At 39.9% G+C, this 278,320-nt stretch overlaps 3 protein-coding genes, 1 long non-coding RNA gene and 1 pseudogene across 9 annotated transcripts in view; 4 read left to right on the top strand and 1 right to left on the bottom strand.

The window, feature by feature from the left end:
- Positions 1–25,003: 25,003 nt before the first annotated feature.
- On the bottom strand, positions 25,004–41,966 carry EXOC1L (exocyst complex component 1 like). Of its 2 annotated transcripts, XR_011257930.1 has the most exons (4): positions 41,574–41,947; positions 32,337–32,467; positions 25,852–26,168; positions 25,004–25,492 (listed from the first exon to the last, which is right to left on the bottom strand). XR_011257930.1 is itself a non-coding variant. In XM_069595028.1 (3 exons), the coding sequence occupies exons 1-3, from the start codon at positions 41,692–41,694 to the stop codon at positions 25,902–25,904; spliced, it is 519 nt and encodes a 172-aa protein (XP_069451129.1). In that variant the 5' UTR covers positions 41,695–41,966; the 3' UTR covers positions 25,759–25,901. The 2 variants fall into 2 exon arrangements, 1 of the variants encoding a protein (XP_069451129.1); XM_069595028.1 differs by lacking the exon at positions 25,004–25,492 and having other exon boundaries at positions 25,759–26,168; positions 41,574–41,966.
- Positions 41,967–67,557: 25,591 nt separating this feature from the next.
- Positions 67,558–203,443, top strand: LOC138442558 (uncharacterized). Of its 4 annotated transcripts, XR_011257775.1 has the most exons (6): positions 67,558–67,723; positions 71,768–71,879; positions 73,127–73,198; positions 134,757–134,817; positions 135,581–135,639; positions 162,790–164,373. It is a non-coding gene; the product is annotated as an uncharacterized lncRNA (long non-coding RNA). The 4 variants fall into 4 exon arrangements; XR_011257774.1 differs by lacking the exon at positions 71,768–71,879 and having other exon boundaries at positions 67,600–67,723; XR_011257772.1 differs by lacking the exons at positions 71,768–71,879; positions 73,127–73,198; positions 162,790–164,373 and adding an exon at positions 203,390–203,443.
- Positions 74,011–77,715, top strand: LOC138442831 (destrin pseudogene; annotated as a pseudogene).
- Positions 203,444–214,294: 10,851 nt separating the features above from the next.
- On the top strand, positions 214,295–244,756 carry NMU (neuromedin U). 2 transcript variants are annotated; one of them, XM_069594180.1, is made up of 10 exons: positions 214,316–214,606; positions 221,784–221,842; positions 228,543–228,590; positions 232,406–232,465; positions 233,863–233,892; positions 233,983–234,033; positions 235,806–235,880; positions 238,884–238,937; positions 239,687–239,726; positions 244,499–244,756. In XM_069594180.1, exons 1-9 carry the CDS (start codon positions 214,498–214,500, stop codon positions 239,720–239,722), a joined length of 522 nt encoding a protein of 173 aa, XP_069450281.1. In that variant the 5' UTR covers positions 214,316–214,497; the 3' UTR covers positions 239,723–239,726; positions 244,499–244,756. The 2 variants fall into 2 exon arrangements, with proteins under 2 accessions (XP_069450282.1, XP_069450281.1); XM_069594181.1 differs by lacking the exon at positions 235,806–235,880 and having other exon boundaries at positions 214,295–214,606; positions 244,499–244,752.
- A 23,067-nt stretch (positions 244,757–267,823) lies between these two features.
- Positions 267,824–278,320, top strand: part of PDCL2 (phosducin like 2) — a 22,467-nt gene continuing 11,970 nt past the window's right edge. The window contains exons 1-3 of the mRNA XM_069594145.1: positions 267,824–267,854; positions 268,500–268,590; positions 275,378–275,521. Coding sequence (XP_069450246.1) covers positions 267,824–267,854; positions 268,500–268,590; positions 275,378–275,521 — 266 coding nt within the window. The remainder of the gene's footprint in view (positions 267,855–268,499; positions 268,591–275,377; positions 275,522–278,320) is intronic.

Below are 278,320 nucleotides of genomic sequence, written 5' to 3'. Positions count from 1 at the left end.
AGGGTCTTTTCCAGTGAGTCAGTTCTTCGTAGCAGGTGCCAAAGTATTGGAGTTTCAGCTTCAACATCAGTCTTTCCACTGAACATTCAGCACTGATTTCCTTTAGGATTGACTGGTGCGATCTCCTTGCAGTCCAAGGGACTCTCAAGAGTCTTCTCCAACACCACAGTTCAAAAGCATCAATTCTTGGGTGCTCAGTTTTATTTATAGCCCAACTCTCACATCCATACATGACCACTGGAAAAACCATAGCCTTGACTAGACAGACCTTTGTTGGCAAAGTTATATCTCTGCTTTTAAATATGCTGTCTAGGTTGGTCATAACTTTTCTTCCAAGGAGTAAGCATCTTTTAATTTCATGGCTGCAGTCACCATCTGCAGTGATTTTGGAGCCCCCCAAAATAAAGTCAGCCACTGTTTCCACTGTCTCCCCATCTATTTGCCATGAAATGATGGGTCCGAATGCCATGATCTTCGTTTTCTGAATGTTGAGCTTTAAGCCAGCTTTTTCATTCTCCTCTTTCACTTTCATCAAGAGGCTCTTTAGTTCCTCTTTGCTTTCTGCCATAAGGGTGGTGTCATCTGCGTATCTGAGGCTATTGATATTTCTCCCGGCACTCTTGATTCCAGCTTGTGCTTCATCCATCCTGGCATTTCACATGATATACTCTGCATATAAGTTAAATAAGCAGGGTGACAAGATACAGCCTTGACATACTCCTTTCCCAATTTGGAACCAGTCTGTTGTTCTGTGTCCAGTTCTAACTGTTGCTTCTTGACCTGTATACAGATTTCTCAGGTGTCAGGTAACATGGTGTGGTATTCCCATCTCTCGAAGAATTTTCCACAGTTTTTTGTGATCCACACAGTCAAAGGCTTTGGTGTAGTAAATAAAGCAGAAGTAGATGTTTTTCTCAAACTCTCTTGCTTTAAATCTAAATCTAGATACGTACAGGTTATAGCATGGAGAATTTAAATGAGTTAAATCAGAATGGGGGAGGGGGCAGGAGGTATCTTGCTGGGGCCAAGATAACAGCACTTTTTTCTTCTTCTTTCTTTCTTAATTTATTTTAGGCCCCACAGTATGCAGGATCTTCTTTCTCCAATCAGGGAAGGAACCTGTACCCCCAGGAGTGGAAGCATGGAGTCTTAACCACTGGACCACCAGGGAAGTCCCCACCAGCACATTTAATATCTTCCAGGAGGAGTCTCATATACTGTAGAGGTCCACTGATGTAGTGACATTGACATTTAAAAATTGTTCTGTAGAGCAGCTTCTTGAGGATCATCTGAAAGTTCTTTAGAAAATGCAGCTCTCAGGCTTACTTCAGATCTACTGAATGGTAATCTGTGTCTTAACAGGATGACACCTATGCAGGTGTAAGTTTAGGAAGCATAGATAATGGCAATGTTGTTGGTTGCAAGGCAAGTGATTTATTTAGTCCATATTCCTAGCACCTATTTTATGCCAGATACTTTGATGGAGGTGTGGAGGTGATTTGATATGACTCTTACCCTGAAGAAGTTCATAGTATTGTAGGGCCAAATAAGATATACATATAAATACATATAAAATAAGACAAAATAAATGACCAAAAAGAGTTACAGGCCAGATAAATGTGTTGGTATTTCAATGGAGTGATTTCTTTACTTCAGCTCAATTCCATCCTTTGCAAGGGTTCTGCAGGAACCCTTTGGTACAAGCATTTGTTTATTTAAGAAACAGAGCCACTTAAGTGCCAGGGACTTGAGATACAAAGATGGGGATCCCACTGAGAAGGGGGTCTGTCTCTCCCACTGTCATTGTAGAGACAGAATTAAATAGATGGATAAATTACAGTCTAGTGTGGTGAACCAAACAATAAAAGTAGAAAAAAGAGATGAAACACCATGGAAATGCAAAAGAGTGTGTAACTCACTCTTTCAAGATGGGTTCACTGAGAAAGGGACAAAATGAGATATGCAAAGTATCTTTCAGTGTGTATCTGAAGATATAATTTGGTAGAAAAATCTGCAGAAATAGTAGGGACCTGTTTGCTACTGAGATCAATATACTCTGGTCAATACTACTTGAAATGCTTTTCAGTTTCATTGAATGACTTCCCTTTAAGAGCAGGATCTGATCTGATCTTTAAAAAGGCCTCTTGGGTCCTTCCTGTTCAGTCCCAGAACACTTACTGTAGTCACTCTATATGACAATTGCACATGCTATTTTGTCATATTATTATTATTATTTTATCTTGTATGTTTACAGCCCTCTTCAGAGTTGAGAAGTGAATTGCCATTTCTCACTTCCTCTCCTGGATTCCTCTCAAAGTGGAGGCACAGTATTATATCTGGTATTTTGATCCCAGGCAGCAAGAGTGAGAGATGAGGGAGGGGAAGTAAAAGAAGGAAGAGAGAGAGGCAGTATAAGGATGTGTTGTTCGGTTGGTTGCCACCATGTCTGTTTTCTTGATCCCTTAGTACCTTCTGGAAAAGTCATGAGGTGAGTGTCAAAACTGTCCACTGAAACCAAGAGTGGGAGAAGCATTTATCTGTCAGCTCCGGTCTACCTTTGATCAAACGTTAAGGCCCCGAGCCATTAACTACTCCACACTTCCCAAATGCACAGTCGTGAATGCCAAGCTGACTCCCGCATCAGAGAAGTCCTGAGGCAGGAAGGAAGAGGAACAGCACTGCCATATCATACTTGCTCACAGTTCATCGGACTGTTTAGAACAGGTTGCTGCAGCAGTGGTTGGAATAAGTGGCTGAAGGATTTGAAATGGTGACAGAAGATATACAGATGGTGTCCATCAGTCCAGTCTTTGTACCACTCATACCTGCTTGGCCATTTAAGTCTAGTCCTTTACAGTCCCCTTCAAGGTGATGGACACCTGCAATCTCTGCAAAGACTTAATATAAGAGAGTTGATGCAATAACTCAAGGACTGGACAGCTTCAGTCCTTGCTGCTACACTGATGCCAAGACTGTGCTTGTTCTTATGAGCTCCCGGCTGTACTCCCCACCCTTACCTCCCTTCACCCTTGGCCAGCACATCACCTGATCTAGGTTGTTGGCTCAGTGAGGCAACTGGAACCTTCAGCTTTTGTTTCCCTCCCTCTCGTTGGGCCATGATTGTGTGACTGCCTGTTCAACTTTTCCCAAGATAAGCCTCTGTTGAATTCTTTGGATTCTAGATTTATGCCCCCCCCCCGCCCCCCGCCATTGCTATTGTATAGCAACAATCCCAGATCCTTTGCTAATTATCCTTTGCTAATGACCTGCCTCTTGAGAAATTTGTATGCAGGTCAGGAAGCAACAGTTAGAACTGGACATGGAAAAACAGACTGGTTCTAAATAGGAAAAGGAGTACGTCAAGGCTGTATGTTGTCACCCTGCTTATTTAACTTATATGCAGAGTACATCATGAGAAATGCTGGGCTGGAAGAAGCACAAGTTGGAATCAAGATTGCCGGGAGAAATATCAATAACCTCAGATATGCAGATAACACCACCCGTATGGCAGAAAGTGAAGAGGAACTAAAAAGCCTCTTGATGAAAGTGAAAGAGGAGAGTGAAAAAGTTGGCTTAAAGCTCAACATTCACAAAACGAAGATCATGGCATCTGGTCCCATCACTTCGTGGGAAATAGATGAAGAAACAGTGGAAACAGTGTCAGACTTTATTTTGGGGGGCTCCAAAATCACTACAGATGGTGACTGCAGCCATGAAATTAAAAGACACTTACTCCTTGGAAGAAAAGTTATGACCAACCTAGATAGCATATTTAAAAGCAGAGACATTACTTTGCCAACAAAGGTCTGTCTAGTCAAGGCTGTGGTTTTTCCAGTGGTCATGTATGGATGTGAGAGTTGGACTGTGAAGAAAGCTGAGTGCCGAAGAATTGATGCTTTTGAACTGTGGTGTTGGAGAAGACTCTCAAGAGTCCCTTGGACTGCAAGGAGATCCAACCAGTCCATTCTGAAGGAGATCAGCCCTGGGATTTCTTTGGAAGGAATGATGCCAAAGCTGAAGCTCCAGTACTTTGGCCACCTCATGTGAAGAGTTGACTCATTGGAAAAGACTCTGATTCTGGGAGGGATTGGGGGCAGGAGGACAAGGGGATGACAGAGGATGAGATGGCTGGATGACATCACTGACTCGATAGACGTGAGTCTGAGTGAACTCCAGGAGTTGGTGATGGACAGGGAGGCCTGGTGTGCTGCGATTCATGGGGTTACAAAGAGTCGGACACGACTGAGCGACTGACTGAACTGAACTTGCTAATCGCAGTTGATTACTCCCACCAGTGCAGTCACTCCTCCCTTTGCTGGCTGGACTACTATCGTGAGAAACTCAAAGCAACCAAATGATAGTGAGGGAGTTTCAAGTTCAGTGAAGCCTCCTCCACCCAACCCCTCGTGCTTATGTTGGTGTTCAATTGCTAAGTCGTGTGCAACTGTTTTGTGACTCTTTTGCAAACTGTAGCCCACCAGGCTCCTCTGTTCGTGGGATTCCTCTGGCAAGAATACTAGAATGAGTTGCCATTTCCTTCTCCAGGGTATCTTACCGACCCAGGGATCAAACGCACGTCTCCTGCATTGGCAGGAGAATTCTTTACCACTGAGCCACCAGGGAAGCCCCCACCCAACCCCTGGAGAGCTAATTATTATAATCCAGCAATGCCTGGATTTGAGAGGCAGGAAACACAAATTCTGTGAGTCACTGGAAGTGATGATAAAATGGGCCAATCCTGCTCCCATTCGGGGCTTTCCAGAGCTATGTCTTTAGCTATGTCTTTATTGGTTGATTGGAAGCATGTACCACATCAGAAGCTGGCTGCTTCTGAGTGATGGGGGATACGACCATATCAGTGGAGTCTATGATCATGTGTGTATTGTCACGTTTTGTTTCAGCTGTAAAATATATTCCTCGGTCAGGGTAACAGTCAGGAATGCTATAATTCTGGTGATGTTGGCAGAGTTACCTCAGGCAAGAAAGACAAACCTAGGAGTCTCTGGATGTTTGTACATTAGGCCACTTCTCTCTAAAAACATGCAATGAAGAATACTGCCCCAAGCTCTGCCAACTGGCAAGATGTCTCTTCACCTTTGTTCTTTAAAGCCATCCCTGAGTGGGGCTTTGCACAGCCACCGTTCAGTTTTTCCTACACACCAACACGTCTGTGAACCACACTTACGCTGTTTATTCTGAGATGGGTAGTTGTAGGGAGCCCCAGGAGGACAAAGGAGTGAGTTGAGGAAGAGCTGCCAGTGCTATGGAAGTTCCACAGAAGTCTGAGTCACCCTTTCATGTCATTTACTTGTGTCTTCTGGACCTGTGCAGGCTCAGCCCTACACTGTTTATATTCTTCAAGTGATTGCTGCTGTCCTCATGCACTTATGACTTAGTGGATCCAATAACATCCAGCTCATGATAGATAGCTCTAGTGTTCCCAGTGGAGAATAGTTTTCTGGCTCAGACGTGGCCTTGCAGAATACTCAGGATCTGTGCTGCAACTCTCTTACTGGGAGCTCTCCAGAAATTTCACACAGGGCTCTTATCCATCACCGATCCCTCAAGTACCATTAGATCTGCAGGAACAAATAGTCTGAACATTAGGCAACGTGCATCATGGCCCTTCTGGGCCACATAGCCAGCTGATAGGTACTTCAGTTTTACAATAAGTTTGTTTCAACATCTTTACTTCTGGGAAACATATTCTGGTGGTTCTTTTGTCTCACATAATAAATTCATTCTAACACTCCTGCTCCCCTGAGTCTTCTGATTCCTTTCTCAATACTTGTTCAGAGTTGTTCTAACATCTCATTTAGCACAGGCCATCAGCATAGTCAAGCTTTAAGGAGGCATGAAGGGTTTGTATTAGGACTGACTCCAGGTATCCTTGTCAAACTTTAAATCCAGAATCACAAGTAAATAGCCCCATGTCATAAATTCTTTCCTGCCTAGCCTTACAACTTCATTCCTGTGTTTTAACACTCTAAATATTTACTCATGCATATAATCCCCTGGTTTCTATTGGTTATGTTATACAGTTTTGCAGCTCTTCATCTATAGGTCACTTATTCTCAATGGGTGATTTTGATGCCCAAGAGACATTTGGTACTGTCTAGAGGAGCCTGGTGGGCTGCCATCTATGGGGTGGCACAGAGTCGGACACAACTGAAGCAACTTAGCAGCAGCAGCAGCAGGAACATTTTTGATTGTCATTACTGAGAGAGTTCTACCAACGTGTAATGAGTAGAGGCCAGGGATGCGGCTAAACACCTACAATACACAGGACAGCCTCCACAACAAAGAATTCAGTTCAGTTCAGTTCAGTCGCTCAGTCGTGTCCGACTGTTTGCAACCCCATGAATTGCAGCACGCCAGGCCTCCCTGTCCATCACCAGCTCCTGGAGTTCACTCAGACTCACGTCCATCGAGTCGGTGATGCCATCCAGCCATCTCATCCTCGGTCGTCCCCTTCTCCTCCTGCCCCCAATCCCTCCCAGCATCAGAGTCTTTTCCAATGAGTCAACTCTTCGCATGAAGTGGCCAACTACTGGAGTTTCAGCTTTAGCATCATTCCTTCCAAAGAAATCCCAGGACTGATCTCCTTTAGAATGGACTGGTTGGATCTCCTTGCAGTCCAGGGGACTCTCAGGAGTCTTCTCCAACACCACAGTTCAAAAGCATCAATTCTTTGGCGCTCAGCCTTCTTCACAGTCCAACTCTCACATCCATACATGACCACTGGATAAACCATAGCCTTGACTAGACAGACCTTTGTTGGTAAAGTAATGTCTCTGCTTTTCAATATGTTATCTAGGTTGGTCATAACTTTTCTTCCCAGCCCCAAATGTCACTAGTGCTGAGATTGAATAATTCTGGTCTGATTCTCCCTGGAGCAGGGATTGCAATCCCCATGTAGATTGGGCTGAGATCTGACGCTGGTTACAGGCTTGAAGCAGTGGCAGTTGGGAGGATATTGGGGGAAATAAGGTCATAAATAAGGCACTTGCCTCAGATATACTCTTTGCAGTATTTCCTGACAAGGAGAGGCTGCTTTCCTTTATCAAAAGAAAGACTGTTGACAGAGAGGACGACAAAAAAATCTGAGCATTTAAGATGATAAGACATGGGCACACAAATATCCCCATTCTAGATCTCAAGATTTCATTGTTTTCCTACTAGGGCTGTAGTTTTAATGAGGGTGATATTTCAAGGCTGTGCATTTAGACTGCTTTGCAACCCTGCCACCCTTTTGATTATATACTGAAGCTGATTTTTAGCATAGTCTGCTCGGTGGTTACTGTGCCCTAGAGGCTTCTGGCTTTCACAATGGGCCATGATTGGATTATTATTAGCAGACATGACTGAAGCAATTTAGCAGCAGTAGCCCCAGCAGCCCTATCATTGTTAGCCCACGGTATCATTGCTTCCACAATGCTCAAGTACCGTAACCACCATGTAATTCAATGCTTCATTTTCTGTCTGCTCTTCATTCTAATCTACTAAAGTCTTGACAATTAGCTTTGCTACTACTGTATGCAGGAGTTGTCACCACTTGCAATTTATCAACAACCACTTAACCACCAGCAGGGGTCCTTATTGTCTTGTAATCAGTGTTGTAAGAACTGCCTCCAAAATCTCATACTGAGGCTTTGCTTTTTGGAGTCACTTTTGATGCCCAGAGTTCCCCTGAAAGTGAAAGTGAAAGTCTCTCAGTCGTGTCTGACTCTTTGCAACCCCATGGACTATACAATCCATAGAATTCTCCAGGCCAGAATACTGGAGTGGGTACCCTTTCCCTTCTCCAGGAGATCTTCCCAATCCAGGGATCAAATCCAGGTGTCCCGCATTGCAGGTGGATTCTTGACCAGCTGAGCCACAAGAGAAGCCCTCCCTTGAAAGCAGAGCCCCAACAAAGGCTTATGTGCTGGTGGTTGGTTTGAGAATATGAGTTCAGGGAATAGAATAAGGGGCTCAGGGGAAACAAAATAACGAAGTCACAAAAGGCAATACAAGGATGCATTATTGAGTTAACAAATGCCATGTGTTGATTGATACTGTGGAACTTTCTGAGAATCCTCATGAAATGTGTCTTATATTCTCTACTAAAGTGAAGAAGAACAAAGAAGAAGCATTTATCCATTGGCTCCTGTCTGCCATTAGTCAGAACCACCACATGCTTCTAACTGCACACGTGTATGGAGGGCTAGTTTCTGCAGTATCCCACATTAGAGGCAGGAAGGGAGGGAGGGAAGATGCTGGATGGAATATTGCTCTTGAGAGATGATCTTCAGATTGATGCTTGCACAAAACTGATCACTGCAGCAACACCTGGACTATGGTGAGGCTGAAAGGATTTAAAATGATATGCAGAAGATTTCTAAACATGGTTTCTCCCTGAGTTTTCTCCGTTTGAGTTAATGTTATCTCTGTCATCTCAGCTGCTCAGGCCAGTCCTTGACTCCTGTCTTCCACTCACATTCTACATCTGATCTCTCAAGAAATCTTCGGGGTTCTACATTTAGAGTATTTCCAGAATTTGACCACTGCTTACCATCTCCATTGCTACTCTTTCCTTGATTATTGTCAAGATCTTGTCTCTCCTGAATTACTGCTGCTCTCTCTACCATGGATTCCTAACACAGCTGCCAGAGGGATCCTTTTAAAAACATGAGCCATATAATGTTACCCCTTGCTCAGAACCCTCAAATTTCTTACAATGACCTATGAAATCCTGCACAATCTCCCCCTTTCCCCACTCACCAGGACTTCATCTTCTACCACTCTCCCTGGTCACTCTACTCTAGTTCCTTAGACCTCCTTGTTCCTTGAAAAGTCCAGGCAATGGGAGGGGAGTTTGGGAAAGAATGGATACATGTATATGTATGGCTGAATCCATTTGGTGTTCACCTGAAACTATCAAAACATTGTTATTCAGCAATACCCCAATACAAAATAAAAAATTTTAAGAATAAATAAAATAAAACGTTAAAAAAAGTTTCAGGCAAACTGATCCTTTGTTCTTGCTTTTCCCTTGCTTGGAAATTTTACCATTAAATATATGCATGGCTCACTACTGTATCCATTTCATGTCACTGCTTAAGGTTACCTCAACGAAGCCTTCCATGAAGGCCCTATTTAAAAGAGTACCCTGATCTAGCATTCTTTATCTCCCATTTTTCCTTTGTATTTCTTCGTGGTTATTACATCCTGAAATACTACAGCATTACACCAGGTATATGCATCTATTTCTGCTTTATTGACTATGCCAAAGCCTTTGACTGTGTGGATCACAATAAACTGTGGAAAATTCTGAAAGAGATGGGAATATCAGACCACCTGACCTGCCTCTTGAGAAATCTGTATGCATGTCAGGGAGCAACAGTTAGAACTGGACATGGAACAACAGACTGGTTCCAAATAGGAAAAGGAGTACGTCAAGGCTGTGTATTGTCACCCTGCTTATTTAACTTATATGCAGAGTATATCATGAGAAACGCTGGGCTGGAGGAAGCACAAGCTGGAATCAAGATTGCCAGGAGAAATAACAGTAACCTCAGATATGCAGATGACACCACCCTTATGGCAGAGAGTGAAGAAGAACTAAAGAGCCTCTTGACGAAAGTGAAAGAGAACAGTTGGCTTACAGTTGGCTTAAAGCTCAACATTCAGAAAACTAAGATCATGGCATCCGGTCCCATCACTTCATGGCAGATAGATGGGGAAACAGTGGAAACAATGGCTGACTTTATTTTTCTGGGCTCCAAAATCACTGCAGATGGTGATTGCAGCAATGAAATTTAAAGACGCTTACTCCTTGGAAGGAACGCCTAGACAGCGTATTAAAAAGCAGAGACATTACATGCCAACAAAGGTCCATCTAGTCAAGGCCATGGTTTTTCCAGTGGTCATGTATGGATGTGAGAGTTGGACTATGACGAAGGCTGAGCACGAAAGAATTGATGCTTTTGACAGTGATGTTGGAGAAGACTTCTTGAGATTCCCTTGGACTGCAAGGAAATCCAACCAGTACATCCTAAAGGAGATCAGTCCTGGGTGTTCATTGGAAGGAATGATGTTGAGGCTGAAACTCCAATACTTGGCCACCTGATGCGAAGAGCTGACTCATTGGAAAAGACCCTGATGCTAGGAAAGATTGAGGGCAGGAGGAGAAGGGGACAACAGAAGATGAAATGGTTGGATGGCATCAGCAACTCGATGGACATGAGTTTGGGTGGACTCTGGGAGTTGGTGATGGACAGGGAGGCCTGGCGTGCTGCAGTTCATGGGGTCGCAAAGAGTCGGACACGACTGAGCAACTGAACTGAACTGAACTGATATATGCGTTATTTGCTAATTTGTCTACTTTTCTTTCCCTTTCTCCAGAATGAAATTTTATGAAGACAAGGACTTATGTCTCATTTGCTGATATATTTCCAGTTCCTAGTACTCATATCAACTCACTTATTATGTTCTATGTAGTATTATATGTACTTTACATGTTAAATTCGGTTCAGTTCACTCACTCAGTCATGTCATACTCTTTGCGATTCCATGGACTGCAGCACACCAGGCTTCCTTCTCTATCACAAACTCCTGGAGTTTATTAAACTCATGTCCATTTAGTCAGTGATGCCATCCAACCATCTCATTCTCTGTCATCCTCTTCTCCTCTGGCTTTCAATCTTTCCCCAAATCAGGGTCTTTTCAAATGAGTCAACTCTTCACATCAGTTGGCCAAACTATTGGAGTTTCAGCTTCAGCATCAGTCCTTCCAATGAACCCCCAGGACTGATCTCCTTTAGGATGGACTGGTTGGATCTCCTTGCAGTCCAAGGGACTCTCAAGAGTCTTCTCCAACACCAGAGTTCAAAAGCATCAATTCTTCGGTGCTTAGCTTTCGTTATTGTTCAGCTCTCACATCCATACATGACCACTGGAAAAACCATAGCCTTAACTAGACGGACCTTTGTTGATAAAGTGATGTCTCTGCTTTTTAATATACTGTCTAGGTTGGCCATAAGTTTCCTTCCAAGGAGTAAATGTCTTTTAATTTCATGGCTGCAATCACCATCTGCAGTGATTTTGGAGCCTCCCAATAAAATCAGCCACTCTTTCCACTGTTTTGCCATCTATCTGCCATGAAGTGATGGGACCGGATGCCATGATCTTAGTTTTCTGAATGTTGAGCTTTAAGCCACCTTTTTCACTCTCCTTTTTCACTTTCATCAAGAGGCCCTTTAGTTCTTCTTCACTCTCTGCCATAAGGGTGGTATCATCTGCATATCTGAGGCTATTGATATTTCTCCCGGCAATCTTGATTCCAGCTTGTGCTACCTCCAGCCCAGCATTTCTCATGATGTACTCTGCATATAAATTAAATAAGCAGGGTGACAATATGCAGACTTGATGTACTCCTTTTCCTATTTGGAACCAATCTGTCGTTCCATGTCCAGTTCTAACTGTTGCTTCTTGACCTGCACACAGATTTCTCAAAAGGCAGGTCAGGTGGTCTGGTATTCCCAGCTCTCAAAGAATTTTCCACAGTTTATTGTGATCCACACAGTCAAAGGCTTTGGCATAGTCAATAAAGCAAAGATAGATGTTTTTCTGGAATTCTCTTGCTTTTCCAATGATTCAGCAGATGTTGGCAATTTGGTCTCTGGGTCCTCCTCCTTTACTAAAACCAGCTTGAACATCTGGAATTTCACGGTTCACATATTGCTGAAGCCTGGCTTGGAGAATTTTGAGCATTGCTTTACTAGCATGTGAGGTAAGTGCAAGAGAACTCACTGGTCATAACAAACACCCTCTTCCAAAAACACAAGAGAATACTCTCTACCTGGACATCACCAGATGGCCAACACTGAAATCAGACTGATTAAATTCTTTCAACCAAAAATGGAGAAGCTCTATACAGTCAGCAAAAAACAAGTCTGGGAGCTGACTGTGGCTCAGATCAGAAACTCCTTATTGCCAAATTCAGACTTAAATTGAAGAAAGCAGGGAAAACCACTTGTCCATTCAAGTATGACCTAAATCAAATCCCTTATGATTATACAGTAGAAGTTAGAAATAGATTTGAGGAACTAGATCTGATAGAGTGCTTGATGAACTATGGGCAGAGGTTTGTGACATTGTACAGGAGACAGGGATCAAGACCATCCCAAAGAAAAAGAAATGCAAAAAAGCAAAATGGCTGTCTGAGGAGGCCTTCAAATAGCTGTGAAAGAGGAGAAGTGAAAAGCAAAGGAGGAAAGGAAAGATATACCCGTTTGAATGCAGAGTTGCAAAGAATAGCAAGGAGAGATAAGAAAGCCTTCCTCAGTGATCAATGCAAAGAAATAGAGGAAAACAATAGAATGGGAAAGACTAGAGATCCCTTCAAGAAAATTAGAGATACCAAGGGAACATTCATGCAAAGATGGGCTCAATAAAGGACAGAAATGTTATGGCCCTAACTGAAGCAGAAGATATTAAGAGGAGGTGGCAAGAATATACAAAAGAACTATACAAAAAAGATCTTCATGACCCAGATAATCACAATGGTGTGATCACTCACCTAGAGCCCGATATCTTTGAATGTGAAGTCAAGTGGGCCTTAGGAAGCATCACTGCAAAGAAAGCTAGTGGAGGTGATGGAATTCCAGTTGAGCTATTTCAAATCCTAAAAGATGATGCTGTGAACGTGCTGCACTCAATATGCCAGCAAATTTGGAAAACTTAGCAGTGGCCACAGGACTGGAAAAGGTCAGTTTTCATTCCAGTCCCAAAGAAAGGCAATGTCAAATAATCCTCAAACTACTGCACAATTGCACTCATCTCCCTTTACATGTAATAACGGCTAATAACTAATGAGGTATGAATCTTTATTATCCTTATTTTAAAGATTAGAAAATGAAGACAAAGATTAATTATTTAGTCCAAGGACACATAGCAATATTTCAGTGAACGTCTCTTCATATTACTATAGTCCTCTGCATAAAGTAGACTTGGGAAGCAGCATAAGATAGTGGAAAGTACATGGTCATGGGGGTCATGCAGACCTGGGTTCCAATCAGTCTTTATTTGCTCAATGACAACAGGTAAATAACTCTTCTGAACTTTAGCTTACTATCTGTAAGTTTAAGATAATAATCACCATCTTTTGGGATTGTCCTACAATTTGCTGAGATATATTTCATGTAAAGCTCTTGCACTTTACTTAGCACATAATAAATGGCAGCTATTATTTACATACAGGTTGTTCAGAAAATTAAATTGGGTAGATTTATGTTCTCAAAAGATGAAAAATAGTCCCTCAGGCTCTGAGGTCCTGCTTCCCTTTCATAGGCTGAAGGTCACATATATTAACATGCTCATGTAGGATGCAATCTTGTATTTGGATAGCATGAAATAAACTTTTCATTGTTAATGAGTTCCAAGGAAAAAGTTTGTTATAAATGACCAAGAGTAGCAAATATTTTTTTATAAGTTCATTTTCTGTTTCTAAAAAGTAGTTATTTATTTGGCGGCACCTGGTCTTAGTTATAGCATGCAGGAACTTCGATCTCTGTTGTAGCATCCAGGTTCTAGTTCCCTGACCAGGGATGGAATATGGACCCCCTCCATTAGGAGCACAGAGTCTTGGCTACTGCACTACCACGGAAGTATCTGAGAAAAGTGAATATTGATATTTGAACAATATAGGCAAAATTACCTAAAAATATTGGCAGAAACTTAATTGTTTCCTCAGAGGAATCACTCTCAATATCTGCACCAATAAAGCAGAGGTATGAAGCTTGTGGAGACTTGATTTCAGAGCCCTCAGAGTAACCTGCACTCGTTTCACCCATTTTGGTGGGAGAGAGGGAGACTCTTTTTCTCAGGTTGAAAGCCCTGAGGAAGAAGGAAAGACGTCCTGCTAAATCCAGGACTCTGCCTGGTGAAGTACAAATGGGTGGGTTTTGTGGCCTTTGGTGGAAAACTCCATAGATCTCACAGAAGCAGATTGAGGGATATTACACTTTTGCAGTCCTAACTGACCCTTAATTTGAGTTATTGACTTTGGGTATTAGGTCAAGGAGTCTTTATACATTTGAAGAAATCATATGGGTTTATGTAGTCTCATTTTTTTCTTATTCCTAATTTTGGGGACTTTTTATTATGTCAGTTACTTTGATATTTCTCTTTTCTATTTCTTAGCTTTGTTTTCTTATAGCTCATTATGCACATACCTATCTAATGAAGGAAGAACAATTTTTCGGAGATGTCAGACCATTGGTATTAACACAAAGAACACCAAGAAAATTATTTTGGGGCAATGAGGATTATAGTGCTCCACTTTCCAGATTCTTTCTTTATAAATGGCCTCAACAGTGACAGCATGAGAGAAGAGCTTCTGCTGTAATACACAAGAAGCAGTCAGTGCTTGTTTTGTTTGTTTTTTTTGTAATTAGAAACAGATGTAAATATCCCCACAGGATACTTTCCATTTCTTTACAGCCTTGTGGAAGGAAGTCAGGTAGACACTAAAGGAGGATGGTAAGTATCTGTATTGCTATTCATTAAATAAATACTAAAAATAGGTATTAACCAGATATAGATGCACATTTGAACAAGATAGAAAAATAATAAAAAAGACATACAAATACCAGAAGGAAGGCAGAAGTTGGCTTGCAGAATCACATTGTATCCTCAAGCTTGTTTTATGCAGTTGCCTTATTCAATGTATGTATTATAGGGTGATATTATAATAAAAGACACAAGGCTAAGCTCCCTATTTACATTCGCAGAGATTCTCTCAGACGTGCAGAGATGTCTCTCACTTAATTTGGAATCTCTTCTGGGAATTGACCACTTTTATTGCAGCCATGAAATTAAAAGACGCTTACTCCTTGGAAGAAAAGTTATGACCAACCTAGATAGCATATTCAAAAGCAGAAATATTACTTTGCTGACTAAGGTCTGTCTAGTCAAGGCTGTGGTTTTTCCAGTAGTCATGTATGGATGTGAGAGTTGGACTGTGAAGAAGACTGAGCGCCAAAGAATTGATGCTTTTGAACTATGGTGTTGGAGAAGACTCTTGAGAGTCCCTTGGACTGCAAGGAGATCCAACCAGTCCATTCTAAAGGAGATCAGCCCTGGGATTTCTTTGGAAGGAAAGATGCTAAAGCTGAAACTCCAGTACTTTGGCCACCTCATGCGAAGAGTTGTCTCATTGGAAAAGACTCTGATGCTGGGAGGGATTGGGGGCAGGAGGAGAAGGGGACGACAGAGGATGAGATGGCTGGATGGCATCACTGACTCAATGGACATGAGTCTGAGTGAACTCCAGGAGTTGATGATGGACAGGGAGGCCTGGCGTGCTGCAAATCATGGGGTCGCAAAGAGCTGGACACGACTGAGTGACTGAACTGACTGACTGACTGATGGACGAAAATACACATGTTTTGGCTTGAAATAAAGGTTAATGGTTCTCAGGGTGACTTCGTTAATATGAAGTCCAGGTCAAGTCAGGTCCTGGACCCAATATTTTCCTCCTCTTTGCACTTGAGGAATTTAGGAGCAATGCTGTTGGCAAGCCTAAACATGCACCCTACAAGTGTAAGCAAATCAAGATAAATACTAAATAGCTTGCTGTGTTTGTTTTTATGGAAAATCAATGTTTAAACACCAGTCAGTAAGTAGCTTTCTGATAAGTGGCATTTAGACTGTACAAAGATAAGGTTTTGTTGGTGTTATTGTTACTTGGTGACAAGCAGTATAGATAAGTAATTTGTACCACTGATGAAGGCCCTTGAGGGTCAAGGGCTTTCTAGGAGAGTCCCCAAGACTGTTTTTCCCCCTAGAATTGTGCATTAACTCTGGTACTTCTGCAATAGGCCTGTTACCTGTTTTTCCCTAGAATCTTCAGGCAAAATATTACAACTTGCAAAACTGAAACTCGTTCAACAATAAATCCTCATTTCCCCGCTCCTAGTCTCTGACAATCACCACGCTACCAGCAGTTAAGTTTTCTTTAAATAGGATTTTAGGGGTAGAGAATGAGATGATTAAAAGATATTACGTAAGATTTTTTAAAATTGTTTTTAAGCATCCCTATAGTATCTGCGAAATAATAAATTTATAATTTCTTGGCTCAAATTTCCCCAAGAAGGGACAAATGGTTGCTCTTGGCTCATGAATAAGCTTTTCTCCGAGGTTGTGGAAAAATAGTAGTCTGTGTTCCATCAGTTCTCCTTTGTCAGTAATGGGCTCTGCTTATCCCCAGGTTGAAAGCTTGCAAGTGTCTCCCACAACCAGACTTCATGGTCAACGAGTCAGTGGGCTTATGGATCACAGACACATTTGTTACTTGCTTAAAAGTTCTCTTTGTTACAAAAAAAATCTGGTCTACTAAACATCTCATTTTTATATTTATAAGATATCTATTAGGGCAGGTACTATACTATGTGCTACAAGGAACTGAAAGATGAAAAATTTTTTTCATATATATATGTGTGTGTGTGTATCTCTTTAGATTATTTCCCTTTGTAGTTTATTGTAAGATTTTGAGCATAGTCCCCTGTGCTATACAGTAAATCCTTGTTGTAATCTATTTTTATGTATAGTAGTTTGTTTCTGTTAATCCCATACTTCTGATTTATTCCTCCCCTTCTCCCTCTTCCCTTTGGTAACCGTAAATTTTTTCTGTGTCTGAGTTTGTTTCTGTTTTATACATAGATTCATTTGTATTATTTTTTTAGATTCCACATACAAATGATATAGTATTTGTCCTTCTTTTTCTAATTTACTTACTATAGTATTCTCTAGATCCATTAATGTTACTGCAAATGGCAATATTTCATTCTCTTTTATGGTGGTTGACTAATAAATATACAATTGAGGACATTGGAATGAAAGCTGGTGACTGGACATATCCCCTCTGTGGGGCTGTCAATTCCTTGCTTATGCAATACCTTGATATGAATTTTAAAGAAGCATGCCTTTTTTAAAGTTAAAAAAAAGTTGGTAGTATGTTATTACACAACCTGAATAACTCCCCATAAGGGAGATTTCCAGAGCCCAGGCAGACAGCCAAACTCCCAGCTCCATCTAGGGGAGGAGACAAAGTCAGAGGGCTCAGACTTCTGAGAGTGGCAGGGGAGCAAGAAAAACAACATGAGGAGTTGTTAACAGACTGAGTTGTTGGTCTCTATCATTCCCTTGTGTTCCTATTACACATTCACTTCCTTGATAAGACCTCATGGTGCATGGAATCTACTTCCCTATACTTTGCCTTTGGACTTGACGCAGTGACTTACTTTGACCAGTGGGTTGTTAGTGAACATGATGTGGGCAGATGTTTGAAATATGCTTGCACGGTTGGATTTGCCCTTTGTTTTCCCGTATTTGGCCATAAGAATGATGAATTTGAGTAATAACTGGTTAAAGGTGGAAGAGAGATGTGGAGCAAACCTGAATTCAACCTGAAGCTTGGAGCCTAGCCCAGCCTAGTCCAGCCCAGGTCAGCTCAGCCTAGATCAACCATATTCCAGCAAACCTAAAGATGCATGCTGCTGCTGCTGCTGCTGCTGCTGCTGCTTAGTCACTTCAGTCGTGTCTGACTCCTAGTGACCCCATGGACTGCAGCCTACCAGGCTCCTCCGTCCCTGGGATTTGCTAGGCAAGAGTCCTGGAGTCGGTTGCCATTGCCTTCTCCAAAGATACATGAGCAAGAGCTAAAAGCTTGTTGTTTTTAAGCCACTCAGAGTTGTTTGTTACATGTCATTTTGTGAAAATAGGCAGCTGACACAAAGAAATGCTCAGACTGTAGTCAAGTGAGAGTGTGGACATTTGTTAGAGTGTATGCTAGTTCATTGGTACTCTCCACGAGTGCAGACAGGAGTTCATGAAGAAGGGAGCTCTCCCCAGCCACTCCACAACTGAATGGCCTCAGATTATGGATTTCACCTGTAAATTGTCATCTCAATTAAGTTTTTCAAGGTTTATATTTTAGATGTGATCGTTTTGTGTGGTATACAACCTGAATGCCTGGATGCATGATTCTGCTAGTATTGGCCACTAGGTGCTAGGAATGTCAAACTGCAGTAGCTTAGGTAAAAGAGGAATAAAGAAAAAATACAAGACAGAGTCTAGAGAATTAAAGACATTTTGGCTTGAAGATAAATTGAACTTTAAAAGAATAGGGGAAAAAAATAGAAGGCCAAGGCAGCGAGAGAAGAAACATAACATAATGGTAATGTGATCCAATTTTCAGTAAGTACCTAAAAAGGCTGCTGTGCTGCACTGGAGCAGAGAGCAGCCCAGAGGAGATACCCTATATCCAAGGTCAGCAGTGGCAGCCTCGAGACAATGCCCCATGTCCAAGGTAAGGGGCAACGGCTGCACTTTGCTAGAGCAGCTGTGAAGAGACACCCCACGTCCAAGGTGAGAGAAACCCCAGTAAGACGGTAGGCACTGAGAGAGGGCATCAGAAGGCAGACAGACTGAAACCACAGTCATAGAAAACTTACCAATCTAATCACATGGACCACAGCCTTCTCTAACTCAATGAAACTAAGCCATGCTGTGCAGGGCCACCCAAGATAGATGGGTCTTGGTGGAGAGGTCTGACAAAATGTGGTCCACTGGAAAAGGGAATGGCAAACCACTTCAATATTTTTGCCTTGAGAACCCCATGAACAGTATGAAAAGGTAAAAAGATAGGACACTGAGATGAACTCCCCAGGTCGGTAGGTGTCCAATATGCTACTGGAGATCAGTAGAGAAATAAATCCAGAAAAAATGAAGAGATGGAGCCAAAGCAAAAACAATACCCAGTTTTGGATGTGACTGATGATAGAAGCAATGTCCGATGCTGTAAAGAGCAACATTGCATAGGAACCTGGAATGTTAGGTCCATGAATCAAGGCAAATTGGAAGTGGTCAAACAAGATGGCAAGAGTGAAAGTCAACATTTTAGGAATCAGTGAACTAAAATGGACTGGAATGGGTGAATTTAATTCAGATGATCATTATAGCTACTACTGTGGGCAAGAATCCCTTTGAAGAAATGGAGTAGCCATCATAGTTAACAAAAGAGTCTAAAATGCAGTACTTGGATGCAGTCTCTAAATTGACAGAATGATCTCTGTTCATTTCCAAGGCAAACCATTCAATATCATGCTAATCTAAGTCTATGCCCCGACCAGTAATGCTAAAGAAGCTGAAATTGAATGGTTCTATGAAGACCTACAAGAACTTTGAGAACTAACACCCAAAAAAGATGTCCTTTTCAGTACAGGGGACTGGAATGCAAAAGTAGGAAGTCAAGAACAGGCAAATTTGGTCTTGGAGTATGGAATGAAGCAGGGCAAAGGCTAACAGAGTTTTACCAAGAGAACACACTGGTCATAGCAAACACCCTCTTTGAACAACACAAGAGAAGACTCTACACATGGACATCACCAGATGGCCAACACAGAAATCAGAGAGATTATATTCTTTGCAACCAAAGATGGAGAAGCTCTATTCAGTCATCAAAAACAAGACTGGCAGCTGACTGTAGCTCAGATCATGAACTCCTTACTGCCAAATTCAGACTTAAAATGAAGAAAGCAGGGAAAACCACTAGTCCATTCAGGTATGACCTAAATCAAACCCCTTATGATTATACAGTGGAAATGAGAAATAGGTTTAAGGGACTAGATCTGATAGACAGAATGCCTGATGAACTATGGGCAGAGGTTTGTGACATTGTACAGGAGACAGGGATCAAGACCATCCCCAAGAAAAAGAAACGCAAAAAAGCAAAATGGCTGTCTGGGGAGGCCTTACAAATAGCTGTGAAAAGAAGAGAAGCAAAAAGCAAAGGAGAAAAAGAAAGATATTCCCATTTGAATGCAGAGTTCCAAAGAACAGCAAGGAGAGATAAGAAAGCCTTCCTCAGTGATCAGTGCAAAGAAATAGAGGAAAACAATAGAATGGGAAAGACTAGAGATCTCAAGAAAATTAGAGATACCAAGGGAACATTCATGCAAAGATGGGCTCAAGAAAAGACAGAAATGGTATGGACCTAACCGAAGCAGAAGATATTAAGAGGAGGTGGCAAGAATACACAGAAGAACTATACAAAAAGATCTTCACAACCTAGTTAATCACGATGGTGTGATCACTCACCTAGAGCCCAACATCCTGGAATGTGAAGTCAAGTGGGCCTTAGGAAGCATCGCTATGAACAAAACTAGTAGAGGTGATGGAATTTCAGTTGAGCTATTTCAAATCCTGAAAGATGATGCTGTGAACGTGCTGCACTCAATATGCCAGCAAATTTGGAAAACTCAGCAGTGGCCACAGGACTGGAAAAGGTCAGTTTTCATTTCAATCCCAAAGAAAGGCAATGCCAAAGAATGCCCAAACTACCACACAATTGCACTCATCTCACAGGCTAGTAAAGCAATGCTCAAAATTCTCAAAGCCAGGCTTCAGCAATATGTGAACTGTGAACTTCCAGATGTTCAAACTGGTTTTAGAAAAGGCAGAGGAACCAGAGATCAAATTGCCAAGATTCACTGGATCATCGAAGAAGCAAGAGAGTTCCAGAAAAACATCTATTTCTGCTTTACTGACTATGCCAAAGCCTTTGACTGTGTGGATCACAATAAACTGTGGAAAATTCTGAAAGAGATGGGAATACCAGACCACCTGACCTGCCTCTTGAGAAGCCTGTATGCAGGTCAGGAAGCAACAGTTAGAACTGGACATGGAACAACAGACTGGTTCCAAATAGGAAAAGGAGTACATCAAGGCTGTATATTGTCATCTTGCTTATTTAGCTTATATGCAGAGTACATCATGAGAAATGCTGGACTGGATGAAGCACAAGCTAGAATGCAGATGACACCACCCTTATGGCAGAAAGTGAAGAAGAACTAAAGAGCCTCTTGATGAAAGTGAAAGAGGAGAGAGAAAAAGGTGGCTTAAAGCTCAACATTCAGAAAACGAAGATCATGGCATCTGGTCCCATCACTTCATGGGAAATAGGTGGGGAAACAGTGGAAACAGTGTTGGACTTTATTTTTTGGGGCTCCAAATTCACTGCAGATGGTGATTGCAGCCATGAAATTAAAAGACGCTTACTCCTTGGAAGGAAAGTTATGACCAACCTAGATAGCATATTCAAAAGCAGAGACATTACTTTGTCAACAAAGATCCATCTCATCAAGGCTATGATTTTTCCAGTGGTCATGTATGGATGTGAGAGTTGGACTGTGAAGAAAGCTGAGGGCCGAATAAGTGATGATTTTGAACTGTGGTGTTGGAGAAGACTCTTGAGAGTCCCTTGGACTGCAAGGAGATCCAACCAGTCCATCCTAAAGGAGGTCAGTCCTGAGTATTCATTGGAAGGACTGATGCTGAAGCTGAAACTCTAATACTTTGGCCACATGATGTGAATAGCTGACTCATTTGAAAAGACCCTGTTGCTCGGAAAGATTGAGGGCAGGAGGAGAAGGGGATGACAGAGGATGTGATGGTTGGATGGCATCACTGACTCAATGGAGATGAGTTTGAGCAGGCTTTGGGAGTTGGTGATGGATAAGAGGACCTGGTGTGGTGTGGTCCATGGAGTCATGAAGAGTTGGACACAACTGAGCAACTGAACTGAACTGAACCTAAAAAGTGTGATTTCTTTAGTAAGAATAACATGTCAAGAAAATAAATACACAAATCTTTAGTGCTTCCAGTGTATAATCCAAATATAAGACCAATTTTAGTCTCTCTTTAAAGAGATCATTCTAATATGGGAAGTGATCACTTTTGTTGACTACATTCTGAACTTTTTACCTGAGAAGCAAACACGTGAGCTACATGAATAGTTTTTTGTTAGTTGGAGAAGGCAAAGCAAGACTTGGCATAGGATGGAGATTTTTCAAGCATATTATCATTTGAACTGCCTACTTTTTTTTTTTTTTAATTTTTTTTTCTTTCTTTTTTTTTTTTTTTTTGAACTGCCTACTTTGATAAAAGGCATTTTTACCTGTTGTCCTAATTGTAGGTCATTTTCCATTTAAACACAACTAAACAGGCGAGTTGGTTTCAGGGAGTGAGATGCAGCTCATTTTCCCCCAGTTTGGTACTGTCTCTGTATGATGACTTTATCTTTTAGTTATTTCACAGAAAGCAACTCAAATACGTCTTGATTTTTTTTTTTTTAATTTACTCTTATGGAGCAATTGCAAGGATAGTAGAGAGAACTTACATATACTCATTTCCCACTTTTTCCCAAAGGTAATATCTTGCATAACCATGGCCAATTATCAAACTAAGACATGTACTTTAGTATAATATCACTAACTAAATTACAGATCCGATTTAGATTTCTTCCATTTTCCCACCAATACCCTTTTTCTGTTGCAGTTTCCAATCCAGGACCCCACACTGCATTTGGTTGTCATGTTCCTTTAGGTGTATTCCAGTCATCTCCTCAGTGTTACGGGTTAAATCGTGACCTAGACTCCCTCCACCTTCTCCAATTCATGTGTTGAAGTTCTAACCCCCAGTATCTCAGAAAGTGACTTAAAAGATAAACTCTTCATAAGTGAAGTCCCTCAGTCGTGTCCGACTCTTTGCGACCCCATGGACTGTAGCCTACCAGGGTCCTCTGTCCATGGGATTTTCCAGGCAAGAATACTGGAGTGGATTGCCATTCCCTTCTCCAGAGGATCTTCCAACCCAGGGATCAAACCAGGGTTTCTGGCATTGCTGGCAGATGCTTTACCATCTGAGCCACCAGGGAAGCCCAAACTCTTCATAGAGGTAATCAAATTAAAATGAGGTCATTAATGTGGGCTGTAACCCAATATGACTGTTATCTTCATAAAAAGAGGAAATTTGGATGGAGTTACTTGCAAAGAGGGACGATCATGTGAAGACACCAGGAGAAGACAGCTGTCAACAAGCCAAAGAGAGGTGCCTGGGATAGATCTTTTCCTCACAGCTCTCCAGATAATTAAAAAGTCAATTAAGGCAGAAATTGTACAAAACGGGGTCTCAAAAGAGTCAGACACAAATGAACAGCAACTAACACTTTCACTTTCATATATACCTTAAATTTTTTCCCTTTGTTTTCCTTCCCTTTACCTAACTCAGGAAGCTGATCTTATTTTATAAACTTTTCATTTTTATTTGCTTTATTGTAATTATTTTTTCTTTTTACCTTTGATCCTTTCACCCATTTCTCCCACTACCAGCCACTCTATACCACTGGCAACCATAAGTCTATTATTTGTTCTTCTTTCTTCCTTTTTTAAGATTCTGCATATAAGAGAGATCATCTGGTATCTGTCTTTCTGTGTCTGATTTATTTCAGTTAGAATAATGCCCTTGAGAACCATCCATGTTGTAGCAAATGGGAAGATTTCATCTCTTTTTTTACGTGAATAATATTCCATTTGTGTGCGTGTGTGTGTGCATACATGTATGTCACATTTTCTTTATCCATTCATTTATTGGTAGTTGTTTTCATATCTTGACTTTTGTAAATACTGCTGCAGTGAACATGGGAGTATATATATCTTTTTGTGATCACGTTTTCATTTTCTGGGTATTTAAATGTCCAGAAGTGGAATTGCTGGATCATATGTTGGTTATATTTTTAGCTTTTTGAGAAACTTCCATAATGTTGGCACCAATTTACATTCCCACCAACAGTGCACGAGGGTTACCTTTTCTTCACATCCTCTACAACACTTGCTATTTCTTGTCTTTTTGGTAGTCATCCTAACTGGTGGGAAGTGACATCTCATTGTGGTTTTGATTTATGTGGTTAATCATTTTTTTCTTTTTCTATTTTTTTCCTGAATTTGACTGATAGCTAGGAGTTTTCCCCATTGTTAGTTTATAAAATAAATTCACCCATGTTTTCTTCTAGTAGACTTAAAGTAGTTCTTTTTTTCTAACAGTTTTATTGATGTGTAATTCACACACCATACAACCCACCCATTTAAAGTATAAAACTGGATTTTTTTTAGCATATTACATTGTTATTTTTAAAAATTAAAGTATATTTATAACACTGAATTAGCCATTTTAACCATTTTAAAATGCATGATTCAGCAACATTAACTACATTTACAATATTGTGTAATCATTACCACCATCTATCTCCAAAACTTATTCATCATCACAAAAAGAAACACTATAACTATTCAGCAGTAACATCCCATTCCTTCTTCTCCCAGCCCCTGGCAATCCCTAATCTAATTTCTTTCTCTAATTTTGCCTGTTCTAGGTATTTCATATAAGTAGAATCATGTAATATATGTCATTTTGTGACTGGCTTATTTCACTTCATATATTTTCAGTATTCATCCATGTTTTATGGCAACATAATATTCCACTGTATGAATATACCGCATTTTGTTTATCCATTCATTTGTTGATAGATACTTGGGTTGTTTTCATCTTTTGGCTACTGTGAATAATGCTGCAATGAACACTGGTGAAGAGACATCTATTCAAATCCCTGCTTTCAATTCCTCTGGGTATATACCTAGGAGGAAAATTGCTGAGTTGTTCAGTAATTATGTGTTTTGATTTTTGAGGAATAGGTAAATTGTTTTCCACCATGGTTATAGCATTTAACATTCCCACAAGCAATATAAGAGAATTTCAATTTCTCCACACCTTTCCCGACACTTCTTGTTTTCCGTATTTTTAAAAAAATAGCCATTCTAGTAGTGGTGAAGTGGTATCTCATTTTGGTTTTTATCTATATTTCTCTAATGAATAATAATGCTGAGGTTTTTTTTTCTTGTGCTTATTGTACAACCTCTTTGCAGAAATATCTATTTGAGTTTCCTGTCTATTTTTAAATTAGGTTATTCGTCTTTTTATTACTGAGTTGTAGGAGTTCTTTGTATTAGATCCTTATCAGATATATAACTTGTAAATATTTTCTTTCATTCTGTAGGTTTGTTTTTCACTTTCTTAATAATGTTCTTTAATGCAAAAGGAACTCTGTTGAAGTCCAATTTATCCGTTTTCTTTTGTTGTTCATTTTGATGTCATAAAATCCATTGCCAAATCCAAGGTTCTAAAGTTTTACTCCTATGTTTTCTTCTAGAAGTTTTATGCTCTCATGTTTTACAGTCAAATCTTTAATCCATTTTAGGGATGTTTAAAGTGTAAGATAGGAGTTTAGTTTCTTTCTTTTGCATGTAGATATCCACTTTTTCCCTAGCACCATTTGTTGAAGAGATTTTTTTTCCTCTTTTGAATGAACTTGGTACCCTAGTCAAAATTTGGTTGACTATGGATGTAAGAGTTTTTCTGAACTCTCAGTTCTATTCCATTGGTCTATATCTGTCCTTACGCCAGTAAGGAGATTGCTTTGATCACTGTACCTTTGTAGCAAGTTTTGAAACTGGGAGAGGTAAGTCCTCTAACTTTGTACTTCTTTTTCAAGATTGTTTGGAAATGTTGGGCCCCTTGTAACTCCATATGAATTTGAGGATTGACTTTTCCATTTCTGCAAAAAAAAAAAAAAATCATTGGAATTTTGATAGGGATTATACTGATCTGCAGGTTGCTTTGGGTCGTATTGACATCTTGAAAATGTTAAATCTTCTTATCCAGGAACATGGAATGCATTTCTACTTATTTTGGTCTTTCAAGATACTTCTTGATACCCCTTCGTAGAATACTAATTTAGGCAAAACCATCTAACTCCTTCCAAAGTTACCAAAGAACACATAGGCAAGAGTCCCAAATATTGAATGACTGCATTAAAGCACATTTCATGGCAATTCACAAAGCATCACTTTATTTTCATATAAATAATAGTCACCGATAAAGGGAAGAAACAAAATCATGACTATCGATATTTACTTAGGGAATCATTTTCATAGAACGCTGATGAAGGAACATAGTCTATGTATTCAGAGTGGCAGAGGACACAGGGACAAGCACACTAAATTGAAGGCATAAAAGCATATTCTCATAAGGACCAAGCAATCCTTGTTGTTGGAGGACCAAATGGAATCATCATTAATGTAAGTAGAATCAAAGTTCACGATCTGCAAGTCCTTCTTGAGGTATGCATGATTCAGCTTGTTTACAGTCCGGGCAAAGGCGTATTTCGAAGCACAACTATATGCTTCCAAACTGTACACTTTCTTGAAGTGCAGATCAAAGAATGGATTGTCCTAGAAGAAAAAGAGAGCCAAGGTTTTGTTTGTAGCTAGAAAGTAGCTAGATTTCCTGGATTCTCTCATATTCTTTTGTATGCGTATTGATTGTAAGATATCAAACATATTTCAAAGACTCTAGAAATGAGCTTTCCAAAGCTACCTGGTTCAAACATATTGCTTAATAAAACATATGTTAGAATGTGTAGTTATCAAGTCTTTCTAGGGTAGTGAATTGGAGAGGTTGGAGGGGATGGAGAATAAACCCACTTAGCAGACTTCCACAGGAGAGAAAAGGAGAAACCTTTTCTCAACTAGCATGTTGGTCCTTTTTGCTATTTCAGTGGTAGAAGGGGGAAATACAGAATCAGCATTTGGCATACATGCATGCATATTCGCTAAGTCTCTAACTTTCCAGGTGGTGCTAGTGGTAAAGAGCCCACCTGTGAATTCAGGAGATGCAAGAGAAGTGATTCGATCCCTGGGTCAGGAAGATTCTCTGGAGCAGGAAATGGCAACCCACTCCAGTATTCTTGCCTGGAGAATCCCATGGACAGAGGAGCCTAGCAGGCTACAGTCCATAGGGTTGCACAGAGTCGGAAACAACTGGAGCGACTTAGCAGGAAGGCAGCAGGTAGGCAGGTCACCAACTTGCTGGCTTTGAAGTTAATAGCAAGGAATTACTTTTAAAGTTAATGACAAGGAGCATTAAATCATTTGACTAAAACTGACAATTTGACACTGACTCATTGGATTGAGTTAGGCTCTGTACTTCTAGGGGAGATGTTTTGGGAAAAAGTAGGCATCAAATCTGATCTAGGTCTACATGGTAAAATAATAATAACTGCTGCCGCTGCTACTGCTGCTAAGCCCCGTCAGTCGTGTCTGACTCTGTGCGGCCCCACAGACGGCAGCTCACCAGGCTCCTCTGTCCCTGGGATTCTCCAGGCAAGAATATTGGAGTGGGTTGCCATTTCCTTTTCCAATGCATGAAAGTGAAAAGTGAAAGTGAAGTCACTTAGTCGTGTCCGACTCCTCCCGACACCATGGACTGTAGCCTACCAGGCTCCTCCATCCATGGGATTTTCCAGGCAAGAGTACTGGAGTGGGGTGCCATTTCCTTCTCCAAATAATAACTGCTACTGTCACTAATAGTAGTAACAACAATGCCTTGCATTTATAAAGAGCTTTTTCAATTTACAAAATGCTTTCAAATTTGTTATCTGCCTAACTTCTAACTCTCCTTGAGGGCAGAGTTTTTGAATCATTTATCTTTTGTGTTCCTGGTGCTTATCCATGCTTATCCATCTCAACAAACACGTGTTGAACTGAGCTGAAAGTGAAGTGAAAGTGAAGTTGTCTCAGTCATGTCTGACTCTTTGGGACCCCATGGGCTATACATTTCATGGAATTCTCCAGGCCAGAATACGGGATTGGGTAGCCATTCCCTTCTCCAGGGTATCTTCCCAACCTGGGGATTGAACCCAGGTCTTGTGCATTGCAGGCGAATTCTTTACTAATTGAGCCACAAGGGAAAAAGAGAAGTGGAGGTGAACATTGTCCTAAATGATAAGGAGGCAGAGAGAGACAAAACCAAACAACAGTATTAATAATCTGTTACTGTATAGTGTGTAAGGTTTATAAACAACTTATATACTGCAATTTAAAAAAAAATAGGGAGATTCTTGCAGCAGGCAGGAAAAAGAACAAGGGTTTTGTAGTTAGACCACTGTTTTGACACTGATATAACCATGGGCAAGATCCTTATCAGATTTGGCCTTCACTTTTAGATAGGGTTGCTATGAAGTTTACATGAGGTTAATCATAAACTGTGACACTAGGATGGAGCTTAATGAGCTTAATGAATGATAGTTCCATTTCCCAGATCTGCCGCCAGAGATTACGATACTGCTGGTAATACCACCTTGCTTTGCACTATTGCAATTTTTAAAAAACAAAGAAATATTTAAAAAGTGTACAAGAGTAATATGATTTTAAGTGCATTTTCCCAACTCACACCATGCAAAATGTTTCCTAACTGTCATAGTTGCCAGTTGAAAGATACTTGCGTAGAGAATCTCAATGAAAGGAAATCACACCCATTCCATCACCAGATACTAATCACACTTGTGTGGTTTTCTCACAGAACCATTTGCTCCTTGTCATGTAGAAAATATGCTTTATATTTTTGAAATACTTGGAGAGGATTAACTTTTTCCATTAGCCTAATGATTGAAGGCTAAGCAGGCATGAACATAGAATACACATCTGTCCATCCCTCCATCTTCTTCCCTGCTTCCTTCCTTCCTTCCTTCCTCTCTCCCTCTTCTTCTTTCTCTCTTTCTTTCTTTTGATAGAGCTAAAAGGGAATCTCATAGTTCATTCTGTAATCTCTTGTTTATAATAGATTATAATATAATGTACTGTAATTGTGAATGATAGTTTCCAGAGGGTTAAAGCCCAGGCCACACGTTATTGGCAGAGCCAAGATGAGAACCAAGCTCTCAATCAGCCCAGCCACATTTCTTGCTACATCATCCTCTCTCCTGTTGTACCACAACAGTCTCCAAGTCCCCCATTATTTTGATTTCTGCAATATAAATTGGCTTCAGTTTCAATTCCATTCCATATTAAAGTTGACAACTTTCTGGCTTGAAATAGCTCTCTTTAAAACTGTATCACTGCTATTGAGAAAAATATAATAAATGCTGACTCCTGAGGATTCGATTACAAGAGGGAAGAGAAGTGGAAATTCCCAGAACAATTGAAATATTTTTACCTCATCCACAGGGAAGAAATATTTAAAAGAACTACACTTTGGATATTACAGATTTTCTTCTGACAGTTTAATATTTTAGGTCCTGAAGAGATGAGAAAATTAGAAATACTCAACTTCTCTTTTGTATCTATCTAGTTCACTATGAAAGATAATGATCTTCAAATGTGAAAGGGAAGAATCAACAACATAGAGATGAAACTAAATGCTAGAAAGGTGAGGATAAAGTAGAGCAGAGTTAGCTGCTTCCAGTGTATCTGAGTTGACAGGCTTGATTAATACATTCCTGGGCACTGACCAAGCTTGTAGAAAATAATTGTGACATCAGTAAATATTTGAGAACTTACAACAAAAGAAAATGGTCCAAAAAAAAAAAAAAAAAGAAATGGGAATGGTTAATTTCTAAAACTACATATTAATGAAGTTGACATTAATTTCTGATAAAATTCAATGCAACACAGAACTTTTGGCACATATATAAAAGTAGAAAGAAGATAATAACTTAAAAATTATAATAATCTTATCACACAGAGATAGTTATTGCTAAAGTACTGATTAGCTTCATATATGCATATACACAAATCTATATATTTTTGTGTTAAAATTTGAGGTTCAGCTTTCAAGTGTTTGATACTATGACAGATTAAATATGTGAAATAAGATAATACTATAGAAAAGTTTTGTATCAGATGACTTTTACAAAATGTATTAAATGATGAACAATTGTGTTCTGAGGTATTCTTTTGGAAACATGAGTTTTAATGGCCATGTAATGTTCCAGCATATTGACATGCCAAAAATATTTCCTAAAGTGTTGAATGTTTAGGTAGAATGTCTTGCCAGAAAAAAATGCTATGTGATTACTTAGGAAAGAAATAATGAAATCCAGCATACTTTCACCAAGAAGTCCTGTCAAATATACCAAATTTTAAAAAACAGGATTCCTGGAAGATAACAGTAAATAACATATTGATTTCAGTAAAGATCTTAAGGGTAAAATTTAGATGTTCAGACTAGATAAGTGAGGCAGAATTAAGTGCTTGTTCCATCTAACTTACCACTTATCATCAGAGCCTAGCAAGACCTAATATACCATAAATTCTCAGTGAATGAACAAATATAAAAATTTGTATAAATGGTAAACAACAAGTCCAAAGAAGATGAATTAATAGATTTGGAGGTAAAATCTACCTCCATCACTAAAGTATTTGACCTTGGGCAAGTCAGTTAGTCTCTTTATGTCTCATGTTCCTCATCTGTAAATTAGGAGTAATGCTAGAATCTAATTCATGGGTTGTGACTATTATATGAAATTATGTCTGGAAAGAGTTCTTTTGGTCCTTGTCATCTGATAACTGTTTACTAAGTGTGAGATGGTAGCATGTAGCAGTACTAGTAGTAATGGTAATAATAGTAGTAGTCATGATAACCTATCAATTACCCAAAGGTATACTTAGGTCTGCCTGCTTCACCATTTTTATTATTGACTTGAATGAAGTGCTAAATGCTGTTCAAATTAAATTTGCACCATACTACAGTGAATGTTAATGAATCAAAATATTAGGAGATTTGATAGGTGGGAATAATAGACCAAACTAAGAGTATGGCATTGAATAGGATGAGAAATAAGTGAGCTTACATTCTAATTCATCCAACGATAACAGAAGCATTTGAGTCCCTAATATCTGTTAGACAGAAGGCTATAATAAAAGATGAAAAGTAAGGGTTGCAGGTTTTTATTCAGAGGGGAGACAGAGTAAGCCAACAATTGCAGTTTGTTGGATTATTTACATCCATAATGCAATGGGGTTGTAGGGCTGGGGGACATGAGTAGTACTTTACTTCAAGGAGAATCTAAGAATGGGGTGAGGGATGGAGGTGACTGGCATTCTAAGCCCCAAGAGTCAGTAGTTAAGTACTTTCACTGTATAAAGTTTTAGGGAGAATAACCAGAGATAAAGAAGCCAGATGATCAAGGGCCTTTATTTACATTTTATCCTAGGTACATAGAGGGTATGGCTGCTGCTGCTAAGTCGCTTCAGTCGTGTCTGACTCTGTGCGACCCCATAGATGGCAGCCCACCAGGCTCCCCCGTCCCTGGGATTCTCCAGGCAAGAACACTGGAGTGGGTTGCCATTTCCTTCTCCAATGCATGAAAGTTAAAAGTGAAAGTGAAGTCGCTCAGTCATGTCCAACTCTTAGCGACCCCATGGATGGATCAGGTTAAAAGGCAATTCATGCCAAAAAGATCTGAGGGCTCAGTTGAGTGTTTAATAGAAACAAGAATTCAGATCAAAGGAATTATAAACAGGTCACACTAACTCCAAAGTATTGTATTTAATTCTGGAGAAACAAGCATTTCAGAGGAGAGAAAATAGCATAGTGGAAGGTGTTGTAGCAATGTCATTGCATAAAATAACAACAGTGCTATTCCCTCTTAGTGTTTGTATGGTCCTGTCATATTATCTTATTTAATTTTCATATGAACATCATTTAAAGAATGAATGGTTACATTTAACCCAGAAAAGAGAAAACTTGAGGGAACCTTATAGTTGTCTTCAAATATTGAAAAGGCTGCTATGTGAAAGCAGGGTTTGGTTTGTTCTGGTTGTACCAAATGGAAAAACTAGAACTGATGGGTAGATGTCATAGTGAAGCAGATTTGGGTTAGATATAAGTAGGAGGGGCTTCTTCCCTGGTGGTCCACTGGCTAAGACTCCATCCTCCCAACACAGGGGGCCTGGGTTCCATCCCTGGTTAGGGAGCTAGATCCCACATGCTGCAACTAAGACCTGGCACAGCCACATAAATATAAACAAATAATGAAACATAAGTAGGACATGTAAAGATAAAGGATGGCAATTCAGAAATAGAATGGACTTCTTCATGTGGTAATGAGTTTTCCATCAGCAGACTTTAAGGAGAAACTGGGAGAACCACTTTCAAGTGGTCACACGAGAGATTACACACTCTATACTTTCAACACCGAGGCTGTAGGATTTCCTAGAGTTATCAGTCCTTCTGGAGGACCAACTGGCTAACTGGCAGTAAAATCTGAAGAAGGTGAGGAAAGGAATTCCCACAACTTGTGGAGGAAGTTGGGATGGGGAGAGAGTGGTGTGAAAGTGTCAGATATTTAAAGTTTCAAAACAGACAGAAGATTTTGTTTTACCTATTAGGAAGCACTTGGGAAAGACGCTTTTAAATCTAATAGACAAAATTCAAGTTTAAACTCATAGAAACAGAAAAAACAAACCAGTAGATCATCCCAGTAGATTAAACCGTACTACTTAAGAACAATATGTCATCTTAACACTCAGTATATGGCAAAAATGTATGAAGTGGGATATTAACCATTAAGATCTCCAGCATACTGATTCCATAGCTCCCTTACAAAACATAACACTTACTGTATCTGCTTCTTTTCCATCGATCATCTGCAGATCATTCAAAGACCACTTTTTGGTTACTTCATATTTTTCATCTAAACCTATTCTGTAGTGTTTCACCATAATTATTTTTACTTCTTCATTTTTGGTCACTGTAGGACAGAAAAAGACTTCGTTTACATAGACTCTTGCAAGGTAATAAATTATTCACCAAGTCATAGTTTTCTGTATTTATGTATCTCCTTTTCATATAATGAACCTGAACATACATTATATCTGCACCCTAATTGTAAACTCTGAGGTATCTGAAGCTTCATGAATGTTCCCTCAGATTTGCTCACTGTTCTTCTATCAGTGTGTTAACTTTATTTTTGCTATAGTTGTGGTCACATACAGCTGCGGTAATGTCTGCCAGATAGAACACCGAGCTCTATGCTTTCAGCTCTGAGCTTTGTGGTGGAGGATGGAGTTCAACTCAGGGCAGGAAATAAGAGGCTTAGCGTGAGCATACAGTCAGTGCCAAAGTGTTTACCAGAACAAGTTGGAATTTTAATTTATGACAATATAAGAAAATGAGGTCAGGAAAGTAAATCATTCTGCTCACCCAGCAACCAACTGTGGAAGAGAGAGCATGCAAATAATATCATGCACGCTTTCTTTTAAAGTTGCTCTGAGATTTTGGATATAGGACAGCTTGCAACACAGCTTTTACTAACCTATTTGGTATTGTTTGAGGTTTTTAATCTTCTCCAGAGTGTATCTAAACTTCTAGTGCTTAAAATGCACCAGTGAGACAAAAACTTTACTACTATACTTTGAGGGGTGTGGGGAAAAGCATTGCTTATTTTATGTGACGACATAAGGGAAATAATTTTCTGGCCTTAAAATCATTGAGTTTGGTCTCATACGAACACACCAGAAGAATCAGCACTTGATGTTAGAACTCTTGAATTGAAAGTTCTCAATGAATTATCAAGGGAGTATTTCCTAGATATCCACAATTTGCTGGATAGAACTGTTACGATTGCCAGTGGGGGTAAATGATTGCCTGCCCTCTGGTAACTTCTGGTTTTGTTGAAGAGAAAAGGCTAACAGACATGTCATATAAAATATGTATTATGAAGGTACACAATTATATCATAGAGGAGTGGCAGTGGGAATTGAATATCTTAAGCTTTCAAGATGGTTGATGTCACTTGGAGTGTTGCAGGCTGGTTCTGTCTCCTCAGAGTGAGACTGGAATTTGTCTTTGAGGGAGACTGTCTTTTGGTTCTAGAAATATCACTTTGGCATGGCTTCCTAGTTAAGATGAAAACAATGTATTACAATGTAGTCACAGTAATAGATCAGCAATTTGGAACAGACTATATGCTCAACAGGAGCTCTTAGAAGAAAGAGGATTGGAAAAGTTAAGGAAAGAATCATGGAAGAAATAGAGTTGGAGATAGAGCTTTTAAATTAGTCCAGTTTCAGAAAGGCAGGGATGATGCTGAAGGCATTTCCAGGTAAAGGACAGTATGACAAACTGAGAGGACAATTGACCCTGAGCTTCACCAGGTAGGATTAGAGACAGTGGATTGTATAGACTGATTGGTGTTAGGACGTGATGCAGGTTAAGGTTAACCAGGTTGTGAAAAAGTTTTGAAAAGTGACAGAAACCACTGTGGACTGGTGTGTTGAGCCCTCCCTCTGGTGGGAAGGATGGGAGTCTGGCCTGGACCCTGGGGGCTCTAGAGTTGGGGCTGGTGACGAGATTAGTTATCACTTCTTACACTGTGGTCTGAGCATGTTACTTAATCATAGAGAGATTAAACCTCAGCTGTCTCATGTTGTAAAGTGGACATCAGAGTGATACAAACTCACGGGGTGTAAAGATTAAAGTATGTAAATGGTGTAGGATAGTGCATAGTTTATAGTAATTGTTTTTGTCTTTGTTTTGTTTTATGAGGTTGTTGGAAGACGTGAGCAGTAAAAATAGAAGTAGCAAATCTAAATAAGATTTTAAATGAGGCAGTGACAACACTTGATGGAAATAACACTGGATGGAAACCAAAACACAAAAGTATGGAGGGTGGACTGGTTGGGCAGAATAGTGAGTTTAGTTTTTGACATACAGGTGAGATCCATAAAGTTTCTGGAAGGAGAATGAGATAGAGATAGTTAGGAATGGAGATATGGACTTACGACTTTTCTGTGTAGACAGTTTTCCAAGACTAGGTTTATAGGGAAAAAAGCAGAGGGAAAAGGTGAGATGGAACAGAGGAAAAAAAAAAGGTGCCAGCAGAGAGGTCTAAGAAGGAGCCATCATAAAAGAGACAACCCCAACAGTGTGATGTCACAGAAATGAAAAGGGCAGAGAATTTCAAAGATTTGGAGACAATCCCGTGAAGTCACTTTGTTGGGTAAAAAGCAGAGTTCAGTCCTGCCACTCAGTCTGACTTGGGGAAGATCACTGATTTCCTCCCTGAGGGCAATTCCTCTATAACAGGGAGTGTAGAAGACAGCTTGCAGAAGCCTCCTTCATGGACTGGCTAACACTGAATGCCTACTGTGTACCAGTTTCTATGTTATGTAGGGTTCAGAACAAGAAATAGGAAGAGAATAAAGACTATGATTTAGAGCACGTATTCCAAGAGTTTGGAAGAGGAGGGACTGCATATTTTGAGGACAAAGGAATGATTGAGGGCCATGTCCTGAGGGGACCTAGAGTGGAAGGTTTTAAGTGAAAGGTTTTAATCCTGGGTAAGAGAAGCAATGGCACTCAACTCCAGTACTCCTTGCCTGGAAAATCCCATGGATGGAGGAGCTTGGAAGGCTGCAGTCCATGGGGTCACTGAGGGTCGGACACGACTGAGCCTGTTCACTTTCACTTTTCACTTTCATGCATTGGAGAAGGAACACTCCAGTGTTCTTGCCTGGAGAATCCCAGAGATGGGGGAGCCTGGTGGGCTGCCATCTATGGGGTTGCACAGAGTCGGACACGACTGAAGCGACTTAGCAGCAGCAGCAAGAAAACTGACTCAGAGTCTGTGATTCTCCTGAAATTGTATGCAAAACTTGGTGGATTTCTGCTCGTGTATACTTTTCCAGCCCTAAAAAGATCTACTTCCACCAGTCTAGATGTTTGCTTTGGGAAGAGGAAAGGAAGAGAGAAGAAAAGAAGTCATTTGGTTGGTGAGTTGACGTGGAAGCACAGAAGCCTCTGTCATACTTGCTAAGGATAAGCTTTCAGAGGTGGTTGCTTCCACTAGAAGGCGGTTGTCTGTCCAGACAAAGGCTCTACCTCAGAATCAAATGATGACACTCTTGTTCTGACTAGCTGTCTCACTGGCTACTTAGGAAGCGGGAGAGGATGGGGATGGGGAGAAATAACTGGATACTGTATAAAATGTCATCTGAAGCAAATTCATGGTCTCATCGACCCGTTAGGATAACCAGCTCATTAAGTGCAGACCCACTGGGTTTTTCCATTAATTTGATATCTGAGTTCCCCTTTTGTACAAAGTCCTGGGCTAGGAATTGAAAAAATGTATTCCTCTGCGGCACCATTCATGTTCCCACTGAGATTACAGAGTGTGGGGCTTCAGAAAGAAAACGCATGGCTACAGTCCTGTGAACGAGGAATGAACAGGTCTTATAGGACCAAGGGGAAGGGGTATCTGCATCCCACTGGAGGTCTGAGAGAGCTTCTTGACAGGTTTTCTGAGTTGCAAAGGGCCGTGGGAGTCAGCAGAATGAATAAAGGGGTACAGGGAGTGCTGAAACAGCGTGTGCACAAAAGCATAAGATCCTTGAATCTTCTAGTCCTCGCAGGCATTTACCACTGTTGGCATGACGTGTAGGGGGACTAGGTGATAGGAAACGGGGAAGGCAGGACCTGGTTCCTGAATGGTCTAGAATGCTAGGCTAAGGAGTTCAAATATCATCCTGAAAGTTATATATGTCGGGAGATTTACAGAGGGTTGTGTTCTCACTGAAGGACTTTAAGTAAACAGTCAAGCTAAACTTTATATTTTAGAAAGTTTTCTTCAGCAGTTCTATAAAGCAGGGGTCCCCAACCCCTGGGATCTAATGCCTGATGATGTGAGGTTGGATCTGATGTCATAATAAGAAATAACATGCACAATAAATATAATGTGCTTGAATCATCCCTAAACCATCCCTCTTTTGCTCTGGTCCATGGAAAAATTGTCTTCCACAAAATGATTCCTGGTGGCAAAAAGGTTGGGGACCGCTGCAAAGATGGGTCTAAGGGAGGGAGTGAAAAAAGAGATAAGAAGGTAGGATCTACTAGTTATCAAGTTTTCTTACATTAGTGATCACTATCCCACTAACTACAAACTAAGAAAACAGCAATCATGCTTTAAAATTTAACTTTTTGATACAATGATGCAGCACAGTGACAGTATATCCTCCTTGATTTGGCAAAACAATCTCCTCTGTAGTCAAGGAGGTTCCAAGAATTGTCTTTAGCCAAGAGTTGAAGAAGTCTGCTCAGGCTGGAGTGGACCCAACCCCTCATCTCCATGCTTGGGCTCTGCTGCCAGCTAAAATTAAGTGGCCATATCCACATTAATGCAGTGGCAAAGTGGCAACTTATCACATGGTCTTAAAACAGAAATGTGTTTGTGTAGTTAGAATGTTGCACGGTTGGTTTTAGTGACATCAGATATATTACTGTGCAATTATGATTTGGTGATATCTATAGACCCAGGTAATTTCAGAATGAACCTACTCCAATATTATTATTTTAGTTAGCATTTTCAGAATAACCATCTTAACTTCATGCCAACCATTGATTTTCACTTTTAATTTTGTAATAAACATTGTTGTTAATAATTGCCTCTATTATCATAGTAAAATAGTCACTCATGGTAAAAGTGTCATTCAGGAGGCTAAGTGGAAAGAAATTGGCCAATGATCCAATATAATTTGGCAGATAAGAGGAAAAAAAAGTAGCTTGTAAGTAAGCTGCACAGAAATATTTTAAACACATAAACTACCATCATTTCATAATCCTAGAGTTATATGACTGCTTTCATCATTGAAATTAAGTAATAGGAGGAAATTACCATGAGATATTAAAAACAAGAAGCCTCACTGAAAATGTTTTAATGTATTAGTTATGTCTTGGGATTGTTGAGAATGTTATTATTGATTTAATCAAAAGGTAGCTTTCAAATAAATTATCTAGAAATATTTTAATCAGATTGATTTGGGGGCAATAACTGGGTAGTACAGATTTAATGTTTGTTCCCTCTAATTCCTGTGCTGAAATCTAACCCTCAAGTCAAGTCTATGGTATTAGGAGGTGGGGTCTTTGGAAGGTGTTATTAGGATTAATACCCTTATGAAAAGACCCCAGAGAGCTCTCTTGCCTTTCCTGCCCTACAAGGTCACAGGGAGAAAACAGTGGTCTCTGAGGACAAAGGTCCTCACCAGACACTGAATCTGCAAGCACCATGTTCTTGGATTTCCCAGCCTCCAGGAATATGAGAAATTAATGTTTGTGCTTCATAAAACACCTAGTCTCTAGTATTTTGTTTATTTTTCCTGTTAACATTCTTATTTGACACTCTTATTGTTAATATTATAAATGATTTGACAAAATTATTCAATTCTCTGATGCACAGAGAAGTTCTTTTTTGGCATCAAAATATAGCATGTATGGAGAATTTATGCATACTATTTCCATAATTCTAACAAATACTGTTTACTTTCAAATTAATTATCTATGGAGAATATTTTTCAAAATATATGTGAATACTTAAAAAATAATCTGTATTGCAATATGTATATAATTTATTTATAAACTATATAACATAAATATACATCTATGCATTCACTGTATATTTTATTTTAATTGTAAATATTTATTTACAGTATATACTATATTTGTACATCTTGGCATATGTTTACACAATACATTATTTTCTATATATTTTAACAATATAACCCTAGCTTTTATTTATTTGGAATATAATTTATCAAGTTTGCTTTTTTCCTAGTTAGGATTTAAGAAGAGAGCATCAGCTCTGCTCCGTGCTCTGTGAGGACCTAGAGGGGTGGAATAGGGGGGTGGGAGGGAGGTGATACATGTATACTTATGGCCGATTCACATTGTTGTACAGCAGAAACCAACACAACATTGTAAAGTAATTACCCTCTAATTAAAAATAAATTTTTAAAAAAGAGAGAACACTGTGTGCAAATGTTGTTGTTTAATTGTTAAGTTGTATCCAATTCTTTTGCAACCCTGTGAAATGCAGCCTGCCAGTCTTGCCTGTCCATGGATTTTCCCAAGAATACTGGAGTGAGTTGCCATTTCCTTCTTCAGGGGATCTTCCCAACCCAGGGATCGAACCCATCTTCTATACTGGCAGGTGGGTTCTATACCACTGAGCCACCAGGAAAGTCCATGTGCAAATGTAGGTGTTATCGAATATTAACTGAATATTAGATTGAATAAGTAATGGTGTTGCCCTCTATTTCATAGCTGGCAGGTGGGCAAAGTTCAGTCATTTAACTCCAGCTTGGTCTGACTCCTAGCATTCCAATGTCTATCCCTCCATGCAATGCTACTTCCCGTCCAATTATGGCTAATGCTTTCTATGCAATTTCAAGTCTTTCAGAATTTCCTTAACTCATTTGCATTCTCATCATTGCACAAGTAACCTGTCTCTTTTTGTTCCCACACATGATAGAGCCCCTCCCTCCTTCACAAGAAAATGCTGCTTTTAACTCCAAGGATAATGACATTCTGGGTTAGGTGAAGCCAATTCCAAGGGAAAATGACTGGGTAAACCCTGAGGTGCCATGAAATTCCCAAGGTAAGTACTAGCAAACTACAGAGAGGGAGAGGAATTTGTAATGTTTGTTTTTTGACCTTGATGAAGTAAAGTATCCAGGTAACAGTAAATTGCAATCACCTGGTTGGGAGACCCCTGCAAAAGACAGACTCAGATCAGATAAACAGAAAGTGTAACTTATTTAAATATACCTTCTTTAATCTGAGAAATGTATAATGGGATTTAACTACCCTAACTCTTGGCTCTCACAAGTTTAGAACTGCTGGATTAGAAGCTATAAAGGGGAAATCATAACTATGTGTCTCTCTACTCCCAGAAGGTGGCCAGCTTTCAAAATCTGGAGTTATCTGCCTCCACAATTGAGATATGGCCTGTTTGATTCCTCTCAATGGAGTTATTTTCTGAGTAAAGCACAGCCAAGGGTTTAGAAGTAGCAAGCATCGCTCTGACTTTATTTTAAATTACTGTTCTGTCTAAATGCATTTGAGATGATCGTAAAGAGATGCTACATTTGGAAAAGTGCTCTCAAATTGATGGACGTGATACAGAGGAGAGTCATGAAACTGGTAAGTGAAAATTAATTTTAATGTTAACGTTTACCAGGAATATCACAGTACCATCTCCTCTTCACCTCTGAGACAATCTTGTTTTTCCCTTACTTCTTACATAAGAGAATCATTGAATTTTACTAATGAAAGTGATCACTTACTTTATTTGATCATTTATCAGGTGAAAACTTTGACCCCTAAAGAGGTTTCCTTCGCACATGTTAATAATGCCAACACCTTTTAACCAACCTTAATTAAAAGGATTCATGTTATTTATGAAAAAAAGACAGCAGGTGACCCCAGCCGACAGTGTCTCTCAGAACTTGAGAATATTGGGGTGAAAAATTACATCCATTTCCAAAAATTTAATTCTAGGAGTGTTTTTTTCCTCATGCCAGATAGAACAAGTTTAGTTAATTATATTGTTGGAGGGGGGCATTAAGATACATCTAGTAAATTAGATTTATATCATTTCTGGTAAATACATAAACATTATTATGATTGCTTTATTTTCACAGGATTTAAAACAATGTGTATATACTATAATGTTACATGATGAGTAATTAGCTTTATAAAGAATTTCAATAGGAATAAAATTAACTATTAAATTTTAATGTTGGAATAAGCATTTTCTCTAATACACTAAGTCAAAATATTTTAAGATAGAGTGATCTGATGGTTTGAATATAATGCAGTTTCTAAAATTTTTTCATTTGATCATTTTCCATAATTTGACTTTTTCCTGGACTGAGGAAGTTTTGTACCTAGCGGATATGCCAAGCCTCACACATTTTATTTGGCAAAATATCCTAGGTAAAGCATAAGATAAATCTTATTATTCTTATTATTAAGTAAATATTAGTATACCTGTTAGAAATGATAGGATTTTAAAGCGTTCTTAGCACTTTCTTTAAAGATGTTCTACTTCTCTTACAGCACTCTCTCTTGACAACTTTCGCAAGTTCTTTTGAGCAAAGTATCAGGAAGGGAAGTATAATAGACTTTCTGAAAATGTTGAACAGTGTGCCTTAAAAAGCAAAGTGTGCAATGAAAGTTAGATTTTCTAACCTGTTTCCTTAAGCTCCTGAAAACTATTAAAAATCATGGATTAGAAAAAGAAAATGCTGTATATTAAATTCAATAGTGGCACAAACATTTTTGTCTAAGTTCAGCACAATAATTGCAGGTTAGGTAAATCATATGTAAGTGAAAAAACTTATACCTACCTTTGAACAATTTTCATGAATGTTTAAAACATGAGGACAAATATTTTAGTTGAATAGTTTAGAGAATATTTCCTTTAAGTTCCATCTTCATGAACTAATTTCTACCATTAAAATAGTTTCTGTGAGCATACTGTGAGAAAGAATTTTTAAAAGATCATTTCTCTTTTCAAAATAAGCCACCAGGAAGTCTAAATAAACCTCAGAAGAAAATCTTAGGTCTTTTTTTTTTTCTGTCCCAGCATGAAAAGAGAGAACGCTAGTTTCCAGACTGGTTGGAAATAGAGCTGTATAACTCAGTTATCCAATATGTTTAAAAATATACAGAGAGCTTTCTGTTGATTTTTTTAAAATGAGCTCATACACAAATAAAACAGTTTGCCATGCAAGTGAGTTGAATAAAAGATTGGAGAGTAATCAGATCAGAAAAAGCACATATCCAGTTTCATTTCTGAACAATTAACCAGAATACTAATACAATACATTTTGCTTTCCATTTTAGCACTTACAAAAATGCTGTAAAATCCAAATTCTTTATCTTGGCATAGTTAAATTCTATCACAACAAGATACATGTGCTGTTACTGTGTAGAAAAGTAAACACCCTCAATTTCCCTCTATCACCTAAGCCTCTCAGGGTTATTTACATTTTGAAATGATAACAGAAAGAACAGATTACCTGACACACAGAGGTAATACCTGTCCTGGACCGAGAACTCTATTTCAATAAACTCGTACAGATTCTGTGAGAGTGGCTTAAACAGTTTCTTCTCCAAGTCCTCCTTTACCAATGATGACATTTCCTCCAGCTCCACTTGGCCTGAGGTCTTGGCTCCAGCTCACTCTCTTTCCTCCTTCTGCTCCCTAGATTTCTTGTTTTGGTTTGCAGCTCCTCGGTGAGTCCTGCCCACCTCCCAACCCTCACTCTCAACTTCTCGCTCCCGGCCAGACCCAGGCTCTTGAGAGCACTCAGCGCGGTCAGACCCCTCACTGCGGTATCTGCCCAGTGGCAAGCAGCGGCAGCAGCAGCAGCCAAAATACAGCAGCCGCACCAGCCCCACCGTCACTCTCCAGCATCCAGGCTCAAGGAGGCTGCTCTCTGGAGCTCTCCTGTGGTTTGTTGATGGGGAACATATTTATGAGCACCAGCAGATACACTTGTGGAGTCCCCTGGTCTCCCTAGCCTAGTAACCCTTTTCCCCTTTCAGATGGCTCTGCAGGGGAAGACCACTCCTTCAGCGTGATTCCATTATATAAATCAGCTGTCTGGCTCTATTGATTGGGATCATCTTCCATTAAGAAATTTGCTATCATTCGTGAGAGAAAAAGCCTCTGTGCTTGCTCCTGACACTTCCAACAAGTCTTTTTCCCTCCTCTCTTTCCCCTTTTGCAATTCTTCTAGACCTTTGTTTCAGGAGAGTCACCATCAATTCCTGGGTCCAAATTATTTTTAAAATGGGCTCCCTGTAACGTTATTCATTTCATTACTCCCAAAGAATTCCCTAGGTGCCTACTGGGGCAAAACATGGTATCTGTTTCTTGGGAGGCTGAATTTCCTATCTTTGAGAAGCTTGTAATTTAATAAGAGACAGGCACACCAAATAATTGTAAATATGTAAAAGTGATAAATGGCACAAGAGGAAAATGAATATAGAGAAGATATTTCTACCTGGAGAATATCAGAGAGTGCTGTGGGTAGAAGATCTGGAGAGGGAAGTATTTAAATAGAGGAACATATTCTGTGGAAAGAATGTTGTGAAGCTGTGTCCATGTAGATATAACCCAGTGGGTACACAGGGAGATGAATTACTCAGAAGAAAAGACTTCCTTGCCTTTAAGACTCACAGATTAATGAACTTTTGTGTAAACTGAGGAACTGTAGCTTGGATTCTAAAAGACCCACAAGAGTGGGCTCTGATTTCTAAGTCTATGAAATGTCCAGATCTATTTTATTCTTATGATTCTTTTTCATAGACCAAGGAAGTCTTTTCCTTTTAATTTTCAGTTTTGGAATCTTGCTTCAATCACTTCCCAACACAGTCATTAAATTTTTTACATTCTCTTGCAACCGCAGAATTATTTATCTGCTGAAGAAATCAGGGAGTAAGTGCCTATCTGTCCATAAGTAGCAGGATCACAATGTTCAAACGATATCAGGACTTTTCCCTTTGGCATGTTACAGGAGGGTAGGTCTCCACAGAGCTCAGGGCTAAGGTAACTCATTGGTTTCTGGAATTACGGGCCTGAACTAGTTGGGAGAATACTGACAAAAGTTCTGCTCTTCTCAGGGCTGCTCTGTGGGTGCCGGAGGAGGTAGTGGTAAACACTGTGAATACAGGCGGGGCCCTAACTCTGCGTCTTCATCAGATTCACGTCCCAAAGCCCTTTTGCTTCAGCAAAACGTCGTGATTTTGTCCATCCTCATACAAGTAGGTCTTGGAGTAGCCTTCAGGAGAGGACACAAGATACTGTTAATTGGCAGGAATAAATGCCAGACTCTGTGTGTTGGCTTTTGCAATATATGTCATCTAACCTTTCAAGAAAGCTAAGAGAACTTGTGAGATTGTCCCCATGTTTTCCTCTTTGGAAGCAGAGTACTCTGTGGAAGCATGGTATCCCTCCTCAAAGCTTGATGCGGAAGATGCATCTCTGTCTCATATTTATTGCTTCTATCTTTGGTAAGAATATCTTTAGTAGTAAAATGTTATTGCAACTAAATATCCATTCATAGACCCTGAACTCAATACTTTCCTGTGTGTGATTATATATCAGATCGGAAAATACCAATCTTTTATATGTCTTAAACTTTTATTTGAAGGAATGAGGACCATGTTGGTACTAACATATTTAACCTTTTTATACACAAAACTTTATTACTATACTGTATCATATTTAATTTAATCCAGCAAATATTTGCTCTTTAATCAAGGTATTGCTTGGTAATTCTAGTTTAGGAATATTGTATGTGTGTGTGCATGTGTACGTACAGGAGTTTGTACAATGGACTGAATGTTTATTATGTCCCCAGATTCATATGTTGAAACTCTAACCCTCCCTGTGATGGTACTAGGAGGTACTAGAAATTAGGAAGTGAGGTCTTCGGGAGGTGATTCAGTCATGAGAGTAGAGCTCTCATGAATGTGATTAGTGTCCTTAAAAAAGAGACCTCAGAGGGGCTCCCTTGCCCTTTCTGTGAGGAGGATGAAGGAAAAGAACCAGGAAGCAATTCCTCACCAGAAACTGAATCTGTTGGCTTGAACTTAAACTTCCCAGCCTCCAGAACTATGAGAAATAAATTTCTGTTGTTTAAGCCATTCAATCTGTAGTATTGTTATGGCAGCTTGCACAGGCTAAGTGAGTGAGTGAGTGTGTGTGTGTGTGTGTATGTGTGTGTACATGCTTTGATGACTTAAGATAGATTCCAAATGGATGTGCTTTGTAAGATATTTTCTTTTGTTTCTATTTGCTTTTTTCTGGTTATAGATACTCCATATAGTTCCCTAACTCTGACTATTGTAAGCGTTACTAGAGAGCATAGCCCTGTCCCTGAGAGGAAGAGAAATGTAGTTCCTTCTTTTAATGCCCGCTCTTCCCTGACCTCTTAACATTCTGCGATGAGGACTCTCTGAGGGTCTCGGTACCTTGGACTTTGGTTTATCACTAATATTGCAGAATGTGTTAGAATAGGAAGGCTTCGGCAGTTCACAATCAGTGCCAGAGTACTCATTAGGAAAGGGCTTCTCTGACTCAGCCAGAGAGTGAGTACATTTCTTGCTCGGAATACTCTAGTGTCATTTTATAAAGCATTGGATTTACAGAGGCAGTTTGCTTTTAGAAGCGAAAAAGAAATTCTAAAAGTACTCTGTAAAAAAAATTGTCTTTTGACAAGATATACATACAGTTCCATTTTCAGGAAAGAGTTTGTATTTTCATGTAATTTCACAAACATTTAAAGAAAGAAGAAAAAGGGAAGGTTTGTATTTTCTTCCATAGGCTATAGAATAACACGAGGAACCAGTTTTTGTTTTGTTTAAGTTTGGTTCCATGGAATACATGATTTATGTTCATAAAAAGACTAATGTCAGAGGTAATGAATATAAAAAACTTATTTTTTATAGAATGGCCTCTTTTGTGAGTGCTAAAATAAATATAGCAGTTAGATGCTTCCAAAGACGTTTTTTTTTTTTAAATTTTGGAGATACAGGAATTTCAAATTAGTTAACAGAGAGAAAGTCACATTTACTTGATATCCAACTAGGAATAGCAACTTCATAGTAAGAGCTAACATATAGGGATTACTAGGGCTTCCCAGGTGGGGCTAGTGGTAAGGAACCTGCCTGCCAGTGCAGAAGACAAGAGAGATGCAGTTTTGATCCCTGGGTTGGGAAGATCCCCTGAAGGAGGACATGCCAACTCACTCCAGTATTCTTGGCTGGAGAATTCCAGGGACAGAGAAGCCTGGTGGGCTACGGTCCATAGGGTCCCAAAGAGTTGGACACGACTGAAGCGACTTAGCACACATGCATATTGATTATTTATTCAGTGTCAGGATCTATTCTAAGAGCTTTACAGATGTTAGTTTATGTAATCTTCCCACCAGTCCTATGAGGTAAGTATTATTGTTACTCAAATTTTACATTTAAGAAAGCTTTCATACAAGTAACTGCTTACCTGCCTCATGTCACATTTTAATGAGACTAGATTTGAATGGCCACAATTGTGCTCACAAATGAACCATAGGGTCATGCTGCCTTGTTCTGATTTGACCATGAGTAGTATTTTAAAACTTTGCTACAAAGGTGTAGATCTATCTTTTAGGACATTTAATCTATAAATAAGGTATCATTTTCTTGTCTCAGCCTTTTTTCCAGCTGCCTTTTCATTTTTAGACCTTTTAATTTAGCCTGTGTCCACAAAGATGTTAGGACTATTAAGGATGAGCTCCTCTCATAGTAGGTGCTTAATAAATGTCTCTTAAATGAATTAGAATGCAGGATCTCTGGTGGCTCAGTGGTAAAGAACCTGCCTGCAATGCAGGAACCACAGGATACTTGGGTTCGATCCCTGGGTCAGGAAGATACTCTGGAGGAGGGCATGGCAATCCAGGCCAGTGTTCTTGCCTGGAGAATCCCATGGACAGAGGAGCCTGGTGGACTTTGAGGATCTTAGTTCCCTGATCAGGGACTGAACTGCACCCCTGACAATGAAAGCGTCAGTCCTAACCACTGGCTGTTGCTGCTGCTGCTAAGTCACTTCAGTCGTGTCCGACTCTGTGCGACCCCTGAGACGGCAGCCCACTAGGCTCCTCTATTCCTGGGATTCTCGAGGCAAGAACACTGGAGTGGGTTGCCATTTCCTTCTCTAATGCATGAAAGTGAAAAGTGAAAGTGAAGTCGCTCAGCCGTGTCCGTCTTTGAGACCCCATGGACTTTAGCCTACCAGGTTTCTCCGTCCATGGGATTTTCCAGGCAAGAACACTGGAGTGGGGTGCCATTGCTTTCTCCCCCTAACCACTGGACTGCCAGGGAATTCCCGTAATTCTTAGAATTTTACTGTTCAGCCATCCATAATCTAAAGTTAATAACTGCTGTTTTGTAATTGTTCTCTGTTCAAATAGCCGGTGTGGTTTCTGTCTCCAGACTAGATACTGACTGATGAAAAGGTCCATCAGTTTCCTCTCTGAAATTTTACATTGGGATTCTAGAGAAAAAATGTCATTCTCTCCTTACAGAATTGAGAGCTGTAAGCATAAAATAAGCTTGAGGCCATGGTTCCCAAACACAGAGAAGCTATTTTGAGTTAAGAAAAACACACACACACAAACACAAAGATGAGGTCATACATAGAGATAAATATATGTGAGAGACAAATGAAGATGGAGAGAATTCTGATGAAGTCATTTGATTCCTTAGAACCAGCCTTGCCTGAAGACAGTTTTCCAGTCATATTATCAGTAAATTCCCTTTATTTTTCTTAAGCAAGTTTGAGTTAGATTTATGTCTCTTGAAATTGAAAGAACACTAATTATGTTAGAAAGTAGTTTTACCACTTAGGAAGTAAGCACTCATTCATTCATCTTTTGGTTTTAACAGTATCTTTAATTTTTAAAAGGATCACTCATTTAACTGTTGTTCACAGTCTCCCAAAGGCAGACTCAGAAGGTGTCTGCTGTGAGCCCTTCTTCACTGAAGGGGGACTGGGGCATGCATTGCAGTGTCCATCTCAGGGACACCTACCTTAGTCTGAGAACCTTCCGTAGTGACCACCACAAATGACACACATCATATATTAGAGTTGTCCAACTCCAACAGGTTAAGAGTCAAAAGAGGGGATGTGTTAACAAACCTTTACACTATCTCTCCATATTATGTACGAAGGCTCATGGTGGATGTTAGAGACACAAAACTAAATAAACTCCCACATTTTAAAGGAGACTGTATTAACTATGTGCTTTATTTTCTGTATTCTTTTGGTGTGACATCTGTGGCCTTGCTGACCTTAGAAGGGTCACACCCCCATCACCTTCCTCATCAGGTTCTCATACTCTGGGCCACCTGGCATAATCGTCTGAGGCCATGTACCAGACATCTAGGGATAGCTGTCAGTGTTAGTCACTCAGTTGTGTCCAACGGTGACCCCATGGACTAGCCCGCCAGGCTCCTCTGTCCATGGAATTCTTCAGGTGAGAATACTGGGATGGGTTGCCATTTCCTTCTTCAGGGGATCTTCTCCACCCAGGGATCAAACGCAGGTCTTCTGCACTACAGGCAGATTCTTTACCGTCTGATCCACCAGGAATAGCTGCTAGCCCCAACGCCTGCTGTAAGTAATCAAGCCAGCCAATCTTAAGCCTGCTTACCCTATTTTGTTCCTTCCTTTGAAAACTACAATAAACATCCTAGCTCATGGTTTTCCCTCCCGCGCTGCCTCCTGACAGAGCTCGGTGCTTCTCTGAATGGCCCCCTGTGGTGCGGCATGGCATGACTCCTCCTCTTGAGATCTGTGAATATTACAAACCGTGTCTCTTTGGTGGCAATTATCTCCTGACCTACTGATCTTACTGAACCTCCAATGTCCTATTTCTATATTATATTTAAAAACAGACAACATATTCAGTTCAGTTCAGTCGCTCAGTCATGTCCGACTCTTTGCGACCCCATGAATCGCAGCAGGGCAGGCCTCCCTGTCCATCACCACCTCCCGGAGTTCACTCAGACTCACATCCATCGAGTCAGTGATGCCATCCAGCCATCTCATCCTCTGTCGTCCCCTTCTCCTCCTGCCCCCAATCCCTCCCAGCATCAGAGTCTTTTCCAATGAGTCAACTGTTCGTGTGAGGTGGTCAAAGTACTGGAGTTTCAGCTTTAGCATCATTCCTTCCAAAGAAATCCCAGGGCTGATCTCCTTCAGAATGGACTGGTTGGATCTCCTTGCAGTCCAAGGGACTCTCAAGAGTCTTCTCCAACACCATATTAGGTCAATTTAAAAAAATTTTTCCCAGTCTTAACTAATCATTGGAAAAGAGGCCATGCCCACCTATTCACCTCTGTATCCTTATCAGTAACTCAGTTACTGTTAGATATTTATCCCCCTGGATTTCCAAGCAGTGTTCATCTCCTATCACTTATATTAATTGCTTCTATCTGAGTTCTACCAACTCCACCCTACTTCAGGCTCTTACTGATTTCACCTAGGCTCACTTTTCTGGTCACCCACTTCATCTTTCCTTCTTTCAGGTTTTTGTTCACGGTCAGTTCAAATGGCACCAGATCCACAAAGCCTCGCTTGACCCTCTCAACTAGGTGTAGGCCTTCCCTTTTATGAACTGCCACACTGACTTTTTTCAAATTTAATTACATGCTTAACCTCTTGTTCTAGTCGCCTGTGTCCTTGTTTTAGCTCTCTATCAGACTGTGAACCCCTTGAAAGAGAGAGCCATAATCACCTCTGTGTTCTTAGCTCCCAGGCTTCCTCAGTGGCTCAGTGGTAAAGAATCCACCTGTAATGTAGGAGCTGCAAGAAAAGTGAGTTCTACCCCTGGATCTGAAGATCCCCTGGAGGAGGAGATGGCAACCCACTCCAGCATTCTTGCCTGAAAAATCCCATGGACTGCAGTATAGAAAAATACTGGACTATAAACTCCTTGAAGTCAGGGACCATGTTTTAGCTCTCTTTGTTTATCTTGGAATACTTGCCACAAGATCTTGCCTATAGTTGATGTATAAATAGTTAGTGAGTTGAGTAAGCAGGTAAGGGATGTGGAATAGATTGTATTAATAATCCCATTTGAAGGATAATAAAACTGAGACTTAGGGAAGTTAATGCTCTTTCCAAGGTCACCAAGTTAGTGTGAAGTAGTGTAGCTGGATTAGAACCAGGCATTTTGCCACCTACTCCACCAGAGCATCTCACTACCTACCATCACAGTAATAGCTGGCACTCCTGAGTCATTCTTACATCCTAGGAGTTTCCTGGGGCAAGATCTCATTCTCTATTATATTTAAAATAATATAAAATATAATATATAATATATATAACATAATATATAATATATATGTTATATAATATATAACATAATATAATATTATGTTTTTGTGGATTGAATGTTTATGTCACCCCAAAATTCTTACGTTAAATCCTATTAGGAGGTAGGGCCTTTGGGAGGTAATTGGGTCAGAGCCCTCATGATGGGATTAGTGACTTTATAAAAAGAGGCTACAGGGAAGCCTGCTGTGCGGCAGTCCATGAGGTTGCAAAGAGTCGGCATGACTGAGAAACTGAACTGAACTGAACTGAACAGCTAGCTTGCTCTCTTTCCATCATTTGAGGAACCAAGAAGTCACTTGTCTCTAAGCCAGATAAGGGCTCTCACTAGAAATGACCATGCTGACACCTTGCTCTCAGACTTCCAGCCTCCAGAATGATGAGAGTTAAATGCGTGTTGATAAGCCATCTAATTTATAGCATTTTGTTATAATGGCAACAGTTGACAATGACATGAGTTTTTGAAACCCTCTCAATTTTCATAAGATTAGAAATGTATCATGACCTTTATTGACAACAGATACTTTGATATGTCTCCATTATTGATCTAGTAAAGAGTGAAGATTTAGAATAGCATTTCTGCATAAGATGAGGAATTGGCAGTTATGAAGAATTTAGCATTATTTTCTTGAGAATAACATATTGTAAGTTGATCTGAATCATTTTAACTTCCCAGAATTTTTACTGGCTGGGTTTATTCCACAACCCCCTCCCCCCACCCTACCTTGGCAATATCTCATGAGCTGTTGATAAATTATTAAGCTCTGAAACAAACTGAAGTGCCAGGATTAACCATAAAGCTGTGTATTCATCAGGGTCTAGTCAAGAGGCAGAAAACACATTGGGTTATTTTGATGGCAAAAAATGTAATATGAACAACTGTTGACTAGATATAAAGAATCTTTACCTGAAAAGATAGAAGAAGCACTCAGCATCATGGATACAGCAGGAAAGCAATGGCTACCCTAGGACTAGGGGAACGAAGTAAAGAATTTGAAATTATTAAAAACCTAGAAACTTAGAGGAGAAGCGCCTGGAGCTGAAAGTCAGGTCTCTGAGGAGGGGTGCTGTTAGACTTGTGTGTTGAAAAGTACTTGGGGTTGTTTTTCATCGGGTATCGTAAGACATGCAGACAGAAATGATTTTCATGCAGGAAGAAGTTTACACTTATAAATGTCTGGGAACAGACAGTGCAACATTCTATGCAGGGCCACATAGGGAAGCACCAGGGTGGGTCAGGGGAAGAGGAGAAAGCATGGGCACATGCTTTTATTGTGATCTCTTCAGGAAAGGCAAGGCAGGGCACCTTAAACAGTTTAGGATTGAGTAGTTTGAATAATTTATCCAGGCCCTGGGCTATAGGAGTGGTTCCTAGGTATCAAGTACTGGCTCTGGAGTGATTTGGGGCAGGGGGCATATTGGCTGGGGTGTGAGAGTTTGATAAAGGAGGTTGTTGGGGTGTGGACTCTGGATTGGTTGCTTTGTATATAAAGATATGTTCATGGTAAGTTGTTTGCCATCTCTAGAATTTAGCTAACGCTGGGAAGAGCAGTCCTCTGGGGTCTGCAAGCCCTTCACTCCAGTGTCAAAGCATCATAAAATATAAAAAATAAAAACAATGATTAATACAACTGGGCTGAATATGGAAAATAATATGGAGGTTCCTTAAAAAAAACTAAAAATATGGAAATAAAAGCAAAAATAAACAAATGGGATCTAATTAAAATTAAAAGCTGCACAACAAAGGAAAATATAAGCAAGGTGAAAAGACAGCCTTCAGAATGGGAGGAAATAATAGCAAATGAAACAACTGACAAACAACTAATCTCAAAAATATACAAGCAACTTATGCAACTCAATTCCAGAAAAATAAACGACCCAATCAAAAAATGGGCCAAAGAACTAAGTAGACATTTCTCCAAAGAAGACATATGGATGGCTAACACATGAAAAGATGCTCAACATCACTCATTATTAGAGAAATGCAAATCAAAACCACAATGAGGTTCTACTTCACACCAGTCAGAATGTCTGCGATCCAAAAATCTACAAGCAATAAATGCTGGAGAGGGTGTGGAGATAAGGGAACCCTCCTACACTGTTGGTGGGAATGCAAACTAGTACAGCCACTATGGAGAACAGTGTGGAGATTCCTTTAAAAATTGCAAATAGAACTGCCATATGACCCAGCAATCCCACTGCTGGGCATACGTACCGAGGAAACCAGAATTGAAAGAGACACATGTACCCCAATGCTCATCACAGCACTGTTTATAATAGCCAGGACATGGAAGCAACCTAGAAGTCCATCAGCAGATGAATGGATAAGAAAGCTGTGGTACATATACACAATAGAATATTACTCAGCCGTTAAAAAGAATACATTTGAATCAGTTCTGTTGAGATGGATGAAACTGGAGCCGATTATACAGAGTGAAGTAAGCCAGAAAGAAAAACACCAATACAGTATACTAACACATATATATGGAATTTAGGAAGATGGCAATGACGACCCTGTATGCAAGACAGGAAAAAAGACACAGATGTGTATAACGGACTTTTGGACTCAGAGGGAGAGGGAGAGGATGGGATGATTTGGGAGAATGGCATTGAAACATGTATACTATCATGTAAGAATTGAATCACCAGTCTATGTCCGATGCAGGATATAGCATGCTTGGGGCTGGTGCACGGGGATGACCCAGAGGGATGTTATGGGGAGGGAGGTGGGAGGGGGGTTCATGTTTGGGATCGCATGTACACCCGTGGTGGATTCATGTCAAAGTATGGCAAAACCAATACAGTATTGTAAAGTAAAATAAAGTAAAAATAAAAATTAAAAAAAATAAATAAAAGATAAAACCAGCTGGAACATCTGGGAAAAAAAAAAAACACTAAAAATAGAGTTGTCACATGATTCTGTGATCCCACTCTTGGACATGTGTCCAGAGAAAACTTTAATTCCAAAAGATATATGTACCCCAATAGCAGCACTATTACAATTGCCAAGACATAGAAACAACCTAAATGTCCCTGAATGGACAAAGAAGACGTGGTGTGCATCTCAGAATACAGTGGAATACTACTCAGCCATAAAAAGAATAAATAATGCCATTCACAGCAACATGGTCATATGGAGTGAAGGAAGTCAGGCAACATCTATCATATCATATCACTTATATGTGGAATCTAAAATATGACAGAAATGAACTTATTTATGAAGCAGAAACAATCTCACAGATACACAAAGCAAACTAATGGTAACCTAAGGGGAAGGGGGGAGATGGATAAATTAGGAGTTAGGGATTAGCACATACAAGCTACCATATATAAAAAGATAACAAAGTCCTATTGTATAGCACAGCGAATTATACTCAATATCCTATAATAAACCATAATGGAAAAGAATATGAATGAGAATATATATAACTGAATCATTTTGCTATACACCAGAAATAAGCAGAATGTTGTAAATCAACTGTACTTCCAAAAAATACACATCTCCATCAAAAAAATAATAAAGTATAATTTATTGGTAAAAAACATAGCTGGGCTGGTATTTCTGAGTTCCAAGGGCCTCAAGCTGCTTTTCTGAGCTATAAATAAACCTCTTCCCTCCTTTGGGGTCAGAGAGGGTAGCTAACATATACATTTCAAAGAGAAGAGAGTTTCTGCCCTATTTACTGAACTTAATAACAATTCAAAGACTCTATAATAGAAGTGATTGCTTATGTATTCTAGATATCCTAAAAGAATATACACACCTAGCTCCTTATCTCACTTGAAGACTTTCTCTTCTAGATTTTAGGTTCATTATTAAATATCATACATCTGTGGATAGCAAAGATATGTAACTACTTTTTAAACTGGAGACAGAAGTGGGGGCCTGTGATGAGCATCATAGTTACTTTCTATCTCTTCTCTGCTTCCTCTGTCCCCCCACACCATTGCCTCTCCACCAGGAGATCTCAGGAAAAAAAAAAAAAGCAAAAGCAAAAAACATTTACCCCCAATACTTGCCAGCTGACATTGTGAAAGGGTATTTTTAATTTCTAGAAATTTGCTTCTCCAGAATTTGAACTCTTATGATATGAGTTGGCTGAAATACAGAGCCCAAGACATTCATGTGAATGTTTTATTGTGGGGCAGGGTTAGGGGGAGGCTGGTGCAATCCCTGGACAGCAAGAGTGAGGGAAAAGGGTGTGTGAGGCAGAGAGGGAGGGTGGATCATTACTGCCCTGGCCACTGGCTTCAAAAGAAAACAGCTGGAACTATGGTCCCATTAGCTGTCTCCAGGTGGGCCATTTGGAGCCCCTGCATGTTGAAGCAGTTCTTTGTGAGAAAGAAGTGAATTTATCTGTTGGTTTCCTCCTTAGGACTCTCATCGGTCAAAATTTGCCCCGTTTTTGTTGTGTTGCTTGACCCCATTGTAGACCCAATGGGAAATTTGTATCCCATGCTTCGCAGCCCAGAGCCTCTGTAAGTCTGTAAGAGCTGCCGTGGCTCTGCTATGATGGAAGTCACACTAGCCTCCAGTCTTCCGCTTAGAAGGACTTGACTTCAGCAGTGCTTGGAGGAGAGGCAATGGTGGCAGGGGCTAGATTTTTCAAGTGACAAGTGGCAAAGAGACCATGTGAGAATGCACATAAATTGCATTTGATGTAGAAAGTAATGTGGTTGTTCAGTCACTAAGCTGTGTCTGACTCCTTGTGACCCCATGGACTGCAGCATGCCAGGCTTCCCTGTCCTTCGCTATCTCCTGGAATTTGCTCAAATTAATGTGCTATTAATTTGCTATTAATGAGTCAGAGATGCTATCTAACTATCTCATCTTCTGCCACCTTCTCCTTTTGCCTTCAATCTTTCCCAGCATCAGGGTCTTTTCAAATGAGTCAGTTCTTCCCATCAGACGGCCAACCTATTGGAGCTTCAGCTTCAGCATCAGCCCTTCCAATGAATATTCAGGGTTGATTTCCTTTAGGATTGACTGGTTTGGTCTCCTTGTTCTCCAAGGGACTCTCAAGAGTCTTCTCCAGCATCACAATTTGAAAGAATCAATTTTTTGGCACTCAGCCTTCTTTATGGTCCAACTCTCACATCTTTATATGACTACTGGAAAAATCATAGCTTTGACTGTACTAACCTTTGTCGGCAAAGTGACGTCTCTGCTTTTTAATATGCTGTCTCAGTTTGTCATAGCTTTTCTTCCAAGGAGCAAATATCTTTTAATTTCATGGCTGCAGTCACTGTCTGTTCTGATTTTGGAGCCCAAGAAAATAAAATCTGTCACTGCTTCCATTTTCCCATCTATTAATGATAAGGAGTAAATCAGAGGTTGGAAATATTTGTAAATACAAATGAAAGTAATTGGAGAGATGAAAAGTTCCATGACCATATGTCTGGAACATGGATTTATAGAGCACGTGAGACAGAGGTCTCTATTAACACATGGAACAAGAGTGTGTTGTGCTAGGTGAAGGAGCATGGAGGGGCAGGATAGCCCTGCTTCAGGAGACAGAAGACTCAGTCCCAGTGCCCTGTCTTCCCTTAGCTGTGGTATGATCTTGAATTTGTTTCTTCCCTCTGAGCCTCTGTTGCCTTATTTAAGAAATGAAAGAGAATCAAAGCTGACACGTTTCAGTTCCAAGATATGTGTTTCAGAGAAACCATTTTGCAGGAGTAATTTACATGCACAGTCTTCTCAAATTTTACTATATAAAAATGAGGAATTTAGTCAAGAGCATCACCAGACAGAAACTCATTTTTAACTTAATACATGTACTAATGGATCTGACAATGAGCTATTGCCCTGGGCAGTCAGCCAATCTGACTCTAGGTCTGACTCTGTCAGCAGAAAGCTATCAGTTCACTTCAGTTCAGTCGCTCAGTCACGTCCGACTCTTTGCAACCCCATGAACCATAGCACACCAGGCCTCCCTGTCCATCACCAACTCCTGGAGTCCACCCAAACTCATGTCCATTGAGTCAGTGATGCCATCCAACCATCTTATCCTCTGTCATCCCCTTCTCCTCCTGTCTTCAATCTTTCCCAACATCAGGGTCTTTTCAAATGAGTCAGCTCTTCACATCAGGTGGCCAAAATACTGGAGTTTCAGCTTTAACATCAGTCCTTCCAATGAACATCCAGGATCAGTTTCCCTTAGGATGGACTGGTTGGATCTCCTTGCAGTCCAAGGGACTCTCAAGTTCAAAAGCATCAATTCTGTACTCAGCCCTCTAGTCCAACTCTCACATCCATACATGACCACTGGAAAAACCATAGCCTTGACTAGATGGACCTTTGCTGACAAAGTGATGTCTCTGTTTTTTAATATGCTCTCTAGGTTGGTCATAACTTTCCTTCCAAGGAGTAAGTGTCTTTTAATTTTATGGCTGCAGTCACCATCTGCAGTAATTTTGGAGCCCAGAAAAATAAAGTCAGCCACTGTTTCCATTGTTTCCCCATCTCTCTGCCATGAAGTGATGAGACTGGATGCCATGATCTTAGTTTTCTGAATGTTGAGCTTTAAGCCAATTTTTTCGCTCTCCTCTTTCACTTTCATTAAGAGGCTCTTTAGTTCCTCTTCACTTTCTGCCATAAAGGTGGTGTCATCTGCATATCTGAGGTTATTGATATTTCTCCTGGCAGTCTAGATTCCAGCTTGTGCTTTCTCCAGACCAGTGTTTCTCATGATGTACTCTGCATATAAGTTAAATAATCAGAGTGACAATATACAGCTTTGATGTACTCCTTTTCCTATTTGGAACCAGTCTGTTGTTCCATGTCCAGTTCTAACTATTGCTTCCTGACCTGCATACAGGCTTCTCAAGAGGCAGGTCAGGTGGCCTGGCATCCCCATCTCTTTCAGAATTTTCCATAGTTTATTGTGACCCACACAGTCGAAAGCTTTGGCATAGTCAATAAAACAGAAATAGATGTTTTTCTGGAACCCTCTTGCTTTTTCCATGATCCAGCGGATGTTGGCAATTTGATCTCTGGTTCCTCTGCCTTTTCTAAAACCAGCTTGAACATCTAGAAGTTCACAGTTCACGTATTGCTGAAGCCTGACTTGGAGAATTTTGAGCATTACTTTACTAGCGTGTGAGATGAATAATTGTGCAGTAGTTTGAGCATTCTTCGGCATTGCCTTTCTTTGGGATTGGAATGAAAACTGACCTTTCCAAGTCCTGTGGCCACTGCTGAGTTTTCCAGATTTGCTGACAAAGCTATAAGATCACCATAAATCAGTAGACATTTGTCTGTGGGCTTCATCAAAGCACATGCTCTGGTCTCCTATCACCTTGGTTAGAGTCCCAGTGTCAGCACTGACTACCTGTGTGACCTCGGGCATGTTACTGAACTTCTCTGACTCTTTTTCCTTCTCTGTCTAGTAGGGCTGCCATGAGCAAATGCACATGAAATGTATGACATAAGTGTACACACTCAAGTGTTCACACTCAAGTGTTTCTTCAGTATTTCCTTAACTGTAAAAAGAGGAAGTTAGATCTGTAGATCCCTGGGACACATTCCACTTTAACATTCCAGGATTCCATACTCTGATTCATTATTTAGCCACTCTAAATGCTGAATGAGCATTTATTACATACTCAGTCTGGGCCACCTTGCCTTCAGGCCCATCCAACCTGGTTGAGGCAGTCACATAAGATTAGAAACCACACACAAAAATTTACACTACTGTAACACTACTGTAACAAGGAGTGATACCTTAAAATCATAATACATTTTATTTATAGAGTTCTAAGACTGATGACCTATCAAATACATTATTCTGGGAAAAGGCACTTTTGTCAGTGTTGGAGGACATGCCTATGACAGATCTTTACGGTTCTTTAAAAAATTATTTTAAACATACTCATTAGTATGTGTTCAACTTATAACTGATGGATTATTGTGGAAGAAGTGTCCACATGTAGTTTTATTCTAAAGTGTGAATGAAGCCTGGTAAATTATATATCATTGCTTAGTGTAGCTACTCTTTTTAATTATATCATTTTTCTAATGAGAAAAAATTAACATTAAAATTAACATTAAACAGGTGATTTGAGTTTAATTGAAGTGGAAATGTTTTCTGTTTCCATAAAGGTCACCATGGTTAGGTTTTAGACTCAGTAACAAAATAGGATGGTATTTTTTTAATCAATAGCAAAGACTTTCTGGCTATTCAGAACAACATTGAAAGCAGGATTCAAAAAATCCGGTTCAGTTTGAATTATGAGGTTAGAGGAGCAGATTTGGAAATGTATTTTGTTTCAAATGTGTGTCTGGATTAGAAAAAAATTTACTTTTAACAAATAATGCTAGGAAAAACAGGAAAATCTGTAGTATTATTGTACATTCAATAAAACATGCAGAAAAATAATTTAGGAAGGCTTAAGTCAAGACTCCCAGAAGTTTAAGATATTCAGGGAGATGCTATCATAAGGTACCATGTGTTGTGATGGGCTTCCCGATAGCACAGCAGATAAAGAATCTGCCTGCAATGCAGGAGATGCAAGAAACCCAGTTTTGATCCCTGGGCCAGGAAGATCCCCTGGAGGAGGTAATGGGAACCCACTTCAGTATTCTTGCCTGAAAAATCCCATGGACAGAGGAGCCTGGTGGGCTATAGTCCAAAGGGTCTCACAGAGTAGGACATGACTGAATACTGAGCACTGTGCTGTGATGATGAGATGCTGAACTTTGATTTAGAATATGTTGGTTCAACTCTTTAATGTGCTATTCACTGTTTTAGATCACCTTGGCCAAAGACTCTACTCTCTCTATGATCTGGTTGTCTGTAAAATTGAAGAATTAAAATTTTTTTTTCTAATTAGTTAGGGTTGTTGTTTAAAGTATTATCAAAAATTTACATGCACATAGTTTAAAGATAAATAGTTTTACAAAGCTTGTTTGAAAACAGCATCCCTTCCCGCACCACTTTCCATCTTCAAAGGAAAACACTTCCAACTTCTATTTCTTTTAATATTTGCCCCTGTGTCTCTATGTTATATGCTTAAATTTCTCATTTTTAAAATTGTGGTAAAATATACCTGAGATTTTAACCATTTTAAACATACAGTTAAATGGAATTAAGTATATTCACATTGTTGTACAATCATTATCAGTACCCATCTCCAGAATTTTTTTCATCATCCCAAACTGAAACTCTGTACCCATTAAAGTGTAAGCTTCCTTGACCCCCAGTCCTTAGTAAAATCTCCATTCTGCTTTCTATCTCTACATATTTGACTATTCTGGGAACTTCATGTAAGTAGAACCATACAATATTTGTCCTTTAGTGTCTGGCTTCTTTCACTTGATATCATGTCCTCAAGGTTTATCCCTGCTGTAGCATGTGTCAGAATTTTCTTCCTTTTTGAGGTTGAATAATATTTCATTGTTTGTATATACAATGTTTTGTTTGCCCATTCATCTGTCAGTGTGCATTTGGGTTGCTTCCACCTTTTCGTTCTTGTGAATAACATTGCTATGAACATGAGTATGCAAATATCTGGTTTAGGTCCTGTTCTCAATTCTTTGAGTATAAATGTGAAAGCGGAATTGCTGGATCATATGTGTTAAGTGGTAACACTTACAGTTAAATTTTTTTGAGGACCCAACAGCCTGTTTTCCATAGTGGCTGGACCATTTTACATTGCTACCAGCAATGCACAAGAATTCCAGTTTCTCCACATCCTTACTTGTTCTTCCTTTTCAAAAAAAAAATATTAGAAGTGTCACCAATTTGTGTGTTGTCCTTGTGTGGGACTATACTGATCTCTATATCATTCTGATTTAATAAATGTGCTGCTGACATGAGCACTTTGTATGTTTTTGCTTTCTGCTTTCTGGAAGAGTTCCTTAATTTTATCTTCTAGCCCTTCTACTGAGCTTTCATTTCTGCTACTATGGATGTGAGAGTTGGACTGTGAAGAAGGCTGAGCACCGAAGAATTGATGCTTTTGAACTGTGGTGTTGGAGAAGACTCTTGAGAGTCCCTTGGACTGCAAGGAGATCCAACCAGTCCATTCTAAAGGAGATCAGCCCTGGGATTTCTTTGGAAGGAATGAAGCTAAAGCTGAAACTCCAGTACTTTGGCCACTTCATGCGAAGAGTTGACTCATTGGAAAAGACTCTGATGCTGGGAGGGATTGGGGGCAGGAGGAGAAGGGGATGACCGAGGATGAGATGGCTGGATGGCATCACTGACTCAATGGACATGAATCTGAGTGAACTCCGGGAGATGGTGATGGACAGGGAGGCCTGGCGTGCTGCGATTCATGGGGTTGCAAAGAGTCGGACACGACTGAGCGACTGAACTGAACTGAACTGAACTATACATGTAATTTCCAAGAAATTTTGGTTGATTGTATCAAACATTCATGTTTCTTTTTCAAAAGAACCTATTTTTTTTTAACATTGTCTTTTTTAGAAGACTTTATTTTTTAGAGCAGATTTAAGTTTACAAAAAAACTGAGAGGGAAGTACTGAGATTTTCCATATACTCCCTGCCCTCACACATCAACATTACCAGAGTGGTACTTTGTGTTACCAAGGATAATCCCCCAACATCAACATTACTAGAGTGGTACTTGGTGTAACCAAGGATAATCCTACGTTGACATCATAATCACCCAAAGTCCATAACTTACATTATGGTTCACTCTTGGTGTTGTACACCCTATATTTGGACTAATGCTTAATGACAAATCCCATCACTGTAATATTGTCCAAAGTATTTACACAGCCCTAAAAATCCTTTGTGTTCTGCTTATTCATTTCCCCTCCCACCCACCATTACCCCTGGCAGCCACTGATCAATTACCTTCATAGTTTCATCTTTTTTAGAATGTCATATATTAACAGTTGGAATCATAGAGCCTTTTCAGACCAGCTTCGTTCACTTAGTATTATGCATTTTTTGATTACTCTATGTCTCTATGTCTTTCCATGGCTTGATAGCTCACTTCTTTTTGGCACTGAAAAATATTCAATTGTCTGGATGTACTACAGTTTATCTATTCACCTACTGAGGGCCATCACCGTTGATTCCAAATTTTGGCCATTATCAGCAAAGCTGCTATAAACATCTTATGCAGGTTATTGTGTGGGTATAAGTTTTCAGCTGCTTTGGGTAAATACTAAGGAGCATTGTTGTTGGATTGTGTAGTAAGAATATGTTTAACCTTGTAAGAAAAAACTGTCTTCAAAAGTGGTTGTGCCACTTTTGCATTCCCGCTAGCAGTATATGAGAGCTCCTGTTGCTCCACATCCTTGTTGGCATTTCATGTTCTCGTTCAATGCTGTGGATTTCGGCAACACTAATAAGTGTGTAGTAGTAGCTCATTGTTTATTTGCACTTCCCTGGTGACATATGATGTGGAGTATCTTTTCATATACTTATGAGTCGGTTGTATATCTTCTTTGGTAAGGTGTCTGTTAAGGTCTTTTGTCCATTTTTAAATTGAGTTGGTCTTTTTCTTATTGTTGATCTTTAAGAGTTTTCATATATTTTGCATAACAGTCCTTTATCAGATGTGTCTTTTGCAAGTATTTTCTTGCAGTGTGTGGCTTGTCTTCTCATTCTCTAGGTATTGTCTTTCACAGAGCGGAAGCTTTTAATCTTATTGAAGTCCAGATGATCAATTCTTTCTTTCATGGATTTTGTCTTTGATGTTGTATCTAAAGAGACAGCATTGTATCTGAGGTCACTTAGGTTTTCTCCTCTGTTATCTTCCAAGAGTTTAATAGTTTAGTGTTTTACATTTAGGTTATGATCCATTTTGAGTTAGTTTTTGTGAAAGGTGTAAGGTCTGTGTCTATACGCCTTTTTTTGCATGTGGATGTGTACCTGTGCCAGCACCGTCTGTTGAGGTGACTATCTTTGCTCCATTAGACCATCTTTACTCCTTTCTCAGAGATCAGTTGACTGTATTTATAGGGGTCTATTTCTAGGCTCTCGATTCTGATCCATTGGTCTTTTTGCTTATTCTTTCACCAATACCTTACTGTCTTGATTACTAAGTAAATTTATAGTAAGTCTTGAAGTTGGATAGTGCCTTGTTCTTTTTCTTGGGTGAAATAAATTTTCCTTTCTGTCTGGGCACTTTAACTACATCTATTTAAGGCATTATTTTGCCTCCAGGGTCTCTTTTTTTCCCAAGCTGGCTCCCCCCAACCTCTTCCTTTGTTTTAGTTTCTGTCTTTTGTGCCACAGACTTTCCTTTGGTGATCTGGTGATCCTTGGTTGTCTGCTCATATTTAAGGGCTCTGAGCAGATTGGAAGCTCTGGGTTTGTTGACTATGAGATTCACCAATGGATGACCTGGCCGGAAAAATTTGTTGAATCTATAGATATTATTTTGGACTACTACCCAGGTTCTCTGCTGCTGCTAAGTCACTTCAGTAGTGTCCGACTCTGTGTGACCCAATAGACGGCAGCCCACCAGGCTCCCCAGTCCCTGGGATTCTCCAGGCAAGAACGCTGGGTTCTCTAGAAAAATATTTTCCAATTTCCTGCTTCAAAGATATAGCCCTGATTCCCTTCAACTGGAGCTCATTCAGAAAAAGATATTGGGGAGGGCTGTGTGTAGGATCTTGTCAACATTCAGTATACATTCTGTTAGCACTTCTGAGTACTGAGGTTCTCTCACCTGGGCTGAGCGTCCCCTAGTCCAGAAGCTCTGTTTTCTATCTCCACAGAGTAAACTTCCAGAATTTGTATGGGGTGGTGGAGAAACATCTGATCTGCTACATAGAATGGGAGAGAGGGATCTGAGGGTCTAATTGCTTCTTAAACAGAAATCAATTCATTCCCTCAATTGTCCTCTGTTTGCCCCTATTTCAGAGGCACTTGGTGCTGCCACCCTTGATCTGGATCTTCCTGGCATTCTGTAATGGAACTGGATTGCTTCTCAGCTTTCCCTCTGCAGCTTCAGGATTTAGGTCTAAGTGAGGTATCTGAGTCAATTACCATTCATTCACTGTTTTCAGGCTTACAGTATTTTGTTGCTATGCTTCTTCTCTCATCCTTTTCATCTTGTGTATCTTAACACTATCTTTTTACTGTCATTTTGGAAGAATTTGGAGGGAAGGAAATTAAATATATAATATGTGCTTGATCTTCCATTTTTCTCCAATATGCTAACATATTTTTTAGTTCTAATAGTCTGTGAGTCTAAGATGGATGATAGAGTGTAAAAAATCTAATCTCAATTATGCAAGGCTGTGCTGCACAGAATATAGATTTTCCTAACTACTGAGGCTTCCTCTACTAGCTGCTCGCTTGCTTGGTTCCCTACTGTCATAACACATGGGGGCAGAAGGTATGGTGAAATTCCCGACAACCTGCTTTACAACTTCTTTTCTGGCAAAAAAGAGTACAGAAAGGAAAATATTAAGAGTCATGACTGAAAGTGAGGGTTTACAGTTTTACATTATTTATGGTCTATTAGCTTACAATTAGATTCAATATTTTAATGTTTTAAAATCATATTTCTTTGAGAGAATTGTCCTGGCAGTCCAGTGGTTTGGATTCTGCATTCTGATTGTTGAGGGCCCAGTTCAATCCCTGGTTGGGGAACTAAGACCCTGCAAACCAAAAAATTTTGCCCCCCCCCAAATTAATTTTCTTTCAGTTGATAATAAGCAAAGGAATGTATCATTTCAAGATGTTGTGTTTGTTAAAAATACTTTCATGTGTATCATATGATTAGGTCGATCACATGAGGCATGTTCAAATAAAGAAACTGAGGCATGAAAACCAGTCAGATAACCTCCTTAAGTACATATAGCTAATGAGGACCTTTTTGGAAGAGGGTCAGAAAAATCAGTTTTCTCTTTCATCTATGTCTACTTGGTAGTGATAAGAGGGTTCATTCTCTTGGAGTTCCAGTTTATGGAGGAGATTTGGCAGCAGAACTGTTACCACCTGTAACTGCTATTTATTTAGTATCTACTAGGTGCTTATATTCAGAGAAGGCAATGGCACCCCACTCCCGTATTTTTGCTTGGAAAATCCCATGGATGCAGGAGCCTGGTGGGCTGCAGTCCATGGGGTCGCTGAGGGTCAGACATGACTGAGCAGCTTCATTTTCACTTTTCACTTTCATGCATTGGAGAAGGAAATGGCAACCCACTCCGGTGTTCTTGCCTGGAGAATCCCAGGGACGGCAGAGCCTGGTGGGCTGCCGTCTATGGGGTCGCACAGAGTCGGACACGACTGAAGCGACTTAGCAGCAGCAGGTGCTTGTATGAGTGCATGCTAAACTGCTTCAGTCATGTCTGACTCTTTGTGCCCCTACGGACCATAACCCTCCAGGCTCCTCTGTCCATGGGATTCTCCAGAGGAGAATACTGGAGTGGATTGCCATGCCCTCCTCCAGGGGATCTTCCTAACACAGGAATTGAACCCGTGTCTCTTACATTTCTTGCATTGGCAGGTGGGTTCTTTACCACTAGCGCCAACCTGGGAAGCCCAATAAGTGCTTGGCTGTGTGCAAATACTTTACATGTTGCCTCATTAATCTTTATAATGGTCTTCTTTCTTTATAGATAGGAAACTGAGACCCAGACAGGTTAAAAACTTGCTGCTGCTGCTAAGTCGCTTCAGTCGTGTCCGACTCTGTGTGACCCCATAGATGGCAGCCCACCATGCTCTGCCGTCCCTGGGATTCTCCAGGCAAGAACACTGGAGTGGGTTGCCATTTCCTTCTCTGAAAAACTTGTTGAGGTACACACAACTTATACTTGCAGGAACTGGTCTTTCTGACTTGAAAGCTTGGGCTCTTACTACACACAGCTTCCTCCAGGGCACACACAGGTGAGAAGCTTAGTCTAGTGGCCAAATGGAGGAAAACGGGTGATTACAATACTGTATGCTAAGGGCTGTAGTGGGGTTACGGTGTGGTGTTATGAGGGCCAGTGGGACTACCTGGAGGAAGTCATCAAATCAGAGGCCTGATGGGACAGTAGGAGCTAGCCAGGGATGAAAGGGCGAAAGAGAATTTCAGGTTGAGTGGGCCAAAAGACATTCTCGTACCTGGGGGAAGTCTGAGTAACTGGGCAAAGGGCCATGGCTGGAGATGGAGAGACGGACTTGGCGAAGAGAAGAGAGGCTAGAGGGAAGTGTGGGGGGCAAGTGGAAAGAGCCTTGGAAGTTTGTGGAGGGAAGTTAGGTGTTTATCTTCAAGCCAGTAGGGAACATTTAAGGCTTTTTAGCAAAGGAGGGACATATATAAAAATTTGCATTTTATTAAGACCATTCTGGTAGCTGCAGGAAGAATAGATATGAGAGGGACTGGAAAGGGGGAGAAGTTGAGAGTGATTTTCAGAACTTTTCCTTGGACAAGTGGACAGAGTGGTGCCATTCACTGAGTCAAGGATCAGCCTCAGGATAAAAGTCTGTTGCAGTATCTAGGGATGTGATCTGATTCATTAGATCTGATTTTGCACAAAAATTCAGTGAATGTTTAGAACTAACTGGACAGACCTATGTTCATAACCATGATCTGCTTCAGGTTCAGAATCAGTTTAAATCTTAAGAGATGTGGGTATCTTTGTACTTATCCCCATATACTCTCCTATTTTAAAAAAATCTTGATTGTGTTTAATGCTTTTAAAAAATTAAGTTGAATTATACAAGCAACAATGGCTTTCATAGATTTACTCTTTTAGGTGAGTTTTCATCTGAAAAGGGAATACCAACATGAGATTTTAAAAACATGTATTTATATTGTCAAATTTGCAATTTTTCTAGGTATTGTACTAAAAATGTACAAAATTGAAGTAGTGCAATTACACAACACAACTTTTAAAAACTGGTGTGATGGCATGGTAAAGAAAATGTTATACAATGTAATATACTTGCTTATTGATTCCTTCCTCTAATATTTATGATCTTTAGAAAATGTTACTGTTTGTTGTTCTTAGCATTGTATAGAACATACAATATTAAAAATAATAAAATTACAGAGATGGAGAGAAATTTAGATAATTCAGTTCTCTCATTTTAGGATAATGGACATCAGGAAGTCCCTACAGCTGAGGAGTCTGAGGACAAGAATGTCCACTCCTTTGGTTGCTGTTGCTGCTGCTAAGTCGCCCCAGTCGTGTCCGACTCTGTGTGACCCCATAGACAGCAGCCCACCAGGCTCCCCCGTCCCTGGGATGCTCCAGGCAAGAACACTGGAGTGGGTTGCCATTTCCTTCTCCAATGCATGAAAGTTAAGAGTGAAAGTGAAGTCGCTCAGTCGTGTCTGACTCTTAGCAACCCCATGGACTGCAGCCTACCAGGCTCCTGCGTCCATGGGATTTCCCAGGCAAGAGTACTGGAGTGGGGCGCCATTGCCTTCTCCGACTCCTTTGGCTAGTGATACAAAAATCACTGTGTCCTTCAACATTCAAACTATTATAGGAAAGGAAGCTGACAACTTGAATCTTCATGCTCTTTCATTGCAATGGAAAGTGGAAAAAAATAGTTTTGTGGAAGGATTTGTATTGTCTCTTAAATACATCATTGAATCTTAACATCTGTTTTTAGATGCAATAAATCTTCTCCACAGCTGCTTTGGGAAAACAACAATATGAATCTTCATATTAAAGGTGCCAATAGCATATATATATATATATGTAGGATATTGGTCTGTAAAATATGAAATGGAAATCAAAGACTCTTGAGAGTCCCTTGGACTGTAAGGAGATCCAACCAATCCACTCTAAAGGAGATCAGTCCTGGGTGTTCTTTGGAAGGACTGATGCTAAAGCTAAAACTCCAGTACTTTGGCCGCCTCATGCGAAGAGTTGACTCATTGGAAAAGACTCTGATGCTGGGAAGGATTGGGGGTAGGAGGAGAAGGGGACGACAGAGGAGGAGAAGGGGACGACAGAGGATGAGATGGCTGGATGGCATCACCGACTCAATGGACGTGAGTTTGAGTGAACTCCGGGAGTTGGTGATGGACAGGGAGGACTGGCGTGCTGCAATTTACAGGGCTGCAAAGAGTCGGACACAACTGAGAGACTGAACTGAACTGAACTGAAAGTGTGCCAATGAAATTGTTATTATTAAACATTTGTGGAGCTTAGAATGTTTGCAAAATATTTGTTATTTGCATAACAAGTTTCCATACTTTCTAATAATGAAATATCTTCTTGGAAGTTGATAAAAAATATAAAGCAGTTTTAAGAGCTACATAAGAGCTACATATTTCATATACACTTAACAACATTGTATGTTCTAAACAGTCTATACTACTGTTGTGGCAAAAGAAGAGAATAAAAATTTATGTTTCCCTCAGCGACAAAGCAAAGTAGGTAAAAAAGTTTATTTAAATAAAGTTTTGACTGATAAAATATTGTTTCTAACATGTTCAGTGACTGGTCTCAGACAACATCAAACTCTTCATTATCAGAAATTATAAAGCACTGTAGACATTCTTTAATAAATGCAATGTAATATTTAGTGTATCTGATGCATCATATATGGTATAGGCTAGAGTCCGTGTATGAGAAAACAGAAAATATATATTTTGGTTTCTGTCCCTGGTTCTTGGCATAGTGCTCCCCAAACCCTTGTGAATTCCTAAGGGACAAGAGCACTAAGAAGCATCTTTTAATCTATAGGATCAGTGGCCTCCTAGATGGCTCCTGGATGAGGGCTGGTCACCAGAAAGAACCACATCATACTTGGAAGCTTGAAATTTTCAAGCCGGCTCTCTACTTCTCCAGAGAGGAGAAAGGGGGTGAAAACGGAGTTAATAATTCATTGTGCCTACTTGAGGAAGCTTCCATAACCCCAATAGCAGCATTTGGAGAGCTTCCAGATGAGTGAATACATTCACCTATGGAAGGGTGAAGCCTTCCGTGGTGGTTCAGACAGTAAAGAATCCACCTGCAAGGCAGGAGACCTGGGATAGATCCCCGGGTCCGGAAGATCCCCTGGAGGAGGGCATGGCAGCCCACTCCAGGATTCTTGCCTGGAGAATCCCCATGGACAGAGGAGCCTGGCGGGCTACAGTGCACGGGGTCGCCAAGGGTCTGCAGCGACCTGGCGACTGAATAAAACCCAGAGGAGGAAACCCGACCTAGAGGCGGGGCCAAAGGCGAGCCCGCCCCCGCCGCCTGTTTAGAGGGAGCCGAGCGCGCCGGTCGCGGGGAAGCTGAGTCTGAAGGCGAGCCCCTCGGATTCGTCCCGGCCGCGCCCGGCGGGGGTCAGGGGAAGGCTCCCGCGGGCGGCCAACATCCTGGATGGAGCACGTCTACGGACTGACCCGGTGCATGAAAAGGTAACAGCCGCCCAGGTGCCTGCAGCGGCCAGGGCCTCCTCTCCCACGGGGTTTTCCCCTGGAGTGCTGGTTCAGAAAAGGCGCCGGACCGGAGGCGAACCAGCCGTCTCAGCGAGGCCAGTCCCCTTCTCGAGTTCGCTGGCAATTCCTTCTCTCTCCTGGGAACCCTGTCTAGTCACCGCTGACCCATCCCAGTTTCTTTAGTCAGATACGAAAAAGATGTCAGTTTGTTTTCCAAAATTAGGGGAAGCAAAGCACGAGTCTAATATTTCGATGTTTGCCACTGGAGAACGCAAGAATTGGTCCCTGGGATTTAAATGATGCTCCAAGTATGGTGTGTGGTTGTGGGAACTCTCTCTGCTTGAGGAAGACTGGTTTCATAGTTGGGGCCACACAGTGTAGGTGAGAGAGGGGGGTTTGTGTTTGGTTTGTTTTTTCTGACACTAGGTGAAAACCATCTATTGAGGACCTCCCAGAGAAATAAAAATCAGCTAATGTTGAGGTTGCACCTTTCCCCCTCTTTGAGGAGAAAGAGGAAAGTTATTCTTGCTTGATTCTGAACTTAGAGAAAATGTCAGATAAAATGGATGTGTTTAGGCGTCACCTAGAAGTGAAATCTTTAGATTGCCCTTGAGTAACGCTTGGGCAAAAATCTCACTCCTGGGTGTGCAGCTGTGTAGGGCATTGGCTTGCACCTGGGCAATGAGCGGCCTGGTGTGGCCACCTCTGAAGAGACAACAGCAGCAATAACATTGTGATATTTATTGAGTATATGCTATGTGCGATTCTAAGTGAATTGCATATACTATTTTAATACCGAGTGCTCTTTTGAGAGCTTTAATGTATTATTATTTAGTTTTGATGAGTATATGAAGTAGCTGCTGTTGTTATAGTCCCATTTTACAGAGGAGAAAGCAAAAACAAGAGTTTTTCAAGTGGGTAAATGCCCCGTTCTCCAGCTACTGCAAGTATAGGCTCCTAACAGCTCACAGTTGCACCTCCTTTCAAGAATTGCCCTCACTGATGGAAGCTGCCTTGCCACGAAAAGCCCCAGTGGTTACACTCCAAGACTTTTGGTGACCTGCCTGCTCCAAGGGGAACCGCTTTGCAGTGCATTCATGGTCTACAGCTGCCCATGGGACGGGGTGGGCTACAGCTGGGCTCATGTCTTTGCTTCTTGCCTTTCGCTGTCCTGGTCGCCACATTTCCTTATAGTTTTCACCTGAGAACCGCCCATCATTGCACACAAGAGTCTTTGTCTCAGGGTGTGCTTCTGCGAATCTCAACCTGAGACAACTGCTCTGCTCTGCAGTAGGCATACCTTGGGTTCGGTTGCAGACCACAGCAATAAATCAAATATCACAATAAACTGATTCACATGAATTTTTTTTGTTTTCCTGTTCATAAGTTATATTTACACTATACTGTTAGTTATATTTACACTATACTAGTCTGTTAAGTGTGCAGAAGCAGTATGTCCAAAATAATGTACATACCTTAATTAAAAAGTAACGCTAAAAATTGCTGACCATCATCTGAGCCTTCAGCAAATTGTAATCTTTTTGCTGATAGACTTACTCAATGCAGGGTTGCCACAGCCTTCAATTTGTTTGAAAAAAAAAAAAAAAAGCAAACCAACAGTATCTGTGATGTACAGTAAAATGAAGTATGCCTGTACTGGGTTGTGAAGTTTTCAGAGTTTTATTCTTAATTTCCTAGCGGAAATTCTATAGAAATACAATCCATCAGTTTTAAGCATGTCTCTATCAATTGACTTTCTCTTCTGGCTAACATATAAAGAGATATATAAAGGAAGTTATGCTGCTAAAATGTTATTTTATTTGCATAAAGAAAATAACAATATGGCTTCTTTAAGATGCTGTTTGGCCAGAAAAAACACTATTCCTACCAGGGATGGACATGGCCAGAGTAGGTAATAGATGAGTATTCATTGATTTCTTGATTGATGAACCTGATTATGAGGAGGAAATATATTAATACTGTTTTTAACAGCTTTATGGGGGGTATAATTGACATGGTGAAAGTGTATATTTTGATAAATTGTTTTGTGCATATGCCCACAAACCCTCACCACAATCAAAATAATGAAAATGTACATCACTCTTCAAAGTTTCTTCAGCCTCTTTCTGGTTCCAGGCAACCACTGCTTTTGTTTTAGTAACATAAGGTTGAAGAAAACCTCAGAGGTCATGAGCTTCAATTGCTCAGTAGTGGGGCATGCAGGGATTTCCACTGGGTAAGAGCATGAGGGAAGTTGATGTAACTAGGGGCAGCCAGCCTGCCATCTGCATGTAATAAAGAAGATGGGTACAAAGCTGGACACTGATGACAACTTTGGCATCAAGGCAAAGATTCCATGTGTGAGGCAAATTCTGATGAGTTTCAGGTAAACTTTGGGATAGCCCGGGGTTTTGTTACAATTAAAGGAGGCCCTGTGAGGGAGTAATGCCATCCTTGAAATGCACAGTCTAAATAAAAACATACAAATAAACCTTTCCATCCAAACTCAGAACTCCCAGTCTGGTACTGGAAAAGGAATCTCCTGGAGGGTGGGGCAACTGATTTCTGCCCTTTAAGTTCATGCCCTCTTACTGGCTGCTGCTGGATACAGGGGACATACTTTCCCATTTTAACCCTTTGGCTCAAGTTTGCTATATCAGCTCAGCTCAGACGTGTTTAGAATGTTCCGAGGCACTGCTGAAAGCTCTGGCAAAAGCAGCAGAGATAACACAGGGAAAGCAGTAGTTCTAGATAATCTGGCATTTAAAACCTATGGGCTTCCCTGGTGGCTCAGAGGTTAAAGCGTCTCTTGGGTTCTATTCCTGGGTCGGGAAGATCCCCTGGAGAAAGAAATGGCAACCCACTCCAGTACTCTTGCCTGGAGAATCCCATGGATGGAGGAGCCTGGTGGGCTACAATCCATGGGGTTGCAAAGAGTCGGACACGACTGAGCAACTTCACTTCACTTTCTATCTTTGCTTTATGAGCCTTTCTCCCATGTCTGGAAATCCCCTTTTTTGTTTCCTCAAAGTTCAAGCCAAACCCAGTTCACTGCTAACTCCTTCCACCTCTCACTTTTTTGCCCCTTTCTGGAAGATTCTTAGAGCACAGCAACTGATGGTTAGCTTCATAATCTAGCCCTTGATCTTAGCAATCTAGATCTCAATGGTCTAGATCATTGCTGTCCAACAGAAGTATAATGCAAACCACAGATATGAGTCACACATTTAATTTTAAATTTCCAATGGCCTCATTTTAAAAAAGAGAGAGGGAAACAAGTGAAATTATTTTATAGTAATATATTTTCGAGTCAATGTCTTCAAAATCTCATTTCAATAGGTAATCTATATAAAAATTACAGTGACATATTTTACATTGTTTTATACTAAATCTTTGGAATTCAGTGAGTACTTATAGCTCATCTCCATCTGTATGAACTGTATGTACATACTGAATAGTGCAAGTCTAGCTATAGCATCATGGCCTGGATCCACAATTAGCTGAATGTTCTGTGGAAAAGAGGCATAGAATATGAGTTTTCTTTTGGACACACTGAGTTTGGGGTGTGAGCTTTTGGAAATGCAATTCTAGAATAGCAAGACAGCACCTTTCAACTTCGTTTGTCAGAGCAACATGTACCACCTCCGTAGTAAGTTCCCAATTCCATCCTGTCCTTTGAACCCACACCTTAGAATTTTCCCCTCATCTTAACTTGCTCTAATGTATGTTCTACTCTAGTCAGTTCATCTTTACATTATTCTCCATCAAGTAAGTACTTATTATATACCCTTTTCTATTTACTTATACCCACCCACTCTACTGTTCTTGCCTGGAGAATCCCAGGGACGGGGGAGCCTGGTGGGCTGCCGTCTATGGGGTCGCACAGAGTCGGACACGACTGAAGCGACTTAGCAGCAGCAGCATGGATAGAGGAACCTGGCAGGCTATAGCCCATGAGGTTGCAAAGTGTCAGACACAACTTAGCAACTCAACAACAATAAACTTATTTTGTCTCTCCTTCAGGTACCTTGAAAAGAGTTGAGCAGAAGAATGGGCACTATTTTACTTAAACATAAAAAACCATTCAGCCAATGAACTGTAATTCAGCATGAGCAATTATTCTAAACATAACTTGGTTAGTATTCTTAACTTCATGCTAATTAATAGCTATTTAGTTTTAAGAATGGGCCGCCCTGGTGGCTTATTGGTAAAGAATCCATCTGCCAGTGTAGGAGATGTGGGTTCAATCCCTGGTTCAGGAAGATTCCCTGGAGAAGGAAATGGCAACCTGCTCCAGTATTCTTGCCTGGGAAATCCCATGGACAGAGGGGCCTGGCGAGTTACAGTCCAGGGTCACAAAGAGTCAGACATGACTTAGTGACTAAACAACAAGTTTTAAGAATAGCAAAACCTGTAATATCTCAAAAATTTTTTTTTCTAATTGTAAAAGTGATGAATGATAATGACATTATTCTGGTTAAAAATTTTTTTAAAAGGGTGATAATGAGCAATATCTCAAAGATACAAAAGAAATGGATACTTTTATCCGTTGATGGTAGTAATGTAAATTTCTACAGGGATTTTGGAGGACAGTTTGGCAATATGCTTTACAATTCAAAATGTGCATACCTTTGTCTCTGCCATGCCAATTTTCGAAATTTATGTCACAGGAATAATTGGCTAAGTGCACAGATTTGTGTGTGCAATTATGTTGATCCTATTATTGTTTGTATTTTTTTTTAAAGGAAACAACTTCCTTTTCAACAACTATTTATTGGACATTATAGTAGGTGTGCATGCTCAGTCACTTCAGTCGTGTCTGATTCTGCAACCCCATGGACTGTAGCCCACCAGGCTCCCCTGTCCATGGGATTCTCCAGGCAACCATACTGGAGTGGGTTGCCATTCTCTTCTCCAGGGGATTGTCTTAGAAGATAGCCTTCAGTCAGTAACACTATTTTGAAACTGAATTCTGTAGATAAAAAGAAAACTACTTCCGTATAGTTTCACTGTCTGATGCAGGTGACCACTATTCAACTGAGTTGACATGAGTATAAGCTACACTCGTGGGGTCTCTCATACTCATAACAAGAAATATCACTTCGTCATACAAACAACTCTCAATTTGCTTTAATGGTCCTGTTGTCTTAGTTATAATCAAATTTGTCTACCAATATAACATGACCAGTGAATCCCACACTTAGTGCTTCAGAAGTTCTAAGTAAATCTGTTTCTTTATTTCAATAAAATGTCTATGCAGAGATAGAAGTCAGTATTGCATAAATGTAACAGTCTGTTATCCAGGCTATAAATCCTTTCCAAATTTTTAGAAGAAATTGCGTCCATGGTGGCAGATCAATGTAAATACACTTTATTTTACAGAGCAAAGATTTGGAAAAGCTGAAAACATTGTTCATTCGATCTAAGCAGAGAAGCCCAGAAAATCTCAGAGAGGTAAAGGGATAAAAAAAGGTTTTTTTCTGATATATGATTATGCCAATGTTTTTAATAACACTTTTCTTCTATCATTTTAAGCAAATATAAGTTAACACTATAAAAGAACCAGGCAAAATTATTTTTCTTATTTTTCTGCTTTCCTAATCCCTGTGTTAATTTTGGAGTTTTAGAAAACAAAATGGGATTAAATAAAGTTGGCTATAATATTCATATTTTCTTTTGATCTAGTGAAACAATCTTTAATTTATTTCATATATTAATTAAAGAAATATTAATCATTGAGTTACTATTATGTGTTATGTTTGAGGTATGTCTTTGAGATACTTGATTTTGAATATAAATAAATTTATTTAAACATATTAAAATGCTTTCACAGTCTTTTGGACTCTGTGGGAGAGGAAGAGGGTGGGATGATTTGGGAGAATGGCATTGAAACATGTATAATATCATATAAGAAACGAATTGCCAGTCCAGGTTCGATGCAGGATACAGGATACTTGGGGCTGGTGCGCTGGGATGACCCAGAGGGTTGGTACGGGGAGGGAGGGGGGAGGGGGGTTCAGGATGGGGAACACGTGTATACCCATGGTGAATTCATGTTGATGTATTGCAAAACCAATACAATATGGTAAAGTAATTAGCCTCCAATTAAAATAAGTAAATTTAAATTAAAAAAAAAGCTTTCTGTAATGTTAATTTACTAATATTTGAACAAACTTCAAAGCAGTCCGTTATATAGACATGAATTTCTGTCCATAAGACTTTAGGTGGACCTTCTCCTGTTAAGAGTTTAATTTACTTTTTGTAGTATGGGTAAATTGGATTTACATTTGTTGTTTTTAAGCCTCTAAAGAACATTTTATAAACCTGCTTTAAGTAAAGAGTATTGATTTTTAGGCATTTTAAGATATAAAGCAGTTCAGAGTATCCTAAAAAAGTGCTATATTACAAATACTCATTGTCTTTGGCATCAGACATTTCTGACAGTGCTTTCTGTACTTATGCCATTGCCTTGAATCCACCTATACCATTTTAGTCTGGGAGGATTCAACACTGCTATGTATCATAGCCATGTAAGTTCCTATAACTACAAGCTGAAATTCTTGTTTGGTTACAGACAGTCCTTAACAGTGAATTTACAACTTGGAAGAAGTAGTGTAAATAAACATGATTTAAGTTAAATTTATCTTTCTCATAGAATCTAAATTTAAATACAGAATTGTGTTCCTGAAGGTGTAAAAGTAGATATTTACTCACTCTTCATGACTCATGTGAGATTTTAGTTTGGAAAACTTGGACATTCAAACTGTGTGGGTGAAAAGTAATAACTGGATACTGATGACTTGTTTTTATTTTGGGTTTCAGTTACCTGAGATTTAGACCCATTTATTTGAATTAATTATTGTTTAGTACGGAGAAGGCAATGGCACCCCACTCCAGTACTCTTGCCTGGAAAATTCCATGGACAGAGGAGCCTGGTAGGCTGCAGTCCATGGGGTCGCTGAGAGTCGGACACGACTGAGTGACTTCATTTTCACTTTCACGCATTAGAGAAGGAAATGGCAACCCACTCCAGTGTTCTTGCCTGGAGAATCCCAGGGATGGGAGAACCTAGTGGGCTGCTGTCTCTGGGGTCGCACAGAGTTGGACACGGCTGAAGCAGCTTAGCAGCAGCGGCATTGCTTAGTATACCCCCTGTATTTTGCTGAAGCTAAATTTTTTTTTAGCTTTTTATGTTGATAATTTTAGGCTTACAGAAGAGTTGCAGAGATGGTACAGATGGTTCCAATAATACTCTCTATGCAGTCTCCCTATATGTTAACAGCTCATATAGCCATGGAACAGGGACCAAAAGTAAAAATTAAGATTAGTTTAACAAACACTGTAAACTAAACTACAGACTATTTAGATTTCCCTAGTATTTCCACTGTGCTTTTTCTGTTTCTGGATTCAAGTCAGGAGACAGTGGTGCTTTTAGTTTTCATGTCTCCTCCTTGTTGTTCAGTTGCTAAGTCATGTCCAGCTCTTAGCAACCCCATGGACTGCAGCATGCCAGGGTTCCCTGTCCTTCATCTCCGAGAATTTGCTCAGACTTATGTCCACTGAGTCCATGATGCCATCCAAACATCTCATCCTCTGTCACCCCCTTTTCCACCTGCCTTCAATCTTTCCCAGTATCAGGGTCTTTTCCATTGAGTCAGCTCTTTGCCTCAGGTAGCCAAAGTATTAGAGCTTCAGCTTCAGCATCAGTCCTTCCAATGACTATGCAGGACTGATTTTGTTTAGAATTGACTGGTTTGATCTCCTTGCTATCCAAAGGACTCTCAAGAGTATTCTTCAGCACTGTAATTCAAAAGCATCAATTCTTCAGCACTCAGCCTTCTTTATAGTCCAACTCTCATATCTGTACATGACTACTGGGAAAGCGATAGCTTTGACTATACAGACCTTTGTTGGCAAAGTGATGTCTCTGCTTTTTAATATGCAGTCTAGATTTGTCATAGCTTTCCTTCCAAGGAGTAAGCATCTTTTAATATCATGGCTGCAGTCACTGTGCGCAGTGATTTTGGAGCCCAAGAAAATAATGTACGTCATCATTTCTACTTTTTTTCCCATCTATTTGCCATGAAGTGATGGGACTGGATACCATGATCTTAGTTTCTTGAATGTTGAATTTTAAGCCAGCTTTTTCATTCTCCTCTTTCACCTTCATCAAGAGGCGCTTTAGTTCCTCATTGCTTTCTGCCATTAGGGTGGTGGTATCTGCATATCTGAGGTTATTGATATTTCTCCTATAAATCTTGATTCCATCTTATGAGTCATATAGCCTGGCATTTTGCATGATGTACTCTGCATACGTTAGATAAACAGGATGACAATATATAGCTTTGACGTACTCCTTTCCCGATTTTGAACCATCAAAGGAAAGAATGAACAAAATAAAAAGATAACCAGTAGAATGAGAGATAATTTTTGCAAGCCATTTATGTGATAAGAGCTTATTATCCAAAATGTGTAAGAAGCTGTTGCAATTCATAGCAAAAAAGCAAATAACCAGATTAAAAAATGGGCAAAAGAACTAAATGGATATTTTTCCAAAGAAGATGTACAAGTGGCCAACAGCTATATGAAAAGATGCTTAAGGTCACTAATTGTCAGGAAAATGCAAACTAAACTACAATATCACCTCATACCTGTTAGGATGGCTGTTATCAAAAAATCAAAAGACAGCAAGTATTGGCAAAGACATGGGAAAATTGGAATCCTTGTAAATAATTGTTTTTGAGAATGAAAAATGGTGTAATCACTGTGGAAAACAGTATGGAGGTTTCTCAAAAATAGAACTACCATATGATCCGACAGTCCCACATCTGGTATTTTTCCAGAAGAATTGAAATCAGAATCTTGAAAAGATACTAGCAACTCTGTGTTCACTGCAGCATTACTTATTTACAAAAGCCAAGGTGTAGAAATATCTAAATGTCCATCAACATATGAATGGATAAAGAAGTAGTATATCTTTACAATGGAATGTTATTTAGCCTTCAAAAAGAATGACAGTTCTTATACACATAAGAGTATGAACAAACCTTGAGGACATTATGCTAAGTGAAATAAACCAGTCACAGAACAACAAATACTACATGATTCCACTAACATGGGGAATCTAACATAGTAAAACTCATAGAAGCAGGGAGTAGAGAGATTTCCCTGGCTGTCCAGTGGCTAAGACTCAGAGCTTCCAATGCAAGGGTTTGATCCCTGGACGAGGAACCAAGATCCCTCATGCCGCATGGCACTGGCCAAAACAAAAACAACAAAACACCAAAGCAAGCAAACAAAAACCAGGGAGAGGGTCCAGGTGCCCTCCTGCCCTCCGGGAGGCTCACCCAGCTCCTGTGAGAAGGACGCTCTGTAGACTTGGAGCCGGCCGGTTCCCTCTCCTTTCCGACTGCCGGGGCAAACATAACCTCAGGAGTGTACGTTGCCGATGAAGTATGCTGCATTCTTTATGACAGGAAAGTTCGGAAGTGCTTGCTGCCAGAAGAAATCAAGAACAGAAAGAAGGCTGTCATCGTGTGTCTCAGTGCAGACAAAAAGTGCATCATTGTGGAGGAAGGCAAGGAGATCTTGGTGGGAGATGTTGGTGTCACCAAAACCGATCCTTTCAAGCATTTTGTGGGGATGCTTCCTGAAAAAGATTGTTGATATGCTCTGTATGATGCAAGCTTTGAAACAAAGGAATCCAGAAAAGAGGAGTTGATGTTTTTCCTGTGGGCACCAGAACTATCTCCTCTGAAGAGTGAAATGATCTATGGGAGCTCCAAGGATGCCATCAAAAAGAAGTTCCAAGGCGTAGAACACAAATGTCAAGCAAATAGGCCAGAAGACCTCAATCGAGCTTGTATTGCTGAAAAGCTAGGTGGATCCCTAATTGTAGCTTTTGAAGGATGTCCTGTGTAGACCATCATCTGGTACCACAAATCAAAAGCTTCCATGTTTAATGTTATCCTCTTGCTATATATAAGTAAAGCAGAATATAGGGACTCGGTGAAGGGGAGCTGTCTTGTCATTTTGGGGGGGGGGTAAACTGTTCTATGAACATGTGCAAATGGCCCTAAATAAATCTAAACTCTAAAATTTTATTGGTGTGAAGTTAAATTCTTACTGGCCAAATGCCTGTTTGGATGCATTGGCTTGTTATAAAGATTTTTGTTAAAGCTCATGATTTTTAATAGTGCAGTTCACAAACCAGTAGAAGGCCACAAGAAGAGAATCATTGCATGTTAACCTCAGCAGTTACTTTGATTCTTTTTTGCTTAGAGAATTGGTCATAATCTGGTTGTAATTTTGGCCCAAATTTATTTATTTTGTTGAGCTAAACTGCATAATGGAAAATAATTCTCCTCACAACATATTACAGCACCAAAATGCTAACCTAGTAATTCACTGGACGTGTGCTGGAGACTGCCTTGAAATGGTGTAGGCTTAAAACCAGCGCTGATCTTGCAGAGCTTCTCCCACTCCTAGGGCTGCTCACTCCCAGGTCTGGTCAGGAGGCTGTTCTGAGAGTGACCTTGTACCCTAGCAATCAGGAGAATGTGCACCGTCTTGTAACAGTGAATCATAAAGCAGATCCAGGCTCCAGTGTAACCCACTTTGTTAATGAAAACAGTGAGGGTGGTATATTGACAGACTGCGACTTCATGCTGTCTTTAATTAACTGTGTCTCCTTCAGAACTTTGTTGCCTCTGGTACTATAAAGTGTGGAAGAACATGACGTTTACTCTAGGGCCTGGGAGAACTTCTTACTCACCTAGGGTAGCTTGCAAGTGTAATTCTGGGAGCAGATATGACTGATGACTCTCACGGGAAGCCACGCTGAGGACACCTGGAAGTAACTGTCCTTCATATCATAGGCATAACACTGAACAACCTAGAGATGCACAAACAGTGGAATTTAGAAGTAGCAGTACTGACTTTATGTAATAAAGGAAGCATTTTTAACTTCGAAAAACAAAAAAAAACCCAGAGAGAGTAGAACAGTGCTTTCCAGGGACTGTGGTGAGGGGATAATGAAGAGTTATTACTTAGTAGCTACAGAGTAGTTACAGAGTTTGTATGTGGGATGATGGAAAAGATTTGGAAACAGTGGTGATGGTTGCCACCAACTGTACACTGAAAAATGTTTAAAATAGACATTTAGAAGATATGGTCATGATATGTAGAAGTTAATACTTAGGTTTTAAACACCCTATAATTTCAAAATTTTTAATCAAGTAGACTTTGCAGAAAACTTACATAGCAGGTCAGAAAATGAGGTTTTTTAGTTAAGTGATTTTATAAATAGTAAGTTGTACATCGTAAATAGCAAATTGCAAACAAATAATAACACAAAACTATACTCATCTAACTTCCCTGGTGGCTCAGACTGTAAAGTGTCTGTCTACAATGCGGGAGACCCGGGTTCGATCCCTGGGTCGGGAAGATCCCCTGGAGAAGGAAATGGCAATCCACTCCAGAACTATTGCCTGGAAAATCCTGTGGACAGAGGAGCCTGGTAGGCTACAGTCCATGGGGTCGCAAAGAGTCGGACATGGCTGAGTGACTTCACTATCCATCTATCACTATACTCATCTAGGAATAAAATGGAATTTTAATTATTTAGTAATGGAAAGGGACATTCAAGGATCATCCTTATAAATATTCTTCAACAGGTGAATGGATAAACAAACTGATATACCCATACAATAAATACAACTGAATAATAAAAAGGGCAAACTGTTGATTCATACAAGACGGGTGTGCGTATGTAGTCGATTGCTCAGTTGTGTCCGACTCTTTGGGACTCCACGGACTGTAGCCTGCCAGGCGCCTCTTGTCCATGGGATTTCCCAGGCAAGAATACTAGAGTGGGTTGCCGTTTCCTCTTCCAGGGATTGAACCAGCATCTCTTGAGTCTCCCACATTGGCAGACAGATTCTTTACCACTAGTGCCACCTGGGAAGCCTACAAGACAGGGATGATCTTAAGTGAATTTTGCTAAGCCAGGCACAAAATGTACTGCATTGTGTGATTCTATTTATATATCATGGACAGCAAAATTATAAAGAAAACAATTAGTGTTTGCCAGGAATTAGGAGTCAAGCAAGGGGTTACCTAAGAGTGGGCTTGCTAGGTTGTATGATAATTCTGTAGCTTTTTTGAGTAATTGCCATACTGTTTTCCATAGCAGCTGCACCATTTGCATTCCCAGCAGCATTGCCCAAGTGTTTGTTTTTTCACATCGTCATCAATACTTGTTATTTTTCTACTACTACTATTATCCCAGTATGGCTCAGTCGGTAAAGAATCCATGTGCAATGCAGAAGACCCAGGTTTGATCCCTGGGTGGGGAAGGTCCCCTGGAGAAGGAAATGGCAACCCACTGCAGTACTCTTGCCTGGAAAATCCCATGGACAGAGGAGCCTGGGAATTTACTGTCGTGGGGTCGCAAAGAGTCCGACTTGACTTAGCGACTAAATCACCACCACAATTATTATTACTGCCATGTTAGTGGGAGTGAACGGTATCTCATTCTGTATTTGGTATGCATTTCCCAAGTGGCAAAGGATGTTAAGCATCTTTTCATGTACCTTTTTATGACTGTTTGTATACTTTCTTTGGAGAAATGTCAATTCAAGTCCACTGCTGCTGCTGCTGCTAAGTCGCTTCAGTCGTGTCCGACTCTGTGCAACCCCATAGATGGCAGCCCACCAGGCTCCCCCGTCCCTGGGATTCTCCAGGCAGGAACACTGGAGTGGGTTGCCATTTCCTTCTCCAAAGCATGAAAGTGAAAAGTTAAAGTGGAGTCACTCAGTCATGTCTGACTCTTAGCGACCCCTTGGACTGCAGCCCACTACATACTTTTAATTGGCCATTTGTATTTTGTTACCAAATTGTGAGTTCTTTATGTATTCTGAATATTAAACCTCTGTCAAATATATGGTTTGCAAGTATTTTCTTCCATTCTATAGGTTGTCTTTTCACTTTCTTTGATAATGTCCTTTGATGCAAAAAGTCTTAAGTTTCTATAGAGTCCAATTAATTTTTTTCTGTTGCTGCTTGTGTGTTATATCTAAGAATTTATTACCAAATCCAAGGTCATGAAGGTTTACCTCTGTATTTTCTGGTTTAATATTTTTCTTATATTTACATAATTGATCCACTCTTTTTAAGTTAATTTTTATATATGGTATGAGGTAGGGGTTATGAACATGTCTTTGTTTTTAGACCTTTAAGAAATGCAAACATTTTAAAGATTTAGTAGCCACTTCACAGTTCTTTCTCAGTGATAGCAGGCAGATGCACTATTAATGCATATTAAAACCTAATACTTGGAAAAAGGGGAAAAAAAGGCATGCTTGAACTCTTCACCTCAGATGTCTTTAATAAAAGATTCTTGGACACCATCAGATTTTGTTTTTCTGGTGCTTGCTTTTTCTTAACTGTTTTGCTGGCCTAGCTAGGTTTTGAAATATTCCTTACCAACTTCTCCGCATAGTTTGAGGCCCTAACATCATGGCACTTCGTGAGTACAGGGGAAGACCATCTCCTCACTATGTCAGTGTCTCCTTCCCTCCATAGAAGTTTTGCTCTGTTATCATAGCAAATTCTCATGAATCTAGATATGGAAGATTTTAATGATCACTATCTACCACCTAAAAAAATGATTAGACTTTAGAGAACACATAAAGTCTATCCTTGTTTTGGTTATCAGAAACATTGAAGGGATCTGAGCTAATTGCAGAGGATCATAATCTTTTTCCTTCATCCCCTTTCTAAGCTATTTGTTTATTTATTTTCTTTCTTCTTCTTCTTTTTTTTTTTAAACTTCAACTATGTCTAAAGAGAATAGGTCATTTCACAGTTTGCCAAATGAAGTACAGCTCCAACTTTGCCAGACCGCAATCTATCAAGAGTAACTGACACATAAATATTCCATTTGGGTCTTGGCAAACCCCTTAAGAAAGGCAGGGACAGATGGTGAATAGAGTGTAACAAAACTTTAAAGACAAAAGACGTATTACGAATTGAAAAGTGACTAAAAGAAATATGTAATAATTTGGGGTTTGTGCTTTAAACTCTGTAATGATGAATTTTCCAACCAACCTGAAGGAAATTAGAATTGAAAATAGGATGAAGATCAAAATTTATAAGCAAATACCAAACCAATTTAAAAATGACTGGACTATTGTAACAGTCTCCTTATTTGTCAAGAAAGAGGAAAAACATGCAAAATGTATTAGGTAAGGTACCCTGAATTTTGTGATAAAGGTTGAAGTTGACATTTGCAGTCTGGAGTTGCCCAAAATCTTTTGAAACAAACTCTGCATTTTAATATTTCCCCATAATGTTAACCTCACCATTTCAATGTAGAATATTAACCAAAACAAAACAAAAAACCAAAAACTTAGCTTTTCCAGTCCCTCCTCACTTTCTTTTAGAGTATCAATACATGATTTCTGCTAAGTTGCTTTAGTCGTGTCCAACTCTGTGCGACCCCATAGACGGCAGCCCACCAGGCTCCCCCGTCCCTGGGAGTCTCCAGGCAAGAACACTGGAGTGGGTTGCCATTTCCTTCTCCAATGCATGAAAGTGAAAAGAGAAAGTGAAGTCGCTCAGTCATGTCTGACTCTTAGCAATCCCATGGACTGCAGCCTACCAGGCTCCTCTGTCCATGGGATTTTCCAGGCAAGAACACTGGAGTGGGGTGCCATTGCCTTCTCCAGTGCATGAAAGTGTAAAGTGAAAGTGAAATCGCTCAGTTGTGTCCGACTCTGTGCGACCCCAGAGATGGCAGCCCACCAGGCTCCCCCCTCCCTGGGAGTCTCCAGGCAAGAACACTGGAGTGGGTTGCCATTTCCTCCTCCAATGAATGAAAGTAAAAAGTGAAAGTGAAGTCACTCAGTCATGTCCAACTTTTAGCTACCCCATGGACTGCAGCCTACCAGGCTCCTCCATCCATGAGATTTTCCAGGCAAGAGTACTGGAGTGGGGTGCCATTACCTTCTCCAATACATAATTTAGATTCTGACAAATATAGCTTTATGACATTTGGTTTGCAATTAATGGGCTTTCCTGGTGGCTCAGATGGTAAAGAATCCACCTGCAATGTAGGAGACCCAGGTTTGATCCCTGAATTGGGAATATCTCCTGGAGAAGAGAATGGGTACCAACTGCAGTATTCTTGCCTGGAGAAGTCCACAGACAGAGGAGCCTGGTGGACTACAGTCCTTCGGGGTCACAAAGAGTCAACACAACTGAGCGACTGATACTTTCACTATTTTTTTTGTCAATTAACGTATGTGGGGGAAGGATTAGACATGGGATACCCATTTTGCTGATGCAAAGACTGGCAAAAAACATGTGATTCTTTGTTCAGGTGTGGTGGCTGGCCCCAGTTTCCTGACTATGGTAGAGATAAAATGGTTCTGGGATCTGCCCAGCATTTTCACCAAAGTTATTCTTGTAAGTTTTGCCTACAGGCTATTTCACTAACCTTTCTAAAGATTCTATAATCCAGAGATCCCCAACCTCTGGGCCACAGACCAGTACCTCCTGTTAGATCAGTGTTGGTATTAGATTACAAAAAAGTGCACAATAAATGTAGTGCATTTGAATCATCCCCAAACCAGCCCCACCCCCCACCATGGCATCTACTCCATCGAAAAATTGTCCTGCATGAAATCAGTCCCCAGTGTCAAAAAGGTTGGCGACGGCTGCTATAAGCTATCTAGTGCCCATAGTAAATCCTTTCTTTCTTTAAACCAGAGTAGATTCTTTTGTCTGCAACCAGAACCTTGCTTAATATAAGATATATTGTGTATGTGAGTCTTGGAAAGCGTTAAAAATAGTATAGCATTAACATGAAGCCTCATTTAAAAAATCATGGATATTTAGAAATTTTAATGGTGAATTACTTTTTAAAAAGTACCAGGTCATTCAGTGAAGATTGATATTAATATGTATTCAAGTTTCCCTTTCTTTTAAATGGAGAATAAAACCAAATGAATCAGTGTATCTATAAATAATAATATTCATAGGCTCTCTTAGAGTTCAATATGCAGTATACATGTATAGCCATAAGAATATTAATGAGGACATTTTATGTAGTTTTTGAATGTGGAGGTATTAAGTCTTTCTACTCCTAATAAAGGTACTTTGATTTCTTTTTATCCACTGAGAGTAGTTGTAGCTATGTTCTAAACAAGAAAAAATTATTGAGAAAGATCACGATTGGAATCAAACTGTAATTCACAAATGTGTCAAATGCCTCAGAAGTATAAAATTAAGTGTTTAAGCATGGAAAACCTATTTAGTATTGGCATTCCTTCTCGTCACTCATGCAGGCTATTGAAGAATCATTCTGGAGTTACAATATAATACCAAAGCAGAGTACAGGCCTATGTGAATATTTTATGGTTTATTGTATGTGTGGCAGGCTTAAATTTTAATGCTGTGAAAGAAATGGGTAGCTCTGGAATCCTTGTGTCAACAAGATAGAAAACTGGTGATCCAATTAGTATAATGGGCGTCTGGCAGCCAAATGATGTACTTCAAAACCTGTCTGGGAATGACTGGCTCTCATCCGCACTTTTACAATATAAAGGGAAGAAAACAGAATGTGGAATCCTCCTCCTGTTTCTGTGAGGCCTTAACTGATTGAGTCTTGAATTCCAGACCTTTTCCATTAAAATGCTTGTCCTAAGTTTGTAAGTTCTCAGGTCTACCCAACTTCTCCTTCTTTTTCCATCACATCCTTACTGTTGGCCTCATTCTCATAATTTCTTGGTGGTCCTATGGACTGTTCTCCTATTGTTAGTTCATGGAAACTAATCATTATCTTGAGGCTATTTCTGTGATGTGGCAGTTACTTCAGGAATTTTTGATATTTTTTTCAAGTCTAAAGAGCTTTAGTCATAGTTTTAAAAAATTGTCATTAACATAAACAATACAGAGTCAGGAGTCTTCACATTGTAATCTTAGGATCCTCTTCTCAAAGGCAGTGAAAATAACATTGTAAAATTTCTCCTTGCCTTTTTCCCTTTTAGAACTAGAATCATAATTCTTTAAGTAGCCATCTAACTTTATTTTAAAATTCCATTCATTTGTATTATTATGTGCTGTATGTTGAGATACAGCCTGCTTGAGCCTCTTATGTTCCTCTACATCTTGCTGTATACATCCCCAGACTTTGCTGCTGTTGCTGCTGCTAAGTCGCTTCTGTCGTGTCCGACTCTGTGTGACCCCATAGATGGCAGCCCACCGGGCTCCCCGGTCCCTGGGATTCTCCAGGCAAGAATACTGGAGTGGGTTGCCATTTCCTTCTCCAGTGCATGAAAGTGAAAGTGAAGTTGCTCAGTGAAGTTGCCCGACTCTTAGTGACCCTGTGGACTGCAGCCTTCAAGGCTCCTCCATCCATGGGATTTTCCAGGCAAGAGTACTGGAGTGGGTTGCCATTGCCTTCTCTGCCCAAGTCTTTGACTTTTTTTTTTTTTTTAAACCTGGGCCATTTCTTGGAGTGTTTATGCACTTGGTAATCCTGAGAAAGTAATGCATTGCAGTTCACAGCACCTGATCACCTTTCAGACAAACCAACTTGCTTACTTCCTATTCTACAGCAGTGGATTTCCTATGTATAGAATCCTCCTCTGGGACTCACTATACTGTGTGTGCAGGCTCCACTGGGCCCTCCGCATTGCCTTGAGAGATCTGAGGACTGGTGCAACAATACTGATACTCTTGTTTCTCCTGCTGCAACTGGTAAAGTCCTTTGTCTCTGATTCAAGAGTCCCATGTCAGCATCCATTGAGCTGCGACAGGCTTCCTTATCAACTTGTATGGTTTTTTGTTGGAAGTCATCCTGCTTCTGCGATGTCAAATTTATTGAAGTAGGGCCCAAATCCTAATACTTTATTTACAAAATATCTTCCTTTTGAATAATTTAAGTCACTGTTATATATTCCATGCTTTTCCCTTAAAACATTATTATGAGGAATGTTGGTATTTTGTAAGTGAGGAATTGGAGCTTAAGTGATTTTTTTCAACGTTTTTTAATGTGTCTAGCTCATCAAGTGCTAGAATTCAGGCCTTCTCACTGATAACAGAGAGATGGTTGTGTCTTTGATAACTAATACTGCTGTCTTCTTTCCCATTCACATTCTCTGATAATTACACTTGCCTAATATGGAATAAAGAAATTATAACTGTTCTTCTAGGAAGAAAGAATTCTGGATAGTATAACTGCTAACTGAAAATCAGAAACTATCCCAATAGTCCATAGAACTTCTTAATATTTCATAGAACATGTTCTGGTCTTCACAAAAAATTACTCATATCAGAAAAAAACAAAATAAATGACATTTATTCTTAGCTTCAATTATGGTATTTCTCAAAGTGTGGTCCTCATCAGATAATCTGGACAGTCTTTTAAGAGTAGATTCCTGGGCTCTACCCCAGACTTACCAAATCAGAATTTCAAGGGTATCAAGGAATCTTGAATTTTTTAATCAACTGCCCCATGTCATTTTTATGTTTATTAGCACTTACCATGCATTATTACCAGGGTAGGTTCTAGAAACTAAGGATGGACTGCTCTTTTTGGCTAAAAATTGACAAATAGGGGAAAGAAACAGATTTACAAAACTTCTCTTGAATACAGTACTTTTAAAAAGTCTTGATAGAAGGAATGCAAGTCAACATCAAATTTATGTCTCCCATAAAGCCCAAAATCTGGCTTTATGTCATGAATTCAGCAGTAGTGATTTCAAAAAAACACCTGTATTTTGTGAAATAGCAGGGCTCATCTAATAAATTATTTTGCAGGGAGACTTTCTGTTCTGTGGTTGCATGACACCCTCTTTTGCCTGTTTATAAATCCATTCAACATATATTCATTGAGTGTCGACTTTCTGACCCAAGCGCCATTCTAGGCTAGGATGCTATAGCTAAGACCTTGAAGGGCCCCTGCCCTCAAGGTCTTTACGAGAAGAGGATGACAATTTTATTAAGAAAATAAAAAGTAAAATTCTTTACAGAAGAAGATGACAGGATTTTGTTAGCCAAAAATGACTTCTAACTCACAGAAAAGATGTTTTTGATATTCTTTCTCCCTAGATTTGAAGCTGAAAGTATGATTCTGAGACAAGGACACGTACCCTTGGAATGCTACTTGGTTCGTGCTGGACGTTTAAAGGTCATGTCAAGTAATATAAGCATGAACAAAAATACCAACGCTGAAAATTTAAGTGCGTTTGAAGAAGGAGACTTCATAGGGGTAAATACGGTCCCAATTTATTAGTCTCTCATCATTTTTAAAAATTAAGATTAAAAAAATATACTATAATATTGTCCTTGAGTATTATATATTTTGGTAATTGAAATGCTTAGTAAAAGCAGTTTTCCTTAGCACTGTAGAGCCAATTTATAGCCTATTGTATAGTTTGTCAATGTAGAGGACATACAAGATTATCAAGTGACTTATATGAGTGACTGACTGGTTAAATGAAGGAGTTACAAACCATGTAGCTCAGGAGCCAGGGTGGCATTAAGAAAGAGAAATGATGCTAAAACCAGTCCATTCTGAAGGAGATCAGCCCTGGGATTTCTTTGGAAGGAATGATGCTAAAGCTGAAACTCCAGTACTTTGGCCACCTCATGCGAAGAGTTGACTCATTGGAAAAGACTCTGATGCTGGGAGGGATTGGGGGCAGGAGGAGAAGGGGACGACCCAGGATGAGATGGCTGGATGGCATCACGGACTCGATGGATGTGAGTCTGAGTGAACTCTGGGAGTTGGTGATGGACAGGGAGGCCTGGCGTGCTGCGATTCATGGGGTCGCAAAGAGTCAGACGCGACTGAACTGAACTGATGCTAAAACACTTATGGATTCACGGGGCTCTTTCTGATTCTTTAAAGAAATGTTATCCTTTCAAAAGATTTTATGTGAAAGGGATAAAATTTAGGCTAAGAAAGCAGCTTGTATGTAATGATAAAACTTGCTTTATTTCTATATTTAGTCAAGGGCTCGTTGGATTTAGAGATCCTTGAAATCTGAAGTCCCTAGGTGGAGAGGTCTTGGGTTCGGTTCAGTCCTCAGTCGTGTCCAACTCTTTGCAACCCCATGGACCGCAGCCTAAATAAATTTCAAAGCCCAAAAATATTTACATTGAGAATGAATACTAAGGAAAATGAAGTGTCTCTAAAATGTTAGATCTTAATGCTCTGTGCTGTTAGGTCGGTAGATTTAATTAGATAACAAACCATCACAGAAGTACGGGAGGCAAAATCCCTCCTCTGTCCCCTTGGAGTTTTTCAGCTAGGTCTGAAAATTAAACCGACATAAAACAGAATAACAAGAGAAAAGCATATACATTTCTATAAGGTTTACATAACACAAAGAAGTAACAAAACCTAAATACTTTTATACCAGGTTGAAGAAAGAGAGGCAGTTGTGGGAATGTAACTAAAATATATGGGGAGGCTGAAGGAAGATTGAAAAAGATAAGAAGATAGGAATTATTTTAGCAAGGTCTGTTTGTACAGAATTCTCTTGGCTTTGACTCCCCATGGAAGAATGTTCTTTTCTCCTGGTATAGGGAGGGCATCTTTCAGAGAGGTGTTTTTTTTTTTTTTTAAATTAATTAATTTTAGTCCGTGCAGTGTGTGACTGCTCTGTAGTTGCAGCACGCAGGCTTCTCATTGCAGTGGCATCTCTTGTTGTGGAGCATGTGCTCTAGAGAGCTCGGGCACAGTAGTTGTGATACACCAGCTTAGTTGCCCCAAAGCATGTGGGATCTTCTGGGATCATGGATAAAACCCTTGTGCCCTGCATCGACAGCCAGATTCTTAACTACTAGACCACCAGGGAAGTCCCTACATGGGAGTTTTTGATATATTCAGGAAGAAAAGGGGAGTTTAGAATGCCCTTCTTAAATGTTGTTTTTAAAGTCTTTAGTTCTAAATAATTCTTATGTCAAAGTGGCATATTTGGGGGTGGGATATTCTGTCACCTTGATTATAGACCATAAAGCTTTTTCAGGGATTAAATTAGATAACGCACATAAAACTAATAGATCAGTGCCCAGCTGAACAGCACTCAGTAAATGGTAGTTAACAACTACCATTTTGTTGTTACTAATTATAATAAAAACAAATAATCATGTGCTATTGACAGATACATGCTCTTCAAATTAACTTTTTTAAAGTGTGCTTATAATGCTGCGTTATTAATGAAAGTGGTTGGTTGGTTCATTGCTGGGTCTATAATCTGAACCTAAAATGCGTATTCACAGAAACGTGCTGTGATGCTGCTGCAGGAGTTGTGTGTGATTCTGTTTGTTGGCAGTTGAAGTGCATTTTGTTACACAAGCCTTTGTCAAATGGAAAACAGAGACTTTCATTATTTTTGGAAAGTGATTTACAAGTGTTTAACAGTTCTTACAGCAGGCTCAGGGGTGTATTCTCATTCCCATATTATTTTAAAATTATTTCTTGGATAAATCTCACAAGACGTCTTGTTAGTTTCAGGGTGTTGATGATTCAACAGCAGCTGCTCTAAATTTTGTTGTTTTTTAAAATATAATTCAAGACAAATGGCTTTCTGAAGCTGTTTAGGCCATGTATTCCTAATCTGCCTATAAATTTTGATGTGCTAGATACTGGTGCAATGCCTAGTTGATCCCTTGGGAAGTCTGAAGTGAAAGCGTTGATTAGGTTCTTTTGGGCTGAGAGCCCTATTCAGCTATTTAGCTGGCAGGAAAGTCTTCATTTTTTCATTAGAGAAACTAGCGGCAGAAGAGTCTTACCTCAAGCCACTTATTGCTCTTAGCATGGTCACAAGCACTGGTTACTGGCTACTTACAACATCTGTTGCTGAGTCATTCTGGAAGCAAAGGAGAGCACTTGAATCTGTATTTGTTTCGAATGTTTTAAATGGGTATCTCTGTCAATACTTAGATCAAGCTCACGAGGTTTTCTGTGTGTTTGCTGGGATAAATCATTCTGTGATACACTCCTCGAATTCAGAGTGGACTATTCAATAATCTGACTTGAAAATGTCATAGGAAGTTTTGTGGATGTTTTAGTATTGATGAATATCAATTTAATAGACACATGCCATGTACTTTGTATTGAACCTGTGCTGTGGGAAGTTGATGGACTGGAAGACTTATGGCCATAGTAAGTTTCGTGTACTCTAAGGTCCTATGAAAAAAAGCATCAGAAATACAATGATATGAAGGATGTGGTTTTCTTTTTAAATATTATATCTGATTTATTATTTATGGACTATAAAAGGAAGGTAAGCTCCATTAACCCAGTGACCTTTATTTTTTCCCAAGCAGGATAATTGCATTCTAATGGAAACATAGGAACAGTAGGTATGGTAAATACAACTTCCTGTGCAAGTAGGGCAGCTCACATTAACCTCTGAAAGTGAGTTATGAGTTTCAGCATAAATTTACAAGCAACTCAAATTCTTTACCAAACAAAACAGAAAAATGCTGCCAATGTGTTAGCATAGGGAAAATCTAATAATACTTCTGGTGTTAATCTGATATCTTCTTTAAGTGTATTCTATTCTCTTTAAAGTGATAGTCATCAGTTTGATTCAAGACTGAACTTACAGCCTTACAGTAAGTGTCACAGTGTCATATCTCAAGTTGTGATGTGCCCTTACTTGGGAGTGCCATGAACATCTTATGTGAAAACCACAAAAATTTAGGGCTCCTATTCTGGCCACGCCTCACAGACTTTCTGTATTTCTTTTTTACATCTGATCATGTCTTCTGAATCTTAAGAGACTTAACTTTGAGAACTTCCTGGGATCCAGCCACAAGAAGGATGGAGTCTCAGTTCTGCTTTGGGTCCTTGATGCTCTGGAGTCACAGAGAGATGCCAGGGGAGGCTGTCAAATGGTGCTCAAATGCTAGGTCATGCATTATTGATATTCTCTGATAGTTCTTCACCTGCCAGAGAGCAGATGAGAAAGATATGGACAATGTATGTTTTTCAGAAGGTTGAATTGATTCAAAATTTAAAAGTGAGATACTCTCTATTTTAGACTTCTTTCTTTCTCTTTTGTGCTTAAGTATTATTTATTTCATGAAATAATGCTGACAATCCTAGGTAGTTGTTTTAATGTTCTTACACGACATACACAAGAAAACCAGAGGTTGCCAGCTATATATATCATATTCTTCCATCGCCAGATTTTTTTTTTTAATGAACCTATCTGGGAAATCTCCAAATCTGGAAACTAATGTACTTTGCAAAACTCTTTTGCCTGTATCAGGACTCAGAGGCCAGTGCTGGGATATGTCTCAAGATTCAGAAGACATTTGTGTTAAGTATATTACTTGCAGTAGTATTTAATTCATTTAATTCTCACAATAACTCTATTTGCTGCTATCCTTATTTCCTTTCACAGATTAAGGGAAAAAAGCTAAAAGATCATTAAGAAATTGTTTCAGGGACCGAGCTATTGAGCTGTAGGATTCACAGCCAGAGTCCTTAATGACTGTGATATGTCCATTAAGTGACGCTGTGAAAGATATAGACCTCTCATGAAGTTTTAGAGACTGCCCTGCAAGCTTGGAGAGATAGTTGTGAGCCTCCTGATTTCCAAGATAATTTAAAAAGCCTTTTTGTTTGTGCCAAGATTTACTACACAGTGATCCATTCCATAATATGCCAGAATATTTGTACAGACCTAGGCTTGTGGCCTGACTCACCATCTAAATCACAGACTTGTACACTCTGTGCCAACTGTCTGGTTGAATTGTAGGCAGAAATGTTCAGTTACTATTGTATATACTTCCAATTTTCCATAATTAGAGGTGGCCCTGGGAACTGAACAATAAGCAATTGGCACTCCTAGGCTACCTGACACTTGGTAGCCAAGCTCCTCTCCTGAGCAGTCAGAGAGACCTGAGCAATGGAAGCTCATCTCAGGAAGTCAGTGTGTTCCAGAAGTCAGTGACTGCCTTGTATTTGGGAAAAGAGATCCATGCAGGTATATCTAGTCCCATGCAGGAGCTCTGTTCTCTCCAGGCAGTGGGGTTGTCTCAGTGGTGTTTGCCTTTGAGGGAAAACAAATACCTTGCTGGAGACTGGGTAGCCACAGGAAACTTGAAAGTCCTAAAATTGAATGGGTGGTTATCAGCAGTATCTGATGTGGCTGTCCAAGAAAGTGGCAGTGGACGTTACAATCTCACAATTTTCTTTTACTAGTTTTATTTGTTTGCTCAGAAGTCAGTACATCAAAACCATTTCAGATTTTTGGCACTAGAGCCCTAGAAAGAAGAGTTCTATTATTGAGAAACAGAAAATTCCAGGAATGGCCATGAGGCCTCTTCAGCGGCATGCTTCTGATTATGCAGCCAGGGCGTAGGTTGTGCGAAAGCTTATCTCCAACAACCTTAAGAAACTTAGTGATTTTTAGATTTTGAGTATCTTACCAAGTTACTCACAGCACACTTATAGTTTCCAGATTTGTCTATATTTCTAATTCACTAAAAACCAATTCATTTAATATGAGCAAATTATTCAAGGAATCTGAAATCGCTTTAGTGTAGTGAACAGAATTTTGCCATCAGAGAGAACAAAGTTCTAATCCTGGCTCTGCCATTCACTTGCTGTGTGATTTTGGGAAAATGACTTAGCCTCTCTGAGCCTCAGCGGGCTCATTTTAAAATTGGGGATGATAAGACTCAGAGTGGGTGCAAAGTGAATTACAGAAAGCAACTCTGGGTAGTTATTGAGCCCTTACTATATGGCAGGTGCTGTTCCAGGCTTATGAATACAGTGGTGAACCTGAACTTGCTTTCAAAGAGCTTGTATTCAAAACGGAAGGCCCAGCTAACATGTGATTATAATAAAGCAAGGTGCAGGCTAATATTGTGGTGTGAAGCATGAGGGGCCTCAGGTACTCAGGGAAAATAAGTAACATAGTTTAGGTCAATGGAGCTCTGCCTTGACTGTTGATTAGGATCCCCTGGAGAGTTAAAAAAAAAGAAAAAAACAAATACCCTGGACACACCATTGACCAGTTAAACCAAAATCTCTAGGCTATAGCTTGGGGACCAGTAATGTTTTCAGTCCTCTGGTGATTCTTATGTGGAGCCTGGTTTGGGAAGCACTGGTTTAGGCTGTGATCCTGTGAGGGTTATCAGAGGAAGCTGAATTCTTGAGGCTGAAGCTTCAGGATGGTCCCCAGTTGGCCAAATGTAGAGGAGGGAACCGTGAGTGGGATGGGAGAGTTAAGCTGGTGCTAACACAGGGGTCTTAAATTACATTCTAAAGAAATGCCTTGTGTAAAGCAATTAGTGTTGGCTCAGGGCAGATTGTCAGTAAATGACAGTGATGGCTATTAAGTTCTTAGAGTCATTTACATGTAGGATGGGAGGGACATTCTAACTATGTCTGCTCAAGGATCTTAATGGAAAATTAATTTTCACATCATTTCAGTATCCCAGCCCCGTGAGTAGGAAGAAGAGGTTGCATTGTTTGGGTTACTGGTTTCATTCCATTCAAATTGTGCTTTCTGAGTCTAGTGAGTGACTAATTCCTCACTTGATATTTTAATTGTGGTGGTGGCTCAGAGGTTAAAGTGTCTGCCTCCAATGCAGGAGACCTGAGTTCGATCCCTGGGTTGGGAAGATCCCTGGAGAAGGAAATGGTAACCCACTCCAGTATTCTTGCCTGCAGAATCCCATGGACGGAGAAGCCTGGTAGGCTACAGTTCACAGGGTCGCAAAGAGTCGGACACGACTGAGCGACTTCACTATACACTATACTATAAGATACACTTAACACAAAACTTACCATTTTAACTATTTTTAAGTGTACAGTTCAGTAGCATTAAGTACAGTCACATTGTTGTGTAACCATCACCACAAATCATATGCAGAACCTTTTCATCATCCCCAAATGAAACTACGTACCCACTAAACAGGAATTCCCCATCCCTCTTTCCCCAGGCTCCTATAACTGCTGGTCTGCTTTCTGTCTCTGTAATTTGACTATTCTAGGTACTTTACATAAGTAGAATCATTGTTATTAGTTGTTGTTTTGTGTCTGGCTTATTTCACTTAGCACAATGTCCTCTTTAAAAAGATATTTTAATAGATCTTTTTCTTGGACCTTAAACTCTGACCTTTTAACAGCATAGGAATAGCTTCAACGTTAGGGAGTTCATAATATTTCAACACAGCATAATATGGCAAAACAGTGTCCAGAGTGTGTGTAAAAGTCCTGCTGGGTCTCCATGACAAAGGTATGAACATCCTGAATTATCAGCTATGGTTTATATCTGTCTGCTTCCTTAGATGACGTAAGAGCAACAGAAGAATAGCTCTTTTATGCACCTTTTTATAAGTCGTTATTCTATTTTTCTATCAATTTTATTTTTTGGCTGTAACTGATCACCTCATGAGAAGAGTTGACTCATTGGAAAAGACTTGGATGTTGGGAGGGATTGGGGGCAGGAGGAGAAGGGAACAACAGAGGATGAGATGGCTGGATGGCATCACTGACTCGATGGACGTGAATCTGAGTGAACTCCGGGAGTTGGTGATGGACAGGGAGGCCTGGTGTGCTGCGATTCATGGGGTCGCAAAGAGTCGGACACGACTGAGCAACTGAACTGAACTGATCACTGTAGACTACTTATTCCTGAGTCAACTAATAGACAAATACAGTGGACTTTCACATATCTGGGCTTCCCTTGTGGCTCAGCTGATGATAGAATCCACTTGCAATGCAGGAGACCCTGGTTTGATCCCTGGGTTGGGAAGATCCCCTGGAGAAGGGAAAGGCTACCCACTCCAGTATTCTAGCCTGGAGAATTCTATGGAATGTATTCCATGGGGTCGCAAAGAGTCGGACACGGCTGAACAGCTCACTTCACTTCACATGTCTCTTTTCTTCAAGCTGAATGGTGTATACAAATAGGGGGCTATTTTTAAATAATCTCATTCTGTGTTTATATTAAAGCAAGAACAACTTGCATCTTCACCACCTTGTATTATTTTGTCCAGTTACATCACTGATCTATTTTCAGTTTTCTCTGTCCTCCAAAAATTTTTATGAATAACTACTCAGAAGGGTGGAAACCCCTTGGCCCTAATAGTCATATGAAAAGTCATCATGACTCACCAGCAGCTTCGTCTTCCGGAAAGAACCTGAATTCTTTCTCTTTTTTCTTTACATTTCCTTTTCTTAAAATTTTATTTATTCAAAAGCACTTTTCAGGTCCCTAATGCATGTCAAGTAGCTCAGTGGTAAAGAACCCACCTGCCAATGCAGGAGGTGCAGGAGACGGTTCAAGCCCTGGGATAGGAAGATCCCCTGAAGGAGGAAATGGCAACCCAGTCCAGTATTCTTGCCTGGGAAATTCCATGGACAGAGGAGCCTGGTGGGCAACAGTCCATGGGGTCACAGAGAACTGGACACGACTGAGTGATGGAGCATGTATGTCAGGCACCACGTTAGAGGCCAGAACAAACCAAATAGATGTAGGGTCTGTTCTTGAAGAGTGTAGTGGATTTGGTACCGGTTGTTGATTTGCATAGTTGATTTCTGGTTCACAGTCAGCTAGTGCTAAAGGCAGTAGTGGATAATGTATTCGTACATGTTTCTTTGTTTCTTTTTCTTTTTTTTGTAACGTGAGAAGGTAGAACCACTTAAGGGGGTCTAGCTGACTGGCTGCCAAGATGCTCCACAGGGTGGCAAAATTCCTGTCACCTGGCTCTGACGTTAGATTTGTAGTTCTGGAACTTTATACACCAGTGCCTCGTGAAAGACCTCTTGACATGAGAGGAGAGAACAGACTCATGTTGTTATGAGAGAATGGTAATCCAAATGTTGATTTATTAATTTTGATGGAGAATATCCATTTCCAGCTACAAATTGTTTGTTTTTTATCATTTTATAAATCCTTCTTGCATCAGGGTAACTGAAGGGCTGAATTCACAGTCAAAGGGATATGAAGTGAAGACAAAATTGAAGTTATGTAGGTGATATCGAGGGGTCTTTTATCCAGACCAAGGGGATGCCTAGTATAAATCCAAACCCCATAGCCAAGAGCATGTGGAGAGGGAACTGATTGGATCCCACCAGCCATGTCTGCCCAGTGATGGGTCCTTACCGTGCCCTCCTTCTTTCTGCTTCTAGGCTGATTACTGGTCTGAGTGACACATTCCCTCATCACATATGCTAACATCATCAAGACTGAGAGCTACAGTCAGATCATACTCTTAATTTAGCCTTTCCATCTCTTATCTTTGCATAACTCTTATCTCATCTGTAATAGGTTATGATTGCTGGCCAAACTCTCAAAGAGTTCTAGGACTCTCTTGTTCCTCTTTCTAATCAGGTTGTTTTCTGCCTCCATCTATGACTGCATTTGAAGAAAGTCCTGTACTTCTTTAGGATGGAAACATTATCCTTACAAAATCCATGAGAGTTCTTGTGGTTTTTTTGGTTATGCCTTTCTATTCCTTCATCCGTTGAATCCATTTCTACTATATTTGCCTATCAACTAATTTTAAGGAAGTGCTTTGAACGGATTTAAGACCCAAGTTTTCAGAGAAAGAAAGTCTGGTTCTTCATCATGACCTAGACCCCAAGGGTTTAGTTTGAAAATATCAGTAACACTCATCTTTCACACTTCCATCACTTTCTCAGGGATCCCATTTTACCCTGAGGCTGTGTCAATTTCCTCCTCTGATGCTTGTCTTCTTCTTTCACATATGGGCCCTTTCTAAGCGGCAATGTCTTGACTGGGCCTACTTGAATTATAACCATCTTGAATTTATGTGCCATTTTTATGAGTCATTGAAATGTGATAAGCTAAGAAGCCAGGTGCTTTATCCATCCTAATTCTGAGCCTATATCCTGATGTCTTTATATTTTCCAAATATTGCTGTCTTACATTTCATACTTTTATATTCTATTCCTGATAACTTTATATTTCTTAGCTGCACAGAACTGAATTCCTTTCATTCATGAACTTCTAACAGTAACTTCACACCCTGGACTTCATTATCCATTTGCCACCATCTGTTAGTAAATACAGACTATAGAGTTTAACCCTTTATGCTTTCTGCCTGGGAATCTAGTGCGTTAATATCATCTTTGTCATCACTTTAGATATTGCTTACCTCGGAAAAATCAATGTGCTGGCTAGTGGCATTTTCACTTCCCATTTTAGGACTTTTGGGTGTGATGCATTTTAAGAACTGTCCAGTATATTAATAATAGATGAGAGATGGCGTCATATGAGCACATGGGGCCTTGGTGATTAAGGTCCCTGGGGATTCAGAAGAGCAAATTATAAAGCACATTTTATGTCTTGGAAAGAGAGCAGATACTATAATGAATTTTTAAGTTAGCAATTTGTTTAGTCTCCTGAGGCCCTGGCAGCTTGCTGAGGTTACAGGGGTAAAAAGTACCTGCAGAGAGGAATTTCTCAGTCAGAACCAACATTTAAAGTAGTGGTGTGTTAATGCTTAAAAAGAAATCCTGCATGCATTTTTTATAGCTTCTAGCTTTTGCAGCTGGATCTGACGAATGATGCTCCAAGAAGTTGAGCCAGCTTGCCATTTTCCAGGCTCCAGCTCCATTATTTATGTCTTTTCCAATAAAGCCTATGGCACATTCTTAGAGACTTAGCTTTGCTAAAAGTACAGCCCAATACCTGAATGGAGACTGGTAGCAAATGCCATTGGGCCTTCATTGTTTTTTCTTAACCCTGCTGTTCTTATCTAGGTATAATCAGTGATTTAACTTAATATCAAGTAACATTTTCAGAGATTCTGAGTTCATGGGGGTCTTTTGAAAAGTGAATTTTATGTGATTAGTGTTTGATTAAGTGTTCAAAGAAGACAGTTTCTATCACAATGTCAAGTAGAAATGTATCATTAAAAAATTGGATCAGAACTCAAAGATAAATTGAAGATTCCGTGAATTTTTATGATATTAGCACAGAGGAACTTCATTTTAAAAAGAGAAACCACATATTTTGGCTGTCTTCAGCAGTAGGCTAAAGAAGTTATGACCTAAATTCAAACGTAGTCCTATAGACCATAGCCTTTTAAGAGACCAAAATCCTGGAAGTAAGGAATATATAATCTACTCCCCTCTGCACTCCCATCAGAGAAGAAGCTATGGACCTTGACTCTTGGACTGGCTGACTAACTCCTGATACTTTGTTTACTGTGTGAGCCCCATACAGGCCTTGATTGCAAATGTAGTCCTACTAATGCTGTTGCCAGGTTATGGCCATGGTTTTTTCTCCTCAAATATCCCTCTGTAGTGCAGACATTCCCAAGGTGGCATCTGCTGTGTTTATGAACTTAACTACTCAAATTCTTCTCTTGCCTCCTCGCTAAGCTCCTTCTGCTTCCCTGGGAATGTCTCTGGGCACAGAGCTGTAACGGGAAAGAGTGAATTTCACTGTCCATGCTAGGTCTGTTTCTTTGGCGGCTTTTGTTATCATAATCAGACTTAATGGCTTGCCTCAGAGAATCTTGCCCCTCTGCCTGACTGTTAAGCTTAAGTGCCATTGTTCATAACCCTGTCCACCTGTAGATGGCAGGCAGGAAGAAATTAATACACACCCCTGCCTAAGGCCTGCCATTCAAGCAAATCAGTTCAGTTCTGTTCAGTTGCTCAATCGTGTGCAACTCTTTGCAACCCCATGGGCTGCAGCCTGCCAGGCTTCCCTGTCCATCGCCAACTCCTGGAGCTTGCTCAAACTCATGTCCATCAAGTCAGTGATGCCATCCAACCAGCTCATTCTCTGTCATCCCTTTCTCCTCCTGCCCTCAGTCTTTCCTGGCATCAGGGTCTTTTCAAATGAGTCATTTCTTCGCATCAGGTGGCCAAAGTATTAGAGTTTCAGCTTTCAGCATCAGTCATTCCAATGAATATTCAGGACTGATTTCCTTTAGGATTGACTGGTTTGATCTCCTTGCAGTCTGAGGGACTTTCAAGAGCCTTCTCCAACACCACAGTTCAAAATCATCAATTCTTCGGCGCTCCGCTTTCTTCACGGTCCAAGTCTCACATCCATACATGACTACTAGAAAAACCACAGCTTTGACTAGATGGACCTTTGTCGGCAAAATAATGTCTCTGCTTTTTAATATGTTGTCTAGGTTGGTCATAGCTTTTCTTCCAAGGAGCAAGTGTCTTTTAATTTCATGGCTGCAATCACCATCTGCAGTGATTTTGGAGCCCAAGAAAATAAAGTCTGTCACTGTTTCCATTGTTTCCCCATCTATTTGCCATGAAGTGATGGGACCAGATGCCATGATCTTAGTTTCTTGAATGTTGAGCTTTAAGCCAGGTTTTTCACTCTCTTCTTTCACTTTCATCAAGAGGCTCTCTAGTTCCTCTTTGTTTTCTGTTATAAGGGTGGTGTCATCTGCATATCAGAGGTTATTGATTTTTCTCTTGGCAATCTTAATTCCAGCTTGTGCTTCATCCAGCCTGGCATTTCACATGATGTACTCTGCATATAAGTTAAATAAACAGGCTGACAATATACAGCCTTGTTATACTCCTTTCCCAGTTTGGAACCAGTCTGTTGTTCCATGTAGATGGCAGGAAGGAAGAAATTAACACATCCCCAGCCGAAGGCTTGCCATTCTAGCAAATACTTGTAAGATTAAGTGACCTTTTTACTTTGTTTCCCACCCCCCCCCCATCTCTGATCCATTAAAGGACCTGGCATCCGGACCCCGACAAGATGGTTACTTGGAGACATTAGTGTGCCATCTTCTCAGTCAGTTGGCTTTCCAAGTAAAGTCGTATTCCTTGCCTCAGCACCTCGTCCTCAATTCACTGACTTGTCATGTGGTGAGCAGAGTGAGCTTGGACTGGGTAACAGCCAATTCTATACTGTGGTTTTTCAGTCTGTTGTGGGATGAGATGGGCATCTTCTCCAGGCCCTTCAGTTTCATGATTAAACCCTCTCTCCATCACGGTTCAGCCCAGAGCTTTGGGCAGTAAAGGGGAAAACTCCATCCTATTCCATCTATCTCTCTCTCTTCCCTCTTCTGGGCACCCTTGCTAACCCGGAAAAGAACTGCTTCTTCAGTCAAGAAACGATCCTCTTTGATTACTGACTCATGCTGATAAATTTCTGCAAGGGTCACTAAGTCACCACTTCTGCAGACCACGATTTGAATACAGGACACCCAACTGAAAATGCAGTTTTACTTGAAAACAGGAAATAAAGGAGCTTTGGAAATACACTAGTCAGTGCAGAAGCGGGTTTTCAGACAAGCTTAAAGGACAAGCAGGATTCATTCAAGTAATGTTAATACCTTTTGATTGATCCTTGAGAGTCTCTCCTGGCCATGATAAATAGTACTTGTTTATTTATCCCTCATTCCTCTGAGCTGGATGCTATAAAAAGGATATAAACCCTGAAGAAGCTTCAAAATGGAACATTCAGTGTTTCTATCCTCAAGAAGTAACATCTAAAGATTATCTATCATATATAATTCCTTCATGTGTATGCTCTGTCTTTCAGTCTCTCTCTAAACACACATGCATTCTGTATGTTATATGATATTATCTTGCTTTTTTCTCCTTTATTGGTATATATAGATTACCTTATTTTTAATAGATATTTGATATATTATGTAGAAAATTATAATTTTATCAACTAGCCATCCATTCATGGATGTTTGAATTATGAAATATTGTATTTGGAAACAAAGTAATATATTACGAGATTTATCTGTCTTTAGTAACCATTGAATGCCTGCCAGTGTCACAGTGCATTTTTCAGCAGAATCAAGTCTGAATATTTTGTTCTGATGATTCTAATCTATGTTCACAGCAGGAAAGAACTTTGCAGAAGGATCTTGTTTGTGCTTATTCCTTCTAAGTAAATCATTTATGTGTTTTAATTATACATTTGCCAAGTCATTAGTGTTACAGTGTGGTTGAGAGCATAAACTCATTTCAAAAGTATGTTTGGAATTTTGTAGTTTTACAGTTCACAGCAAGAACCAAACTGATTCAATACTTTCTAATAAATAATACCTTTAATCACTGTCCTACTTAAGCTGGTATGTAATTATTCTTTGTTGTATGATAGAACCAGAACTGTGATTAATTACTTTTCTGATTCTTTCTTTCTGCTCTGTTGTGCCTGTACTGTCAGCCCCTCCTTATCTATAGACAGATGCAGGAGGCTCTCACCCCCTGGCTTCCTGCACAGGCCACCCACACTGGCAGGGTCAGCAGGAGAGGACTGTTGCCCCAGTGACCCCACGTTGTTCAGCTTGACCTGAACACCCAGCCTCTCCAAGGGCTCATTAGAACTGATTCCATCGTGCCTCACATTCCACCAGAAGGCCACACCCCTCCAAGGCTTCCACAGGGTCTTTGCCCTTTGCCACCACTCACCACCTCCACTCATCTGACCCAGTTTCGTGCTCTTCTCCAACCTCCCAAAACTCTTGCCTGTGCCATTTGGAACTGATGGACTATCAGGGCAAACTGCTGCTCTGAATGTCCTCACCACCTGCCTGACCTAATTTAAACCTGGGTGCTTCCTATGGACACATCCTCACCTGCACTCTCTCCTGTGGAAGCAGCTCGTTATCAATGTTGTCTTGTTCTTCTGCTTATTATTGTTATTATTAGTAGTAATAGTTACAGTGCAAATACCACAGGCCCTGGAGCTTGGAATGAGTGTCCTCCTGGCATGCCATTGCAGCTTTTGGACCACAGCTCTTCTTTCTTCCTTTAAACACTCAGCTCCTTTGAATTTTGTGCCTTCAGACTTACTGCCCACCTCTGTTGCTGTTACCTATGGTCCCTTCTGTTCAGTTCAGTTCAGTTGCTCAGTCGTGTCCGACTCTTTGCGACCCCATGAATCGCAGCATGCCAGGCCTCCCTGTCCATCACCAGCTCCTGGAGTTCACCCAGACTCACGTCCATCGAGTCAGTGATGTCTAGGTCCTGCCTATTCGCTGCTCACAATGCTGTTTCCTTGTATCTTATCACTAGTCCCTAGCATTGTTCCAGGGGATTTGCATCTAGGCTGAGCGCCTAAGAATCGATGCTTTTGAACTGTGGTGTTGGAGAAGACTCTTGAGAGTCCCTTGGACTGCAAGGAGATCCAACCAGTCCATTCTGAAGGAGATCAACCCTGGGATTTCCTTCGAAGGAATGATGCTAAAGCTGACACTCTAGTACTTTGGCCACCTCATGCGAAGAGTTGATTCATCGGAAAAGACTCTGATGCTGGGAGGGATTGGGGGCAGGAGGAGAAGGGGACGACAGAGGATGAGATGGCTGGATGGCATCACTGAGTCGATGGACGTGAGTCTGAGTGAACTCCGGGAGATGGTGATGAACAGGGAGACCTGGCGTGCTGCGATTCATGGGGTCGCAGAGAGTCGGACACGACTGAGCGACTGAACTGAACTGAACTGAACTGAACCTTGCTTCTTTGATCCTGAATTGGTTCTCTCCCCTTCAGCCATTCCTACAGTCCTAACTTTAACCTTTCTGTTACTAATAACTGGACTCCGTCCAAAATCTTTCCTGCAGGCATTCGTCTCTTGACTAGTTTCTTCTGTGCTTCCAACTTGCCTTTTCTAGTCATCACATTTTAGATCATTCAGACCTTTAATCCACTGACCTTTCTTGTCTCTTTGTTTTTCTTTTGCTATCATGCTTTCTGCTCCTATTGTCTATTCCCTCCATATCCAGCTTAGATTCTTTGTTCTGTCACTGTGATCACTCCCCAGCAAATATCTGTACTCTCTCCTGTTTCCCTCCCTCTCTTAAACCTGAAACTAAATAATTAATGCGGAGAAAAAACACTCAAGCATGTTAGCCAGATCCTCTTTAAATTCTTGGCCAGTGCACCATAATTCTACTTTATTTCCATGATATATTAGCTTCCCCCTTCCCTGAAATGACTATTTCACTTGTTTTCCTCTCTCCTAAATTCTTTCCCCCACGTGCACTAATCGGATGATCTTGCCTTATATACTGCTTAATAAAATAAATAATAAAGCAGAAACCTCCCCTCCCCCATCATTCTGTCATGATTCCATCAAACAGCTTCTCTCTACCTGTAACCACAGTCTCTATTTCACTTCTATTTCTGTGGATGAAGCTCTCCTGAGTGTATTTTTTTTTATTTAAAAATTTTAAGTTGAATTATAATTGGCTTACCATATTATATTAGTCTCAGGTATGTGCTGTGCTGTGTGTGGTAAGTCGCTTCAGTCTTGTCTGACTCTGTATGATGCTATAGACTGTAGCCTACCAGGTTTCTCTGTCCATGGGACTCTCCAGGCAAGAATACTGGGGTGGGTTGTCATGCTCTTCTCCAGGAAATCTTCCTGACCCAGGGATCAAACCCATGTCACTTGCGTCTCCTGCATTGGCAGGTGGGTTCTTTACTGCTAGTACCACCTAAGAAGCCCAGTTTTAAGTATACAGTATAGTAATTCAATATTTTTATATGTTACAAAATGATCACCGCAATAAATCTAGCTACCACCTGTCACTGTACAAAGTGATTATATTATTATTGGCTATAGTCTCTATGCTGGACAACCCTGAGCGTATTGAACACCAACTTGCCCTTATGTCCTGGTTCTATAGATTGAAAAAAACAAAACAAAACAAAACCCAAAAAATGCACAATGTCAGAGCTGTGAGTTTCAGTTTTATTATGGAACTTAAGGCTATATACCAGGAGACAGTCCCTTAGATATCTCTGAAGAACTGCTTCAAAGGGCTAGGGGAGGAGCCCCTCAGGATATATAAGAATTTTTTGGACTAGAGGTAGCTCAGATGGTAAAGCCTCTGCCTACAATGCGAGAGACCTGGGTTCAATCCCTGGGTTGGGAAGATCTCCTGGAGAAGGAAATAGCAACCCACTCCAGTATTCTTGCCTGGAAAATCCCATGGATGGAGGAGCCTGGTAGGTTATAGTCCATGGGGTTGCAAAGAGTTGGACACGACTGAGCAACTTATGACTGACTATACGTGTAGTCAAGCATGCATCCTGGCAAAAAGTTACTGCTAGCCACAAATATCAGATATCTTACTTAATGAATTTAGTGCTTTTCTATGTATGGAAATGCAAAATGCCATTTCAATGGGGTCTTTGAAATTCTTCCTTAGATGTACATTTTAACCATCTCGGGGTTCATATGTCCAAAACACAGAATGCCTCATCCTGAATTCCTTTCATGGTGTCCTTGTAGGTCAGCAACTGCAGTGGCTAATGACTTGACCCTTCTAGAACTGGAGTGGCAGGTAGTATACTCTGTTCACAGTCCGTGTCCCTTCTCGTGCCTTGGGGACTGGGCTCCAGTGGTAGAGTCAGACTTCATGAAATTTCATCCCTGCTACCTTCCAGGGTATGAGCTTAGGAAAATTACATAACTTTCTCTGTGACTCAGCTGCCCCACTTATAAAATGAGGTGTTAATGTAATCTACTCTGCAGAGTTCTTACGCAGATGAAAGGGGTGAATTTAGTGGTGTGCATAGGACGGGCTAAGTCTGCCTTAGCCCTTCTCTTCAGCACAGGTATATGCTCTAGTAATTTCACATTGAACAAACAGACCCTTCCCTTCTCTTCACATCTCCCCAGCCCCCCAACTCCTGCTGTTTCTCTGCTCCTCCAAACCACAAAATTTCTTGATTCCACCTGCTTCTCTCTGTCAATCTTCTTGCTTTAGTCCAAGGCTTCTCTTGCCTGAATTGCTGCAGTGGTTTTTTGATATATTCATTGTTAATCAGATAATGTCGCTGACTTTGAAAACCTCTCCCAGGAATAAAACCAACACTTGCATTCTGGCATAGAGTCCCACAAGATCGGGATTCATCAGCTATTGTCTCAATGATACTGAAGAGCAAATCACCATAAAATCTCTGTCTTAAAACAACTCTCATTCTCCTGAATCTGCTGATGTCTGCTGGTTTGCCTACATTCTTGCAGGGTGGCCAGGGGCTGGCTGCCTGCGCATCTCAGCACAATTCTTGTGTGCCAACTGCTAATGTCACATCGGCCAAAGAAAATGTCACAGCCCAAAGTCCAGGGATGAGAAAATACTTCCTCTTTTGTGAGAGGAATTGCAAAGTGGCATGGCAAAGGGCATGGACATATATGTGTGTGTGCGTGTGCACAGGTGTGCACATGAGAGAGAGGGAGAAGGGGAGAGAGTCTACTATTTCAACTTACCACGCCATCCTCCGGCATCTCGCATCGGTAACCTCCTCACCCACAGTGTTCTAGCCATAGGGGGTCTTTGTCCTTGTTCCTTGAGCATAACCAATTCCTTCCTATTCTGGGACTGTTTGTACCACATTACACTATGCTATAAATTTACACATAGATTTAGCACTGAAGTTTGTTTTCCAGAGAATTCCAGTGACATGACAGCTATTCCTTCTCTTCATTGTTTAGCCCTTAAATTTTATTTCATTTTTGATGATCTATACCCTTAGAGCCTTCATTGACTTGAAGGTAGATCTGAAAGCCTTTCAGATTCACCATCAAATCAATAAAACATTTTTATTTTCCTCTAATTCTGTAAAACCTGCCAAAAGATGAAAAACAAATTAATTTGCTCTACATTTGTTCCATAAGAATAATGGAGAGTAGGCAGGACACTATGAGGAAAAAGTAAATTTAGTAGAACTTTAGAATCTAGGAGTGGAGATGACTTGGATTTTTGGAACTTCTGTATTTAATAAATGTCATTTTCCAAACATTTGTGAACTTTTTTTTTTTAAATTCACATTACATGGCATGGTTGGTGGTCAGCTCGGTGTTAATTTGCCTAGCGTATGGAGTGTCCTGTCACCTTGGGGGAGCAGGGTTTGCAAGGACGGAAGGACTCAATATTCAGTACAGGTTGGGGGCGGGGATTGGCCCAGGAGGTACTTCAGCAACAGGTGCAGGGAAGAAAGGGACCAGGGAGCTGGGATTCAAGGCACTGCACTTTTTGCTTCCTCGAGAGGTGTTTGAGACCTGGGAGATAAGTCCTGTCACTCACCTCCCCTGTGTCCCCAGGAATATTAATGAGGACAAGGAATTGGGAAGAGTCAGAAGGCAGGAAGGAGGATGGATGAAGCTGGTGGGTATGAGAGCAGTTTGAGAGGGGCCTGGGTCTGGCTTGGCCCCACCCCTTGTACCCTCTGATTGGCTGAAGTGGAAGACCAAAAATAGCAGAAGCAGTGCACACTGGTAAGTGTTTTGCTGCATAGTCCCACTTTCATGAACCACCAAGGGCTGTTATCAGGATCAGATGAGATGATGCAGAAAGCCTATTTCATGAACTATGGTCCAACTTTTAGAGCTTCAGAGGAGAAGGCAATGGCACCCCACTCCAGTACTCTTGCCTGGAAAATCCCATGGATGGGGGAGCCTGGTGGGCTGCAGTCCATGGGTCGCTAAGAGTCGGACACGACTGAGCGACTTTATGTTCACTTTTCAGTTTCATGCATTGGAGAAGGAAATGGCAACCCACTCCAGTATTCTTGCCTGGAGAATCCCAGGGACGGGGGAGCCTGGTGGGAGGCCGTCTATAGGGTCGCACAGAGTCGGACATAACTGAAGTGACTTAGCAGCAGCAGAGCTTGCAGAAATCTGTATTTTTCCCCCCAAATTTTAAATTGGAATGTAATTGCTTTACAATGTTGTTTTAGTTTCCACTGTACAGCAAAGCGAATCAGCTGTATGTTTACATATATCCCTTCTCTCTTGAGTCTCTCTTCCACCCCTCCCTACCCTCCGTGTCTTTCTCTGCGGAAGGATTGTTCCTCCTCACCCCATTGCTATCAGGCTCGGTCATGTGGCTTGCTTTGGCCAGTAACCTGTGAGAGGAAGTCCTGTGTCATATCTGGCCAGAAGCTTTAAGAGCCAGCCCATTGTTTTCCCATTGTTCCCTCTTCTCTGCCCCTGTCTTTGTTAGGACGAAGCCTCTGTTGGCTTGGGTTCCCTGGTGATTCAATCAATGAGCAAGTAAAGCCCAGGAATATGCACGTGACTGAGAAATAAAGGTGGTTTTAAATTGCTGTGGCTTTTCATATTCTTGGATCCTGCAGAATAGCCTAGCCCAGCCTGAATGATACACAGTTGACCTCTGGAAGTCTTAGGTTGTTTCTGGAAATCAGCAGTTATGAAATGCAATTGCTGCTATCAGTAATAAGTTTGAAATACTTAGAAAAAAGCAGAGGAACGATCCTATCTTGGTTTCAGTTTGAACAGAAGAGAAAGATGCTTATTTATTCATTGTTGGATTTTTTATTTTTCTCCATGTCTTACACTTTGGTCTTTAGCTGGAGTTTGGTTTATGATTGGCCTGTACACATCCCAGTGTGCAGAAAATATGACATAGTGTATTTCTTTACTGTCAGTGTACAAATTTTATATATATTTTTATATTAGTGCTAGAGAATAAAACTGATTATTGTATTTAAAAGTATTTTATATATTTATGTTCCATATCTTTTTATGTAGTTTTATGTACTTTATGGAAAAATATCATCTATGACATAAATTAACTTGTTTGAAGGCAGTTAATAATGTCACCATAATTTCTACGGTAAAAATTATGCAATTTAAAAACGAAGGAGGAAGTTTATTTCATTTTTGTGATTAAGTAACATTTATTTTTTATTGTGCTGAGTCTTTGTGGCTACACACAGGCTTTCTCTAATTGTGGTGAAAAGGCTACTTGTCACTGCCTTGCACAGGCTTCTCATTGCAGTGGCTTCTCTTGTCTCGAGGCACAGGCTCTAAGCGAACGGGCTCCAGTAGTTGCAGCACATGGGCTCAGCAGTTGAGGCTTCTGGGCTCTGGGCGCTGGAGCTCGTGCTCAGTAGTTGTGGCGCACAGGCTTCAGTTGCCAGAGGCATCTGGGATCTTCCCAGATCAGGGACCGAGCCTGTGTCCCCTGCACTGGCAGGTGTATTCCTGCCCACTGTACCGCCAGAAAAGTCCAGAAAGGTTTCTTTTTAAAGATTTATTTTAACAAATTAAGGCTATCTGAAACCATCGTGCATTTATTTTTAAGTGAAAGTGGAAATACATTAAAAATATTACTGTCATTGAAATGTATTCATGAAATAAATGATGAACTTTTTAATTTAAACAAATCTGCACCCCAGGGGAGGTGTATGAGATTTTTAAAAATTCAAGTCATGTGTCTTGGGCAGAGAAAAATAGAGCAGATGAGTTTACAAGGCTGCTTTGTGTGTGTGCGCGTGTGTCTCTCTGTGTGTGTATCTGTGTATGTGTAGTCTTACACATGTGTGAATTTGTGTATGTGTGTATGTGGAGTATATATGTGTGGAGAGAAGGAGAAAGATTTATTCTTCTAATTTTGTTTTTAAGATTTTTATTGTATTCTTGTACAGAGAGTACAACAATATCAAGAAACCTGCAACTTCCTAAGGTAGGCATTTTCTGTAGATAGTTCTTACAGTTTTAAAAGACTCATTAACAAATTCATTTGATAGTTTTGACTTGAAGTTTGGAATAATCTCCAACAAATGTTTACTGTGCTGGAAGGCAGCAGGGGGTGTTGAGAAATACATGTGCCTTGAAGACACACAGACCTGGATCTGAGTCCCAAGGTTATCACTTCTTAGTGATGAATATTTAGGAAAGTAAATATACCTTTTACCCTCAGTTTTTTTTCATATATAAAATGGGAAAATGAGAGTAGATCATAAGGAACAAAATGTATCTAAGTACATCAGATTCAGAAGTCAAGGTAGGGAGAATCAAGATGAATGGGTACTTTCAAGAGAAGCTTCACCTATCAGTCTTTAGTAAAGACTATTGATCTCACAGTGGCGTAGTCAGATCACCGCCTTAATAGCATCTGAGAAACAGGAAAACCACTATGTATCTTTGCAAAAGATTAACCATACCATGTGGAGAAGGCAATGGCTCCCCACTCCAGTACTCTTGCCTGGAAAATCCCGTGGGCGGAGGAGCCTGGGAGGCTGCAGTGCATGGGGTTGTGAAGAGTCGGACACGAGTGAGCGACTTCACTTTCACTTTTCACTTTTGTGCATTGGAGAAGGAAATGGCAACCCACTCCAGTGTTCTTGCCTGGAGAATCCCAGGGATGGGGGAACCTGGAGGGCTGCCGTCTATGGGGTCGCACAGAGTCGGACACGACTGAAGTGACTTAGCAGCAGCAGCAACCACACCATGATATGTAATGTCAATTCTAAATGACAGTAAAGTGAACCAATAACTATTGATATTATGGGTACATGTGAATTCTGTGTTATTACTTGAATTGAATAGCACTATTGTAGCTTGGGATTTTGCTTCAAAAGTGGTATTTTCTCTTCCAAGGAAAATAAAAAAATGCTTTTCAAGGCGTTTTGCTTTTGTTATTATGGAGTCCTGTGCACCATATTGGGCTTCCCAGGGGACAACAGTGGTAAAGAACTCATCTGCCAATGCAGGAGACATAAGAGACCCGGGTTCAATCCCTGGGTCAGGAAGATCTCCTAGAGGAGGGCATGGCAACCCACCCCAGTATTCTTGCCTGAAGAATCCCGTGGACAGAGGAGCAATACACAATAGAGGACAATACCCTCTATTTTAAGATAGTAAGGAACTGACTCCATGTAACTATAGTGGAGGCTTGGGAGGATGAGAAATGGGAACTGTGGAGAAAGTTTCCTAGGTTGCAGGGACCACTCGTGTTTGCTTTGCTCGGTGGGCTACAGTCGATAGCATCACGCAGTCGAACATGACTAAAGCGATTTTGCATGCAGGCATGCATACGCCATATTATCTTACAAAGAGACTGGAGCCCCCAGACCGGCGGGAGGTTTTTGGAGGTTCAATAGAGTGCGTGTGGCGTGTTAGCAAGGAACTGGGTTTTTTAGTGCTGGTGTTACCTCTAATTAGCTCTACAACTTTGGACAAGTTCCTATTTTAAAGTATGTTTGGATACACGTGTATTAACCTTGCTTCTAGTGTCTGTAAATTTGATGCTTTAATATCTGCTTGCATGCATATGCTAGACATGCCTTGTTCTGGACAACCCAATAATATACTTCAGTCACCTTCCTTCACCCCCTGCCTCCCTCATTGATCCTCTACCCTCCCCAACCTCCAGAAGGAGCCCTCTCTCCAGGGGCACACTTTTGCAATACAAACCAGCCAATCCAGAGTCCACATCACCAACCATCTCCTTGATCAGGCTCTTACACTCTGGGCCATTGCACACTTGTCCTAGTGACATCAGGACTAGGTACCAGACAACTGGGGACAGCTCTTGTGCCCCGGAGATGCTGAAAGTATTCAAACTAGTCAATCCTAAACCTACTTTGTTTCCCCTGTTCTTTTCAGCGGAAACAACAGTTAAGGCTCTTGATTGATCATCGTTCCCTGCTCCCTCTGCTGACTGTTCAACCCTGGCTCCTCCTCACGTGGCCCCTCCTCTTGGGAACTGTCTTTTCAGTGACAGTCATCAGCTTGGCCTCACTATTCCCCAGATTTTCTGTGAATACCCTCTATTTTAAGACAATAAGGAACCGACTCCACGTAACTACAGTGGAGGCTTGGGAGGATGAGAAATGGGAACTGTGGAGAAAGTTTCCTAGGGTGCAGGGACCACTAGTCTTTGCTTTGCTCCGTGTACCTGCTTCATTCCTCTCGCCGTCTCAGAGCTGCCTCCTTGGCTGTCCTGCACTTGAGTGCATCGCCCTCCGATGGTGCCCTTGGCTGACAAGTCTGTTCAAATCCAGCATTCATATCTTACTGCCTTGGGCTTTCTCTGTCCTTCTTCCTAATTCCTGTGGGGAAACAAAATCTGATCTGGAAAAAAAAAAAAAACAAACAGTTCAGCCTTGGGTCAGCTGTCTGTTAATCAGCTATAGCCAGAAGGTAGGATGGGCATGGCTTACATGGGAAGTGGGAGAAGCAAGACCATTGACTAATGTCTGCTACCTGAAGGCATTTTGCAGTATTTTTTCAAAGAAGTATTTAAAGAGATTCTATTTTAAAAAGTCATAAGTAACTGAAAATATGTCTACTGTTCTTCAAAATCAGATTTGTTTGGTCAATTTCATTTCCCAAAGAACAAAGATAAAATTGAGCTGTCTAGAATGCTGTTACTTCCAAGCTCCTGATAGGAATTATAAAATGAAGACTTCCTAGGGTTCTGAAGCAAATTTTGAAAAAAGTCATATCTGTTGTTTACATTATAAGTAAATGATTAAGTATATTGTTTGAAGCTTTGGGAAAGCTAAAACTTGGAAATTATTTGTCAATAAAGGAAGAGTTGTTTCAGAGATCCAGTTGAAATATTATGAAAGGCTAGGAAATATGTAGTGGTAACCACAAGTATACCTATTAGAGCTTGAAAAGATTGAAGGTCAGGGTAAAAGGATTTGTAAAAACTGGCTAAAATAAAGAATCCAAAGTTAGAACCTATGATTTTAAAAATGGAGATGATTTAACTATTTTGGTCTCAAAAGGCATTCTGCAAATGATAAAGAAGTACAATGGAGCTCCTTTATTATAGGCTGAATGTTTGAGTTCCCACTCCCCAAATTCATATGCTGAAGCCCTAACTCCCAGCATGGCTGTGACTGGAGGTGGGATTCCTTGAGAAGTAAAGTTAAATGAGATTATAAGGGCCCTGATCTGTTACGACATGTCTTACAAGCAAAGACACCAGAGGACGCTCTCTCCATACTCACACAATGAGAAGAGGTCATGTGAGGACACAGCGGGAAGGTGGTTGTCTGGAAGCCAGAAAGAGAGCCCTCAGCTCAGTTGTGTCTGACTTTTTGGGACTCCATGGACTGCAGCACACCAGGCCTTCCTGTCCATTGCCAACTCCCAGAGTTTACTCAAACTCATGCCCATCGAGTTGGTGATGCCATCCAACCATCTCATCCTCTATCCTCCCCTTCTCCCCCTGCCTTCAATCATTCCCAGCATCAGGGTCTTTTCAAATGAGTCAGTTCTTTGCATCGGGTAGCCAAAGTATTGGAGTTGCAGCTTCAGCATCAGTCCTTCCAATGAATATTCAGGACTGATTTCCTTTAGGATTGACTGGTTGAATCTCCTTGCAGTCCAAGAGACTCTCAAGAGTCTTCTCCAACACCACAGTTCAAAAGCATCAATTCTTCGATGCTCAGCTTTCCTTATAGTCCAACTCTCACATCCATACATGACTACTGGAAAAACCATAGCTTTGACTAGATGGACATTTGTTGGTAAAGTAATGTCTCTGCTTTTGAATATGCTGTCTAGGTTGGTCATAACTTTTCTTCCAAGGAGCAAGCATCTGTTAATTTCATGGCTGCAGTCACCATCTGCAGTGATTTTGGAGCCACCCAAAATAAAGTCTGTCACTGTTTCCTCAGGAACCAAATTAGCCTGCCCCTGCATCTTGGATTTAACCTCCAGAACTATGAAGAAATGAATTTCTGTTGTTTATGTCACACTGTCTATGGTGTTTGTCATGGTAGCCCAGGAAGACTGACATCCTTCAAGTCTTTTTTGCCATGATACTTGTTTTTGCAACATCGTGATTGTGTCCTCTGTTAATTATGTCCATATCAAGACAAGCAGTAAAACCCCTAACTGCTCCCCAGAAAACTCTGAGGAAGGAAGCTAATATTTTCCCTTTAAAATGTGTAAATAATGTCATCATTTTTCCTGAATTAATTAGTGATTGGTTGCCTGTGGTTGGCACGGTAAAGTGTGTGGATGAGAAAGCTTTGTTGCAGAGTAAGATGGCCCAAATTTGAATTAAGGTATTTTTAGCTTAAATAGATTTTAAAACTTGCATATTAATTTTTTTTTTGGAAACACAATGTAAACTTCAAGCCCATTAGCGCCACAGCTACTTTTCCCAGCTCTGCTCAGCTGTTTCTAGCTGGGGCCAAAATCTGAACCCTGGATTGTTTCAAGGCACATGGACAGTCACAGGGATAAAAAAGGTTAATGCCAGGACATCTTAATTCTCCAAGATCATGTAATAAGACTTTGTTCAGAAAAAGGGGGAAATGATACAGACTTGCTGATTGAGTGGTGGTAGAGGTCCTTAGACATGGGAAAAGTGATCTGTTCAGAGACTGGGTTTCAGCTGTCGACTGCTTAATTACTCATATTCTATCATGTAGTGAATGAAGTCCAAAATCCCAAAGCTTCAAACCAGAGATTGGCCTGTGGGCCACTTCTGGACTGCAGACATTTTTGGGAAATTTTGCTAACATTTAAACACAGAAAGATCTCTCATAAAAATTGAGTTTTTTGGCTTCCCTTTAATAACTGGAAGAGCTGGCTAGATTGGGTTAATGTATATACCTGTGGACAAGTCATGAGGTCTCTAGGTCCCCATTCTCCACACTCCCAATGTCTTTGCCCATCCTCTCCTATTCATTCATATTACTTGTGGGTCATTTGAGATCAGAGATGTTCAAGACACTTACTCCAAACCAGCCTTCTCTTTCTCAAAAGTCAGTGGGAACTTAATCAGGACAACTAGCTAAAACACTATAAGTTAGTCAACTTTAGTCATTATTTACAAATAAAATACGAACTAGGAATTCTAACAGGGTGACTATTTCTGTGTGAAAATGAAGTAGCTCAGTCATGTCTGACTCTTTGTGACCCCATGGACTGTAGCCTACCAGGCTTCTCAGTCCATGGGATATTCTAGGCAAGAATACTAGAGTGGGTTGCCATTTCCTTCTCCAAGGGATCTTCCTGACCAGAGATCGAACCAGGATCTTCTGCACTGTAGGCAGATGCTTTACCATCTGAGCTACCAGGGAAGCCTGATTTCTATGTAAAACAGACGAATAAAAACTCCTCTTTGGAAGGTACAAACCTGTCCTTGAGCAGAAAGATTCAATCTCTGGAAGAAGCTGAATTTTGCAACTTTAAGTATATTTGCCTTTCTACTTGAAATTTAGAAACTAATCAGATTTTTTGAAATCAGGCATAAGGATTTATAAAAGACAGAGGAACCAGAGATCAAATTGCTAACATCCATTGGATCACTGAAAAAGCAAGAGAGTTCCAGAAAAATGTCTACTTCTGCTTTATTGATGACACCAAAGCCTTTGACTTTGTGGATCACAACAAACTGTGGAAAACTCTTAAAGGGATGGGAATACCAGACCACCTGACCTGCCTCCTGAGAAATCTGTATACAGGTCAAGAAGCAACAATTAGAACTGGACATGGAACAACAGACTGGTTCCAAATCAGGAAAGGAGTACATCAGGGTTGCATATTGTCACTCTGCTTATTTAACTTATATGCAGAGTACACCATGTGAAATGCCAGGCTGGATGAAGCACAAGCTGGAATCAAGATTGCCGGGAGAAATATCAATAACGTCAGATATGCAGATGGCACCACCCTTATGGCAAAATAAAGAAGAACTAAAGAGCCTCCTGATGAAAGAGGAGAATGAAAAAGTTGGCTTAAAGATCAACATTCAGAAAACTAAGATCATGGCATCCGGTGCCATCACTTCATGGCAAATAGATGGGGAAACAATGGAAACAGTGTCGGACTTTATTTTTTGGGGCTCCAAAATCACTGCAGATGGTGACTACAGCCATGAAATTTAAAGAGACGCTCGCTCCTTGGAAGAAAAGCTATGACCAACCTGCTGCTGCTGCTAAGTCGCATCAGTCGTGTCCGACTCTGTGCAACCCCATAGACGGCAGCCCACCAGGCTCCGCTGTCTCTGGGATTCTCCAGGCAAGAACACTGGCGCGGTTGCCATTTCCTTCTCCAATGCATGAAGGTGAAAAGGGAAAGTGAAGTCACTCAGTTGTGTCTGACTCTTTGCAACCCCATGGACTGCAGCCTACCAGGCTCCTCCTCCCATGGGATTTTCCAGGCAAGAGTACTGGAGATGACCAACCTAGACAGCATATAAAAAAGCAGAGTCATTGCCAATAAAGGTCCATCTAGTCAAAGCTATGGTTTTTCCAGTAGTCATGTACAGATGTGAGAGTTGGACTATAAAGCTGAGTGCTGAAGAATTGATGCTTTTGAACTGTGGTATTGGAGAAGACTCTTGAGAGTCCGTTGGACTGCAAGGAGATCCAGCCAGTCCATCCTAAAGGAAATCAGTCCTGAATATTCATTGGAAGGACTGATGCTGAAGCTGAAACTCCAATACTTTGGCCCTAATGCAAAGAACTAACTCATTTGAAAAGACTCTGATGCTGGGAAAGATTGAAAGCGGGAGGAGAAGGGGATGACAGAGGATGAGATGGTTGGATGGCATCACTGACTCCATGGACATGAGTTTGAGTAGGCTCTGGGAGTTGGTGATGGACAGGGAAGCCTGGTGTGCTGCAGTCCCTGGGGTCACAAAGAGTTGGACTCGACTGAGTGACTGAACTGACCTGATAAGTAAGCAAGCTCCTCAGCCACTTTGAGGACTCAGCAGTACTGATGGGGTGAGATGAGTGTAAACAGAGGCAGGAGAGATTGGATAGGAAGTGAGAGAGGGAGAGGAGGAGAGAGGAAAGGAATGAGGGCCAAAGAGAAGGGATGAACCTCACAGGATTCCATCACCAAGTGTTTCAGAGCCATTTTGATTCTTTTTGTTCTGGGCCTTTATTATTAACTAATCCACCAGGTGGTGCTCTAAAATACCAAATAAACTTTCATCCTTCATTTAAAAAATTACATTACCTGGGCTTTCCACTGGTGACAGTGATCAAAACTGGAAAGGATACTTCTCTGATTACTCTTTATTTGAAAATATTTATATTACATAAATACATGAGCTATTTTTATTGAAAGGATGAAATTTAGAAGGGAAATTAGAAATCCATTTAAATTACATTATTTTCAGCAATCTTAAAAATACTTCATAAAGTATAAATTTTTTAAAAGTCAAGAGAACTACAGTGGATATGTATGCCCCCCCATCAATAAATTTACATATCCTCCTCCCAGTTTCTTAGGGCTGAAGCCAGCCACCTGTTAGAGCCACTTGACTCCACTGTGTGCCTGTGGAATGCTGAGAAAAGTTCATTGGAGGAATCTAGTTTTCTGCAATCAGCCTGGGCTCACCAGACACACCCCAGCTCCATTCTTCATGTTTTGGTCTCTGCTTTTGATATTCCTCTATCTCCTGGGGACCCTTCAGAAGCTAAGGTCTAGCTTGTTCATCCAGCACTCCGCTGCTTCCAAATACCATATCTAGGTAGGTCTGACTCTATTCCCCTCCCAGAGCCACTGGAAGTGAATTCATGCTATTTTTAAAAGTCTCTTTGTTGTCATTTAGTAGCTAAGTTGTATCCTATTTTTTTGTGACCCCTACCTTTCAGGCACCTCTGTCCATGGGATTTCCCAGGCAACAATACTGGAGTGGGCTGTTATTTCCTTCTCCAAGGGATCTTCCTGACCCAGGGATCAAACTTGCATCTTCTGCATTGGCAGAAGGTTGTTCTCTGAGCCCCTGAGAAGCCCTTAAAAGCCTCTAATTTATGGTATAATACAGTTTAAGGAGGAGAAAAGCAAATGATGTGAGGAGAACTATGCATTTGGGGGGCTATGTCCTCAAAAGTTGGCATTAAATAATCATAAAGATGACAAATGGCAATGTGAATATAGCAACAATATCTTTGGAGTCACACTGTCTTGAGTTCAAATTCTGCTACCGGACATGTTACCTGTGTTGTGATGGCAAAACTAGATAGCCTCTTTGAACCTCAGTTTTCTCTCCTGTGTAATGGGGACAGTAATTCCTAGTTTGCATGGTTACTGTGGGGATTAAATGAGATCAAAGCACCTAGTTAGTAGGCTGCCTGTCAATTTCATTGGCCTTTCCTTTCCCTTCCTTACCTTATACCTGTGCTCCAACTCAAAATTTGTACTCCAGAGCCAGTGACAAGGACAATTCTGTGTTCCCCTAAGTCTTCTCCTGCCTCGATAGTCTGCTTCCAGACTTTCCTGATGCTAGCCACTAGCTGGATCTCCATCCTCTTGCCACTTCCAGCTCCTCGTTGCCTCCTGGTCTGTTCTGCTGGGAAGACCACCTGATGGGGTTGTTGTATCTCTCCGTGGCTAGTTGTCTGCCTGCCTTCTGGAATGGCCACTATTCCCAACACCATACTCTCCGGGTACATCCTTCTTTCCCCTTCCTGCCATGGGATCTTCATTCTCCCTGCTGGGTTACCCCCTAACTAGTTACCCCATGTGAAGACCTCTTTCATATCACTGGGCCTGATGCTTGGGAAGAGAGCTGTCCAGCTGCACTGTGCATAGCATCTGTTCGACACCTGGACATGTGCAGAAAGGTTGTGATTTTTAGGTTAGACTTGAATCTGATGGAATGTATGTCCTGACAGACCGCTGGCCTCTGGTAGGACAGCTGGAGGGTCTGCAAAAGGACCCCCTGGGGTGTTGTACCCTCATAAAACCCGGATCCCTTCAAGGCAGGAAACTACCTAGCCCCAGGCAGCATAGCCAAGGTTGTAATAGTTTGAAAGGGGAGGGGAGGTGATGAAGGGAAGACTGAGTGAAGAGCTCAGAGTTGTGTCCTTAGAGCAGGTGGTTCAGGCTTAAGGCCATATACACTGTTAGAAGTAGTTATAGGAGCCTGTGGGAATGGAAAGCCCTGGAATACCCATTGGAGACTGCTCCTATAGTTGTTAACTGGGCATTCCCATTTACATATATTTAGAAAACAATTTAATAGCTCCTGGGTATAACTGTTGGCACCTGTCTTCCTGGTGGTGAACTGAGTAATGGCCCCCAGAGATATTCAGGCCATAAGCCCTGGGCCCTGTGGGTGCTGCCTTATATGGCAAAATGGATTTTTCAGGTAAGGATCTTGAGATGGGCCGATTATCCTGGCTTACCTCCCTTCCAGGTGGTAAAGAACCCTCCTGCCAGTGCAGCAGATGTAAGAGATGCTGGTTCAATCCCTGGGTAAGGAAGACCCCCTGGAGAAGGAAATGGCAATCCACTCCGGTATTCCTGCCTGGAGAATCCCATGGACAGAGGAGTCTGGTGGGCTACCATCCATAGGGGCACACAGAGTCGGACATGACTGAGCAACTGAGCGCACAGCACACACATCCTGGCTTATCCTGGTGGGCCCTAAGTGCAACCACAAGTGTCCTTCGAAGAGGGAGGCAAAGGGAACTCTGGTACAAAAGGCGTGTGACTACTGTAGCAGGGTGCTCTGCTGCTGGCTCCAAGGATGGCGCAAGAGGCCAAGGATGCTCGGAATGCAGCTGTGTAAGCGAGAAAAGGCCCGGAAACAAATGCTCCCCTAGAAACTCTGGAGGAAGCGCGGCCTGCCAGTGCCTTGATTTTGGTCCAGTGAAACTAATTTTGGTTTTTTGACCTTCAGAATCCTAAGAGAATAAATGTTTTGTTTTAAGCCACTGAGTTTGTGGCGGTTTGTTACAGTGGCCACAGGAAACTACTACAGGGCTTATCCATCTCCAAGCACAGGTAGTGACTTGGCTAACCCTTGTTCTTATTCTGAGGCAGTTATAGAGCATCCCTTTTATGGCACTTGGAGATTCTAGGTCCAGCCTTTTTGCAAACTAATATTTAAAGCAATATGCTGTCTGTAGGTCAGTCGGTAAAGAATCTGCCTGCAGTGCCAGAGACCCAGATTCAATCCCTGGGTTGGAAAGATCCCTTGGAGAAGGAAATGGTAACCCACTCCAGTATCCTTGCCTGGAAAATGTCATGGACAGAGGAGCCTGGTGGGCTGCAGTCCATGGGGTCGCAAGGAGTCGGGCACTACTGAGCGACTAATACTTACTGACTTACTGTCTGGGGTAACCTTTTTGGGAGTTCTTGGGGCAAAAGAGAAGGCCTCAGATAGTATGTGCTCCTTGCTTTTGCAACTCACCCCACACCTTCATTTAGACTGTTGAGGATCCAGGGTTAGTTTAAATCTGACCCTGGTTCCCTCTTCCCCTCCGCTCTTCCTCCCATTCATTCAGTCGGTATTTACTGGCTCCCTCCTAGGTGCCAGGCTCTGTTCCAGGCACTGGGAATGAAGGAGTGAACAAAGCAGATAAACAGATCTCCTGCTCGCCTGGTGGTTGTGGTGGGGAAGGAGGAGGAGCCAGAATTAAGTAAATAGCATGTCAGATGGTGAGAAATGCTATATTAAAAAAAAAATAAAGTAGGGAAGAGGTCATGGCAGTTTCAGATAGAGGGCTTGAGGAAGGCCTCTCCAAGAAGGTAATATTTGAGCCCAAAGAGGAGAGTGAACCATATGGGGGAGGAGTCTTAGAGGCAGAGGGAAAGGAAGTGCAAAGGCCCTGGGGCAGGAACCTGTCTGGTGTGTTGGAGGAGGAGCCAGGAGGTCAGATGGCTAGAGCAGTGAGGGAGGAAGTGAGCAGAAGAGATCAGAGGCACGCCTGGGGCCAGGGCCACGACCCTGAAAAGCTATAAACATTTCTCCACTTGGGCCCTTCCTTGCTCCCTCGCCCCCTCCCCACCTCTCTGCCTCTGTGTCTGTGTCCTCAGCTCCTTTCTGTAGAACACTTGTCACAGCATGCCAGTGGAGTAGCAGCAGGCAAACATAGCTTAAAGTACCAGAAGAGGGAGAAAGGCGCCTTCCTTTTTCTGCAAAATAAAAGCAACTCCACTGTCCGCCCAGGCGTGGAGCTGTGTGCCGAGGAAGGCAGGTCCGCTGCTCTCTCGGGGCAGGTCCGGCTGGCCCCTGAGGCTCCTCCCTCCCCTTATCCAGGCCCCGAGGCTGCCGCCCACCCCGCTCTGCCACCTTCCTGGTGTGGAGCCCGCCTCCTCGCATGCTTTCTTAATAGCCCCGCGCCTCCCGGCCCTTCCCCGCCCAGAGCAGCACCTCAGTCTGCCTCTGTCTTCCCGCGCTCAGCCAGGTGTGGTGCCTGGGGGCTCCCAGGGGGAGGGGGGCATGCGAGCTGGGCCCCTGCCTGTTTACGGCTGTCCCCCGGGCTCCCGGCCTCAGCCCCAGGTGCCTGTGCCACCGAGTCTCCCTCTCCTGGGAGTGGACATTCCAGACCTCAGGACTCTGCCTCGGTTCGGTCCTCCCAGCACACTTGGGATTTCGAAGAATCAGATTTCAGAACGTCTAGTATGCCCAGCTTGAAGAGTCACTCTCCCTGGATAGTGACCCAGGACAGTTCTGGTGCTCCGGCAGCTTTCCACAGTGACATTTTGTCAGCTTTGATGCCACTGGGAGGTCGGGTACAGACTGTCTTCACCGATTAAATCCTTCATGCGTGTGTCCCTGATTTTAGAGTTAGTCCTAAGTGACTCTGTAGAACCTGTCCTGAGTAATGGCACCATGGGACTTTGCTGCCAGTCCAGTGGTTGAGACTCCGTGCTTCCACTGCTGGGAGCATGGGTTCAATCCTTGGTCAGGGAACTAAGATCCTGCATGTCATGTGGTGCAGCCAAAAAGGATAAATAAATAAGAAAATAAATAATGGCACCAAATCAATTGCCAATGAGAAATGAGAAGTCAAATTGACCAATGATAACTTAGATTTCCCAAGAGAAAATCACTAGGTAAATAAATTCCCAAACTGCAGGCTGCATTCAGTCAAAATTGTATTAATCCAGTCCTGTTTACCAGAGAAGGCAATGGCAACCCACTCTAGTACTCTTGCCTGGAAAATCCTGTGGACGGAGGAGCCTGGTAGGCTGTAGTCCATGGAGTCAGGAAGAGTCGGACACTTACAGAGCGACTTCACTTGCACTTTTCACTTTCATGCATTGGAGAAGGAAATGGCAACCCACTCCCGTGTTCTTGCCTGGAGAATCCCAGGGACGGCGGAGCCTGGTGGGCTGCCATATGTGGGGTTGCACAGAGTTGGACATGACTGAAGCGACTTAGCAGCAGCAGGATATAACTTTCTACCATATTTCTGAAGTAATTTTCATGCTATGAAGAGTCCTTTAATTCCATTTATCTGAATTATTTTTATTCTCCACAAATGCTTTTTGTGCCATGAAGAATTGACTCAACTTATTAAAATTTAGCTTCATGCAGATTTTACTTTAAAGGCTTAAAATCCAAGCATTTAAAATTCTGAAAGGAGTAATAAACATATTTTAATAGACTCTTTGCAAGTGTGCTCCTTTATTCATGGTAGATATGGTTGTGAAAACCAGATCCTTTTCCTAGATGGTATTCCTAATTACAGATACAGAAATATTGTAATAATTGGCATTTGATCAAGTTCAGGGTTCTGTTAAACTCATTCTTCTTGCAAATTTTATCTTCAAAACTTTAGTCTGCTTTCCACAAATAGTAACAACTATTTGAGCAATAAGCCAAAATTCTTGTGGTCTCAGTGATCCCAATGTCATCATAGTTTTTTGGAGGCCAAAATAATATGCTTCAACTTGCCAAAGCTGCGTCTTCTTAATCTCCTCCATTAGCAGCTCTGCAGCTCATTCCAAATTGCATATGCAATCATTCTCTTTTTAAAAAATGGGAATAAAATGAAACACTAGTTATTCTGAGTGCTTTTTTCCCTAAATAGTGAAGGTGGAAAACAAATAAAGTTTTGATCATACAGTGATCATTTGGTTTTATTTTAAATTTTGCTGAAGTGAACTTTAAAAATCAATGTAGAGACTTACCTGGCGGTCCAGTGGTTAAGATTCTGTGTTTCCAAGAAAAGGGTTCCATCCCTGAGTCATGAAACGAGGGTTCTACATGCCACACGGCATGGCCAAGGGGAAAAAAAAAAAATCAATGTACAAGTTGGATCTTAAGGGCAAACGCAAAAAACCAATCTCAAAAGCTTATTTACTATATGATTATTTAACAGCTTCCGAATGACAAAGTTATAGCAATGAGGAATAGATAGGTGGTTGGGGGAACAGTATTGGGAGGAGGGTATGACAATTAAGTAATAACACTAGGAAATTTCTTTCTTTTTTTAGATATAAATTTATTTATTTTAATTGGAGGTTAATTACACTATTGTATTGGTTTTGCCATACATCAACATGAATCTGCCACAGGTATACGTGTGTTCCCCATCCTGAACCCCCCTCCCTCCTCCCTCCCCGAACAAACAGTGACAGAACAGCTCTGTATCCTGATTAAAGTGTTGGTTATTTGAGTCTACACTTGTAAAACTTCCTATAACAACAGACCAGAAAAAGAAAAAATGTGTGTAAAACTTGTGAGATCTGAATAAAGATTATACCTGAGTTAATAATATTGAAAAGTATCAATGTCCTGGCTTTGACAATGAACCGAGTCTGTGTAACATGTTATTATTGGGGGAAGCTGGGGGAAGGGTCATTAGGAACTATTTTTATAATTTCTTGTGAGCCTTAGGCTATTTCAAAGGTAAAGTTTATTTTTTAAAAATCACTGGAAAGAAATAGATATATGAATGGTTTCTTTTTCTTTTTAATGCCAAGTATAAGTTCTTTGAGTACCTATAGAAGTTTTATAAATGTTTTAGGAAAAAAGGAAGGTTTGTAATAATCCGTAGCAATTTTCCAGTAACGGTTTCCTAGATAATATTTGCTTTTAGTGATGGTTTCTTCTTCCCTCAATACTTTCCATTTATAGTTATGAATTTGGTCCTTTATCTGTGTATTTCTGAAGAGAGGATGGAGTATTGGAAGAATCTTGACCAGTAGATGTAGGTGAGGCAGAGAAGAGAATTTCTGTCTTTCTTTTTTTTTTTGTAGTTTATAAAGGGTAAGAGCCTCAGCATTTAAACCTCTGAATCATTTCTTTGCATAGCAAGAATGTGTTTAGATTGAAAAAAAAAGCTACAAATGAATAAAGTTACCTCCAGTTGCCCTGAAATCCCTAGATGGCTCACTTTCAGGAGTGTTCTTCAGGAGGTATTTGGGAAGGGACTGGAATAAGTGAGAATAAGATGGTAATATTTTCTGTAATATTGGCCTTGGCAATATAAGATCATGCTCGAAATTGCTAATTTTCTCATTCCAAGGCAAGATCTCTTGGCACTACAGGGATCAAAGTAAATTTTTCCAAAATTAAGGTTGATGCTTACCCTGAATCTTTAGGTCACTATGATACCAAATTTCAAGATAGTAATCCTGAGTCAATTTTCAGTCTATTTTTAAAACAAAAATAGATGAAGATCTGTTTGATATTCAAGAATGATCCTACATTGCTCAATTATTTAAACAGACTTTGGAGATTCTTGGAAATGGCTTGCTAAAGTTCAATTTCGTTTATAGTTTTGGCTACTGTAAACTCTTCTCCAAAGCCTTTGGATGTTTGGGGGTCAAGGGAGGCCACAATAAGAATTAAAACTGCAGCTACATGGAGTGTCTGTGCAGAGTGGAGAATATGACTTCTTTTTATTAAATATGACACAAATAATTACCAAAGTGGACCCTGCTATTTACAGATATATTATACAGCTTGGTTCTGTGGAGTAGTAGTAGTTGCAGATGAATCATAAAATTAACATTTATGAGACATTAATTAGATCTTTTCTAACATCATTCTGTGCCTGTATATCTTCCCTACTTTTCACTGATTTTTGACATAAAGAAAAAAGTGCCCTGGTTCCAGTGAGTCTTATAGAAATTACTGCAAAATATCTCTGGATGGGGTTCTTGCTGATTTAGGACTCAGCTTTGTCATTCCTTTCTCAGTGGCTCTCCAGACATTTTAAAAATATCTTAAATATCCTGAATGAAGATTTAATGATCCTTAGGATGTAGGTTCCTTGAAGGCCAGGATTTTATCTGTGCTCCATGCCATGCCTCAATGCTAGAACTGTGCTCGACACAAGTGCTCAATAGCTTTTTTGTTGACTTGATATGGTCAGTTGATGTTAGGAAAGAACTTTGTCTCTGGGGTCAGACTGACCTTGGTTAGGATCATGACTGCCACTGGGTGACCTGGGACATGTTACTTCCAGGAGCTTTAGTTTTCTCATGTGTAAGCTGCATCAGTTCAGACTGATGCACCAAGCACAGAGCTTGGGAGGTACTGAGTGCTTGTTGTTTAGTCACTAAGTCATGTCCAACTCTTTTGCCACCGCGTAGACGGTAGCCCACCAGGCTCCTCTGTCCATGGGATTTCCCAGGCAAGAATACTGGAGTGGGTTGCCATTTTCTTCTCCAGGGCATCTTCCTGACCCAGGAAGATGACCTCTGTCTCCTGCAAGGGCAGGAAAATTCTTTACCGCTGCTTAGTGAGTTCATTTACTCATATCAGCCCCATCGCTTTCCTGTTAAACGATTTCTGTTTTTCAGAATGTAATTTATTTTAAATGAAGCATTTTGGAGAAGACTATTTAAGAGAAATCTCCAGGAGCTGAATTCCTGGAGAGTAGAACTCCTTCCCGTATTCGTCAGCTTTACCAGCCCTAAATCAACCAACCACTTCCATATTAGATCCATGCCAGTGTACACATGCAGAGCACCTCTTTCTAGATTTCCATCAGTGTTCACATTCATTATTTTCAGGCAGGAGGGGGAAGTTTGGGTTTTGTCGTTTTTATTGATTTTATTTGTCCCTTATCAAATATATTATATTTGACCTCCTTGGATGTCTAGCATGACTCAAAGAACTACATATCCAGACCTTTCTTTTTTCTTGACATTCATGGTTGATATATTAAATTCCTCTATAGATGATTTTCAAGCATTCTAGTCTTTGTGATTTATTACAAATTCTTACTAGCACTCAGTTGTGATATAACTTAAGTCCCTCATTTATTTTATTAATGAATGTTGTAATCAGTTGTTGATTGCTGACTGTCTATCTGTGCATTCTAGTGCTGTGAAGGCTAAGTAAGAAAGAAGTTGAGGGTATGGGTTCTATTCTCGGAGAGATAATAAACGGAAAGAAAAATGTTAATATATTTATTGTGTGAGGAACCAGAGATCAAATTGCCAACATCCACTGGATCATGGAAAAAGCAGGAGAGTTCCAGAAAAAATTCTATTTCTGCTTTATTGACTATGCCAAAGCCTTTGACTGTGTGGATCAGAATAAACTGTGGGAAATTCTGAGAGAGATGGGAATACCAGACCACCTGACCTACCTCTTGAGAAATCTGTATGCAGGTCAGGAAGCAACAGTTAGAACTGGACGTGGAACAACAGACTGGTTCCAAAAAGGAAAAGGAGTACGTCAAGGCTGTATACTGTCACCCTGCTTATTTAACTTATATGCAGAGTACATAATGAGAAACGCTGGGCTGGAAGAAACACAAGCTGGAATCAAGACTGCCGGGAGAAATATCAATCACCTCAGATATGCAGATGACACTACCCTTATGGCAGAAAGTGAAGAAGAACTAAAAAGCCTCTTGATGAAAGTGAAAGAGGAGAGTGAAAAAGTTGGCTTAAAGCTCAACATTCAGAAAATGAAGATCATGGCATCTGGTCCCATCACTTCACAGCAAATACATGGGGAAACAGTGTCAGATTTTATTTTTTTGGGCTCCAAAATCACTGCAGATGGTGACTGCAGCCATGAAATTAAAAGACGCTTACTCCTTGGAAGGAAAGTTATGACCAACCTAGATAGCATATTCAAAAGCAGAGATATTACTTTGCCGACTAAGGTCCATCTAGTCAAGGCTATGGTTTTTCCTGTGGTCATGTATGGATGTGAGAGTTGGACTGTGAAGAAAGCTGAGTGCCAAAGAATTGATGCTTTTGAACTGTGGTGTTGGAGAAGACTCTTGAGAGTCCCTTGGACTGCAAGGAGATCCAACCAGTCCATTCTGAAGGAGATCAGCCTTGGGATTTCTTTGGAAGGAATGATGCTAAAGTGGAAACTCCAGTACTTTGGCCACCTCATGCGAAGAGTTGACTCGTTGGAAAAGACTTTGATGCTGGGAGGGATTGGGGGCAGGAGGAGAAGGGGACGACCGAGGATGAGATGGCTGGATGGCATCATGGACTCGATGGACGTGAGTCTGAGTGAACTCCGGGAGTTGGTGATGGACAGGGAGGCCTGGCGTGCTGCGATTCATGGGGTCGCAAAGAGTCAGACACGACTGAGCGACTGAACTGAACTGAACTATCATAAAATAAAGGACTTCCCTGGTGGCTCAGATGGTAAAGCGTCTGCCTACACTGCAGGAGACCTAAGTTCGATCCCTGGGTCGGGAAGATCCTCTGGAGAGGGAAATGGCAACCCACTCCAGTACTCTTGCCAGGAAAATCCCATGGACAGAGGAGCATGGTGGGCTACAGTCCACGGGGTCGCAAAGAGTCTGACATAACTGAGCGATTTCACTTTCATAAAATAGCTTAAAACAGATGTTAAATAAGTGTATTTATGGTTAATTTTTACAGACAAATTTTGTATGCATTAGACAACAAGGAAAATATTTGGAAATATAGGCATATGCATGAAAGTGTGATTTAGGCCATATTTATGGCCTAAAGAGGAAAAATTATCATAATAGGCTGCTTGCTTACATTGTAGGCTGTCCTCCAAAGAGGCAGTTGCCAATGGGCATAAAGAGCTGGTGCCCTTTCAGGAAGGCCCAGAGATAGAAAACCACCATGTGCATGGAATGTGGAGAATTCCATCCTCGTCTGGGCCTACAGTACCGTCCAAGGGAACAGCTCCAAGAGGCTCTCAGCAGCTGGGGGTAGGAACTCTTAGGCTAAGATGGTTCTCTGTAAGGCAAGTGTCAGAACTATGGGTCCAAGGAGGTCTTTCTGAGTAAAAGAGGTGTAATGGTTAGAATGCCCTGTCTATAAGACATGCTGGGAATGTGGAAGAAAGAAGGGATGGTTAAGAACTGGCTGGGACCTGAACTAGGGGAAATTAATTGGGACAAAATGGCTGACCTTTCCTTTAGAAAGGGGCTGAAAGTCCAAATTTCCAGGTCTAAGAAGGCATGCTGCTGCTGCTGCTAAGTTGCTTCAGTCGTGTCTGACTCTGTGCGACCCCATAGACAGAAGCCCACCAGAAGGCATAGCAAACTCAATTCACTATTTCCCTAAGTGGCAAAAAGTCCTAGGGATGGATCATCTAGGGTGCTTATTAAAAACACATTGTCAAACCCTCCTCAGATGTCCTGAACCATCACCTCTAAGAGAAGGGCTTGGGATTTTGTATTTTTCATGGGTGCATCTGATGACTTTTTATGACAGCAAGTTTGGAAAACATCACTTTAGTCTAATCAAGTCCAGCATCAGAATTCAGGTTTCCTTGCTCAAGAGGCAGGACAAGGCTGGGAGGCAGGGCTTTTTGGATTCGGAGGCATATTGCAAATCATATGTATGTCCGGAAGGGATCCTGGAAACAAGATTCAGTCTTAAGAAATAGGATTGTCAGATTTAAGCATTATGGACGTTAGAATTAGGGCTCCAGTGAACTGATCTGTCTACATAAGGCAGGGCTCTAGTGCTCATGGGAAACTAGAGGAGATCCTGAGAGGCAAAATAGCAGTGAAGCATCCTAGCCACAGGCGAGGGTGGTGGTAAAAGTCCTCCAGCCCTCTTGATGCAAATGAAAGATTTAGGCTTGAGTGCTATTCCTGGCTGATAGTCTTTGGAAGCCGTGGGGTAAAACTGCACGCTTATGGGTAAGCAGCAGGTGGTATCTCTCTTGAAAAGGATCTTATTCCTGGATGACAGCCACTGGGGCAAATGGATGGTCCTTGACCAATTTATTTCAAGCCTTCATTCTTTGGGTCCAGATGTAAAATATTCTGGGTGTCCTTGAAACTTGACCTTCTTGAGTTTATCAGAGTCATGTAATAGATGTCCCTAAAGAGAAGGAGGAATATGTGAGGATTTGGATAGTGCTGTGAAGCCAACTTATTGGAAAAGACCCTGATGCTGGGAAAGATTGAAGACAAAAGGAGAAGGGGGCAGTGGAGGATGAGATGGTTAGATAGCATCACCAACTCAATGGATATGAATTTGAGCAAACTCTGGGAGATAGCAGGGGACAGAGGAGCCTGGTGTGCTGCAATTCATGGGGGTCTCAAAGAATCAGACATGACTTAGTGAGTGAACAACAACAAATGAAGCTGAGGAGACCCTTCCCACAAGAGAACCTTAGTCTCCTGCAGCCTTTGAGGATACTCTGGAGATGGACATTACTCTCAGGTGAGTCTAGAGCATGCAGGTAGAGGTGGGCATGAGATGTTAAGGAAATGATTGGTAGGTTCTTTGGGGCTAAGAGTAGGACTTGTTAGACTGGGAAGTAATGAATTTTGACTCTGATTGCTTCTGGAAACTGAATGTTTGTGTCCCCCACCTCCGAATTCATATGTTGAAAGCTAATCCCCAGTGTGATGACATTTAGAGGGCTTTGATAGGTGATTAGGTGGAGCCATCAATGATGAGATTAGGGGCTTCCCTGGTGGTGGCCCCTAAGAGTAAAGAATCCGCCTGCCAGTGCAGGAGACATGGGTTCCATCCCTGACCTCGGAAGATTCTACAAGCCACAGAGCAATGGAGCCTGTGCACCGCAACTACTGAGCCCACGTTCTAGAGCCCATACTGTGAAACTACTGAAACCCACACACATAGAGCCTGTGCTCCGCAGCAAGAGAAGCCCCCGCAATGAGATGCTCACACACTGCAACAGGAGGGCAGTCAGCTCCTCACAACTAGAGAAAAGCCCTCACTGCAGTGAAGACCCAGCACAGCCGAAAATCAACTAATTAATTAAAGTTTTTTAAAAGGATCAGATTAGTGACCTTACAGGAGAATAAAGAGACCAGAGTTCTCTCACTCCACTATCTGAGGACACAGCAAAAGCATGGCCTCTGTGTACCAGAAAGTGGCCCCTCATCAGACTGAATCTGCTAGCCTCCTGCTTGATCTTGGACATTCCAGCCTTTGGAACTGGGAGAATCAAATTTCTGTTGTTTAGAAGTCACCCTGTCTATGATATCTGTTATAGCAACCGAAATGAATTTGAAATAACCTCAGAATGAATCATAGACATGATAGCTCCTTTAAAAAATTGAAATAGTAGCTTGGAGATCCTTAACCCTAAATCCTGATATATTTGCTTTCCTCTCTCAATAGGCATCACCCTCTATTCTTTTCAGGGTCAAAGGAAAAAATAGATTTCCTGGTTCACTGTTCCTTATGTTGATACTACAGGTTATAATTATTATATTTTGTATCCTAAGTTTCTGTCTTAGAATCAGTAAATACTTATTTGAGCAAAATTTGGTAAATGAATTAGAAGGCTTGGCTCTCTTCATCTGTCAGAAGCCTCTCTGCTGGTCACAGTCCTATCTGTGTTTACAACCATCTCAAAATCACCTCTTCCATGAGACCTCACTGAGCTCCTCTGTCTGTATGTGACTTCTTGATCCTTTGAAAGCCCATCGCACCTCAGTTTGTAAGTCTTTATGACACTCAGTCACATGGCACTGTGTGAATGAGTGTCATTACATTCTTCATTTTACTCTTTAAGAACATTTAATTTATCTTTATGTAGGATTTATTTATAACTCTTCTTATTCCATAAAGGAAACCTATGAAAGGAAATATAAATGAGAAAATGGTAAGAAAGGAAAATGAAATGGGAATATAAGATAAAGCTAACTGTTACAAACTTTTATTGGGTATTTGCCATGTCCTACGTGCTAGACAGTCCCTGCTCTCTTTGGATACAGAATTGAGTCAGGACAGAGCTGTGGCTAATGGACCAGTTCAACTCTAGGAAGCTCTCAGAGAGCAGCTTCAACCCATCACCAGAGGTTAGTTGTTAATAATTTAGCCCCTTAACTACCTGATTTCTCCCTGAAGCACCCACTTCTTACTATTGTTCATCCTAGAAATTGTATCCTCAATTGTGTTAGCATTTTTCATTAGCGGACTTATTTTCTAATTTCATAGATATCTTGGTAGCTCTTTCCTAAACTTTCTTCAGGCTTTCCCAGCAGCTCAGTTAGTAAAGACTCCTGAAATGCAGGAGACCTTGGTTAAACCCCTGGGTTGGGAAGATCCCCTGGAAAAGGAAGTGGAAAGCCACGGCAGTATTCTTGCCTAGGAAATTCCTTGGACAGAGGAGCATGGTGGGCTATAGTCCATGGGATCTCAAGAACTGGACACGACTTAGCAACAGCACCACCACCTCCACACTTCTTCAAGGTCTAAGGGCTTGCATACCAGACTGTAAGGCCATTCCTGTAATTGCTTAGGAGACAGGGTATCCCTCAATTTTTTCCTGGGGAATTTCTGTCCCAGCTTGTAATTACTTTACATATATTATGTAGTAAAAAGATTCTCTGGCAGTTTATCATCAAATTATAGCTGCCTTTGTAAAATAAACCTCATTTATATGTTGTTTCCTCTACATTGGCTAAATGGCAGCAAATGAAATAAGGAAATGATGATCATTTCCCAGATGTTGTGAGAGCAACTGATGCACCAACATAGTCATTTTTGGCTCCAGAGCAAACTATGAATGGAAAGTAATGACTGTACAAATGTGTGGAAGTGTAGATTATTACCATGGCAATGTAAAAAGCTACAGATTTCCCCCCAAATCACTACCCAATTTGTATATTTTGACCAAAATAATTCTGGAGGGAAAGTCCCTACTAGGTCATTTTTAAAACAGAAGCATTTGTATTAGGGATGCTTGAAAAAATTTTAAGGATATTTACTTTAATTTTCTGTTTATATCTCTGTGTATGAGGCAGGAATAAGGAAAACTATGATTGCAGTGTAATTTTCATTCTAACTGATCTTTAAAATAGTATATTTTATTATAATAACTATCACCTCAGATAATAACTAGTAATTAGAATTTCTTAATGCTGAGTTTTTATTTTTATTTTTCGTTAACGCTTAATGCTGCTCTGTTTTTAAAATTTGGCCAAGTTGCTATTTTAAGATCATGGGTTTAAGCACTCCTCCATGAATTGGAGTTTTACTCTTAGGTACTTCCAAGAAATGTTCATTTCTTTAATCTTATTTTCATTATATAATAAATTCAGTCACTTGAACATGGAAAAAGGACATTAGACCCTCCTCCCTTAAAGAATGAGCTGTGTGCATTTATATCAGGAGCTTTCCCATCATCATCTCTGGGCTTTTTCTTGAGACAGGTTTAGATTTGGTACAGCTTGGGACAGAGGAGTGTAGAGACCAAGGCATGTGGGATCAACATGGGTGGCAACAGGCAGGGATCAGCCTGCGATTCAGGGGGCAGGCAGGGGTCATCCTGTGATCCAAGGGGCAGGCAGAGTCTAATCTGGGAGTGCTCGGAGCCAACAGGGGTGACATCAAAAGTCAAAGAGAAATGAGCCAGGAGCCCAGGAAGCTGCTAGGGGGAGCCAAATAAATGTGCAAAAGGTAACTGTCTTGCTTAGGATAAATATGTAGTCAATCTCTGGCCATATTTCTCAAGGTTTTCTGATCACGATTTAGCAAGAAATACATCTTGTATCATGGTATAAAAATACACAAGGGTTTTAGAAAAATCCTTGCCCTCAGCATGGAAGAGACACTCTGATATATCCAGTTCTCCAAAGTCCTATTCTGTTTCATTTAAAAGTTGTTGGTAGGAGACATACAAATCTGATTTCATGATCCGCTAATTGATAGAAATCCATTGCCTAAAATGTACTGTCTCAGAGATTGGGGAGATTGGGATGAACAGAGCACAAAAACAAAAACAAAGACTGGAGATAGACTGACTGATTTTAAGGCGATTGAAAGCCCTTTGGAAAGTTAGGATGTAACGCGTGAAACAGCAAAACACATTTAGAATAGAATAAGTAAAAAAGAAAAGTTATGACCAAGTAGACAGCATATTAAAGAGGGGAGACATTACTTTGCCAACAAAGGTCAGTCTAGTCAAAGCAATGGTCTTTCCAGTAGTCAGGTATGGATGTGAGAGTTGGACTATAAAGAAAGCTGAGCATCGAAGAATTGATGCTTTTGAACTGGGGTGTTGAAGAAGACTCTTGAGAGTCCATTGGACTGCAAGGAGATCCAACCAGTCCATCCTAAAGGAAATCAGTTCTGAATATTCATTGGAAGGACTAATGCTGAAGCTGAAACTCCAATACTTTGGCCACCTGATGCAAAGAGCTGACTCACTTGAAAAGACCCTGATGCTGGGAAAGATTGAAGGCAGGAGGAGAAGGGGATGACAGAGGATGAGATGGTTGGATGGCATCATGGACTCAATGGACATGAGTTTGAGTAAACTCCAGGAGTTGGTGATGGACAGGGAGGCCTGGCGTGCTGCAGTCCATAGGGTTGCAAAGAGGCGGAAATGACTGAGCGACTGACCTGAACTGAAGCAAATTAATAGGCAAATCCCATGAATACAAGTTAGTTCTAAAGGTGTCAGCTTGGGATATGAATAGTTAAGGTCAGCTATTAGAGGTTTCCTGGAAAAGGAAGCATAAAGCCTGCTTTTGAGTGACATGGATTGATGAAGAGTGTCTGGGAGCTGGGTTGGGGCTTCCCTAGTAGCTTAGATGGTAAAGCATCTGCCTGCGATGCGGGAGACCCCACTTCAGTCCCTGGATTGGGAAGGTCCCCTGGAGAAGGAAATGGCAACCCACTCCAGTATTCTTGCCTGGAGAATTCCATGGACAGAGGAGCCTGGTGGGCTACAGTCCATGGAGTCGTAAAAAGTTGTACACAATTGATTGACTATCCCACACCAGGAGCAGGGGGTAAATACCCCAGATAGAGTAACAGCAGGTTCCTACAGAGGACCCTAAAGTGTGCTTCTTGGTCGGAGTGAGAGTATGTATACTATAGAAGGATGAAAAAAAAAACCTCAGGAGAGGGGAGGTAGGTGGAAGCTTTCAGTACTGTAGCCAGCCTCAGTGGCAGTGGGAGAAAACTACCTTTGCTGATATAAATGACATGATGTAATTGTGTTTAAGGATCATTCTAGTGACTGCCGAGAGGGGATCCATTGCCATCAGTTTGCAGGAGACAAGGAAGACTGCTGTAACCAAGAGAGTGTGAAAAACTTGATCTTGTCATAGAAGTCAAAACAAAAAGGGGAGAGTCCAGGAGATGGGGATGTGTTTGGCTCTTGTAGAAGTTTTGTGACCTGTCTTCTTGGTTTAAGATTCCAGTGCTGGATATGACTCAAGAGGTGATTAAAGGGGCTTATCTCTTTGTTGGATCTGATCCAATGTGAGAGTTGTTATCTCTTTGTTGCTTTGGCAAGGCACTGTCTTTCCTCCAACCTGGACTGATGTTACCAGTATTCACTGCTCCTGGCTTAAGCCCCAAAGATAAAACTCATTTGAAAGTCTTTGTACCTGGTACGATGGGACAGTAACCTCTCTCTTGTCTCTGAAAAGTAGTGTCAGTATTTAAGGAAATCTCCCTGCTCTTTTCAGAGAAGGCAATGGCACCCCACTCCAGTACTCTTGCCTGGAAAATCCCATGGATGGAGGAGCCTGGTAGGCTGCAGTCCACGGGGTCTCGAAGAGTTGGACACGACTGAGCGACTTCACTTTCACTTTTCACTTTCATACATTGGAGAAGGCAATGGCACCCCACTCTAGTGTTCTTGCCTGGAGAATCCCAGGGACGGGGGAGCCTGGTGGGCTGCCATCTATGGGGTTGCACAGAGTCAGACATGACTGAAGTGACTTAGCAGCAGCAGCAGCAGCCTGGCTCTTTTGGAGAAGGCAATGGCACCCCATTCCAGTTCTCTTGCCTGGAAAATCCCATGGACGGAGGACCCTGGTAGGTTGCAGCCCATGTGGTCGCTAGGAGTCAGACAGGACTGAGCGACTTCACTTTTATGCATTGGAGAAGGCAATGGCAACCCACTCCAGTATTCTTGCCTGGAGAATCCCAGGGACAGGGGAGCCTGGTGGGTGGCCGTCTATGGGGTCACAGAGAGTCTGACATGACTAAAGAGACTTAGCAGCCCGGCTCTTTTGGAAAATCATCCCTAGGCCCTCCAAGGTAATGAGGGTGGCTGGATGGCAGAGCCCTGGCTCTTCTTGCTTGGGGTTCAGCTTTCCCTTGGGGATCTCCCGTTAGTGCTGGGATTGCCCTCCTCTAGCTTTCCTACCTAGGAAGACCGAGGCTGGGGTTCCTTTAAAGACCTTGATGGGTTCAGCTGCAGGAACCTACTGACCTCAAGCAGTGCTGTCCCCCAGAACCTCAGGAGTGCATTAGTGGCCACTCAGCCCACTCTTGGCTCTTATGCCCACACTGCCCCTGCTGTTCACTGCTTTGGTTAAAGTTGCTTGTGTATTGATCTTCTTTATAAGCTCCCTTATAAACAAGGTTAATTACTCATCTTATTTATCTTCATAGCCTCTTACTGTTGAATACACAGTACCCTGTATTGGTATTTATAAATAAATTAACAGCACAATGAGAATATATGATATTGTTGTTATTCTAGGTATCTCTATAAAGCTGAGACTCTGAAACTAAAATTTCATGTCTTTTCTTTATGGAAATTATCCTAAATTAATTATTAGAAATCAGTTCATCAAATTAGGTAGTATAAACTAGTTTAATAGACACTTACGTGGAAATCAGTTTGTCATATTATTTAGGCTTAGATTAGCTTTGAAGCCGTGGATAGTGGACATCAAGGCGAAAATCCTTAGGAAGGTGCCAAGGACCCTCAGAGAAAGAAAATATATAGAAACAGAAATGGAGAACCAAAGTCAAACTTCATCTACTTAATAGATGTACTTACCTCAAATTATTCTGCCTATACCATTGCACACTTGCTTAAATGATATCTCTTCCCTGCCCCTTTTAAATGGTGTATTTCCTCAGTATCTCCAAATAGAGCAGAGTGTTGCTTTTCGAGACTAGGCACTGTGGGCTGTCTCTCTTCCGCTCTCCCCACCCCCACCCCAAATCTACAATACTGGTATAAAGAAGATGCCCAATGACTGACTGAGTGGAAAGCACATAAAAACACACAAAACTTCTTTCAGTCTCTTACTTGCTCATTTTATTTTTAGCCTAGCAAGCAATAGTTGCAATGAGTATTTTTGTATGAATAATTAAATTTTCTCCATGGTCTCTGAATTCTACCCTCCCCTTTTTCTTTCAGGGCTGGAACAACCATTATCTCTGACAACTTAAACTCACACTCCCTTGTATTCATCGTATCTGTAAGTATACAATAAAAGCATTACCTTCTTCAGTTAAAGTCCAGTGGGGAGCTATAAACCAATAGTTATATCTCTCAGTTGACTTCCATATTTGTGATCAACTCTAAAGCTAAGGGGCCAGTTGAACCTGACTGCAGATGACATAAATATCAACTCCCTTGTGAAATTGTTAAGCTAAATAACGTTCATATGTCATTACAGAAGATGATGCATTTAAGAGCTCCAAGTTTCTTTCATATTCAGAGTCCTTTCAGGGTCTATGTTGGATAACTGCTCAGATGAGTGCTAAGGATATACCAGTGTACACATTCCTGTGTGATGAAGATCAGTTCTTCCACCCTGAAAGAGTTCCACACCATTCCTCCACCAAGAGGAGCTCTTGATGCAACTGGTAGAAGTTTAGCAAGTAAGAATATTGCTGAGTAATAGTGTTGTACAAACATTGGAGTTTATTTCTGAGTTGCAGTTCACCAATTCTGGGTCTATATGCTTATTTATTTTTATGTTTATATTTATTAATTTATTATGTGAATTAAATATATAATTTGTATATTTGTTTTTCTTCCATGAAATAATTTTCAATATATTGTACCATAAAAAGAAGGCAAATGTAAAATGAACATTAACTTTTTTATTAAATTCTTCTATACCACCATTTTAAGAAGCACTTAGGAGTCTACCTAATAAACGGATGATAAATGTGAATAAGTTTAAAATACAATTTGCAAAAACACAATATCTGCTCTTATTTAATCACCCACAGTTTCTCCCAAGACTTCACTCTCAGCAGGAAGGAAGAAAACACTTGACGAAAAGAAACAGGTAAGATAAATGGTTTAAATTTCACTTAAAAAATTGAAATATAGTTGATTTACAGCGTTGTGTTAATTTCTGCTTATAGCAAGGTGATTCAGTTATACATATATGTATGCATTCTTTTTAAAATATTCTTTTCCATTATGGCTGATCATAGAATGTTGATTATAGCTCCCTTTGCTATATAGTAGGACTTTGTTATTTGCCCATTCCCTATATAATAATGTGCATCTACTAATCCCAAGCTCCAGGTCTATCCCTCTACTCCGCCCCTTGGCAACCGCATGTCTGTTCTCTATGTCTGCGAGTCCTATTTCTGTCTCACAAAAGCTCATTTGAGTCATAGTTTAGATTCCACATATAAGTGATATCGTATGGTGTTTGTTTTTCTCATTTACTTCACTTAGTATGATCATTTCTAGTTCCATCCATGTTGCTGCAAATGGCATTATTTCATTCTCTTTTATGGCTGAGTAGTGGTCCGCTGTATACATGTACCACATTTTCTTTATCCTAAATGGTTCAAATTTGATGTCTCGTTGAAGATCTGGATCTTAGGTTCTTTTTTCTTTAAGATACAGGAGATTGGTCCCAGTATTCTCAGCGGATACAAAAATCCAGGGAGCTCAAGTCCCTTGTACTGTGCTTAGTCACTCATTTGTGTCTAACTCTTTGTGACCCCATGAATTGTAGCTCACCAGGCTCCTCTGTCCATGGGCATTCTCCAGGCAAAAATACTGGAGTGGATTACCATGCCCTCCTCCAGGGGACCTTCCCAACCCAGGAATTGAACCAGAGTCTCCTGCATTGCAGGCAGATTCCTTACCAGCTGAGCTACCAGGGAAGCTACCATAGCCTGCCAGGCTCCTCTGTCAATGGAATTCTCCAGGCGAGAATATTGGAGTGGGTAGCCATTCCCTTCTCCAGGGGATTTTCCCAACCCAGGAATTGAACCTGGGTCTCCTGCATTGCAGGTGGATTCTTTACTGTCTGAGCTACCTGGGAAGCCATTGCATTTGTATATAACCTACACAGTCTCCAATATACTTCAAATCATCTCTAGATGATGTGTGATACCTAGTATGATATAAATTCTATATAAATAATTGTAAACACAATATAAATTCTATGTAACTAATTGCCTTGTATGGAAAATTCATGTTTTGCTTTAGGAATTTCTGAATATTTTCAATGTATGGTTGGTTGAATCTGTGATTCAGAACCTATACATATGAAGCACTGACTGCATCAAGGATCTTTGTTCCAGGGGGTGCAAAGTAAAGGCATAGCACGATTCCTCTTGCCTTGGCACTCACCAAGGGAACACACCAAATTCCTGTGTTCATTTCTTTAAGTCTTAGGTAGCACCTAGACGTCAAGCGGATAAATACTTTTTCAGGAGGTTTTTTGGATGAGCGATCCACTCTTTCTCTGTGATCTAGGGTGGTCTAGCAATCTGTTGTTGTTTCATTGCTAAGTCGTGTCCAACTCTTCTGTGACCCCATGGACTGTAGCCCACAAGTCTCCTTTGTCCATGGCATTTCCCAGGCAAGAATACTAGAGGGGGTTGCCATTTCCTTCTCTAGGGGATCTTTCCTGCTCAGGGATCAAACCTGTGATTCCTGCATTGAAGGTGAATTCTTTACCACTGAACCACTAGGGAAGCCGAGTCTAGCAAGCTAAGCAAGGTAGATAGCAATCTTTTGTAGGATCTTCCTTGATTATGCTTAATCATGCTCTTGCTTATACTTAATTTTAACTGTAAATGCACAGTCATTTGTAAAGTAGCAACACTGCTGAAATTGGGGCACAAGCATGAGTAAGACCCAGACTTGTAAAGAGAGCTTTTCATCTCTGTTTGCAAAGTGAATCATTATTTGTAAATGCTTCTAAAGAATGTAAATTATTTATAAATAACATTTGTGCATTTTTAAAATGTAATTAATTTTCATACACACATCTATGGCATAAATGGCCTGACCTGCTTCTTACAGAATCTCATACTTCTTCAGTCTTGAGACTCTGTTTCTGGGACTTTGGGTTGCTTCCAAATTTGCAAGTCCTTAGTAATGAATTACCCAAAAGAAATGTCTGGTAACTAAAGACTGGAGTTGTATTTGATATCTACATTGATAATTAGCAGCTTGATGTCATTCCTTATGTCCCACACAAGCACATGTTCTTTGAGAGAAGGATCTACCCATCGCCTCTTCCTCCATTGATGGATACCCTATCAGCCCTTTTTAAGGTTAGTGATTCCCTGTTCAAAGGAGGGATTTCTTCTCCTTAGCATTAACTGCTTCCTTCTTCTTTCATTAATTCATCAAATATTTTTTGAGCACCTACTTTATGATGCTTCTGCTCCCTGCTTATGAAACCGCATGTCTTGGGCCCCAGGCATTTCCCTGCCTTTGTCAAAGCTGCAGTTTTGATGATTCTTCTAGCACTGTCCTAGATACACTAGAGGTTTTCCCTGGTATTTGGGCAGAGTGTAAAGTAAGATAACCCAGCTTTAATTGAATCTTCTATGTCTTATTTGATGGAACTAATGAAAATTACAAGCATTTAAAAATCTGAATTACTTTAGTAAGGACAAAGTCATTTCATAAATTAATTAATATATCATTTATTAATTGTTATTAAATGCTTGTTAATTAAGTAAAACACTAGAGTTAAATGAAAAGATGGATAATTTCCTAAAGGAAATGAAATTGTGATTTAAAAATCTTCCTTAATTGGTTTAATTGACAAGCATGGCACTGTATCATTCAGAGCTACAGGCTGATGAAAGACTCTACACAAACAGAGCATATGGGGAGCAGGAAACAGTGAGGATTATTTTCCAGAGAATAACCATATTCTATTTTACTCTACTCCAGTGGTTATTAACTTTGTCTTGGTTAAGAATCCAATATACGTAAGTCAACTAATGCTTATTGAGTATCTCATATATGCCAGATATTTAGGGCATAAGAACTGAGGATTGATTTGAACAAAAATAGATCCTTTAGAGAATTTGGTGAAAGCTAAGGGTGGAAGTGAGAAATAGATTTAAGGGACTAGATCTGATAGACAGTGTGCCTGATGAACTATGGACAGAGGTTTGTGACATTGTACAGGAGACAGGAATCAAGACCATCCCCAAAAACAGAAATGCAAAAAGCAAAATGGCTGTCTGAGGAGGCCTTACAAATAGCTGTGAAAAGAAGAGAAGTGAAAAGCAAAGGAGAAAAGGAAAGATATACCCATTTGAATGCAGAGTTCCAAAGAATAGCAAGGAGAGATAAGAAAGCCTTCTTCAGCGATCAATGCAAAGAAATAAAGGAAAACAATAGAATAGGAAAGACTAGAGATTCCTTCAAGAAAAGTGAGATAAGGGAACATTTCATGCAAAGATGGGCTCAATAAAGGACAGAAATGGTATGGACCTAACCGAAGCAGAAGATATTAAGAGGAGGTGGCAAGAGTACACAGAAAAACTACAAAAAAGATCTTCACAACCCAGATAATCATGATGGTGTGATCACTCATCTAGAGCAAGACATCCTGGAATGTGAAGTCAAGTGGGCCTTACGAAGTATCACTATGAACAAAGCTAGTGGAGGTGATGGAATTCCAGTTGAGCTATTTCAAATCCTAAAAGCTGATGCTGTGAAAGTGCTGCACTCAATATGCCAGCAAATTTGGAAAACTCAGCAGTGGCCAAAAGACTCGAAAAGGTCAGTTTTCATTCCAATCCCAAAGAAAGGCAATGCCAAAGAATGCTCAAACTACCGCACAATTGCACACATCTCACACACTAGTAAAATAATGCTTAAAATTCTCCAAGCCAGGCTTCAGCAATATGTGAACTATGAACTTCTTGATGTTCAAGCTGGTTTTAGAAAAGTCAGAGGAACCAGAGATCAAATTGCCAACATCTGCTGGATCATCAAAGAAGCAAGAGAGTTCCAGAAAAACATCTATTTCTGCTTTATTGACTATGCCAAAGCCTTTGACTGTGTGGATCACAACAAACTGTGGAAAATTCTGAAAGAGATGGGCATACCAGATCACCTGACCTGCCTCTTGAGAAACCTGTATGCAGATCAGGAAGCAACAGTTAGAACTAAACATGGAACAACAGACTGGTTCCAAATAGGAAAAGGAGTACGTCAAGGCTGTATATTGTCACCCTGCTTATTTAACTTCTATGCAGAGTACATCATGAGAAACCCTGGACTGGAAGAAGCACAAGCTGGAATCAAGATTGCTGGGAGAAATATCAATAACCTCAGATATGCAGATGACACTACCCTTATGGCAGAAAGGGAAGAGGAACTAAAAAACCTCTTGATGAAAGTGAAAGAGGAGAGTGAAAAAGTTGGCTTAAAGCTCAACATTCAGAAAACGAAGATCATGGCATCTGGTCCCATCACTTCGTGGGAAATAGATGGGGAAACAGTGGAAACAGTGTCAGACTTTATTTTTCTGGGCTCCAAAATCACTGGAGATGGTGACTGCAGCCATGAAATTAAAAGACGCTTACTCCTTGGAAGGAAAGTTATGACCAACCTAGATAGCATGTTGAAAAGCAGAGACATTACTTTGCCAACAAAGGTCCGTCTAGTCAAGGCTATGGTTTTTCCAGTGGTCATGTATGGATGTGAGAGTTGGACTGTGAAGAAGGCTGAGTACCGAAGAATTGATGCTTTTGAACTGTGGTGTTGGAGAAGATTCTTGAGAGTCCCTTGGACTGCAAAGAGATCCAACCAGTCCATTCTGAAGGAGATCAGCCCTGGGATTTCTTTGGAAGGAATGATGCTAAAGCTGAAACTCCAGTACTTTGGCCGCCTCATGTGAAGAGTTGACTCATTGGAAAAGACTCTGATGCTGGGAGGGACTGGGGGCAGGAGGAGAAGGGGACAACCCAGGATGAGATGTCTGGATGGCATCACGGACTCGATGGGCATGAGTCTGAGTGAACTCTGGGAGTTGATGATGGACAGGGAGGCCTGGCGTGCTGCGATTCATGGGGTTACAAAGAGTTGGACACGACTGAGCAACTGAACTGAATTGAAGTGAATGCCTATAAGTGGGCTTCTGTCGTGGCTTGGCTGGTAAAGAATCTGCCTGCAATGTGGGAGACCTGGGTTCAGTCCCTGGGTTGGGAAGATCCCCTGGAGAAGGGAAAGGCTACCCATTCCAGTATTCTGGCCTGGAGAATTCCATAGACTGTTATAGCACATGGGGTTGCAAAAGAGTCGGACGCAACTGAGCAGCTTTCTAAGTAGTTACATTAGCCTCTAAGTAGTTACATTAGCTTAATAACCATCTTTTAAAATTGATGTCAAATTACAGTTGTTTTCTTGTTAAATTAAGATATTTATCTTTAATTAAAGGTATTAGTAATGAATATGTTTTATAAACTGACTCCTTGGTATGAAAGACACTTATGTAATTCTAGGATGTTTGGGAAATCCAGAAAGCTTCATTAATGGTAATCCTGTGGGATTTTATGGGTTGAACTGTGTTCCCCAAAGTTGATACACTGAAGTTCCAGAATCTTAGAATGATCTTATTCTTTACCAAGGTAATTATGTTAAAATTAGGTCATTAGAGTGGGCCCTACTCTAATATGTCTGCTTTCCTAATAAAAAGAAATTTTGGGACAGATACTCACACAGGGAGAACGACATGTGTAAATAAAGGCAAAGATCAGGTGGGATTCTATAAACCAAGGAACACTAAAGGTTGTTCACAAACCTCCAGAAGCCTGGAGGGCCTTGGAACACATTCTCTCTCACAGCTCTCAGAAGAAACAACCTTGATTTTGGACTTCTAGCCTCCAGAACTGTTGTTTAAGCTACCTAATTTGTGGTTTTCCAATGTGGTTGTATAGTTTTATACTCCCACCAGCAATGTGTGAGAATTTCTATTGTTCTATATCATTACCAACATTTGGTATTGTTAATCTTTTAACTACTCTGATGAGGAATATGAAGTTTTAATTTGATTTTTCTCAAGAATAAAGATATGGAGCCCCCTTTCAGCATGCTTACTGATTATTTGGATATCTTCTTTTGTGAAGTGCCTAGCTCTTTTGCTCATTTTTAAAGAAAATTTATTGTTGTTTGGGTTTTTTTTTTAACCTTTTAGTCTGTGCTTCTTAACTTTCATAATGATGTCTTTTGGTGAACAGATGTTTTTAAACCTGATGAGATCCAGTTTATCTGTTTTTTTCTCTTAGGGTTATTCTTTTGTGTCCTAAAATCACTGTCTACCCCAGAATCTATCCTGAACAGAAACAGAGAAAGGATTTTTTTTTTTAAGATTAGTAGTTCACATTGATTTTTATATTTTGCCTATTGTTTCTCATTTGTTTCATATTTCTTTCTTATTTAGGTTTTTATTTTCTACTTTCCTCATAGTATTAATCACTAAGGCTTTTGAGTGCATTTATAGCATTAGCTTTTATTTGGAAAAAAAATCTTGAAACTTAGAAAATATATGAAAACCCCCACCAGACTACATGGGATTTAAAGTGAATATCATCTCAAAACCACAATGAAGTACCATTTCACGCCAGTCAGAATGGCTGCGATCCAAAAGTCTACAAGCAATAAATGCTGGAGAGGGTGTGGAGAAAAGGGAACCCTCTTACACTGTTGGTGGGAATGCAAACTAGTACAGCCACTATGGAGAACAGTGTGGAGATTCCTTAAAAAACTGGAAATAGAACTGCCTTATGACCCAGCAATCCCACTGCTATGCATACACGCCGAGGAAACCAGAATTGAAAGAGACACATGTACCCCAATGTTCATCACAGCACTGTTATAACCACGACATGGAAGCAACCTAGATGTCCATCAGGAGATGAATGGATAAGAAAGCTGTGGTACATATACACAATGGAGTATTACTCAGCCATTAAAAAGAATACATTTGAATCAGTTCTAATGAGGTGGATGAAACTGGAGCCTATTATACAGAGTGAAGTAAGTCAGAAAGAAAAATACCAATACAGTATACTAATGCATATATATGGAATTTAGAAAGATGGTAACAATAACCCTGTATGCGAGACAGCAAAAGAGACACAGATGTATAGAACTGTCTTTTGGACTGTGTGGGAGAGGGAAAGGGTGGGATGATTTGGGAGAATGGCATTGAAACGTGTATGATATCATATATGAAATGAATCACCAGTCCAGGTTTGATGCATGATACTGGATGCTTGGGGCTGGTGCACTGGGATGACCCAGAGGGATGGTATGGGGAGGGAGGAGGGAGGGGGGTTCAGGATGGCAAACACGTGGCAGATTATACCTGTGGCAGATTCATGTTGATGTATGGCAAAACCAATACAATATTGTAAAGTAATTAGCCTCCAATTAAAATAAATAAATTAAAAAAAATAAAGTGAATATCATCTCTAAGATAGTATGATTCACTGTGTGAGGGTAATCTAGGGAGAATTGCTTATTAGGGACAAACCTGTATTTTGTGGGACTTGAAGCTTGTTATGAGTTAGGAATCACTTTCTAAGAAAAAGTGAGACTTTTTTCAGGAGACTCGGGTTCAATCCCTGAGTCAGGAAGATCTCCTGGAGAAGGAAATGGCAACCCACTCCAGTACTCTTGCCTGGAAAATTCCATGGAAGGAGGAGCCTGGTAGGCTACAGTCCATAGTGTCACAAAGAGTTGGGCACGACTGAGCGACTTCACTTTTCTAAGAAAAAGAATTTCACATGCCATTTTGTTTGGGGTTGCCACATTTTGAGATGTGTCAGATATGACAGCATGTCATCTGATGTATTGAGATGCATAGACACGAGTCTGCTCATAGCAACCCTCACGTGCTGTGTGGTTGTTGTTGTTCAGTTGCTCATTCTTGTCCTACTCTTTGCAACCCCAAGGACTGCAGCATGCTAGGCTTCCCTGTTCTTCACCAACTTGTGGAATTAATCAAACTCATGTCCTTTGAGTCAGTGATGCCATCCAACCATCTCATCCTCTGTCATCCCCTTCTCCTGCCTTCAGTCTTTCCCAGCATCAGGGTCTTTTCCAATGAGTCAGCTCTTTGCATCAGGTGGCCAAAGTATCGAAGCTTCAGCGTCAGTCTCTCCAATGAATATTCAGGACTGATATCCTTTAGGATTGACTGGTTTGATCTTGTGGTTCAAGGGACTCTCAAGAGTCTTTTCCAACACTACAGTTCAAAAGCATCAGTTCTTTGGTGCTCAGCTTTCTTTTTTGGTCCAACTCTCACATCTACACATGACTTGACTACTGGAAAAACCATAGCTTTGACTAGGCAGACCTTTGTTGGCAAAGTACTGTCTATGGTTTTTAACATGCTGTCTAGGTTTGTTGTAGTTTTTCTTCCAAGGAGCAAGCATCTTTTAATTTCATGGCTGCAGTCACCATCTGCAGTGATTTTGGAGCCTAAGAAAATAACACCATGGCTTGTAGTGTTGCTGTAAATTTGTACCATACATTCATAGGAATTATAAAAATGTTTGTTTTGTAAGATTTCAGATGGTTGGAAGATGAGATGGTTGGATGACATCACCAATTCAATAGACATGAACTTGAGAGAACTCGGGTTGATGGTGAGGGACAGAGAGGCCCCAGCATGCTGCGGTTCACAGGGTCACAGAGGGTCAGACAAATCTTGGCTACTGAACAACAATAGCAAGATATCAGTAAAGAAATACATATGATGCACTTGTATTTGTATATATTGCAGATAGAGCATATTTATGAAAAAATAGAAATTCCACTTCGACTAGGAGACCAGGTCAAATCTTCAACTTACAATTTTACACAGCTGATAACTGGAAGAATTTGCTACAGAACTAGTTTCTGGCTCTGTTTCTCTCCACTTTCAGAATGCAGTATTGTTAGTGCCCTTCCTCTTCATACCATGATGCCAGATGAGTCACAGAGCAGGCACTTGAATTATTCCTGGAAGAAATCGTATGCTGGGAGGCTAGCAGTACCTAATTATACAGAAGAGTGACTGTTAACTGCATCAGTTCATACCTCTAAATCCAAGTTAACTGTGTCTCCAATTCAACTTCCACTTTGTTGGATCTTCAGAATACCTCTGGTCACTCCAGTATAACTAAACATGGTAAAAAATATTAGGGGTACAAAGAGAAAGCTACCTTAAACAGTTATAATTTAAATATCTTACTTTTTCAAAATTTACAAAAATATTCAGTTCATGTGAATGTGTTGTTTGAACCTCTCCTAGATCCTGGAAGGGGGGTGACTCTAAAACTTAAGATTCATTACTTCATGGTAAATTTACCTCTGTTTATTACTTCAAATTAGAAATATGAAAGAAGCATGTTATATGTTATATGCTAATTACCCCTGCTATAAATATTAGATAATATTGAAATTTTAGATTACAGTACATTAGATGCTGATACAAACACACACATCCACTATGTGTTGTAGAAAACAGTTAATCACTCAGCACCTGCTCCATATCAGGTAGTCAAGCCTGTTTTAGGAATGAGTGTATACAAGAAAAATATATTTAAAATATGTGATAATGAAGACCATTATAAAGACTAATATGAAAGTAACTTATCCCCAGGGGTCATTAAATCATATTATTGGAAATGTTGACAGTCTTGTGATCATGTAATTAAAAAAGTTCAATTTAGTGAGTGTTACTCAGTATGCAGAATACATCATGAGAAGTGCTGGGCTGGATGAAGCATAAGCTGGAATCAAGATTGCCAGGAGAAATATCAATAACCTCAGATATGCAGATGACACTACCCTTATGGCAGAAAGTGAAGAACTAAAGAGCCTCTTGATGAAAGTGAAAGAGGAGAGTGAAAAAGTTGGTTTAAAGCTCAACGTTCCAAAAACTAAGATCATGGCATCCATCCCAACACTTCATGGAAGATAGATGGGGAAACAGTGGCTGACTTTATTTATTTGGGCTCCAAAATCACTGCAGTTGGTGATTGGAGTTATGAAATTAACAGACACTTACTCCTTGGAAGGAAAGTTATGACCAACCTAGACAGCATATTAAAAAGCAGAGACATTACTTTGCCAACAAAAGTCCATCTCATCAAGGCTATGATTTTTCCACTGGTCATGTATGGATGTGAGAGTTGGACTATCAAGAAAGCTGAGTGCTGAAGAATTGATGCTTTTGATCTGTGGTGCTGGAGAAGACTCTTGAGAGTCCCTTGGACTACAAGGAGATCCAACCAGTCCATCCTAGGGGAGATCAGTCCTGAGTGTTCATTGGAAGGACTCAAGGGGACAACAGAGGATGACATGGTTGGATGGCATCACTGACTCAATGGACATGAGTTTGAGTAAACTTAGGAAGTTGGTGATGGACAAGGAGGCCTGGCGTGCTGTGGTCCATGGGGTCGCGAAGAGTCAGACACAACTGAGCAACTGAACTGAACTGAATTCTATACCAGATATCTTAAGACATACAAATATACTTCCCTGGTGGCTCAGACAGTAAAGAATCCATCTGCCATGTAGGAGACCTGGGTTTGATCCCTATGTTGGGAAGATCCCCTGGAGAAGGCAGCCCCCTATAGTTAGTATTCTTGCCTGGAGAATCCCATGGACAGAGGAGCCTGGCAGGCTACAATCTGTGGAGTCCCAGTTAAACATTAAAGAGGGTCTAGCACTTTTATTTTCTTTCATAAATATGCTATGTTACTTTGTTTAAATTAGTATCTTCCTGAAATCATTTTTATATTCCAATAATGATAAGGGCTATGCCTTTTTATTCAACTGAATGACTCATGTACTCACTGATGTCAACAGTATTTTGAGTATTTGAGTTAGAGTGTGGTTCCAACATTAAATAATTCTTCCACATTTCACAATGAGTATTTTTAGAAAATATTTTCCAGTAAGTATTTTAGTAGAAAAACAGTAAAATTTTCCCACTGTTTGCTCTGATCTGAAAAATATTTCTGGCATTCACAGTTACATATTTTGACAGTCACATAAGTCTAATATGAACAAAGCAAACTCTTAAATATTAAAAGAAGATACCATGGAAAGAAATAAAATAATTGTTTTTGAGGAAATTTTATATACTCTATGGCATAATTTAAATGCATAAAATGAAAATATTTTTAGAAAAATTATAATTTTATAAGCATATTTTTTAAGGCATGCTTATTGCTTTTGGAAAAGATGCTTAAAAATGTTATGAAGTGTATTGAATATTTTAAGTCTGACATTTTTATGATGATGAAGTAGGTCAAGGCAGACATTTAGGTTTCTGAGGAATGCTGTCCTGAGTAGCTAAATCAGTTTAACCAACATTTTTAAGTTGATAAAAAATAATATCTCTTGTTTGTCCATCCTAAATGCATAATGTTTATGTGTGAATCACATTTTATTCCATTTAATTAAATAAAATTATTTATACAAAATACCAAGATCATTGCCTGGCACAAAGAAAATTGTTAAGTACATTAGTTATAACCCTTTATCTCATAATTAAATTAAACAAAGATGTAGTTGTATACTGTTGTGGCCAGCTATGGTAGATTGTCTAAGAAAATAAAACTTTTTGTTTAATTTAAGATATAAAGGTAATTCAGAATTTGAAATAAAAAGCTGTAAAGACTAGCATTCAATCCAATAAATATATTGATTTAAGTTTCAAGCTATAGGTAGGAATTTTTTTAAAAAAGATGATGCCATTGTCTCTACCCTTAGCTTTGGTGCCATAATTTGAGGATAAAACCATATGCAAATAGGTCCTCAGCTGTCTTCTATAAATGTTTGGTAGGTAGCCATTTAAGGAAGGGCAGTAACATGTCCTGGAGTGGTCAGATAGAGTGTAAAATGAGTCTTAATGAATAGAAACATTCATTTGGGGAGAGTAAAATGTTTTCTCATTCATAAGTGGAGCAGGTAGTTTTTAAAAACTGTTTTGTAATTTACTATACAGCTTGTGGCACTTCGTGATGCTCTGTTAGGTTTGAGGTTATAGGACCATCCCTAATGGGTACTTTGCTTAGATTATGTTCAAAATTTCCTAGAGAAATTCACAGGACTCAGACTAGCCATTGAATGTGTGTACAGCTCAGAGGTTGCTATGTAATTCAGAGTTTTCCTTTTGTTGTGATTGTTGTTGGACCTTTTCATCCAGAAGCAGGAGTTCGGAGGTTCCTTCTCTGATTGCTCCTGAGGGATGCTGGGAAAATGTAATTAACAACAAAATCTCTCGACCTGGAGAACTTTTCCACAGAGATCATAGAGAAAGAAAATGGTTTTAAAATGATTAAGAATTAAACCAGAATGTGATGTGCATTCCTGAGAATCATGAAAAGATTGTAAAGACAGAAAGAAATCCTCACTCTTCTGTAGCAAGCAGATACAACCCACTGCATGCATGTTTTCAAGATAAACAATTATTTGTCAAATATGAGGTCTTGATGGCACCTTTTGTCACACACAAGGGTTCAAGTGTTAGTCCCTCAGTCGTGTCCAACTCTTAGTGACACCATGGACTGTGTAGCCTGCCAGGCTCCTCTGTTCATGGAATTCTTCAGGCAAGAATACTGGAGTGGGTTGCCATTCCCTTCTCTAGGGGAACTTCTGAGCCAGGGATTGAACCCAGGTCTCCTGCATTTCGGGCAGATTCTTTACCCTCTGAGCCAGCAGGGAAGCCCAGTTTATGTTAACTTTACCCTCCTGTGTTGACTAATTGGCTCTATCCAGAGGGGAAAAAAAAAAACAAAAAAAAAACCTAATTTCTCCTGTCTTTATGACAGGGGATATTTTCACAGCTTGGAAGAAGGTCCCTCTGAAGTTAGGCTCTTACCTTCCCATAGACACTGAAAGATAGAAGTGCTATCTCCATGGATGGTTACATTTTATAGAGATGACTGCCAGTTCCTTGAAAAAGACAGTTCCGGGTCTTAAAGTTGAAAAATACTGATCTAGTCTTTGAAAGGACTTATATGCATTTCAAAGAGAGGAGAAACTTACATTATAAGTTTTCTAAAGCAAATGACCTGAGAAAAAGGAAGGGCAAACACACAGTTTTATTTTTAATTTTGGCTTCCTAGCAGTTGCCCTCAGTCAGAGCAGCATATAGTCCAGTTAGCATTTGCTTGGAAGTTGTATTTATGCCACTTGTTGCCTGTGAGGCTTCTGCCCTGAGTTGATGGATCTTTGTACAGTTTGGAGAATGCTTCCCACTTTGCCCAATGATTGCTTCTGAGTGGGGGCTGCCCAACCTTTGGGACCCCTGGAGCTGACTCTGATCCTGGGACACCTCTTCTTGGCTATCTCTTTTCCTATTTCTCCGTTTAAACTTCTAGTTCCTCTGCTGTTTGGCTAATTCAAGGGGCTACTAGCCATTTCCTCATGGCTTTCCATCCAGATTGGTATTGTTTTTCAACAATGCCCTTAGGCATGGAGTTCTTCATTCTCCGTTCCAAATAAAGTCCGCGCTGCAAAGCCCTTCATCACATAGCCTGCCTGTCCTCTTGGGAAGAACCTCCTTACCACTCTACCACATAAGGATACGAGGATCCACTTTTCCTGGAGCAACATCCCTGCTCTATGAGTTTGCACTGCAGTGGATGTGGGGAGGACTTGGCAGTCCCTGGTCTTCTCAGCTTGCCCTTCCAAGCAGGAAACTTTTACCCCATGGGTGAGCTGGGGTGAAAGTCCCTGGAGCACCAGGATATTTGGCCCTCTGCATCTGGGATAGAGCTGCTGCCCTATGAGTGGGAGGTTGAGTAGAGGATGAAAGACCTAGTAGCTTCCTAGGATAGATGACAAATGTGAGCAGCCTTTCCCTCCTGGGATGAAGCTGCAGCCCCAGCCTGTAGCTGAGGGGAGATGGAGCTCCCGTTTTGTTAAAAGCATGAATAGAGCTTCTTTAATGAGGAGTTGGAGAGAGATTCGAGTGGGTTGTGGTTCAACTACTACTATTTTCATTGATATTTAGTAGATTTTCTTGAATGAATATTTTTCTATTTGCTATATGCCCCTTGGGCAATTTCCAGAGTTTAAGTGAAGTGAAGTCGCTCAGTCGTGTCCGACTCTTTGCAACCCCATGGACTGTAGCCCACCAGGCTCCTCTGTCCATGGGATTCTCCAGGCAAGAATACTGGAGTAGGTTGCCATTTCCTTCTCCAGGGGATCTATAAATAAAAATTATTTTTTTTTACCAGTTAAATTATTTTGCGGGAGAGTTAGTTGAGCTCCTTACTCCATTCTAGAAGTCCTCCTGCTCACCTTCATTTTGAAATACGTTTTCACTAGTTACAGCATTCTTAAAATCTGGGTTGACTTTGTTTCTAAAGTATTTTGAAGAGGTAGTTCTGTTGTATTTCGACTTGCATAGTTTCTAACAGTCTACTATCATTCATTATCTTTGTTCTCTGCAAGGTTTTCTCTTTATCTTTGGTTTTCAGCAATTTGGCTGTAATGTGGTCAGGTATTAAAATTTTTTCTATTTTTCCTGCTTGGGGTTCTCTGAGCCTTTTGGATTTGTGTTTGTTATCTGTTACTAATTTTGGAAAAATTCTCAGCTTATCTCTTTAGGTGTCTTTGTTCATCTGTTTCTTTCTTCCTTCTTCTGGTATTTAAACCACATCTGTGTGTGTGTGTTCTCAGTTATGTCCAACTCTTTGTGACCTAATTGACTGTCACCCACCAGGCTCCTCTGTCCATGGAATTTTCTAGGCGAGAATACTGGAGTGGGTTGTTATTTCCATCTCCAGGGGATCTTCCCAACCCATGGATCAACCCACATCTCTTCCATCTCCTGCACTGGCAGGTAAATTCTTTACCACTGAGCCACCTGAGAATCCCTCAACTACATGTGTATTAGATCATTTGATACTGTCATCAAGACTCTTAGATATTCTGGTTTTAATGTTACTATTTGCTTATTTTTTTCCTCACTCTAGTTTTACTTGGTGTTTCACTTTGGATAATTTCTGTTGATTTGTCTTGAAGTTCATTGATTGTTTCCTCCACTATGACCCCCTGTCCAGTAAGCCCTTGGAAAGAATTCTTCAACTCCAATACCGCACTATTTTTTTATTTCTAGAATTTTTATTTGACTGTTTTTTTATGTGTTACATCTCTTTGCTAAAATTTTCCATCTGTTATTCAAGCTATCTGCTCTTTCTACTGGATACTTTAACATATTAATCATAAATAAAGTCTCTTAGGACTTCCCTGGTGGTCCATTGGTTAAGACGTCACTTTTCCAATGCAAAGGACCCAGTGATCTTTGAGTGTTTCCTTTCTTTCTGACTCAACAAGATAACCCAGTCTCATCTTGTGTATTTCCTGATCTATACCTGGAATTAGACATTTCTTCAAGAAGATCTAGTTCTTTTAGTGGGAAATAATATTTAGAAATTGTAATCTGGGGACTGTGGATGTTTTTGACAGCAAGTTATCTTTGCTTCTATACCTTGTACAGTTTATAGAGCTAGGAAATGTGTGCTTTTCTTTAAGAGGGAAAAATAGCATAGTTTATACTGATAATTCTAGTTTAAATCTAAGATTATTTACTGTGTTTGATTTTATACTTGTATTATTTTATGTCACAGTTAAAATCTTGGTCCTTAATAACAGTAAGATACGTATTTGCTTTATGCTGCAATGTATATGGAATACTTTCAAAATAATGATACAATTCTTATTTACAATAAGATTCTTGAATGCAGTTTTAAGATTTCTTTGCAATTCTCTTAGTCATTAATATATACTAGTGAAGTACAAGTTTCCAACTCAGAATCTACTTTGTTTATAAGATCTTTGTGTTGATCCACTCTACAGTATGCTTTTTTCACCTCTGAACTTTTATACTTCTAATCTTAAATCTCATACTCTGTACCTGACTCAGAAGACCTTGAATTGTCTTTTACTTATTTAAATAGGAAAGTTGAGCATAAGGCAGTGAGAACAATCTTCCTGAGAGGCCTATGGAGTCAATCTAGTTCATTATTGCCACAGTAAACTCAGAAGGCCAGGTGCATATCTTCTCTTATATACCAGAAAGAATCTTATTAAACTGAGTGTAATTTAAATTCTTTTGAGAACTTGTCACAAAATGACACACACTGAATAGGTAGACCATCTCCCAGGATCTGGAAATAGGAAGGATCGCTCAAGACTTGATGCTGGATAACAGGTGGGACTAGGGTCAGAAAAATACAGAGCAACATATTTGAGGATAACGGGCTTCCCAGGTGGCTCAGTGGTAAAGAATCTACCTGCCAGTGTAGGAGACAGAGGAGATGTGGGTTTGATCCCTGGGTTGGAAAGATCTCCTGGAATAGGAAATAGCAACCCACTCCAGTATTCTTGCCTGGAAAATCCCATGGACAGAGGAGCCCGGTGCGCTACAGTCCATGGGGTGGCAAGGAGTCAGCCATAACTGCGTGACTGAGCATGCATGCACACCAGTCCACTGAAGCTGGATAGTATGTGAATTAATGAATCTTGTGTTTAGAAACTTCTCCTTTGAAAATCATTTTTCACTTCCACATTTAGTAAATTTCTCCTTTAAAAATGTTTGTTCATCTCAGACAAGGACAGGAGTGTTTTGAGAAATACCATACTTCAGGGACTTGAACAAGAGGAAAGTGATAGAAATCAAAGCAAGAAAATCCCAGGAGGGAACCACATTCAGGAAATCAGAATGAGAGATGGGACATAGTCATCTCTCCCAAGCCTTCAAGAGCTGGGCTGGCCTGTGTTCTGTTTGGGTGAGTGGCTATTACCTCCCATGTTCCCTCCCCACTGAAGCAGTGTTAGAGGGAGAACAAAGGGACCTTGAGCTATAAATTGGAAGACCCAAGCTCTTGTTCTTATTGCATATGCAGTATCAGAATAATCCCTAAAGCTCAGCTCGATCTGGCAGCTGTATCCTCTGCTGACTTTGCTCTTATCATCCCCCAATCTCTTGGCTCATTCACTGTGCTCAGTGGCAACTTGTTCCTGTCTCCCGACTAACCACTACACTGTTTGCCCAGATGAACTTCCCAGGCACTTTCCTCTCATTGCTCAGGTTTATGAAGCACTTTTTTAGGAAGGCTTTCCTATCCCTACATGACCTCTTCCCAACCTTCTCTCTCACATGTCTTCATCAAACTTTTCAGAGCTCTTAGAGCTTTCTGAAATGATCTTGTATATCTGTTGGCTCTCATGCTCATTGTCTTTTTCTGTCTGGGTTATCAGCTGCACAAGGCACTTGATAGGCACTCGATAAATATTTGTTGAATGAATTGAATAAATGATAGGAAAGTGAGAGAGAAAAGTGTATGTATGTGTACGGATGTGTGTGTGAGGGCATGCATTTGTTTATGCTTTGGTTTATTTCACAAAAGGGTATGATGTGGCTTACAAGAAACACCTGACCTTGAGACTAGGAATGAATTTCTCACTTGACTGGTACTTAAGCCATTTTCATTGTGCTCTTATTTATTCAGTTGCAGTAAAGGGCACAGATTTCATTTTCTTGTCCTCTCTGACACTGATATATAAAATGGCTGCTTCTCTTCTTCCCATGTCACACTTTTATTAATCTATCATTAATATTGCTAATTATTTATCAAATCACCACGAACTATTTCAGTTTTTGTTTTGCTCTGATAGATACACTATAAAAATCTAGAACCAACTAAAACAAGTTTTATATTTTATTGGCAAAATGATCAGTGATTTTTCTTTAAATGTGAGAGCACTTGTCAGTGTTTTATTGATTTACCAGGTTTATTCCCATAAGATGTAAAATTTCAGTAAATTTGCATCTCTGTCGTTATTCATGACCAGTGGAGACATGTAAAAAGAGAGGTCAGCTTAAAAAATTTTAAATGACAAAATTGTAAGGCAGACTGCCAGATCCCAAATGGCTGCTGTCTGCTTGTCAGAATTTATTTTGCTATTCAAGCAATAGAAAAATGCATCTAACTGGTTTGTTCCTTATATATAATTGTAGTATGGAAGGATAGTAGGAATTAAAAGGAGTAAGACTATCATTTGAAGTAGAGTCCAGGGAAACCCCACTAAAGTGGTTTTCAGAAGTTGCTTATATTTTTATTTATTATTCCTACCAGTTTCTTCATCTGTAACTTTGGAAGGTTAGACCCCCCCCCCCCACCCCCAAGCATCCACTTCTGCCTCTGAAATTCATTACCAGGTCTGTCTTCTTTCCTCCCTCTCCTTTGGTTACCCTTCAGAGGGCACCAGCAGGCACCCCCAAGCTAATTTAACTTTTCTGAAATGATCTGTTGTGAATTTGGGGTGAACAGAGAAAAAAATTGCCACTTGAGTTAATGGGGAACACGTCTGCTACTGGGCGTCTCTTCAAGTTCATGTCATAGTCACAGCCTTCTTGGACCTCCAGTCTGACCTGTGGCTCGTGGTCAGCCTGGGGGGAGATCCTGTTCAAAGGACAAACATTACAAGGTACAAAGTTTCCTTTTGTTGTTTAAAAAAAAGATGACTGAGTGATTAAACACGACTGAGCAACTGTTGTTAAAAAGAATCTCCCAGTTAGAATCAACTGTTTATTAGCTGCATCTGGACATTCAAGCTTCATGAGGCTGTTTTTACTTAATCATTTGCAGTGTAGTTTATCTCAAAGTATGTTCTGTGAACTTCAAGCATCAGAAGCTCTCCCACCCCCACGCCTTCCAATGTGTGGCTAAAATACACATTCCTTGGCCTCACCCCAGACCTGCTCAATCAGAATCTGGCGGAAGCAGGTAGTGCTCAGGGATCTGCAGGTTTCACAGATTCTCCAGGTGATTCTTATTCACAGTCAGGTTTGAAAACCATCATGTTAATGAGTTGGAAGTAATTCTACTCTGACTATCCTGCTTAAAGCATAGCAGCTGGGCAGACCTACACAGGCTAGGCAAATCCTGCATCATGATAGCTCATCAAAGAAAATGAGCTTGACCTATATAACAGGTCGGTTTGCCTTGTAATATGTGTAATCTGTACAGCAACTTCATTGAATATTGTCCTCCTAATTTCTGTTCTTGATTTTATTTTTGAGTGATTGTAAAAGCACAAAGAATTTGTGGTATTTCTGCTTATTTTAAACTACTATTTAATTTAAAGTAATAGATAAACTCCTTTGATTCTCTTCTCTTTTTTTAAGTTTATTTTTTAATTGAAGGATAATTGCTTTACAGAGTTTTGTTGATTTCTGTCAAACCTCAACATCAACAGCCGTAGGTATACATATATCCCTTCCGTTTGAACCTCCCTCCCATCTCCCTCCCCATCCCACCCTTAGAGATTGATACAGGGTCCCTGTTTGAGTTTCCTGAGCCCTACAGCAAATTCCCATTGGCTATCTATTTTACATATAGTAATGTAAGTTTCCATGTTACTCTTTCCATACATGTCACCCTCTCCTCCCCTCTCCCCATGTCCATAACTCTATTCTCTATGTCTGTTTCTCCATTGCTGCCCTATAAATAAATTTTAGTACCATTATTCTAGATTCCATATATATGCATTAGAATACAGTATTTATCTTTCTCTTTCTGACTCTCATCACTCTGTATAATAGATGCTAGGTTCATCCACCTCATCAGAACTGACTCAAATGTGTTCCTTTTTATGGCTGTGTAATATTCTATTGTGTAAATGTACCACAACTTCTTTATCCATTCATCTGTCAATGGACATCTAAGTTTCTTCCATATTCTAGTTATTTAAATTGTGCTGCAATGAACAATGGGTACATGTGTTTTTTTCAATTTTGGTTTCCTTAGGGTACATGCCTAGGAGTGGGATTGTTGGGTCATATGGTGGTTTTATTCCTAGTTTTTTAAGGAATCTCCATACCATCTTCCATAGTGGCTGTATCAATTTACATTCCCACCAACAGTGCAAGAGCATTCCCTTTTCTCCACACCTTCTCCAGCATTTATTGTTTGTAGACTTTTTGATGATGGCCATTCTGATCGGTGTGAGGTGATATCTCATTGTGGTTTTGATTTGCATTTCTCTAATAATGAGCAATGTTGAGCATCTTTTCATGTGTTTGTTAGCTATCTGTATGTCTTCTTTGGAGAAATGTCTGTTTAGGTCTTTCCCCCACTTTTTGATTGGGTTGTTTGTTTTTCTGGCATGGAGTTGTATAAGCTACTTGTATATTTTAGAAATTGATCCTTTGTCAGTTGTTTCATTTGCTATTTTCTCCCATTCTGAGGGTTGTCTTTTCACCTTGCATATAGTTTCCTTTGCTGTGCAAAAGCTTTTAAGTTTAATTAGATCCCACTTATTTACTTTTGTTTTTATTTCCATTACTCTGGGAGGTGGGTCATAGAGGATCTTGCTTTGATTTATGTCATCGTGTGTTATGCCTATGTTTTCCTCTAAGACTTTTATAGTTTCTGGTCTTACATTTAGCTCTTTCACCCATTTTGAGTTTATCTTTGTGTGTGGTGTTAGGAAGTGTTCTAATTTCATTCTTTTATATGTAGCTGTCCTGTTTTCCCAGCACCATTTATTGAAGAGACTGTCTTTGCTCCATTGTATATTCTTTTCTCTTTTGTCAAAAATAAGGTACCCATAGGTGCATGGGTTTATTTCTGGGCTTTCTATCTTGTTTTGTTGGTCTATATTTCTGTTTTTGTGTTAGTACCATACTATCTTGACTGTAGCTTTGTAGTATAATCTGAAGTCAGGAAGGTTGATTCCTCCAGCTCCATTCTTCTTTCTCAAGACTGTTTTGTCTATTCTGGGTCTTTTGTGTTTCCATATGAATTGTGAAATTTTTTGTTGTAGTCCTGTGAAAAATGCCATTGGTAATTTGATAGGGGTTGCATTGAATCTGTAAATTTCATTTGATAGTATGGTCATTTTCACAATATTGATTCTTCCTACCCAGAACATGGAATATTTCTCCATCTGTTTATGTCATCTTTGCTTTCTTTCATTAGTGTCTTATAATTATCTGTTTACTGTTCTTTTGACTCCTGAGGTAAATTTATTCCTAGATATTTAATTCTTTTTGTTGCAATAGTGAATGGGATTGATTCCTTAATTTTTCTTTCTGATATTTCATTGTTAGTATATAGAAATGCAGGTGATTTCTGTACATTGATTTTGTATCCTGAAACCTTGATAAATTCACTGATTAGCTCTAGTAATTTTCTGATACTATCTTTATGGTTTTCTATGCACCGTATCATGTCATCTGCAAACAGTGGGAGCTTTACTTCTTTTCTGATCTGGATTCCTTTTATTTCTTTTTCTTCTCTGATTCCTATAGCTAGAACTTCCAGAACTATGTTGAATAATAGTGGTGAAAGTGGACACCCTTGTCTTGTTCCTGATCTTAAGGAAAATGCTTTCAGTTTTTCACCATTGAGAATCATGCTTGCTGTAGGCTTATCATATATGGCCTTTACTAGGTTGAGGTAGGTTCTTTCTATGCCCATTTTTTTGAAGAGTTTTAATCATAAATGGGTATTGAATTTTGTCAAAGGCTTTTTCTATATCTATTGAGATTATCATATGGTTTTTATCTTTAAGTTTGTTAATATAGTATATCACATTGATTGATTTGCATGTATTGAAGAATACTTGCATTCCTAGAATAAACCTAACTTGATCAAGGTGTATGAGCTTTTTGATGTGTTGCTGAATTCTGTTTGCTAAAATTTTGTTGAGGATTTTTGCATCTATGTTCATCAATGATATTAGCCTGTAGTTTTTTTGTGTGTTGTCTTTGTCTGGTTTGTCATGCTAGTAAAGTGATGCTTAAAATTCTCTAAGCCAGGCTTCAGCAATACATAAATCTTGAACTTCCAGATGTTCAAGCTGGTTTTAGAAAAGGCAGAGGAACCAGAGATCAAATTGCCAACATCTGCTGGATCATGGAAAAAGCAAGAGAGTTCCAGAAAAACATCTATTTCTGCTTTATTGACTATGCCAAAGCCTTTGACTGTGTGGATCACAATCAACTGTGGGAAATTCTGAAAGAGATGGGAATACCAGATCACCTGACCTGCCTCTTGAGAAGCCTGTATGCAGGTCAGGAAGCAACAGTTAGAACTGGACATGGAACAACAGACTGGTTCCAAATAGGAAAAGGAGCACGTCAAGGCTGTATATTGTCACCCTGCTTATTTAACTTATATGCAGAGTACATCATGAGAAATGCTGGACTGGAAGAAGCACAAGCTGGAATCAAGACTGCCAGGAGAAATATCAATAACCTCAGATATGCAGATGACACCACCCTTATGGCAGAAAGTGAAGAACTAAAGAGCCTCTTGATGAAAGTGAAAGAGGAGAGTGAAAAAGTTGGCTTAAAGCTCAACATTCAGAAAACTAAGATCATGGCATCTGGTCCCATCACTTCATGGGAAATAGATGGGGAAACAGTAGAAACAGTGGCTGACTTTATTTTTTTGGGCTCCAAAATCACTGCAGATGGTGACTGCAGCCATGAAATTAAAAGACGCTTACTCCTTGGAAGGAAAGTTATGACCAACCTAGATAGCATATTAAAAAGCAGAGGCATTACTTTGTCAACAAAGATCCATCTAGTCAAGGTTATGGTTTTTCCAGTGGTCATGTATGGATGTGAGAGTTGGACTATAAAGAAAGCTGAACGCCAAAGAATTGATGCTTTTGAACTGTGGTGTTGGAGAAGATTCTTGAGAGTCGCTTGGACTGCAAGGAGATCCAACCAGTCCATCCTAAAGGAGATCAGTCCTGGGTGTTCATTGGAAGGACTGATGCTGAAGCTGAAACTCCAATACTTTGGCCACCTGATGCGAAGAACTAACTCATTTGAGAAGATCCTGATGCTGGGAAAGATTGAGGGCAGGAGGAGAAGGGGACAACAGACGATGAGATGGCTGGATGTCATCACTGACTCGATGGACATGGGTTTGCATGTTCTCCGGGAGTTGGTGATGGACAGGGAGGCCTGGCGTGCTGTGGTTCATGGGGTCTCAAAGAGTCAGACATGACCGAGTGACTGAACTGAACTGAACCTTTCTTTGGTCTGCTATTTTCCATGTTATATACATTCAGAGTTTATCTTGTATTAATGAAAACCTTATAGATTCTCCTAAGAGTACTTAGACTCTTGAACTTTTTTCTAATTTTTGAGATTCACAAAAGATTTCAAACAGTATAAAATAAGAGTATTCAAGGAAGTTTTGCAACTCATAACCAGTGCTTTGCCTGTAGAATCCAGGCAGAGTTAGCCTGAAGAGCTGTTCACTATGAGACCAGTCTCTGTTGTCCAGAACAGGCAGTTGCATGGAAGCATTTATATTGGAACAGAAGCATGACTCTAGAAGAAAGGCACTTAAGTAATAAGATTGCATTCCTGGCATATCCAACCTAGGAAATCTCTTGTCCTCTTTTAAAATATTAGGGGATTCCACTTTCATTCCCACCCTGCTACATAAAGTATTTGAAAGTGAAAGTGAAGTCTCTCAGTCGTGTCCAACTCTTCATGACCCCATGGACTGTAGCCTACCAGGCTCCTCTGTCCATGGGATTTTCCAGGCAACAGTACTGGAGTGGGTTGCCATTTCTTTCTCCAGGGGATCTTCCCAACTCAGGGATAGAACCCGGGTCTCCTGCATTGCAGGCAGGCACTTTACCATCTGAGCCACCAGGGAAGTCCAGTTTCACTCCCATTCGACTACAGAAAGTATTTAAGTGGCCCTAATTTCTGATACATTGGCATTCGGCAATAGCAATTTTAAAAAGAGCAAAACCCGCAAAACTGAAAGAAATAACCCTGCTGAACTTTGTGACAAAATTTTTGAATAATTGCAGAGAGATTGAAGCCCAATATGAGAAAGTGATCAGTCTCTTATTCACAACTCTATCTCTGGCACATAGGGACGCATCTAGAATGTAGAAGTATACATAGAACATAGAAGTGTAATCAAGAGCAGAGGAGTAGAATCTGACTCAATAGAAGAAGAGAAAGATCTGGACTAGGACCAGAACAGAGGCACAGAACACTATGTCCTACTGAGGGAAGAATAATGGTTAACATCAGACCCACACTCCATGCCACCTACAAACTGTGATATAACTACCTATCTTATATACAAACTGTGTATGTCTTGTTCCATAGGAGTGTATATTTTCTTAACTAACCCTTTTATATTCCTTATGCATAATTGCTTAAGGTATTGATAAGATAGATGTCAGGACTCAGTTCAGTTTAGTTGCTCAGTCGTGTCCGACTCTTTGCGACTCCATGAATCGCAGCACGCCAGGCCTCCCTGTCCATCACCAACTCCCGGAGTTCACTCAGACTCACGTCCATCAAGTCAGTGATGCCATCCAGCCATCTCATCCTCTGTCGTCCCCTTCTCCTCCTGCCTCCAATCCCTCCCAGCATCAGAGTCTTTTCTAATGAGTCAACTCTTCACATGAGGTGGCCAAAGTACTGGAATTTCAGCTTCAGCATCATTCCCTCCAAAGAAATCCCAGGGCTGATCTCCTTCAGAATAGACTGGTTGGATCTCCTTGCCGTCCAAGGGACTCTCAAGGGTCTTCTCCAACACCACAGTTCAAAAGCATCAATTCTTTGGTGCTCAGCTTTCTTCACAGTCCAACTCTTGCATCCATACATGACCACTGGGAAAACCATAGCCTTGACGAGACAGACCTTAGTTGACAAAGTAACGTCTCTGCTTTTCAATATGCTATCTAGGTTGGTCATAACTTTCCTTCCAAGGAGTAAGCGTCTTTTAATTTCATGGCTGCAGTCACCATCTGCAGTGATTTTGGAGCCCAGAAAAATAAAGTCTGACACTGTTTCCACTGTTTCCCCATCTATTTCCCATGAAGTGATGGGACCAGATGCCATGGTCTTTGTTTTCTGAATGTTGAGCTTTAAGCCAACTTTTTCACTCTCCTCTTTCACTTTCATCAAGAGGCTTTTGAGTTCCTCTTCACTTTCTGCCATAAGGGTGGTGTCATCTGCATATCTGAGGTTATTGATATTTCTCCCGGCAATCCTGATTCCAGCTTGTGCTTCTTCCAGCCCAGTGTTTCTCATCATGTACTCTGCATATAAGTTAAATAAGCAGGGTGACAGTATACAGCCTTGACGTACTTGTTTCCCTATTTGGAACCAGTCTGTTGTTCCATGTCCAGTTCTAACTGTTGCTTCCTGACCTGCATATAGGTTTCTCAAGAGGCAGGTCAGGTGGTCTGGTATTCCCATCTCTTTCAGAATTTCCCACAGTTTATTGTGATCCACACAGTCAAAGGCTTTGGCATAGTCGATAAGGCAGAAATAGATGTTTTTCTGGAACTCTCTTGCTTTTTCGATGTCAGGACCAGATGGGTCCAAATGAGCTTTACAGTTGCCATCCTGCTTCCCAGATTAGGTAGACAAGTCAGCAGCTCCTCATACACGTAGCACACGTAGCACGTAGTTGATTGATTAGGTCCTTGAGGGTTGAGAGGGGCACATGAACTCTTTGTTAATCTATGTTAGATCCTAAACCATATTTCTTTTGTGTATTAAACAACTAAACCTTTCTGTATTCATTCTCTCTTTTAGATTAGTGAAGGAGCAGAATGCATTTTTATTCCCCAAAACCTGTTCCTAGCAGAAGCCAGCACTGAATTCAGGAAAACTGCTTTGGGGCTGGCATGTGCCTACCCCCACAGAAGAGGCTATTAGGGAGCATTTGATCAAACAGTGGGTGTGGAATGAGTACAACGCCAGACTCATGGCTCAGCCCCTGAAGAGGGAACGCTGACCCACTGGCTCAGCTCATTCTTAGTTTTAATAAAAGAAAATCCTAACAGAGATTGAAAAACACAACTAGAAGTTTATTTCAGCCTGCACTCAGCAGTGCCTCAGTCATGGTGAGGGTATGGGATTTATTAGCGTTGCTTAAATAAGTGATGCCACACCCTAACTTGCTCAGAACTTCCTCATTTCAGAAAACATAATTGAAATTGAAATCAGATTTGGAAACCTGATAAACGTTTGTTATTTTTCATGAATGATGTGTTTGTGTGTGTTTAGTCCCTCAGTCGTATCTGACTCTTTGCAACCCGCACGGACTGTAGCCCACCAGGTTCCTCTGTCCATGGGGGTTCTCCAGGCAAGAATACTGGAGTGGGTTGCCATGCCCTCCTCCAGGGGATCTTCCATACCCAGGGATCGAACCCAGGTCTCCCACATTGCAGGTGGATTCTTTACTGTCTGAGCCACCAGGGAAGCCCAGTGATGTGTTTATGATTTAGTTATTGCTTCATGTTAAAAATTGCTCTTAGTATATTTTTTAGTGGTTAAAGCATCTGTAAACTATAACTAAAATGATTTCAATAAAATATATATGAATTTTTAAAGCATGCTAAATGGCTTCAAAATTTAACAGTGGTAGTCTGTGAATGGTGCATTTGTTTTGATGTTTTAAAATTTTCTTCTTTGGGTATTTTTATATCTTCAAATATATTTTAATCACAGAGATTACTTTTTTAATCAGAAAAACGAAGTCTTAAAAATTCCAGTTCTGGCTAGGTTAATGCTTCTGTGAGATAAGCTGTAAATTTTGAAAGACTAACACAGGGAATAAAGAGAAGTCTCCTGAGGAGAGCTTCATGTTGCATCAAACCTGTATCTTGCCCTAGAAAAGTTCAAGGTGGTGTCCTCCTGAAGTCCTTTAGCAGGTGTTTACCTTCCCTGGTGGCTCAGACGGTAAAGCGTCTGCCTGCAATGCAGGAGACCTGGGTTCGATCCCTGGGTCAGGAAGATCCCCTGGAGAAGGCAATGGCAACCCACTCCAGTATTCTTGCCTGGAAAATCCCATGGATGGAGCCTGGTAGGCTGCAGTTATGGGGTCTCAAAGAGTCGGACACGACTGGGCGACTTCACTTCACTTACCGGTATGCCGGCCTCATGTACTTTCAGCCCAACTATGATTTCTTCTGTGTTTACTTTGGCATGTTGACAGCATCCAACCTGCAGTGCCCACTCTGGAACCAGTGTTTTGTGGATAATTGCCTCAGCTTCCCAGTCTCTGGTGGAAGGTTTCTGAGGTGTGTTAACACAGTTCCTCAAAGGGTCCTGTATTAGTTATCTGTGTGACAGATGACTTCCAACTCAGGGGCTTAGAATAACAAAAATTTCTTGTTGCTGTTTCTACAGGTAGGAATCAGGAAGCAGCTTAGCCAGATGGTTCTGACTTGGAGTTTCTCACCAGAGGAGCCATGTGTCAACCAAAACTGTAGTTTTCTGAGGCATGACTGGGTCTGAAGGACTCACTTCTATCTCACATGGCTGTTGGCAGAAGGATTCCCCTCACCATGTGGACCCCTGCCCAGGGCTTCTCACCATATGGCTTCCCCCAGAGTGAGTGGTCTAAAAGAGAGCGGGCCAGTGCCCAAAATGAGAGCCAGTCTTTTTTATGATCTAATCTCAAAAATGACATAATATGTCTTCTTCTGTATGCTGTTGGTCACACGGACCAATCCTGGTGCAGTGTGGAAGGACACTGCACAAAGGTGTGATTCTAAGGAGGCAAGGATCCCTGGGGGCCACCCTGGAGACTGGCCACCACTGGTCCCCAGGAGGATTGAGTCTCAGGTGCTACAGGGAGAGATTGACTGATAATGTGTTCTTGTGTTGTCTTTTTCTTCTTCCTTGTGTCGCTTTACCCATCCCCTCGCTTTCTGCTTCCTGAGATGACCCTCCTCCCAACCATCCACAAAGCTGACCTAAACCTATGCCTGACTTGGGTTCTCATTTCAGAGGGACCCAACATAAGAGAAATCCTGGCCCATTATGCAAAATTGTCAGCCAGCTTCTTCCTTGAACTTTGCTAGTTGAGAAAAAATGGGCCTACTTCAAATTTTTAACTTAAAAAAAAAAAACCTGTCTATTTGGCTGCACCCAGTCTTAGCAGCATGTGAGATCTAGTTCCCTGGCCAGAGATCAAAACCAGGCCCCGTGTATTGGAAGCATGGCATCTTAACCATTGGACCACCAGGGACGTCTGCATTTTTAACTTTGTATTTTGAAATAACTTACAACATAAAATTGCAATAATGCTATAAAGAGCTCCCAAATACCTCTACCCAGATTCACCAGTTTTTAATATTTTGCCATGCTGGAGAAGACTCTTGAGAGTCCCTTGGACTGCAAGGAGATCCAACCAGTCCATTCTGAAGGAGATCAACCCTAGGATTTCTTTGGAAGGAATGATGCTAAAGCTGAAACTCCAGTACTTTGGCCACCTCATGAGAAGAGTTGACTCATTGGATAAAACTCTGATGCTGGGAGGGATTGGGGGCAGGAGGAGAAGGGGACGACCCAGGATGAGATGGCTAGATGGCATCACTGACTCGATGGACGTGAGTCTGAGTGAACTCCAGGAGATGGTGATGGACAGGGAGGCCTGGCATGCTGCGATTCATGGGGTCGCAAAGAGTCGGACACGACTGAGCAACTGAACTGAACTGAACTGAACTTTCATTCTCAAAGGCCTGGATTCTGAATCTTATTAAAATATCAAGTGTCATTCTTGCTTTACTTTTATTCTATATTCACAATATGATTTTGTTTGATTTCTTTTTCATTGAATTTGTATTTATCTTTGGGGAAGTCCCTCAATCTCCAATGTGAAGATGTTTATGACTTAGGGTTGTTATAAAAATTAGATGAAAGAGAGCATGTAAAAATTTAGAACAGGGCCTGGCATGCAGTAAGTACTCAATAAATATTAGCCTTTTATTCATTGTATCCACAAATATTTATTGAGAAACTTGTGGTTGTTATATCTTTGGTGACTGATAAATAATTCAATCCCAGGAGATGAGCACTGATAATAATAGTTCAAATTGTAATACATACACACACAGGAAATAAAATGGCATCTGAGCTTTGCTTCAAAATTATTTTCAGGGAGAATGGGTGATGGATACATGAAGTTTCATTATATTATCTTCTTTTTTGCATATATTTAAAATGTTCCATAATACTAAGTTTAAAAAAAAAGTACTAAGACACATATACCAAATTAACCATTCTCAGATGTCTGGTAAATGTCACATTTTCCCACAGTTGGGTCATTTAATTGGTTTGGAAAATATTAAAATGAGACAATGAATCTTAAGATTCTGATGGTCACAGAGCTCAGCTTCCTGTACTTTCACCATTAATTTGACAGCCACTTCTCCACATTTTTTTTTCTTTATAGCATTGAGCCTTGACACTAGTTGTGTCCAGGTAATTACTTATTGGCTATGACTGAATATTACATTGTTTATTTATATCTTGCTTGTGATGTTACATAAGCGAGCATTCAGAAAACTACATTTATAAATGTGATTCTTAATCTATGAGTCACTTCAAGCCTTAGGAACTCAAACAGCTTAACTGCCATGAAGTCTATATAGTTTAAATTTGTGTTATGAATGAATGTATTCTGAGCTAAATGGCAAGTTTTTTGAATTATTATTATTTTACTATAATACTTTGATAAGAAACAAAAATAAGCAGTAGAGGAGTTGTCAGGCTGAGTAGTTTCCAAGTTTAGAGAGCTCTGAGCTTTTGTAGCCGACCTCTAGAATTCAGTCTTAAAATGACTTTTTAGATAAATGGACATTTGTTAGACCCCTCCCACCTCTTCCAAAATCTTGCTCCATTAATCATTTCTTTCTTCAATTGTGTATTCAATCTTCCTTCATGTTCTCACTTTTTCCAGTTTTGCGGACAAGTCTGATGCGGTATGTTATGTTAAAATACAACAAAACTATTCCCAGGCACAAAATTCTTATAGATGCTGTAAGGGAACAAGAGTACATGCTCTCGGTGTTGAGACACCTGGACAGAGAAAGCGGAGACTGCTGAATGTCCCAAGGCAGAGGCCTTGAAGTGTGGCACTAATTTGCCTCCAAACTGCTTCTCACATGTCATTTCTGGCAGCATGTTCTGGGATAAAGGAGAGCAGATATACATTTAATAACAATGGATGTGTCTCCCACTACTAGGCCAGCAAGTAAAGAATGAAATAACAGGTTGCACAGAGAAGTTAAATGGGCAAAGGGCTCATCTTGTTCTCTTCAAGGCCAAAATCAGCTCTGAGCTATTCCTTCTATTCATTTATGATTACCTCTCCCCACTTCTAGCTGAAGTAGGCTTAAAGTCTGGCTTCAATCTTCCATCAGAGGTACACAGTTTTAAAATGCAAAAGTTGCATTTTTAAAAGCAATGAATTCTAAATGGGGGCTCTCACTGTTGGCAACATCCTGGCAAAGGGGAGCTTGAATTTTTCTCATCTCTGTCCTCATGCATTGAATTCTTTGAAAGGACCTAGTGTAAGCAGATTTAGCTGAGCTTTTGTGTACACCTAAGAAGGGTTAGTCTGAATCACTGGGGTAGTTCCTTATTTTAGTTCTCACAGTTACAAGAACTAAATATCCCACGAGATATTAACCCAATTTCCTTTTCTCATTCTCTGTTAATTATAGCTGTGGCTCATCGTAAAGGAGTAATTCCAATATGCAAAGTCCATAATATGTATTTAATGAGGTTAGATATGACTGTAGTTTGGGGTGGACACCTGGTCCCGAGTGTCCTGACAGGGAGAGCATTCAAGCTGGAGCTGGACATCAACGAATGGGCTGTCCACAAAGGGCTTGTGAACTCTCCTGAGGAATGTGGACATTATCTAGGAGCACTAGGAAACCATCAGTGGTTTTTTCAAGGGGGTGACATGATCAAATTTGCATCTGACTCACTGCTAGGAGAGTGTGTGTGTGTGTATGTGTCTGCATATGTTAGAAGGTTCTTCCTTCTGTTAACTTAGAATTGCCTCCATCTGACTTCTCTCACTTCTCTCAACTCTTTCTTCTGGAGCTCTATGGAAGCAAGTCCCCTTCCTCTTCTAATGAGAACTCTTCAAATTCCAGTTCTGTTTCAGCTTCTTATTGTCCTGATTATCTCTCTCTGTACTTCCTATATCATCAGTCTTCCTAAATGGGGTTCATAGAGTTGAATATGAACCTCCAGAAAGTCTTGAAGAACAGATACACTATTTTCTGTGATCTGGACCCTACACTTAAGCCACATAAGTGACCAATAGTTTTATGCTGAATTTGTAGTCTATGAAACAAGCCCAACCCTCAACTTTTTCAGGTGTAATGCAAATAAATCAGAAGGTAATCTCTTTTTCTGTTTTTGCTCTATTGTTTTTTAAAACACAAGTAAATAAAACAGCTCTGGCTTTTAGCCCTAACACTGCTACCAACTTGCTATATAATCTTGAAAGGTCACATGTTCCCTCTGGGCCTCCATGCTTTACAGAGAGGGGAGAATTCTTTTTCCACTCCTGACTTTTCCTTCTGTGTGGTGTGAAGCCTATTTCTGAACCAGGCCTGGGCTCTCTCTCTTCCTCTCATGTAGTCTTCCCAGAGGAGAAGCGACTTCACCTGATGGAGGAAATGGACATCCTTAGCTCAATGCCTTTTTCTCTCCTCTTTCTTTGGGAGCAAGCTAGCCCACAGAAAGCACGTGCTCTGGGCTGCCTTCCCCATGCTGTAAGTTTTGCAAAGGGTTTTTGCCCCAGGAAGCTGGCAGTCATCCAGTGGAGCTCTGTATTGGGAGACCCACTTGTCTACAGAATTACATCAGTTTCTTCATTATCTACTTTATCAGTAATAAGGTAATAGTCCTGCCTGAATGGCCTTATGCCATTGTCTTGTTGCTCAATTGGTTCAGCACTCAATGGTAATTATCAGGCTCTCTGAAACAATGAGAGGATAACCAATGATTGTTTTCCAAAATTCCTTGTCCCTAGGAATATGACTTTGCATTTATCCCACTAAATGTCTTTAGGTTGGTTTCAGCCCATTTTTCATTATAGCCAAAATTAGCACTAATTGGTACCCAGTGGTCTGGGGGAATAAACTCATTTCCTTAACCAATTAGTTAACTCCAAGGAAGTGGAATTGGCTCTGGAATTCATTCTAGAGAGAGAATGCAGTGTGCTGGGATAGTCCATAGCTTTATTCTCAATGCCATATTACAATTTTGTGGGAGCCCCCATTAGTAAAATGTCATTTCAAAATCAGATATGCTCTGTATTCAATTCCACTCAATTATAACTAATGTCACAGCAAGGTCACATGCCATTTGACATTTTTTGGAAAAGTTTGTCCATGGTGTCTGTTGTGTAACAAACAGAAGTAATTATACACATTGATGATGGTGATGATTCAAAGTGTCAGTAGTTTATATTCGCTTAGTTTTTGTGTGATTCAAAGAATTTTCAGGTACAATATCTAACTTGAGCTTCTCAGGTGCCCTTGTGCAGCACACAGGGCAAGAAGCATTGTCCTTATTTTACAAATGAGTAAGCAGAGGAGTTCAATAAAATGTCCCAAATCACATGGTGTATTTAGTAGTAGAGTCAGACTCAGAACCCAAGCCTGCAAATATTGTCTAAAACTTGCTGCTAGTTATAGCATGGCAATCCTGCCATACATCCTTGCTCTATTTTCTTCCATCCATGGGGTTGCGAAGAGTCAGACATGACTGAGCAACTGAACAATATTTTCTTTCCATTCTCTAAAAGTATCACACATATTCACTTCTTCCCGCAGAACTCTAAAAACTGTCTTGCCATGTTCTACTAAGCAAGCCCTTATTCTTATAAATTTAAAGTGCAGCCAGTCAGCATAATATGTTTTACTCATAATGTTCTATGCTTGTTGGTAGATGAACCTAGCATAGATGAACCGTTGAGTTTTAACAAGGTGAGAGTTTTGCAATGAAAGTGCAATGGATTTTTCAGAAAGTTACAGGAAATAAAAGTGTTTGACCAGAACATAATAAATGCAATCATAACAAAAAAATTGCTGCTAAAGCTGATAGCCTTCAATAGTATATTATCTTCCATCCTGAATGGGGTCTTATTCATGATGCGATAGGCACATATTCATCACTAGATGCAGTGCTCCTAGTAAGCTGTGTCTTCATGTGGGTGTCTGGTGGGTCCCTGGGTCCACGGCATAGATGCCTGTCTGCATGAGACCCCAGGGTCTTCAAGAGGGGCCCATGTGCTTGCTGTTCTTTCAGCACCACACTTAATGTAGAATGGCAAAAGCATAATTGATTTTTTAAACAGCTGGGAAATGTGTTTTATATCTGCCTTAGCTTTTTTCCTCTTTTGACTTAGCTTTACAGATGTGTTGATATTAATTCATAGTAGGGAATATCTCCAAGACCACAGGGGTTGGAAATAAATGGTTTAGGTTGCAGTCCTGGCTCTGCCAACTGATGTTTGGCTTAGGGCAATTTGCTTAATCTACTTGCCTTATCTTGGGTTCTCCTCAGAGAAGATAGGTGAAGATAATTTACTTCAGAGATGATCCCAGGAAGCAGAAGTGGAGAAAGTGGGGCTTGAAAGGAAGAAAAGCCAACAAAGAGTATATTAATGATTTAGTTGTTTTGGGGGGAACTGGACTTAGCTGTGCTTGGGACGTGCATAGAATTGTCTTGTCACCTGGTGGGGATCCTGGTGCATTTACCTGCTGATTCTTGCCCCTGTTGGTTGAGATGACTCTCAGGGTCATTTGCCTCTCCTCACCTCCCACTCCTTGCAGATTTCTGCATGGCTGAACAATTTCCCAAGGCTTCAAAGAAGCTTCTGGCAGCAAAGCAGGGAGATGCTGAGGCCCAGAATTGTTGTGGGCCATGGGCCACATGCATAGACATGCACATCTAAGACATGCTGATATCAAGTGTATATGCCTACATATGTAGAATGACCCTCCATAAACATCTGCTACAGTCCTGAAGCTGTGGTTATTGCATCAGTGATAAGGAGTTGCAATATACCTCTTCACAAAGTGATAATAATGGTTAAAACCAGAGAGTGTACAGTTCCTGACATACTTGATAGATGATAAATATTAGTGATGATGAGAAGTTATTTATCTTATATTAAATCCATAGTAATTCCAACTGAAATTAAGGTCAATGGGCAGGTCATATTTTTGCCATTTCTCTGTGTTTATATTATTGGTCAGATTCTAACTCATTTGGAACTATTTATCTAGAACTGGCTATATGCTACATTCCTGCATTTAAAATATTCTCTTCTTTTAAGTTTAATAATTACTAAAAATTATAAATAGCTATTGATTTCCTACGTGTATGTCACCATATAATTAAAAAAATAAATTTATAAGAGTACAGAAGGATTGAGGTGTATGCCATGTACATGCACACATAGGTTTGTGCCTAATTTTAATAATTCATGAAAGATTTAAGCCATATGGTCTTCATATTTCATACGTTTTACATTTTGGGTCCCCAGTTATGTTAGTTTTCAGTTTGGTATTTTCTTGATATAAGATCTGATACTGTTATTCTTGTTCTCTTAAATATCATATAAGTACCTTCTTCCTTAAAAATCTTCAGTTCTTTAGGAAATACCATGACCAATTCAAGCCCCACTTTTACTGTTATTTACTAGCTCTGTGACCCTTGGATCCATTACTTGGCTTCATTTCCCTCATTCAAACAAAATAAAAACTCAAAAATGTTAATACTCTTGTCTTTCACTTTCTTGTAGGGAATTCATCCCCTTTCCCATTGTACCAGAGGGTCCCCACAAATAGAATTAAAATTGGCAGGGGATTCTGTGGCTGTGATTCCTTGCACATTTCCTTAGTGTAGCAAAAGCAACTGGGAAGTATTCATATTAGGCTGAAGTTCATTGAACCACAGAAACACCTTTCAAACTCAGTTTTAAACAGGAGTGGCCTTTGTAACTATGACTTTCATGATAGGATGATTTCCATTTAAAATATGACATTTATAGTGAAATTTTGGAGTCGAGTTTTTCCTTGAAAGTGAAAGTCCCTCAGTCTTGTCCAACTCTTTGCGACCCCATGGATTATACAGTCCATGGAATTCTCCAGGCCAGAGTACTGGAGTGGGTAGCCATTCCCTTCTCCAGGGGATCTTCCCAACCTAGGGATCGAACCCAGGTATTCCGCAATGCAGGTGGATTTTTTACCAGCTGAATTACCAAGGAAGCCCAAGAATACTGGAGTGGGTAGTCTATCCCTTCTACAGCAGATAGACCCAGGAATTGAACTGGGGTCTCCAGCATTGCAGGTGGATTCTTTACAAGCTGAGCTACCTTTTCCCTTAGCAAGTGATTTAAAAGTTATTGGATGAAAGCTGGGACCAGGATTCATGATTTTGGGTTATTCCTCAACGAAGAGCCAAGAATAGCAGAAGTGGTTATAAGACTATGAAGTGAAGTGAAGTGTTAGTTGCTTAGTCATTTCTGACTCTTTGCAACCCTGTGGACTGTAGCCAGCTTCTGTCCATTGAATTCACCAGGCAAGAGTACTGGAGTGGATAACTATTCCCTTCTCCAGGGGATCTTCTCAGCCAGGGATTGAACCCAGGCCTCCTGCACTGCAGGCAGATTCTTTACCATCTGAGCCACCAGGGAAGCCCAAGAATACTGGAGTGGGTAGCCTATCCCTTCTCCAGGGGATCTTCCTGATCCAGGAATTGAAGTGGGGTCTCTTGCCTTCCAGGCAGATTCTTTTTTTTTTTTTTTTTACTTTCTTTTACTTTACAATACTGTATTGGTTTTGCCATACATTGACATGAATCCACCACAGGTGTATACAAGCTCCCAATCCTGAATCCCCCTCCCACCTCCCACCCCATATCATCTCTCTGGATCATCCCCGTGCACCAGCCCCAAGCATCCTGTATCCTGTATCGAACATAGACTGGCACTTCGTTTCTTACATGATAGTGTATACTTGTTTCAATGCCATTCTCCCAAATCATCCCACCCTCTCCCTCTCCCTCAGAGTCTGAAAGTTCGTTCTATACATCTGTGTCTCTTTTGCCGTCTCACATACAGGGTCATCATTACCATCTTTCTAAATTCTGTATATATGTGTCAGTATACTGTATTGGTGTTTTTCTTTCTGGCTTACTTCACTCTGTATAATTGGCTCCAGTTTCATCCATCTCATTAGAACTGATTCAAATGTATTCTCTTTAATGGCTGAGTAATACTCCATTGTGTATATGTACCACAGCTTTCTTATCCATTCATCTGCTGATGGACATCTAGGTTGTTTCCATGTCCTAGCTATTATAAACAGTGCTGCAGTGAACATTGGGGTACATGTGTCTCTTTCAATTCTGGTTTCCTCGGTGTATATGCCCAGCAGTGGGATTGCTGGGTCATAAGGCAGTTCTATTTGCAATTTTTTAAGGAATCTCCACACTGTTCTCCATAGTGGCTGTACTAGTTTGCATTCCCACCAACAGTGTAGGAGGGTTCCCTTTTCTCCACATCCTCTCCAGCAATTATAGCTTGTAGACTTTTGGCTCGCAACCATTCTGACTGGTGTGAAATGGTACCTCATTGTGGTCTTGATTTGCATTTCTCTGATAATGAGTGATGTTGAGCATCTTTTCATGTGTTTGTTAGCCATCCATATGTCTTCTTTGGAGAAATGCCTATTTGGTCCTTTGGCCCATTTTTTGATTGGGTCATTTATTTTTCTGGAATTGAGCTGCATAAGTTGCTTGTATATTTTTGAGATTAGTTGTTTGTCAGTTGCTTCATTTGCTATTGTTTTCTCCCATTCCGAAGGCTGTCTTTTCACCTTGCTTATATTTTCCTTTGTTGTGCAGAAGCTTTTAATTTTAATTAGATCCCATTTGTTTATTTTTGCTTTTATTTCCAGAATTCTGGGAGGTGGATCATAGAGTATCCTGCTGTGATTTATTTCTGAGAGTGTTTTGCCTATATTCTCCTCTAGGAGTTTTATAGTTTCTGATCTTACATTTAGATCTTTAATCCATTTTGAGTTTATTTTTGTGTACGGTGTTAGAAAGTGATCTAGTTTCATTCTTTTACAAGTGGTTGACCAGTTTTCCCAGCACCACTTGTTAAAGAGATTGTCTTTACTCCATTGTATATTCTTGCCTCCTTTGTCAGAGATAAGGTGTCCATAGGTGTGTGGATTTATCTCTGGGCTTTCTATTTTGTTCCATTGATCTATATTCTGTCTTTGTGCCAGTACCATACTGTCTTAATGACTGTGGCTTTGTAGTAGAGCCTGAAGTCAGGCAAGTTGATTCCTCCAGTTCCATTCTTCTTTCTCAAGATTGCTTTGGCTATTTGAGTTTTTTTTGCATTTCCATACAAATCTTGAAATTATTTGTTCTAGTTCTGTGAAAAATACCCTTGTAGCTTGATAGGGATTGCATTGAATCTGTAGATTGCTTTGGGTAGTATACTCATTTTCACAATATTGATTCTTCCAAAACATGAACATGGTATATTTCTCCATCTGTTAGTGTCCTCTTTGATTTCTTTCATCAGTGTTTTATAGTTTTCGATATATAGGTCTTCAGTTTCTTTAGGTAGGTATATTCCTAAGTATTTTATTCTTTTCATTGCAATGGTGAATGGAATTGTTTCCTTAATTTCTTTTTCTACTTTCTCATTATTAGTGTATAGGAATGCAAGGGATTTCTGAGTGTTGATTTTATATCCTGCAACTTTACTATATTCATTGATTAGCTCTAGTGATTTTCTGGTGGAGTCTTTAGGATTTTCTATGTAGAGGATCATGTCATCTGCAAACAGTGAGAGTTTTACTTCTTCTTTTCCAATTTGGATACCATTTATTTATTTTTCTGCTCTGATTGCTGTGGCCAAAACTTCCAGAACTATGTTGAATAGTAGCGGTGAAAGTGGGCACCCTTGTCTTGTTCCTGACTTTAGGGGAAATGCTTTCAATTTTTCACCATTGACGATAATGTTTGCTGTGGGTTTGTCATATATAGCTTTTATTATGTTGAGGTATGTTCCTTCTATTCCTGCTTTCTGGAGAGTTTTTATCATAAATGGATGTTGAATTTTGTCAAAGGCCTTCTCTGCATCTATTGAGATAATCATATGGCTTTTCTTTTTCAATTTGTTAATGTGGTGAATTACATTGATTGATTTGCGGATATTGAAGAATCCTTGCATCCCTGGGATAAAGCCCACTTGGTCATGGTGTATGATCTTTTTAATGTGTTGTTGGATTCTGAGTGCTAGAATTTTGTTGAGGATTTTTGCATCTATGTTCATCAGTGATATTGGCCTGTAGTTTTCTTTTTTTGTGGCATCTTTGTCAGGTTTTGGTATTAGGGTGATGGTGGCCTCATAGAATGTGTTTGGAAGTTTACCTTCCTCTGCAATTTTCTGGAAGAGTTTGAGGAGGATAGGTGTTAGCTCTTCCCGAAATTTTTGGTAGAATTCAGCTGTGAAGCCGTCTGGACCTGGGCTTTTGTTTGCTGGAAGATTTCTGATTACAGTTTCAATTTCCGTGCTTGTGATGGGTCTGTTAAGATTTTCTATTTCTTCCTGGTTCAGTTTTGGAAAGTTGTACTTTTCTAAGAATTTGTCCATTTCTTTCACGTTGTCCATTTTATTGGCATATAATTGCTGATAGTAGTCTCTTATGATCCTTTGTATTTCTGTGTTGTCTGTTGTGATCTCTCCATTTTCATTTCTAATTTTATTGATTTGATTTTTCTGTCTTTGTTTCTTGATGAGTCTAGCTAATGGTTTGTCAATTTTATTTATCCTTTCAAAGAACCAGCTTTTGGCTTTGTTGATTTTTGCTATGGTCTCTTTTGTTTCTTTTGCATTTATTTCTGCCCTGATTTTTAAGATTTCTTTCCTTCTACTAACTCTGGGGTTCTCCATTTCTTCCTTTTCTAGTTGCTTTAGGTGTAGAGTTAGGTTATTTATTTGACTTTTTTCTTGTTTCTTGAGGTATGCCTGTATTGCTATGAACTTTCCTCTAAGCACTGCTTTTATATTGTCCCACAGGTTTGGGGTTGTTGTGTTTTCATTTCATTCATTTCTATGCATAATTTGATTTCTTTTTTGATTTCTTCTGTGATTTGTTGGTTATTCAGAAGTGTGTTGTTCAACCTCCATATGTTGGGATTTTTAATAGTTTTTCTCCTGTAATTGAGATCTAATCTTAGTGCATTATGGTCAGAAAAGATGCTTGGAATGATTTCGATTTTTTTGAATTTATCAAGGTTAGATTTATGGCCCGGGATGTGATCTATCCTGGAAACGTTTCCGTGAGCACTTGAGAAAAAGGTGAAATTCATTGTTTTGGGGTGAAATGTCCTATAGATATCAATTAGGTCCAACTGGTCTATTGTATCATTTGAAGTTTGAGTTTCTCTTAATTTTCTGTTTAGTTGATCTGTCCATAGGTGTGAGTGGGATATTAAAGTCTCCCACTATTATTGTGTTATTGTTAATTTCCCCTTTCATGCTTGTTAGCATTTGTCTTACATATTGCGGTGCTCCTATGTTGGGTGCATATATATTTATAATTGTTATATCTTCTTCTTGGATTGATCCTTTGATCATTATGTAGTGGCCTTCTTTGTCTCTTTTCACAGCCTTTGTTTTAAAGTCTATTTTATCAGAGATGAGTATTGCTACTCCTGCTTTCTTTTGGTCTCTATTTGCGTAGAATATCTTTTCCCAGCCCTTCACTTTCAGTCTGTATGTGTCCGTTGTTTTGAGGTGGGTCTCTTGTAGGCAGCATATATAGGGATCTTGTTTTTGTATCCATTCAGCCAGTCTTTGCCTTTTGGTTGGGGCATTCAACCCATTTATGTTTAAGGTAATTATTGATAAGTGTGATCCCGTTGCCATTTACTTTATTGTTTTGGGTTCGGGTTTATATGCCCTTTTTGTGTTTCCTGTCTAGAGAATATCCTTTAGTATTTGTTGGAGAGCTGGTTTGGTGGTGCTGAATTCTCTCAGCTTTTGCTTGTCCATAAAGCTTTTGATTTCTCCTTCATATTTGAATGAGATCCTTGCTGGGTACAGTAATCTGGGCTATAGGTTATTTTCTTTCATCACTTTAAGTGTATCTTGCCATTCCCTCACCAGGCAGATTCTTTACCATCTGAGCCACCAGGGAAGCCCAAATCCCTGAGCATTTCTGTCCTTTGGAAATATTTCCTACATTTCCCAACCTTCCCTAAAAGAGGATATATTTGGGACAAGCATAACTTTCTTCAAGTTGATCAAGTAGGCACTAAAAAACAATAAACAACTGCCTTACTTGAACATAGGACCTACATTTGGAATTTGGGGCTACATGCTCATGCTCATGATCATGAAGTAGTTTTAATGTCATCTTCCAATTGGTGGGAGTTTTAGCATCTGTAAAACAACTCAGAAAATGTGTATCAGGTATTGTGAGCTAGGTGCTTCAGAGGGGAACTACAACCGAGGACACGGGGCGGAGGGTGGAGGAGGGGTCTCTGTCCTGGGAAGGTCCCATAGATCCTGCTCAAGGCTGCACTGGGAACACTTATGAGGTGCTGAAGTGAAGGAGCGGAAAGGTGTTTTCTCTCTCTTATCTGAGTTATAAAGTACAAAGCTCTGGCCTCTCCCTGTTTCCTAAGCTGTCTCCTCCTGGTCCTGTAATGTTCTGCTTCTGCCCCATTAAATGGGTCTGAGCCTCAGTGCCCACCCTTCCCAGTAATATTAGGATGATTAATCTGATATTAACAGTCACGACAGGACTTGTTTAACAGAACATTTATGAACCCAAGGGGACTGCTGACTGGTAGGATTTCTGACTAGATGATCAGATTAAAATGTAAAGATCCAGGCAGTGAGGGAGAAAGAGTTGGAGGTTTGGCAGACTGCCTTGTTGGCTGTTCCTCACCCTGTCATGGTTTATCATTGCTCCTTCTTTCCTTCCCCTTCAACTGCGTAGTTTATCTGATATCATTAAGATCATCCCCACTGACACAGAAGAGACGTTTGGGTGAGGAGCAGAGGGTGGACATAGCGATGTGACCTCTCATGTGCACTGGGAGTCAGAGGTGCCACATTTCTGTGGACTTCCATGCTTTTTAAAGGCTCAAAACTGCTATCTTCAGGAGAAAATTTTTTTACGATCTTATTTTTTAATATTAATTTGCTTAGTAAGTCTTGCCTCCCTCCTCCTTCCCTCCCTTTGTTTCTTTTTTAGTAGATAGGGCTGAGTAAACTTGTACCCAGCAAGTATCTTCATCACAAATTCCAAACTAGTCTGAAATAATGAGCAATTACAAAACATGGGCAAGTAGGACAAAATGAATAAGCAGCAGTTTCTTAGGTGCTTAAGGAATAAATGAAAAAAATGAGTTTGACCACATGGATGAGCAAATACACACACACTCCTCTGTGCCGCTCTGTTGTTCTCATGTTACTTTGCCCTAATCACTCTGAATATCAAGAAAAATAGATTCTGTTGAACAGTTGCATCCATCTCACCCTCTCCACACCCACTGCCTGAGTCAGTCCTGAATGTGCACGGTAGCCCTGATCTCCTAGTCCACTCCTCTCGCATCCAGCCTCCCACACTGCATTAGCATGGTTTATCTAAAACAGAGATCTGACTGTGGCATCTACCATTTGAAGCTCTTGATGTATCCTCGCTGCTCTCTGAATAAAGCCTGTACATCTTAGCGCGGTAAACAAAGGCCCTTTCCAACCTCACTAAGCCTATCTCTCCAGGGGCTTAGTGCCTCCATCCACTTTCTGCCGCAGTGAGATTTCTCACTGTCTTTTATCTGACCATGCTGTGTACTTTCCTACCTCTGAAGACTTTTCTCCTGCTTTTCCCTCTGCCTGGACTTCCTCTTTTACTTTGCTTGTCTAAGCTGCCTTCTCAAAGGCAGAAATAATCATTCCCTCCATTCCCTTGTACTTTATATTGCAATTTATTGTAACATCTATTGTCGTTATTTTGGTTGCTTTTCTGCACTCCAGTGTAAAAAGTGATCTCTATCAAGACAGGGACTTCATTGTTTCTGGAGCTTTAAAAGATGCACAAATGTCAAGATCAAATACTAAGAAATGATGAAAGCAGTATAAATGAAGCAGAACAGGCAGAAGTAGCCATCCAGAAATACCTTACTAAAACCTTAATGAATTAAACTACTTACAACACACACATAAAACTTCTTTCCCCAATCCCACATCTTTTTATTAATTAAAAATAACATCTTGTCTTGTGGTTGCCAGTTTTGAAGTTTCTGGTTTATGTCATGCTCAACTTGCATTTTGACAAAGAACAAGCCTAAAGGAAAAATTTTAAGTCTTGAATAAAAATAATCAAAGAGAACAACTAGAAATTCATGAAACTGGAGAATGTGTCCACTCTCAGAGAAAGATCCCATGATAGAAAACAACATTTTTAAAAGATTTATTTATTCATTTATTTTTATTGAGTTATTTTTTGCTGCACTGAATCTTCAGTGCTGCATGTGGGCTCTCTCTAGTTGTGGCGAGAGGAGGTTACTCTCCATTGCAATGCACGGGCTTCTCATTCTGGTGACTTCTCTTCTTGTGGAGCACAGACTCTAGGAGTGAGGCCTTCGGGAGTAGTGGTGCATGGGCTTAGTTGCCCCGTGGCACGTGGGATCTTTCCGGCACGTGGGATCTTTCTGGCCCTTGGATCAAACCCCTCTACTGGCAGGTGGATTCTCAACCATTGAACCACCAAGGAAGCCAGCAATGAAAATGACAAAAGTATGATTTGTATAATACTTGTTCGCCATGACACTTCTTACATGACATAGCAGACATAGGCAACCTATCGTTGAGCTTCCACTATGCAAGAAAACTTGGGTTGGCATTGCCATGCGAAAAGAAATTAATAACCTGTCTTTGCCCTTAACAGACTTAAGCAGGCTCTGATGTGGACAATATCCCCAATATTAGAACTGCTGTGTACCCCCAAATATTGCTGCTAGTAAAAAGACCCCTTGTCCTGACCCAGGTCTTCATTCTTTCATTTTGTCTCTTTTTGAAAGAAACATTGAAAAGATCTACAGAAATATCAGGTCAGATCCCAACTCTGGTGCCAAGTAGTTACTGTTTTCTAGTTCCTGACAGTAAAAGCCCAAGAAATAAGCTTTAGTCTATTTGTGAAAAGTTTCCAGTGTAGAGGCATGCATCCTATATCTTTAGCCTAGCAAACCTCCACTGAGCACCTCCTTGCACAAGGGAGAATGTTGGGAGCTCTAGGGAGGGTGGACCCAGTTCCTGCTCTCCAGGAGATGATAATTAGCAGGGCTGCCAGATGTAATTGCTGCAGGAAGGCAGTGACACACTTAGTGGGAATAGTCATGTCTTTAGGGTGAGGTTTATGCTGGCCTTGGAAAGCCAGAAAAATGGCATTATGGCTTTTTAGGAAGAGTCACAAGCATGAGCAAAATCAAAGGGCATTAAGCTGAATGTCTGAGGAAAAGGAAAAAGTCCAACATGACCAGATCATAAGTTAAAGCAACCAAGAGAGCTAAGGTGAATAACCAGGCTGGCAAGGGAGGCACCATCATCAAAAAGTAGGTTAATGAAGGCTCTGCGGAACCAGAGAAGTTGTTTATTAAGATAAAGTACATAACTAGAAATGAAGGAACTGGGATAGATACTAAAATTTTGTGCACTGAAGTTAGATTTTTGATTCTTGCTCTATCACTCCTTATGAGTATGAATTTAGGCAAGTTACTTTAACTTTCAAGTTCTCACTTTCCCCATCTATAAACCAGAGAGATATGAGGATCTTATTTTAAGGGTTGTGTAAATAAAAATTAACATGGTGCCTGATATTCAGTAAGTGTTGAATAAAAGTTAGTGATGATGATAATGATGATGATAGTATTTTTGAAAGAATTCTGAGTAGAGAAGGGTGGGAAGGATGGGTTGAAATATTGAAAGAATGACAGCATAGAGAGCAATGAGGAGAATATTGGTGATATCTGGATGAGATATGAGAAGGGCCTGAGTCACACAAATGTATTTTATGTGAATGGTTTCCGTCCCCCCCGCCCCCCAAACACCCTACCAGGTAAATGGTGTCCCTGAGAGTTCAGCCCTTTGGGACAAGCAGAAATGCACCAGCAGATTGCATTTTCTGAGACAAGTGCAACAAGATCTCCCATGCTTCTCTTAGAATGTGAAAGTGATGCTGTTCCATCCAAAGGTGGGGTCCGTGTTCCTTCCCCTACATTCTGGAGGCAGGGGGCGCAGTGAATACCAGAGGTGACATTATGTGACTTCCCAAGCCCGGTCATAAAAGCAGTATAGCTTCTGCCTGGTCCTCTTGGGATATTCATTCTTGGAACTAAGTTACAAAGCTGAGAGGAAGAAGACTTGCTACATGGAAGGAGACATATAGGTACTCCAGCTGACAGCCCAGGCTGAGATTCCTACTGACAGCCAGTGTCATTCACCAGACATGTGATCTACTGATACTCCTGTAGATCAGTTTGATGTTTCTTTCAAAAAGAGACGAAATGAATGGAAGGATAAAGGATCTGCTGAACCTCAGCCATCATTGTTCACCAGCCATGTAAATGATCAAGCTTTCTGTAGATTCCAGACTTTGCCATCGGGTCAGTCCCACCCTTCAAGTCTTCCCAGATAAAACTCCAGACGTCATGGACCAGGGATAAGTAAGTAGTTACCAATAAGCCTTTACCAAATTCCCGAGTCATGGGAAATTTGAGAGAAAACAAAATGATTGTTGTTTAAAAGACTAAGTTTTGGGGTGATGCAGCAGCCAATAACTAGAACAAGTAATGATGCATTTTCAAGATATTTTGTAGGTAGAATTAATGGTGTTTGCTTGGTGAGTATAAAAGTGAGATTAAATATGACTATGTGGAGAAACCACATAGTTCCTCAGAGAAAGCACATAGTCTTGTATAATCTCACTATTACACCCAACCAAGCAAGTATCATTAATACTACCTACAAAATAGTAGGTTGCAGGTGCAATCGACTCACTGGAAAAGACCCTGATGTTGGGAAAGATTGAGGGCAGAAGGAGAAGGGGGCAAAAGAGGATGAGATGGTTTGATGGCATCACCAATTCAATGGACATGCGTTTGAGCAAACTCCAAGAGATAGTGAAGGACAGGGAAGCCTGGAGTGCTATAGTTCACAGAGTCGCAAAGAGTCGAACACAACCTATCAATTGAACAATAGGTGGTTTCTGATTGAGATACTGGCTGATAAACTGTCCTATAATTGAATGAAAAACAAAACAAAACCACTGTCCTATAATTGAGTGCAAAGAGGATTAGGTCTAGGTAGAGAGATGAAAGAATAGATTTAGATTTTGACACAGGGTATTTGAAGTATCTAAGGACAGCTGCATGTAGATGTCCAGCAAGCCAATGACTATCAAATCCAGAAGAGAAATTAGGCCTACAGAGGTTGATTCAAGAGAAAACTCTGTTCATTAATTATCAGAGAAATCCAAATTGAAACCTGAATGAGGTACCACCTCACACCTATCAGAATGGCCATCATCACAAAGAACAAAAATAACAAATGAGGTCAACTCTGCCAATTTTAGTTGTTCTGGTCCCCATTTCTGTATTTCCATGTAGACCACCCTCTCCTGTTGTAACATTCTTTATTAAGAGATGTTAATATCACACAGATGAATTCTCTCTTTCTGTTTTTGAACCAGAATCCTTAAAATAAAAATGTTGGCTACCTTTAACATATGTGTGGATTTTCTCAGTCAAGTCAGTTCTTGATCTTCTTTCCCTACCTACACTGTACTGCTCACACAAACCTGAAAAGGTAACTCACACAGCTCCTTGCAGGAAGTTACTTTTAAAACTTGTGTTTTGCTTACTAAGATAGCTGTTAAAACACTGCTTGGGGAAATTAAAGAAATAACATAATGCTATTCCCCGTAAGCTATTATCAGAGATTCTAGCCATTTGTACTTTGCTCTTATATTGGTTTGCTCTCCATAAAATTCCCTTATGAAAACCCAGAGATCTTTGGACCACAAGCCCAATGGCATCATGTGGCTATTCAGGTTCTTAATACATTTTTCTTTTTCCCTTTGAGGTATACTCTCCTAAATCCTATCTGCTGACTTCTTTATTAACTTGATTTTTAAATGTCTTCGTATTTATCTGGCTTCTCCATGACTGAAGGCCATGCTCTTCACATGATGTTTGTGCTCATCCTCTTTTGACTAGAACATTTAAAAAATTTCTTGATGTATTGTGAATATTCACCTATTCCTTGAAGTTATAGCCTCATCTATAGTGCAAAGTCCTGGTGCCAATTTATACTAGATTTTATCCCTGAGTTCAGTCTCATATTACTTTTAGGCTTCCAATCACCTATATTCTTTAATGCTAAAGACAGGGAATTGGGGTTGTGTTTTAGGCGTTATGAAATTCTATTATCAAGTGAGAATGACTGGAAATCTTCCAAAATTCCAACTCATATTCTTCCTCTACAAGCCTGGGGGATTCTTTTTTCTTTTTAATTTTAATACTATTTTTTTAAAGTTATACTCCATTTATAGTTATTATAAAATATTGGCAATATTCCCCATGATATATAATATTCCTTGTAGCCTATCTTACATCCAATAATTTGCACCTCTCACTTCCCCCTGTCTAGTAAACACCAGTCTGCTTTCTATATATGTGAGTCTGCTTCTTTTTTGTTATATACACTAAATTGTTTTTTTTAGATTCCACATATAAGTGATATATAGACTTTCTGTCTAACTTATTTCACCTAGCATAATGCCCTGCAAGTGCATCCATGTTGCAGCAAATAGAAAATTTGTTTTTATTTTAATGGCCAAGTAGTATTCCATTGGGTTTCCCTGGTGGCTCAGATAATAAAGAATCTACCTGCAATTCAGGAGCCCCGGGTTCGATCTCTGGGTCAGGAAGAGCACCTGGAGAAGAAAATAGCTACCCACTCCAGTATTCTTGCCTGGAGAATTCCATGAACAGAGGAGCCTGGCAAGCTACAGTCCATGGGGCCGAGAAGAGTAGGACACCACTAGGCCACTAACACTTTCATTTTCAGTACCATTATATATATAATGGAAGATGGATCTTTATCCATTCATCCACTGATGGACACAGGTTACTTAACATGTCTTAGAAATTGTAAATAATGCTAGGAGCCCTGGGATGCATTTATCTTTTTGAATTTGTTTTTGTTTTGGATATATACCTAGGAGTAGAATTGCGGGGTCATGTGGTACTTCTCCTTTTAGTTTTTTGAGAAACCTTCATACTGTTTTGCACAGTGGCTGTACTGATTTACATTCCTATCAACAGGGTACAAAAGTTCCCGTTTCTCTGCATCTCAACCCCAGAGTATTTCAGAGTGGATTCCTAGCAGATGCTGTCAGTGCCTCACCCAGATTCCTTCCTGCCACCCCAGCACGCTCTAGCCCACTTCCAACTGCCAGGATCTGCACCTGCTTGCTTGAGGGCTTTTCCAGAGCCATGGGCTTTCCTTAGACATAAAGGTGGGCTAGAAGGAAGGAGTGGGGAATTCATATCCCTGAGAACCCTCAACCAAGAACTGATGAGATTGTGTGCTTAGTCACTCAATTGTGTCTGACTCTTAGTGACCCCATGAACTGTAGCCCACCAGGGTGCTCTGTCCATGGGGATTCTCCAGGCCAGAATACTGGACTGGGTTGCCATGACTTCCTCCAGGGGATTTTCCCAACCCAGGGATGGAACCCAGGTCTCCTGCATTGTGGTAGATCCTTTACTATCTGAGCCACCAGGGAAGCCTGACATGGAATACAAATATCCAGCAACCCTTCCTCGAGTTTGAGATATGTTTTACACCATTGCCCCACATTTCTAGCACACTAAGCTCCATTTGCCAATATACCAGCAAATTTGGAAAATTCAGCAGTGGCCACAGGACTGGAAAAGGTCAGTTTTCATTCCAATCCCAAAGAAAGGCAATGCCAAAGAATGCTCAAACTACCACACAATTGCACTCATCTCACACACTAGTAAAGTAATGCTCAAAATTCTCCAAGTCAGGCTTCAGCAATACGTGAACCATGAACTTCCAGATGTTCAAGGTGCTTTTGGAAAAGGCAGAGGAACCAGAGATCAAATTGCCAGCATCTGCTGGATCATCGAAAAAGCAAGAGAATTCCAGAAAAACATCTATTTCTGCTTTATTGACTATGCCAAAGCCTTTGACTGTGTGGATCACAATAAACTGTAGAAAATTCTGAAAGAGATGGAAATACCAGACTACCTGACCTACCTCTTGAGAAACCTGTATGCAGCTCAGGAGGCAACAGTTAGAACTGGACATGGAACAACAGACTGGTTCCAAATAGGAAAAGGAGTACGTCAAGGCTGTATATTGTCAACTGCTTATTTACCTTATATGCAGAGTACATCATGAGAAATGCTGGGCTGGAAGAAGCACAAGCGGGAATCAAGATTGCTGGGAGAAATATCAATAACCTCAGATATGCAGATGACACCACCCTTATGGCAGAAAGTGAAGAAGAACTAAAGAGCCTCTTGATGAAAGTGAAAGAGGAGGTGAAAAGGTTGGCTTAAAGCTCAATATTCAGAAAACGAAGATCATGGCATCTGGTCCCATCACTTCATAGCAAATAGATGGGGAAACAGTGGACACAGTGGCTGAGTTTATTTTTCTGGGCTCCAAAATTACTGCAGATGGAGACTGCAGCCATGAAATTAAAAGACACTTGCTCTTTGGAAGGAAAGTTATGACCAACCTGGTTCAGTTCAGTTCAGTCGCTCAGTCATGTCCAACTCTTTGTGACCCCATGAATTGCAATATGCCAGGCCTCCCTGTCCATCACCAACTCCCAGAGTTCACTCAGACTCATGTCCATCGAGTTAGTAATGCCATCCAGCCATCTCATCCTCTGTCGTCCCCTTCTCCTCCTGCCTCCAATCCCTCCCAGCAGCAGAGTCTTTTCCAATGAGTCAACTCTTCGCATGAGGTGGCCAAAGTACTGGAGTTTCCGCTTTAGCATCATTCCTTCCAAAGAAATCCCAGGGTTGATCTCCTTCAGAATGGACTGGTTGGATCTCCTTGCAGTCCAAGAGAGTCTCAAGAGACTTCTCCAACACCACAGTTCAAAAGCATCAATTCTTTGGCACTCAGCCTTCTTCACAGTCCAACTCTCACATCCATACATGACCACTGGAAAAACCATAGCCTTGACTAGACGGACCTTAGTCAGCAAAGTAATGTCTACGCTTTTGAATATGCTATCTAGGTTGGTCATAACTTTCCTTCCAAGGAGTAAGTGTCTTTTAATTTCATGGCTGCAGTCACCATCTGCAGTGATTTTGGAGCCCAGAAAAATAAAGTCTGACACTGTTTCCCCTGTTTCCCCATCTATTTCCCATGAAGTGATGGGACTAGATGCCATGATCTTCTTTTTCTGAATGTTGAGCTTTAGGCCAACTTTTTCACTCTCCTCTTTCACTTTCATCAAGAGGCTTTTTAGTTCCTCTTCACTTTCTGCCATATGAGTGGTGTCATCTGCATATCTGAGGTTATTGATATTTCTCCCGGCAATCTTGATTCCAGCTTGTGCTTCTTCCAGCCCAGCGTTTCTCATGATGTACTCTGCATATAAGTTAAATAAGCAGGGTGACAATATACAGCCTTGACGTACTCCTTTTCCTATTTGGAACCAGTCTGTTGTTCCATGTCCAGTTCTAACTGTTGCTTCTTGACCTGCATACAGATTTCTCAAGAGGCAGGTCAGATGGTCTGGTATTCCCATCTCTTTCAGAATTTTCTACAGTTTATTGTGATCCACACAGTCAAAGGCTTTGGCATAGTCAATAAAGCAGAAATAGATGTTTTTCTGGACCTCTCTTGCTTTTTCCATGACCCAACAGATGTTGGCAATTTGATCTCTGGTTCCTCTGCCTTTTCTAAAACCAGCTTGAACATCAGGAAGTTCATGGTTCACGTATTGCTGAAGCCTGGCTTGGAGAATTTTGAGCATTACTTTACTAGTGTGTGAGATGAGTGCAATTTTGCAGTAGTTTGAGCATTCTTTGGCATTGCCTTTGGAATGAAAACTGACCTTTTCCAGTCCTGCGGCCACCGCTGAGTTTTCCAAATTTGCTGGCATATTGAGTGCAGCACTTTCATAGCATCATATTTCAGGATTTTAGACAGCATATTAAAAAGCAGAGACATTACTTTTCCAACAAAGGTCCATCTAGTCAAAGGTATGGTTTTTCCAGTGGTCATGTATGGATGTGAGAGTTGGACTATAAAGAAGGCTGAGCACGAAAGAATTGATGCGTTTGAACTGTGGTGTTGAAGACTCTTGAGAGTCCCTTGGACTGCATGGAGAACCAACCAGTCCATCCTAAAGGAGATCAGTCCTGGGTGTTCATTAGAGGTACTGATGTTGAAGCTGAAACTCTAATACTTTGGCCACCTGGTGAGAAGAGCTGGAGATGGGGACGACAGAGGATGAGATGGTTAGATGGCATCACCGACTCGATGGACATGAGTTTGGGTGGACTCCAGGAGTTGGTGATGGACAGGGAGGCCTGATGTGCTGTGGTTCATGGGATCGCAAAGAGTCGGACACTACTGAGTGGCTGAACTGAACTGAAGCTCCATTTGCCCATGATGATGACTGGCCTGATAACTCACCCTTCATGGCTTTCTTTCTTTCCCTGCCACTTTCTCATCCCCTGCCAGTGCTTCCTATACCTCACAAATAAACTACGTTCATTGCAATCCTTAACTCATTTGTTCCTGTGGCCACGTTGAGGTGTGAGATATAATGGCAAAGAGGAAACCTCCTAGCCAAAGGATCAATCAAATCAAGATGCAGAAGTTACAGCCGATGAACTATAATGGACATAGGGCCTGATACTTAATAGTTGTTCTATGAATGCTTTTCAAATAATCATCGCTTGTGATCCTCCTCTCAAGGAGTGCCCAATCCAATGGGAGAGGCAGGCATATAAAGCATGAGACTCTAGTATTATGTAGTCAGTGGTACAGGGAGATGTGAGAAACTTCCTATGGGAGAAGATGTAAGTGGTTCAGCAGGATGGGGTTAGGAGTGAAGGAGAGGATTCAGGAGAAGCTTTATTGATGGGGTGATATGACGTAGGGAAGGTTGATAGCACTTCAAAAGGAGAAGCATGAACACAGAGAGATTTGAAGAAGCCAGAAATACTGCCATGGTGAGGGAACAATGGGCTGGAACATGGGGTGTTGGGGAGCAGTGACTGGGATGAGATGGTGAGAAGCTTCAAATGCCAGTCTAAGTAGAGAGTTGGCCTCATCTTACAAGTGATGAGTAACATGATCATATTTATATATTAGAAAATCTTGTTTCCAGATATGTATGGAGTAACTATGGGCTACTTGAGGCTTTCTCCGAGCTCAGTTTACAGAGATGGGGCTATAGAATGTGAATGGTTAAATATGTGGGGTGCCTTTATTTGAATCCCAACCCTGCCACTTACTAATTGTGTTATTAAAATAAGTTTCATTTTTAAAATTATTGAAATATATTTGGCATGGTGGTGGTAATTTAATTGCTAAACCACTGACTCTTGGAGCTCCATGGACTGTAGCCCACCAGGCTCCTCTGCCCGTGGAACTCTCCAGACGAGAATACTAGAGTGGGTTGCCGTTTCCTTCTCCAGGGGATCTTCCCAACCCAAGGACTGAACCTGCCTCCTACATTGCAGGCAGATTCTTTACCAACAAAGCCACCAGGGAAACCCATATTAGGCATACAGTATTATATTAGTTTCAGCTGTACAATATAATGACATAATGATACAACATTTGTGTACATTGCAAAATGATCATCAGGATAAGTCTAGTTACCATCTGTCACCATACAAAGTTCATACAATATTATTGACCGTATTACCCATGTTGTACATTACATCCCCATGACTTATTTTACAACCGGAAGTTTGTACCTCTTGATCCCTTTCACCCATTTGTCCCCCTCCCCTCCCCTCTGCTCTAGCAATTCACCAATCTGTGTTCTGTATGAGTCTGCATTATGTTTTGGTTTTCTTTTTAGAATCCACATACAATTGAAATCATGTGGTATTTTTCTTTCTCTGTCTGACCTATTCCCTTAGCATGGTAGCCTCAAGATTTGTTCACATTATAAATGGCAAGGTTTCTTTCCTTTTTTTTGACTGAGTAGAATTTTTCCCTCTCTCTCCCCACTCCTCCCCCCATATTTTCTTTATCCATTTACCTATCAATGGATACTTAAATTGTTTTCATATCTTGACTGTAGTGCTATACTAAACATAGGATTGCATATATCTTTTGGAACTAATGTTTTTGTTTTCTCAAAATAGATACCAAGAAATGGAATTGCTGTATTGTACAGTAGTTATGCTTTTAATTTTTTGAGGAAACTTCATGCTCTTTTTCATAGTAGTTGCACCAGTTTACATTCCCACCAACAGTGCATGAAGATTCCCCTTGCTCCACATCCTACCAACATTTGTTATTTTTTGTCTTTTTGATAATATCTATCCTGAAGAACATTCCATGGGCACTTGAGAAGAATGTGTATTCTGCTACTTTTATATGGAATATTCTACATATATCAATTAAGTTCATTTGACCTCAGTTCAGTTCAGTTCAGTTGCTCAGTCGTGTCCGACTCTTTGCGACCCCATGAATTGCAGCACGCCAGGCCTCCCTGCCCATCACCAACCCCCGGAGTTCACTCAGACTCACGTCCATCGAGTCAGTGATGCCATCCAGCCATCTCATCCTCTGTCGTCCCCTTCTCCTCCTGCCCCCAATCCCTCCCAGCATCAAAGTCTTTTCCAATGAGTCAACTCTTCACATGAGGTGGCCAAAGTACTGGAGTTTCCGCTTTAGCATCATTCCTTCCAAAGAAATCCCAGGGTTGATCTCCTTCAGAATGGACTGGTTGGATCTCCTTGCAGTTCAAGGGACTATTGTTTAAGGCCAATGTTTTCTTATTGATTTTCTGTCTAGATGATCTATCCATTGATGTAAGTGAGGTGTTAAATTCCCTACTATTATTCCTGTCAATTTATTCCTTTAAATCTGATAATATTTGGTGCTCTCATTTCGGGTGCATGTACATTTATAAGTATTATATCTTCTTGCTGCATTGATCCCTGTGTCATTATATAATGCCCTTTGTCTTTTATTACAGCCTTTGTTTGAAAGTCTATTTTGTCCAAGATGAATATACCTACCCCAGCTCTCTGTTTATTTGCATGGAACATCTTTCTCCAGCCCGGCTCTTTCAGTCTGTGTGTGTCTTCACTTCTGAAGTCAGTTTCTTGTAGGCAGCATATAGATGTTTTGCTTGTTTGTTTTCATTCATTCAGTCACTCAGTGAATTTTATTGGAGAATTTTACCTAGTTACATGTAAAGTAATTATTGATAGGTAAGAACTTATTGCCATTTTATTAATTGTTTTCTGAATGTTTTTATAATTCTCTCTTTCTTCCTTCTTCCTTTCTCCCTTCTCTTGTGCTTTGGTGACTTTCTTTATTGAAAAGTAGCTAAGATTTTTTGTCTACTATGTGACTGGCATAGTTTTAAGTGCTTTTTACATGTTCTCAATTATTAAGTCACTTGCCCTGTCATTTTACATCCAGAAAATAGTACTTTGTGACAATATTTTATGTAGCTGCCCTGAAGGATAGTTTGTATAAGCTTCTTGTAATGGTGTCTTATACACAGGAGGTGGCAGGTGCTGGATAAATGCTATTGTTATCATTATCCTGTCCCTCTGCTTTCAGAAGAGCTCATATGAGGTAGAATCTACGGATTTGCCTAATTTCCGTACATCTGAGTTCAGACATTACTGAACAGCATCTCTGGAAGGCACTTGCCCTTGTTGAAGGACAGATAGGAGCTGATATGGTACAATACTCCATAACCTTCCTTTCCTTTTACAGCCTTAAGAATTTTCATCCACCGAGAAAGCTGCTCAACCGAGACCAGAGCCTGTAGAGAGCTGTCCTTTGGTGGAGGTGCTGAAGGAGTTAGGATAAGTTGTTCAGCTGTCAAAGCACCTGAGCAGTGTTCTTAGAATATAGGAGAACAAAACAAAACAAAGAGCACAAAGCCAGCAGTGAGTTTCAGGATCAGGGTTTGGAGCGGCTCCTGTCTGATGTACCTGGCTCCCAGGAAGTTCCGCCCTCCTACCTGTGGGACTGTCTGCGGAGCCTCCAGTGAGCGCAGCACAAGGAGAAGGTTCACGCAGCTTTGGATTGCCTGTGAAAAGGGCTGAGTTTCCTTCCTGGAAAGCCCTTCCTCCTGAAGCTGCAAGTTCTAGTTCTGAATGTCGCAAGTGAAGCTATGACAACCTGAGGGACAGTGGGGACTGTGGAGTAAAAAGTTGCTAAGCTTCTTGTCCAGGTATATGATGAAACTGCCGGTTCAGAATTGGGAATGTGGGCTATAGGTATCCATGACAATTTTGGATTAGAATTCAACTTTCATGTTTCTGGAAACAAATGAAGTCTGGAAAGAGCAGTGCGCTGATATTGTGATTTAAATTTTACATTAAAAAATTAAAATAATTGTAACTTTTTTCAGGAAAGCTTTGCATGACTGTACTGTTTACTTCTGTGTATCCTCCAAGATTTTTGTCCTTTTCACTGAGACTTCTACTCTGAGGCAAGCAGAAAAGGTGGAACTCAACTTTCTCAATATAATACGATGAACTTGAGTCTTAAGAAGCTTCATGTTCACAAGGAACTGCTGGGCTCTTTTCCAGTTACTTTATAACAGTAATAGGGAGAAGACTACCTACCATTTGTTGTGCCCATGTATGACTATTGATAATCTCAGGACACATTCTTGTCTCCTTCTTGTGAGTGTGTGTATATATGTCTGTCTGTACTGTTGACATCAAATTATATATGCTGGCCTGAAAACTACTTTCCTTTCTGAATGATACATCATCTTATAAAAATGCCTTTGACATTTACCTCACTTTAAAATTTAAAAAGATAGGTGGAGATGCCATTTTTCAATTTGTGCTCCCTTGTGCATTGTAGGCACTAAATGATATTTTTGATTTACCTTCTGTAGCCAACTTGTCAAACCCAAGGTTCAGCATCTTTTCAAAATAATATATATAAAACCTTTTTATTGGTTGTTTCACTATGGCAGACTGCAATGAAAGAGAATTCACTTGTGTCTACAGTCTGGAAATTAAATTACTATTTTTTACTATCCATTTGGTTAATGTGTTAATTATTTTAGGTAAAATCTGGAACATCAAGCAGGTTAAGTATCAACCAAGGAAATAACATTAGTAACTGTTATTATCAGTGAGGTAAAAAAACATACTTTAGAATACCTTCATGCTGAACTTATCAGTGATACCAAGTTGCAAGAGTAAAAGAAAGTTTCAGATTCTCAGCAGGGAGCATTGGAAAGCATTGACTCTCTCTTTGCCCCTCTGGGAGCATGTCTAAGTCCTACAAAGAATTAGATAAGAGTAGCCTCACAGACTTTTAGAGTGAAATGCTTGCTACATAATCTATTTAGCAAGAGGTGAGACTGTGATTTTATGCATTTATATATATAATATTATATATATATATAATTACATATATAATACATGTATGTATGGGCTTCCCAGGTGGCACTAGTGGTAAAGAATCCACCTGCCAATCCAGGAGACATAAGAGAAGTGGGTTTGATCCCTGGGTTGGGAAGATTCCCTGGAGGAGGGCATCACAATCCACTCCAGTATTCTTGCCTGGAGAATTCCACGGACAGAGGAGCCTGGTGGGCTACATAGTCCATCGCGTTGCACAGAGCACAGAGTTGAACAAAACTGAAGTGACGTAGCAGCACTTTTTTGTTGTTGTTGTTACTAAAAGTGTGGACCCTGGACTAGCAACATTGACATTATCTTGGAACTTGTTAGAAACGCAAAATCTTGGGCCCTACTCTAGATATTCAGAATCAGAATCTGCATTTAAAAAAATATCCTTGACTCATGTTGCATTGGAGAGAGAAAATATTGCTGAAGGAAGATTTTGAAGTCTGCATCTATGTAATCATTTGTAGAACTCAGAAATACTCCCCAAATGAGCAAAAGAATCGAAGCGTCTCTTTCCCTTTTTGATTCTGTATTGATTCTCCATATAGTGAGGTCTACTGCCTTGTGTTGGAGGCTGCTTTGGTTTGAATCCTGCTTTACCATTTGCCTAACTTCTCTTTATCTTGGTTTCCCCACCTGTACAAAAGGAAAAATAATAGTGTATCAAATAGTTGTGAGGATTAAATAAATTAATACTTTTCAGGCTCTTAGTGTTTAGCACATAGCATGTGTTCAAAAATGATTCATTACCATCATTATCAAGGTCTGTTTTATAAGCCATTATCTTAAAACCTCAAATCTTCCTCTAAGGCTGCTGCTGGCAGAATGGTCCAGAGACAAGGCTGGTCAACTCAGAGCACCTGGGCTGGATGGATTTGGCTAAAATTCCTTTAAGGCAGGTCTAGGCCTGGCGTGCTGCAGTCCATGAGGTCACAAAGAGTTGGACATAACTGGGCAACTGAACAACAGCAAGGCCTGGCATAGGACTGCCATGTAGTAGCTTATTGCCCAAGTGTAATGACCATGGGATCTTAATCGCTGATTTCTCTTTCCCCAAATTCCACTCATTAAAAGTCACAGATTTTTAGCCAATTTCCTGAACCTTATTATCTTTACTTTGTGAAATAAGCCTCTTGAGTATAGTGGAAACCTGCTCTTAATATATCTCCTTTTTACATAAGCTGATATCATTGACAGACTAGATTCTGCCATCGTCTCATTCTTCTCTTTACCCCCTGCTGATAACTGTAAGTAAAGTTAAGATGATAGATTGAGTGATACTGAAATGGAAGGAACCTGTTTCCATCCTTCACCAACTATTCTTCTTCAACCACAGAAAGAAATGTGCCAGACAGAGGAATACTTACCAGCTAGAGGTTTCATCTCTGGTTCCAGTGTGGGGCCCTGGGGAACAAGAAGTCTTGTTGCCTAGGTCAGTGCTTCTGAAATTCTAAATATACTAGTGTTACCTATTTTATTAAAATGCAGATTCTGAGTTAATCAAGCTGAGTAGGACCTGAGATTCTGCATTTCTAACAAGCTCGCAGCTAGTATCAATGTTGCTGATCCATGAACTACAATTTTAGTAAGGCCTAGAAGGCAATGGCACCCCACTCCAGTACTCTTGCCTGGAAAATCCCATGGATGGAGGAGCCTGGTAGGCTGCAGTCCATGGGGTCTCGAAGAGTTGGACACGACTGAGCAACTACACATTCATTTTTCACTTTCATGCATTGGAGCAGGAAATAGCAACCCACTCCAGTGTTGTTGCCTGGAGAATCCCAGGGACAGAGGAGCCTGGTGGGCTTCCATCTATGGGGTCGCACAGAGTCGGACATGACTGAAGCAACTTAGCAGCAGCAGCAGCAGGCTGGAACCAGCCTAAGTAGGTCAGAAAGGATTCTTCTGCACCTGCCTGCCTGAGCCATCACCTGGATCTTGGCACTCTATGCAACTGGTTCTTGGCCCTAGCTTCACGTTACAATTGCCTGGAGCTCCTGGTCCCAAACTCCAGATATTCTGATGTAATTGGTTTGGAGTTTATGGAAGAGAGCCAAAAAGAAAGGATCAGAAAGAAATGATTCTGGGAAGTCTGGGACATTTCACTCCTCTGTATTAGCAATGAAATTCCTTCTTGGCACTGTGATTCAACAAAATAAACTTGCCCTTGATCCTGATCCAGATTTGGAATAGAAAGCCAAAAAGAATGGGGATCCTTGAGCTTTTCATGGTGGCAAATTAAAAAAAAATTATTTATTTATGGCTGCACTGGGTCTTTGATATGGTGCACAGACTCCTCGTTGCTGTGAGCAAGCTTTCTCTAGTTTCGGTGAGTGGGAGCTACTCTCTTGTTGTGATGCACAGGCTTCTCATCACAATAGCTTCTCTAGTTGTGGAACATGGGTGTGCAGGCTTCAGTAGTTGTGGCACACAGGCTTAGTTGACCTGTGGCATGTGGGATCCTAGCTCCCAGGCCAGGGATTGAACCTGTGCCCCTTGCATTGGCAGGTGGATCCTTAACCACTGCACTGCCAGGGTAGTACCCATGGTGGTAAATTATAATTGCATATAATCAACGTGGGGGCTTCCCAGGTGGCGCTAGTGATAAAGAACCTGCCTGCCTGTGCAGGAGACATAAGAGACATGAATTCGATCCCTGGGTCGGGAAGATCCCCTGGAGAGGGAAATGGCAACCCACTCCAGTATTCTTGCCTGGAGAATCCCATGGATAGAGGAGCCTGGGGTACTACAGTCCATGGGGTCACAAAGAGTCAGACACGACTGAAGCAACTGAGCATGCACACATGTGATCAACATGAGTGTCAAAGCATTTTTATAGAGCAATTCCAGAGTATTTTTCGAATGTAATGCTAAAACATGTTCTTAAGGGAAAGCTGAGTTCAGGAATTTTGAAATGCTGATTTCCTCTGACTCTGGCAAAGATATAGTCAAGTGGGTATTGGCTTCAGGTAAAACTGTATAAATATATGATCCTTTTCTTTGAGGACCTTATATTCTAGTTAGGAAGATAAGACCAATACAAGGGTGTGGTAAAAGGTTAACTCAGCAGGTCTGGGGTTCCTAAAACTTGTACATTCCAAAGAGAAGCCTTTCGCTATAGGACTGGTCCATGGCTAGTTCCTAGGAGTTACCTCTGATCCCTTAGAATACCCTGCTTGATAAGAGTATATTTATATGCTTGAGCCCCAGTCCTACACTGAGTCCAAACATAGCTCTCAAGATGGTGGCTGGCCACAATCTCTACAAAAAACTCATCAGAACAGTTAATGGAACAAGCCACAGTCCCTACTGTTCCAAATGATCTCAAGGTTATGTTGTAGTTACTTAGTCACTAAGTCATGTCAGACTTTGTGATCCCTATGGACTGTATCCCCCCAGGCTTCTTTGTCCATGGGAATTCCCAGGTAAGAATCCTGGAGAAGGTAGCCATCCCTTCTCCAGGGGATCGTCCCGACGCATGGATCGAACCTGTATCTCCCTCATTGCAGGTGGATTCTTTACCACTGAGCCACCTGGGAAGCCTCCTTCAGGCTATAGTTGATTATTTATTATCTAATTCCTTTGTCATTCATTCCAGATTCCCCTCACCCTAGACCTGCTACCTAGGCCAGCAAAATGTAGTTTGTAAGAAATTAGCATCTAGAACATATAAAAATATATGAAATGTGTTGAATGTTTAATAAAACTCAAACTGATACACTGTATGGGTCTGCTGGACTCCAGGTATGGGAATTATTGCTGGCTGTGTAATTGATACTTTGTGGATTGCTGTTGTGGAAGGGAATATGCTGTATTCCTGTGTTTTGAGGCAGAAAAGGAGATTGAAAACTAGTGATCTAGAAAACAGCTAATATTTGAAAACTCAATTTAAATTTAAAATTGTCTACAGAGTGAAGAGGTATCTTGATTGAATATGTACAATGATCATCCACAATTTATGAGACAAAGAAACATTTTTTATACTAACATGAGAATTATATCTTGCCATTTCCTTAGCATCTGCTGAAATCCTATTTCACAACACTGGTCACTAAACCTCTTAATTTATTACTGTGGTCAAAAAACAGACAATTAAATAAAAATGTAGTATCATTCCTCTTCAAGTAAAGTCACCAGAGAGGCTTATATTTAAGAAAAGCTTAGAAAAAAGAAACATACACATAGCAGCATTCTCTATTTCTGATTCAAATTAATTTCTGTTTCAAGAAGTCAAAAGTCAGTTTGATGTCAGGTCTCCATTTGACCAAGAGACTTCATGGCATCAAGAGTTTAGTCCTCTGTTTTCTTCCCTCTAAAGAGATAATCAGGGCAAAATTTATTCAAAATAATTAGGAAACTTTTACATTATAATGACAAATGCAATAAATATGTATGAAATTATTTTAAAAAATTAAACATGAGATAAAACTATAAAACTCAGCTTTTACTATCATTGTTATTGTTGCTGCTGTTATTCAGATTTCTTATTCCTTGCCTAAATCTCTTGGAGCTGTGTGTCAGAATTCAGGATTTTTTTTGTTTTTGTAAAATAATACCATATGTTTACTATGTATTACAAAACAGCTTCCATTTTGCCTGAGGAAGAACCCTGTAGTGAACAGATAAATATTTATACCTCAAAATGTTGAATATTCAAAGTAAATGGTATAAATAAGGACTATGAGAAGTCTTTACATTTTAGGCCAAGTTTTGCCATCAGATTAGTTAAGGTCATGTCAGACTTCACTGCCAAATGAGTTATAAAACCTAGTTTTGGCTTTTGTGATTTAAAATTGCAGTTATGTGTTTGTAGACTCTATTATTATTATCATTACAAAATCAAAGTTGGATGAAAAAGGGCAAATATTATCTGTACCCAGAATGTTTGCTCAGTGTCACTGCTTAGAAGGTGCTATTCATGGTGGAAGGAAATAGGCTTTCTTGTTAGACAGACCTGAGTTTGAATAAAACTTGAGAAAATTGCTTGCTGTCCTTGAACTTTCTTTTTCTCATCTATAAAATATGTACAATAACTGTGAACTCTTGGCTTCCTCCCAGGATATATCTTGAGAGCTTATGAAGCTACAAACTTAAGTATCTCTAGATAATACAAATTTTCTCTCAAAGTTTAGTATACTTTTACTAAATCCAGTTACCTATCCTCTAGTCAATCTGTTCGAACTCACAGTAGTGAGAAGGTCTGGATGGTGGAGCTCCTATGTATGCTGTGTTGCTCAGTCGTGTCTCTCTTTGTGACCATCTGGACTGTAGCCCACCAGATTCCACTGTCCATGGGATTTTTCAGGCAAGAATACTACAATGGGTTTCTATGCCCTCCTCCAGGGGATCTTCCTGACCCATGAATCGAACCCATGTCTCCTGTGTCTCCTACATTGCAGGCAGATTCTTTACCCACTAAGCCATAGGGAAAGCCCAGGGTGGAGTTCATAAGAAATGATTTTTCAAATAGCAGTTGTAACAAAAATGACTTGTTGGTTTGTTTGGTTGCCTCAAATACAACATCTGTTCGTCGCTTATGTGGATACATACTTTGTTCTTTATGTGTCACTAAATCTTGCCTTGGGCATGACACATCCATGAGAAACATCCAAATATGAAAAGAAAATAGGAGGCTTAGCCTGGACTTTCTTTTATAATCATGAAAGAAAATGCTCTTTCAAGATCTCTACTTGAAACACATGTGCAAGGAAAGTGTTGAAAAGAGTAGTCATTTACATTGGATAACTCAATAATTTGAACTGGAAGCTTCTCCAAGAGATTGAGGAAAAATAGTAAATGTATTTTTGATAATGGGTGCTAAAGCTAGGGCACTTTAAATACTTGAATTGGCAGAAAGTTTGTTCATAAAACAAACTTCTATGAACTTCAAATTTTCACTTTTCTGTTACTTGCATGTCTATACAAAAGAAGACTTTTGGAAACAGACATTTGCTGATGTTGTTTTTAATGCATGAAAAGCATATAATTTTCAGGTACTTTTGTGATGTTTAAGAATCCTTCACTTGGGACTTCCGTGGAGGTCCAGTGGTTGAGACTTTGCCTTCCAGTTCAGAGAGTGTGGGTTTGAAGCCTGGTCAGAGAGCTAGGATCCCACATGCCTTGCAGCCAAGGGACCAAAACACAGAAGCAGAAGAAATATTGTAACAGATTCAATAGAGACTTTAAAAACATGGTCCACATGAAAAAAAAATATTTAAAAAACAGATTCCTTCACTTGAGGAGACATGGGATTTAGAGCCATTTTACATTTACCATAAGCACTTACAATCCTGTCGAGCTTAAGTATGATTCATGAATCTAGACTTGTACATGATAAAGTTAAATAATTCAGGATGCCTGGAGTGTGTCCCTTTTTGGTATATAAGATTCAAAAGTGAGTCAAATGAATTTTAAGATTTCACAATTAATAACAAAAAAAATAACACTTCAGTTCTATCTTGGGGAATTAAAGGACTCTCATGAAATCATATCCTCACAGAGTAGAAAGTCACAGAATGAAATCATCAATCAAAACTTAGAGAAGAAAGCAGACGTTATCCACTTGATCTCTTTATAAGTTCTAAATGAGTGCTATGTGTGCTTGGAAATGAAAGTCTGGCTGTCAAAGCTACTGACAGGCAATGGGAGCCTTCTTGCTCTGTCCTGAGAGAATATTAATGCTTAGGGATGATGTTTAGAATGAGCTGTTTTCTCTGAGCTGTCCTTTGACATAGAGTGATCAGTTATTTTGTGTGACTAGATCTAGATGGCATGTTTTTTTGGAATGTCTTTACTGCATTAAAAAAAATGGCAACCTCTATACATGAGAATGCTAATGTTTGGTGGTTTTTACATCACCAATAAATATAACAACTAACTTTTAACAAATAAGAACAAAAATAATACATTAGAAATCTATATCCAAAGATAATTTTCTTCAGGGAACTATATCCTATCACCTGGAATAAATCATAAAGGAAAAAATGTTAAAAAAGACTGTATAAAAAAATTTATGGATTTGAACATTGATGATCTATGGGCACTAACATTACAAAAAGAGCTGCAGACAGACATTAGAAATAGTCTCAGTAAAATGATCTTACCAAGTTTCTTGTTTAACAAGACAGAAATACAAAAGAGGAGTGCTAAAAGGTATCATGAGGCTTAAGTGAGTAAAATTCAGATAATGGTAATAACTACCTGATTTGTTCAACAAAATCTTGCAAGAAAGTAAAAAATCATAGATGAGGCTAAGAATTATAGTCCATAGCATTCATTTTATTGTATGTAAATTATATATTCATTTGAATCATAACATAATTCCCTTAATACTACAAAATATCCAGTTCTGAATCCTCTTTTTATTTGTGTATAATTGATTTGTTTGCATTAGTATCTAAACAAATTCCATACATTGCCCTTAATTAGTATATTTCTAAATTCTTTCTTTTCTCCTCAAAAAAAAAATTTATAGTGTGTTTTGCATATACATTTCCTTCACACCATTTTCCAGTACTTTTTTGAGAATATATATATAATAAAATGCAAAGTGTTCAGTATATAGCTTGATGACCTTTTGAATATGAACATGTATTTCTAATTTAAAAGGGAATTTAACCACATTGTAAAACATGTGAAAATGAGAGAATATGAAAATAATCACAATCACAATTTTGGTATATTTCTTTTTATCTCTCTTTGCAGCTGCCTCAGTGAAACATACCTGTGAATTTATATATTGTTGTTGTTGTTCAGTCACTCAGTCATGTCCAATTCTTCGTGACCCCATGGGCTGCAGAAGGCCAGGCTTCCCGTCCTTCACCATCTCCCAAAGCTTGTTCAAACTCATGTCCGTTGAGTCAGTGATGCCATCCAATGATCTCATCCTCTGTCATCACCTTCTCCTCCTGCCTTCAATCTTTCCCAGCATCAGGGTCTTTTCTAATGAGTCAGCTCTTCACATCAGGTGGCCAGAGTATTGGAGCTTCAGCTTCAGCATCAGTCCTTCCAATGACTATTCAGGGTTGATTTCCTTTAGGATTGACTGGTTGGATCTCCTTGCAGTCCAAGGGACTCTCAAGAGTCTTCTCCAACACAATTAGAAAGCGTCAATTCTTTGGCACTACGCCTTCTTTATGGTCCAGTTCTCACATCCATACATGACTACTGGAAAAACCATAGCCTTGACTAGACAGACTTTAGTTGGCAAAGTGATATCTCTGTTTTTTAATATGTTGTCTAGGTTTGTCATAGCTTTTCTTCCAAGGAGCAAGCATCTTTAAATTTCATGGCTGCAGTCACTATCTGCAGTGATTTTGGAGCCCAAGAAAATAAAGTCTGTCACTGGTTCCACTATTTCCCCATCTATTTGCCATGAAGTGATGGGACTTGAAGCTATGGTCTTCTTTTTTTGAAGGTTGAGTTTTAAGCCAGCTTCTTCACTCTTTTCTTTCACCTTCATCTAGAGGTTCTTTAGTTCCTCTTCACTTTTCTGCCATAAGGGTGGTGTCATCTGCATATCTAAGGTTATTGATATTTCTCCCAGCAATCTTGATTCTGGCTTGTGCTTCATTCAGCCCAGTGTTTCTCATGATGTACTCTGCATATAAGTTAAATAAGCAGGGTGACAATATACAGCCTTGATGTACTCCTTTCCCAATTTTGAACCAGACATTTGTTCCATGTCTGGTTATAACCTGTGAATAATTCATGGATTTGAGCATTGATAATCTATGGGCACTAACATTACAAAAACAAAGGAAGACAGACATTAGAAATAGTCTCACTAAAATCATTAAATATGAATCTTACCAAGTCTCTTGTTTAACAGGAGAGAAATACAGAGGAAAAATGCTAAAGGATATCATGAGACTTAAGTGAGTAAAATTCAGATAGTGGTAGTAACAACCTGATTTAAATATAATACATGTATAGTGCCATTATTATTATTATTCACAGTTAAATATTGCTAAGGAAGTGGTCAAGTTTGCAGCTGTAAATTTTAGTAAATTGATCATATTGAATTTGAAGCCCTAAGCATACTATTGCATGTTATTCTATCATGTTCATATCTAAGCCTGGGTAGGTAAAGGACATATGTGTGTGTAGCTGCTGCTGCTGCTGCTGCTAAGTCCCTTCAGTCGTGTTCGACTCTGTGTGACCCCATAGACAGCAGCCCACCAGGCTCCCTGGTCCCTGGGATTCTCCAAGCAAGAACACTGGAGTGGGTTGCCATTTCCTTCTCTAATGCATGAAAGTGAAAAGTGAAAGGGAAGTCGCTCAGTCGTGTCCGACCCTCAGCAGTAGTGTGTAATTTGCCTGTCTTCTGATGGAGTGGTTTCTTCCCCTAGGGAATTCTGCACAATCCTGCACAAATTTTCCAGAGAACTGTAAATGTTCTTGGGTTGGATACAGGGGAAAAGACAGTATTATTCCATCCATTCACAGACCCGTACTCAATTTCCAGTATAGTTTTCAGTTGACAGAAGGGTTACACAGCACTTTCCTTTGACATTTTCAAGTTCTAAACTGTGTATATTTTCTTGAAAATGAAGTCGTGTCCCGGCATATGTTTGAATCTATACTTACCATAAACTGACTTACTCCTTACTTCCCTGGTGGCTCAAACGGTAAAGAATCTGCCTGCAGTGTGGGAGACCTGGGTTTGATCCCTGGATTGGGAAGATACCCCGAAGAAGGAAAAGGCTACCCATTCCCGTATTCTGGCCTGGGGAAGTCCATGGACAGAGGAGCCTGGCAGGCTACAGTCCGTGGGGTTGAAAAGAGTCAAACACGACTGAGGGACTTTCACTTTTCAATCCTTACATGGGCTTTCTGAAAACAGTTTTTATGTAATGCTTGAGGTGTTGATTTTTCTTGCAATCTCATTAATTCCCATGTAAATGCCAAATTTTGTTGAGGAAGAAGAAACTATATTTAATGACGGGAATGTTGGGGCCTGGATATTATTTTTATAAGCAGCATTTTTCTCCAGTCTGGAAAAGGTCACAGCATTTCTGTTTTTGGGGGGTGGGGGGGGGTTACTGTTCCCTTTCCTGAGTTGTAATGAGATGCAATGGATCTATTAGCAAAAATGGCTTCCAGAGGCTGCAGGTACAGTAAAATCAAGCCAAAGCAAACAGGATTATCCTAAAGTAACTTTTTTAAAAAAATAAAAAGTGGTTATCCCACTTTCTGACTGGCTTTTAAAATAATGCCAATAGGATGAAAATACAATCAAAGACGTTATTACTCTTAAAATTTTTTGAGAGCCTTTTCAAAAAATGTTGGGGCTTCCCAGGTGCTGAGTGGTAAAGAACCACCTGCCAATGCAGGAGACATAAGAGACCTGGGTTTGATCCCTTGATCAGGAAGATCCTCTGGAGGAGGGCATGAAAACCCACTACAGTATTCTTGCTGCTGGAGCCATCAGACATTCATAGGCAACAAAAACAAATCAAAACAAAGAACCTTGAGTTACACTTTATACTTTATGTAAAAATTAACTTAAAAATAATCACAGACTTGGTTAAATATAAAAATGCAAACTTTTATATTTGAGAATAAAACTTCAGAACCCAGGACTGGATGAAAAACTTCCAGATCTGACACCAAAAGCATGATTCATAAAAGGGAAATTGTGATAAGTAGGATTTCATCAAAATTAAAATTTTTGCACCATATAATATCCCTTGTGTCTAAAGAATAAACTAGTGAATATAGCAATAACAACAACAAGACTAGACTCACAGAGAGGACTAACTAGTGGTTACCAGAGTGAAGAGAAGAGGGGAGGGCCAAAGTGGAGTAGGGGATTACGAGGTACAAACTACTATGTATAAAGTACATAGTACACAGATATACGGTACAGCACAGGGTAGATAGCCAATATTTTATCGCAATTCTAAGTGAAGTATAACCTTTGAAAATTGTGAACCAATAAGTTATATACCTGAAACTTATATAATATTGTCCATCAACTATATGTCAATAAAATTTTTAATAAAAATTAACATATTCTGCATGCGTGCTCAATCACTCAGTCATGTCTGACTCTGTGAGACCCCGTGGACTGTAGCCTGCCAGGCTCCTCTGTCCATGGGATTCTCCAGGCAAAAAAAAAATTTTTTTGATTTGCTCTTTATGAGAAGGATGAAAAGCCAAGCTCCAAACAAAGAAAATATTTCTGAATTATGTATTCAATGTATGGCCTTGTATCTAGAATACAGAAAGAGCTCTTAAAACTCAATCTAATTAGAAAATGGTTATAGTAAAAAGAGAGAGAGAGAGGAAAAGAAAAAGATCCCTCATGATGCAACAAAGATTCCTGTGCCCCAGCTAAGACCCGAAACAGCCAAATAAATAAATATTTTAAAAACCCTAAAAAAAGGGGGGCATAAGACATTAACATACATTTAATTGCCAAGAACATACAGATGGCAAATAAGCAAATGAAAAGATCCACAACTTTAATAGCTACTAAGGGAGTGCAAATTAAACCCTCAAGTTATCATCATACACCCATCAGAAGGGCTAAGATAAAAAAAGTAATGATAACATCAGATGCTGAGAAGAATACACAGAAACTGGATCACTATTTGCTAAAGGGAAAGTAATATAGTACCACCATGCTGGGAAATAGTCAGTCTCTTATAAAATTAAATAAACACTTACCATATGACTCAGCAATTGCACTCCAAGGCATGCATCCCATAGAAGTGAAAACTTATGTCAACACAAAAACTGTACACAAATAGTCATAAGAGCTTTTTTCACAATAGCCAAAACTTGGATGCCCTTCTGCTGGTGAATGTAATATAACGAAAGGGAACAACCTACTGATGCATATAACAATGTGAGTGGATCTCAAGGAAATTATGCTGAGTGGGAAAAAAAAGTCATTCTCAAAAGGTAACATAGTATATGATTCCATTCATGTAACATTCCTAAAATAACAAAAGAGTAGGAAAAACAGATGACTGCTGGGGTTAGAGATGAGGGGGTGAATATGGATAAAAAAGGGTAGAACAGGGAGCTTTGTGATGATGGAACTGTTCTGCGTCTTGACTGTGGTGGTGGTTACAAGAATCTGTGCATTTGATAAAATTGCATAGAACTACACACACACACACACACGCACAAATGCATGTAAAACTCATGAAATCTGAATAAGCTCTATGGATCGTACCAATGTCACTTGCCTGATTTTGATATTGATCTATTGGCTTCCCAGGTGGCTCAACAGTAAAGAATCTGCCCGCCAATGCAGGAGATGCAAGAGACATGGGTTCAGTCCTTGGGTCAGGAAGATCTCCTGGAGAAGGGAATGACAGCTCACTCCAGTATTCTTGCCTGGAAAATTCCATGGACAGAGGAGCCTGGCAGGCTGTAGCCCATGGGGTCACAAAGAGTTGGATACAACTGAGCACACACACACACATGTACATACACTCCTACTACAAGGTACTACTTTTGGGAGAAATAAGCAAAGAACACAGCACTTCTCTGTAAATTGGCAATTTCTATGAATCTATAATTATTTCAAAATAAAAAAGTTTATGAGAGCTTGAGTTGTATTCCACATAAAAAGTCTGAGTGGTAAAAAACAACAACAACAACAACAACAACAACAAAAAACATTGTAATGATAATAATTTGTCCTGTCTCCTCCTTCCACCTTCCTGAAAAATTGGTGGGTCTAGATCTTGGAAGTTTCATGCGTAAATTAGTTCTCATCTTTCTTGTGTCTGTTCTTCCTATTCTAGGCATTGCCACTATTCATTATGGAATACACAAAAATGCAGTAAAACTTTAAAGTTTTCAAAATTGTCTCTTCTATTAAACGGATTTTGTTTCACCTCCACTTGTTAATCATTGCCAACATAGTAAAACTTCTTGTGCACTTATTTTGTGCCTCTCCTGTTGCAAATGTAAGAATCCCAACTTAAAAGAAAAATGGAAATTTTTCAGTTACTTAACTCCATCAAAGGCTGGACCTGGCTTCAGGCCTAGCCAAATGTCAATATGTATAACAATTTTCATCTCTCTCTCTCCTGGCTCTCCACTTCTCTTCGCTTTTGTTGTCAGTCTCTCAGTCATGTCTGACTCTTTGAGATCCTGTAGCCTGAAGCATGCCAGGCTTCCCTGTCCTTTACTATCTCCTGGAGTTTGCTCAAACTCATGTCCATTGAGTTGGTGATGCCATCCTCTGTCATCCCCTTCTCCTCCTGTTGCCCTCAATCTTTCCCAGCATCAGAGTTGTTTCCAGTCAATCAACTCTTTTCATCAGGTTGCCAAAGTATTGGAGCTACAGCTTCAGCATCAGTCCTTTCAGTGAATATTCAGGGTTGATTTCCTTTAGGATTGACTGGTTGGATCTCCTTGCAGTCCAAGGGACTCTCAAGAGTCTTCTCCAACACCACAATTAGAAAGCATCAATTCTTTGGTGCTCCGCCTTCTTTATGGCCCAATTCTCACATCCATGCATGACTACTGGAAAAACCATAGCCTTGACTAGACAGACTTTAGTTGGCAAAGTGATATCTCTGTTTTTTAATATGCTGTCTAGGTTTGTCATCGCTTTTCTTCCAAGGAGCAAGCATCTTTAAATTTCATGGCTGCAGTCACCATCTGCAGTGATTTTGGAGCCCAAGAAAATGAAGTCTGTTTCACTGTTTCCATTGTTTCCCCATCTATTTGCCATGAAGTGATGGGACCGGATGCCATGATCTTAGTTTTCTGAATCTTGAGTTTTAAGCACTCTCCTCTTTCATCTTCATCTAGAGGCTCTTTAGTTCCTCTAGGCTTTCTGCCATTAGTGTGGTATCATCTGCATATCTGAGGTTATTCATATTTCTCCCGGCAATCTTGATTCCAACTTGTGCTTCATCCAGCCCAACATTTCTCATGATGTACTCATAAGTTAAATAGGCAAGGTGACAATAAATAGCCTCGACTCACTTCTTTCCCAATTTGGAACCAGGCCATTGTTTCATGTCTGGTTCTAACTGTTGCTTCTTGATCTGCATACAGGTTTCTCAGGAGGCAGGTAAGATGGTCTGGTGTTCCCATCTCTTGAAGAATTTTCCAGTTTGTTGTGATCTAGTCAAAGGCTCTAGCATAGTCAATGAAGCAAGAGTAGATGTTTTCCTAGAATTTCCTTCCTTTCTCTATGAGACAGCAGAATTTCTCAATTTGATCTCTGGTTCCTCTGCCTTTTCTAAATCCAACTTGTACATCTGGAAGTTCTCAGTTCATGTACTGCTGAAGTCTAACTTGAAGGATTTTGAGCATTACCTTGCTAGCATGTGAAATGAGCACAGTTCTGGGGTAGTTTGAACATTCTTTGGCATTGTCCTTCTTTGGGCTTGGAATGAAAACTGAATAGCTTCTCTGCGTGTGGTAACCCACATGATCCTCATATGTCAGACTCACAGAGAAAGATAGAGCTTTTGCTGTAGCTCTGAGGCAAAGGCAGAGATAAATCCTTGAATCATGTGAGATTCTTACAGCAAAAGGAGCGGTTTTCCAAAGGAAGGGACATTATGCAGAAAAAAAAATTATACACTCCTATTTTACAAATAGGCTTCCCTTGTGGCTCAGCTGTTAAGAATCCGCCTGCAATGTGGGAGACCTGGGTTCGATCCCTGGGTTGGGAAGATCCTCTGGAGAAGGGAAAGGCTACCCACTCCAGTATTCTGGCCTGGAGAATTCCATGGACTGTATAGCCTATGGGGTTGCAAAGAGTCAGACACAACTGAGTGACTTTTACCTCACATTTTACAAATAATCAAAACTGAATCTTCCAAAGGTTGATAATTACCCTATCTTTCAGCTAGTAAGTGGTACTCCCTGACTCAGAGCCAGACTGTCCAGCTCCACTGCTCAAGTTCTCAATCATGAGGTCCTACTCCCCCTAAGAACTCTTGCTCTCCTCATTAGATAATACCAGTTTTCAACAGCATTTCTATATTTATTTTTATTTTCTACCATATATTTATTGACTCTTTTCTTTATAAATTCCAGATTCTTGAGTCTCCCACACTAACTAGGACAGAATAGGAAATACAACCCAGGAAGGGTCTAAGCAATGCCTTATGCAGAGAAAGATTGCTTTCTCACTCTGATATTGTTATAAGGGATATCACCGTTTATACCACATCAAGTGTTGGTAGTTAAACCATTAAACATATAGATGTCATGATGAGAATATCAGGGTTGATTTGCTTGGGAACACACCAAGTTAAGGCAATGATTGTCCTAATTTTGTTTGGCCTAATTTTCAGTTTTCTCTAAACTTGTCTACTTCTGCGTTTTCCTTTTAAGCTGTTTAGAAGCTCAAATTTGGGCTGAAATTCAAGATTGAAAGTAGCTTACATATTTAATGAGTGAAAATATAGAAAAAAAGACCTGTGATATATTTTTGAGGAAAAGGGTATTTGATTACCTCACAGATGAACAAGGAGAATAAACTACTCAAAAGTGACTCATTTTATTCTTCTCAGAAATATCTTAAATTTCTCAAAATAATATCATCTAGTATTTAATTTAGAGCAACATGACATACATCCATACACAACTTTGAGAATTTCATATCTCTGTGGTCCACTTAAAAAATCAGAGCTAAAATTATTTGAGACACTAGAGATAAAATGAGTAGTGACTACTCCTTTTATGATACTAACTGAAATACCACCTGTTTTTATATTCAGAAACTCATTCCAGGTCTCTTTTGATTATTTTATTTTAGCATTTTTTTGAAGATCGAATAATATCAATTTTTCTTTATTTTTTCAATTACCTTTGATGAAATACGGTAAAAAATTAACTTATCTATGTAGAGAAATTCTGTATTTTTCATAAATATAGATGTCTTTAAAAAATGTAATATTTTGATTCCTTTTAAAATAGATTGAAAAGCCAGTCTATGATATGAAATGAATGTACAACTTATTGTGTAGAAATAATAAATTTTACTTTAGCTATCCTTGTATTTTTATGGCTGTCATTTGCGTTTTCATTTTTATACAGCTTCATATGTCAGGAAGTATTTGTTTTGCTGCCAGCTTTGCCATGATGCGATTCATAAACACATCAAGAAAATCTAATAGATCTTTCATTAGTATGTATTAATATTGTAATTGCAATTTAAGGAACAAAGAATGATTCTGCCTTCCACGGACTGGAATTTTTTTTTTTTAACATCATGTTTCAAATTAGCAATAATGGTGCTGCCTTTCTATGATGGCTTTCCCCTCGGAACACCTATCATGTGAAAATCTAGTCTTGTAGGTGTCAATGTAACTGCAAAAAGTTATTGACCTTTTGCTTTTTAAAAAATTCTCTTTTAACTTTTCTCAAAAGGGATTTATCTCTAAAGGATCTCTGAGAAAAACCTCTGCTGCTTTCAGGCTACACGTCAACCTTCTCTGGCCTGTACTGAGAGAATTCACCGACTGTGTCTCCAGCCACATCCTCCTAAATGTAGGAGATAGGAGATAAGAAATCGAGCTCCTTTTGCAAAGACATTAGCAAGAATGTCTCTTGGACATACAAAGCTATTATTCACCACTAGTCTACATCACAGTCACTATGTGCATTGGAAGAACCTGAAAAACAACCTTGGGTGAAGGGACTTTTATTAATGTTGCCCATTATTTCTATAAACTGTTTAAAATAAATTTTATCAAATAATTTGACAAAAGAAAAGTTTCCCTCCCCTGTAAAGGATCATGTTGTGTTTCTTAAATTTTATGATCTGCTACATCTTTATCAGGGCAAAGTTAATAATCCTACAACAGAAAGTCTTAAGAAATGTGGATGTATTTGATCTGTGGTCCTCCATTTATTTTATTCATTATTCTTTTGTTATCTTTTAGAAGCATGTTTCTTCTGGGTTGATTTCTCAGTACAGTGTTGTTCATTGAAAAGTAACTCTGAATCAGGAGATTTTCCTGAAAGCAGAGAGGTTGATAGCTACCTAGTTTGAAGACATAGATGGGAAAAAGAATAGTTGGGATTATTGGAGTTACCATAAAATCTATGAAATATTATCGTTCAAAGCAAAGGCAAATGCAGTTGTAAACTGGAAGTTTCATCCAGATACCAAAGATGTTTGTAGAAAAAGCTGAAAATTGTCCTTGTCACTAAGTAACAGATACTCATCTTCAGAAGCAAACAGATCCCCAATCATTTGGTCTGTTTCCCTGCAGTTGCCACAAATGACTACTCCCTTTGAACCCAAGCTCTGTAGCTCCACAATTGGCTTCTGCCCAGAATTCTACTTAAGAGACCATAGGCTGAACTGAGTCCTTAAAGTATTAATAGCTTGCTTTTCATACGGATCATTTTAAAAGTCTTTATTGAACTTGTTATAATATCGCTTATGATTTATGTTTTGGTGTTTTGGCCTCAAGGCACGAAAGATCTTTGGTCCCCAACCAGGGATTGAATCAGCACCCCCTATGTTGGAAGGCAAAGTCCTAACCACTGGACCTCCAGGGAAGTCCCTGGAGAAGTTTGCTTTTAAGTACTATAATCTCAGCAGAACTTTACTTTTCAGATTAGATACCCTTAAGCAAAAACTTTTCTTTACATTTCAAATTTGGAATCAGGGTGGTATTTCTAAATAGATCATCCTGCATGCACATAAGAAATAAATAACAGAAAATTGGGAAGATGCATGACAGGGTACAGGTGGTCTTAGAAGAGCTAAAACAGGATACAGAATTTTTAATATTTTGTTAGTCTATAAATCTTACAGCAGACACTGGCTTAATAAATACTCGCTGAATGAATGAGTGAGTATCCTGCTAATCACTGAGAACAGGTCATCATTATTTCACAAATAGTATCCACTTGCCATTATTTATATAATGATTCTATTCATAGTTAACAGTTATATCAAAGTGACTATAAAGACCAACATTCTCCATCTGGGTTTCATGAAGTATTTTCTGCCCTGAAAGAAGTTATAGTTAGTGACTATAGCATGGTCATTGATACAGACATGTCCTAGGTGAATGGCTTCACAAAGTTTGAGGAGGGGTGGTGTCATAGTTATCAAGAACATCCAGGTATTAAATAGCAAATTTTGGATAATTCATGCCAAAAATAGACAAATATTTCTTTTGCTAAATTGCAAAGACTGCCACCAACATTGTTCCTAACCTGGACTTTTTCCTTTAAAAAAAAAAAATTTAGATGTAATTAACATACCATAAAATGCACCCCTTTAAAGTACAAATTCAGTGATTTTTAGTATATTCACATTGCCACTGTCTTACTCCAGAACATTTTCATCATCTTTAAAAGGAAACCTCTTGCAAAGGGAATCCTCCATACTTAATAGCAGTCCCTCTTTTCTCTCCCCAGGCCCTGGAAACTTGTCTATTTTCTGTCTGTATGGAGTTACCTCTTCTGGATATTATGTATAAATGGACTCATACCGTATGTAGCCTTCTGTGTCTTTCTCCACTGATCATATCCCACTCCAGTACTCTTGCCTGGAAAATCCCATGGACGGAAAAGCCTGGTAGGCTGCAGTCCATGGGGTCGCGAAGAGTTGGACATGATTGAGCAATTTCACTTTAACTTTTCACCTTCATGCATTGGAGAAGGAAATGGCTACCCACTCCAGTGTTCTCGCCTGGAGAATCCCAGGGACGGTGGAGCCTGATGGGCTGTCGTCTATGGGGTTGCACAGAGTCGGACACGACTGAAGCGACTTAGCAGCAGCAGCAGCAGCAGCCACTGAGCATAATCTTTTCAGTGTTCATCCATGGTGTAGTACACATCAGTACTGCATCCAGTTTTCTGGCTCTGGTGTGGATTTCTACAGTGTTCTCCCTGCCTCTCCTGGGATCCCCTACAGCCTACAGTTTTCCGCGAAAGCCAGGATGATGCTCTTCAAATGTAAATCAAATCACCTCACTCCTCTACTTAGAATCCTCTAAAGGCTTTCTATTTTACTTAGAGAACAATTTGAACTCCTTCTCACAGTCTCCAAAACCCTTCACTGATCACGACCCTACCTTGCCTACTTCAAATATCAGCCCCCCATACTGTACTTACTCTGTAACAGTTCTGTACCAGTTCCATTGGCTTCCTTCTGCTCCTGGATCATTTCAGGCTTGGCTTTCCTTTCCGTTTCTGCCTTAGGGCCTTTGCATGTGATAGTCCCTTTGCTTGGAACTCTTTTTTTCATAGATTGTTCCATGATTGGTTTCTTATCTTTCAGGCCTCCCATATCATCCCCTCAAATGGCTACCCTAGATGACCCACTGTCAAGTGTCTTTTTCCCAGCTCCCAGTCACCGTCTATCATATCATTACTCTGTTTTAATTTCTCTATAGCATTCACTACCATCTGAAATTGTTTCATTTATTTATTTGCTTATTATCTGCCTCTCTTTGAAAGCCTGTAACTCCATGAAGGCAAAGACTTTACTTAGCTACCGCTGTATCCCAAGCTTCTAAAATGGAGCCTAGAAGGTGCTCAAGTGATATTTGAGGGAATGCACGGCTATTTTGCCTAGAACTCCTAAATCTTCCAGATCATGCCCCTTTTCTCAGCTCCTAAAGCTGGATCTCTTTACCTGTTACTAGACTTTGCCAGCTCCTTCCTGCCTGAGTTTCCATCTGTTGTTGATTCTCCCATTCTCTTGACATTCAGCCATCCTCCCCTTCCTAATGCTCTCCCTGATGACTTTTCTAGATACCCCAGTCACAAGCTAGCAGGTCTCAGTAGTTTGTAGGGCCGTCATCTAATCAAGCCTTCATTCTTATAGATTATAAACAAAAAGCAAAATCCAGCCACCAATTTGCAAGAGAGAAATAGGTGAGAGGAATCAGCATGGAACCAAGAATCAAACTTTCAGTCTTGAGCAGAGTAAGGAGGAATGCTTTAGATGCTGCACTATACCTGGTGGTATATACTGATGTATAAGCTCAATATAAATAAAGATCAGAATGCTAAGAAAATTCTTAAGCCTCTACTGTAGAGATCTGGAATCTAGCTTCTTCGGAATACTTGGACAAAAGAGGACCTTGGAAATCAGCTTTATTCCATTTAGTCATTTGCGGAATGCCCCCCAGCCCCCGGCCCGTACCTTTGCTCTTAGGAAAGTGTCTGTTTTCCTTCATTCCCCCATCTATCTTCTCTTATCATCCAAGTCATACAATAGCATGTTCATTTGACTACAAGACTTTTAAAAGCATTTTTTCAAAAATAACAACTCATATATACTGAGTAAAGGAAAAGTCATAAGTAGGGAGGAAAGAGTTGCCACACAATTAACCAACAAATGCTCCAGATGCATAAAGCATTTCTATAATGGGTAAGAAAAACCTAACAACCCAAAGGGGAAGAATGGAAAAGAGATAAATGACATTTCACTGAAGAGAAAACAATGATGGCCAATACCTTTGTGAAAAGATATTCAACCTCATTAGTAGTAGGAATTGTAAATTAAATCCATAACGAGATGCCACCTCCACCTGTATGGCAAAGGTTTTTACAAGAATGTGCAGCAATGGAAGCTTCATGCACTACTGGTGGGGTGTTGTTCTCGTTCAGTTGCTCAGTCGTGTCTGACTCTTTGCAACCCCATCAACTGCAGCACACCAGGCTTCCCTGTCCTTCACCATCTCCCGGAGCTTGCTCAAACTCATGTCCATTGGGTCAGTGATGCCCCAACCATCTTGTCCTCTTTTGATGTATAAATTGGTACAATGCATTGGAAAACAATCCATAGTTTAACTGGACCTATGACCTAATAACACTATTGCTAGGTTATTAATATTATTATTATTACTACTATAATTCAGAAAAGTCTTGTATACATGTACCAAGGGCCATGTATCAGAACATCCAGAGCAGCCTGATTCATGCAGAAAAAACTTGTCATACATGAGTCATTTCTTTTCCTGACCTCTAGAAGTATTGAAAAGCATCAAGCCCACTATTTCAGGCTTCTCTGTTTTCATTGACATCTCACCCACGAAGGCGGCTGAAACTAGTGATCTTTCAGTGTGCTTCCAGGAGATACAAGCAAGGCAGTGGGAAACCAGAGCCCCCTCCACCCACCCACATCCTTACTTCATTTACATCCTCTGTACTCAATGTTTTTTCACTACTTTGGGAATAAATAAAAGCACATGCAATCTTAAATCTATTCTCATCCATCTTTGAACCTGGACCAGACTCCATATAATATGGCCTTGCTCACATGTTTCATGGATATAAAGAACTTTAAAGTGTAGGCATTGCTTTTTCACTCTATCAGGGTTACTCTCTTGCCTCTCTGTATTTATGACAGAGCATTATCCCATTGGCCTTGTAATACAGCTATTTGAGTATAGATTTGGGGTCCTTTATCAAACTGTAATATCCTTTAGGAAGACTAGTAAATGTATCCTTAAGGACATGCCTTGCCTGTAGTGGACTGTACAGTGCATGTCTGATACATTAAAATCCCTGATTTAGAGGAGAAGCATCTTTACAGAGTAGAATGACCAGTGGCTCCCTCACATGCTGGTATCTCTCTCTATATATATATGTATATAAAGTCATTCAGTCGTATCCAACTCTTTGTGACCCCATGGACTATACAGTCTATGGAATTCTCCAGGCCAGAATACTGGAGTGGGTAACCTTTCCCCTCTCCAGGGGATTTTCCCAACCCAGGGATCAAACCCAGTTCTCCCACATTGCAGGCAGATTCTTTACCAGTTGAGCCACAAGGGAAGCCTGATATCCTTGGGTGGATTGTTTAATATCTCCAAGCTCATCAAGTGAGAATCATAATAAAGTACTTTCACATCCCCGAGATGCCATGAATATTAAATGCATAGCATGGGAAGGTGCCTGACATAAAGATGTCCCTTAAGAAATGTTAGTGTATTTCCTTTTCTACCCTTCCCTCAGCGTTCCTTTCAAAAGGAGGTCAAATAAGATCCCTCTTCCTTGTTTCTGGAAGAGGAAATTAAGGCCACATCAGCTAGTGCGCTGGAGAAGTCTGTTTCATGGATATTTCCCCCTAGGAAGGAAACTGCAGAGAGGGATAATAGAAGTCAGGTCACTCTGGAAATCAGAATGCAACTGCTAGGAAGTGACAGCAGGAGAAATGCACAGAAAGGAAGGTGTTACCTTGAGGCTTGCAATTCCGCAGGAGAGTCAAGACCTTCCAGAACTTAGAAAGGTCTATGTGGTCAAGCCTCAGCAGTCCTTTTTTTTTTTTTTAAACTGTCTTTAACAGACAACTGCTTTCCCCTAAAAGATCTCAGACCTGATAGGAATTTGGGGAACACCATCCCTGGTGCCTTAGAGGGTAAAGAATCTGCCGGCAATGTGGGAGACCTGGGTTCGATCCTTGGGTTGGCAAGATCCCTTGGAGGAGGGCATGGCAACCCACTCCAGTATTCTTGCCTAGAGAATCCCCATGGGCAGAGGAGCCTGCCGAGCTACAGTCCATGGGGTCGTAAAGAGTCGCGATTGAACGACTAAGCACAGCACCACCTTCCCTGGTGGCTCAGTCGGTAAACAATCTGCCTGCAGTGCAGGAGGCCCAGTTTCGATCCCTGAGTTGGGAAGATCCCCTGGAGAAGGAAATGGCAACCCACTCTGGTATTCTTGTCTGGAAAATTCCATGGACAGAGGAGACAGGTGGGCTGCAGTCCATGAGGTCGCAAAGATCGGACATGACTGAGCGACTAACACTAACTATCCACCATGAGCCAGTACTGCTCTAAGATTCCCTGGGCGTGTACCAAGAGCTGGGGATGAACAGGGCAACAGAACAGAAGCGCTTGCACCGAGGTGGCTCCTGGAGCTCTGGACAAGAGGTGCCGCACAGTCGGGTGGGGCAGAGAAGGCTTTCCGGGGAGGGTGCAGACGGGTCGTCTCTGGCAGAGCATCGCCACCACCAAGTGTAAAAGCCGGGATACCAGCCTCTGCTGGCCGCCTGGTTTGCATTCCCCTCCGGCTCCCCTTCAGTGCTTCCAAAGAAGGGAATGGACATGCTTCGTTTTAATTCTATGACCCTCCATTCCAGAGACCCTAGGGCGAGGAGGGTGAAAGATGCATGGTACCCTGAGTCAGAAACTCGTGCATGGGGTGCGGGGTGGGGCGGGTTGCGAGTGACGCGAGGAAGGCCGGGGGCGGGAGGTGACGCGCGCGCGGGGACCTAGCCGCCTCAGCTCACGTGTCCGCGAGATTTAAAAGTTGGCAGCGCGTGGGGCGGTCTGTCTGGACGCGGAGCCGGGAGAACAGCGCGCCGGGGACGCGGAAGCTCAACCGGAGCACTGCTCGGAGCGCGCGGCAGGTGCAGCGCAGGGTCCCGGGATGCTGCGAGCCGCGAGCCGTCGCCCCGAGCCGCCGGCGGGGCATGTGGCCGCCGGGTCCCCGCTCCTGCTGCTGCTACTGCTGTCTTGTTGCGCGGACGACTGCGGAGGTAAGAGGACCCCGCGCCCCCTGGGATACCCGCGCCGCGTCCAGTCCAGTGCCTCCTCTCCCCGCTCCATTCCTCGATCTCTTATCTCCTTTTCTCGTCTTTACTCTTGGCTGGTGGGATTTGCCACACCCTCGTGCCGCGGCGCACGGGTCGCCACCTCGGGGTAGCCAGGGCGCACGTGTCTGTGGCCCGGCTCGAGCCTGGACCTGGGCCTGGGGGAATCTCCCAAGCCGAGCAGCCCCCTCAGACTCGGGATGTCCAGCCCGCTTGATTTATGGGTAACGGGAGTTAAAACAGTGAAAATTAAAATGCTCTTCCTTTGATTACAATTACTGGAGGGATTGACAATGAAGCAAAACTAGAGTGGGTGTGATGCGAAGTCAACTTGGAAAGTGCTCACCTTTCTTGGTGAGTGAGCTCCCGGACTGTTCAGGCAACCCTGAGCAGTAACAAGCCCCTTTCTAGCAGAATGGAAAGGGAGAGCGTGGGCTCTGTGCTTCGATAGTAACAAGGACTTCTGTGCCTCACTTAGAGGAAGTGAAAGTGTTAGTTGCTCTGTCGTGTCCGACTCTTTGAGACCCCACGGAGCGTAGCCCGCCAGGCTCCTCTGTCCTTGGGATTCTCCAGGCAAGAATACTGGAGTGGGTTGCCGTTTCCTCCTCCAGGGTATCTTCCCGACCCAGGGATTGAACCTGGGTCTCCTGCATTGGCAGGCAGAATTCTTTACCATCTGAACCACCAGTGAAGCCGTGGCCTAGAGGGAAGATGGGGGGGGGGGGGGGGGAAGCAAAAGCAAGGTCTGGAAGGGGTGTCCGAATCTTGGGACTTGGGGTAGGGTAGATATAACCTGTTCCAGTGGAAAAGATCACTTCCCTGCTCCCTTAAGGTTACCTTTCCAAGTAGCCTGAGGGGACCATCCCTCATCTCCCAGCTTTGAGCTAGGGCCCTCCTGGGCCAGCGGTAGCCGTACTAAGATCTTGAATTTTCTAGATCCGCAACGGGTCCCCTTAGTTTCCCTCTGCTCTCCTCTCAGTCCTGTAAGGGAGGGCCGTTTCACCATTGTCCGTAATGTTAGGACTTGAAGCGATTAGTGTGGGAACATTCCCTAACCTGTAGCCCAGCCCCCTTTTAGAGGTGGGGGAACTGACACATCATTCTTTTCCTAATAGAGCTATTTTTATTGCTGTCCTTTCATTGTTTTCCCCCTTTCCTTGGGGCATTTGAGATTCAGAGAGGTGGGGACTCCTCGGCTTGAAAAGCAGGGTAATTTGGTTGTGAAATTTAAGCAGTAGAAGCTAGGAGACCTAAACCTTCTCCATCGCATATTCAGCAGCGATACAGCATGCCTTTTGCAAAGTCACGTTCATCTTTTTCCGTTTTAAATTTGTTATTGGTAAAATTAGGATGGTCGCTTTTATCTACCTTATTCAGAAAGCAGATGGTCACAGTTTAATTTTTTCTCTGCGAAGCAAATATACTTTCCATGATGTTAAGTACTATATGCTTGCAGTGAATTTTGCATCAGTGAGAGAGAACTTTTAGCAGGGAGATACAGGGGAATTTTCAGGCTACTGGTGATTGGGCAGAAACTACAGGAAGCAGCAGCCATTTTCTAAAAACAGCAAGTTTTGGGTGTTGTTTCCAAAAGAGGGTATCTGCTGGTTGACCAATCATCTCTTAAATATCCCCACTGTTTCTCAAGTTAAGGGATGAGATACCTCTTTCCCTACACAGAAATCCCCCTAGACTACCCTTTTGTGTCTTCTTTCCCCTTCAGACCTGCTGTTAATACTAAAAAATTAATTTTATCTCTCTAAAAATGTGATGAGAAGGGAAGAGGGTGCATTTACTCTCATCTGATCTGCCCTGGTGATCTGCTATATTCCTGAGCCCTGACAATTAGCACTGGAGGGGAAGCTTGACATACAGAAGCGAAGCCGGGAGACAATCCACCAAGGTTAATCATTATGCAAGGTGCAAGTGGATGTATCAAAAAAACAAAGCAAATGCCACAAAGCGGGGTCGGGGTGGGCGGGGTGGGGGGGGCCGGAATTGTGTCAATAAGTGTAGCATCCTCAGCAAAAATGTGTTAACAGAGCTGCAATGGCAATAAAAAGGTAAAGGGCCAGCCACAGAATTGGTGGCTGGAAACAGTTTACCATTCAAAGAACATTAAAATGAAGACAGAAATTTCCTGAAAGAGAGGTACCTTTGGATATCTGCAACAAACTATCTCTTGACACGGCCTCTGACAAGAAGTGATGAAGTGCTCAAGACTAAATTAAGAAGTGTCTTTTCCTACTCATGAAATAGTTCTTGAAATTCAGTCAGCAGTAATGATTTCTGATTTCCAAATCCTACACTGGCTAAGTACTAGCAATGAGAAAAGAAAATGGACACTACTTTTAGAATAGCAGGATCTGCTTTTCTTTCTCTTACACATGGTGTATTTACGGATGCCCAAGCTGTTGATCCATATTATTTGCATTAGTTATATTGTTCAGTATAAAACTAAAGATTTCCCTTTATGAGATAGTGTTAAATATAAATGTCTTGAAATTGATCAAAAACAGTGCAGTTGTTAATACAACATTGTAAGTCAACTGTGTGTGAGCACTTAGTTGTGTCCAACTCTTGGTGACCCCATGGACCGTAGCCCACCAGGCTCCTGTCTATGGAATTTTCCAGCCAATAAAACTGGTGTGGGTTGCCATTTCCTACTCCAGGGGATCTTTTGGACCCAGGGATCAAACCCAACATTGGCAGGCAGATTCTTTACCACTGTGCCACCTGGGAAGCTCTACTGTTAATAAAAGTCCTACTTTTAATAAAAATTAAAAGCAAAAACAACAACAAAAAAATCCAATGCTGTTTTCAGGATATAGAAGAGAGTGGCACTGTCCTGACAGTATTTGGGAAAGTGTCTAGCACTACTATTTGATAATGTAAAGCCCACATCCTGGGTATGTTGAGAGGAGAAGCGCATCAACTTTAGTTAACAAATAGACAAAAGGGACATTTTTTCCTCTTATGTTTGGATTCAGCCATAGGATATTAATGCTTTTCTACAAATTATAGGTAAACATTTAAAAATTCTGGTTTCTCTAACCTTTCTACCCTGAGACTGTGCTTATGTGTTTTGTGTAAGAGCCACAAAGTATCCCTTTTTTATTATAGAAATACTTGGGACTAAGTTAGACAGTGGCAGTTTTGGTGTGGCCTGGGCCAGCTTGGGGACATGGAAGGAGACAAAGTCTCAAACGTCTTGGTAAGGCTGTAGGTAGGGGGTGCTTCCACTTTTACTGGAGGGTGGAGGATAGTCAAGCAAAGAAAGAATATGAAAATGTGTTCTTTAAACAGAAATGCCCTGTCAAACAGAGATTAACCCTGGTGTGATGAGTGGAGAAATCAAAAGTACAGGCAGGTGAAGACTGCATCCAACAAGTGAAATTCCTTGTGTATTTCCTTGCATCATACTTGACTCTGGTTCTTTTCAACCAAATACTGCTCTCTCCCTTTATCACCCTTTCTTTCACCTTCCTATTTTTCAAAGTTGCGTACACTTAGTAACAATAGGTGAGTAATGCATTCAAGCTGTAAGGAATGGTCCGATGGCCTGTTAGATTTTTTTCATGAGAATATTTATATCCCTCTTTCGGAATTATTCAGACTTGTTAAAAAGCTTACACCTAAAACGTTTCTTTGAGCTGCCTAGTTCTGTCAAATAAGAGGCATCCTCTGTTTCTTTCTGCAATGCAGTGCTCACTGCCTCTGGCTGTTCACTGTTATCCATGGACTAGCTGCATCAGTTTATCACCAGGAAGCTTGCTAGAAATGCAGACTCGTGGACTTGTACCCAAATCACTGAATCAGAATCTCATTTAGTCAGATCGCCAGATGTTTTGTCTAAAAATTTGAGAAGCACAGCTTTATCCGTTTCTGAAAACAGAATCAACTTAGAGTAACAGTCACCAGACAATAGTGACTTTGAGATATACCTTTGGGCTAGGATAAGAAATATATAATTGAGAAGTGCATAAGATTGTTTGTGTACTTAGAATAGCTGTCCCATGAAAGGGGATTCAAATAAATGAACTCTTGACTAGGGACTACATGATCCATGTAAGTTACTTCTAATGCTGGGTACAGAAAATGTAGTTAAATACTTACTTTTATTAGAACTTATCTTCAATAACAGTATAAATTTGAGTGACCTCAAAGCAAGACTTGACTGAAAAGTGGTAGAATTAGGGGGAAAAATCTGTTAGGATTTGGAATCGGTTATACCTGGTTTGAGGGCTTCCCAGGTGGCTCAAGTGGTAAAGAATCTGCTTGCTAATGCAGGAGCCACAGAAGACCCAGGTTGGATCCCTGGGTTAGATCCTCTAGAGGAGGAAATGGCAACTCACTCCAGTATTCTTGCCTGAGAAATCCCATGTGCAGAGGAGCCTGGCGGGCTACAGTCCATTGGGTCACGAAAAGTCAGACATGACTGAGCCTGCACTCAGACCTGATTTGAAATCTGCTTCTGCTACGGATATATTTTGGTGACCTGAGACAAATTATTTAATCTTTCCTTCCTTCAGTTTCCTCATCTTAAAATGGGAATAAGGAGAATGGCTACCTTAAAAGGTTGGTTTAAAGGTTTAAGGACATGACATGTTTTGATGCTTAACATAGTGCCTATGGATTCCCTGGTGGCTCAAATGCTAAAGAATCTACCTGCAGCGCATGAGTCCCAAGTTCCGTCCCGGGATCGGGAGGATCCCCTGGAGAAGGGAATGACAACCCACTCCAGAAGTCTTGCCTGGAGAATTCCATGGACGGAGGAGCCTGCTGGGCTACCGTTCATGGAGTTGCGAAGAGTCAGGCATGACTGAGAGACTAACACTTTCATTTTCACAAAAGGGTATTTTCTTAATTTTAGTGAGAATAAATGTATATATATATAATAAACAATAATTACATTTAATATTTATAATTTATACAGCATGAATTAGAAAATTAAACCTGTGAAGAAAATATTACTTTAGAGGCTATAAGCTAGTTAACATTTTATTTCAACAATAATTAAGGCCTTAACAAGTAATTCTTTTTTAAAAAAACCTTTACTGAGATACAGTTTATGTACCATAAAATTTATGTTTTAATTATGTAACTCAGTGATTTTTAAGTGGACTTAAAGAGTTGGGCCAGAAAAGGCAATGGCGACCCACTCTAGTATTCTTGCCTGGAGAATCCCATGGGTGGAGGAGCCTGATAGGCTGCAGGCCATGGGGTCGCTAAGAGTCAGACACAACTGAGTGACTTCACTTTCACTCTTCACTTTCACGCATTGGAGAAGGACATGGCAACCCACTCTGGTGTTCTTGCCTGGAGAGTCCTGGGGATGGGGGAGCCTGGTGGGCTGCTATGGGGTCGCACAGAATCGGACACGACTGAAGCAACTTAGCAGTAGCAAAGAGTTGAGCAGCCATTTGCCTATTCATGTTTCCTTTTTTTCTGTTGATTTGAAAGAGTTCTATCCTATAAGGATATCAGCCATCACCTTTTTAAAAATATGTTTCATATATTTTGAGAGTTTTTGTTTGTTTTTTAAATTAATTTGTGATTTATGGTATAAATAAGTTTTCATAAAGGTGGTCAAAAGGTACAATCTTCCAGTTAAAGTGTTAGTCACTCAGCTGTGTCCAACTCTTTGCGACCCCATGGACTATATAGCCCACCAGGCTCCTCTGTCCATGGAATTCTCCAGGCAAGAATATTGGAGAGGGTAGCCATTCCCTTTTCCAAGGGACGTTCCTGACCCAGGGACTGAACCCTGATCTCCTGCATTGCAGGCAGATTCTTTGTCATCTGAGCCACCAGGGAAGCCCCACTAGTTATAGCAAGTACTAGTGATTTACATACAAATAAACATAAAAGTTTACATAAAGTTGTGCTATAACATTGTATTCATGCATTTACATGGATTTTATGTGATACTTCATCATCTAAGTTCTCTTTCATGATCACATTAAGAATACCCTGGAGGCATTGTCTTACTTGAAAAATGTTATTTCAATTGGTTGAATATCATTCTTTATAATATTTAGGTCAAGCCAGCATTAAACCCAAACTAAAAAAAACATGTGTCTGTAATAAATTTTTCTTCCTGCATTATGATACATAGTGGCATAAATGACTCTTCAAGCATTCTGAATTAAGTAGAATGGATTTCTTACTTTTTTTGCTCTGTTTTACAAAACTTTTAGTAATTTTACTTCTCCTTAACAAATGAAGTATTGATTCATCTCTACCAAAAAGAAGAGAGAGAGAGAGAAAAGAAAGAGTTGTGTGGCTATCACAACAATAGAATTTTCCATCACCCTCCAAAGATCTGTTATGTCCATTTGCAGTCAGTCCCCATTCCTACCCTCAGCCCTAAGCAGCCAGTGATCTAGTGCTATAGATTTGCCTTCTCTGGATGTTCCATATTAATGGATTCATCCATTTATATGTATGAATATAATCTTTTGCATTTGCTTATTTGATTTAGCACAATCTGTTTGAGATTCATCTCTGTTGCAGCATATGTCAATAGTTCATTCTTTTCTATGGACCACAATTTTCCATTGTATGGATGTACTACATTTTGTTACTTCACCAGGTGATGGACAGTTGGAGTGTTTACACTTCAGGGCTATTATGAATAATGCTACTGTGCATGTTCATGTACAAGTTTTTGTGTGGACATATAAGTCTTTCACTCTTGAGAGTAATGTCTTTGTAATGTTGTTAAAGTTTCTTTAATAATTATGTCTCCTTGGTTGCTGGTGGTTTAGTTGCTAAGTCATGTCCGACTCTTTTGGGACTCCATGGACTGTAGCCCTCCAGGCTCCTTTGTCCGTGGGATTTCCCAAGCAAGAACACTGGAGTGGATTGCCATGTTCTTCTCCAGAGGATCTTCCCCACTCAGGGATTGAACCCCAGTCTCCTGCATTGCAGGGGAATCTTTACCAACTAAAACACCAGGGAATCGTTATACTAAGTCAAATCCGGAGATACCCAATTGAACTAGGAGAATGATGATATACAGTGAAAAATGAGAAATATCATCCAAAAATGAACTATATATAATGCTTAGTTTTAGGAGAAATATTGTAACATTAACTTGTGAATATAACTTTATTTTTAGGTGCTCCAGTATTGCCTCAAGGATTACAGCCTGAACAAGAATTATGGTTGTGGAATGAGGTAAAGAATTATCATTACACAAATTAGTGGAAAATTACCCTTTTTAAAATTATCATGGTAAAGTGAAATAATGTAATTGAGCTTTGTGATTTTAGCAACATTCTGAATTCATAATTTTTTTATTAAATGAAAGAAAGAAAGATGAAAAGAAACCAAAAATACTGTAAATGGTGAAGATGGCAGAAATAAATCCTAATAATAGAATAATGAGAATATGAATGTGCTAAAATACACCATTTAAAGAGATTATCAGACCAGATGTTAAAAACAGATTCAGCAATATGGTCTATGTAAAAGTCACACTTGAAGTAGAAAACCAAAAGTGGTTGAGAATGGAAAATGACACACCAAATAAATATGAACTGCACAAAAATTGGAGTAGCAGTCTTAACATCTGATAAAATAGAATTCAAGTACATGAACCATTTTAACAGATAAACATATGTTGATAAAAGAGCAACAGAGCAAAAAGATACAGCCATCATTAATATGTATTAACAGGAGTGAAAGTGAAAGTGACCCCATGGATGTAGTCCATGGAATTCTCCAGGTCAAAATACTGGAATGGGTAGCCTTTCCCTTCTCCAGGGGATCTTCCCAACCCAGGGATCAAACCCAGGTCTCCTGCGTTATAGGTGGATTCTTTACCAGCTGAGCTACAAGGGAAGTCCAAGAATACTGGAATGAGTAGCCCACCCCTTCTCCGGGGATCTTCCCGACCCAGGAATCAAACCAGAGTCTCCTGCATTGCAGATAGATTCTTTACCAACTGAGCTATCAGGGAAGCCTGTATTAACAGAAGAATCTCCAAACTTATTTAAGAATTGATAGAAATTCAGGGAAAAATAGATAAATGAACATTTGTAGTTGGAGATTTTAATATACCTCTCTCAAAACTGATAGTTAAAGGAAATAGCACATAAGAAAATATGTCAAAGACCTAACAACACAATTCATGAATTTGAGCTATTAGAAATATTTTAAAAATCATGTACTAAATAGTATACACATTCTTTCTGAAGATAATAGGGGCATTTAAAAATGTAGTCTGTGTCTTAGAAGACAAGAAAGTTCCCATAAGTTAGAAAGGATCCATTTAAAATGGATCTACAGGGGATCTTCCCAACCCAGCAATCAAACCCAGGTCACCTGCATTGCAGGCAAATTCTTTACCATCTGAACCACCAGGAAAGCCTCTTCCAAGCAATGGCCAGAGTCCTCCAGTACTATGTTTACATACAGTAAATGTAGCTAAAGGATCTCTGTAAAGTATAAATTTCCTCTAGAATTCTGCTATATAATGTTCACTTAGTTAAGGAATTTCTCTTCTCCTTTCTTAAGAGTTTTGTTAATCCTAAATAAAATGTGAACTTAATCAAATATTTTACCTGCACCAACACTGAGATAAGCAATATGCCTGTCAACCACAAATTGGCACTTGTGTGGGTGCTTGCCATCTACAAGGTTTAAATCGTGTGCAGCTGTAGCTGCTGACCTTCAACACTTCCTGAAAAAGTTCAGGGTGGAGAGCAGAAATGAGGCACTCTGTGCTTCAGGAAACTGGCAGGACAAGTCTTCAGATAGTTAGATATTCTCAGGAACTGGTTTTATGATCTGAATTTTTATATTTCCTCTTCTCTAGAAAAGCACTAAAACCCTTCATGATGACAATTGTCTCTTGTGACTAGCAGAAGCTTCAAAAGAGCAGCAGAAACTCTCCTCAAAAAAACATGCACTTGATTGCATGTACTCTCCTTTTACCAAAATCACATATAAATTGTCCTTTCCCAGTACCTCTTTGGAGCAGTTTCTCGGAGCTAACTGGGGTGCTGTCTCCCAGGCTACAGTCCTCATGCTGCTGCTGCTGCTGCTAAGTCGCTTCAGTCGTGTCCGACTCTGTGTGACCACAGAGATGGCAGCCCACCAGGCTGCCCTGTCCCTGGGATTCTCCAAGCAAGAACACTGGAGTGGGTTGCCATTTCCTTCTCCAATGCATGAAAGTGAAAAGTGAAACGGAAGTCGCTCAGTCCTGTGTGACTGTTAGCGACCCCATGGACTGCAGCCCACCGGGCTCCTCTGTCCATGGGATTTTCCAGGCAAGAGTACTGGAGTGGGGTGCCATTGCCTTCTACTGCCCCAAATAAAACTTAACTTGCAGCTTTCACTTTGTGCTTTTTTTTTAGTTGACATGCCTTTTCTCCTTTAATCTATAATCGTGATGAATTACATTAACGAATTTCTCACTTGAAACTATTAGAGCTAGGATGAGAATTCAGCAGAGTTTTGGATATAATACCAATATACAAGAATCACTAACATTTCTTTTCACTAAGAAAAAGTAATATGAAAATACTACATCATTCACAATGGCAACAAAAGCTATAAGTATTTAGGAATTAACCAAAAATACACAATAGCTTATATGAAAAAATCAAATTTTAATAAAGGAATTAGAAGATAATGCAAATATTTGGAGAGACATTCTTTGCTGTTGGATGGAACAATTAATTTAATGTAAGAAAAATATTGATTCTCCCCAAATAGTTTATGTAGATTCCATAAAATCAATGTAACCCCAATCAGAATTCCACTTAACTTTTGTTTGGAAAATTTATAAATTTAACCTACAATTGATACAGAAAAATAAAGGTCTGCCAGTAGCTAAGGAACTTTCCCTACCAGATATCAAAAAATACTGTACTGTACTAATAAAAAAGGCATAATGAGGGTGTAAGAACAGACAAATGAACTGGTGGAAGTGAGACTAAAGCTTGGAGAGTTTAGCTGACATTGTCAGTATGCTGTCATTGTCCTTTGTCATTCACCATTCAAGCACACTCAAAACTCAGTAATTTCTAACTGCAATCACCTGTGACTCTGCCTCTTTCACCAGAGGCAGAGTCTGTGCTCAGGACAGACCAGAAGTGCCTGGAACCACATGACTCCAGCACTGAGAACAGCCATCTGGAAAGCCACCTAGATATCCCCATGCTCTAGAATATCCCTCTCCTGGGTATGCAGCCCAAACATATTCTCCTACAGAACCGTATATGGGGACAGACACAAGGAGGTAATGGGGTGGGTGGAGGGAACAGGCTATCCATCACTGGGAAGTAGGTAGGCAACATGAGTTGGGTGCACGTTATGAAGGACTCTGTGGTAGTTAGGAGCAACACACTAGAGGCATCCAGGAACAGAGAGTGATCTCATAGTATTAAGAAAAAAAAGTAAGAGAATATTATACACACACACCAAACAACAGTACAGATTTTATAAGAACATAAACAAACAAAGGATACACATCAAATACATCAAAAGAGTGGCCTTTGGGAGGATGGAATGAGAGTAGGCAAGGGAAATATAAAAGAATAAATAAAGCATATCCAATGATGATGGCAAGCTATAAAGTGAGGAGAATACGTTTGTACCTAAGCCACCCCTAACAAAATACATGATGGAAAAGGTTGATGGTAAGGACCGAGTACTAAAGAGTCTTAAATAGCATGAGTGAGTGAGTGAGTGAAGTCACTCAGTCATGTCCGACTCTGCTTAAATAGCATAGAAACTCATAAAATCTCTTTTAAGGGCCTCTGCCTTGGTATATCATGATGTATGCTTGTTGTTGTTTAGTTGCTAAGTCGTGTCCGACTCTTTTGTGACCCCATGGACTGTAGCCCACCAGGCTCCCCTGTCCCTGGGATTTCCTAGGCAGGAATACTGGAGTGGGTTGCCATTTCCTTCTCCAGGGGATCTTCCCTACCCAGGGATGGAACCCAAGTCTCCTGCATTGGCAGGCAGATTCTTTTCCACTGAGCCACCAGGGAATCCCCAATAACACATGCTAGAAATATATTAATAAGATGACAAATTAGATAATAGATATTAATGTAGAATATAAAAACATGTATTTTAGCTTGAAATTATATTTCTGTGAAAAATCCTTGAAAAAAACTTTTAGATGATAATGCTGGGGGCAAAATCAAATGGAGTTGTAAACCTCTATAAATTCTTTTATAAAAAATATTTTAAAAAGTAAAATGTTTAGAACATATAGTTAAGCTTTCTACCAGAGGTTTTCAAAATGACAAAGCTATTCAGACACTAGAAATATGTACTTTTCAAACCAAATACAGAGACCTAACCATTTTCAAAGGGATTAATCAATGGACTCCACAGAGTTTTCAAAAGCAATTAGTGGTACTTAAAACCATCAGGCCCATAAACTGAGTAAAATGAACAAGTGCTTTCCCAAAGGGAAAGACGGCAGGTAGTACAACTCTGCCTTTTAAAGAAAGGAGTACAAAGACTGAAAAGCTTTGTAATTATCTACTAATTTGATTAACTGGAGTTTTTTCTTATTCTGATGGTTTTATTCAAGCAATATTGATGCACTGATTAGTGAACCCTGAGTTTCAAGGGTCTTTGGACTTGACTACTTCACACAGATGGGCTGCCTGGGCTGGGGGTGGACAGCTCTCTCTTGAGCAAATAACATATTCAGATACCTAAACATCACTATTTGGGGGAGGGACTACTTCCTCCTACCCTACTAAGGCAGACTTAATTGCATTTGGGGATGATACACTAAGCATTGGTCACAATTCAAAGCTTAAAAAACCTATTAAAGCTTAAAAACTCTTTTGGTTTTCCTCTCTCAACTGACTTCTTTTTATGTCCTACAAGCGCAATACAATTTAATTAAAGAATATTTATTGATCACTTATTTGAGCACGTTAAATAGCCCCTGACCTCAAGAAGTTTACCGTGTGTGTGTGTGTGTGTGAGAGAGAGAGAGAGAGAGAGAGAGAGGGAGAGAGATTCTGAAGAGAATCTTCAGAAGCAGGAGCAGGTGACTGGACACAAGGGACAAATAGAATAAAACAATTCTCCCAATACAAGTTTTGTGAACAAAAAAAGGAGAAACAAACATATGCTTTTCTGTAATGCTGTATGTTACCACATATACTTTTGTTATTCTCTAAGTTAGAGAAGTGGGTATTTTAGTTCATGTTTTAGTTTACTTCATGTTTATTGGAAACAATAAGGAGCTTAAGAAATTATGATTAAAGGATATAATTTCCTCCCTTCAGTTAAGTGTGAGAAATTAAATTCAACAAACAATTCTAGAATTAAAAGGCGACCCCTGAGATGTTATGTCATAAATAGGACTCAACCTAAATCATCTCAGACAGACAAGAATCAGTCACATTTTTTCGAGTCCCATTTTAAAAGGCCACTAAACCACTCTTACGGCAGAAAGTGAAGAGGAACTAAAAAGCCTCTTGATGAAAGTGAAAGAGGAGAGGGAAAAAGTTGGCTTAAAACTCACCATTCAGAAAACTAAGATCATGGCATCTGGTCCCATCATTTCATGGGAAATAGATTGGGAAACAGTGGAAACAGTGGCTGACTTTATTTTGGGGGGCACCAAAATCACTGCAGATGGTGATTGCAGCCATGAAATTAAAAGACACTTACTCCTTGGAAGGAAAGTTATGACCAACCTAGATAGCATATTCAAAAGCAGAGACATTACTTTGGCAACAAAGGTCCGTCTAGTCAAGGCTATGGTTTTTCCAGTGGTCATGTATGGATGTGAGAGTGCTCAGAAAGCTGAGCACTGAAGAATTGATGCTTTTGAACTGTGGTGTTGGAGAAGACTCTTGAGAGTCCCTTGGACTGCAAGGAGATCCAGCCAGTCCATCCTTAAGGAGATCAGTCCTGGGTGTTCATTGGAAGGACTGATGCTAAAGCTGAAATTCCAATACTTTGGCCACCTCATGCAAAGAGTTGACTCATTGGAAAAGACCCTGATGCTGGGAGGGATTGGAGGCAGGAGAAGAAGGAGACGAAAGAGGATGAGATGGCTGGATGACATTACCGACTCGATGGACATGAGTTTGAGTAAACTCTGGGAGTTGGTGATAGACAGGGAGGCCTGGCATGCTGTGATTCATGGAGTCGCAAAGAGTCAGACACGACTGAGCTACTGAACTGAACTGAAAATAATAAATACCAGTAATTACTCTAGACACCCAGCTTAGTGCTTAACTTATCAGCACAGTTTTTAATGATTAATATAAATCTCTTATACTACAGTTTAAAATCTTTCAAAGTTTCTTTTAAGGATAAAAGCTGAGGACAGCTAGCTGCCAAGCATAGTCAATAAACCTTCATTGTAAAATAGAATCATTTTCTAATGCTGGCTTCTTGATAGAAAACTAAAAGATGGCTCGTGTTGTGTAAGAAAAAGTTTTTAGTGTATACTCTATCGTTTAGCACATATGCTATTTTCCTGTTAGTTTAGATGATGTGATTAGATTTATATGTAGTAAAGAACCACGTAACAGGGTGCTCCTTAATTTTGAGGCCATTCTTTAGTCACCACACACATTTCTCAGGCTGAATAACACTAAAAGTTTTTCCCCTCAATGTTTGAAGCATCTCTATCTCTGATTATCCCTATGACTAGAAATGGGGATGTATACCCCTGTGCCTGGGGTCAAATCTTGGGGAAATTCCAATTCTAGGACTTCTTTAGATAGTTTAAAAGGCTCCTCCCTCCCAAATCCAGAGTCCTGAACAGTCAGGACTGTTTTAATGTTTTATAAGTAACCTGACTCTATACAAGCTGCTTTCTCTTTTTTGCTATCGTCTGTCTGTTTCCAGGAGGTAACTGGAATTTTCATTTCTTTTACAGATAAATGATGCTTGTTTGTCTTTGTTATCCATGCAGCCACAGCCTCAGGTAATTCCAAATGGAGTTGTTTCAGAGTGATGTAAGCATTTGTGTCATGCTGAAATACTGCATTTCTCCCTCTGGACCTGTCATGATTTTATGGACTTATTAAAACATGTCAACATATTAGAAATTATTATATCATCGGCAGGTAATAATGAGTGACAAGAGTTTATGAAAGGTGCTAGGCTTTATCTCTAAGAAAAATAGATATGCAGATAAAATACCCATATTTCAAAAGTAAAATACTAATTTCAAAATGAAATTCTGTGTTAAAATGTGTCTATTGCTATATTAAGGGACTAATATCCTGGTCCCTCAATTGGGTAGTCAACCCATGGAGAGATGTACTTACAGAGTCAGATTTAGGAGATAAAAATATCATTGTAACTGAAAAGTTAGTTTGTGAATGGGCCTTAGATATGCTGACCTTGCTAAAACTACCCCCAGAATTAAACTGAGGTTAGTCAGTGACTCAAACCTTCAGCCAGAATCAGGTTTGTGCCACAGGGCAGCGACAAGGCAAGAACAATGGGCCAGGGAACTGGCTACCTAGGAGGAAAGGGCTGAACAGAACGTGCCCAGTTTCTTGCTGCCAATCATCAGGTTAACTCATTCCTCTTCCCACAAGAAACACCTAAGAGAGGGCTGGGGAGAGAGGAGTATTAGTCTAGCTCCTATACCTGGAAGTGATACCACCCAGGGTTCCTGGCCTCCCCCAATAAGTAGAAATTGACTAGAGGCCAGGCAAGAAATTCAGACAAAGGTTTTTGGGGGCTCCTGTTGCAGCAGAGGGGGCAAGAACAAGTAAAGGTTCCCTTGCTCTCGCTCCCTGGGTGTTGGGGTGGGGACTGGTTCCTTATATGGAGTGGGCGTAGGGGTGTGTCCAGGGGTTGGCCTGGAGGGATGGCTTAGGTGTTTTGCCCACCTCTCTGGTGGTGTCCAGTGCAGACTCAGTACTCCTGCTTTTGCTCCTGGCTCTTCAGAAGTAGCGGTTGGGTTTTTTGGTCTATTGGTATCTTTTCGTCCATAAATTGCCCCAACTGCCCAAACATCAGTTATTTTTAGTTCCATATAGTTTCTTTGTATTTGGTTGCTCAAGGAGAGCTTTGTTCAGGTACAAGCATTACAGCAAAAGGTCCTGGGTCCCCGCCTATCTCAAAAACATGGGGAGGAGTGGGAAGTAAGTGTGTCCTTACACATCTCTGCTGGATGCTGCTCCGTCTGTCTTCAGTTCTTTCTCTCAGTGCCGGTGTAGCAGAGTTAGCCTTAGTGTCTTACCTTTCTGAATCAGCATCACAGTCTCCTGATCAGAGGAGAGGGCTCAGCAGAGGCTCTTGGCTCAGCCTCTCTCAGTGCAGTCAGCTGTGTGCCTGGGGTGACTCCACTGCAGGGTCTGGCCAGGGTGCAGTGCCTGTCCTTTATGTAGTCCTTCCAGAATGTCATCCTGGCCCGTGTGGAATAGCAGCCTTGTAAAGTGCTGCATTTCTGCTGCTGCACTGGTTCCTCAGCCTGCAGAGGACCACTTGCAGCAAGTTACAGGCATTAGGTGGTAAAGAGAAATCAGAATCACAATAGGTTGACGTTTACGAATGATATTTCAAATTGCTTGAGGAACCTTGGTGGATATATAACATGGGATGGATATTAGTCAGCGCACAAGCTTTTGCATTATATATAAAATCCAGGAGCACGCTCAGAATCACTTTTATGTCTGCAAAATTAAAAGGATGAATTTTAAAGCACTCATCTAAAAACCATAAAAGTAAATTAGGCTTTTATTGGCTTTGGAGACTGTGTGCCTTTTGAGGAGATCTTGGTAAATTTACTATGAAATCTTTTACACTAATTGATACCATTAAAAAAAATAATTTTCACATTAGCTATTATGTGTATGATTCTCTGAAGAGTTCTTCAAAACATTTTTACCAAATAGAAAATAAAGGTTCTTTCAAAAGGTCCATGATAAAAAAATAAAATATTAAAAATCCCATATGAGAAAAATCCTTAAACAGTTGCAGCTCAGTGAATATTGGCTTCATGTGAAAAGTTGCTTGAGGAAATATAATTTGTTTGGAAACTTTTTCTGTCAGACTTCAGTCTTGTTGCCACACCTCATCTGACTTAGAAGCTGTTTTCTAAGGAAACACCCATATATCTGAATTTATTCTTCTTTGAGCTGAGACACATGATATCACTAGACTTTTTTATTGTTTTGTATTTTGCAGCATTTCTAGATGGGCCATAAAATGAAGTTTCAGGAATTTATTTCTAGATTTTTCTGGGCGACCTGCATACCCAACCATGAAGGGAAAAAGTGAAAGATATATCAGTGTTCACACTCTATTTTTTCTCTCATATAACTCCTAATCATAGGCTTATCAGTCAATACCAGTGCAAAACTAGGTCAGACAACCTAGCTGTGTGTGGTACTGGGCAAGTAAGTCACAGTCTCTTAGAATCTCACTTGCTTTATATGTGAGAATAATAATTCCCATCCTGTATATATCAAGCTGTGCTTTAAGGACAAAGTGTGGATTATGTGTTTGAAAATGTTTTATAATTTATTGAAATACTATATACATATGAACCATTTAATATAGTTAATAAATATCCCAACAATTTGCAATGGGCAGGCAAACAGAACAAAGCAGGCCTCTGACGTGCTAGGAAGGGTGTTCAGAGAAGCTGCTTCATGACTCCACCTGTATCCCTAAGCTATAGCCTACCCTGTTAAACATGCGTGTGCCAGGGGCAAGGGTCTTGGTGGCCGTGAATAGTCCTTCATGACACATCTTCTGAATTAGCAGTAACTGAAGCTATAAATCAAGCTTTACAGATCACATATTTTTTTAATGCTACTGCTGTTAACTAATTGCTCTGTCTATGGCACTGTGCCAAGAGCTTTACCTCATGTAATCCTTCCAAGAATTCTGCATTGATGTTGCCATCCTTGATTTATGATGGCAGGAACTGAAGTTGAGATAGGTTAGGCAACCAGCCTAAGGTTACACAACTAATAAAGAGGAGAAATGGAAGTTGCACTGCTCTTGAGTTGCAAGCTGCTCAACTCCACAGATGCCCCCCACCCCATTTCACCTTATTATTTCCAATACATATTTATTAAATAATCAATTGTTTCTGATGTGACTATGCTGAATTCTATGCAAAGCAGGTTTTGTCCCTGCTTGTCCCTCTGTGCTCCTCCTAACCACACCCCGCTGGCTGTGAGCCACAGGAGCCCTGCCCTGCTTCTATGCTCAGATACTTTGAAAAACCTGATCCTGGGGTGTGCAGTCAGCAGCCTGGAAGGGTGGGAACTCAGTTTAGGTGCGCTGTGCATGGCCTGGGCTTCCTCCCATCCAAACTCCCATTGTTTGCAAACAATTGCAGGATTCTCAAGTTAGCCAATAATGAGTAAATTCAGCAAGGTTCACAGCTTTGGCATGTAGATTCAGACTTTGCAGCAAGCTGAGACGAATAACCCCTCTTTTTGCACTTCCCTCATTACTCTCAGTCGTAGAATTTTAGCAAATACTGAGAAGTTTTGTATCTGGACTCACAATGGAAGACTTAATCAGTGCATATGTGCAATATATAACTTTTTTTTTTTCCTTGTTGGAAAGACAGTTTTATTTTAGGAGCCAAATTTTTTGTCATGAGAGAAATTGAAGAATTTAAAAATTTTCAATGGGCCACAAGAATAATTCTATTTAGGGTATTGAAATATATATCCTCACGATCCTGACATTTTATGGTTATTTCTTCTGTGCAAATATTGTTAAAGCAGAAGCATCGTCTGTGTATCTTCATATTTATATTAGGCATCCAATGCATTGGAGGAGATTTGCCTCACAATTATGCGGACTCTACCAAAGCCCCAGGTAAGGTTCAAATGGTGTTTAATTTGTAGGCAAAAAACAATTGCTCAGAAATATCTCGGAATTCCTCCTGGAAGAAAATACACTCAATTTAGGAAGCATGCTAAGAGGAGCTATAAGAACGGGCATAAGTTGATTTTGTATAAGAAACAAATACTTCAGTTTTTTGATGCCTGAGAATTTAGGGTCATATTAGTGGAGTTTGCAATCATCCAATTGGAAAATCACATGTCCCCCTCAAGTATAAGATGTGTTCTAGTTCTGATGAGAGAAATTTGGGGTCATTTTGGCTCTTTCTCTCTCCCTGAATCATACTACAGATGGAGAACAGATGCATTTTTCTAAGCTTGGAGGTTAGGACAGTGTACTTGTCAGAGAGGACATTAATAATGAAAAAAAAAGCAAACTATATTGTCCATGTCGGTTTGAAAATTATATTCTTACTGTGATGTCTTGGTTTCTTATTAAAATTATTATTTGATTCTTCTGGGAGAACTTTTTGTCCTGAAGTGAGGCAATGGAAACTTGAAAAATGGCATAATGTGCCATACCTCAGTTGATGTTCTGTATCTTGTAGGTGAACTAATTTTAAAACTACCTTATTAAGGATAAAAGCCTCAGGTTTAGAAAATATTTTTCATTACTAGTTTAACCTATTATCGCTGGTATGTTCTGACTTCCATACCTCACACATGCAGTAATTCAAAGAAAACTTGATATTTTAGAAGCATAAATATTTTTGGAAACTAAGTGTTTACAACTGTATTTTTTTCTGGTGTTTTTAATGGTGACATTTTCCAAACCACGTAATTGACTTTTTATCTAATTAACAGAAAATATATGACAATGGTGTTTACCCATGAGTTTCTATTTATATTAAAAGCAAACAAGAACAGAAAAGAACAAAAAGGGAATGATATGTCTCACTCTTAAATTTTTGGAATGAGAGAGGACTCAAGAAAAGTTTATGGAAGGAAGCAAAAATAACTGATAAGTCTTACTATGCAGTGACAATTAGAAATAATTTGATGTGATTCCTTCTAGTCTTCTTCTCTGCATATTCTACCATGTGATCATATCAGAATTTCCCATTCCACCACTACAGAACACTCAGGATGTTTCCAATTTTTTGCTCTTATGAATAATGCTGTAGTAGAGACCTTTTTTCATACTCTTATCTATAAACAGTTTTTAGTTAATTGCCCGTTTATTTTTAGAACAATATGTACTTAACTAATTTCAGTCTTATATTTTATGTATGACATACGTAGCACATGTTTTAAGAATTATAATCTTATAATAAATTATAAACTGTATACTCTACATTTATAATATTTTTTACATATTTCTTATTATTTTCTAATATAATATAGTGATATTTATAAATCTCTTTTCAACAGGAAACAGATGAAAAAGATAACACCAAAAGGGTAAGGTGATTTCACAAGTATATACATTTTAAAATAATCAGGAAACCTCTGATCATTCATAGTAAAGCTCACTACTATTTTTTTTAACAGTTCTTATTTCATTATTCGAAGACTCGAAAGTTGGGCAATTCAAATGTTGTGGTAAGTTGTAGAATTACCTATTAGTGATCACTTGTATTTTTTTAAAAAAACTGTTTTTGCAATTTATCTCATAGAGCTAGATCAAGATTCATGTTTCTTTTTCTTTAAACATGTATATATAAATGAACAAATGGAATTCAGTATTTATTATACATTTATTTTATATCTCAATAGCTACAAGTACTTTAAATCTATTCATTTATTAATTCAACAATTATTTACTGCGTATCTTCTATGTACCAAGCCAAGGACAATTCTAGGTACTAGAAGTAATGGCAGTAAGTGTCATGTAACTTACATTTTAGAGGCCAAAAAAAAAGCAAATATGATTAAGTAAATCATGTTGGTTTAGATGTTGATTACTTCAATGGAAAAAGACTTATGCAAAGTCATTTTAAGAAATATTTTAAAAGATGATTGTCAAAAATGTAATTATTACCTGCATTGTGGGAGACCCGGGTTCGATCCCTGGGTCAGGAAGATCCCCTGGAGAAGGGAATGGTAACCCACTCCAGTATTCTTGCCTAGAGAATCCCTTGGACAGAAGAGCCAGGTGGGCTACAGTCCATAGGATCACAGAGTTGGACATGACTGAGTTACCAACACTTTTACTTTTTCAGAAATATTGACTTATATTCCTAAGAGCTCCTTATTTATAACTAGGCATTTAATTTGAGAATTTACTCTCTCAGATTAGCCAGATACCAATAACTTTAATTCATTTCACTTCTAAATTGTAGTGGTTATAGTGGTGGTTTTCTAATTGTAGTGGCTGTAGTGGTGGCTTTCTTTTTGTATGCATGGATTTATAAAATGCTAACCAACCTATTTCAGTGTTTCGATCTAGAATACTTAAAAATTACTTGACTATAATATTCTTTCTAAGCTTGTGACTCACTATCATGGACCATTTTATGGAATGAGGAACATAGTGTACTTTAAACATATGTTTACCTGTAGGAACGTGATTGTAAACTTAGTTTTAAATATTTATCTCATTGAATACAACTTCTCTTACGTGTGAGGAGTTGAAAGTTAGGTTATATGGGCTTTAAACCAAATACACATTGAACTGATTAACAGGTAACCGTTATAGACAGCTTAAAGTAATCCGTTTAGTGAATGAATTCATTGTTTGTGAGAAGGTTCCATTGAATGAAACTGTATCAGGTAGCCACATGTCTCAAATGTGCTTTCATTTTCTTCTGCTTGGCATCTTGACGTCTTGGGAACATGTATCTTAGTCACATTTTTCACTATCAATGACACATTGCCATTTTTTGTGTCTCCTGTTGTCTTGTTCCACGTGTTCAGTTTTAAATGAAATATATATTTTATAAAGAAGATTACTAGATGTGTGTATAGTATAATCTTCCAGATGAACATGTTCATGATGAAAAACTGATTCTCACAGAGTTGGTTTCATTTATCCCAGACCACTCTTAGTAAGTCTGGAAGCAGATAGGCGGCTTTTTGCTTTTCAAAGATACAGGCAGGTGTTTCCCTTAGTTCAGGCCCTCAGGAAAGAGCTTCATCAACGGAATGATTGAGATTCCCAGCACAGAACTGCCAAATTTTATTCCATCTCTTGGCTTATTATCCACGGCTCTTTGAAATGCTCACAGAGGACTGTCTTAGGTCACATCTCTCTTGTTCTTTTTTGGCTGGAACGAGGATAGTGGGTAAAAACAAAAAACAGATAGGAAGCCGTCTTTATGCCCAATGCTGAGGAGCCTCTGTGCTCATCACGTGTGTGTGTTCGTGTCTCTCAGTCTTCTGTCCTGCATCCGCTGCTGCAGCTCGTCCCACAACTGCATGAGAGAAGAATGAAGAGGTTCAGATTGGACGTATGTAACTCACTGCACACTTGCTTCGTCACTCTGTGTGGGGCAGCCCTTTCTGCTTATTCCTAGGGGTGGTGGTTTATAAGATCTTCTCCTGGATAAGCCTCATGTAACAGCCAGGTAGCCTACAGAAGAGCACTTGTTTGCAGGAGTATTTTCACACTCAGGAAGAGGAGAACTGTCCCCCTCCCCATAATATGTCCCTTCTAACTCAGGCTGTGGGCAGTGAGGAGAGCCTGGATTAGACTTCCTTTCAAGGACTGGCCCCTCCCAGTGAGGAAACCTATTCATTCTTGGTTTGAGAAAGGACATGGCAGAGAAAGGACATTCCTATCGAGTCATTAGATAGGAATAGGAGAAAAGATCAAGGACCTTTACTGACCCCTCTGTGTACATGTGGCTTGAATGACAAGCTTTCTATCCAGGTAGTAAAGCATTAGTAAGAATAATGTTTATGAAGTAAATATATCAGAAATTAAATGTAGGTATTTTGTTTTTTTCCACAATTAGCAAAAATATGGCCCCAATTCAGTGTCTTATGTTTAAGGTAAATATAACTGAATTAACATATTTTTAAACTGGAAATTTTGACATTTTAACTGACCTTTGAAAAGAATCCTAATTCTCTCAATGATGGAAGTTTGTACACATTGTTCTTATGTAATGCCTTCTATTGTTGGAATACATTATAGTTTTCAATCTTACGGGATCTCATTTTATTCTTTTGACAATTCTGTTGATACTTACAGAAGTATTGTTATGCCTGGTTTACAAAAAGAAAAACAACTCAGAATAGTTAAAGGAGTTTCCCAAGATCACCAGTAGTGAGTGGGATTAGAGACTACAACAATTTCTTGCCTTCTAGTTTAGGGAAATATTTTTTTCCACTACGCTGTTCCCTTGGTAGTCTAATCTTGAATATTTCTATTATTTTACTGTTAAATTTTTCTTAAGTACCATATTAATTTTATTCTTCTACTACCAAAAGTTTTCAAATACTTTAAAAAATGCATACAGTTTAGGCAAATAAATTCCTCAAAATTTATTTTTGTGATCACTATCTCCTCCATAAATTCTTCACATGGTTGAACTAAGCTTCCATCATGGAAGACAATACTGCTGCCAACTTTAATGAGAAGTGGAAGAGGAACTGTAGTAGCCCCTTAAAATTTTAGAATTTCCAACATGAAAAAATCAAATCAGTTGTCAGCTTTCTAGAGATAATATATGCTTTTTGAATTAACTTTTACTTTCTGAAGAGTCTTCTTGACTTATGAATAGTGTAAGATTGCAATTTAAAAATCCAGTTTCTTAAAATACAGCAGCAAAATTATTAGTTTACTACAACATTTCAGTGTTATTATTTGCAAAATCAAAACTACTCAGTAGTGTGGCCAGTGTGGTACTTTGTCTCAATGTTCCACCTTGAGTGAGACTATATTTTCACTTTCATGCATTGGAGAAGGAAATAGCAACCCACTCCAGTGTTCTTGCCTGGAGAATCCCAGGGATGGGGGAGCCTGGTGGGCTGCCATCTATGGGATCGCACAGAGTTGGACACGGCTGAAACGCTGAACTCTAACTTGGTAGTAATATCTTATTGGATAAACGATAGCTCCTAAAAGTATTTCACAGCAGGCTAGGTTTCCTAGGAATCTATGAGAAAAGAAAGTAAAACACGAATTAAAAAAAAAATTACATTTAAGTATTTTTTCTGGGCCTAAATCACCGAATTTTAAACCATATTTTTGATAGTGAAATATTTTGGGTTCTTAAGTGAATTTTCAGTTTTTAGTAGAGTCAAACACTTTCCTTACATTTTCTTTGCTGGACATCCTTACCTCCATCCGAACATGGTTTTTAGCATTACCTCCCAAATTCTTTTATATACTGTTCTATTGCCAATGATAAGACTAAAAAGAACTGTGTGTTTGAGTTTGAAAACTTTAAATTTGGGCACATTTTAACTTATATGTTATCCTATCTTTCTTTTTCTCTGCTTAATATAAAATACATAGCTGTTTTTATATAACCAAATAAATACATAGTTTTTATATTTACATTTTTAAATATTAAAATTTTCCATCTTTAAAGTACTTTGAGGGGGATTTATAGTCAGGATGAGAACTAGATATAGAATGTTCAGAATTTAATATACATTTGTTATAAAGCAAGGATTTCAAAATTTTAATAGCTGTCAGGGACATTTCTTAAAATCTAAAAATATGATTATGTTTATGGAATATTTGAAAAGGGTCTTGGTGACAAATTTCATAGTGATTACTGTCCTGATACTTACATAAGTAGTTTTTGAAAATAGGAAGCTACAAGAACCAACTCTATAGAAATCATAAAATGTTGCATATTTTTCTATTAAGTTGGAAATGAAATGTTTGAAAAAAGAAACAGTTCAAAATATATCCACAGTCAATAATCAGTTTGTTCCTACTTTTTTTTAATTACCATTTCAGTGAATATAAGTATATGGGGAAAATTTCGTCTGAAGTCTCAATGAATAAATATAGTTTACCAAAGTTATCCCTCAATTTCAATTTAAATTCCTGTATTTGTATATTTTAGCTATGACACAGTTCTATTTTATATTTTTTGCCTGTTCATTGGTTAGCACATACAACATGTACTATAAAGAATTTATTTTATTCTAACAAAATGCTGAAAGGAGATTATAAATATAGTTACTTATCTATGAAATGTCTTCTGCCTACTTGTTGATGAATATACATATAACTGACAAATTTCCTGAATATAGAATCTGTTAGACTGTTAAGGAAATTAGATTAAAATACAACACTCTGATCTTACTGCTAGTATCACTGAAGATTCTTCAGGTGTAAATACAAAAATTACTTAATGATATGAATTATATACCCAAATCCTTGATTCCCTCTTTATTTAATTATGGTGGTTGAAAATAACTATATCCTCAAGAAGCATTTGCACTTACTTTTACTGTTTGATTTTTAATATCCTCATTTTCTCCTCCAGGAAGAATTCCAAGGTCCTATTGCAAGCCAAAGTAGAAGATACTTTTTATTCAGGGTATGCATGTACTATAATTCTTTAAAAATTCAATCAATATCAGCATTGAAAAGTATTTTCACTGTGTATTTATTTATATTGACTTGTAAGTTTTAATTGTTTTTAAGTTTATCCCAAGATATTTGATATCAAGTTTACAGTCTGAGATTCACTTCTGTTACCACATTATTGCTCTAATATTATGATCTCTGATCTCTTCTCTAATCCAGTATTCATGTTAGTAAATACCCCAAATGGCATTCACTTGTTTCATAGTTAAGTTCCATAATGTTTCATGTGCAGGAAACAAGTGTCTCAAAGGTATATTACTCCTGAAGTTTTCTTTTTTTTTTTGGCTGCACCATGTAGCATTCAGGATCTTAGTTCTGTGAACAGGGATTGAACCATGCCTTCAGCTGTGGAAGCACAGAATCTTAACCACTAGACCACTAGGGAAGTCCTGATATTACTCCTTAAGTTCTAATGAAATATTGAGCTAAAGAAATATTAGCCAATGGAATATTTAGCTAAGGAATGTCAACATTATTATAAAGTCTAAGCAGAGCTATGTAGTAAGATTGGTATTTTGGAAACTAATTCTAACAATAGATTGGAGGAGAATGGACTGAAGGAAGAAAGAAAATAATAGATAAGGTAAACATAGATAAGGAAGAAATAATACCACTCATTGAGATCGTTAGTCTGCTTTCTATGAAAATTAACTTCCCTCCTCAGTTACATTGCTTTGTTTCTAACTTACTATTTTCCAGCCACGCAATGGAAGAAGATCAGAAGGTTACATTTAACATGGTATGTATATCGCAATTCAGCTCAGTTTGAAAATTTCTGTGATTTTCACATCTTCACAAATTAACCTATGCTCAGTATATTTCTATTATTTGATTAATGTATAAGTTAATATTCTATATAAACACTGCAAAGATAGAGGCTGTGAGGACTTAATACAATAGAAAATGCTAGTATTTGGGACCAGATTTTCTTTGCCCATGTTGTATGCGCCTCACACTATGTCACAATAGTCATCATCAGTTTTGCAGACATTGACCTAATCATCATTTACTGCACAAGTAGAATATGTCAGAGGTTGTGTATTTATTTTGGTAATCAGTATCCACATTAGTGTGCCAGAACTTACAGACTGAATGCCTTTCCAAGTAACCTATATTCAAAAATTCTTTGTAAGAATTGTGTTTACCATCTTTAGAGAACTAGAAAAACGTGAAAAGACAGGAGAACATGACTTCTGCTTCAGTACTCCCAGAGTTTCCATATCTGTGTCAGAGATACAATAGACCCTTAGTAGCTATTGAATGGCCCCACACATACTTAATAAATATGTTAATCATAATGCTTATACTATAAATTTTAAAATTAAATGCACACTGATAGATTTACACCAGAGATATAAAACAATATTCTACTAACTTAAGTGAAGTCACTCAGTCGTGTCCGACTCTTTGTGGCCCCTTGGACCGACTGTAGCCTACCGGGCTCCTCCGTCCATGGGATTCTCCAGGAAAGAGTACTGGAGTAGGTTGCCATTTCCTTCTCCAGGGAAACTTCCCGACCCAGGGATCAAACCCAGGTCTTCTGCATTGTAGGCAGATGCTTTACCGTCTGAGCCACAAGGGAAGCTAACTTCAGTACAGTTCAGTTCAGTCACTCAGTCGTGTCTGACTCTTTGTGACCCCATGAATCGCAGCATGCCAGGCCTCCCTGTCCATCACCAACTCCTGGAGTTCACTCAGACTGACGTCCATTGAGTCTGTGATGCCATCCAGCCATCTCATCCTCTGTTGTCCCCTTCTCCTCCTGCCCCCAATCCCTCCCAGCATCAGAGTCTTTTCCAATGAGTCAGCTCTTTGCATGAGATGGCCAAAGTACTGGAGTTTCAGCTTCAGCATCATTCCTTCCAAAGAAATCCCAGGGCTGATCTCCTTCAGAATGGACTGGTTGGATCTCCTTGCAGTCCAAGGGACTCTCAAGAGTCTTCTCCAAGACCACAGTTCAAATCCATCAATTCTTTGGTGCTCAGCTTTCTTCACAGTCCAACTCTCACATCCATACATGACCACAGGAAAAACCATAGCCTTGACGAGACGGACCTTTGTTGACAAAGTAATGTCTCTGCTTTACAATATGCCATCTAGGTTGGTCATAACTTTTCTTCCAAGGAGTAAGCGTCTTTTAATTTCATGGCTGCAGTCACCATCTGCAGTGATTTTGGAGCTCCAAAAAAGCCTGACACTGTTTCCACTGTTTCCCCATCTATTTCCCATCCTAAATGCAGATTCTATGCTGAACATACTTTTGCAAATATTTCATTCATATAATTTAATCTCAACCCTTGAGTACATATTTATCTCAAGAATGTAAAATTCCTAATATTTTTTCATAGAAACAAAAATCAAATCACATATTTTAACTAAAAAAGATAACACCAAAATTATACAATTTCTAGAAAATGAAGGTAATGAAAACACACATATTAAAACTTATGGACTCTGACAGAACCATATTTTGTGGAAAATTCAAGACTTTAAGCACTATCAAGGAAGAAAGCCATGAAATTAAAAGACGCTTGCTCCTTGGAAGAAAAGTTATGACCAACCTAGACAGCATATTAAAAAGCAGAGACATTACTTTGACAACAAAGTTCCGTCTACTCAAAACTTTGGTTTTTCCTGTAGTCATGTATGGATGTGAGAGTTGGACTGTAAGAAAAGCTGAGCACCAAAGAATTGATGCTTTTGAACTGTGGTGTTGCAGAAGACTCTTGAGGGTCCCTTGGACTGCAAGGAGATCCAAAGGAATTCATCCTAAAGGAAATCAGTCCTGAATATTCATTGGAAGGGCTGATGTTGAAGCTGAAACTCCAATATTTTGGCCACCTGATGCGAAGAACTGATTCATTTGAAAAGATCCTGATGCTGGGAAAGATTGAGAGAGGGAGGAGAAGGGGATGACAGAGGATGAAATGGTTGGATGGCATCACCAACTCAAAGGACATGAGTTTGGGTAAACTCCATGAGTTGGTGAAGAACAGGGAGGCCTGGCACACTGCAGTCCATGGGGTTGCAAAGAGTTGGACACAACTGAGCGACTGAACTGAACTGAAGCAAGAAAGAGTGAGTGAATTAGGAATTTAAGTCAATAAGTCAAAAAGAACAATGAGGTAAACCTCAGGAAAGCAGAGGAAGAATTATAAAATGGAAGATGAAATTAATTGATTATAAAATAGTAAACTACAAGAACTTGTAAATAGACCAAATATCTGATTTTTTAATAAAATGTGTAATAAACTCTCTTAATTTTCCTAGCCTGATAATCAATGAAAAAGAAATAAGCCATAAATATACAAAAATACAAATAAAAAGAGAGAAATTAAAACAGATATAAAAGTATTAGGAATCATAAAAGTACTTTGCAATCACTGTGGCTATCAGTTTGAAAACCTAGATAAAATGGAGGTTGTATAACAAATTAGCTGCTACCAAAATTGACCTCAGAAAAAAGAAAAAAAAATCTAACTAGACCGATGACATTATGGGGGAAAAATTGAGAACATCATCTGGGAACTCTCCCTTCAAGGTACTAGGTCAAGAAATTGTGGATTTCCCAGCTCAGAGAAGGAAGAAAAATTTCAAATACTTTTATGAAGTCAGCAAATACTAATACCAAAACCTTACAAAGTTAGTATAAGAAAGGAAACTGTAGGTCAATTTTATTGATAAATATCAATGCAAACATTAAAAAATATAGAAAATAGTATTCAGCAATATATTGAAAGAATTATATAACTCCATGAAGTGAAGTTCATTCCATCAACTAAGATAGTTCAACATTAGGAAGTGTATGAACATATTTTCACCTTTAAAAGAAAAATTATATAATCAATTCAGTACAGGTATACCTCCATTTTATTGCACTTTGCTTTACTGCACCTCACAGATATATTTTTTACAATTTGAAGGTTTGTGGCAACTCTGTGTTGAGCAAGTTTATCAGTGACATTTTTTCCAATGGCGTTTGCTCAATTCATGTGTTATGTCTCATTTTGGTAATTCTTTTAATATTTCAAAGCTTTTTCATTATCACTATATTTTTTACAGTGATCTTTGATTCTACTATTGTAATTGTTTTGGGGCTGCCATGATCCACATCCATGTAAGGTGGCAAAGTTAATTGACAAATGTGTGTGTTCTAACTGCTCCACTGACCAGCGATTCCATTGCCACTCTCCCTCTTGTTGGGCTTCCCTATTCCCTGAGATACAATTCAGTTTTGAAAGAAGTGCTGCTATGAATAAAATGCTGTCAAACAGCATTGTTTGCTACAGAGAAATTGTTCCTGAAAGGAAGAGTCAATCAATGTGGCAAACTTCATTGTTATTTTAAGAAAATGCCACAGCCACCACAGCCTTCAGTGACTTCAGCAGCTATCAACATGGAGGCAAGACCCTCCACCAGCAAAGAGATTATGACTCGGTGAAGGCTCAGATAGTGGTTAGCAACTTTCAGCAGTAAAGTATTTTTAAATTGAGGTATGTGCATTGGGTTTTTTTGGACATGATGCTGTTGCACACTTAACTATTGTATAGTATAAACATAACTTTTACATGCACCAGGAGACCAAAAAATTTGTGACTTTTTAAATTGAGATAGTCACTGGAACCAAACCTGCCGTGTCTCTGAGGTATGCCTATAGATACTTTGGTAAAGTGCCACATACATTTCTTATGTTTTCAAAGAAGATCCTATAGAAAGAAATTAGGAAAGAAATTAACAATATTTATATAATGGTTTCAAACTAACTCAGTGGAAAGCTTGATAGTAAAACATTTTGGAGTATTTCTATTAACATCAGAAACAAAACAAGGATGCTCTGTCTCCTTTTATTTCATGTAGTTCTTAATGCAATAGCCAATTCAGTTAGCCAAGAAAAAAATAAAAGATACAAATATTGGAAAAGTGAAGAAAAAATTTCATGTGCTCATGGGATATACTTATGAACTTGAATCAACTATATTTGGTATTAACTCATGTTTCAACAAAGGCTTATGTTACATCAAGAATATGAGCAAACATTCCTAATTTTTACTTGTTTCAAGGAACTAGAACAAAGAGTAATGATAAAGAAATATCTTTTATAATATTATAAATATTAAGACATTATAAAATGTGGACACAAAAATTTAACACCAAGTTGGAAAAGTGTCTGATTTTAACACCAAACTAAGTGCAAAAATGAGTGAAGCTGCTCAGTCATGTCTGACTCTTTGCGACCCCATGAACTGCAGCCTACCAGCCTCCTTTATCCATGGAATTTTCCAGGCAAGAGTACTGGAGTGGGTTGCCATTTCCTTCCCCAGGGCATCTTCCCAATCCAGGGATCAAACTTGGGTCTCCTGCATTGCAGGCAGACACATTACCATGTGAGACACCTGGGAAGCCCATTTATAGAGATGTCTATACTAAAGGAAGTATATATAGACTTGTATATGTATACATTCATATACCCATCTGTACTTAAACTTTTCTTTTCTTTTTTTTTTTAAACAGAATGCCAGCTATATTCTGCAGAATCAACGCTATGGGCTATAAAATGTACTGACTTTTATTTCTTTTCTTCTGAAAAGCAATCCTTGCTAAGTTTAACAAGTTCAAGAATCCCTGTGTTGTAAACATTCTTAGTAAAAGTTGACTGAGATTGTAAATGTTTAATTTATTGAAAATTAAAGAAGCATCTTAAAATATTTTTTCTTAGTGTTTAATGATAAATAGTGTATAATAAAGCTGGAAATAATTATGTTCCCTAGATTCTTGAAGCTGTTGATGCTACTCATATACAGTGCTCTTTAGTTATTTCTATGTAAGACACTTAGTAGAGTTGAGTTTTAAGGAGCTATTTTAATTTTTTCTGTTTGGATTTCATCAGCAACAAAATACCAGCTCTTATAAAATACCAGAATGTCAAAAAGCTAGAAATCTTAGAATGTGCACGCCAACTAAAACTATTACTAGTTGGAGGATTTGACCATGATTAATCCAATAGCCCAATATGCAAGTTTTTATTTATACACCATAAAGTAGTCTGATATGCAAACATATCAAGAGCCAGCTTTTTCTACCAAGTAGCAGTATTAAGTTTATTTGTTTAAATTTTTTTATTGGAATATACTTGATATACAATGTTGTGTTAGTTTCTACTGTACAGCAAAGTAAACCAGTTATACACATATACATATATCCACTTTTGTAAAGATTCTTTTCCCATATAGGTCATTACAGAGTATTTGGTAGAGTTCTCTGTGCTATACAGTAGGTCCTTATTAGTTATCTAATTGTTTCACCCTGCAGCATCTAAAAGGCAACGAGCCTTGTCCATTACCAGAAAGAATACACTCTTACTAGTAGAGAATCATGAACACAGTGGGTGAACTTTTTATATCAAATAAGTGTTTAGTGGGCACAACTAATGTCATGTGGATGTTGAGATTATCTCCCTTCAGTTTCCCCTGGGTTTCCCCTTCTGATCTGGCCTCTTGGAGGAATGTCTTCTCTACTGGCAGGTTGCTAACTGATTAGAGAAGCCTGGCTCCCTGCGTGAGTAGGATTAGGTCTTACATTCTTCAGAGTATCTAATAAACTTTTGTCTTACCAATGATGACCACTGATTATAGCCTAAATTATGCCTTTTACTAACAGAGTCCCTGAATTTCACTTCTTGTCAACCCATGTGAAAAACATAAGAAAGAAGGAGCAGAAGAGAACAAAAAATATCTTCTTTAAAAAATGAATTGACTTGACAAGATGGGAACTTGAGACCCAGAGAGTTGCCAGAGCTGCTCTAGGTCTTTGCTCAAAACCTGCCAACCCCCACCTTTAGCAAGAGTTAATATAAATCTTTAAACTAAAGGCTCCAGAGATAATAAAGGAAGGTACAAACAAAAACCAGATGCAACCAGCTGAGACCAAGATGTTCACAGATCTGACCTCCAAGAGACTCTGCATCTCATTATACATTCATTTTACCATATTATCATATTAAATGACATGACTTCTGATGGCTAAGACCTGACATTAAGAACCAAAAAGGATAAAAAGGAGTGGCACTCCATACCCCAGAAGACTAATGCATATGCCTTCCCATCATTAGCCTCACTCCTCCTCCCTTTGTCTTTACTCTTTAAAATTAAATCCCTCTCCTTATCTGGGCAAGAAGTTAATCTGTGAACTTAGTTCCCGCTTCTCCATTTGGCCACTGAACAAAGCTTGTGCTCTGTCTATCTCAGCTTTGGCTTCCTTATTGGGCTGATGGAACTTGAAGGGATAAAGAAACCACTCCCTGCCAAGACAGAGAACCAGTGCCTGTCTAGGGCCTGAGCAGGGTCCACAGGACTTAACTTGCTAAGGAATGAGCTCTAAAGCCCCAGACGTACAGGGCAACCTGAGCTAGTGTTATGCACAGTAATTCAACTAGCCTGGATTTGGGAGGGTCAGAATAAGAAAGGGAGTTCAGTTCAGTTTAGTCGCTCAGTCGTGTCCGACTCTTTGCGACCCCATGAATTGCAGCACGCCAGGCCTCCCTGTCCATCACCAACTCCTGGAGTTCACTCAGACTCATGTCCACCGAGTCCATGATGCCATACAGCCATCTCATCCTCGGTCGTCCCCTTCTCCTCCTGCCCCCAATCCCTCCCAGCATCAGAGTCTTTTCCAATGAGTCAACTCTTCCCATGAGGTGTCCAAAGTACTGGAGCTTCAGCTTTAGCATCATTCCTTCCAAAGAAATCCCAGGGTTGATCTCCAGAATGGACTGGTTGGATCTCCTTGCAGTCCAAGGGACTCTCAGGAGTCTTCTCCAACACCACAGTTCAAACGCATCAATTCTTCGGTGCTCAACCTTATTCACAGTCCAACTCTCACATCCATACATGACTACTGGAAAAACCATAGCCTTGACTAGACGGACCTTAGTCGGCCAAGTAATGTCTCTGCTTTTGAATATGCTATCTAGATTGGTCATAACTTTTCTTCCAAGGAGTAAGCGTCTTTTATTTTCATGGCTGCAGTCACCATCTGCAGTTATTTTGGAGCCCCCAAAAATTAAGTCTGACACTGTTTCTACTGTTTCCCCATCTGTTTCCCATGAAGTGATGGGACCAGATGCCATGATCTTCGTTTTCTGAATGTTGAGCTTTAAGCCAACTTTTTCACTCTCTTTCACTTTCATCAAGAGGCTTTTTAGCTCCTCTTCACTTTCTGCCATAAAGGTGGTGTCATCTGCATATCTGAGGTTATTGATATTTCTCCCGGCAATCTTGATCCCGGCTTGTGTTTCTTCCAGTCCAGCGTTTCTCATGATGTACTCTGCATAGAAGTTAAACAAGCAGGGTGACAATATACAGCCTTGACGTACTCCTTTTCCTATTTGGAACCAGTCTGTTGTTCCATGTCCAGTTCTAACTGTTGCTTCCTGACCTGCATACAGATTTCTCAAGAGGCAGGTTAGATGGTCTGGTATTCCCATTTCTTTCAGAATTTTCCACAGTTTATTGTGATCCACACAGTCAAAGGCTTTGGCATAGTCAATAAAGCAGAAATAGATGTTTTTCTGGAACTCTCTTGCTTCTTTGATGATCCAGCGGATGTTGGCAATTTGATCTCTGGTTCCTCTGCCTTTTCTAAAACCAACTTGAACATCAGGGAGTTCACGGTTCATGTATTGCTGAAGTCTGGCTTGGAGAATTTTGAGCATTACTTTACTAGCATGTGAGACGAGTGCAATTGTGCGGTAGTTTGAGCATTCTTTGGAGTTGATGACTAATTCAAGCAGCTCCCAGGGCCTCTTGGAAATCTAGTGAAGCTTAAGGCCACTTAATGTTTGGAGGTGCTCTCATGATAGTACAAAGAAGAAGAAAGAGGAGGAGAAAAAGAAGGAGGGAGGAAGGTGGGAAGAAGAGGGTGGAGAGGGGAGGAGGAGGCAGGGAATAAGAAAAAGAAGAAAATATAACAAAACACTTATGGGCCATTAGGAGTGCAGAATTTGTATTAACTGGACACTACAGATGGAGCGGTCTAATGCTGAGCCCGAGTTTAAAACTATCACTAAAACCATTTTTTCTTTTTCAAATCTTTTCACATCTTTGTGATTATGGGTATAACCGTGTTTGGCAATAGCATCTGTTTTTCTCATGTTCCTGGCAGCTTGCAGTTCCTTTTCTTAATTGAAACACCAAGGAACCAAACTAGGTTTCCCACCTAAGGACTGAGATTCCTACCTAAAAGCAATGGGTTTTTAAGACGGAGGAGAATCAATTGAGAATCTGATGAAAGCTCTCGTCCTGAAATGCACCTTCAAAACGCACACATACAACAACATTATGTGTGTATTGAGGGCTCGGGCTCAAGCCCTCAAGCGCTGAAGTCCATCCAAATATAAGCTATGGGTCCCGGGTTAAGAACCCTGAAGGGTTTTTCTCCCCTAGATTTTGTTACTTCCCAGTGAAGACAGGACTCAGGAATTGAAGGATGCCGGGGGCTCGGACACAACGCATTATTTTGGTGGTGGAGGAGAGAAGGGTGGGAGGAATGCCAGCACCAATATTTCGAACAGAAGAGGCACCTCGGGGAAAATGCCCAAGACCAGGGGCGTCACGACCCAAAGCCACCTCCTAGGCCACGCCTCAGCGTTGCCTGGCAACAGAGCTGCGCCCGGCGCAGTGCGTCCTAGGCGCTTGTTCTCCCCGCTCCCTTCCCGCGGGCGGTGGGAACCGCCAGGACCGCGGTGGGTTCCCTTACCGCTTTGAAGGGACGTCGGAGCCAGAAGTCCCGGCCCGAAGTTGGGCGACGCCGGAGCGCGAGAGGCGAGGCGGAACACCATGCAGGTGGGAATAGCGGACTCCGGTGACCTTGGGGCACCCTAAAGGCTTCCCCAGCGGTATTCCTACAGGAGTTAGGGTCTACCATTTGTTCTCAGTAAGAGGTAAAATTTGTGTCTGTCTCTGTAAGGATGGAGGAGAAATGCAAATGAGTTCTAGGAGAACGCCATTTTTTTCGAAATTTGAGAGACTTAAGGTTTGTCGCTGAAGGAAACCTTTCACACCTAAATTCTGGAAATCTTACTGCCGCATTATTTATGACTTGAGAAACCATCAGTTTTAACCCAAGTGTAATTCAATTTAGGTATCCTGCCCCATGACATTTAAAAAAGGTCAGAGAGGAGGCCCTAATAGTCGCATCTGTCTTGAGAAAGCCCAGGTGTCCCTGGAGTTTCTCCTATATGATTACGAAAACTCTATTAGTTCATAGTTCAGTCGCTCAGCCGTGTCCCACTCTTTGCGACCCCATAAATCGCAGCATGCCAGGCCTCCCTGTCCATCACCATCTCCCAGAGTTCACTCGACTCATGTCCATCGAGTCCGTGATACCATCCAGCCATCTCATCCTCGGTCATCCCCTTCTCCTCCTGCCCCCAATCCCTCCCAGCATCAGAGTCTTTTCCAGTGAGTCAACTCTTCCTATGAGGTGTCCAAAGTACTGGAGCTTCAGCTTTAGCATCATTCCTTCCAAAGAAATCCCAGGGTTGATCTCCTTCAGAATGGACTGGTTAGTTCTCCTTGCAGTCCAAGGGACTCTCAAGAGTCTTCTCCAACACCACAGTTCAAAAGCATCAGTTCTTCGGTGATCAACCTTATTCACAGTCCAACTCTCACATCCATACATGACCACTGGAAAAACCATAGCCTTGACTAGACTGACCTCAGTCGGCAAAGTAATGTCTCTGCTTTTGAATATGCTATTTAGGTTGGTCATAACTTTTCTTCCAAGGAGTAAGCATCTTTTATTTTCATGGCTGCAGTCACCATCTGCAGTGATTTTGGAGCCCAAAAAAATTAAGTCTGACACTGTTTCCACTATTTCCCCATCTATTTCCCATGGAGTGATGGGACCAGATGCCATGATCTTCGTTTTCTGAATGTTGAGCTTCAAGCCAACTTCTTCGCTCTCCTCTTTCACTTTCTTTTTTTTTTTTTTTTTTTTTTTTGCTAAAATTAAAAGTTTAAATCAAAGTTTTGAAAATAAAATTGAGGAAATATTCTGTTTTTGAAGACAATGGTCTGCTTTTCTGGTTGCCTGATGTCCTCTGCCAGCCTACAGAAGTTGTTTTGTGGAGTTTGCTCGGCGTTGAAATGTTCTTTTGAGGAATTTGTGAGGGAGAACGTGATCTTCCCGTCCTATTCCTCCGCCATCTTTTTCTGTCTCTCCTCTTTCACTTTCATCAAGAGGCTTTTTAGCTCCTCTTCACTTTCTGCCATAAGGGTGGTGTCATCTGCATATCTGAGGTTATTGATATTTCTCCCGGCAATCTTGATCCCAGCTTGTGTTTCTTCCAGCCCAGCGTTTCTCATGATGTACTCTGCATAGAAGTTAAATAAGCAGGGTGACAATATACAGCCTTGACGTACTCCTTTTCCTATTTGGAACCAGTCTGTTGTTCCATGTCCAGTTCTAACTGTTGCTTCCTGACCTGCATACAGATTTCTCAAGAGGCAGGTTAGGTGGTCTGGTATTCCCATTTCTTTCAGAATTTTCCACAGTTTATTGTGATCCACACAGTCAAAGGCTTTGGCATAGTCAATAAAGCAGAAATAGATGTTGTTCTGGAACTCTCTTGCTTTTTCCATGATCCAGCAGATGTTGCAATTTGATCTCTGGTTCCTCTGCCTTTTCTAAAACCACCTTGAACATCAGGGAGTTCACGGTTCACGTATTGCTGAAGTCTGGCTTGGAGAATTTTGAGCATTACTTTACTAGCATGTGAGATGAGTGCAATTGTGCAGTAATTTGAACATTCTTTGGCATTGCCTTTCTTTGGGATTGGAATGAAAACTGACCTTTTCCAGTCCTGTGGCCACTGCTGAGTTTTCCAAATTTGCTGGCATATTGAGTGCAGCACTTTCACAGCATCATCTTTCAGGATTTGAAACAGCTCAACTGGAATTCCATCACCTCCACTAGCTTTGTTCATAGTGATGCTTTCTAAGGCCCACTTGACTTCACATTCCAAGATGTCTGGCTCTAGATTAGTGATCACATCATCATGACTATCTGGGTCATGAAGATCTTTTTTGTACAGTTCTTCTGTGTGTTCTTGCCATCTCTTCTTAATATCTTCTGCTTCTGTTAGGTCCATACCATTTCTGTCCTTTATCGAGCCTATCTGCATGAAATGTTCCCTTGGTATCTCTCATTTTCTTGAAGAGATCTCTAGTCTTTCCCATTCTGTTTTTTTTCCTATATTTCTTTGCATTGATCTCTGAAGAAGGCTTTCTTATCTCTTCTTGCTGTTCTTTGGAACTCTGCATTCAGATGCTTATATCTTTCCTTTTCTCCTTGGCTTTTGGCCTCTCTTCTTTTCACAGCTATTTGTAAGGCCTCCCCAGACAGCCATTTGCTTTTTTGCATTTCTTTTCCATGGGGATGGTCTTGATCCTTGTCTCCTGTACAATGTCATGAACCTCAGTCCATAGTTCATCAGACACTCTATCTATCAGATCTAGGCCCTTAAATCTATTTTTCACTTCCACTGTATAATCATAAGGGATTTGATTTAGGTAATACCTGAATGGTCTAGCAGTTTTCCCTACTTTCTTCAATTTAAATCTGAATTTGGTAATAAGGAGTTCATGATCTGAGCCACAGTCAGCTCCTGGTCTTGTTTTTGTTGACTGTATAGAGCTTCTCCATCTTTGGCTGCAAAGAATATAATCAATCTGATTTCAGTGTTGACCATCTGGTGATGTCCATGTGTAGAGTCTTCTCTTGTGTTGTTGGAAGAGGGTGTTTGCTATGACCAGTGCATTTTCCTGGTAAAACTTTTATTAGTCTTTGCCCTGCTTCATTCTGCATTCTAAGGCCAAATTTGCCGGTTACTCCAGGTGTTTCCTGACTTCCTCCTTTTGCATTCCAGTCCCCTATAATGAAAAGGACATCTTTTTGGGTGTTAGTTCTAAAAGGTCTTGTGGGTCTTCATAAAACCATTAAACTTCAGTTTCTTCAGCGTTACTAGTTGGGGCATAGACTTGGATTACTGTGATATTGAATGGTTTGCCTTGGAGACGAACAGAGATCATTCTGTCATTTTTGAGATTGCATCCAGGTACTGCATTCAGACTCTTTTGTTGACCATGATGGCTACTCCATTTCTTCTGAGGGATTCCTGCCTGCAGTAGTAGATATAATGGTCATCTGAGTTAAATTCACCCATTCCAGTCCATTTTAGTTCACTGATTCCTAGAATGTCGACATACACCCTTCCCATCTCTTGTTTGACCACTTCCAATTTGCCTTGATTCATGGACCTGACATTCCAGGTTCCTATGCAATATTGCTCTTTACAGCATCAGACCTTGCTTCTATCACCAATCACATCCACAACTGGGTATTGTTTTTGCTTTGGCTCCATCCCTTCATTCTTTCTGGAGTTATTTCTCCACTGAAAAGTCTATTAGACTTCCCTTAATTCCTAAGAAGGCTTCCCTGGTGACCCATCGGTGAAGAACCCGCCTGCAAATGCAGGAGGCAAGGTTGGATACCTGGGTCCGGAAGAGCCACTGGAGAAGGAAATGGCAACCCACTCCAGTATTCTTGCCTGAGGAATCTCATGGACAGAGGAGTCTGGAGGGCTATAGTCCTTGGCGTTGCAAAAGAGTCCCAAACGACTTAGCGACTGAACAATTCATAAAAAGGCTGCTCCTCTATCTAAAGCTACGTTATTAACAAGAAGCCTGTGCTTTTATTTCCTTTTTAAAAATCAGAGTAAAATTACCATTTTCCAACTTAGCAAATATCTTCTTTGCACCAGCTCCCCCCAATTAAAACCTTTAGGATTTTTGTGGTTTTACATATTTAATTTTGGTAATTGTGTATGCTATGTCATTTATTAGGACGTTTTGAACACAAATTAACATATAATTTTAATGGATGCTCTTTTTGGATTAATAACAGATTCCTGAAAGGTACATTTTATTCACTATGGAAAAACATTGCACATTTGTCCTGATTTGCATCTACTCTTCAAGAAATGGGCTGAAATATAATTGAGTAAAGACAACAGCACATTAATCTTTGTTTATTTATTCATTGATTTATTCAACAGCCAGTTATTCAGTGTTCGTGTGTGGCTCTAAAAAGAGGTTACTATGGGGAAATAAGAGTCAGATATACCTATGTCATGATAAATACCATAATACTTTTGTAACGTGGATTGTGGTACCTATTTCTATTTTGTTTATTATGATTTCATAGATGATTTCTTAAAGGCAAGGGAAGATCAGAATATAGAGCATTTACTATTAAATCCCTTTGCAACTAATTCCCATATCAGTTAAGGAGAACAGTCAGAAGTATGAATAAAACCATAAGTATGGGGGCTTCCCAAGGTAGCTCAGTGGTAAAGAAACCACCTGCCAATGTAGGATATGCAGGTTTGATCCTTGGGTTGGGAACATAACCTGGAGAAGAAAATGGAAGCCTGCTCCAGTATTCTTGTGTGGAAAACCCCATAAACAGAGGAGCCAGGCTAGTCCATGGGGTGGCAAAAGAGTTGGATACGACTTAGCAGCTAAACAACAACATTGTGATATCATGAATATCAAGAAAGTGTTTTAACAAGAAAGGAATGACAGCCTTTCCCAAATTCTCTTTAAGAGATCAAATATAATGAATGTCCACTGAAAATGACAGCATGGATCTCATAGGTGACTTTAGAATGGTTTTGAAAGTAGTATTGGTGGTAGAAGCCAAATTTGGACTAGGATGTAGAGTGAATGGGAGATGGAAGTGATTATAGAATATACAGGCAACTATCTTAAGTTTGAGTAGGGAGGGAAAAAAAGAGAGATAGGGTGGTAGGGTGTGTGAAGTGCAGGGAGGGTTTTTTTTTTTTTTTTTTAAAGATGAATGCTGGATTTTCTGATAATAATGAGCTTGGTTATTTGGACCAACTCCTCTGTTGAATATAAGTAAAACTACCTCTGATTCTTAAAAGCATCAGAGGTAACATGATAGAAAACGATGAGATCAAAATCAAAGGGAAAGTAGAAAAACAGGTGAATGGATTTCTAGAGCTTTAAAGCTGCTTTTACCCCCAAGGGCGTCTTAACAATCTGCAGTTTGGTTTTGGGTAAAATCACAGGGTGAGAAGGAACCCAAGAGTTTGACCTGTGAAAGCATGGGCAACTAATAGGAATATTAACCAGAGATAAACTCATGTCTAGGGGAATTCAAGGAACATTGTCTTGATACTTAGTGGAGCAGGGGATAAAAAGAAAAGCAATAAAACCTATCCCCAATAAGTTGTGGCTCAGGACAGCTCTCACATAGATTGCAGCCTAAAGTATATTGTCTGGGTGATCCAAAAAACTTCAAACTGTGAATTTATTATAAATTAGTAATATACTGTATTGCTTGTACATGCCTAGAAGAAACAGCAAATCCTCTGTGGATAAAGACATCTTTATCTTAGAATTCCTGCCTGTAAGTTCTCAAGGATATCAAGTAGAAGTCAGCCAAAGTAACCTTGCACACAAGGGAACAGGGTACTATGAACATAAACCAACAAAAATAGAGTTGCAAAGACTTCAGTTATCTGAATGATCAGAAACAGGTTATGAAACAACTATGCTTATTATGTTTAAAAAACAGAAGACAAAATTAAAATTTTCTTCAGAGAGTTCAGTTCAGTTCAGTTCAGTCACTCAGTCGTGTCCGACTCTTTGCAACCCCATGAATCACAGCACACCAGGCCTCCCTGTCCATCACCAACTCCTGGAGTTCACTCAGACTCATGTCCATCGAGTCAGTGATGCCATCCTGCCAACTCGTCCTCTGTTGTCCCCTTTTCCTCCTGCCCCCAAATCCCTCCCAGCATCAGAGTCTTTTCCAATGAGTCAACTTTTCACATGAGGTGGCCAAAGTACTGAAGTTTCAGCTTCAGCATCATTCCCTCCAAAGGAATCCCAGGGCTAATCTCCTTCAGAATGGACTGGTGGAAACTATAAAAAGTGACATTCAAATTTGATGAAGACATTTTTATACACTACAGTGAATGCTGTAATATCAAAGGAAATTAAGAAAATAATTCCATGTATAATTACATCAAAAAGAATAAAATAGGAATAAACTGCAAACTACAAAACGTTGCTTCCTTTGTCAAAGATCAGGTGTCCATATGTGTGTGGATTTATCTCTGGGCTTTCTATTTTTTTCCATTGATCTATATTTCTGTCTTTGTGCCAGTACCATACTGTCTTGATGACTGTGGCTTCATAGTAGAGCCTGAAGTCAGGCAAGTTGATTCCTCCAGTTCCATTCTTCTTTCTCAAGATTGCTTTGGCTATTCGAGGTTTTTTGTATTTCCATACAAATTGTGAAATTATTTGTTCTAGTTCTGTGAAAAATACCACTGGTAGCTTGATAGGGATTGCATTGAATCTATAGATTGCTTTGGGTAGTATACTCATTTTCACTATATTGATTCTTCCAATCCATGATCATGGTATATTTCTCCATCTATTAGTGTCCTCTTTGATTTCTTTCATCAGTGTTTTATAGTTTTCTATATATAGGTCTTTAGTTTCTTTAGGTAGATATATTCCTAAGTATTTTATTCTTTTCATTGCAATGGTGAATGGAATTGTTTCCTTAATTTCTTTTTCTACTTTCTCATTATTAGTGTATAGGAATGCAAGGGATTTCTGAGTGTTGATTTTCTATCCTGCAACTTTACTATATTCATAGATTAGCTCTAGTAATTTTCTGGTGGAGTCTTTAGGGTTTTCTATGTAGAGGATCATGTCATCTGCAAACAGTGAGAGTTTTACTTCTTTTCCTTTTATTTCTTTTTCTGCTCTGATTGCTGTGGCCAAAACTTCCAGAACTATGTTGAATAGTAGTGGTGAATCAGAATGGCTGTGATCCAAAAGTCTACAAGCAATAAATGCTGGAGAGGGTGTGGAGAAAAGGGAACCCTCTTACACTGTTGGTGGGAATGCAAACTAGTATAGCCACTATGGAGAACAGTGTGGAGATTCCTTAAAAAATTGCAAATAGAACTGCCTTATGACCCAGCAATCCCACTGCTGGGCATACACACCGAGGAAACCAGAATTGAAAGAGACACATGTACCCCAATGTTCATCACGGCACTGTTTATAATAGCCAGGACATGGAAACAACCTAGATGTCCATCAGCAGATGAATGGATAAGAAAGCTGTGGTACATATACACAATGGAGTATTACTCAGCTATTAAAAAGAATACATTTGAATCAGCTCTAATGAGATGGATGAAACTAGAGCCGATTATACAGAGTGAAGTAAGCCAGAAAGAAAAATACCAATACAGCATACTAACACATATATATGGAATTTAGAAAGATGGTAATGATGACCCTGTATGCAAGACAGCAAAAGAGACACAAATGTGTAGAGTGGACTTTTGAACTCTGAGGGAGAGGGAGAGGGTGGGATGATTTGGGAGAATGGCATTGAAACATGTATACTATCATGTAAGAAACGAATCGCCGGTCTATGTTCGATGCAGAATACAGGATGCTTGGGGCTGCTGCACGGGGATGATCCGGAGGGATGATGTGGGGTGGGAGGTGGGAGGGGAGTTCATGTTTGGGAGCTCATGTACACCCGTGGCGGATTCATGTCAATGTATGCCATAACCAATACAGTATTGTAAAGTAAAATAAAGTAAAAATAAAAATTTTTTAAAAAAAGAAAGAAAGAAAAAAAGAACATTGCTGATAGGATCGGTGTCCTTATAAGATGTGGAAGAGACACTAAAGCACGTTCTCTCTCTCTGCACACACACAGCAGGAAGGTTGTGTGAGTACACAACAAGAAGGCAGCATCCTGCAAGCCAGAAGAGTTCTCACCAGTACCAACCCTGCTGGCACCTTGATTTTAGACTTCCAACCTCCAGAACTGTGAGAAAATAAATGTCTATTTAAATCACCTGGCCTGTGATATGTTATGGCTCCCACGCAGACTAACACAGGCTGCTTTTGTGAAAAAAAAAAAATAAAATAAAAAATAAAAACCAAACATGATTTCCCCCAGAGTAAGTGATAAGAGAGACTAAGGAAAAAGCAGCAGCAATGCCTTTTGTGACTTAGTCTCAGAATTCAAATAGTATTGCTTCCATCATATTTTCAGTTTATTAGAAATAAAACCACAGGTTCAGCCTATACTCAATGGAAGTGGGATTAAGTTTCACTTCTCAAAAAAGGAGTATGAAAGAATTTGTGAACATACTTTAAAACCACAATAGATTAAAAAGATTAGATATAGATGAGGGCATTTTATAGTCATATGGCATGGAATGGCAGAAAACAACCATCTTAATAGGGGTTTTGGAGAGCAAAGTTATGGGTTGGTAGAGTGGTGGGAGAATTATGTGGAAGTCTCAGAAAGAAAAGTAGCACAGAAGGGATAATCTTTAAATTCGATGTGTAAGATTCACACAAATCCTTAGTTGTCAGCTAAACTCCATATATAGGTACAAGACCACAAGTTGCCTGGCAGAAAGCAGCCATTAGAAGATGAAAAGAACTGAGCTGATCTGAGGTTTTGGGTGCTGCCCACTTCAGTTGAAAGAGGTTGATATTTCAGTCCAGCCAAGTTAACTGCCTGCAAGTATGAAAATCAACATACTTCAGAGGAACATAAAAAATCATGAATTTCTATGATGTGTCATCTACAATATCTAATATACAATAAAAATTAGACAAGAAAAAAAGAAAAAAATGAAAAGCCGTATTCAAAATTAAAGCGACCAATGGAAGCAGATCCTTAGACTATCCAGAGGTTAATATTAGCGAACAAAGAATTTAAAGCAGCTATTATAAATATATTCAAGGATGTAAAGGAAATTTAGTTAACAGATGGAGAATCTTAACAAAGAAATAGAAACAGTAATAAAACAATCAAATGGAAATTCTTGAACTGAAAAGATCAACGACTTGAAATAAAAACTAACTGAATGGGCTTAATGGCAAATTGGAGGTGGCAGAAGACTCAGGGAACTTGGATTTATCAATATGAAGTGTCCAGTTTTAAGAACAGAAAGAAAAATACTAAAAGTGAATAGAGATTCAGTGAACTGAAGGGATATTGTTAAATGGATTAACATACATCTAACTAGAATACGTAGTTAACATGTATATACATGTAGCATACTGTAAGGAATTGTAGAAGGCAGAGGAAGATAGGGTGGAGAGGTTGGAAAAAAATTAAGGAAATGATGGATAAAACTGTCCAAAATTTGAGGGAAGGCATAAGCTAAAAATCTAAGAATTCAGGAAACTCCAAATAAGATAAATAAAAATAAAACTGCACCAAGCACACATAGACACCCTTCTGAAATCGAAAGATAAAATCTTGAAAACATCCAGAGAAAAGACATAATATTAAGATGTGTACATTATGTATGTATAGGAGAACAGTAATATCATTATTAGCTGACTTCTCGTCAGAAACATCAGAGACCAGAAGGCCTTTCAAATGCTTTAAATGCTGGAGGGAAAGCTTTCAAGCCAAATTGTACATCCAGCTAAACTATCTATCAAAACAAAGGGAAAAAATAAACATTTTCAGAAATATGAAAACAGAGTATTCATTTCCAGCAGACCTACACTGTAATAAATACTACAGGAAGTTTCTTTAGACTGAAAGAAAATTATATTAGGTGAAAAACTGTATCTAAAATGGAGTGAAAAGTACCCTAGATGGTAAATATATAGATAAACACTAAAAACTGAATATAATTTTTCTTAATTTTCTTAAAAGACATTATAATTGTTTAAGGCAGAAATTGTAACATTGATTAAAGTCATTCAGATATGTTGTAGATGTTAATATATATAACAGCAATAAAGCAAAGGATAAGATAGTGGAAAATGGAACTATACTAAGCAAGATTCCCTTATTTTATATAAAATAGTCCAATATTAACTGTAATAAGTTAAAGATAGGATTACAATTTATAGAACAATTATTAAAACAATAATGAAAAGATGTATACCTAAAAAGCTAGTTGCAAAAAGTTAAATTCTAAAAAATATTTAATTAACCTAAAGAAGGCAGGAAAGGAACAGAAGAACAAAAAGCAAACAATTCTAATTGAAAACAGGAAAACAGTGGCCCAACATCTAACATTAACATTTATTATATTAAATGAAGGAAGCATTTCAATTTAAAAGTAGAGATTATCAAAATAGCTGAAAAAGCAATATATAACAACATACTGCTAAGAGAGACCACTTTAAATACAAAGAAACAGATGGATTGAAATAAAAGGATTGAAAAAGACATGTTATTTAAACAGTACTTAGTCTTAAGGTATATAAACTATGTTAGTAACAAACAAAGTAGACATAAACATGATGATTATTGTTGTTCAGTTGCTCACTCCTATCTGACTCTTTGCAACCCCATGGACTGCAGCAAGTTACATTTCCCTGTCCGTCACTATCTCCCAGAGCTTGCTCAGAACACATGTCCATTGAGTGGAAGATGCCATCCAAGCATCTCATCCTCTGCTGTCCCCTTCTTCTCCTGCCCTCACTCTTTCCCAGCATCAGGATATTTTTCAGAGTCAGCTCTTTGCATCAGGTGGCCAAAGTATTGGAGCTTCAGCTTCAGTATCAGCCCTTCTAATGAATATTCAGAGCTGATTTCCTTTAGGATTGACTGATTTGATCTTGCAGTTAAAGGGACTCTCAAAAGTCTTCTCCAGTGCCACAGTTTGAAAGCATCAATTTTCAGCACTCAGCGTTCTTTATGGTCCAGCTCTCATGTCCATACAATTCAGTTCAGTTTAGTCGCTTAGTCGTGTCTAACTCTTTGTGACCCCATGGACTGCATGCAGCATGCCAGGCCTTCCTGTCCATCACCAACTCCCAGAGTTTACTCAAACTTATGCCCATTGAGTTGGTGATGCCATCCAACCGTCTCATCCTCTGTCGTCCCCTTCTCCTCCCACCTTCAATCTTTCCCAGCATCAGGATCTTTTCAATAGATTCAGCTCTTCACATCAGATGGCCAAAGTATTGGAGTTTCAGCTACAACATCAGCCCTTCCAATGAATATTCAGGACTGATTTTGTTTAGGATGGACTGGTTGGATCTCCTTGCAGTCCAAAGGACTCTTAGGAGTCTTCTCCAACACCACGGTTCAAAAGCATCAATTCTTCAGCACTCAGCTTTCTTTATAGTCCAACTCACATCCATACATGACTACTGGAAAAACCATAGCCTTGACTAGACGGGCCTTTGTTGGCAAAGTAATGTCTCTGCTTTTGAATATGCTATCTAAGTTGGTCATAACTTTCCTTCCAAGGAGTAAGTGTCTTTTAATTTCATGGCTGCACTCACCATCTGCAGTGATTTTGGAGCCCCCAAAATAAAATCAGCCACTGTTTCCAGTGTTTCCCCATCTGTTTGCCATGAACTGATGGAACCGCATGCCATGATCTTCGTTTTCTGAATGTTGAGCTTTAAGCCAACTTTTTCACTCTCCTCTTTCACTTTTATCAAGAGGCTCTTTAGTTCTTCTTCACTTTCTGCCATAAGGGTGGTGTCATCTGCATATCTGAGGTTATTGATTTTTCTCCTGGCAATCTTGATTCCAGCCCTTGCTTCATCTAGCTCAACATTTTGCATGGTGTACTCTGCATGGAAGTTAAATAAGCAGGGTGACAATATATAGCCTTGACGTAATCCTTTCCCATTTCAGAACCATTCCTTGTTCCATGTCCCGTTGTGTTCCTTGTTGACCTGCATACAGGTTTCTCAGGAGGCAGGTAAGGTGGTCTGGTATTCCCATCCCTTGAAGAATTTTCCATTTTGTTGTGAGCCACACAGTCAAAAGCTGTAGCCTAATTACTAAAGCAGAAGTAGATGTTTTCCTGTAATTCTCTTGCTTTTTCTGTAATCCAGTAGATGTTGGCAATTTGATCTCTGGTTCCTTTGCCTTTTCTAAATCCAGCCTGGACATCTGGAAATTCTTGGTTTAAATACTGTTGAAGCCTAGCTTGAAAGATTTTGACCATTACTTGCTAACATGTGAAATGAGTTCAATTGTACGTAGTTTGAACATTCTCTGGCATTGCCCTTCTTTGGGATTGGAATGAAAACTGACCTTTTAAACTCCTGTGGCCATTAGTGAGTTTTCCAACTTAGCTGGCATATTGAGTGCAGCACTTTAACAGCATCATCTTTTAGGATTGCTACTAGAAATAAAAAGGAAAATTTTATTTATTTTTTTTTTAATTTTAATTTTTACTTTATTTTGCTTTACAATACTGTATTGGTTTTGCCATACATTGACATGAATCAGCCACGGGTGTACATGAGTTCCCAATCCTGAACCCCGCCTCCCACCCCCCACCCCATACTAGAAATAAAAAGGAAAATTTTATAATGATAAGAAAAATTCACTAGGAAAATATCTTAAATACCACTGTGTATTTGCATAATAATCAAGCATCAAACATATGAAGCAAAAACTGACAGAGGGAGAGATAGACAAATCCACATTCATAATCAGAGATTTTAACATCCCTCCCCCTAGTAATTGACAGAACAACTAAAGAAAAAATCTCTAACAAAATAGAATATCTGAACAAATCTGTCGACACATATTGATTTGTAGAGAAGTAAACCCTGATCTGTGGCAGAATATACATTCCTTTCACACTAGGTACAACATTCACTAAGATATATAAATGCCATATGCTGAGTCATGAAACAAATAAATGCATTTCAGAAAACTGAATGTTTTCCTCATCACAAAGAATGTTTCCTGACCAAGCAGAACTAAATTATAAATTATTAATAAAAGTATTACCTAGAAAAGTCCAAAGTATTTGAAAATTAAGTAGCATCCTTCCAAATTAAAATGTGAGGAAAAAAATCATAAGGTTGGGAATATGTTAACTGAATACCAATAAAAATACAGCATATAAAATTTTGTAGGATGCAGATAAAGAATTTGTTGTGGATGTGTCTGGTAGTGAAGGTAAAGTCTGATGCTGTAAAAAACAGTATTGCATAAGAACCTGGAATATTAGTTCCATGAATCAAGGTAAAGTGAATATGGTCAAGCAGGAGGTGGCAAGATGAACTAAAATGGATGGGAATGGATGAATTTAATTCAGATGACTGCTGTATCTACTACTGTGGGTGAGAATCCTTAGAAGAAATGGAATGGCCCTTATAATCAACAAAAGAGTCTGAAGTGCAGTACTTGGGTGCAACCTCAAAAATGACAGAATGATCTCAGTTCATTTCCAAGGCAAACCATACAGCATTACAGTAATCCAAGTCTATGTCCCAACCACTGATGCTGAAGAAGCTAAAGTTGACCGGTTCCATGAAGACTTATAAGACCTTGTAGAACTAACACCAAAAAAGATATCCTTTTCATCATAGCAGTTGGAATGCAAAAGCCAGGATGTCAAAGATACCCAGATTAACAGGCAAGTTTGGACTCGGAGTCCAAAATGAATCAGGGCAAACAAAAGAACACACTGGTCATAGCAAACACCGTTTTCCAACAACTCAAGACATGACTCAGTATTGGCCATCTGGATATCACCAGATGGTCAATACTGAAATTGGACTAATTACGTTCTTTGCAGCCAAAGATGGAGAAGCTCTGTACAGTCAGCAAAAATAAGACCTTGAGCTGACTGTGGTTCGGATCATGAGCTCTTTATCACAACATTTAGTCTTAAAATGAAGAAAGTAGGGAAAACCACTAGGCCATTTCAGTTCAGTTCAGTTCAGTCGCTCAGTCATGTCTGACTCTTTGTGACCCCATGGGCTGCAGCACGCCAGGCTTCCTTGTCCATCACCAACTCCTGAAGTTTACTCAAATTCATGTCCATTGAGTCAGTGATGTCATCCAACCATTTCATCCTCTGTCGCCCACTTTTCCTCTTGCCTTCAGTCTTTCGCAGCATCAGGGTGTTTTCAAGTGAGTCAGCTCTTCGCATCAGGTGGCCAAAGTATTGGAGTTTCAGACTCAGCATCAGTCCTTCCAACGAATATTCAGGACTGATTTCGTTTAGGATGGACTGTATGTAACTGCTTGCTGTCCAAGGGACTCTGAACAGTCTTCTCCAACACCACAGTTCAAAAGCATCAATTCTTTCGCACTCAGCTTTCTTTATAGCCCAACTCTCACATCCGTACATGACTACTGGAAAAACCATAGCCTTAACTAGGTGGACCTTTATTGGCAAAGTAATGTCTCTGCTTTTTATTTATTTTTATTTATTTTTACTTTATTTTACTTTAAAATACTGTATTGGTTTTTCCATACATCAACATGAATCTGCCACGGGTGTACATGAGTTCCCAATCTTGAACCCCCCTCCCACCTCCCTCCCATACCATCTTTCTGGGTCATCCCAGTGCACCAACCCCAAGCATCCTGTATCCTGCATCAAACCTAGACTGGTGATTCATTTCTTACATGATATTATACATGTTTCAATGCCATTCTCCCAAATCATCCCACCCTCTCCCTCTCCCACAGAGTCAAAAAGTCTGTTCTATACATCTGTGTCTCTCTTGCTGTCTCACATACAGGGTTATCATTACCATCTTTCTAAATTCCATATATATGTGTTAGTATGCTGTATTGGTATTTTTCTTTCTGGCTTACTTCACTTTGTATAATCAGCTCCAGTTTCATCCACCTCATTAGAAGTGATTCAAATGTATTCTCTTTAATGGCTGAGTAATACTCCATTGTGTATATGTACCACAGCTTTCTTATCCATTCATCTGATGATGGACATCTAGGTTGCTTCCATGTCCTGGCTATTATAAACAGTGCTGCAATGAACATTGGGGTACATGTGTCTCTTTCAATTCTGGTTTCCTCGGTGTGTATGCCCAGCAGTGGGATTGCTGGGTCATAAGGTAGTTCTATTTCCAGTTTTTTAAGGAATCTCCACACTGTTCTCCATAGTGGCTGTACTAGTTTGCATTCCCACTAACAGTGTAAGAGGGTTTCCTTTTCTCCACACCCTCTCCAGCATTTATTGCTTGTAGACTTTTGGATTGCAGCCATTCTGACTGGTGTGAAATGGTACCTCATTGTGGTTTTGATTTGCATTTCTCTGATAATGAGTGATGTTGAGCATCTTTTCATGTGTTTGTTAGCCATCTGTATGTCTTCTTTGGAGAAATGTCTATTTGGTCCTTTGGCCCATTTTTTGATTGGGTCGTTTATTTTTCTGGAATTAAGCTGCATGAGTTGCTTGTATATTTTTGAGATTAGTTGTTTCTCGGTTGCTATTATTTTCTCCCATTCAGAAGGCTGTCTTTTCACCTTGCTTATAGTTTCTTTTGTTATGCAGAAGCTTTTAATTTTAATTAGATCCCATTTGTTTATTTTTGCTTTTATTTCCAGTATTCTGGCAGGTGGGTCATAGAGGATCCTGCTGTGATTTATGTCAGAGAGTGTTTTGCCTATGTTCTCCTCTACGAGTTTTATAGTTTCTGGTCTTATGTTTAGATCTTTCATCCATTTTGAGTTTATTTTTGTGTATGGTGTTAGAAAGTGTTCTAATTTCATTCCTTTATAAGTGGTTGACCAGTTTTCCCAGCACCACTTGTTAAAGAGATTGTCTTTACTCCATTGTATATTCTTGCCTCTGTTGTCAAAGATAAGGTATCCATAGGTGTGTGGATTTATCTCTGGGCTTTCTATTTTGTTCCATTGATCTATATTTCTGTTTTTGTGCCAGTACCGTACTGGCTTGATGACTGTGGCTTTGTAGTATACCCTGAAGTCAGGCAGGTTGATTCCTCCAGTTCCATTCTTCTTTCTCAAGATTGCTTTGGCTATTCGAGGTTTTTTTGTATTTCCATACAAATTGTGAAATTATTTGTTCTAGCTCGGTGAAAAATACCACTGGTAGCTTGATAGGGATTGCATTGAATCTGTAGATTGCTTTGGGTAGTATACTCATTTTCACTATATTGATTCTTGCAATCCATGATCATGGTATATTTCTCCATCTATTAGTGTCCTCTTTGATTTCTTTCATCAGTGCTTTATAGTTTTCTATATATAGGTCTTTAGTTTCTTTAGGTAGATATATTCCTAAGTATTTTATTCTTTTCATTGCAATGGTGAATGGAATTGTTTCCTTAATTTATTTTTCTACTTTCTCATTATTAGTGTATAGGAATGCAAGGGATTTCTGAGTGTTGATTTTCCATCCTGCAACTTTACTATATTCATAGATTAGCTCTAGTAATTTTCTGGTGGAGTCTTTAGGGTTTTCTATGTAGAGGATCATGTCATCTGCAAACAGTGAGAGTTTTACTTCTTCTTTTCCAATTTGGATTTCTTTTATTTCTTTTTCTGCTCTGATTGCTGTGGCCAAAACTTCCAGAACTATGTTGAATAGTAGTAATGAAAGTGGGCACCCTTGTCTTGTTCCTGACTTTAGGGGGAATGCTTTCAATTTTTCACCATTGACGATAATGTTTGCTGTGGGCTTGTCATATATAGCTTTTTTTATGTTGAGGTATGTTCCTCCTATTCCTGCTTTCTGGAGAGTTTTTATCATAAATGGATGTTGAATTTTTTCAAAGGCTTTCTCTGCATCTATTGAGATAATCATATGGCTTTTCTTTTTCAATTTGTTAATGTGGTGAATTACATTGATTGATTTGCGGATATTGAAGAATCCTTGCATCTCTGGGATAAAGCCCACTTGGTCATGGTGTATGATCTTTTTAATGTATTGTTGGAGTCACTCTGCTTTTTAATATGCTATCTAGGTTGGTCATAACTTTTCTTTCAAGGAGTAAGTGACTTTTAATTTGGCTGCAATCACCATCTGCAGTGATTTTGGAGCCCAAATCAAATTCCTTATGAACATACAGTGGAGGTGTAATCTGATCTACAAATAGTTTCAAGGGATTAGACCTGGTAGACAGAGTGTCTGAACAACTATGGATGAAGGTTTGTAACATTGTACAGGAGACAGTGACCAAAACCATTGCAAAGGAAAAGAAATGCAAGAAGGCAAATTTGTTGCCTGAGGAGGCCTAACCAATAGCTGAGAAATGAAGAGAAGTGAAAGGCAAGGGAGAAAGGGAAAGATATAACCAACTAAATGCACAATTCCAGAGAATAACAAGGAGAGATAAGAAGCCCTTCTTAAATGAATAATGCAAAGAAATAGAGTAAAACAATAGAAAGGGAAAGGCTAGAGATCTTTTCAAGAAAATTGGAGATATCAAGGTAACATTTCATGCAAGGATGGGCACGATAAAGGACAGAAAAGGTACAGACCTAACAGAAATGGAAGAGACTAAAAAGAGGTGACAGGAATATACAGAAGAACTATACAAGAAAGGTCTCAATGACACAGATAACCATGATGGTATGATCACTCACCTAGAGCTGGACATCCTAGAGGGTGAAGTCAAGTGGGCCTTAGGAAGCATTATTACAAACAAAGCTAGCAGAGGTGATGGAATTCCAGCTCAGCTATTTAAACTCCTAAAAGATGATGCTGTCAAAGTGCTGGACTCAATGTGTCAGCAAATTTGGAAAATTCAGCAATGGCCACAGGATTAGAAAAGACCAGTTTTCATTCCAATCCCAAAGAAGGGAAGTGCTAAAGAGTGTTCCAACTACTGTAAAATTGCACTGGTTTACATGCTAGTAAGGTTATGCTCAAAATCCTCTCAACTAGGTTTTAGTAATACATGAACCAGGAGCTTCCAGATGTACAAGCTGGATTTAGAAAAGACAGAAGAACCAGTGATCAAATTGCCAGCATTAATTGGATCTTGAAGAAAGCAAAGGAATTTCAGAAAAACATCTGCTTCTGCTTCACTGACTATGCTAAAGCCTTTGTATATATGGATCACAACAAACTGTGGGAAATCTTTTAAAGTATTGTAGTAGCAAACCATACCTTTCTCCTGAGAAACCTGTATTTGGGTCAAGAAGTAGCAGTTAGAACTAGACATGGAACAACTGACTGGTTCCAAGTTGGGAAAGGAGTATGTCAAGGCTGTACATGGTCACCCTGCTTATTTAACTTAAATGCAAAGTACCTTATGAGAAATGCTGGCCTGGATGAATCATAAGCTGGAATTAAGATTGCTGGGAGAAGTGTCAACAGCCTCAGATATGCAGATGTACCACTCTAATGGCAGAAAGTAAAGTGGAACTAAAGAGCCTCTTGATGAAGGTGAAAGAGGAGAGTGAATAAGTTTGCTTAAAACTCAACATTCGAAAATTAAGATCATGACATTGGGTCCCATCACTTCGTGGCAAATAGATGGGGGAATAAATGGAAACGGTGACAGACTTTATTTTCTTGGGCTCAAAAAGCACTGCAGATGGTGATTGCAACCATGATGTGAATTGGTTTTGCCTATTATAGTCTTCAAATTATTTTCTGTGACTTTCAAGTTTCTTCATTAATAGTGTATATATATATATATATATTTTAAATTAAACATCTCAGTATAACATTGAGGGTACAGGATGTATTCTTTTTTTTTAATCAATATATGTAGTTGCATTAGTACTGGGAAATCTAGTCTTTAAAACTAATTATCTAGTTTATCTGTAGAGTTCATGAATAATTGCATGGTTAGAAATGCTGCATATCAATTTTACAATATTGAAATGTACAACTGTTCTAATAGGTTTAAAATTTTTTTTATATAGGATCCAAATGAAGATACAGAATGGAATGATATTTTAAGAGATTTTGGCATTCTTCCTCCAAAAGAAGAGCCAAAAGATGAAATTGAAGAAATGGTTTTACGTTTACAGAAAGAAGCAATGGGTATAGTTGTGCATTTGGTGGTCTGGGTAAAGGGAATAATACCGTTATGATAGTGATCATGTATTTTGTGAATTTAGAGGGAGATAGGATGTTAGAAATAATTTAATAGAAATCCCATTCATACTATTGAAATTAGGATGCTGACACCTAAAATTCCTAATTCATGTATTGAAAGTTACATCCTAATATTAGAGCTGAAATGCCCTAGTATTCAACCTAATGAGTTTTTTTTTTTTTCTGTTACATTTCTCTGCCTTGTGATTACCTTCTATTTTTGTCATTCTGTATACATGTATTACTTGCCAGTATTTCCAGGTACTTGGGGAACTCTACATTTATGAGGTCTAGTTGATTTTCACATCTATTTTTAAATATAACTTGCTGCTGCTGCTGCTGCTGCTGCTGCTAAGTCGCTTCAGTCGTGTCCGACTCTGATAGTTCTGTAAACTCTGAGGGAGTAATAATATTCCAAACAAACTTGAAAGAGTCAACCACAATATAGCTTTATATGATGAAGAAACTTTAATATCAACATTAAAGATATTCTTGATTTCCATTTATCTATTGTTTTTCTAGACATGTAATTATCAAGTAAAATTGGATTTTAAATAACTCATTTATCTACAACTTCTTATTGTGTTTCAGTTAAACCATATGAAAAGATGACTCTTGCAGAATTGAAGGAAATGGAAGATGAATTTGATGATGAAGATATGAGAGCTATTGAAATATATAGGTACAGTGATTCATTTGGATAATTTATGAGCTTTTGAATGAAGTATTGATGAAACTAAGGACAAATTCCTATTTTTGTGTAGAGACTATATTTTAAAAAGAACAAACCTAATTTTTAAGTTACATTTAAAAACTAACTCACTTTACATAAGATGGATTTTCCCCCTGATCTTTTTTACCTTTGCTTAAATAAAAAACTGTTCAATAGTACTCAGCAGAACTTCGTCAAGTTACATATGAATAAAGTGGAAAATGTCACTAGAAGGCTAATAAAAAGAGGACCATGATTTTCCTTATAGTATGATGTCTGTTAAGGGTTTCTATCATTTAATGAATAATTAATTGCTAGTCATAAATTCTTTCAGAAGTTAGAACAAGTGCATAGATTTCCTAACTTTTCCTGGTACCAAAACCAGACAGAGAAATTGCAAAAACAGAATGCTACAGAAAAACATCTCTTATGAATGTAGGTATGAAAAATTTTTATCAAAATATTAGCAAATTAAGTCCAATAATTTAAAAGAAGAATAATGCATTCTGATCTAATGGGGTTGATTCCAGGAATCCAAGGTTGTTTTAATACACACAAAAAATCAGTGCATTGGTTTGGAAGCAGCAATACTCTGGTAGCAATGAACATACGTAAAAATTCAGCTCTTGATTCATAATACTACTCTTCAATAAAAGGAATCAGTGTTTCTTAGAGAACTGCTTTAGTCAACAGTGTGAGTTGAGAAAGAGCAGCATGAGTCTGGGGCATTATCAGAAGGTTAAGGAAGTGCTGAAAACTTTAAGGCACAAGAGCCAAACTGAAAGATTTTATAATTGCCAGAGTTGAAACAAGTTGAAAAACTAAATTATTATAATATTGAATTATAAAATAAGTAATAAAATGATTATCCTTAAGTGTATAGTAATACAGATAAGTAAGTGAATACATGAACAAATTCAACAAAGTAACACTTCTTCATCACTGAAGAATTCCAGTGAATAAGTGTAGATGAAATGAAGAAAAGGGAAATGTCACCATCAGAACATCACAGTAATCTACTGATAGTTGCTAAAATGAGTGGGTGAAAGTTTAAATAGAAACAGGATTTTTGCATAATCTCAAAGTATTGCCCCAAATATTTAATAGTTATAAAGGAGGAAAAAGTTAAGTTTACAGTGTAGAATATTGGCAGACCCCATCTTAGCAACGTGACCAGGATTAACATCACCAATAATGCACAATAATATGATGTGCTAAGGAGGACACGTCAGCTCTATCACAGATGCACAATCAGTGGTATTCTCAATAATGCATTGCATCAATCTGATCATAAGAATATATCAGAGAAACCCAAATTTGAGAGACTTTTCAAAAACAACTGGTCAGTTTGACACCAGGAAAGATGGCAGAGTAAAAAGCTCCAGAAATCCATCTCTCTATCCAGGCAACGATTGTACTAGCAGAAACTGCAGTGAAGACTTTGGAACTCTAGAGTCTATTTTGAATACTTGAAATTTCCAGCATAAAGCTTGGCTGGTAAATTACAATTAGTATTGGTTGATTTCAGTCCTCAGTGTAGTAACAGCTACCCATCCCTCATTTCCACAGCCCCATGGGAGACAGCTGTTTCAGCAGCAGCCTATGTTTCTGGCACAGCTTGCTGGAGCCAAGGTAGGCATTAAGGACTTTGTCCTCAAATATCAGGGTTCTGTGTTCTGATTGCAGATTGCTGCTTCTAAAAGCAGAGGTACAGACACAGAGATTGGCAGCCATTGTGTCAACCCTCCTGGCTCAAGTGGCTTCCATGGTATTTTAAGGAGCCACATCTGTTTTTTTTGGTTTTGAGGGTTTAAAAAAAAAAAACATTCAAAAGCATCCATATATATGGGGGAATTTAGAAAGCCTTGGAAAAGTGGAAGTCGTAGGAAAGACCTGAGATGTATGCTTTTACCTCAGGCTAAATCCTGTCATAGACACACCCGATGTGAAAACAAAAAACATGAGTGAGAAGAAGAATCTGATTTCTAGGGTTATCAGTTACATGAAGCATTCAGTTTTCAAAAAAAAAAAAAATCACAAGGCATAAAAAGAAACAGGAAAGTATGGTCCTTTCAAAAGAACAAAATAAATCAATGCAAGATGTATCTGAAGATGCCAAAGTGTCAGATTTACTAGACAAAGATTTTTAAGACACCTTAGTTAAAGATGTTCAAAGAGCTAAAGAAAGACATAGGTGAAAACAGGAAAACATCATATGAACAAAATGAGAATAGCAATAAAGAGAAATTATAAAAAGAAACCAAAAAGACATTTTGAAACTAAAAAGTACAATATTGAAATATACACTAAGGTGCTTCAAAAGCATATTTGAACAAGCATAAGACAGAAAATTTGACAATGGACAATTGGAAGTTTGAGTCTGAGGAACAAGAAGAAAAAAGAATAAAGAAAAGCAAATGAGCCTAATTGGCTTTGTTTGTGGTACACTGTTAGGTAAACTAGCATGTGTAGTATGAGAATCCAGGCAGTACATTTGTCATACATGGAGCAGAAAACACACCTGTAGAAATACTAGCTGGAAACATCTCAAATTTGAGAAAAGGCATAAATCTACAGATTTATAGTGCTCAGAGGACTCCAGTTAGTATAAACTCAAAGGCCCACACAAAGACACATCTCTTAGAAAGACTATCAATCAGCCAGTTTCTCATCAGAAATCTTAGAGGATGCAAGAAAAAAAAAAGAAAAACACCTCATCAACCAAGAAGTCTATATTTGGCTAAACTATGCTACAGGGATATCAATAACCTCAGATATGCAGATGACACCACCCTTATGGCAGAAAGTGAAGAGGAGCTAAAAAGCCTCTTGATGAAAGTGAAAGAGGAGAGTGAAAAAGTTGGCTTAAAGTTCAACATTCAGAAAACGAAGATCATGGCATCCGGTCCCATCACTTCATGGGAAGTAGACGGGGAAACAGTGGAAACAGTGTCAGACTTTATGTTTTTGGGCTCCAGAATCACTGCAGATGGTGACTGCAGCCATGAAATTAAAAGATGCTTGCTCCTTGGAAGAAAAGTTATGACCAACCTAAATAGCATATTCAAAAGCAGAGACATAACTTTGCCAACAAAGGTCCGTCTAGTCAAGACTATGGTTTTTCCAGTGGTCATGTATGGATGTGAGAGTTGGACTGTGAAGAAGGCTGAGCACTAAAGAATTGATGCTTTTGAACTGTGATGTTGGAGAAGACTCTTGAGAGTCCCTTGGACTGCGAGGAGATCCAACCAGTCCATTCTGAAGGAGATCAGTCCTGGGTGTTCTTTGGAAGGAATGATGCTAAAGCTGAAACTTCAGTACTTTGGCCACTTCATGGGAAGAGTTGACTCATTGGAAAAGACTCTGATGCTGGGAGGGATTGGGGGCAGGAGGAGAAGGGGACGACCAAGGATGAGATGGCTGGATGGCATCACTGGCTTGATGGACGTGAATCTGAGTGAACTCCGGGAGTTGGTGATGGACAGGGAGGCCTGGCGTGCTGGGATTCATGGGGTTGCAAAGAGTTGGACACGACTGAGCAACTGAACTGAACTGATGCTACAGGGATGAAGGAGAAATTAAGAACATTTCTAGATGAAATATAAGTGAGCTTGTTACTAGTAGAAGTGCCCTAAAAATTAGCTAAAGGGGTCCTTTGGGATGAAATTAAAGGGCACTAGACAGTAACTTAAAACCATAGGAAGAATAAACAAATATAGGTAAAGGTAATTATATGGGTAAATATAAAAGCCAATATTACTATACTTTTGGCTTTTAACTCCCTTTTTTCTATATTGTTTATAAAACAATAATTATAAATCAATGTTAGTGGACATACAGTATATAACAACATTTCAGTTCAGTCACTCAATTTTGTCCAACTCTTTGCAACCCCATAGACTGCAGCACACCAGGCCTCGCTGTCCATCACCAACTCCTGGAGCTTGCTCAAAGTTATGTCCATCAAGTTGGTGATGCCACCCAACCAACTCATCCTCTGTCATTCCCTTCTCCTCCTGCCTTCAGTCTTTCCCAGCATCAGGGTCTTCTCCAATGAGTCAGTTCTTCGCATCACATGGCCAAAGTATTGGCGTTTCAGCTTCAGCATTAGTCCCTCCAATGAATATTCAGGACTGATTTCCTTTAGGATTGATTAGTTTGATCTCCTTGCAGTCCAAGGGACTCTGAACAGTCTTCTCCAACACCACAGTTCAAAAGCATCAATTCTTCAGTGCTCAGCCTTCTTTATGGTCCAGCTCTCACATCCATACATGACTACTGGAAAAACCAAAGCTTTGACTAGACAGACCTTTGTCAGCAGAGTAATGTTTCTGCTTTTTAATATGCTATCTAGGTTGGTCATAGCTTTTCTTCCAAGGAGCAAGTGTTTTTTTTATTTCATGGCTGCATGCACCATCTGTATTGATTTTGCAGCCCCCAAAAATAGTCTGTCACTGTTTCCATTGTTTCATCTATTTGCCATGAAGTAATGGGACTGGCTGCTATGATCTTAGTTTTTTGAATGTTGAGGTTGGTTTTTTTTTTTTTTTTGAATGTTGAGTTTTAAGCCAGCTTTTTCACTCTTCTCTTTCACCTTCATCAAGAGGCTTTTCAGTTCCTCTTCTCTTTCTGCCTTAAGGGTGGTGTCATCTGCATATCTGAGGTTATTGATATTTCTCCTGGCAGTCTTGATTCTGGCTTGTGCTTCATCTAGCCCGGGATTTCACATGATGCACTCTGCCTATAAGTTAAATAAGCAGAGTGACAGTATACAGCCTTGATATACTCCTTTCCCAGAGAAGGCAATGGCACCCCACTCCAGTACTTTTGCCTGGAAAATCCCATGGGCGGAGGAGCCTGGTAGGCTGCAGTCCATGGGGTCGCGAAGAATCGGACACAACTGAGCGACTTCACTTTTGCTTTTCACTTTCATACATTGGAGAAGGAAATGGCAACCCACTCCAGTGTTCTTGCCTGGAGAATCTCAGGGACGGGGGAGCCTGGTGGGCTGCCGTCTATGGGGTCACACAGAGTTGGGTACAACTGAAGCAACTTAGCAGCAGCAGCAGCATGGTACCATTCAGATTATTTTCACTGCCCTAAATATCCTCTGTAGTCAACCTATTCATCTCTCTCCCCTGCCAACTGCTGGCAACCCCTGATCTTTTTATTGTGTCTACAGTTTTGCCTTCTTCAAACTGTTGTACCGTGTATAGCCTTCTCAAGTTGGCGTCTTTCACTTAATAATATGCATTTAAAGTTTCTCCGTGTCTTTCCATGGCTTATTAACTCCTTTCTTTTTAGCACTGAATAATATTCTATTATCTGGATATACCGGAGTTTATTTATTCCTTCACCTCCTAAAGGACATTTTGGTTGCTTACAACTTTTGGCAATTATGAGTAAAGCTGCTGTAAACATCTCTGTGAAGGTTTTTGTGTGGATATGTATTCAACTCCTCTGAGTGAATACCAAGGCACTTAATAAATGGATCATATGATAAGAATATGTATAGTTTTGTAAAGAAACTGCCAAACTGTCTTCTTAAGTGGCTGTATCATTTTGCATTCTCACCAGCAGTGAATGAGAGAAAAAGAAAGGGAGTAAGTACTCTCAGGTACCTTAGGTATATAGAGTCAGTAACTTTTGAGATACTTGTAGTTATGTCAGAACCATTTGGAATTGCTTCATGAATCCAAGTATTTAACAACTAAATCAAAGTGTATGCATTTGGAGGGAGTTGTTTAACCACATTTTAAGGTTCTCTATAAGATTAATAGGGCTTCCCTGGTAGGTTAGTGGTAAAGAATCTGCCTGCCAATGCAGGAGATGTGGGTTGGATTCCTGGGTCAGGAAGATCCCTTGGAGAAGGAAATGGCAACCCACTCCAATGTTCTTGCCTGGGAAATCCTGCGGACAGAGGAGCCTGGCAGGCTACAATCCTTGGGGGTCACAAAGAGTCAGACATGACTTAATGACTAAACAACAGTAAATGAATAGTTAGGCAACATTTATTGAACACTCATGGGATGATGCTAGGTACCACCCCAAGAAATTTATATGCTTACATTTAATCTTGAACAGTCCCAGGCAAGCAGATTTTAGTTTTTTTCACATTGGAGTTAAACTGAAACTTGGAAAGATTAAAATTTGCCAAGTCCATGCTACTACTAAGTGGGGGCTGACTCTTAAACCCAGTTTAGTCTGACCTTAGAGTTCATACTCATAACCACTGTTCTCTATCATCTGTCTACCTGCAATATACATGTTCACTAAAGACTTTGAACTGAAAGTCAGTTTAGCATGAAAGCTAAGAACTTATAATTGGAAATAGTAATAGTGTTAACTTCATTAAGCTTTTGCAAGGTTAAATTAATAAACATGCTGAAAACAGTGCCTGGAAACATAGTAAACTCTCAGTAAATGTTAGTTATTATTGTTCTGCATGCTTTCCCTTTATCTAATCTGTATTCAAGAATTTGTTGGTCCAATGTCTAAATAAACTCTCAATAACAATAATTGACTTAGTCAAGAACAATAAATTTAAATCAATAGCTAATTTCTTATATTTTATAATACCCATGAAAAAAGCAAATAACCATGTAAAAAGAGGAATTGTCACTGTAAAGCCATTAATAATTATTATTCTTTAAAGAGGTTCATATGTGCTAGCATTCCGTTCACATCCCTAGATTATTACTGTATATGGGAACACTCTTAAGAATATGACATTTTTATGTAATTTTTTTTTAACTAGGGAAAAGCGGTTACAGGAATGGAAAGTTCTAAAGAAAAAACAAAAATTTGGGGAATTAAGAGAAATTTCTGGAAATCAATATGTGAATGAAGTCACAAATGCAGAAAAGGATGTGTGGGTTATAATTCATCTATACAGATCAAGGTAATTACTGTAGCTTTTTGTAAAAATCTAATATTCTAATGTTTTAAGATACATATTTTTCATTTTAATGTTGATAAAGCATATAACAAAGACTTACCAAGAAAACAAAGTAAATCAGCTATACTTCAGTTAAAAAAGAAAAATATATGTGTAGAGTCATTGGCTTCAGGGACTAAATTATTTTCATATATTTTCAGGTGTAACTTAAAGAACTTCTCATACTTATTAGAAAAACAAGTACTTTGTCAGTTAATTTGAAAAGCTTATAGAAAATTTCAAACATAGAAAAAAACAGGAAGAATGATAAAATGAGCACCCTACATACCAGCTAGGTAGATTTCAGCAGTGAACATGTTGCCGTATTTGTATCGTTTTGTTTGTATATTTATATGTGTGTATTTGTAGAACCATTTCAAAATGAATTACATGATGTGTTACTCTTAAGTATCTCAGTGTGCATCTTCAAAATCTAAGGGCTTTTTTCTATATAACCATAATATTTTCTCACCAAACAAAATTAACCATAATTCCTAATAGGGACCGAACCCATGTCTCCAGCATTGCAGGCAGATTCTTTACCATCTGAGCTATCAGGGAAGCCCATCTAATACCCAGCCAGTCCTTAACTCAAATTTCTCCAACTAACTTCAGAATCTCTTTCATAAATACATATCTTTTTGAATAATCATAATAATATTTCTATAATACATATATTTTTGATCCCTAATCAGGGATCATGCAGTGCATTTGGATGTATCAAGTCTCTTATGCTTATTTTTTTTGACCTCCCACATGCCAAAAGCATCAATTATTTGGTGCTCAAGCCTTCTTTATGGTCCAACTTTCACATCCATACATGACTACTGGAAAAACCATAGCTTTGACTATACATACCTTTGTCAGTAAAGTGATGTCTCTGCTTTTTAATACACTGCCTAGGTTTGTCATATCTTTTCTTCCAAGGAGCAAGTGTCTTTTAGTTTCATGGCTGCAGTCACTACCCATAGTGATTTTGGAGTCAAAGAAAATAAAATCTATCATTGTTTCCACTATTTCCCCATCTAGTCACCATGAAGTGATGGGACCAGATGCCATGATGTTAGTGTTTGAATGTTGAGTTTTAAGCCAGCTTTTTCACTCTCCTGTTTCACCTTTATCAAGAGGTTCTTTTTTTTTTTTTTTTTTTTGTTCCTCTTCTCTTTCTGCCATTGGTGGCTCAGACGGTAAAGCGTCTGTCTACAATGCGGGAGACCCGGGTTCGATCCCTTGGTTGGGAAGATCCCCTGGAGAAGGAAATGGCAATCCACTCCAGTACTATTGCCTGGAAAATCCCATGGACAGGGGAGCCTGGTAGGCTACAGTCCGTGGGGTCGCAAAGAGTTGGACACGACTGAGTGACTTTACTTCACTTCTGCCATTAAAGTGGTATAATCTGCATATCTGAGGTTGTTGGTATTTCTTCCAGTAATCTTGATTCCAGCTTGTGCTTCATCCAGGCTGACATTTTGCATAATGTGCTCTGCATATCAGTTAAATAAGCAGAGTGACAATATACGACCTTGATGTACTCCTTTCCCAATTTGGAACCAGTCCGTTGTTCCATGTCTGCTTCTAACTGTCACTTCTTGACCTGCATACAGATTTCTCAGGAGACAGGTAAGGTGGTCTGGTATTCCCATCTCTTTAAGAATTTTCCACAGTTTGTTGTGATCCACACAGTCAAAGGCTTTAGTGTAGTCAGTAAAGCAGAAGTGGGTGATTTTAGGGGATTTCCTTGCTCTTTCTATGATCCAGCTGCTGCTGCTGCTGCTAAGTCACTTCAGTCATGTCCGACTCTGTGCAACCCCACACAGACGGCAGCCCACCAGGCTCCCCTTTCCCTGGGATTCTCCAGGCAAGAACACTGGAGTGGGTTACTATTTCCTTCTCCAATGCATGAAAGTGAAAAGTGAAAGTGAAGTCTCTCAGTCGTGTCCGACTCTTCCCAACCCCACAGACTGCAGCCTACCAGGCTCCTCTGTCCATGGGTTTTTCCAGGCAACAGTACCGGAGAGGGTTGCCATTGCCTTCTGCATCTATGATAGAGCGGATGTTGGAAATTTGATCTTTGGTTCCTTTGCTTTTTATAAATCCAGCTTGTACATCTGGAAGTTCTCCATTCATATACTGCTGAAGCCTAGCTTGGAGAAATTTGAGCATTACTTTGCTAACATGTGAAATGAGTGCAGTTGTACAGTAATTTGAACATTCTTTGGCATTGTCTTTCTTTGGTATTGCGACTGGGCTTCCCTGGTGGCTCAGAGGTTAAAGCATCTGTCTGCAATGTGGGGGACCTGGGTTCAATTCCTGGGTCAGGGAGATCCCCTGGAGAAGGAAATGGCAACCCACTCCAGTATTCTTGCCTGGAGAATCCCATGGATGGAGGAGCCTGATGGGCTTCAGTCCACGGGGTCGCAAAGAGTCGGACACGATTGAGCGAGTTCACTTTCACTTCACTTTTCTTTGGTATTGGAATGAAAACTGACCTTTCCAGTCCAGTGGCCACTGCTGAGTTTTCTAGATTTGCTGGCATACTGAGTGCAACACCTTAACAGCATCATCTTTTAGCATTTGAAATAGTTCAGCTGGAATTCCATCACCTCCACTAGCTTTGTTTGTATACCCCATTGCCTATTTTGTACCTCAAATTTCATAACTAGGCTCATAAGTTGATATCAAAAGTGTTGCTTATTTTTTTACAGTTCTTCTGAGGTTAAATTCTGGCCCTCAAACCCCAACACCGAGTTTGAACTTTCAAGC

This window comes from Ovis canadensis, chromosome 6, assembly GCF_042477335.2.
Source record: "Ovis canadensis isolate MfBH-ARS-UI-01 breed Bighorn chromosome 6, ARS-UI_OviCan_v2, whole genome shotgun sequence".
Taxonomy (NCBI): Eukaryota; Metazoa; Chordata; class Mammalia; order Artiodactyla; family Bovidae; genus Ovis; species Ovis canadensis.
This window is presented reverse-complemented; position numbering and strand designations above follow the sequence as displayed.

Bases quoted from the DNA above. Each gene is read 5' to 3' on its own strand.
- NMU (XM_069594180.1), top strand. From the start codon at position 214,498: ATGCTGCGAGCCGCGAGCCGTCGCCCCGAGCCGCCGGCGGGGCATGTG. The intron at 233,893-233,982 runs GTAAGGTGATTT...TTTTTTTAACAG, and splicing joins AAAAAGATAACACCAAAAGG to TTCTTATTTCATTATTCGAA. The intron at 238,938-239,686 runs GTATGCATGTAC...ACTATTTTCCAG, and splicing joins GAAGATACTTTTTATTCAGG to CCACGCAATGGAAGAAGATC.
- EXOC1L (XM_069595028.1), bottom strand. From the start codon at position 41,694: ATGTCATCATTGGTAAAGGAGGACTTGGAGAAGAAACTGTTTAAGCCA. The intron at 32,468-41,573 runs GTAATCTGTTCT...TCTGTCCTACAG, and splicing joins GTATTACCTCTGTGTGTCAG to TGACCAAAAATGAAGAAGTA. The intron at 26,169-32,336 runs GTAAGTGTTATG...TTTTTCTTCTAG, and splicing joins ATGGAAAAGAAGCAGATACA to GACAATCCATTCTTTGATCT.